Source organism: Necator americanus, chromosome X (assembly GCF_031761385.1).
Source record: "Necator americanus strain Aroian chromosome X, whole genome shotgun sequence".
In the NCBI taxonomy this organism is placed as follows: Eukaryota; Metazoa; Nematoda; class Chromadorea; order Rhabditida; family Ancylostomatidae; genus Necator; species Necator americanus.
The window spans coordinates 1-286382 of record NC_087376.1 but is presented as its reverse complement, the minus strand read 5'-3'; the positions used below and the strand labels follow the sequence as shown (position 1 = coordinate 286382).

The 286382-nt window shown below is 41.9% G+C and overlaps 34 protein-coding genes across 54 annotated transcripts in view; 21 read left to right on the top strand and 13 right to left on the bottom strand.

Moving 5' to 3' along the window:
* The window catches only part of RB195_021077 (uncharacterized protein), a gene marked incomplete at both ends in the record, with an annotated part of 37666 nt that extends 32289 nt beyond the window's left edge, over positions 1-5377 (top strand). The window contains 5 exons of one of the 2 annotated variants that reach the window (XM_064207615.1): positions 370-479; positions 741-821; positions 1635-1743; positions 4689-4792; positions 5105-5377. In XM_064207615.1, the coding sequence (XP_064063494.1) occupies positions 370-479; positions 741-821; positions 1635-1743; positions 4689-4792; positions 5105-5377 (677 nt within the window). The remainder of the gene's footprint in view (positions 1-369; positions 480-740; positions 822-1634; positions 1744-4688; positions 4793-5104) is intronic. The other variant, XM_064207613.1, reaches the window with a different exon arrangement.
* A 1829-nt stretch (positions 5378-7206) lies between these two features.
* Positions 7207-8873, top strand: RB195_021076 (uncharacterized protein; the record flags this gene model as incomplete). 2 transcript variants are annotated; one of them, XM_064207611.1, is made up of 2 exons in its annotated part: positions 7207-7868; positions 8741-8873. In XM_064207611.1, 2 exons carry the CDS (start codon positions 7207-7209, stop codon positions 8871-8873), a joined length of 795 nt encoding a protein of 264 aa, XP_064063492.1. The 2 variants fall into 2 exon arrangements, with proteins under 2 accessions (XP_064063492.1, XP_064063493.1); XM_064207612.1 differs by lacking the exon at positions 8741-8873 and adding an exon at positions 7911-8103.
* Positions 8742-9464, top strand: RB195_021075 (uncharacterized protein; the record flags this gene model as incomplete). The annotated part of the gene is made up of 2 exons (XM_064207610.1): positions 8742-8869; positions 8915-9464. The coding sequence occupies 2 exons, from the start codon at positions 8742-8744 to the stop codon at positions 9462-9464; spliced, it is 678 nt and encodes a 225-aa protein (XP_064063490.1).
* RB195_021074 (uncharacterized protein) lies at positions 9018-9464 on the top strand (the record flags this gene model as incomplete). Its single annotated transcript, XM_064207609.1, has 1 exon — positions 9018-9464. One exon carries the CDS (start codon positions 9018-9020, stop codon positions 9462-9464), a length of 447 nt encoding a protein of 148 aa, XP_064063491.1.
* Positions 9465-9485: 21 nt separating this feature from the next.
* On the top strand, positions 9486-9905 carry RB195_021073 (uncharacterized protein; the record flags this gene model as incomplete). The annotated part of the gene is made up of 1 exon (XM_064207608.1): positions 9486-9905. One exon carries the CDS (start codon positions 9486-9488, stop codon positions 9903-9905), a length of 420 nt encoding a protein of 139 aa, XP_064063489.1.
* A 1849-nt stretch (positions 9906-11754) lies between these two features.
* On the top strand, positions 11755-12075 carry RB195_021072 (uncharacterized protein; the record flags this gene model as incomplete). The annotated part of the gene is made up of 1 exon (XM_064207607.1): positions 11755-12075. The coding sequence occupies one exon, from the start codon at positions 11755-11757 to the stop codon at positions 12073-12075; it is 321 nt and encodes a 106-aa protein (XP_064063488.1).
* Positions 12076-12153: 78 nt separating this feature from the next.
* RB195_021071 (uncharacterized protein) lies at positions 12154-14784 on the top strand (the record flags this gene model as incomplete). 3 transcript variants are annotated; one of them, XM_064207606.1, is made up of 3 exons in its annotated part: positions 12154-13020; positions 13068-14356; positions 14658-14784. In XM_064207606.1, 3 exons carry the CDS (start codon positions 12154-12156, stop codon positions 14782-14784), a joined length of 2283 nt encoding a protein of 760 aa, XP_064063485.1. The 3 variants fall into 3 exon arrangements, with proteins under 3 accessions (XP_064063485.1, XP_064063487.1, XP_064063486.1); XM_064207605.1 differs by lacking the exon at positions 14658-14784 and having other exon boundaries at positions 12154-13077; XM_064207604.1 differs by lacking the exons at positions 12154-13020; positions 14658-14784 and having other exon boundaries at positions 13185-14411.
* A 4628-nt stretch (positions 14785-19412) lies between these two features.
* Positions 19413-21079, top strand: RB195_021070 (uncharacterized protein; the record flags this gene model as incomplete). Of its 2 annotated transcripts, none has more annotated exons than XM_064207602.1 (2): positions 19413-20074; positions 20947-21079. In XM_064207602.1, the coding sequence occupies 2 exons, from the start codon at positions 19413-19415 to the stop codon at positions 21077-21079; spliced, it is 795 nt and encodes a 264-aa protein (XP_064063483.1). The 2 variants fall into 2 exon arrangements, with proteins under 2 accessions (XP_064063483.1, XP_064063484.1); XM_064207603.1 differs by lacking the exon at positions 20947-21079 and adding an exon at positions 20117-20309.
* On the top strand, positions 20948-21670 carry RB195_021069 (uncharacterized protein; the record flags this gene model as incomplete). Its single annotated transcript, XM_064207601.1, has 2 exons — positions 20948-21075; positions 21121-21670. 2 exons carry the CDS (start codon positions 20948-20950, stop codon positions 21668-21670), a joined length of 678 nt encoding a protein of 225 aa, XP_064063481.1.
* RB195_021068 (uncharacterized protein) lies at positions 21224-21670 on the top strand (the record flags this gene model as incomplete). The annotated part of the gene is made up of 1 exon (XM_064207600.1): positions 21224-21670. One exon carries the CDS (start codon positions 21224-21226, stop codon positions 21668-21670), a length of 447 nt encoding a protein of 148 aa, XP_064063482.1.
* A 21-nt stretch (positions 21671-21691) lies between these two features.
* RB195_021067 (uncharacterized protein) lies at positions 21692-22111 on the top strand (the record flags this gene model as incomplete). Its single annotated transcript, XM_064207599.1, has 1 exon — positions 21692-22111. The coding sequence occupies one exon, from the start codon at positions 21692-21694 to the stop codon at positions 22109-22111; it is 420 nt and encodes a 139-aa protein (XP_064063480.1).
* A 3532-nt stretch (positions 22112-25643) lies between these two features.
* RB195_021066 (uncharacterized protein) lies at positions 25644-30740 on the top strand (the record flags this gene model as incomplete). Its single annotated transcript, XM_064207598.1, has 8 exons — positions 25644-25923; positions 26659-26768; positions 27445-27518; positions 27618-27733; positions 29804-29907; positions 30024-30135; positions 30213-30349; positions 30408-30740. The coding sequence occupies 8 exons, from the start codon at positions 25644-25646 to the stop codon at positions 30738-30740; spliced, it is 1266 nt and encodes a 421-aa protein (XP_064063479.1).
* A 246-nt stretch (positions 30741-30986) lies between these two features.
* RB195_021065 (uncharacterized protein) lies at positions 30987-51610 on the bottom strand (the record flags this gene model as incomplete). Of its 2 annotated transcripts, XM_064207596.1 has the most annotated exons (14): positions 30987-31597; positions 36354-36591; positions 36650-36794; positions 37933-38051; positions 38478-38581; positions 41240-41432; positions 43628-43731; positions 43848-43929; positions 44088-44180; positions 44247-44413; positions 48694-48850; positions 48901-49019; positions 49452-49565; positions 51589-51610. In XM_064207596.1, the coding sequence occupies 14 exons, from the start codon at positions 51608-51610 to the stop codon at positions 30987-30989; spliced, it is 2268 nt and encodes a 755-aa protein (XP_064063477.1). The 2 variants fall into 2 exon arrangements, with proteins under 2 accessions (XP_064063477.1, XP_064063478.1); XM_064207597.1 differs by lacking the exons at positions 38478-38581; positions 41240-41432 and having other exon boundaries at positions 30987-31183; positions 31268-31597.
* Positions 51611-54370: 2760 nt separating this feature from the next.
* On the bottom strand, positions 54371-77475 carry RB195_021064 (uncharacterized protein; the record flags this gene model as incomplete). Of its 2 annotated transcripts, XM_064207595.1 has the most annotated exons (9): positions 54371-54550; positions 60240-60378; positions 60447-60604; positions 66343-66441; positions 68501-68625; positions 72611-72729; positions 72920-73062; positions 76999-77143; positions 77381-77475. In XM_064207595.1, the coding sequence occupies 9 exons, from the start codon at positions 77473-77475 to the stop codon at positions 54371-54373; spliced, it is 1203 nt and encodes a 400-aa protein (XP_064063475.1). The 2 variants fall into 2 exon arrangements, with proteins under 2 accessions (XP_064063475.1, XP_064063476.1); XM_064207594.1 differs by lacking the exons at positions 76999-77143; positions 77381-77475 and adding an exon at positions 73929-73964.
* A 2166-nt stretch (positions 77476-79641) lies between these two features.
* RB195_021063 (uncharacterized protein) lies at positions 79642-80141 on the top strand (the record flags this gene model as incomplete). Its single annotated transcript, XM_064207593.1, has 2 exons — positions 79642-79701; positions 79779-80141. The coding sequence occupies 2 exons, from the start codon at positions 79642-79644 to the stop codon at positions 80139-80141; spliced, it is 423 nt and encodes a 140-aa protein (XP_064063474.1).
* A 4437-nt stretch (positions 80142-84578) lies between these two features.
* RB195_021062 (uncharacterized protein) lies at positions 84579-94205 on the bottom strand (the record flags this gene model as incomplete). Its single annotated transcript, XM_064207592.1, has 3 exons — positions 84579-84636; positions 91232-91417; positions 94150-94205. The coding sequence occupies 3 exons, from the start codon at positions 94203-94205 to the stop codon at positions 84579-84581; spliced, it is 300 nt and encodes a 99-aa protein (XP_064063473.1).
* A 425-nt stretch (positions 94206-94630) lies between these two features.
* On the top strand, positions 94631-96214 carry RB195_021061 (uncharacterized protein; the record flags this gene model as incomplete). Of its 2 annotated transcripts, none has more annotated exons than XM_064207590.1 (8): positions 94631-94765; positions 94825-94927; positions 94983-95067; positions 95122-95259; positions 95331-95483; positions 95536-95689; positions 95772-95885; positions 96119-96214. In XM_064207590.1, 8 exons carry the CDS (start codon positions 94631-94633, stop codon positions 96212-96214), a joined length of 978 nt encoding a protein of 325 aa, XP_064063471.1. The 2 variants fall into 2 exon arrangements, with proteins under 2 accessions (XP_064063471.1, XP_064063472.1); XM_064207591.1 differs by having other exon boundaries at positions 94688-94765.
* Positions 96215-97052: 838 nt separating this feature from the next.
* On the bottom strand, positions 97053-110596 carry RB195_021060 (uncharacterized protein; the record flags this gene model as incomplete). The annotated part of the gene is made up of 19 exons (XM_013446559.2): positions 97053-97169; positions 97251-97431; positions 97496-97578; positions 99543-99666; positions 99723-99867; positions 99918-99997; positions 102287-102414; positions 102518-102628; positions 102696-102833; positions 102903-103032; positions 104131-104222; positions 109047-109169; positions 109239-109352; positions 109420-109524; positions 109789-109932; positions 110005-110232; positions 110287-110342; positions 110412-110485; positions 110544-110596. 19 exons carry the CDS (start codon positions 110594-110596, stop codon positions 97053-97055), a joined length of 2226 nt encoding a protein of 741 aa, XP_013302013.2.
* Positions 110597-115609: 5013 nt separating this feature from the next.
* Positions 115610-124667, bottom strand: RB195_021059 (uncharacterized protein; the record flags this gene model as incomplete). 2 transcript variants are annotated; one of them, XM_064207589.1, is made up of 8 exons in its annotated part: positions 115610-115758; positions 120207-120315; positions 120371-120432; positions 120481-120640; positions 120801-120902; positions 122702-122817; positions 123000-123051; positions 124608-124667. In XM_064207589.1, 8 exons carry the CDS (start codon positions 124665-124667, stop codon positions 115610-115612), a joined length of 810 nt encoding a protein of 269 aa, XP_064063470.1. The 2 variants fall into 2 exon arrangements, with proteins under 2 accessions (XP_064063470.1, XP_013302016.2); XM_013446562.2 differs by lacking the exon at positions 124608-124667 and having other exon boundaries at positions 123000-123024.
* Positions 124668-126714: 2047 nt separating this feature from the next.
* On the top strand, positions 126715-130245 carry RB195_021058 (uncharacterized protein; the record flags this gene model as incomplete). Its single annotated transcript, XM_064207588.1, has 5 exons — positions 126715-126771; positions 127949-128078; positions 128780-128859; positions 128918-129023; positions 130160-130245. 5 exons carry the CDS (start codon positions 126715-126717, stop codon positions 130243-130245), a joined length of 459 nt encoding a protein of 152 aa, XP_064063469.1.
* A 2781-nt stretch (positions 130246-133026) lies between these two features.
* RB195_021057 (uncharacterized protein) lies at positions 133027-157385 on the bottom strand (the record flags this gene model as incomplete). Of its 3 annotated transcripts, none has more annotated exons than XM_064207586.1 (15): positions 133027-133067; positions 133180-133296; positions 134025-134073; positions 134131-134276; positions 135932-136132; positions 138960-139032; positions 142375-142482; positions 142539-142627; positions 143897-144032; positions 144105-144209; positions 148049-148162; positions 150038-150169; positions 150245-150425; positions 150508-150621; positions 157297-157385. In XM_064207586.1, the coding sequence occupies 15 exons, from the start codon at positions 157383-157385 to the stop codon at positions 133027-133029; spliced, it is 1695 nt and encodes a 564-aa protein (XP_064063466.1). The 3 variants fall into 3 exon arrangements, with proteins under 3 accessions (XP_064063466.1, XP_064063467.1, XP_064063468.1); XM_064207587.1 differs by having other exon boundaries at positions 138969-139032; XM_064207585.1 differs by lacking the exons at positions 133027-133067; positions 133180-133296 and having other exon boundaries at positions 133999-134073; positions 138969-139032.
* Positions 157386-163326: 5941 nt separating this feature from the next.
* On the top strand, positions 163327-164673 carry RB195_021056 (uncharacterized protein; the record flags this gene model as incomplete). The annotated part of the gene is made up of 3 exons (XM_064207584.1): positions 163327-163466; positions 163925-164027; positions 164383-164673. 3 exons carry the CDS (start codon positions 163327-163329, stop codon positions 164671-164673), a joined length of 534 nt encoding a protein of 177 aa, XP_064063465.1.
* A 1553-nt stretch (positions 164674-166226) lies between these two features.
* On the top strand, positions 166227-185183 carry RB195_021053 (uncharacterized protein; the record flags this gene model as incomplete). Of its 3 annotated transcripts, none has more annotated exons than XM_064207579.1 (9): positions 166227-166411; positions 167750-167863; positions 168028-168156; positions 176419-176491; positions 176568-176707; positions 179288-179423; positions 179538-179644; positions 180031-180157; positions 185121-185183. In XM_064207579.1, 9 exons carry the CDS (start codon positions 166227-166229, stop codon positions 185181-185183), a joined length of 1074 nt encoding a protein of 357 aa, XP_064063458.1. The 3 variants fall into 3 exon arrangements, with proteins under 3 accessions (XP_064063458.1, XP_064063459.1, XP_064063460.1); XM_064207578.1 differs by lacking the exon at positions 167750-167863 and adding an exon at positions 167909-167978 and having other exon boundaries at positions 166227-166424; positions 168042-168156; XM_064207577.1 differs by lacking the exons at positions 166227-166411; positions 167750-167863; positions 168028-168156 and having other exon boundaries at positions 176420-176491; positions 180025-180157.
* Positions 171447-173468, bottom strand: RB195_021055 (uncharacterized protein; the record flags this gene model as incomplete). Of its 3 annotated transcripts, XM_064207583.1 has the most annotated exons (3): positions 171447-171528; positions 171807-172000; positions 172067-172177. In XM_064207583.1, the coding sequence occupies 3 exons, from the start codon at positions 172175-172177 to the stop codon at positions 171447-171449; spliced, it is 387 nt and encodes a 128-aa protein (XP_064063464.1). The 3 variants fall into 3 exon arrangements, with proteins under 3 accessions (XP_064063464.1, XP_064063462.1, XP_064063463.1); XM_064207582.1 differs by lacking the exons at positions 171447-171528; positions 171807-172000 and adding an exon at positions 172528-173468 and having other exon boundaries at positions 172125-172284; XM_064207581.1 differs by lacking the exons at positions 171447-171528; positions 171807-172000; positions 172067-172177 and adding an exon at positions 172524-173468.
* On the bottom strand, positions 178300-178997 carry RB195_021054 (uncharacterized protein; the record flags this gene model as incomplete). The annotated part of the gene is made up of 3 exons (XM_064207580.1): positions 178300-178576; positions 178683-178750; positions 178854-178997. 3 exons carry the CDS (start codon positions 178995-178997, stop codon positions 178300-178302), a joined length of 489 nt encoding a protein of 162 aa, XP_064063461.1.
* Positions 185184-187255: 2072 nt separating the features above from the next.
* On the top strand, positions 187256-189046 carry RB195_021052 (uncharacterized protein; the record flags this gene model as incomplete). The annotated part of the gene is made up of 3 exons (XM_064207576.1): positions 187256-187332; positions 188673-188761; positions 188904-189046. 3 exons carry the CDS (start codon positions 187256-187258, stop codon positions 189044-189046), a joined length of 309 nt encoding a protein of 102 aa, XP_064063457.1.
* Positions 189047-189313: 267 nt separating this feature from the next.
* Positions 189314-190822, top strand: RB195_021051 (uncharacterized protein; the record flags this gene model as incomplete). Its single annotated transcript, XM_064207575.1, has 3 exons — positions 189314-189328; positions 189447-189591; positions 190554-190822. 3 exons carry the CDS (start codon positions 189314-189316, stop codon positions 190820-190822), a joined length of 429 nt encoding a protein of 142 aa, XP_064063456.1.
* On the bottom strand, positions 190064-250290 carry RB195_021048 (uncharacterized protein; the record flags this gene model as incomplete). Of its 4 annotated transcripts, XM_064207569.1 has the most annotated exons (32): positions 190064-190161; positions 192371-192449; positions 194362-194737; positions 194865-194971; positions 195494-195584; positions 195650-195759; positions 196468-196563; positions 202105-202230; positions 203949-204076; positions 208012-208140; positions 213063-213198; positions 213265-213378; positions 213440-213531; positions 216495-216577; positions 225379-225464; positions 227132-227207; positions 227268-227448; positions 227499-227596; positions 231012-231145; positions 231332-231404; positions 233229-233299; positions 233409-233540; positions 235635-235813; positions 236127-236235; positions 236295-236371; positions 236455-236536; positions 240117-240244; positions 240396-240510; positions 240810-240921; positions 246951-247059; positions 249332-249469; positions 250194-250290. In XM_064207569.1, 32 exons carry the CDS (start codon positions 250288-250290, stop codon positions 190064-190066), a joined length of 3762 nt encoding a protein of 1253 aa, XP_064063450.1. The 4 variants fall into 4 exon arrangements, with proteins under 4 accessions (XP_064063450.1, XP_064063453.1, XP_064063451.1 ...); XM_064207571.1 differs by lacking the exons at positions 190064-190161; positions 192371-192449; positions 194362-194737; ... (18 more) ...; positions 249332-249469; positions 250194-250290 and adding exons at positions 195230-195347; positions 204198-204290; positions 214687-214807 and having other exon boundaries at positions 194817-194971; XM_064207570.1 differs by lacking the exons at positions 190064-190161; positions 192371-192449; positions 194362-194737; ... (21 more) ...; positions 249332-249469; positions 250194-250290 and adding exons at positions 226330-226435; positions 238170-238441; positions 238755-238924 and having other exon boundaries at positions 225375-225464.
* On the bottom strand, positions 191541-191897 carry RB195_021050 (uncharacterized protein; the record flags this gene model as incomplete). Its single annotated transcript, XM_064207574.1, has 1 exon — positions 191541-191897. One exon carries the CDS (start codon positions 191895-191897, stop codon positions 191541-191543), a length of 357 nt encoding a protein of 118 aa, XP_064063455.1.
* RB195_021049 (uncharacterized protein) lies at positions 194254-194718 on the bottom strand (the record flags this gene model as incomplete). The annotated part of the gene is made up of 1 exon (XM_064207573.1): positions 194254-194718. One exon carries the CDS (start codon positions 194716-194718, stop codon positions 194254-194256), a length of 465 nt encoding a protein of 154 aa, XP_064063454.1.
* Positions 250291-259823: 9533 nt separating the features above from the next.
* Positions 259824-278571, top strand: RB195_021047 (uncharacterized protein; the record flags this gene model as incomplete). 2 transcript variants are annotated; one of them, XM_064207568.1, is made up of 30 exons in its annotated part: positions 259824-259866; positions 259927-260030; positions 260114-260213; positions 260269-260389; positions 260446-260542; positions 262599-262778; positions 262833-262957; positions 265219-265312; positions 265363-265556; positions 265620-265739; positions 267127-267214; positions 267305-267443; positions 267555-267587; positions 267678-267767; positions 267847-267948; positions 269711-269822; positions 272630-272858; positions 272919-273012; positions 273067-273112; positions 274306-274375; positions 274482-274587; positions 274645-274761; positions 274982-275473; positions 275741-275818; positions 275945-276048; positions 276113-276190; positions 276246-276400; positions 278107-278241; positions 278308-278404; positions 278458-278571. In XM_064207568.1, the coding sequence occupies 30 exons, from the start codon at positions 259824-259826 to the stop codon at positions 278569-278571; spliced, it is 3657 nt and encodes a 1218-aa protein (XP_064063449.1). The 2 variants fall into 2 exon arrangements, with proteins under 2 accessions (XP_064063449.1, XP_013302027.2); XM_013446573.2 differs by lacking the exons at positions 265219-265312; positions 265363-265556; positions 265620-265739; positions 267555-267587.
* A 1450-nt stretch (positions 278572-280021) lies between these two features.
* RB195_021046 (uncharacterized protein) lies at positions 280022-281605 on the top strand (the record flags this gene model as incomplete). Its single annotated transcript, XM_064207567.1, has 3 exons — positions 280022-280095; positions 280283-280379; positions 281567-281605. 3 exons carry the CDS (start codon positions 280022-280024, stop codon positions 281603-281605), a joined length of 210 nt encoding a protein of 69 aa, XP_064063448.1.
* Positions 281606-282158: 553 nt separating this feature from the next.
* RB195_021045 (uncharacterized protein) lies at positions 282159-283087 on the bottom strand (the record flags this gene model as incomplete). 2 transcript variants are annotated; one of them, XM_064207565.1, is made up of 6 exons in its annotated part: positions 282159-282278; positions 282354-282448; positions 282546-282627; positions 282732-282806; positions 282897-282955; positions 283012-283087. In XM_064207565.1, the coding sequence occupies 6 exons, from the start codon at positions 283085-283087 to the stop codon at positions 282159-282161; spliced, it is 507 nt and encodes a 168-aa protein (XP_064063446.1). The 2 variants fall into 2 exon arrangements, with proteins under 2 accessions (XP_064063446.1, XP_064063447.1); XM_064207566.1 differs by lacking the exons at positions 282159-282278; positions 282354-282448; positions 282546-282627 and having other exon boundaries at positions 282723-282806.
* A 2773-nt stretch (positions 283088-285860) lies between these two features.
* RB195_021044 (uncharacterized protein) lies at positions 285861-286358 on the bottom strand (the record flags this gene model as incomplete). The annotated part of the gene is made up of 1 exon (XM_064207564.1): positions 285861-286358. The coding sequence occupies one exon, from the start codon at positions 286356-286358 to the stop codon at positions 285861-285863; it is 498 nt and encodes a 165-aa protein (XP_064063445.1).
* Positions 286359-286382: the final 24 nt, after the last annotated feature.

Here is a 286382-nt window from a genome sequence, read left to right as displayed (position 1 = left end):
GTTTACTGGACGCGCGTTCGTAAACTTTAAGCAATTCCTAATTGAAGACGAATGCGTAGAAGCTTCCTAAAAGTTGAAAGTTCCGAGAAGCTTGTCACGCTCTGGGGAAAGGGATAAGTGCACGCCTTCAACAGAGACGCGATCTGTCACTCCGACACACTAGGTTTGACGCCGAATATGTGCAGTTTTCAAGGATGATGTTTATACAAACAACAAGGACCAGTTTTCAAGACAAATCTTATGTCTTTTCTCTTTCGTTTTTATTTCTTGCTCTCAAACCGGCACAGTGGCATGATTCATTTATACACCATAGTAGCATAAACACAAGATAGATGGTGACGGGTAAAATATTCAGACATGATTTTTCAGGTGATTACCCACCTTTGCCTGGGCGGTCCTCAAACTCAAATCACTGGCCCCTCTATCCTTTAACGAGCCAGTACATGTCAGCAACGACATTTGATACATCAAAAGGACGGGTAACAAAAATATACTTCTTGCTCTACTTTTTATTCGAAAAAATACGCAGCAGAGGCTAAGTACTGTTAAAGAATCTGCTACGCATTATTGCACTCAAAAGATGAGAAAGTAACAACCTAGAAGGAACCGAACCAGAATGTGGTTCCACGTAATCCAGAAAATACAAGTTTTAAAATGTCTAACAATAAAGCTAACGACCAATAATATACTTGCTCATGCATAACTTCTGTTGTTGAAACTTGAAACGTAAACTATTTTAGCATACTGGCGTTGATCTGAACATACCCGTACCCTGGTGGGGCTTTCTCGACATGAATGGTCATGTTATTGAAAGAGTTCAGGTTTGTTTGAAATTGTTTTGTTTTGATGACAAATTCCGCTTCGACAGCATATATAAATGAAGCATATATCAAAGACAAAAAACTGGACAACAGCTTGCAAATTTTTGTCTTTGATATATGCTTCATTGATGTTCGCAAAGTTTCGGAGGGCTAGCCCCCTGAAACTTAAATAAGCATAACATGATATGAAGAGATCTTTTGTGCCGCTGGTTGCGCCTGATGGAGCTACTTTCTGAGAAGAAAAACAAGGAGACTCCTTTAATAGTACAGGAACGGCTGAGCATGGCCAATGTTCACCACGGGAACAGCACCGGCTTGTCAATTTGATCAGCTTACCATCACGCAGTATGCACGAGTATCTGACTACTTAAAAGTAATTTTCAACTCCACTCAAGCTGTTGTTAATTCAATGCTCTAATCGATTTAATATTCGTAACAATTCGTCAAAGTCTATGCTTCCCTTTGGAAAAACGAAACTTATTCTCATAGTTGAAAAATCATACAATAAATTACCATGCACAGACCAGTTCATGCAAAATAATCATTCATGTCGTATTAATTGAACAATTAACCTTCGAAAAAGTGTCCTTCAAAATAAAATTAAACAAATAAATAAAAGCTCCTCAAAACCATCAGACTAGTTCTTGAATGAGACATGATGATGACTTCTCGGTTACTTTTGTGATCTTCAGAAGCATATGAAAAGTACTAACTGAACAATTGCTGTATTTTCATTGACCTCAGAGCAAGGTTTGGAAACTTTGAGAAGTACCTATGTATGCATACGTGTATGTAGAGAAAAGTTCTTTTCAGGACTATTGGGTGAAAGTCGGGTATACAAATGCTCCGGTAAATATGCTTTCATTAAACAGGGATCAGTTGGCAAGGCTTATATACGATCGATCGTTGCGCTGGAATAGACGTGAGTATCACATAACACATAAATTTATAAGATTACGATGATGGGACATGAGATGGTATGAAAACATGAGATCATAGCGAAACAATCCTTCTAAACGTGAGTAACAAAACTTGTTATAACCGTAGGTGCGATAGTCGGAGCCGGTGTTCCGACCCCTTTCACTTCTGGACGGTTGGTGGAGGGATCTCCTTCACTTTTGGACGGTAGCCGAAAAGATCCTCTTCATTTTTGTACGGTTGGCGAAAGGACCCATTCACTTGAACTGCACCCCATGAGTTGGACCCCCTTCACCTGAGAAGAGCCCGTCTCCTCCCTATTACATCTATTGTTATAACTTGAAGGTTATTCCAACTTTCACCTGATCTGCATGCAATTGTCAGCCTAAAGACATCACCCCACAAATCTGAGGTGGTGCGGGTTTCAGGTGGATTATGCCTATACGTGGTCGTAGATTGTGGGGAAGAGGGTGATTTTTTCCTAATTGCCGTAAAAAAACGGCTCGAAAGATGCGGGCGCGTGTAAAAGGCTTATACGCTCCAATACAACTCTTTGTAGACAGCAGCGCTCCGCAACGCTCGAAGCCGCATCTTCCGGGCAGTTTTTTACGGCAATTAGGAAGAAATCACCCTCTTCCCCACAGTCTACGACCACGTATAGGCATAACAAATCTGAAACCCCTACCATCCCAGATTCGTGGGGTGATGCCTTTAACGACAGCGGAACTTTCTATGTGAGGTTCCTTTCACTAGTAGATATGTATTGAGATGTAGTTTACATGTATCGCAGTCCAAACGCGGAACATCACATAAAGAACCAGGAACCAGAGCCATCAAGTGCACCTTAAACATCACTTTACCCTCCCAAGCAAGCCATCACCCGTATCGGATTCACAAAATCAAACCGCATGAGTTAGATTACTGGTAAAATTGGCGGACAGCACAGCTCTTTATATCCGCACGAATAATAAAACCAGTTTCGTAGGTCTAACAAGTGTGAAGAGTTACCTCGAGTACTCGTGATAGTTCTGATTTCTTTATTTATACCTTCGGCGTAAAACATATTGCATCGGAGTGATACATCCCGTCATTAGTAAAGACATGTCCAGACCCCTCTACAGATCACGACATATTCTTCGGGGCTCTTTTCTTCTTGTTTTTCAAGGTTTATTCTTTTTCATATTTTTCATACAGTAGTTTGTGGATAGGATTACGTAGTTGGCAAAGCCCTTTCCCGATAGTTCTGTCGTTTGTTTGCTGCTAGAGTGTCTCAAAAATCTCTATTTGTTGAGATTTAATCCGTGTTCTATTTTTGATTGGTACACTGCACAAGTAGCTTATGTCATAGTCGCACTACATTTTTTCCGTTTATTTTATTTTATTTTTTTTTTTTTTTGGCAAGAGGGGAATGGCGTGGAACAGTCCAAGGTTATTCTAGTCGCTTACCTATTAGAGCACAAAGGTCATTCTTAACTGTCAAATACGGATTACGGAGAAATCGTCTCTCAGGCCAATATCGGTTCTTTTTTCTTTTCTTTTTTTGGAACTACGATCAACAAGAAGTTTACAGAAATAGAATAGGTGAGTCATTACATGACTCACCTATTCTATTCCAAAAAAAGGCGAAACATAAACGTCCAAGCGAGATGAACGTTGCAAGGAATTGTGTGGAGTTGAAAGTCATTCAAAAGTACTTCCTTCGTGCTTTCTAATATCAGATAACCGACTGGGGAGAATCTACACATTGGAAATCTGCGCAGAAAAAGTGAGTTATAAATGATGTCAGTCATCCGAAAGACGCTAATCACTGACTTTGTAGCATTGGCCAGTATTATAACGTTATTTTTGCTAGTATTCATTAATATGACGACAATAACATTCCAGGAGGGAAAACATAGGACATCAAAAGTAGCGATAATTTGTCTGGAACTAATTTTTAGTCCAATTACTTCCCAAATACTACTAATTGACTAATAATTCCAACAACTAACTTACAAGGAATCTTACATCGAAAACCTAGAAAACGCTGCCTTCATACAGCAATGACGATTTTGCTACCACTTCGTTTGAAATGCTCTGGTCCAATACTTTTACGAATTACAGTGTTTCTTCAGCTCACACTTTAACACAGTTTCCATAAAATAATTCCGCTTTTTTATAGCCATTCTAAGAAATTTTGTCTAAACACATGAAAATTTACCAGTGGTGAATTAAATAATTTGGAGGTGAAACAGCAGTAACGGTGCTATCCCACTGCTCTGATACAAGTTCAGAGTCGATAAATGATTTTCCCTGAGAACGACCTTCCTTGGTAGCACTATCAGGTTCGATATTTCTGAGTGAGATGCTTTTAAATTCCGACCGTGGCGAAGTAGAAATGACTGAGAAAAACGAGAAATGATTCCGGACTAGCGGACGTTTCAAATTGTTCGGTGGTACTTCGACGAACGAAACGGAGCTGTCTATGTATGCTCTTCTCTAAGTTGGTGATTGAAAAAGAAGGCGTGGGGTCAATCTGTCTAGTTGTGGAGAGGTTTGATCGTTTAAATTGTGAATTGAATCGCCCATTTCAAGCTCTGAAGAAGACGATTCTGCCGAAACGTTATCCAATAAAATTATTTAACAACCTCGTGCACAGCTCATCAAAAATCAACAGCACATCTAACTATGCCGAGGCCCACTGAAAGTCAAACGTTCCAAATGTTTTTTTGATTGTTTGAAGCAGCACGCCTAAACGAATGGAGTGCAAAAAACTCTCACATCTGCGAAAGCTTGTCCTCATGAACTTGAGAACTTGGTGAAGATAGAGGAAGCATGTTAGCAGATGATGAATAAGAAGAACAAGTTTGCTCCAGTTTGTTGCACCTGCTTGCAATATCTTCTCGAAGATATATAATCACACTTCTTCTACTTGGTAAAAATCTCGTTACAAGATTTTTGTGTGTTTAGAGCATCAACCAAGCCTTCCCATAGCGGTTCTTCCTAGAAGCTATGCTCCACTTTCGTGCAAACCACCCATGTGCAATCCCCATCAGTCGATCGTTGGATTTGGAGTAAGTGAGATTTTGAAGAAAATTTTTTCACTCTCGCTGTAGAAAACCACCTTTTTTGAAAAGTTTGGGGCTGAAAGTTTGCAAGAGACGTCTTTGAAACTGACTGGTATGAAAAAAGACCACTAAAATTAGAAATAATATTACGAACTGTCAGCAATATTCTTTCTCCCAAAACTGTTATTGTTAAATACCGTCAGTTCAGCAAATACTCGTTGTCGTAAAAAGAAAATCACTTCCACTTCCCCTCAAAGTTTCTTTTCCACGTGGTTTAATATTCTGCGGTAGAGGCGTACAGTAATTCTCTCTTTTTAGAGTGGCTTTCAGTTAATAGCAGTGGAGGAAAGGGCACTTCGCGTCGAGTGCCTACATCATGGCATCGTTGTTGAGGTTGCAAAGTTACGCCATCGCCCGCTGAGACGAGAGAAGAGCCTGCCTCAGCAGCGATGCAGACTAAATTTTCTGCAAGCTTCAAACTGGTCTCGTGCAAACCACCCATGTGCAGCTCGAGAAGTTTTCTCAAGCTTGCAGAACTTTCTCAAAAAGTCTCAACCTCAACAGCAGTTGGTGAATCGAGGTCAACCGTGAGTCGTCTTCGAGGACCATCATCCCTTCGCAAAAACGTTGTCGGCACCGGCAGACCTTATACTTCGAAATCGGTCGCCCAGCCGCTTTTCTGATCCGACGCGCACACAGTACTTCCGGAACAGTACCCGGCAAGAAACCACACGTCCGACAAAACGACCTACACCCATTGCAAAATGAGAAGATGGAAATTTCCACAAATGGTACCGCTAACACTCCCATATAACAATGCGTCCACACCGTAGAAGCCGTCTCATACACTGCTTTCTGCAATAGGGCGCCCCAATTTGACGTCGTTGCAAGACTCCTCAAACTATGTCTTTCCGATTTTTGGTGCTCGCGCACCACTTTGACATCTTGTAATCCACCTCACTGTCTCCTGACGCTAACACGCTCATTTGATATAGTGAAACTCTTCTCACCCCTCTTACTATTTTCCATCGCGAGCACATCTATCTGATACCATGAAACTCGTTCCACCGTTCTTTGGCACAAAAATTCTTATAATAGGGTCAAAACGACATGAAGCATGTACACAATTGCGTAGGAGGGTTCTCTCGAAGCGCTTCGGTGGAATGTAGCGACTGGGAGCGTGGTGAAATCCTTGCTGACGCCACCCATCACTGCAGTTTGCGACGGTCCCAACTCGGTGCCAAATACTGTACGCAGTACGCAAATGCACCGCAACCACACTCGTGATCCATGTTGTTTTGACCCGTCTAAAGCTCGCGCCATCGGATCCCTTCCATTCCTTCCTACTGTTTTCTGGCCCTGGCACCTCTTTCGAGCTGTCTTCTGAAGCCAACGCACGTAGATTTTGCCGTGGGGGTCGTTCCATCCGAGTTCACTACTTTTTGGCAAAACATGTGATGTTCAGAATCTCAACTCAGACACTACAAGAAGTCAAAGAATTTGGATCGAAAGTTTGTTTTACTTCTAATTTACACAATTTTCTTCACATCATAATAAAACTGGAGCAACGAAAGCTCTGTAGTTTTTAACAAATAAGCACATACACACGAGCAACGAAGTAGCAAACATAATCAACACATATAGATAGGCTATGAAACCAACTAGAAAACTACTAACTAGAAAAACATATGGAAAGAACTGTCTACAAATGCCGAGAAAACGAAAATCTTCAAAAAAAGGAATGGATCTAATCTGATGCTAGAATTTTAAAGCAAAATTTTAAAAAGTAGCTGTTGCTTTTAAATATGCTGCTTCAGTAAAAACTAACCGGAAAAAGGCTAGGAAGAAATCTTTATTTGTAAGATTTGAGCTGAACATGCTCATAAAGCTCACCCGACCATATAAATAAACACAACACACACACACGACAGACAGGCAGGTATACATCCATTCATATACACACACCCTCCATAACGGTTTACCGCCTCATAGCGGTGTGGAGGTGACGCTGGGCGTCGAACTGCAATGCACAGCGGAGGTTCGTCCTCCGGCAGGGTCTCGCAAGCTGAGAAGGAGTTCGACACATCCTACATTCCGACTTCTCGGAATCGGAAGCCTAGCTAAGAGTAAACCACTGCTAAGATTCACCACCGTCTTGGCAAAATGTCGCAAGGTGGCTCTCTGATCCATATAGGTTGGGCGACGACCTGTGGTGAAAGCTAAGCTCGCCGTGGCATGGCTGCTTAGTTTGGGGAAAAGTCTCTTTGCCACTCCAGCATATTCACTGCCTCAGTACCCTGCACACTGGGCCCTGCCGTCTCAGACGTCGGACGGTGTGGCGACCGTTGAGAGGCGATCAAATCTCAGGTTGCTCAGGACGTCATTGATTCTGGACCAAGGCGACACACGCACGACTCGCCATGGAGACTGTCTCAGACTGTACCTACAACGCGAAAACAGTGTCCACAGACGCTGACCTACATGCCCTTCTCGAAGCTGCAGAGCGTATCAAATTTCACGTGATTGCTCGGCAGGAGACCAAGTGCAGAAGGAGCGACGTACGACAAATGAATGACGCTACACTCGTCATTCGTGGAGAGAAGGTTCCGTCGCGAAATGTAGGCGGTGTTGGTTTTGTTGTGCACCCATCTGTCGTCCATCTTGTCGATTCTCACGAGATCCTGTCACCTCGTCTGGCCATTCTTGGCCTCCGCCCTCTGCGCCAAAAATCCATCAGTATCATCAACTGCTACTCACCAACATCAGCAGCTGATGAACCCGAATTGCACGCGTTTTACGAAGAGCTGGAGGAAGTAGTCCGCAACGAGAAGTCCTTTTACAAATTCGTTGTCGGAGACTTCAACGCAAAACTAGGAAAGGCCACAGAAGAGGAATACAGGATTGGAAGATTTGGACTAGGGGACCGGAATGAAAATGGCAATCGTCTCGCCTGGCTGTTGTCCGCCGCTCGCCTCTTTCATGGGAACTCTCTTCTCATGAAAAAAGATCATCGTCGGTGGACATGGGAATCGCCCAATGGCGCGACTAGTGCGGAGATCGACCACATACTCACCAACGGGAGGTGAGGTCTACTTGACGTCTCAGTAGTACCATCCTTTTGTAGTGGTTCTGATCACCGTCTCCTTCGTGCGAAAATACGACTTAGCCACACGATGGAAAAGAACATCTGCTATCGGCAACGAAGGAGAAAAGAAGTCGTCTACGACGACTGCGTACTCGAGGACTTCCTGTCCCAAGGTGACTGGCACACCGAGGAGGACCCAAACGTGGACTACGAGATGCTGCTCAGAGGATAACAAGCCTGTGCTGAGCGTGCCTCGAAGCCGCGCACGACAAACTTGGATCGAAATTCGAAGACCACCAAGGAATTGTTGGGAAGAAGGGCTTTGAGGCCTGATCCGAATGCATCGCACATTGAGCGGTTAGTAGCAAACACTAGCTGCAGAAAAGCGTTGCAGGAGGATTTTTTCAAATACAGGCAGAAGAAGATTCTGGAAGCAGCACAAAGAAGAACGAGTCAAAAGAAGTGCCGCAGGGATCTCCGCGAATATAATATTCCGCTAGCAGCCTTGCTGAGCGAAAACGGGACTCGCATGTCTTCTCGCCGTGAGATGGGAATCATTACGGCACCACGGATTCTCCCTTCGGAAGTACGAGTCGCCATCAAGAGCATGAAACCTGACACAGCCGCCGACCTGATTTTATATCAGCAGACTTTCTTCGGGCTGGTGGCCATCAGCTTCATGTAATCTTACCAACGCACATGACATCCTACCTCCAGAAAGAAAGGATCCCAGACCAGTGGAAGGCCTCGCAAACCGTTCTTATTCATAAAAAAGGTGACCGAGAGAACCTTCGGAACTACCGTCCGATATTCTTGCAGAGCGTGTTACACAAAGTATTCACCAAGATCATCCTCACACGCATATCTAGGATGCTGGATGAAGCCCAGCCTCAAGAACAAGCTGGATTCCGCCAAGGGTTCAGCTGCTTGGACCACATCCAGACCGTGGAAACGAATGCAATGCTGTCAGCGCTGGTCGATAAAGGTGTGGACGCATCGTAGGTGAGGACATTAGCCAATTGCTACGATTGATGCACGACTAGGATACAGCTTTTCCACCGCCCTCTCACCATACCCATTGGAAAGGGGGTACGACAAGGCGACACTATATCGCCGAAGCTGTTCACAGCTGCATTGCAATGGATAATGAAATCACTATCCTGGGAAGAAAGGCGCATATGTGTTGATGGAAGATTTCTTTCGAACCTTCGTTTCGCGGACGACATCGGTCTCTTTTCGAGCAGTACCAATGAAGCAGAAACGATGCTCAACGAATTGAACGAAGCAGGGAAGAGAATAGGACTACGAATAAACAGAAAGAACACACAGTTCATGAAGAACGCCCACTGCGAGGACGGAGGAGTACAACTTGAAGGCTTCCAAATCGTGGAAACTCCGTCGTACGTATACCTCGGACGTTCTATGAACATGGAAAACGACTTAAAGGAAGGACTAAATAAAAGAATGAGAGCAGCATGGGCAGCATTCGCAGCCGTCAGGGAAGCTAAGGACCAACTGACGGACCAAGATCTTCGTGCCCATCTGTTCGGCTCAACAGTCCTTCCATCGCTCTGTTACGCAGCGGAGACGTGAGCAGACACCGCGGCCACGTCTATGAAGCTACTTACTACCCACAGAGCTCTTGAGAGATGTCTCCTGAAGTTTAACCGGCGCACACAACACCTTGCCGGTCTTCGTAGCTCCGACTTAAGAGGAATGTCCCGTCTTTGCGACCCAGCGGAATATGTATCGCAAGCAAAACATAGATGGGCCGGTCACATCATGAGAAGAATCGACGATAGATGGACTAAAAGAACGCTAGAGTGGATCCCAAGAGACGCTAAACGCCCCCGAGGGAGACCGCCAACGAGATGGGGTGACGTGTTCGCTGCACGGATGGACCAGCTGAGAGCTCAGCTGGATACGGCTCAAGGAACTCGTCAGCCTCACTCACGAAACTTGAGAACATCTTGGATGACAATGGCGAGGGAACGAAACGAGTGGAAGAGATGCTGGGGCCCGCACTTCCAGTGAAGACGGGCCATCTAAGTATCTAAGTAAGTAAGTAAGTATATACGCACACGACAGACAGGCAGACATACATACCTTCATCCATTTATACATTCATACATACATACACGGGCTAGGCACGTTATTATATAGCATGATCCTTTATGATTTCAGAAAGTCTATGCTTTAAATAAACTAACTTTCAAGGAAGTCTAAGAATCTACTAAGCAGAAGGGGAATTTCTTTTTAGGGGGTATGTATGGGAGTTAAATCTCTGGAAGAGACGTGAAGCTGCTAATAACAGTGGCCACTGCTGAAGCTTTCAATTTTTCATTCAATCACGGAATTGATGTAGTAAGGAAATTACAGAGAAAACGTAGCGCTTGGGCTGCAGATCACGAATCTGAGCGTGATCCCCCTTAATTTTCCCTGATCGATGTAAAAAAAAACGGTATAGGAGCCGGTCTATTTCCTTAGAACGCGCCCTTTTACACACGTTATGAACCCCTCAGCAGCCTCTTCCTTGGTTTTATGTGAATAGGCCGCTGACGAAACCTCATTGATTTTTGACCGCTCGTATGTGGATGCGGCGTCTGCACAAAGCTGCAACTCTTCTCTGAGGGAAAGAACACCGTTTTCTACAAAGTTTATGGGAAAATGAGCAGAACATGTGCGTTTCCGCAATCTACATCCCGAACTCTACATTTTCAACGGGTTTCTGGCGACCGACAAAGTCAGTTTTTCATACTGTTCTCAGGAAGTCATCACAGAACGATATGACAGAAAAATCGTGACTACTAGTAATCCGCAGTAGTTTGTCACTAAATATTTGCATTTCGTCAGCATTCAATAATTTGTAGATTACGTGTTGACAAGCAACAAGATTAACTCGCCAGACCAAGGATGTATCCTTTGCCTTGCTCCTATACTGTCCTTATACTAGTTTAAAAGCCAGCGAAATTGATTAACACTAATGAGTTCCAGTCATTGCGCGTTTTGTTCTAACCTATTCAGATGGAAGCCAACACACACATCGAGGATGGTTTAGAAAGCGAATTGGATTTACCTGTTCCTATCAGCAAAACAATTGGCTACCGTGTACCTGTGAGCGGAAATGTGCACTACGGTGAGTGAATATTTCTCACAGTTTGATTCAGAACAACTACTTTTTTTATCCAGTCAGAATAGGAAAACATCTTGATAGGCTGTGACAGTTACCGCTTTCGTTCCCACCTCTTCGCAAAAGTTCTCTGCGTTTCCTTTGTTTTTCTTCGCAAGAAACAGAAAGCAATGTAGCCGTGTTGGTTTATAGTTGCTGTATTAAGTCCTTATGCATGTTCTGGTTGTTGTGGTTATAATAGGGTCAAAACTACATGAAACACGTACGCAATTGCGCACGCGGCTTCTCTCGAGGCGCTTCGGTGGATGCTGGGACCACCCATCACTGCGATTTGCGGTCCCACCTCGGTTCCAACTACCGCCTCCACCGCGCCGTTACGAGCACAAAACGCAAATGCAGTGTAACTACGCCCATGATTCATGTCGTTTTGACACAACTGTATATGCTGTTATGGTTTCAGACTGTCGTTAAATCCGGTAGAAGAATTGAAGATCAGCGTTCGTGCATGTAAAAGCCACTTGTACATTTATGTATGTATACGGGGGCCGCATATACGAGTCTGATTGCTACCTGCAGGTGGTGAACCTGCTTTAACTAAACGCTATCAGGCGTTCGAGTGTACGCATTGGGAACGTACGAGCTATACAATCTGCACTGTTATATGGCGAAAACTTCCCATACATTGCAAAAAGGTGCTGTCGTCCAGCACACCGCCAACGCCCATAACCTAACTGTCAACCGCCTGAAAGGAGCATGGAATCTTTGGAAACAACTCGTTTCGTCACGCTGAACTGCCGAACACTATCGAGTGAACTCCAACAAGCCGCTCTATCCAGACTTCTGCGATATCTCTGTGTGCCTTTTGCTGCACTGCAGGAAACACGCATGAGAGATCGACCCGTCATCAGCATCGAAAATTACACCACATACTGCGGCGATGCTGACGAGAACAAAGTAGGTGGTCGTGCGATAGCTGTGAAGAATGATTACAAGAAGCTGGTGGAGAAATTTGGCTCAACGTCGTCTAGATGCGCCTTTCTACGACTGCGGGATCGCAGAGGACGTAAACTCTGAATCGTAAGTGCTCACGCACCTACGAAAACCGCTGAGGACAACAGTAAGGACGCCCTCTATGATGAACTCAATGCGTTGATGTCTAAAATACCAAGCCAGCAGGTGGTCATTGTCGGAATCGACGCAAATGCGAAGATCGAACTGCAATCCTATGTGCTAGGAAAATGGCATTATCCAGCGGAGCGCACATCGGACAACGGTGACCGTCTGATCGACTTGCGTGAACAGACGGGCCTCATCATCGCTTCCACATTTAAGAGGAATCATCGACGCCATCAGCTCACGTGGCAGGGGTCAACCCTTTTAATGCCTGAACAGCAGCGCAAACGGAAGATGAGGACTCTTAAGCTTCAGCTCGATTACGTTCTGTGGGAACATTCTTCAGTCGGATATCCGAAAATCCAGAGCTGTTTGGGACGTTGTTTCGACTCTGACCACCGTCCAGTTCTTCTCAGACTTAAGGTTGCAAAAGAGAAGAGAGAAAACCGAGGAGTTGCTCTTCAACCGAAAATCGACATTGTAGGTCTGAAAGACGATGAATGCAGAACGAAACTCCGCCAACGTGTGCCTAGTCATGTTGGAGTACGGAACAGGAAGAAGCTTAGCGATGCGGATTCCTTCACGAAGTGCATCCAGGACGCTGCAGGGGAAACGCTCCCGGTTCTATTGCCGCGGAAGAAGTTTGCCTTTGCATCTGCGGAAACAAAATCCACACACAATTCTGTATGTGTCGCGCGCAGCGCTGGTGACTTCAACCAGGAGAAGCGTCTTAGAAGGAAGCTGCGTCGTCAACTGCAACAAGACCGCGATAACGAGTGGACGTCAAGAGCGATGGAGTTTGAGAAGGCGTGGGAGGACAGGAACCCGCGGAAAGGCTATGCTTTACTAAAACAGTATAGCGGCAAAATGAAAAGATGTTCCCCTGTCCTCAACACTGCCAATGGGGTAGTTTCGGTGAAGCAACCCTTCCAATTTGGAGGGAACACTTCAAGATCTTGCTGAACCGGCTAGCACCGTCAGCCCCTGAACTCGAACACGTTCATAGACCGACGTATGCGGTTAAAGAGGAGCCACCGACCGAGTCGAAGGTTTTAGTCTGTATTCAAAAAATGAAGAATGGAAAATCTGGTGGAGACGACGGGATTAGCGCAGAAATGCTAAAACATTTTCCTCCGTCTAGGATTCGTGAGATGACAGAGATCATCCGTTCAATATGGATAGACGAAAGTATACCTGATTCGTGGAGGCACGCTATCATAATTCCCCTCCACAAGAAGTTATCCGTCACGGACCCCAGGAATTACAGAGGAATCTCTTTGCTGCGTGTTATGTACAAGGTATTGGAGCGCATTATCCTGGACCGACTCATTAAACATCGCGAAGAAACAACGCGCGACGAGCAAGCTGGCTTTCGTCCTAGCCTATCTACGATTCACCAGGTGTTCATCGTTAGGATAGTGATCGAAATTTGGCAGCGGTATTCGAAGCCAATGCAACTAACGTTTCTGGACTTTGAAGCCGCGTTCGACTCCCCTCACCGACACCGTCTTCTCAACGCGCTCCGCGCCGATGGAGTACCAGGAAAGTTAGTTCGTTTGCTTGATGACATGAATCAACGAACAACTGCTGCAGTTCGAACACCAGCCGGATGTACAACACCGTTTGAAGTGGTAACTGGAGTAAGACAAAGGGCAGTGGCAGGACCGGCAGGACCCTTCCTGTTCAATTTCGCCACCGACGACATTATGCGAAGAACAGTCGACCAGTGTCCGACCATTTTCTTAGCACCATCAGGAAGCCCCTTGACTGACCTCGAGTACGCCGACGATGTTATATTCGCGGAAAGCAGTGCGAAACTTCAACATGTCGCCAGCCTTGTATCGAAGCTGGCTGCAGCCTATGGACTAGGTCTACACCCTGATAAGTGCAAGCAGATGTGGATCTCTTCGAGACCTCGAACGGGAATCAGGGTGGACAGACAACCGATAGAACTCGTCGACGAGTTCTGTTGCCTGGGCTGCACGCTGAAGAACAACGGCAGCTACGAGAGAGATGTTCAACAAAGATGCGCCAAGGCCACTTCTGCATTTAACTCCTTAACGAAATGCCTGTGGTCGATCCCCATCACCAACGAAGTCAAGCTACGAGTCTACCCATCCGCAATTCGCCCCATCATGATGTACGGATCGGAGACTTGGGCAGCACCATCAACGATTATGGAGAGGCTTGACTGCACGGAACGAAAGCTGCTTAGACGGCTACTTGGCTACTTTTGGCCAGGGTATGTCACAATGGAAATCTTTACGCAGAAATTGATGTGGTATACCGGCGGATGACACGTGGAAGACATCAACATCTTGCACCGCCATCGAAAGTGGCTAAAGCAAATCGTCTTCGCTTCTCTGGTCATATATTGAGGAGACCGGCAGATCGCCTTGTTCAACGAGTTCTGAGGAGTTCGTCGGGTTCGAGTTAGAAGAAGCCACCTGGCCGAAAACGGAAGTTCTGGACTGAGTGGTGAAAGAGGACCTGAGGATACTCGGCGTGGATAAGCAGTTCAGGCGAGACGTAAGGTTTCGCAGAATATGGTATAGCGACGAATGGATTGACTCTGTGCGAGCTCTCGCAGAAGATCGAAAAGGTTGGGCAGAGCTGTGTTCAAGGACGGCACACCTCAACGAAGATGCGGGCAATCGCGTCAGGCGATGACATCAGCCCGTCGATTAAGTCAAGTAAGTCAACTGCAATGAATCAGCATTCGAATAATTATGTTCGAAAAGTTGTGCATAGGTGATTAGATCTTCGCAATGACTTAAAGGCTGCTTATCACGAAATTGACGATGTTGAGATCTCTAATCGAATAGGTAGGGGTAGGAGTGTAGGTTACGAATGTTATATGTGTACATATATGTATGTGTGTATGTACATGAACATTATATATATATATATATATATTAGGTAAAGGGCGGTGTAGAGCAGTCGGTAATGGTTTTTCCTGCCTGTACAATCGAAGTTCGGGTCCGCCCAAGTGCTCACCAACCCATTTATCTATCGCTCAGAGGTCGATAAATTGGTACCAGACCTGTTTGGGAGGATAAAAGCATTGACTTGCCACATCGGCATTCGACGATGAAATTAACATAGTTATGACTAACCGATTTAGATCAAATATGCACCGTTCGATAACTCTTGTATATTTTCATAACAATTTCATTATTCCGCAGCTGAAGGCCAGTTTTGTACCAAAATTTTGCAAATGCTTGAAAAGGTGACTGTCGCTTGATGGCAGGTCTGGACTATACGGCGGGTGCGATAAAATCAACCATCTAAGCTCACGGAGCTTCTGAAGCGTCGTTAAAAATGTCTGCGGCCTGGCGTTATTTTGATGGAACACAACACCTTTCCTATTGTCCAAATCTGGCCGATCTCCTCCTTCAATCTTGTCAGCTGTTGACAGCAGAGGTACGAATTGAGTGTTTGACCCGACGAGAGGAGTTCATAGCTGATGATTCCCTTCTAGCCCCACCAAAATACAGCAAAACTTTGCTCGTTAACCCGGGCTTGTCGATAGTTTGGGCCCGATGTGATGTTTACATCGTCGGATATGGCCCACTATACGTACATATACATATGTGCATACCTACGTACATGTATATATATATATATATATATATATATATATATACATATACAGGATATACATCCGCATATCTATGTCTTGAAGGGAAATCCAATACCTCAAAGTTGGGAGTTTGATCGTTTTCGAACTCAGGTTTTTTTTTGTCCGTTCAACAAAAACCACACTAAATATCAGCGAATTGACCAGACGAATGTTGCTTGAAGTCTTTTTGCCGACGGGGGACAATGAGAATTATCTACAGAACGTTTCAAACTTCCAACAGGGAACACCACAAACATCAGAAACACGAAACACAAAATGAAAACTATCACAGAAGAGGCGACGCCGACACTTCCCGGCACAGCATCTGATGATTGTGCAATTACACAATAGTGTTTACGCCTAAGATTCTCCGTTGGACATCCGCGGTGCAACGCTAGAAGCAAGTGTTTTTGAAGTAATAGTAACATATTTCTTCCTCGTAAATTAAGTCGGACACGAGGTTGCTACAATCCTTTGCTTATGGCTAACGTTTCGGCGAATTCGCTTTCTTCAGAGCTTGGAAAGGTGAACTAGGGCGTGATTTATCCGACTAATAAAATAGATTTTACTTTAAAAAAAATAGATAGATGGCGTCGTATAAAACAGCATTCTGGAGGCGGCTGTCTGCAGTGATGCAGGGAGAGATGAGCGTGTGTGTGTATGTGTACGTGTGTATGTGTACGTGTGTATGTGTATGTGTATATGTGTATATGTGTATACGTGTATATGTGTGTGTGATGCGCCCCCACGTTCACTTACATTCAGAATCGTTTGAAGTTCACGAACTAGTAACTGGCCCATACAATGACTTATTTTATCCTCCCAGACAAGTCTGGTACCAATTTATCGACCCCGGAGGTATGAAAGGCTTGATGAACACTAGGGCTGATTCGAACATCCGATCGATCGTGCAGGAAGGGGGACCTCTGACCGCTAAACTACACTCGCCCATCTAAGTAAAAAAAAAAAAAAAAACGCTGTCCCCCACCGTTATGTCTCATAGAGGTTAACCCACGGAGACAAGGGAACTTCTTAAGCACCTTCCACGGTGAGAATACAAATGTATCGTAAGCGTTTGTCTATATCCTCTTTAATCTATCTGGGGTATCACCGGCTCCTCATTAAGAAGTAGAAAGAGAAAAGTTAGCAATAACATTCAACTTAAGATAAACTTAAACACCTCCAAGCCATTTCATGGCAGATATCTATGTACACAAATCAAAGGCAGCATTAGCAGTGCATGGATACGCTAGTACACTGCACCTCATACCACATTCATACCCTCCAACCCTTAGGAGCTGCGATCGTGCACTGCGCACGATCACTACCACTATCATCAAAAAAGAACCCACCGAAATAGAAATCCCCTATTCGCTTCTTCAGCTGGTCGGCCATAGTCGATGCGGTTGATTTTTTTTTTTTCGTACCAAACGTACTGCTATGCAGCTATACGCTAGAATGAATGCGCTTTTAGTAAGGGAAATACGGAAGCGAGTAGATTCATGAACGGATAAGCAATACAAATTCCGTAAGAAACCACTGGTGGATTTCCGACTCTTCCACGGAGAGTTCCCCTGGCAGAGGAACGAAGACCCACCATAGCGAATCTTTGTAAGAAAACATCGATAACAACTCACACAGAACCGACAGGCACGACACGAATGTGGCAGAAAAACTGGCCGCCAAAATAGGCGGGCACTATCGAACGCCACTTGACATCGACTGACTGGTTGGTCATGAGACAAAAGTGCTACTACGATATACAGTTACTAATTGCACATTGGTACGTTTTTAGTCAAAACGATGCTTATGAAATAAGGAAGAAAGAAGGAAGGTATAGGTCCATTTCCTGCGATTTTTTAAAGCTATGAACTGTGCGAACATCTGAACAGTGTTCTGTTCTTGGTTTCTCCGCGATCTGCGCACTATCTCCGGTGTTTTGATTGACGGGCACACTGTCGTCGATGTGTGAACATGGTGTGAGCAAGGATAATCACAGTTCGTTCAGAATTACAAATGATGTATCGATGGGAATAAAAATCACAATGAGCCACCAATCAATCGATTTCTGTTCGAGGGTGACGTAGCGATCAGTAAGGGATCGAGAATAATTCACAGCATGGGTTTGAACTAGTTTCTACTGATGTTAATGTATTCTATTTGCACAAAAGAAAAAAAGGACTTCCAGCATTTATTTCATAAACGTTTTACTTTATTCCATTCCACGCCTTATTTTTTTCATCCCACCATTCAAAGAATGATCCGGATACGAAATGTGAAGTGTAGAAAAATATGAGTTCGGAAAGTGAACATGTTAGTAAGATAAGAAGAAGAATAACAAAATTATATAAAAGCAAGCTCCAAAACTAAACCACGCGCTTACTTCAAAAGAAAGAAACCTCTACATATACAAATGATACAGCAATATCCTATCGAAAGGTTTTATCTCAAAACATCTGAGATGGAGGGTGCGCATTAGGAGGTACTCGAGCTAAAGGGTGCAGCCGATAAGACAACACTAGTTGAGACAAGTTATGACACAAAGCTTAACCAAAGATCAGTGGAACTCTCAAATGTAATGAACTAAGTAGCCGTAGAACAGCTTGAAACCAAGCGTTTACTCGCACGTAAAGAAATATATCATATACATATAGCATGAATATATCTTTTATACAGTTTTCTCCGTAACAAAGCAAGTTATTCCACGGCAGTACTCGTTGATAGTTATTGTGGTGACATAACTTATAGATTCGAATTTTTGAAACCCACCATTGGGTCGTTGATCCTTTGCCTTGTCTTATCGGCTGCATCCAATTACCTCGGGTACCTTCTGAGCGCACAAGCCACTAAAACACAGTACGGTGGCAGATTTCGTTTCCGCGGCCGCGTCGCGGCGGGCCACATTAGAGCAGAGCAGCCTCGGTGCAGGCTTCCACCGTTTACTATTCGCATTGTGAGGACATGTAAAGTTTTGTTTTTGATTAATTTTCTGTCGTTTCTTCAATGTCGTTCTTCTCTACAGTCTAACATCATTTCTGGTACGCTATTGCTCCTTTTCATACTTATTGCTACATTGCTTATATTAAAGAGATGTGTTTCTTCTGCAAACTTCCCTTCTTCTCTTCACGTATGCATATCAGTTTCTGTCGTCTCTTCAGAGTCGTTCTTTACGCAAATGTAGCATTATTTTCGATATATTACTGGTTGCCTATATTTAGGATCCTCCACAACGGTTTACCGCCTCATAGCGGTGTGGAGGTGACGCTGGGCGTCGAACTGCAATGCACAGCGGAGGTTCGTCCTCCGGCAGGGTCTCGCAAGCTGAGAAGGAGTTCGACACATCCTACATTCCGACTTCTCGGAATCGGAAGCCTAGCTAAGAGTAAACCACTGCTAAGATTCACCACCGTCTTGGCAAAATGTCGCAAGGTGGCTCTCTGATCCATATAGGTTGGGCGACGACCTGTGGTGAAAGCTAAGCTCGCCGTGGCATGGCTGCTTAGTTTGGGGAAAAGTCTCTTTGCCACTCCAGCATATTCACTGCCTCAGTACCCTGCACACTGGGCCCTGCCGTCTCAGACGTCGGACGGTGTGGCGACCGTTGAGAGGCGATCAAATCTCAGGTTGCTCAGGACGTCATTGATTCTGGACCAAGGCGACACACGCACGACTCGCCATGGAGACTGTCTCAGACTGTACCTACAACGCGAAAACAGTGTCCACAGACGCTGACCTACATGCCCTTCTCGAAGCTGCAGAGCGTATCAAATTTCACGTGATTGCTCGGCAGGAGACCAAGTGCAGAAGGAGCGACGTACGACAAATGAATGACGCTACACTCGTCATTCGTGGAGAGAAGGTTCCGTCGCGAAATGTAGGCGGTGTTGGTTTTGTTGTGCACCCATCTGTCGTCCATCTTGTCGATTCTCACGAGATCCTGTCACCTCGTCTGGCCATTCTTGGCCTCCGCCCTCTGCGCCAAAAATCCATCAGTATCATCAACTGCTACTCACCAACATCAGCAGCTGATGAACCCGAATTGCACGCGTTTTACGAAGAGCTGGAGGAAGTAGTCCGCAACGAGAAGTCCTTTTACAAATTCGTTGTCGGAGACTTCAACGCAAAACTAGGAAAGGCCACAGAAGAGGAATACAGGATTGGAAGATTTGGACTAGGGGACCGGAATGAAAATGGCAATCGTCTCGCCTGGCTGTTGTCCGCCGCTCGCCTCTTTCATGGGAACTCTCTTCTCATGAAAAAAGATCATCGTCGGTGGACATGGGAATCGCCCAATGGCGCGACTAGTGCGGAGATCGACCACATACTCACCAACGGGAGGTGAGGTCTACTTGACGTCTCAGTAGTACCATCCTTTTGTAGTGGTTCTGATCACCGTCTCCTTCGTGCGAAAATACGACTTAGCCACACGATGGAAAAGAACATCTGCTATCGGCAACGAAGGAGAAAAGAAGTCGTCTACGACGACTGCGTACTCGAGGACTTCCTGTCCCAAGGTGACTGGCACACCGAGGAGGACCCAAACGTGGACTACGAGATGCTGCTCAGAGGATAACAAGCCTGTGCTGAGCGTGCCTCGAAGCCGCGCACGACAAACTTGGATCGAAATTCGAAGACCACCAAGGAATTGTTGGGAAGAAGGGCTTTGAGGCCTGATCCGAATGCATCGCACATTGAGCGGTTAGTAGCAAACACTAGCTGCAGAAAAGCGTTGCAGGAGGATTTTTTCAAATACAGGCAGAAGAAGATTCTGGAAGCAGCACAAAGAAGAACGAGTCAAAAGAAGTGCCGCAGGGATCTCCGCGAATATAATATTCCGCTAGCAGCCTTGCTGAGCGAAAACGGGACTCGCATGTCTTCTCGCCGTGAGATGGGAATCATTACGGCACCACGGATTCTCCCTTCGGAAGTACGAGTCGCCATCAAGAGCATGAAACCTGACACAGCCGCCGACCTGATTTTATATCAGCAGACTTTCTTCGGGCTGGTGGCCATCAGCTTCATGTAATCTTACCAACGCACATGACATCCTACCTCCAGAAAGAAAGGATCCCAGACCAGTGGAAGGCCTCGCAAACCGTTCTTATTCATAAAAAAGGTGACCGAGAGAACCTTCGGAACTACCGTCCGATATTCTTGCAGAGCGTGTTACACAAAGTATTCACCAAGATCATCCTCACACGCATATCTAGGATGCTGGATGAAGCCCAGCCTCAAGAACAAGCTGGATTCCGCCAAGGGTTCAGCTGCTTGGACCACATCCAGACCGTGGAAACGAATGCAATGCTGTCAGCGCTGGTCGATAAAGGTGTGGACGCATCGTAGGTGAGGACATTAGCCAATTGCTACGATTGATGCACGACTAGGATACAGCTTTTCCACCGCCCTCTCACCATACCCATTGGAAAGGGGGTACGACAAGGCGACACTATATCGCCGAAGCTGTTCACAGCTGCATTGCAATGGATAATGAAATCACTATCCTGGGAAGAAAGGCGCATATGTGTTGATGGAAGATTTCTTTCGAACCTTCGTTTCGCGGACGACATCGGTCTCTTTTCGAGCAGTACCAATGAAGCAGAAACGATGCTCAACGAATTGAACGAAGCAGGGAAGAGAATAGGACTACGAATAAACAGAAAGAACACACAGTTCATGAAGAACGCCCACTGCGAGGACGGAGGAGTACAACTTGAAGGCTTCCAAATCGTGGAAACTCCGTCATACGTATACCTCGGACGTTCTATGAACATGGAAAACGACTTAAAGGAAGGACTAAATAAAAGAATGAGAGCAGCATGGGCAGCATTCGCAGCCGTCAGGGAAGCTAAGGACCAACTGACGGACCAAGATCTTCGTGCCCATCTGTTCGGCTCAACAGTCCTTCCATCGCTCTGTTACGCAGCGGAGACGTGAGCAGACACCGCGGCCACGTCTATGAAGCTACTTACTACCCACAGAGCTCTTGAGAGATGTCTCCTGAAGTTTAACCGGCGCACACAACACCTTGCCGGTCTTCGTAGCTCCGACTTAAGAGGAATGTCCCGTCTTTGCGACCCAGCGGAATATGTATCGCAAGCAAAACATAGATGGGCCGGTCACATCATGAGAAGAATCGACGATAGATGGACTAAAAGAACGCTAGAGTGGATCCCAAGAGACGCTAAACGCCCCCGAGGGAGACCGCCAACGAGATGGGGTGACGTGTTCGCTGCACGGATGGACCAGCTGAGAGCTCAGCTGGATACGGCTCAAGGAACTCGTCAGCCTCACTCACGAAACTTGAGAACATCTTGGATGACAATGGCGAGGGAACGAAACGAGTGGAAGAGATGCTGGGGCCCGCACTTCCAGTGAAGACGGGCCATCTAAGTATCTAAGTAAGTATATTTAGGATGTACGTTTTTTGTGTAAGCTCCTCATGACTTCATAGAAGAAACATACCTTCTCCATAAGAGCAACTTAGCAATAAACTTGAATAAAGAGCAGTAATGAATCAGAGGTAAAGATAGACTAAGGAACGACGCTGAAGAAACGAGAGAAGATAAAAATCTAATACCATGAAAAGAAAACAGCAGGAGCTTACACAAAAAACATACCTCTTAAATATAGGTAACGTAGAAATAAACTTGAATAAAAAGCAGTAATGTATCGAAAATAAAGCTACATTTACGTAAAGGACGACTCTGAAGAGACGATAGAAGATGAAATGCATACGTGAAGAGAAAAGAACGGGAGTTTGTAGAGTTTGTAAAAGAAACACATCTCTTTAATATAAACAACGTAGCAATAAGTTTGGAAAGGAGAAACAACGTACCGAAAGTGATGCAAGACTGTTGAGAAGAACGACATGGAAGAAACGACAGAAAATAAAGCAAGGGCAAAGCTTTACGTGTCCTCACAATTGCGAATAGTAAAGCCTACGCCGAGGCTGCTCTGCTCCAATGTTGCCTGCCGCGACGCGGCCGCAGAAACAAAATCTGCCGTCGCAGTGTGTTTTGGTGGCTTATTCTGGACCTCCTCTTAATTACCAACCAGTACCAAGAACAGTAGGTGAAACACAACATTATTACCCTCGACTTTCATCAAAACCAACAATTTATTTAAAAGAAAACAACAGGAAAGAATGCTGAACCCTTCTTTCACTTTCTGAAGCATCAATCATAGCAAGCTGCCTTCGAAATCGTAAGTGAATCCAGTGAGGGATGGATTTAGTTGGGTCAAAACTATTTGGAGCAAGAGCCTGTATCCGCTATAACTGTCCTTGGGATGATGATTGCTTATTTCCATTCGTTCGAATCACTAAACCGCTACGCTAATCAAGCCTTTCGTTCAAACTACCAACAGGGAACACCACAAACATCAGAAACACGAAATACAAAATGAAAACTATCACAGAAAAGGCGACGCCGACTCTTCTTGACTCTTCACAACATTCGATGATTGTGCAATTACACAATAGTGTTTACGCCTAAGTTTCTCTGTAGGAAATCCGGGGTGCAACGCTAGAAGCAAGTGTTTTTGAAGTAATAGTAACATATTTCTTCCTCGTAAATTAAGTCGGACACGAGGTTGCTACAGTCCTTTGTTTATGGCTAACATTTCGGCGATTTAGCTTTCTTCAGAGCTTGAAAAGATGAACCAGATGAGAACTGGACGAGATGAACTTGAAAAGATACACTTTAATGCTAAGGCTCAGAATATATGCTCTGTAGTTGTTCGTGCGTTGTGTAAAAACATTACGAAATGACAACTGTAGCAGAAAATTTCGCATAAAAAAGGTTTGCTTCAGATGACGAAGACATTTCTGTCACATATGGGCAAAACATTCGTCCCATAGATCCTTTCATTTTCACTCGTGGCCATTGACAAGAGTTAGCACAGACACTGACCACTTTTTGGTAAGCGATTTTTTCTGCTTTCTGCTGTTTAAAATGTAACTGAGCTATCAATTCATCAAAGCGAAGGCGTTCAAGACACAAAAAGCTATAATTGTTTCTATGAATACATTTAAAACGGATAAGAAGTGGTGTATCAAGAAGCGTTGAAATATCTTAGCTTCGAAAACAAGAGCCTTTTTTGTATCTTGATTCCGATCTTTAGGTTTAATCTCTTCATTTTCTGCTCTTTTTTCACTGTTCAAGTCCTCAATTTGAGAAGTTTTTTTTTTCCAGAATTGTTTCAGAATCTTCGAAGTGTTTCCATGATACATTATGCGAATAGTGCAAGTGGACAAAATGTCCCAGGGCGGAGTATCTTTATCTGTTGGAAAATATCCCGTCGATGTGCCACTACTTATAGAGAAGTTTTGTCTGTTATTCGGCTGCACCTTAATAATATACGGATATAATATCTGAATAAATCCGTTTCCTTTGGAGAATATCAGAGTTAGCAATCATCTCGAAAACCAGTGATAGTGATATCATCCTGACCCATATTTACAGACTAGTTTCGACAAAGAGGCGGAGAACGTTGGATCTCTGCTATTCTCTTTATCTATATAGTTCCCAAAACATTCGCCTTTTGAGGAATCTTCTGAATTTGCGATATTTCTTGTTTTCATCATTTCTCACACTATTTCCTAACAAATAAGCACCAGCTCATATTTCATACATCAACGCTGTTTTCCGCCGGTATCTCGTACTAGTAACACTATTTTTCAAACCCAAAAACTAATGTGAGAAAGCCCATGATTTATGTGCGATGTGTGGTGCAGGGTTAGGGCTGTGAGCGGCACCATTATTGTTAATGGGATTGTTAGTACGAAAGTTTGAAGTCCTCCTGATCTTCGAACGTCGGGGGGAATCCGCGTCGGAGCTTTCGTCACTCGACATCATTGTGCCAACACGTGCAATTTTCGAATAGTGACCGGGTTACATGCTTGTTAGAATACACCTGGCCTCTGGGGTGTTTGAAAAAAAACATGCAGGAGAGGATATTTTTCAATGACTCACTTCTAGTTCGATGTAGTTACGTAAGTAGCTGCGCTCGAAACTGAGCGGTGAAACTAGCAGTTGAGATCGAGTTGGGACCATCGCGAACTGCAACGATGAGTGGTGCTAATAGAGGTCTCTGTTCGATCCTAACCGCTGCGCTCCACCGCATCGTTTCGAGCGCAGTCGCTCACGCAACTGCTCTCATCTTCATATCTTTTTTATCCGACTGTATCCTAATTGTAATCGTTTTGTTTGTGCTTTCATTTCGTTAGTAACTGAAACTAGGAGCAAAGGCAGTAAGGAATTTCAAGCAGTCATAGTAGCCGGTGTAAGCAGAACTCTAGACCAAGCTAGAAATTCACGTTGCTACCGTGTTCAGAAAGCAACATATTCAAACGGTGTGTAACATAGATGCAAATCATGAATAACATCACTCATATCATGTCTCATATCTCATATCTTCATTCATCCCCCTAGAAACCACCTCAAAAGAATATATGAAATATACCGGATTTGTGGATCAGTACTGCAAACTGTTGCGTAAGAAGGAATGCTGATTTTGGACTGCCCGCTGCTGTCTGTTATGGGATCATTGAAGCGCAGCCTATGGCTTGCAGATCGGGTTCGTAGTTGAATAGGAATAACACGGCGTCGACATCCAGTGTAAATCCATCGGATGCGTGATGGAGCGCAACACAGAGGTCTCAAATTTACAATTCGCACTGACGATAGTTGTATTTGATCTCCAAACCCTTTTCACTTTAGAGCTCTGAGTTTTGAATGTCTACAAGTTTTGAAATGACCACCTATAAACACATGCTGCCTCGAAAACCGAGTATGCCCCACAGCCTTTTCAAGGACCTCATGAATGGTCAGCAGTTTGCAGTCTACATCAACCACTGACTTCTTTTTATTTTCTCATTTCTGTGTAATAAAGATTTAGAGGAATTCAGATGATGCGAATGATGATTACAATGTTCTTTTGTATTCCTGCGCGAGCCATGGCCGAAGAACACACCATCTCGAACAAGGAACTATTCCCGAGGCAGTTGCAAACCTTATCCGAAAAACTTACTGTACACGAAGAAGGCGATAATGAAGACAATGGACATAAAGCGAATACGGAGATAGGAAGAAATACCCTGTATGACTTTCTCTACAAGCGACTTTACGAAAATGCTAGTGGGAAACCGAAGAAGAAAACGCTCGCTCCAAATGTCTATATGATCCCAGGTAAAACATTTGTGCCAACGTTGAGTGTACTATAGTCGGGTCAAAACGACATGAATCGCGAGTGTAGTTGCGGTGCATTTGCGTATGCGCTCGAAACGGTGCGATGGAGGCAGCAGTTGGAACCGAGGTGGTGCCAGCAAGAGTTTCACCGCGGTCCTAGCCGATACGCTCCACCGAAGTCTCTAGAGAGAAGCCGCGTACGCAATCGCGTACGTGCTTCACGTCGTTTTGACCTTACTATACAGAGTTACTAATATGAACCGTTAGTTAGTACCTCCTAGACATCCTGAAAAACGGCTTAGAAACGGCGCTCGATTTTACAAGGCATGTGAAATAATGCAATCTTTGTGCACGCGCCCGTTTCCTCAGCAGCCTATTCTTTGCTTTCACTTCAATAGGCTCGTGAGGGCCGCTCGCTTGGACGCGGAGTGCAGAAGGGTGCCCCACGCCGTTCCTCAGGAGTAGAGAGAAACGAGCGGGACCATACTCATACTCGTAATCTACACACCGAACTCTATATTCGCCCACAGAGACCTCAACATCGTCAGTTTCGTGATACGCTGCCGTTAAAAAAAATCGGTTATAAAAGTGCTTGCAATAGGCTTTCCTCACCTGGTTTTTTTTAAACGAAATGACTAAAATATCCAGTCGTAGCCAAACCTGCAATGCTCTTGCACGTGTTTTTCCAAGTGTGGATTGCACAACTATATACGGTTATGAATACATTCCTTGCAGGACCTCAAGAGCCTCTTCCGGGCAGATCACACTTGGGCGATTACTGGCCAGTATTTCCTTTCCACAATCAGTTTTCTGGTGGCCTCGACTTGGATCCGTCGGTGTCGAGGGTAAACCGAATTTAACAATATGTAACAATATGATAACGACTGAAAACTTTACTATGTACATACCCCCACCTAATGGAGTGGACAGCACTTCTCTGCCTGCGTTGATGATCACACAGAGATCTTTCGAAATTTGGGAGTTGTTTCTGCCGCACCCTGTACGTGGTTGATAGGTGTTCCCACACTTTTATTATTCAGCTGGAGATATTGAACAATCAATACACCTCGTGGTTGTTAAAGGCATCACCCCACGAATTAGGAGTGGTACGGATTTCTGGTGGAGTATTCGTATACGGGGTCGTAGATTATGGGGAAGGAGGGTGATTCCGTTTATTTCTTCCTAATTGCCATAGAAAACGGGCCGGAAGACACGGCTTCGAGCGTCCCGGCGCACTATTTTCTACAAGGAGTTCGATTGGAGCGCGCTAGCCCTGTGCGGCGCCGCATCTTCCGGGCCGTTTTCTGTGGCAATTAGGAAGAAATGGACGGAACCACACTCCTCTCTATAATCTACTATCCCGTATACGAATACTCCACCTGAAATCCGCACCACCTCAGATTCGTGGTATGCCGCCTTTTAAAAAAGAATACCATTCCTGCTTTTCTTTCTCATGGTTGTAACACTTTAATGAGAGTTCTGGTTGTATTATCGTCCTCGTGCAATTTTTACAAGTTTCAGCATATTGGAGGGGATATGAATATTGCTGTGCCGTCCTGGGGCATGCTTGACATTTATGGACGGTTTTTTAACAGGTGCTCATAAACATCTCTATTGTTATTGGATGTTATTACTAACTGTGAATTATTACAAGTCTTCCGCGTTGTGTATACTTATTTAACATACTTTTACAGAATTCACGACACTACGACTAAGTTCGGATACCTGAACCAGCCAGTAAACATGTTAGATCTGGACAAAGAAGATTTCATTCGACTTATGAGCGATCCATCGCTCCAGTATAACAGGAGTGAGCCGACCTCTTTGTTGAACGTAGTTGAATATTTTTGTGAATAGGAGTAGGGGGACAACTCTTTTTCTTGCAAATTACTTTGATTACAAAGTTCCGTTATTATGACAGAAAACGCTACAGCTAGCCCTCAAAAGGACTCAATCGGGTGGGCGCGATGCATCTGCCGCAATCCATGCTCCCAGAGTCAAGCGGGTAGTTGGAAAAAAACCCTCCTGATAACGACCCCTCCATAGAAGACCCGCCAGAATATGATCCCTTCTTTCTCGTTCTTTCTAGTATAGCTGCTAATATAGGAATGAAAAATTAGTTATAATAAACAAAATTAAAGAAACGAATTGGACATTTACTAAGTAAATCAAATAATATAATATAGCAAATATCAATAAATAGTGCTATAATTGATATTAATATAAAGTGGCGCAAATAAAATAATGTAGACGCCACTGATAGCTCACTGTAAGATTTAGAAGTAAGTCAGTACAATGTGTACATATAAATTGAAAAAATGAGGAAGCTTTCAACGTGTATTCGACGACACTTTTTTTCTATTGACAGTGATTACAAATGGTTGAGTTCGATCCCCGCCGGAATTTTTCCCATTTTTGCAAAATGTTAAAAACAACCAGCACCAGCGCAGATCACAATCTAAAAGCATTTTCTCACAATTTTCTTCTTCCTACACACTATTCCATTCATAGGCAGTGATTACAGACGATAAATAGTTCGAATTCCCGCTGGAATCTTTGCGCTATAAAAGAGTTAAAATATCTTCTTCAGGGACCCTCTGATTTTTTTGAAAGTCAGTAGAGAATAAGTTGAGAAATTTAGCATTTTCTCAACATTTTCTCAACTATCACGTTGCGAGTTTACGATAGTGCGGTTGAAAAATCCGATACCATATTTTGATATAGCATCAAGGAAGACCCCTGCCTGCAAATTTTGGTCTATGTAGGTGTTATAGTTCTCTCAGAAGTTAGTTGAGAAAAACTCGAAAATTTGAAGCAGAATTTGGAATTCTTCTCAAGTATGTTTAAAAAAAACTAGGAGAGCAAGAAGCACCAAACTTTGTAGAAATATAGAAGAAATCTCCATCTACAGACATCGCTTTTAGCTTTCTTGAATGGAATTTACTTTGAGCGCCAATATTCAGAAACTCGTGGAACTTACTTTGTACTAATTTTATCCCTAATTGCACCTGTAAATATCTTTTTTCGCTCTGTAGCAACATCGAAATTGCTTTTTACGAGTGATAATAATAATAAATTCGTTGCCGATGAGAAATGTGCTCTTTTAACTCTCGTACACTAAATGCAAAAACCCCACTTCTGTCAGGTGTTGATCCCTGACAATCGCAGTAAAAACGCCGGCAACACACCACGTTCCGCCATAAAGTGCAAAAGTATGGTAGCCCCAATCAGCTTCAGCCGACTATGGGTACCGAATACTCACTCCTTGATTCCTTCTCTCATACTCAATATTTTCCGTTTTCTTGGTGAAATTTTTTAAATAACAGCTCACTTAAAGGCAAAGCAGCAAGGCTTCGTTCAGAACGTGTTGTACAAATTACACTCATTTTCTTGCCTTCATACTCATGACCCCTCGCATTTATCCTAATCTCGATGTGCTTAATTTATTTAGTATTATCCCAAACTAGTCGCGGACCAAAAGGTGTGAAATTATACCAGGACAATCACTGATAAATACTCCACGCCTTCTATTTTTCTTACATTTTGCATCCCTTAACATGAGTTTATTTAAAATAGATAATCCCCTCGCCTTTTTCTCCTTGCTCTCTTCATTTTCTTCTCCTCTGCTGACAAATTTACAATTACGAACCCTCGTCCTGCTTCAACACCTCCATCACGACCCCTGTTGAGAAATTCTCAATGCATGCTTGACCATGCATGTTCCACATCTGCATTACTCACATTCCCTCTTTTATTTTTCCGGCTTCAATCGAATGCGCATTGCGTCCACTCATTTGAACATACTCTGCGTTCACTACATTTCTTCCTCACTGGAAAACTAGGAAGTTTTGTGTTCCTGCTCCTACACTTATTATCTTAGATGCACAACCTCGGCTCCCTCTCGGAAAACTGGCAAAGACCTACGTACCTGTTACCTGCAAACCTCCCATGTGTAACCCGTACCACATGAACTTTGGCTTTGGCGTAAGTTTAGTAGGAAAAATGAAGACAGTGATCGTCAAAATTGTGCTTTCCGTTAAAATATCGTTGGCACACGCAATCGCAAAAATTTGCGAAAAAAAAATTAATATGCACTCCAGATGGAGCACGACTATGGAGGCAATGATGGTGTTGAGGGCGATATTGACGTACCCATTCCGATCTCTAAGGGAGTGGCGTATCGATTTCCATTTTCCGGAAAGATATACGCATGTAGGACGATTACATCTATGTTTAGGAGAGTCCTCCTGGGATATGTGGAGGGTGTAAATCTTTCTTAAATTTTTCAGTCAGAGACAACGTTACTGTTACTTACGGTCACAACATTGCACCAATCGATCCGTTTATGAGTATGTTTGAATACCAAAAGCATCGTGATCCAGGATTGGCAATACCACGAACTAGAAGAAGTGTGCCCTCCGAGAAGGTCTATGAATCCTGCTAATTGTTTTCTAACAATTGTTGACTGTTGTTGCTATTTTCAGGTTTGGCTCCACGAAGCGGCTGCAGCAACATACAAGAAGCACTTGGAAACTAATACAAAGATTGACATCGAAAGAAGTGCTATAAAGGAGAATTTAAGCAAAATCCTCCTATCACTTGGCTCCTTAGCATATACCCCCTTCAATAGAGCAGACGAGGAGAACAGTGTTTTTTTCAATGACCTCGATCAAACGTATCTACCACCTGTCAATTCATATCTGTATGGCTCACACATCAGGCCATGGCCTCGAAAAGATTTCCTTCGGAGACAGTCTATGCCTATTTGGGGAGATAACTTCAACAACCTTTTGAATAGTCCTCTTCTTTTTTTGTAGAATTGACGATTGCTCTGTCTTGTGGGCTCTAGTAGAGGCCATTTTCATCTCTCTACTCACGTTGTGTTTTTATTTTGTTGGCTGCAAAGAAAAATCATTGAAAATAGTTCCACGCTTTCATTGAGGATAGATATGCTTCTCACTTCCAACTATTTTCTTGAACGAAGACACATTTCGCTATGTATACCTGCTGTTTGCGTAAATCACACTGATATAACTATGAGAGAACTTAGATATATTAAAAATCTACCAGAGTAGTCTCAGACAAACTATAAGCAATGTCGCAGCATAAGTTGGTAAATGCTTATACGAAGTAATTGTCGTGAAGGTTGTCATTGTGGTTTGTATAGACGTATAAGTTGTTTTTCTTGTCCCCATTGTCGTCCATTGCGGCTTTGTATTAGTAGCCGTAGACGGCTGTGGCGTCGAAGCTGCAGGCGTCACTGATGATGGCACTTTTACGGGCTGTGAAGTTGATTGTGTCGTAGAATGGGAGGTTTTCACCCCTTTTGAAGGTGTGACCCTACTTGTCAACGTTGGTATGCTGGAAGTTTGTATACGTAGAGTGCTCCGTACACCGTCAGACGTTGCTGTGCTCTTTGTGGATACAGTAGCAGTTGACGATGACGTTATCGAGCGCTGCCGTGTTGTACTTTTCGTAACTCGCGTTGTGCTGGAGGATGCTGCCGGAGGAGGTCTCGTGTTATACCTTGTTGTGGTTGGTACGATGGTGGACGTCGGGCTTGATTTCGACAACGTGACAGGCTGAGTGGGTAAGCTTCGCTGTATTGTAGTCGTTGTTCCACCTGTCGTTGTTGAACTCGACGTTGTCGTTGGAAGCAAGTCAATTTTCGGCACTGAAACAGACAGTTTGCAAAGACAAGGTTTCAGAAGTGAACTCCTGAAACATGGTGAGGTAAAAAAACCTCCCATTGTTTGTTCTCAGGTGACTGAACAGAATTCAGCGACACGTCGCAAAATATTTCGCATTATATTCCAAAGAAGCACTTCCCTTTCATTTTAAATTAGCCTTGAATAGATGTGTACGTTTTCGTTTTTGGATCTTTTCTGACAACAAAAACTAGCAAAAATCACGGAATTCTCTGAAATCATGTTGATGCCATCCGTGAAAACAAGGGGTATCATCACTATCAACCAACAGTTAAACTACACCAGAGCGAGAGAAGAACACGAGTATTTCAAAAACACGCGGAATTTTGATGGACAAGTAAATGTGCTGCGTGGTCGACACTTCACATTTGAGACAACGATTTTTCCAGTGCTGAGATGTAGAACTTTGCCTTTTTCGAATAGTCGTTTAAATCCTAACGTTTTATTTTAGATGCCCTCTCAAACGCAGTTTTTGAGTAGTAATAGATGAGACCTCAATTTATGGTCACGAGAAACTTGTACGAGCAGCAACTTTGTTATTGTGCCTTACACTAGCTTGTTGGCAATCTGAGTTTCCAGAAAGTTGTTCTTTTCTCATCCAAAAATCATTCAGGACTCGCACATAAAGATCGGTGCGGAAGATCTACATGGAATGCATCTTCAAGTTTTTTTTTACTACGGTTCTGCATGAGGAGCTGGCTTACTGGCCGTTGTTGAGATACGCTCGTCAAGAAATGATTGAGTTAACATGAGATTATGTAAAACCAACGGTCAGCAAGACTAATCTGAATTTGCGTAGAAGGAAGTAGTGTTGAGTTTGCTTCTTTAAACTCACAAAAAAATGCAAGTTTTGCCCTAACTGTTCTTTTCTATTCCCCTATATTACACTCCCTCTGGGTCGCGTTTACATCGAGTCTGCTTCCTGCTCGTAGTGGCCCTCCTATTAAATGCAACCAGTCATTAGAATATACGTTTTGGGCACGCACGAACTGTACAACTTGCACAGTTATATGGCAGAAGTTAGTGGGTTATAAACCGCGTAAGAATCGACAAATCTACATGAAGGGGTAGCGTGATTGCTATGCCTGTGATTATCGTGTAGTAAAAATCCACATATAGATATTTAGATATTAGTCAGTGAGTCTCTGCCTTATCTATGGGAGAAGAAGGCGAAAATCAGTGAATTGTAGTGAACAATCAATACGTGGTTGTTAAAGGCATCACCCCACGAATTTGGAGTGGAACGGATTTCAGATGGAGTATTCGTATACGGGGTCGTAGAGTGTGGGGAACGGGGTGATTCTGTTCGCTCTTCCTAATCGCCGTAAAAAAAAGGCCTAAAGATGCGACTTCGACCGCTCTCGGTTGCTATTTTCTACAACGAGCTCGATTGGAGCGCCACAGCCTTGTGCACGCGCCGCACCTTTCGGGCCGTTTCTTAGGCGATTAGAAAGAGATGAACGGAATCACCCTTTTCCCCACAATCTACGACCCCTACAGGCATAGGCGACCTGAAATCCGTTACGAAGCCAGACCTAAATTGGTGCAACACCGACAGTTTTCTGGAATTTCGAAACACATACACCACTCGAAAACACACCACAACACACGGACACACGTACGCAGATGTAAACATACGCACAACCTACGGACACATGTAAATATACTCACAGTTAAAAACTCCATAAGCACATCATACCGTGTAAAATATACTTGGGAACACTCTGACGCGCCCATATGGAACGGCTTCCCTACTTTATTTGGTGCGATTATTTGATGTGATTGGTGGCGAGAACTTCCACTGTGCCGGTACTGTACCTGCACTCAGAGCGCGAAAAAGGTCATGGAGCACAACAGGCGCAAAGACATCCATAGAACACGTTAACCGTTCTCGTCGTTGAACCATTCCATTGGCGTAATGGGTGCCTCTAACTTCCTGACTCTACGTGAATTCACTCAGATTACTGATGACCACTTGGCCGGAGCTTGCATCGAAGTCGAAGGAGGAATTCGACGAATGGCTCGCCGATCGTGGATTGCTGCGGAAGGAGCGACTTTGCCCTAACTGTGGAAGTCCAGTTACAGTCGCGAAGCAGACGAATGTGGACAGCTTTCATAAAGGTTAACCTGACGGATTAACCGAACGAAATTGCGAATACAAATCGAGAATGCGTGGATAAAGTTGTTGCGTGCATGCTTAGTGATCGTGGATTGCTATGGAGTTCATTTTCGTGTCACTCAGTGGCGCCCTTATTTCTGGAAGTAAATGACTAAATCAGTCGGGCCCTAAGACCTAAGCATTAGTTCTGGAGAATCTATGACATGTAAGCAAAAGTCACTAAGAGAAAAAAAAGTAAGACACATCGTCCAGAAGTAAGGGTGCCACTGAGTGGTCCTACAACTATATTTCCCCCTTGTTTGGAAGATTTGATGAAGTTAAAACAGTAGTAGTTCCAGCTCCGTCTTCCTTTTTCTTAGTAGCTTCAACCTATATGTCGTGGATCCTCTAAGATTGACGCTTGGGTTTTGGGGCCCAGACTGACTCAGCTACTCAATTGTGCTCCATGATCTTTTTTGCGCTGTGACTGCAGGTACAGTACTGGCACAGCGGGAGTTCCCGCCAAGAATCACCTCAAATAATCTCACCAAAGCACTTCGATTTCGGTTCGTCAGAGTGTCCCACAACTATATTTTACCCCATCATACCTATATGTTAAGAAGCGCACACTCCACGCAACCTTATGCACACATGCATAACCCCAAGAGCACCTTACGCACATTTTATGCATACGCACGCTGATATTACGCACGCTTTGCAAGCACTAGATGCACACGTACGCACATACGCGCGACCTTACGCGCAACTCTCGCGTAGCTCACGCACAATTCCGCCCACACGCATAAACCTATGCACACCCGCACACGCCTTGCGCAGGCCGTACGAAGTCCCTGTGGATATACACACCACTGCACGCACTCTTCTCGCAAAACTTACGTACTCCTTACGCGCTCAGTACGTAATTAACCAGTGTTCAGAAGCCCATTGTACTTGTGATTGTGTGAACAACGAAAATACACTCTACTTGACGAATACGAAATGATCAGAGGTCATATGTGCGCAATCCAGCCGTATTTAGACACGCACATCTTGTGTTCATACAAACCTGCACACACCTAGGCACCCCTGCGCACCACTTACGGACGTCTTACGAATACTGGAGCACGTTCGTAACCTTACGCGCAACTTTCGCACAATTGCGGATACATGTGCAGCCTTGCTCGCACTTTATGCACGCTTTGCACACACCTTACGCACACTTTGGTCTCGCTCTATGCGTGCATGCGTTATAGTCGGGTCGAAACGACATGAATCACGAGTGTAGTTGCAGTGCATTTGCGTACGTGCTCGAATTGGCGCGGTGGAGGCAGCAATTGGAACCGAGGTGGGACCGTCGTTAACTGCAGTGATGGGTGGTGCGAGCAAAGGTTCATTACGCTCCTAGCCGCTACGCTCCTTCAAAGCGCAGTGTCTATACCTTTCACACTCCTTGCGTTCACCTTACGCACAAACACATATCCATACGCACAATTGCCTGCACCATGCGCAAGCGCTGTGCACGCCTCACAAACTCTTTGCGAACTTTCTTTGTTCCTTCACTCAACCTTACGCACTCCTTAGGCACTTCTTACGCACACGTTACGCACATTTTATGCGCACTTCACCCAAACCGTACGCAAACTCTGGGCACCTACACGCACTGTACGCATACGTTACCCACAAGCATATAGCGAAGACCTTGCACTTTACGCGTGCCTTGCATACAGTAGAGTCAAAACGACATGAAGCACGATGCAGTTGCGTAAGCGGCTACGCTCAAAACAGTGCGGTGAAACGTAACGGTTAGGATCGAGTGAGTACTCATGCTGCAACCGTTCATTACTGCAGTTCGCGATGGTCCCACCCCGATTCCAGCCGCTATCACCGCCGGGCCTCTTTGAGGGCAACTGCTTACGCAACTGCACCGTGCTTACTGTGGTTTTGACCAGACTATACGTTGTGCACACACTTCACGTATACGCACATAACCATACGCACACATTCGTTACCATAAGCACACCGCGCAACTCACGCACGCCATGCAGCTCGTGTACGCTCACGTATGCACGCACGTCATCCACAATCTATTCGCTCACGTACGCTTGAAGATAATTCAGTGTTCTCAGAAGGCTTTTCTATTATTTCTTTCCACAAATAAATGAATAATGACTATGATCAGATGCCTGCAAAGGTTTTGGTGAAATACAAATGGGAGGTAAGCAAAAGAACTTCCTGGAGACGGTATCCTATGAGGATTCCTAGGGATTCTTATTGATTTTTTGCTTCTGTTTTTTTTTCTCGAACCCACTTCTAAGATGTTCATTATTTGTAAGATAACCTCCTTAGGTCCTTGAAAATTAAATACTTTATAAAGCACCTTGTAAGCTTCCGTTCTACAATCAAAATCTTCCTTTTTTATCTTAGTTGGGCGATTCCTACAAAGTCCTTGGTCATATCTATTGACCATTTCTCTTAACTACAATTGGGGAAAACGTAACCATCCTCAATTTTTACCGTCATGGTCTTCCAAAACGGCTTCTTTATCCTGGTGAGAACATTTTGAAAATACCCGTACTCTTTCCACCCGTTTTAAGATATTTCTCGAAAAGGAGCAAGAAACTCACTATTGACTCCTCCTATGTACCCATACATTCCGCTCTGGTTTTGTCCAACGACATAATAGGAATAAGTTCCATTTGCGCCCGAATGGATGATATGGAAGCCTTTGTCGGGCACAATAATGCTTAGCGCATAATAGTTTACACCATCAATCATCCCAATGGTGGTATAGTTTTTATCAAGCGAAAACATAGGCACTCCATCTATTGTTGAAGAAGTGCACACAGCAACAACGCAAATCACCTGTGATTTGTTATCGTCATATTGTTTCCTGCGAATAGTTGGATTTTCTTTGTCTCACCTCTATGAGATCGTTGTCGTTCCTTGTATAAAATGTAGAGTTACCAGTAATAAATTGACTAATGGATGGTACAGCGTCAATGAAAGCTCCTTGTTTCCCAGTTGCAGAAAAATCGTGATATCGCGTTACGTGAACTGTAGAAGTTCTAAAGAAATCACATCTAAAATATTGTCTTCATGCTACTGTGAAGAACGTGATTTGTATTTGTTCTGCGCGCCGTAACTCAGTTTCTCTGACAGCAATTTGCCTACAGAGACATTAGTTTAGGGCAGAGCTAAGCCCACTAATCAAATGGACGTGTTGATCCGCTGTACAATTAAGACGATCTTATTGATTTTCGTCTGCATTCGCTCCAAACGCTGTAGAAACCTCTCAGCTGAGATTTTAGCATATTCTAATGACGAGTATCAAAATCATTTCTCCTGGGAAAGTATCGATATTGTCCGTTCTTTTTTTGCGCACTTGATTGTTAGACTCAGTGGAAGGTGGCTAACTGGAAATTTACGCCGGGTGCGACAATCACTTGTAGGTCAGCGGAAAGCTTGCCCAACGCAAGGCAATTAGCACTCAGCAGACTCCCTGTTCCTGTGTCGAGTCCACCTTATATTCCTACTCGGATAAACTATCTCAGGAGCGCACACAATTCTTCTTAAACGGTCCGTAAGATCAGTAGAGTTAAAGAAATGAAAATTGAATTTGAGAAACGTTTCAATGTCAAATCACACTAGACTGTAAGAAAATTGCAGTGTCTAAGCTGGATACTTTTCGTATGTATTACTTAAGGCACACCTTATGTAAGCTAAGCAAAACGGATAAAGAGAGAAACCTCAGATATGTCGAGAAACTGTTGCTTGGAAGACAGTATATCACGAAACTGACTATCTTAGAGTCTCTGTGTGACAATATAGAGTTCGGAGTGTAGATTACGAGTATGAGCTCGGCTACGCTCAATTTCCCCAATCGTTCTTTAAAATGGCGTGGGAAACTTCTTTAGCTCAAACGAGGTACGATAACGACCGAAAATTAAGGACATCTCTCCAGCAGTCTATTCAAGTAAAACCGTAGCTTGAATGAACAATCTGCTGATAAGACAGGATGGGGTGCAAGAATGGCGCGTTGTAACATCTCTCGTAGGAAGTAAGGTGTATGCCACGCCATTTTCAAAGTGATTAAAGGGGATTTAGAACAACCACGCTCACGCTCAGAGACCCCCAACATGGTCGACCTCGTGAAATGCTGCCTTTAAAAGAGTTCGCTGCTGAGAAGAGATTGACCACACTTACTCGCTGTGCATGTTGACACCTCCTCCAAAACTTGCGTCAAAAGATAATAAAGATGTCTGCTTCGTGGGCGATAGCAGGAACTCTTTTGATATTGTACCTCTACTGCCGGTCACTTTCAGCTGAAAATATGCCTCAGTAAGGAGCAAACGGGTACGAGTTCAAACAACAAATAAGAAAAGCTCATCAATACATTGAAAAAAGAGGAATTTTGCATGGCATTTTCTCTTTTAAAGGCAGCATATCATGAAACTGACGATGTTGAGGTCTCTGATCCACGAGCGGTCGGTCGATAATCAATGTGGTCTCCTCGTCAGGCTATTCAAGTAAAACCATTGAAAAGGTTGCTGAGAAAACTGGTGCATGCGCAGGGGTGGTGCGTTTTGACGTACCTCGTAGAAACAAACGCTGTTTCCATCCCTTTTCAGGACGTTAAGGGGAAACTGAGTGGGGCCATGCTACTTTTTGGTTTTTTTTTTCACAGAGATCCCAACATCGTCAGTTTCGTGATGCGCCGTAATTAATCGAGACTCGCATGTATTTCTCACCCGATGATCATAATCAATACAGCTGCTGTATGACAGATACGAAATACGTAGTCGTTTGACATTGTTAGCAAATACCAGCGAGAAAGCATGGCCACCCAAAAAGACTAGATATAAGAGAAATGTAATTCTTTAAAATCTGCGCCTTGAGCATTCCTTATGGGTTCACTTCTTAGATTGAAGGCAGCGTACCACGAATCTGGCGTGGTGGTGAAGGATTCCGCGGGAATAGTTAAGGTGAGGGTTGTAGATTGCGGATCCGAGGTGCTTCCGCTCATTTCCTCTTGTTCGTAGTAAGAAACGGCGTTGAGGACGACGTTTTTAAAACGATTTCAGTTGCAGCGCGCCGCATACAGGTGCGATCGGTCGAAGATCACTAATATCTTCTCATCAGCCTATTCAAATAAACCAATGAATGGCTGCTAAGGGGACCAGAACGAGTGCATAGAGGAGCTTTCTAATATACTTCGTAATAACCAAAGTGGTTCCCACCCCGTTTCTCACGACGATCAGAGGTGAGTGCAACCACCCGTGATCCTGCAATACACAAACCCATCTCTAGCTTTTCCCGCGGATTCCGTCACCACGTCAGATTGGTTGTATGTTGCCTCCAAGTAGAAAAAAATACTTCATTGCAAAGTGCAAATTTTCGTTGCACATACACAGGGTCAAGCGAACGTTGAGAATTTCTCAACAGGGGACGTAAGAGAGGTGTGGGAGCAGGAGGAGCTCGCAGGAAGAGTCGGAAGAGGAGGAAAAAAGTAAAGAGAACAAAGAGAAAAAGACGAAGAGGTAGTTGACGTTAAATAAACACATTAAAGAAGTGCAAAACTCAGAATTAAATTTAAAATTAAAATGCGCAATGCTACGTTTCTGTAGCACTGCGGATCTTTAGCAAATCGAATTGGAAATTCGTCTAGGAATGGATGACAAACGAGATCATCTGTAGCTAACAAGGATGTAAAATCAGTAAGTGAAAATAGAAGCATAGTTGCAGAAAGAAGTTCGCTTGCTCAAGTTGGTAAAGGTAACACAGATAAACTGGCTCTCCCTATTGATCGCATATTTGTACGGCTTCGATTTTGATCTCTGTAGGTGTTCTGGTTCTCTCAGAAACTAGTTGAGAAAAATTCAAATTCAGAATTCAGTGACACCCATTAATTAGCCAATATGACACAAGTGTTGCCTCCGTAAGTTGTAAGCGACGCCATGTAGCTCTGTTTCTATTGAAACGGTCAGGGATCAATCCCTGACAGAATTTTTTGCAATAATTGTTAAAAAGTTTAAAGAGCACATTCTTTGTCCAACAATGATGAATTTTCAAATTATCGCTCAAAGAAACAACTGCAATTCAGCTACTAAGCGAAAATAGACATCTGCAGCCGGAAATAGCGATTAAATTAAAGCAAAATAGGCCACACGAGTTGCTGATTAATGACACTCACACCCATCTCATGCAATGTGATTTTCCACCGTTGTGGAGAGAGGTTTTGTGTATACTTGTGCAAAGTTTGGTGCTACCTTTCATAGTTTTTCAGAACATAATTAAGGAAAATTCCAAATTTTTTCTAAAATCTTCGATTTTTTCTCAACCAGCTTCTGAGAGAACCAAACACCTACAGAAATCAGAATTAGCAGTTGAGGGTTTTTTTCAATGCTCTATCAAAAACCTTTTTTATAGAGCATCGAAAAAACAACACCGACTTTTTCAAGGGCGCACCCGTAATCATTAAAACTTACCCAATTTGTTGCACATTATGGGCGAGGATTTTTCATACTAGATTTTTGTTTTAATTTTCCAATTTTTTTCCCTCCCAGAAGCTAGTCGAGAAAATATTGAAAAATTTTCTAAAATTCCCAACTTCTTCTCGACTAGCTTCAAAAAAACCAGAGAGTCTCTTAAAAAAAAAGGTAATTTAACTATTTTAAAGATAAATCTTCCTCTACAAAACGCACACTTATCTACCTTACCAGATAACTTTTTCGCTATTTTATAAATGTTTATTTCAACAAAATGCGACCAATTCAACAATCCAGCAATCATGGTCAGTCTTAATCGCTAAAATCAACTCTAATTTGCCCCTAAATTCTGTAAATAATACTGCAAATACCACTCCAGAAAAAATACATCCAAACTGTTTTTCTCAGTAATTTTTTCCGCTTTTCAGAGGGGATCTAACTATTTATGACTGTCAAAGGTAAAAACTTGTGTACAAGTAGTAGAAGATGGTGTAAAAATGCTTTTAAAACCTCCCCTCCGTCTTTCTTAGTTGCTTTCTTGCAAAAATGGAAGAATTCCAGCGAGGATCGACCTCTCGACCGTTCGTTATTACTGTCAAAACAAAAATTGTGTAGTCGGATACACTCTGAAAACTTCTCCATGTCTTCAACTTGTATGTAGACATACGTGTTGACACAGTTTCAATCCTTGTAGTGAGGTATCTGTGGCGTCTATATTATATTATTTTTTTACTTTAATCGCAGCACTACATATCAATATCCATTATGGTACTAACTATTAATGACTTATTCGACATATTCGGCAGTCGGGTGTTACGGGCTGATGCGGCTATCTGCATCTTCGACGGAGTGTGTCGTTCTCAAACCTATTCGAGCCTATCCTATTGGATCTTCAGCTACAGCTTGCACAAGATTTATCCATCCGTCACTATTCCATAAACGGCATAACTTTACGTCTCAACTGAACTGCCTGTCAATCCCGAGCGTCCTCAGATCTTCCCTCACCACCTCCACCCAGAACTTACGTTTTCGGCCACGTGGCCTTTTCCAGTTAGGATCTGGAAGTATCCCTAGGACAACTTGGACAAGACGATCAGAAGGTGCTCCTGTAACGTGACTGAAGAAGAGGAGACGGTTTTCATTAACCAGTTCAGAAAGCCGGACAAGATGTTGATGTATTCCCATGACCATCCACCAGTACACCATATCCACTTCCGACTAAAGTTATTTGCTATGGCAGACTATCTGCTTTCTCTCTCCATGCAGTTAATCTTCTCCATCACCATCGACAGCGCTGCCCAAGCCTCCGATCGGTACATAATAATGGAGTGAATTGAGGATAGGTAGACTCTTAGCTTTACTTCGTTTTCAATAGAGGTCGACCATAGGCTCTTGGTCAATGAATGAAAGGTCAATAAGTAAGTTGAAAGAAATGGCTTTAGCGCATCTTTGCTGAATACCTCTGTCGTGGCTACCATAGTTTCTCAACATACAGCCCAATTGCAGAACTCATCGGCAAGTTCAATAGGTTGTCTGTCCACCCAGATTCCCGCTGAGGGACGCAAGGAGACCCACACTTGCTCGCATTTATCAGGGCGGAGTCGCAGTCCGTAGGCTACAACTAATTTCGAAGCAAGGTTAACAACATGTTGTAGCTTCTGTTTGAAGCGAATATTACTACATCGTCCGCGTACTGTAGATCCACTGAGGGACGTAGAGACTTTGCTAAAACAACGGGACAATGCTCAATTGTTCTTCGCATTATTTCATCGACAGCAGCTTTGAACAGAAAGGATCCCGCCACGGTCTCTTGTCTCACTCCATATTCAACTTCGAACGATGAAGTAAATCAAGTTGGTGCTCAAAGAAGTTGTTCTTCTATTCAAGTCGTTTGCTAAAAGTAATTTTCCTGTAACTCCATCAGCGCAAGGCGCGTTGAAAAGATGGCCGTGGTGAGGAGAATCGAAAGCGGCTTCGAAGTACAGAAGAGCTAATTGGGCTAGAGGCCTCTTCTGAAAGCTGCTACACTTCAGTCACTTTCCTCACACTGAACACCTTATCAATTGTCTACAGACAAGGGCGAAAGTTGGCTTGTTCTCCGCGGATAATTTCATCGTGATATTTGATTAGCCGGTCTAGGATGATCCGCACCAAAATCTTGTACATGCAGCAGTGATACTCCTCGGTAATTCCTAGGTTCCGCGAAGAGTAGCCACTTGTGGAGACGAATTGTGATAGCGTGTCTCCAAGAGTCAGGTATCCTTTCGTCAATCCATATTGAACGGACAATCTTCGTCATCTCATGGATTTCATCTATTGATATTAGTTATATAACACTATTGCATTTCAATTTATTTAGTAAACGCCAATTTGCTCTTTATTTCTATTTATTATAACTAAATGTTGATTGCTATAAAATTTGAGTGCATTTTGACTGCTACACATATGCTGCTATTCTACAAAGAATTAGATGAGAGTGTCGTTTTCAGCGGGGTTTGTGCCCAACTACACGCTTGACTCTGCGCATGCCATCACCGCTATGCATAAAAGATATTAAAGGATGGCGGATGAAGCGTTCGGCGCTGGTGTTAGTCCTTTTCAGCTACAACAACTCATTGAAGTAGAACGACGATGTCGATCTTTTTATACACCTACGATCTGTGGGATGTGTGTGCCTTTTGTTGCTCGTTGGCTTCTTCATTTATCGAGTGAACACTATCGATCCGTGATCTTACAAAGCAATATTCATCAACGAAACAAAAGCTACCGCAGGTATCTGATGCCTGACAAATGCCGCATGAGCAGTTAAACTGCACAGCTAACTAGGAAGAAAACGTTAGAACTCCATAGACGCTGCCGAACTTGTTCAACCAGGTGAATACTGTGTTTATATTGCAGCGTACATCCTTTCTCTGCTTGACACAGTCCTCCCTTAATCGCATTGACACGCTACTTTCCCTATTTTAAAAGGCATACTACTTACTCATATTCCGTCCTATTTCAGAAGAATGATTCGATCAAAAGTTTGCAATCAGCATGCTGCATTAAATTTTGCTTCTGACGGATATATTGATGAACGTCGGCGCTGCGGGGCTCTTGCATAACTGAAACCTCTAGCTGGAAGCAATCAACTTGTAGCGCCACATTGAAATGCTAGTGACCTGCAAACGTTTGAATTCAGGCCACCTGTACGTGACTGCTTGCACGATGTTCCACTATTGAAGAGAGCATTTCGACTGAGTAAATACTTCGTGTTTCACTAAGAATTAATACAACCAATGAAAGAACTCGGGTGACCATAGCGAGAGACGAAGGTGGAAGACTGATGATGACGGAATAAAACTCTTGTTATTATATTAACTTCTGTGCTTACATTTCTTTCGAGTGGATTTTCTACAATGTTACGATCTTACTTTCTGTATTGTTGAGCACCATGCCGAGACATCAACGTAGAAACCATTAGTTATGGTGATGCAAGCTGGATGGTTCTCATTTAGAGTGGGATTCTGATAACAAGCTGGAAGTACTAGATTGAAATGTATAGCTCGGAGTCACACATCGCGGAGGTGATCGCGATATAATAAGTTCTCATTAGAATCAAGGATTAACGAAGAGAAAATGGCCGGCACGTACCAGAAGATGGTAGAGGTTGTGGCATGAATGCTGCATGATCACATGCTCGATAACTTCCGGCGCAGGTCACTCCAGCGAGAATCTAAAAGACAATAGAAATGGATGCTCTCTCCTATTTGAAAAAGGAAAATAAATAATACCGACTATCATTATACTTTACACCTATTCTTTTACTACTGGAGAATCTTTACTTCTAGTACTATTCACAAACAAAAATTTTTCTTTCATAATTTTCTTTACCAAAATAGGTCCATCGGCCTGGATGTGGTATGTGTATGGTTGTTGTCTTGGGGTCTTGGTCACAAAGTATGTTGTTGCGCCATCTGGTTTTGCCTACCAAAAACAAGTGAATCGTTGAAATCCAAATAAAACATTTTAGTTAAAATTCTTTCAACTGACCGTGAACGTCAGTGGGTCACTTCCAAATATTGTCAAGGTCCCATTAACATCCTTTTGGGTTGGAATAATAGAAATATGCTGATTTCCCGGATTCGTCACATCATTAGAGGCAGGTGGCAGAGTAAAAGCATAGACATATCCGGATCGGGCCCACGTGCTTGGTAGAACTGAACGATCTCGTAGTTATGTGCTCAAAAGAAACTCAGAGTTCACGGTCGACATTGTACACAACGTCGATTAAATGCTTTTTTTTTTCTAAATTGATTCTCATGGATTCCAAAGTGCTCTGCTTCAAGCATTTGCTCGAAATGATCCTAAAGATGAAATAACTTCAATGATTCATTTCAGAAAACAAGCCTATATGGTACTGACGAATTTGGGAAGAAAATCATGAAATCTCTCATCTATGCCTAAATTTTTGGTGAGAAAAAATGAAGAAAACGTTGATAGAAGAAAAAAACAATTATAATTCTACAGAAAAGTGACTCCTGTTATTTCCTATTGATCGATGAAGGTGAGCGAAGCGAACACTACAAAAACTCTGCAGTCCGGCTTTAGCGGGACGTTCAGGCTGGTCTTCTAATAAGGTGCGAAGTATGTCTCTCAGGGGATGTTATCTTTGCTATTGGCTCTGTACGGAGTATCAATCGTTTTCTTATAAAGATATATCAAACGATTGCTCATGAAATGCCAGAAATGGAAAATAAGCGCATATTTTATTTGTGTGGAACAAGCAAACCGGAGCTTTTAAGACTCAAAATTCAAAAAGATGAAGTGAAAAATCTATCGATTAACACTAACATATTTTGTAAGACTTCGTTTGGTTCTATTTCAAAAAAAAAAAACCCGCATAAATGCGTCAATGCAGGACGTTTGAATAGTTGTTGCTTTACGAACTCAACGCACACACAGAACCAGTTCAAAATTCAATCAAATGAATGCTTTCAAAAAAAGAAAATGAGATGAAAAAATGCGAGACATTGATGAATCTTGGGTGCACTGTTGCACGCAGGTGGAAGCAACAGGTTTTTTATCTGATGAAAAATACACATGTTTGAAACCGTGATGAAAGAATTCAGCTTCAATGGCGAATACATGGCGGTTCGAAAAAAACTTAAGCCAAGTTGACACTAGAAAATGACAGATTTTATTCTGTTCCGGAGCTGAAAGCCACTACTCTGATGTCTTCACCAAACGTGTCACAAAATTTCCGATTACTACAATTGTCACGCAAAAGCCATCACAAAGGTAAAAATTTTGTAATTGTCAACCTTGATGTTGTTTTGTTCTTCTAGAAACTTTCTACGTTTTCCCTTCATTTTCAATATTTTCGTTCTATTCGTTTTTTCACTTTATACGTTGCCACATTGTTATCTTTTTGTTTCTTGAACCTTTCCTGGAAACCAACTCTATAATGAAATTGCAATACAAACATGGCGCACGACCTCAGTGACGTAGTGATATGGATGGACGTGGACAAACACTTACTCGAGTCGGCCGTGGGTACCTACCTAACGACCTCCCCCCTAACCCCTCGCGGGTGCGTGTAAAGAGGGTCCCGGCGGAATTTCGACCATGCCCCTGTCATGCCTCGTCAGAACAATTAGCGATGGTGCGTGTCCTAAAGAGATTCACTTCGTTGGGACCTAAATAACTGACTCTGCTTACCTACCGCTAATCATACGCTGCATCACCGGCTAGGATGTAATTCACTATCTGTTAAATTGTTCTGGAGAATCAGACACATTCACTGCAATTTTGTAACGTGAGGTGATCTCAATTTAGTAATCGTAACAGAAGCAAGAGAAATCCTCACGTGAAGGATGAGATAAGGATGTGTCTAATAGCTTCAAATTACGTGCATAAAAATTTTCGTTGAAAAGGAACATTCCAGTTCTCAAAAATAACTCAAAAGTAAATGAGAATTATCGTTATCCTGTAAATCCCGAGCTTTTTTGTAGCCTAATTTATTTCTGGACAGAGGGACCTTCTGTATCTCTGACTTCTTGGAACTTACAGGAAGATAAAGAGTTCAAATTTGGTAAGATTTCTAGACTTTCTGAAGGTGATGTAAAGACAAACTCACTCCTCTTCTTTATTAGAACACCATACAAATCCCATGTACTTCTATCTAACACTACTATTCTTTGACTTATTCGGTAATTTCGACGGCTCACACCACTTTTCTTTGCATATTTCCTTGTAACTGCGCAGTTTTCTTCGTCTCTGTGGCTAGAAGAACATCTAAGACGGTTGTCTGCGTCTTCTTGAACGACTGGAGCGTGACTTCGTCGAGATATGTCCGCGTATCCTCCGCCATATCCACTGGGCACGTTATGTCTCGGAGGCATTGGCGGAGAATTCGCCGGGACCCTCTTTACCGTTCCGCACCCCCCGCCAGGAAACTGATCAGCACAATTTCTGCAGAGTTGTATAGAAAACAAATTTTGTTCATACTTCTGCAAAATAAAGTGTTTCCAACTTTCTAGTTTTCTTCGAAACCTAGCTGAGAAAAATTGCGAATTTTTACATCTATTTTCCGACTTTTTTCGACCACCTTTGAAACGATTCAGGACACATACGGAAATAAAAGAATTTCTGGCTAAATAATTCCCTTGATGCTCTACAAAAGGAAGGCTACGGATTTTTCAGTCCCACTATCGCAGTCCCGCAATGAGGAAAACTGCGACAATCACATCTACAGCTGCACGTCAAAATGTGTGTGACATCCAACAAAGTCCAAGAACTCAGCTCACTCCTTACGAAAACCTACTCAATTTGATAAACATGATAGGAGAGGATTTCTCATACTAAACTTTTGTCTTAAGTTCTCATGTTCTTTTTTTCGTTCTCTCAAAAGTTACTTCAGGAAAAGTTGCGAAATTCGCTAAAATTCTCAACATTTTCTTGAATAACATTCAGAAATGTCAGGATGCAATTAGAATGGTAGTTTAAATCTTTTGCAGTGCAATCCTTCCTCTATAAAACGCACACCAACTTACTCTTCTAGGTTTCCTTTGCGCAACTTTGAAAATATTTATTTCAGTCAGCCAAAATACCCACAGATCCATGCAATAATTCCCAATCAAGGACATTTTATCGCTTAAATCACCTTCAAATCGCGTGTAATTGTCGTAAATTTACTTTTATCCATCTCTGTTTATTCTACTCACCAGTCTGAACGCACGGCTAAAGTCGGACTTCACACTTTTTGTAGTGTTCATCTAGCTCGCCCTCACCGATCAATAAGAAATAAAAGTAGTGACTTTTTTTGTAAAATTGTAATTGTTTTTTTTTTTATCAATCCTTTCTTCAATTTTTTCCTCAAAAATTTAGGCATAGATGAGAGATTTCATGATTTTCTTCCTAAACGCGTCAGTAATATATTTTCGAAAATAATCAAACTTGATTTTACATCTATGCGTCTCTCAATCCCCCACAGTTTGGAAACATTATTCCAAGTATGAGCTTCCTCCGCTTTCAAAAATTAGCACAGAATGATGTGCTGACATGAAATGAGGTGAATATCATCATTGTAGTGATGAAGATAAAACTCTAACTCAGACCACCTGAAAGTGTATTGGCTTGTATTGCATCTAAGCAGCCGTTTGTATGTGTGTACTCTGGGGAGAAAGGATGTTAGCAGCATCAGGGAAATATGCTTGGAAACAGATACGTGAATGAGTCCTAGAAATCCATTCTTATGTTGGAGCTCCCGCGCACCAATCCGAGGCAGCGAGACCAGTCTCACCCCACTCCGTGGTTTTCTGGCTCCGGGGCACGAATTCGACGCCGTAGGGCCCGTCTCACCCAATTTTACCACATTGGGAGTTCCAACGCGCCAAACCGACGCCATGATATTCGTCTCCCTCTCTTTTTGGAATTTCATGACTTAGACAAACACACAGATGCACGCACGTGACAGAATAAGCCCGTTATTATATTGCATAATAGTCTGTAAATTTGTAAGCACATAAAAGTTCATTTGCCCTCACTAACATATGACAGAAACTAACTTGGCCTATCAAAACTAACATACATCTTTGGACAATGGTGGAAAGGTAGAATGTCCCCCTATCAGGAGCATGGCGATGGTTCGGCACCCCACCGGTGCAAGTTTTGCATCATTATGGAATATTTTCGTGACACACAGACAAACACACACATACATACACACACGGACTAAGCGCGTTATTATATAGCATGAAGCATGATTGTTAATTTTACTGGTTTACACTTATTTATTTATCTATTGATCCGTCGAATTATTTTTCCAAATTTTTCATTATATTCACTTTTTAATTGCGACATGACCGACAATGCTATAGGAAATGAGAGGAAAGAGGGAACGTTTTGGGAGAATCTGTGCTCAACCGCCTTCCTAACTGAATGATTGACCACAGATCACTGTTTTATAGGTGATTTCTGTCGCAATATTGAGGCTTACCTAGGTATGAATCTCCTTGAAATGTAGTGTTGTCATAGTTGTTTGCAATCAAAGTAACTGGGCATGTACTAAGGGCAGAAATGAGCTGTTTCGGACCTGTATCTACTTGCATGCCACCACTATCATACTGCCAGCCGTACCAAGATGGTACTAGTACCTGAAAATTATCACTGTTGTGTACGAATATTCGAAAACAATGTTTTTCACCTCAATCATATTCGCAGTCGGCACATTGAAGGTTCTTGTTTGCAGAGGACTTTTTTCCTCATCGTAACTATCTCTGTATTTGATTGTAAAATTACAATCCACAGAGTTTCCGTTTAGAACTAAATGAAATAGTTTTAAAAAGTGTCAAATTCTATCTAGCAGTACAGCTCAACATTACGTTTCAGGTTTTTAGCCCGAGGTCTAGCAATGATATGTGCCACCTAAGAAACCAATATGAACAAAGAGGGTTCCTTTTCTACTGTACATCGCAGAAATAATTCTTGTTTGAAGGCATATTTTCTGTTAGTTTTTAATCAAAGCGAGATCTACGACAGATTTTTCTCCTTACCGAGGCTGTATATCCATCATCTAGTATAGAGTCTTTGCTTCTGCTCACATCATAAGAAACATGTACATATTTCAAGCTCAAGAGTAAATTCAGCATTGGTCACAAAAACGCAACTGTTGGAAAGAAACTGACTGCAAAACACCTTTTCGCGAGGGTATTCTACGCTATCCACACGAAAATAGTTGAGATAATTGAATAGTACCTGTGACTGAAAGTACTTGATTGGTGATATTCCAGTTTGCATCTCGTACATAACCAAAAATGAATGAAGTTCCAGCTGAATCTGGAATAGCAGCACACGCCACAAACCAACCAGCTGGAAAGAAGCAATGTTTTCTATTATCATTCATTGTGAATGCAGGAAATTATATTGTTATTTGAAGTTTTGTCTTTTCCACTATTCCTTATTACAAAATTTGCCACAAATTGGAGTATAACTTTGAAGGTATGCATAGATAGCTCGCACAAGTATGACTGTATTGTGCAGAACAAATGCTGCAATTCAAGGGCAGCGACTGCGTACACAATGGGTAACAAAGGGATTAAATTTTACCCAGTTGTCATTTCCTTTCCCTCTATATTAGCAGCTATTCGTAGCAAAATCCTCCGATGCCTATTCGCCTTTCACTGAATTTGGAACTTCTCTTAAAAGATGAATAGTTCAATGATACGTAGTTTTCAGCAGTTTAAACGTGGATCATGCAGAATTTGATAGCCAAAAAAGCTCAGATTTTGTCCACATTGTTGGTCTTGAGGAGGCTTTCAGAATTTACATGGAAAAAAATTACTTTTTCAACTTTTTGTGGATTTTTCCAATATAAATTTTGAAAGAACCAGATGGTTCGGAAAGGAGAAAGTTTGCATATAGAGGTTTCCTTAGTCCCCCTGCCCGAGTACATGAGTGATTTTTTTCCCGTAAACTAAAAATTGCCAGAATTCCTACTTTTGCTGACTCCGGTCTCCCTGATGACCAAATAAAAACCAAGACAAATTTCGACAGTGGACGCGGGAAGGAGCAACACATACAGGCAAGTAGAATTCCAGCGCACATAACCAACGTAAACGCTCCCAGAAAGCCTATTCAGTGCTCTAGTTCCATTTGAGTTGCAAGATGATAGAACATTGATCCCAGACAAACCGTTAAGAACAAAGTAAACCCTGATGCTACTCGTTTTCCTCTACATCAAAATGTGCCCCGTAGTTGTTCGAAAATTACCACAATGAGACTCACCCTCACTATGACATGCTTAACGGCGTCCGCCATCAATTCCGTCGTTCTTCTCAACATCAATCGAAAACTACAGCAGTTCGCTTACACTACCAAGTCAGTGGCCATCAAGACACGTATTGAACCAGTATGCGTCAAAACATGATACCCAACTCTCCATGTCAAAACGTTATCATAGCAATTAAAGGCAGCCTATCACGAAATTGACGTAGTACGGAAACCTCTGGGAAACTGTAAGGCCTGTATTGTAGATTACAGAACCCATCATAGCTACGCTCAACTTCCCCTAAGTATCGTTAAAAAAATAACGTGGAAGACAGCGATCTTCCCTAAGAAATCAGTTGCAGCGTGTCACCCTTATTTGTGCGCCGCAGACAGGAGCGAACTGTCAAAGATCAGTGATGCCTCCTCACCAGCTTACTCAAATAAAACCAACGAATAGGCTAATGAGGGGACCGGATCGTTCACAATGGGACGTGCTCTAATGTACCTCGTAGGAACAAACGCCGTTCCAAGGCCGTTTTTTTACGACGATTAGGCAAAGTTGAGCGGAGCCATGCTGGTTTCTGCAATCTACAACCCAAACTCTACGCTTTTCCTCGTGTTTCCATACTAAGTGAGTTTCGTGGTACACTCCCTATAGTGCCAGGAGATGCGGAGACAAATTTCTCTAGGTCAGCAATACATAAGATCTAGGAAAAGGATTTAAAAATGGGCGCCAAAGACGAGTATCTTCACTAAAACTGGAACCCAGAAATAGGGAACTACTCCTTACATCCTTTTCTCTTTCTTCACCTTCCTTTCACTCTCTGCCGTACTTTTATGCTCATTATTACTTTATCGTTGTTGTAAATACGGTCCAATTAATCAAGCTTAAGATCTGGACGACCAGCCTAAACGCGTGCTCAAGTTAATGAAATCGCGTTACATTATAATAGTTGACAACAATAGGTCGTCATAGCCAGAAACTCCAGCATTGGCTTCATATAAAGTAACACCTCCACATACGCCGCAAATAATTAAAGTGAATGAAGGTGTGTCTGATACTAATAACAATTAGAAAGATAACTAAAAAAATGTGTGATGATAGAGATTCAGTAGGAATACTTACCTAGTGCAACTAGAAACTGCATCACAGTGAAGAGAGTGATAAGCGAATCGTAGGCATTTACATGATTTTATTACAAACTACGAGACACACCTTCTGATAAGACGCCAGGTGACATTCTGTAGGTTTTCGTACAAACTGCTGCACAGTCGCAGTTTTTACTGATGTGGCGCCTAACTAACTCTGCAACAACTGAAGCTCTCCTAATCTTTGTTCTTCAGTAGTCGCAACGTGGAAATATGGCGTAAATTTAGGAATTTGTCGGTTATTCTTATCATTTTCTAAAAGAAATTTATTTCTCTCGGATTTCTTGAAAGGACCTAGTCATGTGTTTATCAGTGCAACAAATCTATTCATTTTATTCAGCAACTCCAAATATCCGATATACTGAATCCCATGTGTTTGGAACGAGATGACAACTACGCCAAAGTAAAGATTCACTGGGTACATGCGATGATGACTTTATGTCTGCATACCACTGCAGTCAGGTGCTGAGATAAGATTATGTGAACTGTTACTAAGCAAAGAAGAACAGCAAGTGAGAGCAGTAGTATCTCCGGAGCATGATCATTTCGCACGAAAATATCAATATAACTAGTTTTCAAAATTACAAAAAAACTTTCCAGAGATCAACTGTCGAAATCCGCGTGTATCAAATCTTCAGTAAAATAAGCAAGAAGGAAGTGTGGATTACGAGATGTAAACACCAATTTGGTATAATCTCTTATACTGTCTTCTCCAATCAAACTCTACAAACCCACTCAGCGTCTGCGATTTGTACTAATCACGTAAGATCAACACCTGGATTATAGGGTGTGTGACCTGTTTAGCACAAAATTTATGCATTTATGTACCACGATCACAATTAAGGCGACCTTTGACCGAGAGGAAGTCACACAAGGTTGGATGGTGTCTCGAGCTCAGCCCTGTGTTTGATTGTGTTTGATGGATTCGATAATTTCTGCGAAGTCCGGAAAATGAGAAACGAACTGAATTAATGAGTACTAAGAATGGGAATTATTTTACGCTCGCTCGTTGACACAACACATTTGCACTCCAGTGAAATATTCGTGCAGGATTACATGATGCAGGCCAACTAAAATGCTGCGAAGTTGTTCGGTTGGCTTGTATTTAGTGCTAATCTAGCATAAAACGCCAGTAAATATTACGTATGAGAACAAATAATGGAGATAAATGAAACTATCTACTTTTACTCCACTGTTTTGAATAATAAGGAAAGAACGTTTAGCATTAAATAGATACACACATCAAAAAACAAGAAACGACGTCGAGTAAGGACTACAGAGCAAATATTGAGATAAAGCGTTTCACGAAATTTTAAAGGTTGAAACAAATGATTGCTTCCCTATGATACAATTATGCAAACAGTGATGTGAAAACAAATACAACAAGTCGTTATTATTCATTAGTCATTGCCGAATCAATGCTGGTCGCTAGCACGTTATATGAAGAATGCTTCCATACATCTAACATCCGAATGTACCAGTAAATACAAGGAAATTGGCATAGCATATAAATGAGCGGAACAGCTGGGTACAGCAGAGAAAAACTATGCAGGTCTCCTACTTCGACTACAATATTTTCTTTAATGAAACGTTGTTGTAGGGTATGTTCACCAATAAGATAGACAAAAGCTCTACAAAAAACAGAGGTAGAAGATTACAAGAGAACCGGAGTCTCGAATAAGCCGCAATCAGCGAATATAGCAAGAAAATGTTGTGCTTTCATAGAAAACCTGTAGTTCACAATTTAAAAAGGCGGCACTTTCTATAACGAGAAAAACACTTCGAGATTCACTGCCTCAGAACGGAACTCCTTTCTTATTTGTTCGTCATATCTTGTGTAATAGTGCACGAGTAAGATTTCGCAGTCTCAGCAATGTCTTTCCTATGAGTTCTATCGTTTGATTTGCTTTTAGGACGCCTCTAGAATCCCAACTAATAGGGATTGAATTTCTCCTGCACTTCCCGGTGTAACTGAGTTCGTTGAGCATTTTTTGTAATCGCACCTCTCGTAGAATCCCAAAATCCACTTTAGGAGAACTAAACAGGCATGACTGCCCGACAAGTGGGGCGGAAATCCAATTTCTACACAGCGAAGTATTTGAGTAGACGAAGTGTTTGCGTTGGCATCAGAAGAAACGAACTAGCGTAAGGGCGGTTCTCTCGGTATCACGACCATAAACAGTGCTATTCGTGCACAATTACAGAGAAAAAATTGGACGGAAATTAAATCGCTGCAAGATAAGGGCTTTGAGATGTCTAACGAGCAAAATAAATAAACCCCAACAAGACAGATGTTGTACTTCCGCAACTGGAACTACATGAACTCAGAAGTTCAAGGAGAGCTCTAATTATACGAAATATTTTAGAATAGGAAGCAGTCATATGGCAGTGTATATCTGCCAAATTGTAACTCTGAAAAATACTATAACTGCCTGTTCGTGATCTGCACTCCAAGCAGGTACTCTGCTTCAACGAGTTCTTTTTTTCGATGCTCTCAGTGCAGTAAGGTATGTACATAGTGCAAAAGCAAAACGTGGATTTCAGCAGTGGTAGGAATCCAAATGTAGGAAATTTGAAGCTGTATGGAAACACCAATACCTTGAAAAATATTTGATAGAAAAATAAGTTTTCATACCTCTATACCCGCACCGAGATCTGTAATCATATCCCATAAAAAGCAATAGGTCTGCCTAATCTATGTTGCGCATTTATAAACACAAATCGTAATGTGAATAGAAAATATCAGCGAGGAACAAATTTCAGGCGAGATTGAAAATGAGGCCAATAACGGAGGCAGTAACCAACGAACACTGAGGTGAGCTCATTGCAAACAGATTCACAGAACAGTCCAATTTGTGCAATGGAACTTCAACAAGACGAGCACCAACATAATTTCGTGGGCTTGCACGATCGCACACCAGCGTGTGCTTATCTCGGATCTGAAGAAAGCAGTTTTCTTTTCAAGGATTTAATTTTATACATTGTGGACAAGGATAAGGTATTTGGCGGGGATCAACTCCTTTGAGATGTGCCTACACGCTCAACATAAATTATGGATCGCAGAGGTTTTCATGAACATGTATGTGGCTAATAATTACCGAGTTCAACCAATGTATCAAACCTATTTCTTGTCCTCCCACATAAATTTGGTAACAATTTACTGAATTCCGATAAATAAAAAGCTTGGCTGGTCTAAGGCGTTACCAAACCATCGGCTATAGTTTGTGATGACCGGATATTAAGCTCAAATGTACATAGAGATTTCCCCCACAGTCGTAAGAGGGGATGGAAACATGAGGCGAAGGGCCGTGTGAGGAGGAGAAGAGACAAGAGGAATGAGGACAGATAAGAGGAAAAGAGAAGACTTGATCTGTTAATGGACTCGTATTAAAGCATACGAAACATGGTGTGTGGTAAACAAAGCGATAACAAGCAAAAGTGAAAGAATTATGAACTGTTCATCTGGCACAACGTAGTGCAGGGCCACTATTATTAAAACAATCAGGGATATTCCTTGACAGAAGGGATATTTTCGCATTCAGCGTAAAAGAGCAAACTAAGCATGTTTCTCATCGAATAATAATGATTTTTTAATTATCACTCCAAAAAGCCACGGATCTCCCTCATTAGAAGGATCACGGCCGATTAGTCGCGAGGCTACGTGGCGCGTCCCCGGGTGGCGAATAGAGGGCTAGTCGCGGACCAAAAGCGGCGTTGTGCTTGCCCAGAGACGAGAGTGGATTCAGAGGATGGACTCCTTGTTTCTGCCGAGTGAGGACTGACTCATAAAATCCTTGTGAACCGCACGTCGATACGGCCAAAAGGCTGCATTCACGTGACTGAGAGGTGCAAGGGAGGCGGTTTGGAGCCGCCTCCAACAAATAACCTCCATCTGTCCACTCCGGGAGAACGGAATTTCTCCCAAAAACTCATGGGACTAGAGGTTTGCAACCAACCCATGGGTTTTAAATTTTTATGCAAAACACAATAATAGAAGAGTCTCCTGATTCCGGAGGAAAGCAGTACGGTAGCGTCAGGAAAGACAGAGTTGCAGGATAGGCATGTTGGCTATCGAAAGGGAATAGGACTAGGATGACGATCTAACTTATAACAACTGAACGGTTGCACCGGCTGCGACATTGAAGATCTGATGATGCAAGCCAGGAAGTCTAAGTACGACGTCATCGGACTGACCGAGACGAGACGACGCCACCCACTGAACGACATGTATGACACTGAAGAACCGTTGTTAGCAACATGCGACAGTAGAGAAGTTAGTGGAGTTGGTGTCCTTGGTGTCCTCGTCAACAGAATATGGCAGTAAACGTCGGCTCTTTCGAACAATTCACAACCCGAATAGGACGTTTACGGATGAGAATATGTGGTTCAATACTAGCTCTGACAATCTTCGTCGTTTACGCTCCAACATCAAGCTACGAAGAAGGAGAAGTCGAAGCTTTCTATAAGGACCAAGAGAAGTTCTACACAGGACCACACTTTCTACAAGGTCATTGTTGGTGATTTTAACGCCAAGATTGGCCCCAGAAGAACGCCTGAAGAACTTCACTTTGGGACTCACGGCCTACAATGGAACTAACAGGGAAGGGGCTTTCTGATTTTATCATGACGAATAAGACCATCCAGGGGAACCCGCGATTCCAGAAGCTCTCCTCCCTACGTTGGACGTGGGAGTCACCCGGTGAAGGGCACCATACTGAAATTGACCACATCCTCGTCATCAAAAGGTTTTGCCTGACGGATGTCGCTGTTGTGCCAAAGTTTTATACAAGATCGGAAAATCGCCTCCTCCGAGAAAGATTTCCCTCCACAAAGAGAGAAGAGAAAGCCGCCAAGTTCAGAGAGCGAAATCCCTGAACTATCATTAACTGGGATTTAAAGGCATCACCCCACGAATCTGAGGTGATGCAGATTTCAGGTGGAGTATTCGTATACGGGATGGGAGACTATGGAGAGGGGGGTGATTCCGTCCATTTTTTCCTAATTGACGTAAAAAAAACGGTCCGGAAGATGCGGCGCCGCACAAGGCTGGCGCGCTCCAGTCGAATTCCCTGTAGAAAATAGTGCGCCAGAACGACTGAAGCCGTATTTTCCGGGCCGTTTTTTACGGCAATTAGGAAGAAATGGACAGAATCACCCCCCTCTCCATAGTCTCCCATCCCGTATACGAATACTCTACCTGAAATCCGTACCACCTTAGATTCGTGGAGTGATGCCTTTAACTGGGATCTCTTCGCTACGTTAGCTGGCTTTTGGGAAGATTTCGCAATGGACAACATCGACGAGGAATATGACCGGCTCGTTGTACACCTTCATGACTGCACGAAGAAGGCTGAGAGTTTTAAAACCACCAAGAGACGCCTGTCTCCTGGTGTCTCTTAAAACTCTTGAACTGATACGCCAGCGTGGAGCAGCACGAGCCGCTGGGAACCCAGAAATCACGTCCGAGCTCGCAAGGCTTTGCAGAGATAAAGGAAGACCATAAAGAGAAAAGAGCAGAAATGCTGGCTGAAGCTGCAGAGGCGGGAAAAAAGCATCCGCTATGCCCGTCAAGACTTCGACAGTCGCAAGACGAGGATGACTGCTCTCCGGAATAAGGAAACAACCATTGCATCGAGAAGGGGAATGGAGAAAATCATCTACTGACTTCTACTCTGATCTCTTCGTCAGCCATGTCCACTTGCCTCCTCCCCATCTGAGGGAAGACCGACATGTTATTCCAGAGGTTCTCCCTTCTGAAATACGAAATGCTATAATATCATGTCGGTAAGAAATAAGCAGTCCAGCAGGTAAGCACCCAGTCTCGACAGAATAAGACCAGAACACCTGAAGAACCTTCCACCAGCACTATCAACACCCTAGCGAGGCTCTTTACAAGTTATCTGTCGGACTGCAAGGTTCCTAAATAGTGGAAGACCAGCAAGACCGTGTTGTTGTATAGTAAGGGAGATCCACATGACATTGGCAATTATCGCCCAATCTGCTTACTGTCCGTCATCTACAAGCTCTTTACAAGAGCGGTCCTTAATAGGATTGAAAAAGGCTTGGATGAAGGACAAACGTGAGAGCAAGTAGGGTTTCGAAAAGGGTTCAGCATGATTGACCACATTCACACTGTTTCAAAACTCATCGAGGTATCACAAGAGTAAAAGATGCCGCTCTGTCTCACCTTCATTAACTTGAAGAAGGCCTTCGTTGAGACGGAAGCGGTCATGGAAGCTTTGGACAACCAAGGCTTCCATGACCGCTACTCAGTACATAAAGGTACTTCGAGAGTTGTACAGCAACTTCACGACCGGAACTTCGCCATTCTACAAGAATGTCATCATCGGCGTGAAGAGATGGGCCCGACAGGGTGATACAATCTCACGTAAAATATTCACAACTACTCTTGAGAACGCAATGCGAAAGCTAGAATGTGACGACATGGAAGTGGAGGTGGATGGTCGCCAGCTACACCATTTGCACATTTGCTAATGACATCGTTCTGGTAACACCTAGCATCAGTCAAGCGGAACGAATGCTGACCGAATTCGAAGGAACATGTGGATGCATCAGCGTTCAGCTGAATTTGCAAAAGACGTTCATGCGTAACGAACGAGTCTAGGATGCCCATGCACGCTCAACGGAACGAAGACATCCGAAATTATCAGCTACGTTTATCAGGGTCGGGAATAAAACATGATAAATGACCTGACCCCCAAGCTGGGCAGGAGGAGACGAGCGGCTTGAGGAGCGTATAAGAGCATCGAGGATGTAGTGAAGGAGACCAAGAACACCCGGCTCTGGACTTATCTAGTCAACACCACCGCTCCCCCTGCTTCGACCTACGCTTCAAAAACATGGGCGTTTCGCAAGCAAAAGGAAAGTGCGATCAGCGTCATAGAACCCCAAATTGAAAGGGTGATACTAGGAGTAACCAGCTTTACGCAATTGAAAGAAGGGATTCGAAGTTCACTTCTGCACCACCGATCGAAGATCAGAGATGCTGTAGCATATGTCAAGGAAGGCAAAATTAGGTGGGCCGGACACGTGATGCGCTTTAACGACAGTCGTTGGACCAGCGACGTGAGCGACTGGGTTCCCCGCGACATTAAGCGCACTACAAGAAGACCGCCGACCCGATAGTCAGATTTCTTCACGAAGTCAATCAAAGAAAATTATGATGCTCTTCGTGTCCCTCGCAAAAGGAGGAACCATTAGGGGACTCTGGCACGCGATCGGGACAAATGGAAGGATTACTGGCGCCCGCTCGACCAGTTCGAAGATCAACGGAAGTCAAGGTAGTCAAGGTAGATAGTCACTCTAAAAAAGATGACCGGCGTCTTTACAATGCGGAAAAAGACATCTACACCAGGAGGAGACATCTGCAAAATCGTTTTCTATGTATATCTGTGTCAAAATCTGATTTTTCTATCTTTCTCAGTCTTTTTTTTTGGGACCTAGTTGAGAAAAATAGCAAATATAACTTTCCTTTCTATTTTTGGATTTTTCCTAACTAGTTTTAGAGACCAGGAAGCCTGCAGAGATTAAGAAATTGCAGTTCAAGGATTTCCTCGATGCAGAGTTCCAATTAACTTAAAGACTTTCTTCGAAGTCACACACATTTTGAACAAACACTGAGTATCTAATGCATGATTTTAGAGCTACTAAAAAGGAACATATCCTTCTTTTTTGTGTCCTAAGAAAATCTAATTATTGAACATAACACTGTCCAACCGACAGCCTCTGGATGAAACTTTACTTCTCTCGATCACAAACCGATCATCCCCATTGCACCTATATCGCCCAAATCTAGCTCCTTCTGCTCTGTTGTTTACCCATCGATGCTTCTGTCTGAACTACTTGTCTTCGCATTTTCAGAGTAAGAGACCCATATAACGTCTGCACGATCAATAGTTCAGCACCTTCTAACGCCAACCAAACATTTCATTCTCGCTTCTTCCGGCTCGTTAAACTGGTGTCAGATCTGTGTGGCAGGTTGAGAACAGTGACTTGATACATCGGTTGGTCCCCTTAAATCATTACACGAAGCGCTGGTTCGTTCATAATCCTCAACAATTCCTAATCGCAATCGAAAGCATTGAAGCATCGCAAACGAATTTTTCGTTAATCTCTTTACCTTTTTTTATCCAGGAAAGTGCTAAGAGCTTTTGTCAAAATGAATGTGTACAAAGAAATAAAAGCAAGCTTTCAAAATGAAATCCAAAATTATAACCTTAGTGACATTGAATTTCTGCTCTACATATCATCGAATCGGAACACAAATATTTGTAAATTATAAACAAAACTTGAATCCACGCCTTCACGACAATCATTTGAACTCAATTTCGCAATAACGTTTGATGAGGGGATAGTCTATCTTTCGTCTTGAATAGTTTCAGGGAGATTTGCTTGAGATAATGTCAAAACCAGAAAGAAAACGACGGCCTGTGACCCTTTGGTGCACGAGACACCTTTCCGTCTCTGAAGGCGACGTTATAGTTGAACCGTCAGCCAGTAACAAAGAATATAACCCAAGTATTTGGATGGTTATAGAAATGGTTATAGACATACCTAACTACATATCTTTCTGCGCCATTTTATCCAAAAAAGTATGATACAACTCACCACATCCGTAGATCTGACCCACGTAATGTAATCATTGGATTTACAATCACAGTGGAATGGGTTACGTAGAACGTAGGTGTTTGGTTGTGCTGATAACGCAAGGTGGCGGAACGAAGGAGTCAACGAATAGAACTGATTTCTGAAAAGTGCTGCGCTGATTTCCACCAAACCTAGTGTTACAGAATATGCCAACATTTGTACACGGACCTGCTCAAGTCTAATGATTGGACATTTGATAAGCAAGAAGCATTCACCGCCAAGGTTTTGAGAAAATTTTGACGAAGATCAAGTGAGATCAATGAAGGGAACGGACAAGGTAGTTCAAAAGGAACCGACTGGAGGAAATTGTAGGACAGATCCAGCACCTGGAAGGAAACCGTTGGTAAATAAAGTCCATTTTTCGTAAAGGAAACAATATGCAAAAAGTAAATGACGTTATCACACTTTCTAAGGAAACATTAGTTAGCGGGACCTACAAATACGAATGTTTTTCCAAAAAGGATGTGATTAAAAGTAGTGAAATACAGTATAATACGATATAATATAATATAATATAATGTAATGTAACATAATATAATATAATATAATATAATATAATATAATATAATATAATATAATATAATATAATATAATATAATATAATATAATATAACATAGTATAATATAATATAATATAATATAATATAATATAATATAATGTAATATAATATAATATAATATAATATAATATAATATAATATAATATAATATAATATAATATAATATAATGTAATATAATATAATATAATATAATATAATATAATATAATATAATATAATATAATATAATATAATATAATATAACATAGTATAATATAATATAATATAATATAATATAATATAATATAATACAATATAATATAATATAATATAATATAATATAGTATAATATAGTATATATATTATATTATATTGTATAATATAATATAATATATAATATAATATAATATAGTATTACATTATATTATATTATACTATATTATATTATAATATATTATATTATATTATATTATATTATATTATATTATATTATATTATATTATATCATATCATATCATATCGTATCATATTATCATTATATTATATTATAATTATATTACGTTATAACCAGTCTAAACGTCCGTCTAAAACCGGACTTCAGATTTTCTGTACTGTTCGCTTCGCTCTCCTTCACTGATCAACGAAAATCAATATTAGTGCCCTTTTCTGTGAAATTAGACTTGTGTATCTCTAACAATCTTTCTTCATCTTTTTCTAATTATAAATAAAGGCAAAAGATTTCATCGTTTTCTTTCTTACCGCGTCAGTTCTACATTTGGAGAATATTCAAACTTCAGCTTTAAACACTCCGTCGATACCGACATAATGTAGACGCAATTTGAAAGTATTACTCGAAATTTGGGTTTTCCCCCTGTTCCCCCTCCAAGAATTATCAAAGAGTGATGTCTTAGCACAAAATGACGTGGAAGACTTTATCCCACTGATAAAGATAACGTTCTAAGTCAGATCATGTAAGCTGTTCGCTACTATTTAAGCAACCGTTTGCATGCATGTTTCCACTTTCTTAGGAAGGGATGCTACCAACTTGAGGCGAACGGCGAAGGAAATAGACACGCGGAGGAGTCATAAAGGTGAAAAACAATGCGCCCAGCGGCCACGGCTACGAAACATCTCATTTACCTTTTGCGACATGCACACGAAACTATTGCGCACCAATCCGACGCCGTGGGACCCGTCCTACTCCATATTGTAGCTATCTGGTGCAGGTGCACCAATCCGACGCCGATGGATCCGTCGCACCCCCCCTCTATAGGTATCTGGCGCCGGCACACCAACTCCACGCCGTGGGACTCGTCGCACCTAATTTTATAGCTTTCTGGTGTCGAGGCAACAATTAGACGCCGGTGGACCCGTCGCACCCCCCTTTTCGAATTTCGTCACACACACACACACATATACAAACACACACACATACACACACACACATACACACATACACACACACATACAAACACAAACATACACACATACGACAGAATAAGCCCGTTATTATATATCATGATCATGATTATATTGTATTATAATTATGTTACACTATATTATATTCAATTGTATTACATTATACCAGTCTGAGCGTCCGGCTAAAGCCGGACTTCAGACTTTCTGTGTGTTGTTTGCTTCGCTCGCCTTCACTAATCAACGAAAATTAATATTAGTGTTATTAGTTCTATGAAATTGAACTCCAACAATCTTTCTTCCTTTTTTATATTATAACTATAAGCGAAACATTTCATAGTCTTCTTTCTAAACGCGTCAGTTCTACATTTGGAGTACATTCGAACTTCAAACACTCCTTATCAATATATTATACTCCTTATCAATATATTATAGACAAAATTTAAAAGTAACACGCTAAATATGGGTTTTTCTCCTGTTTTCTATAAACAGTTATCAAAGAATGATGTTTCGGCATAAAATGACGTGAAGGACATCATCTTACTGATAAAGATAACGTTCCACGTCAGACCACATAAACATCTTGCTACTATTTAAGCACCCGTTTGCATGCGTTTTTCCACTTTCTGAGAGCGGCATGCTACCAACTTGAGGCGAACGAAGAAAGAAATGAACACACGGAGGAGTCATATTGGGTGTAAAGCAAAGCGCCCGTGGCCACGGCTTTGAAACGGCTGCAACCATCTATCTTTTGCGTCATGCACGCGAAGTTCTTGCGCACTATTTCGACGCCGGTGGACCTGTCGCACCTCCTTCCATAGGTATCTGGCGCCGGCGCGCCAGTGTAACCCTTGTGGAGTGGACCCGTCGCACCCCTTCTACAGGTATCTGGCGCCGGTGGACCCGTCGCACCCCATATTATGGCTATCTGGCGCCGGTGGACCCGTCGCACCCCTTCCATAGGTATCTGGCGCCGGTGGACCCGTCGCACCCCTTCTACAGGTATCTGGCGCCGGTGGACCTGTCGCACCCCTTCTACAGGTATCTGGCGCCGGTGGACCCGTCGCGCCCTTTCTATGGGTATCTGGCGCCGGCGCACCAATCCGACACCGCAGGACCCGTCGCAACCCATTTTATAGCTATATGACCATAGCGCACCAATCCGACGCCGGGTGGACCCGTCGCACCCCCTTTTTCGAATTTCGTGACACACAGACAAACACACACATACACACACACGGACTAAGCTCGTTATTATATATCATGACTATAATTATATTGTATTACAATTATGTTATACTATATTACATTTAATTGTATTATATTATATTGTATTGTATTATACTATATTATATTCAGTTGTATTATATTATATTTCATTATATTATATTATATTATATAGTACTAATGTTATATTATATTATATTATGTTATATTATATTATACTATATTATATTACATTATATTATATTATATTATATTATATTATATTATATTATATTATATTATATTACATTATATTACAATATAACATAATATAATATACCATGATTATAATATAATATAATACAACTGTAATATTATATGATATTATAATATATATGAGATATTATGTCATATAATATATAATATAATATAATATATTGTACATGATACAATATACAATCTAATATATAATAGCAATATAATATAACCATGATATATAATAACGGGCTTATTCTGTCACGTATATGAGTCAGTCACGAAATCCCAAAAGGGGGAGGGGGTGCGACGGGTCCCACGGCGTCAAATTGGAGCGCGGGCGTCGTAGAGCGGTAAAGTGGAAGGAACGAAGCAACCATTTCAAAGAAGTGGCCACTGCACGCTTTGGTTTTCACCTCTATTGCTCCTCCGTCTCTCTATTTCCTTGCACGTTTGCCTCAAGCTGGTAACATCCCTTCCTCAGAAACTGGAAACACGAATGAAACCGGTTACTTAAATAGTAGCCCACAGTATGGTCTGACGTGGAACGTCATCTTTATCAGTACGGTGATGTCGCTTACAGAAGCTCCAACACACTTAACGAGGAAACCGCAGACTCAGCTCAGTTACCACTTTTATGTCCACCAAAAGTTTTCAGTCCTCCACTGATTTGTTTGAGCTGTACCCGAGATTGGTAGTGACCTTTATCAACAGCTAACATTTCGACGTTACCATCTTCGTGAGAGTCCGAAAAAGTCAAAGAAGCCACAAGTGATTTATCCTCTCGAACCCCTCATCATTCTAAGGAAGGAATTTTGGCCATGAGAAACAAAAATGGACACTTGCTTCAATTTCGGCAACCCGGCAGAAAAAAATATATTGGTTCACCATCTTTTAGCACACCCCAGCAAAGTGAAAACACTATTATGGATAACACAGCACAGCGGCAAAAGTTGCATGAAGCAGCTAGAAAAAAAACATGGTCAATAAAACTGGCACATATACAGTGAGTACGTGGCTAGAGACTGTGCTCTTCGATAAGGCTCCCATCCGTCAAAGATCGAGCTTGGTGTACCGCCTGGAAACGATTCCGTTTTGTCAACCTCACACATCTGACAATGTGAGTAGAGCGATATGGAGCCGTCTACATAAAGTGAATCTACAAAACGACCTGAGGGTTGTAGAGGTAACACCAGCAAAATTCATGCGATAGTTGGTGCGTAGTCGTGCATATTACTGGCTGTGAAGAACTCTTAATTGCGTGGTTTGACCATATGTCAAAGATGATGATTGCATGGTATCGAGAGTGGTTTATCGTATCAAGTGCAGGGCATGTAGTGATGATTATTTATGAGAAAGCGGGTAGCCACAGTGTATTCAAGTAAAAGAGTTTCTAGATGGGCTCGCAAAATCAAAATTTCCCATCCCTTTCGGGTTTTTTTTTAATAGACGCCACTAAAACTCCAAAACGGTTGTTGAAATGCGAATAAAGAATAAAATGTCTAGCGTTAATCAATCCGCTAAGGATGCGCCACCACGTTCACTTCAGTTCAGAATCGTTTGAGGTTTACGAACGTGTAACTGGGCTATACAATTACTTGAGGGGGCTAGCCGATGTGTCAAGACAGTGTTTTTTATCCTCCAGGCAAGTTTGGTACCAATTTATCCACCCCGGATATATGAAAGGCTTGGTGAGCACCAGGGCAGATTCAAACCTCCGATCGATCGTGCAAGACAGATCTCCTACCAATTGCGCTACACCCCCATATCATCACTTCTGATCTATGAGCGGCCGTTGTTGTCATTTATAAAATCCCCTGTGATTAGTGGTTGTTCTACGGGGAAATGTACATTACGCTTTCATCACATGAGGTAAGCACTAGCCAATATACTTTTCATTGAGTATGCAAGCTGTCCGACAGTTTTCTATAAGATGATTTTGCGTTTGAGAGGACAGATCACTTATGGGTTTGAATTTTCCCGTCTCTGACGAACGACGATAACGCCGAAATGTTAGTTGTTTACAAAGATCAACACCAATCTTGGCTACTCCTAAAGCGAAACAATGAAAGCTACGCATTCAATATGCCAATATTCAAGAACAGTTGAATATGGGCACCACTAAACTTTCATTCTCCCCACAAGTTCTCACAGGAAACGTTGCTCAGTGTTATCAAGTCGCATTCTTGAGGTTCATTTCATTTCAGCTTTCGTTGTAAAAGTCTTGAAAATTGAACACTCATGCTGCGCAAGAACAAACCTTCTTGTATCGAATAAGCAGACAATAGACAATAGGTCTTCTAGTGTACTTAAAGAAGACAGAAAAAATGTCCGAATATAACTGATCCTGATAGTAACCTTATCTTTCAAAGATCCCTTCGTGAAGTCCACGAAACACCTTGCTACTATTACCTATTGTTCTCGGTGTTTAGCACTTCCTGAAGTTGTTATCTATATGCAATTTACGTATTCTCGTGATCATAAAACCGACTTCATGTCCAGCTTTCTGCTAGATAACTTAAGGAACTATAAAACTTATTTTGGCATAAGCAGAACACCCAATGTAGAGCATCTTAACTATAATGCTGACATCCACGCAGACATTTCACTCGAAAGCCAACAAATAATTAGATGAACAAACAACACACCTCAAGATATTTTAGATTCGCCTTTTTAAACATCCTCATCATTAAGTCGAACTGAACTGTCCTATTAATCGTAGCAGTAAATGCTCGTCGCAGGTACAACTGAAATGACATGTACGTATATATTTACATATAATATAAACGCCCCTTGCTTGGCAGAATCTTCACAAACGTGAACTTAGCTTTATTACAAACTTAACTTATTTACAAAATCTTGTTCTCTGCAACAAAAAGAAAGCTGATTTCGATAGATTATTTTATCATTTGCATTACATTACATTAATATATAGGAAGTTAATCAGCTGTGGCTTCCACCCCAACTTTTTCTTTTCCTTTTTTTTGAAATCTTACGGTTGTTGAAACCACTTTCCTCGTAAGATGGCTCGCTTACACCTTTCTGTTGCAGATTATAGACGAAAAGTAGCTTTCTTCTGTCCATGTACATTCAAGTAGTGCGCAAAATTGTTGACCGGATTTAAACTCATTTTTCCGGCAATCTCGAAACTGTTCGGTCCAATGTTTTCCCGTGAACTCCTTGAGTTGGCATTTTGTAACCATTAAACCTCAACTCATGGAAAAAAGGAAACCTACATTTGACCGAAATGAGAAGTGAAGATATGTCTTAATTTTGGATAACAGACATTTTTCTTTATTTAAAAAAAACTTTCTCACGGTTTAAAACCAAGATCGTTAGTTGACAAAAAGTTGAAAACAGACGTTTTCAGGGACGGGGAATCTACAGCTGCCGGAATCGCTAGCGATTTCCAGTCCATTTCTTTCCTACACATTACTTACAATGGAGCACAACGAGAAAAATAACATTACGCGCGCTTATGTGCTTGTAGGTTTGAAAATGAATAAGGAACAATGTAAACATCAGAGTAAATAGCTCTGTGTTTTGCTTAGGATGTGTGGAAAAATAAAAGGAACTGGACAAGACTAGAGAAAAAACACAATGTAGGCTGAATCTCAGAAAAGATAGCAGAACTGGCATTATTGTAGCAAATCAACAGACGGATCGCCAGCAATCTAAAAAGAGTCAAATTTAAATCTCGGTGATCGTTCGTTCGCCATTGATCACCAATCCGCTATCGATAAATCATTCGTCATTGATCTTCCACTGTAAGGGATTCAATTTCTCCTTGTCTCTAGTTCCTATCATTCTTCCGAAAACAAATTTTCGTCGCACCATCTTTAATGGTGGAAGAAGTGTTGAAGCGTTGTGACAGTTATTTTGTAAGCAAGGACTGCATATTCAAATTATTGATTGAAATTTGGAATTATTCAAGTTTCAACTCGTTGGTATGTTCAAAATCTTCGGAGAAATCTGCAACACATACGGCCTAATAAGAGTACGGATGTACTCCATAGCACCTTGGTCAAATTTTACTTTTTTCACTTTGTGATGGTTAACGAAAAACCTGTAAAATGAGTTGGATACTCATCTGCGAGAAAATCGAACTTATTGAACATAGAACTGTTTGAATTGGCATTCCACCCGATCATAGGGAGCTCAAATGATCAACAGCTTCTTTATGAGTGGCAAGATTTCAAATCAATATTCGACAATATCGTGATTAACATCGACTTGATTTGCAATGATTCGTACATGGTTAAAATAAATATGATTATGTTGCTATAACAAATGACCTGCAAGAAGTGTGGTACTTTGCTAATTACTTTACCTATCTATCTAGAAGATATCTGAATATAAGCGTCCCTTCCGTAACTCACGGAAAATTGATTGATTCGTATTCATACTGATAAAGTGTATCGTTTCGTTATCCCTATTCCCCTATTCCCGAACAGAAACTGCACATCACCGAATGGAATTCTTAACACCTTTCACAAAAAGGCTGTTCATGGGACAGCCGCCCCTTCCACGATCATATTTCAGTAAATTTATCTTCCAGAGAGGAGTGGATCTGAGTATCCGGAAACTAGAGCCTGTGCGCCCCATTCATAAAAAAGGCTAAAGAATTTTCGAGGACAACAATAAACGTTATCTCAGTTGTACAATGAGCAATGTTTTAAAAAGAATGGTAGTCAAAAAGATGGACAGTTTTTCTGTAGAAAACGAAATCTTGTCTAGATCTGAACACGAGTTTCTAAAAACTATGTAAATCCAGTTATGTTTGTATTCCTTTGAACAAGAACTCACCTCAGTTAATCGAGGGGTGTGCGTCAAAAAATCCACATCTCCTTCTTTCAGAACTATTTCGTTGTTCGACAAATCCAGAACCCGCAGATTCGGCAAACCTTTCAGCGCATTTGAATTGAGATTAACTGGAAGACCAACGATTGCGAAAACAAACAAGAGTCGGAGTAGCTTCATTATAATTCAGACATAATTTGAAACTTTAATAACCAATTGGCTGAAACTTCTGCCAGTATTAAAATTCGCATTTCGAAAACACTTCAACATGATATGTATATAAAAGTATAGTCTGAACATCCTACTTTTTGTTTTTAGTGTTTCAACCTTATTAAAGTAAACAAGCAACAGGAATTTCAATTAGCAATTAACGAATTCCCAATTCTCCCAGATTCACATCGAATTCTCACACAATTTTGTACATACGTAAGTGCCGTCAATAGAATTACGCCTGCTGGTTCCTGGTTCTTCCCTCTAGTAGCCTTGCATACCACCAAGTGCCGATATCAATTTCTTGTCAATAAATAAGATATTCGTAGAACTCAACCAATATTTGCAGATATTTTTTTAGAAAACAGATAGTCGCAATATCTTTAATGTTCATATAAGACAGGTTTGGCACGCTCTTCAAGTTCTGCCTAAGGATGTTTCGATAACGGGCAATGAAGATCTGCACTGTTCACTTCAACAAAAGTAAAGACGAAGACTTTCGCACGTCATTAAAGTCAGCATACCACGCATCTGACGTGGTGAGGGAATTCGCGAGAAAAGCTAGAGGTTGGGTTGTAGATTGCGAGATCGGTGTGGTTCCGTTCACCTCTCCTTAATCGTTGCAAAAAAAAAAACTGCGTGGTGATCGCTTTAGTTCCAAAGAGGTACGTTAGAACGCTCCTCTGTGTACATGTCCAGATTCTCTCACCAGCCTATTCATTGATTTCTTTTGAGTAGGTGCGTGAAAAGAAATCACTGATCTTCCACCGCTCGCACATAGCTGCTCTGCGAGCAAAAGAGGGGAGGGGAGGGGGGGCGTTGTAACTGAAATCGTCGCAAAAAAAAACGGCGTCTTCCATGCCATTTTTAAGGATGAGTAGGAAGGGATGAGCGGAACCACAATGAATCCCGTGAACTACAGTCACACCTCCGTCAGGCACGTGGTATGCTGCCTTTAAGCACCACCACCAATACTACATTTTTCGAAGCAGTCAACGTGCCAGACTTGACTGACGATGTCACATCTGTGAATAAAGGACTTTACAACGATATGTACTGAAAAAATAAGCTGACTTTGAATTGTACAGTACAGGGGCCGCAGTTCGTTCTCGATCGTACAATAGTTGTGGTTGGTTCTCAGTGAAGAGTTCACCGACTTCGTGTAGACAGTTTTGGCACAGCAATTTGACCAGTTATGGACAAATTTCTCCGCTTCAAGAAAAGATGCAACTGATTCATCTACTTTTTTTTTGAAACACCCTCTAACAGTTCGATGCAAAGGAAGAAAGGGTGCGACAGGACTAAAAGCATCCCCTACAGATACATACATGACGAAATGCAGCTTCACTGCAAATTTTATTCAAAGAAGTGTATTTCCGACTAGAATATTCCTTTGGGAAAAACTATATGCTCCAGTTTTGATAAGTGGATTACATTCCTCTTTTTCTTTCTTTTCTTCTTCGGCGTTTCTTAGAAGTGTGTAGGTATCACGATGCAAACCGCAACGATCAGGGAATATACTCTGCATAAACGCCACGAAACTTCTTTAGAAAATTATTAATAGGCTAGGAAAAATTCTCAAGCATGATCATCGTGATTTGCGCAGCGTCGTCGGTGAAACCAGAAATGGCACTAATTCGATGACTCTCCTATGCGGCCATCATGTGGTTCTTGTTTGTCCATCATGTGAATTTAGAAAACATAGAGACCGATATTGCAAGATACTCTGCAAATTCTGAAGAAACTAGATTTTGTGGAGTTGTGTGTTCGGTTAGGAAAGTAATCTCGCATTCTTCTTATTCGTCTCTATCCCCTTCCTCTTCTCCTCAATCTTCTTACCTTCTTCTGTTTCTTGCACGTTTTACCCCCACATTCTTTTCCTTTTTCTTTCTTTTTTCTCGTTCCGCTTCTTCTTCCTCATCATTCCGTTCGTTTGGTACTGGGATCCCCTGAACTAGTTAGGTGACAGCACTTATCCCACTCATGCGGTTAGTCAAGAGTGGATACAAAAAGATTTCTTGTCAATGAGGATAGGATTGAGCGGTGTAGTTTCGGCAATCCAATTCGGCTGTTTGCCAAATAATGCATGAACAAGCCCGATCTGGCGATGTGTTGCTGAAACCGCAAAGGGCGTAACCGCGCCATTGAGAGCGATTTTCGCGCATTCTATCTGCTATGAAAGCCTTAGCCCTCAATAAGCTCAAACCTTACTACAGTGAGTTTGTCGCTCTGGTCGTTCCCGATGTTGAAACACTAGCGTGGCATCATCTGTGTCAAGAAGCGCGTCATGTGCAAGCTCCTGAAGGGCTTGACATCATTAGGGAAAAAACTGGGAGAGCTTAGCACTGGTGCGGACGGATATTGGATTGCATAAATGGAGAAATCAACTTGAAAAATCAAATCAAATCTGCTCCAAAGCAGTTGCTAGTCGTAGTTGCGTCTCGGCAACGTGGCGAGTATCGATGTTCGCTATTGAGAATTGGGAACGTTGAGAGATTGCAAAATACGCTTAGCATTTACCATAACTTCATTTACCACCATTAACCATAAAGATGTGATAGGCTTCCTACTCGTCATGCCTGTCTCACGGTCTTGTCGCTGGAATTTGGTCCAAACATACCATTACAATCAGAAATCGATTTTGGAACCCTTCATGCACATGTACACACTGGTACGGTACAAGAATTCTGCGTGAACATCGGCTGACCGTTGATGATCTGCCTACAGCGCTGCGCGCCTCTGCGTAATTACGGCCGTTGCTCCATCACCTAAGCAGCCTCTGCGACCGCCTGGGACCACCTAGACCCGCCTTCCTCTTGCCCTACGCAGCTCTGGAAGCTGCGAATTTGGAAGGGAAAGGAGTGAAAAGCGAATCGCCTCAGCAAGTTCTGATATACGAGTATGACCAAAATAAACGCTACACTTTCTAACTGCCTACAGTACTCTGTTGTAATACAAAACAATCTCCAGCTTTAAAATGACTTCCTAAACACGTGATCGACATTATATTCGATGAAAATAATCCATTTTTAAAAAGCATTGAAAAGAACCGTTCGCTGCATACAACCGAAAATTAACCAATCAACGTACTCCGACAGCTTCCCAAAAAAGGAGAATGAAACTTTTTCAATGCTATCAGCAAAGAGTTGAACTTCATGAGAATCCAGCTATGACAAATGTTAGTATTTACTAGAAATTTCTCAATCAAAAGGAACGCAGTTCTAACAGTATTATTATCACCATGTTATAAGTTGCACTTGCTTGTCGAACTAAACTAATTGATTCTACTGAGAAAAGACATTGCATTCAATATTGGTGTCGAAGCAAAATGCTCAAATCCACACCCTATTTTTGAGACTGCGGACTTCTGGTGAACTTTGACAAGAGACGTTATTTAATGGGTACTCTTGAATTGTCAATTCAACTCGTCTTCACGACAAAGATGGGGGTAAGAAGCTGCCTTTCTTTAAAGGAAAAGTGCAATATCCAACGTAACTGTCCTGTGGCAGCATCCAGAACAAGTGTTCACAAAATTTTGTTCAAAAAACGGGAACGGCAAAAAGGAAAAGGAATTGTAGGACAACAATGGAGTTGCGGTGCTCTCATACTGCTTTCTACCCAATTCGAAGATATTCAACCGAGTGAGAGTAATGCGTGTTAGACTGAGTCAGAGCGCAGAAAAGAAGAAGTTTGGCCCAAACAGTGAAAGAATGTGAATGTGTTCAATCGTTGCAACGCAACAAACGCGCTTCGCTCATCCGATTGAACACATTCATCAAAGAATACACTGGTAGAATTTCGCGGCAGAAGGTGGTAGAAACCTCCCCTAACCACAAGATAACGGATGGAAAAAATAAGCTGAACAAACATTTTGCTACAAACACGAGGATACTGAAAGTAACGCACCTATGTAGTTGGCAGAAATATTCAATGTGTGCAGTCTACTGTGGCTTACAGAGCCAAATAGTGATGTGGCTGGCAGATCTTGGAAGTTATTTCCATGAAAAGTCAATTTTTGCAGTGACCTGAAGTAAAAATACGTAACGTTACAATTGGCATTTGAGATGTACTAACTTTCAAATTGAAGAGGTAACATGATATCAACATAAAAGTTTCTCCAAAGGCTCTCCGCATCCGCATGAAATGGGAGACAACTGTGATTATGATAAACATATTGCACTTTTTGTTAATGGGAATGTAGTATAACTTGATTACTTGTAATGAGCGTTGACATTGAAGAACACATCTGTGTCAACGAACTGTGCATTTATACAAGCAACTTCGCCCTCATCCTCCTTACACTGACATGCCGCGTAGTCGGACAAAGATCCGCGACAAAGATGTTGCAAATTTGGATCCTGAAAGAGAATAGTATCCCTTCACTCTAATTCGAACTTCCTAATCCCTCCAAAGATCGTGAAAGGATCTCTTTGAAGGGGCGAGCGGTAAAAATGTAGTGGGGGTGGGCACTCAGTCACTTAACAACTTTAGTTTACATGTCATACATTGATTTGATTATTTACTTCGAGAAATAAGGGCACCACTGAGTGTCCCCTCCCCCCTCCTCCCTCCCCCAACTACATTTTTCCCGGGACGGGCTTCTCTAGCATGTGAAATGCTGCAGAACCGCAAACGAGTTAAAGGCATCACCCTACGAATCTGACGTGGTATTTCCGATGGCAAAACTGCATACGGGGTCGGAGATAGCGGGATTACGAGTGTTTTTGTACACGGTCGCATCCAGCTGCGCAGTGGTCCAAAGCCAGTGGGTTCCCCTCGAGTGCCTATTCAAGTGAAACCTATGAATAGATTGCTGAGGGGACCAGAACGTATACACGTTCTAACGTTCTAACATTCCTAGTAGGAACTAAAGCGGTCCCCACGCCGTTTCTCTAGAGCGATTAAGGAGAGATGAGCGAAACCACACCGATCCCGCTATCTACTAGCGAACCGCTAGCTTTCCTTGGGGACTCCCTCACCACGTCAGTATCGTGGTATGTATGCTGCCTTTAAAAGAAGTCCGAGAATAAAACCCATCGAAACCGAAATCAAAGTGTATTGTGGCACACATAAATACTGCTCTCTGCGGCAATGATAACTCATAAGTCACACACAGATCTTCCAAAACTGCCTTTTTTCTAGGAATACATGAACGCCAGACCACACTAATACGTGAAACGGCAATTTGCCGTCTTGACGTGGATGAAATTGCATGAACACTCACGTGGTCAGTCAGTCCCAAAGATAGGTCAACAAGCATTCTGAATTTAAGACTGTAAGTTATAAGATTGTTCCACATGCAGTAACACTATCTAGGCACCAGTATATAAAGGCAGCGTATCACGAAACTGGACGGACACGGAAACCGCATGGAAACCATAGAATTCCGGTCGTTAATTATGGAATCCAGTATGGCTCCGCTCAACTTCCCCTAATTCTCGTACATACATTGATACAGCATACATTGATCACATTTTTCACATACGGCAGGAAACTCCCGTACTTCTGAGAGTAATCTATAGACTTCTAAGATAATCTATAGGGAGCCTTTTTGACTTGATACCTAAGTATTAGTAAGCACACTTGTTTTCTCATATTAGATCCATAAGGTCGTGCTGGTTACCAAGGCATCATAAAATGCTACTATTGGGGTTCGCTACTTAGCAGCAGGAATTCGTATTCACTTTTACAGCCTACACATTATAATAAGGTCTGCAATTCACTTCCCTCCGTTCGGATTTATGTCTTGCTTTTCTGCAACAATAGAACTCTTGACTTTTGGTTACGAGTAGCACAACTATGTACATTATACTGTAATTACTTTTGCGGTAACGGAAAGCATTGCAGGAACTGGTTTTCATGCAATCAATCTATCTCAGCATCTCACGAGAAGATTACTACAAAATGTGTACATCCTCTGACAGTTTTCAAGAGGATAGTCAATTCCTTACCAAAATTCGAATCTCAATCTGAAACAGTAGTTGAAAGAAAATGGATGGGCAGATTTTTAGGAATACTAAAAATGCCAGAAATATTAGGCACAATAACACCATAAAGCTTTACGATACAGTACATAGTAATAACAGCATTCATGCAAACTTTTCTTTCGTGATGTTGAGTTTCTTTCAAACTTTCGTGACCATACTGAAGTTTCAGCGTGGTTTGCGCAAAGGCAGCAAGAAAGAATGCGGAAGATTTTCCACAGCGTATGGAGTTAATGACTGCAAACTTCAAAATCAATGGCAATCAACTGACGTGTGCCCTCAGTTAACTTCATTCACTTAGACTCTACTTGTACTGTTTACGAACTATAAACACATACATCAATAGATTCGATCATAATGGAACGTTTTCAAGAAACGAAGTGGTGTGGCATTCTGAGCAAAAGGCAATATCTTCCTCAAAAACAAGAGTTTGATGACAAAAAAGTGAAGAATAAAAAAAGAATATTCCTTGTGGTAACAAAACAGTAATTAAGAACCTGAAACCCTCCTTTAGATCGAACAAGCTTTAGGTTTAGAGGTACTACAAAATGCTCGAGAGAATTGAGTGCTCCTTCAATTATTTGGAAAGGAATTATTTTTTTGAAGGAGACGACATACTTTAGATTACACAATACTCGCATTATCAGCAGAATACGAGTCGAACAAATGAAGAGAAGAAATCAATGAAGTCGATATCTTAATAGATGCTTATTGCATTCGTGATCAGCACAATTACAAAGCACTATGTACATATTTCTTCATTGGAATTCATATATGAAATAAGTTTAGAAAAGAAATCTTGAGTGGAAAAGGAGCACAAAGTCTTAATCATCTCAACGGTTAAAAATTGCTTGTGAAGAGGCACTACTGCAAACACTTTTGAGTCACTCAACCGATTCCACAGCCATCTTGGACAATACAGCAACATTTTTTTACACTCTGCTTACTCTCCAAGGCAATATTTATTAAAGGCGTCACCCCTCGAGTCTGAGGTGGTACGGATTTAAGGTGGAGTATTCGTATACTGGATACTAGATTATGGAGAGGGGATTATTACGTTCATTTCTTCCTAACTGCCGTAAACAACGACCCGGAAGATGCGGCGCATACATAAGGCTGGCGCGCTCCAATCGAACTGCTTGTAGAAAATAGCCCACCGGAACATCCGAAGCCGTATCTTCCGGGCCGTTTTTTACGGCAATTAGGAAGAAATGGGCGGGATCACCTCTCTCTCCATAATCCACGATCCCGTATACGAATACTCCATCTGAAATCAGTACCACCTCAGATTCGTGGGGTGATGCCTTTAACGTATAACCTTTAGTTTATACATAAATAAATGTTGCCTTTCAGCATGAACAAATGCTTAGAGAACACCGCTCCATATTTCTCAGCGAAAGAACACAAATGTTTCCTTCCTCTCAATCACGCTAATGCAGTGATGAGCTACGTCCACTGAGCTATCTGTTTGTGCCACATAATGGGCTTTCATGAAGAACCTAAGATGATCAATAATAAATTGGGATAAATAATAAAGGCAAGTTTGTAGAAGAACTTGTTCGTAAATGAAGAAATTAATAGAAGGAAAATGAGAGAAACAATGCAGTTGTCATATTTCTATAGATGGTAGAATATCAGGAGGCAAAAGTAAATAGGATTAATTAATTGATTAGGAACGCGACGAAGTCCGATGCCAGTTGTTACGGCCGCTGCTGGCCTGGTAAAGAGTCACACACTTAATTCAGTAACTGATTGTTCAACCACCAGCTGAAACAAAAGGAAGAAACAAAAGAAACAATTTTTTGAAAGCAAAAAACCTCTCATGCACCTTGCCTACTTTTTCACTTTTAAAAATTAGCCGCAGTATAAATAGGATCACAGACAAATAAAGTTGTTTAATCTTCTCAAGTTTCGAATCCCAATAAAGAGATCACTGTCCCTCGAAGTTAACAATTCCTTGTTGTTGTTCACCAACTGCGCAAATTGAAAATGTGGTAATCATATTTGGAAGTAGACACCTCATTGATCCTTCCTAAGCAAGCAACTTGCGATGGTTAGTTGGGCGGGGCATCGGGTCAGCGCAGATTTACTGCGCGTTTGACAGCAGGGCAGCGCAATTATCGATGCCGGCAACCCCGAAGGATTAAATGTGACAGACGCTATCGGCTTCTCTTGATATACACCCACCTAATATACAGAGTTCCGTAGCTTATTAAATGAAATCTTCGTAATGCCGGAATGCCCCAACCTTTCCCGCTGTAAGGTGAACACTTAAAAACTTCTATTCTGCATTAGTCTTTGCAAACATACCTCTTGAACAAATGGAGTTCTTTCATGTTCGTGGACGGCTGCCGAGAATGTGACCGCCGTCCAAAAAAGCACAATTGTCAGGGCCGGAATATTGAAAGAAACAACTGAAACTGATAATAACTTCCCAATAAAAAATCCGGTACACCTTAAAAAATGAAGACGAGCATATGTTGTTATTTGCGAAGAGAATGGAGAACATAACTGAGATTTGCCAATGCGTCCTCCGCAATAAATATTAGAAAAAGTTACAGAATTGGTGTTGTCTTTTTTCCAATAGACGTGTCATGGGATACCATGGGATGCAACTTACTGCGGGTAATAGAAAGATGGCAATTGTGCAGGTGATGGAGCTGCTTCTGCTGCTTACTTGAGTTACACCCACTGGATTGCAGACGCTGGATGACCACAGATTTCCCCCGTTTCTTCATGTAACAAGTTCATTGTAGGGGCAACGATGACACCAAGGCTGTTCATCATCTTTTATGCCTTTTTTTTCTGGGTTGTTAGCGAGAAATGAACGTGATCACAGTCAATTTCCTTTCGCCATGAACTAACATCTACCTGTATATATTCGTGGAGACATCCCAGTGTAAACTTCGTGAAACACTAGCTATAAAGTTCTAAAACACGCTACTAGTCTCAGCTGGTCTAACTCTTGCTGTGGCATTTGCAGAACTTCGTTGAGTTAGTGTTGAAGTAAAGTCGCCGTAAAACGCGGTACAACGGGTTGACGCGACTCCTAGGTGGGAGTATGCACTGGATTTCTATGTCGTGCGGAAAACTATACACGGCTCTTCTCCTTTTGTTTAATATAATTTTCCTATAATTATAATGTCTTCGTATAATAGTGCATGAATAGGAGTAGGTACCTTTGTTGAAATCTTTTTCCGTGAGTTTGTTAGTCTGCTTTGCTCCTAAGCCGCTTTTAAGATCAAAGTTTGTGGGGATTTAACCTCCCTCCAAAACACTTCTTCATTAATTGTGCAAGATGGACATCTTTCGTCTCATTACACTAAGGGAATTCTTTTCCGCTAATTTCTTCTGATTTCAAGGCATCTCCTCGAAGACTTCAATTTGTGGGTACTAGACTTCTGGTACACCTCTGTGAAACTATACACACTTAGCCTTCTTCTAGCACCGATTTTGGGATTTTACCGTGACCCCCCTTACAACAAACGTCAGTCAGGCACAATTAGAGCAAAAAATGAGACAGAAATTGTATACCTACTGATCATGATCTCAAGGGCATCCTGAGATGCAAAAGAAATGACAAAACTAATGGAAGAACTTTGATAAGTGTATGTAATCCCATCCATGCACTGTTATACGAAAAATGATGAACAATTGTGAGAAGCAAAAAAAGAGCTTCGGATAGTTCTCCGCATACTGGAGAGAGCTCGGGTAAAATGTAGTTGAGAAGCCACTCTGACGCGATAAAATCGAACTGCTTTCCTACTGTAGTTACCGTCATCGTAGCGGGTACGTCGAGGCTGCCCGCGCGGCTGTGAACTCTGCGGGCAGCTCGACTGCGCCAATACTGAAATACCTGGACTCAGAGCGCAAAAACGTCGATGTAGCGCAAAGGCGCAAAAACGTGCATAGAGCACAGAAACCGTCGCTAAACCGTTTCATTTGCATGATGGCTCTGCCAACTTGCTTACTCTTAGCGACTTCCCTCTGATTACTACGTGGCCAGAGCTAGCATCGAGCTCCAAAAAGGAGTTGGACGAATAGTTCGCTGGTCGAGGACTGCTGTGAAAGAAGCGACTTGCCCCCAACTGTGGAAGTCACGTTGAAGTCGCGAAGCAGGCGAATGTGAACAGCCTTCATAAAGGCTAACCCAACGCCTTTTCTTCTAGGGCCATCAACTTTTTTTGGAGGTAATACATCATATGATTTAGTTATTCATTCCTCGTAAAAAAAAAATTTTGGGGTAAAATGTAGTTGGAGGTGGCCACTCAGTAGTGCCCTTATTTCTGCAAGTAAATAACAAAATCAGTGGGGATCCTAAGACCTAAGCATTAGTCTCTATGACATGTAAGCTAATGTTACTAAGAGAAAAAAGACAGATCGTTCAGAAATTCGGGCGCCACTGAGTGGCCCCACAACGTCATTTTCCCCCTTGATTTGATGATTTGATAAAGTAAAAACAGCAGTAGTTTCAGTTCTGTTTAAATTCGGGCGCCACTGAGTGGCCCCACAACGTCATTTTCCCCCTTGATTTGATGATTTGGTAAAGTAAAAACAACAGTAGTTTCAGCTCTGTTTTCCTTTTTTCTTGGCACCTTCAACATACATGTTGTGGATCCTCTGAGACTGATGCGTAAGTTTTAGATCCCGGACTGACCAGCTATTCATTTGCGCTCCATGGCCCTTTTCGCGCCTTGAATGTAAGTGTTACAGTACTGACACAGTCGAAGTATCCGCCACGATGAAACGAAATACAGTAGAAAAGCAGTTCGAATCTGTCGCGTAGGAGTGCCCCCTCCCCCCACCCTCCCAACTAGATTTTCAATTCAGAAGCCAATACAATTAGTGTTTCTGGACTTTGAAGTCGCTTTCGACTCTCCTCATCGAGGCCGTCTTCTAAACGCGTTCCGCGCCGAAAAAGTACGAGGAAAGTTCGTTCACTTGCATGATGATATGAATCAACGGACAACTGCTGCAGTTCGAACACCAGCCGGATGTACAACACCGCTTGAGGTGATAACTGGAGTAAAACAAGGGGCAGTGGCAGGACCCTTCCTGTTCAATTCCGCCACTGACAACATTATGCGAAGAACAGTAGATCAGTGTCCTGCATCATTCTAGCACCATCACGACGTCCCTTGGCCGATCTCGAGTATGCTGACGACGTTGTTATATTCGCGGAAAGCAGTACGAAACTTCATCATGTTGTCAACCTTGTATCGAAGCTGGCTGCAGCCTATGGACTACGTCTACACCCTGATAAATGCAAACAGATGTGGATATCTTCGAGACCTCCAACGGGAATCAGGGTGAACAAACAACCGATAGAACTCGTCGATGAGTTCCGTGACCTGGGCTTCAGCTGTATACTGAAAAACAACTACGAGAAGGCAGCTACGAGAAAGATATTCAGCAAAGATGCGCTAAGACCAATTCTGCATTTAACTCCTTAACGAAATGTCTGTGGTCGACCCGCATCACCTACGAAGTCAAGCTACGAGTCTACCTATCTGCAATTCGCCCCACAATGATGTACGGATAGGGGACTTGGGCAGCACCATCTACAGTGATGGAGGGACTTGATGAGCGGAAAGGATGCTGCTCAGAAGGCTGCTTGCCTGTTTTTGGCCTAGAGCATGCCCTAATAAAGATCTGTACGCGAAAATTGATGTGGTGTGCTGGTGGATGACACGTGGAAGATATCAACATCTTGCACCGCCATCGAAAGTAACTAAAGTAAATGGTCTTCGCTTCTTTGGTAATATATTAAGGGAACCGGCAGATCGCCTTCAACGATTTCTGAGGAGTTTGTCGGGTTCGAGCTGGAAGAAGCCACCTAGCCGAAAACGAAGGTTTTAGACTGAGGTGGTGAAAGAGGACCTGAGGACACTCGGCGTGTATAGGCAGTTCAAGCGAGACAAAGTTTTCGCAGAATACGGAATAAAATGGCACGGACGAAAACGAATGGATTGATTATGTACAAGCTCTCGCAGAAGATCGAGAAAGGCAGAGCTATGTTCAAGGACGGCACACCTCGGGGAAGATGCGGGAAATCGCGTCAGACGATGAAATCAGCCCACCGATTGTGTGACAACTGCCTGCCTTCACTTCACCAAAGCGTGCCTCATCCCTACTAACATTGTCTTCATCAAAATTATCCTTTTTTGAATCCCAGCAACTTATACCAAATTTTACTGAGAAAATATTTCTTGTCGGCATCACGAACTCCACTGACTTCTAGAATTTCTACCACCGATTAGTATTCCGAGATGCAAGTGATTTCCAAAGCTGACGAATATAACACGGAATATATGGGGATAATTTGTTGCCCACAATTTCTCCATTGTTTATCGAGATATAAATACTCCTCTCTTCACGGCACCTGACTACGAGTATTGTAAGCAACTACGATAGATGGTGCAAAAGCTTTGGTGTAAACTGAGTTTTCCAAACATTTCCATATTGAAAAATATCAATACATATTCATTATGTTGTTGTTTGTGTTTTCTTCTCTTCATCGGAAAATAAGACCTGATTGTAAGAAATAACATAGTCGTTCTTAAGTGGAACAGATATTGAAAGAGTGTAATAACAGCTGTTAAACAAAAAAATAACATGAAGCTTTTAGAATTGAATTGGCAGAACTTTCCGATTCTTCTCACATGGAATGTATGCAATCATTCAGCGGTTCGTTTGTAACTTCAAAATTCACTGAAATTGGCAGATAACTACTCAAGCCTAGAGTGAAATACGAAAAAGCTCGACAAAAATGGTGAGCCAACAAACTTGTCGTTCTTGTTCCAACTGAAGTTTCTGTTATAAAAATACTGAAGAAGACTCACATGAACAATTATTCACATTGTATGGGTGGAAAACGACCTGAATGCCCGCCCAGTAGCATTTTTAGCTTCACTCGAAGAGGTGCAGTAGAGATAGCGACTGTGGTCAAGGCGGGACCCTTATTCATCTGCGTTTCCCAATTCCAGCAAACGATAGTCCCCAACTGGTCCATTTTTATTCTCTTACAAGTTACCATCTCGAGGTTATCATGCGTAAGAGGAAGTTACAGGTGTCAATATTTATTTCTACCAGCACAGACAGGAAGTGCATTCAACTGCGTACTACTGGTGAATGCACGACTGATTGACGAATACCTCCAACAAGAATAAACAAAAGATAAAACTGAGAAAAGGTCGCAAAACCAACTCAACATAGAAGCCACATTTGCTGCCCACCACAATTAAATTTTTGATCAAATAGCCACAGACACTCAATGGAGAGTTAACTGGTCTGAAATGGGACGGCGCCACTGTCCACAACCTCTAGCACATAAGATGTATTAAAAGCATCACCCCACGAAACTGGAGTGGTACGGGTTTCAGGTGGGTTATGTATATACGAGGTCGTAGATTATGGGGAAGAGGGTGATTCCGTTCACTTCTCCCTCTATCAGTGCCCGAAATGCTGTTTCTTACGATGTCTTCCATTCCCCCCCCCCCCCCCCCCCTTCCCTGCGAATGGATTTTGGACGAATCGCAGACGGGGCAGAGAGAAATGGACGGAATCACCCTCTTCTCCACAATCTACGACCCCACATAGGTATAACCCACCTGAAACTCGTACCACCCCAGTTTCGTAGGGTGATGCCTTTAATTCGTTTTAAATCATAGCGCGACATGGCGCAAACATCTAAGTGCAGGACGGCGCGGCCCCCAACCACTCGCATATCCCTACAAGCGCATCATTGTACCGCAGTTAGTGGCTAGCTCCAAGCTTGAGAACGGAGTTAAGCGAAGGCCCACCTCACAATGTTCTACACTAGATCCGTCAGCACTACAATGGAACGCAGCACGAATATTGGATTTTTGGAGTGCGTGTAGTCAGGGGAGCACTCAACCACGACTAGATTGAACTGCACTCGTACTGTAATAGGGCGCGTGTTCGACGCGCACTTAGAGCGCGAAAACGTCCATGTAGCGCAAAGGCGTAAAAACGTGCATAGAGCACAGAAACCGTCCTCGTCGCTACGCCGTTTCATTTACATAGTGGCTCTGCCAACTTGCTGACTCTTCGTGACTTCACTCTGATTACTACGTGGCCAGAGCTTGCATCGAAGTCCAAGGAGGAATTTGACGAATGCCTCGCAGATCGCACTGTGGAAATCCACGAACAACCTTCATAAAAAGGAACTAAAGAAGGGTAACCCAGGGCCCTATCTAGGTCCACCAACTCGCGAATACAAATCGAAAATATGTCAATGAAAGTTGTTGCATACATGTTTGGTGGTCGTGGAATGCTATGGAAGCCATCTTCAGTTCTTTTTTTTTTCTTTGGAAGTAATACATGACAAGAATCAACTACCCACTTCTGGACAACCTCTTTTCAGAGCTAAATAAAGTTGGAGCAGTAGTAGTTCCAGCTGTCTTCCTTCTTTCTCTTAGTGATTTTAGCCTACACGTCGTGGATCCTCTAAAATTAATGCCTTCCGAAACGCTTCTCAAATAGTCAAATAGGGAAGGTATTTGATTGTTAATAACGGTTCTTCTGCTCCATGGACTGTTTTTGCGTTCTAAGTGCAGGTCGAGAACGCGAGCAGTTCGATCAGGTAGCAGTTGAATGCCATACACCCCCCCCCCCCCCCAAATATACTTTACCTGATTTTTGTCCGTTTTGTATGGTCGGTGTTACAACAATCTTAGTTCAATCCTGAACAGAACAGATTTCCTCACTGCTTAACCTTCCGTACACAAATTTCTCTGGAGATTTGGGAACGGAAAGTCATGCAATAAGTCACGTGACGACATAAGAAATCCGATGTTCGCGACAACAACAAGTCATAGCACGCTCTGTAGCCAATGTTCCTTTGTTCGTATGCTTCCAAACACTAACTTGTTAGTGTTGAAGTCAAGGAATTATCTACAGAAGCTTCATCGTGACCCTCCGGAGATAGTGTCACCTCAACGCTGAAACATTCTTCTAGGTAACGCAAAACAACTTCCTAACGTGAAGTCAGCCGCGTCAATACGCCCTCGGCTTTTTCGCTTTCCAATGTTTTCCTGCTTCATAAGATGCTAGGAGGTTTTTTGTGCTTCGATCGATGTCAAATTAAGGAACGTCGCAACTTACAGCCAACTGGAAGACTTTCGTGACCCAACAACAAACCAATGCTGAGTAGAAGGCTCGGTCGGTTGTGTTAACACTTACTTCGGCGCATCTTTCAGGAAAATACTGCTAAAGCGATCTTTCTAGTGCCGAACACAATCCCGTAAAACGTATTTCTGTTATTTTTTCAAAACATTCTATGATACAACTTCATGAAAAGGTACATGTTCGAGGAAAGTGAAAGAATCGGTTCTCAGATACAAGTGATGAAAAAACGTACGCATGGTACAACCAATATGGGGAAACATGTAGTTGGAAAGGGGTAGGGGAAGGGCACTAAACGGCACCCTTATTTCTCGACGCTCCAAATTATTTTTTCTCTTAGTAACTTTAGCTTACATGTCATAGATTCTCTAAGACTAACGCCTAGATCTCAGGGCCTCGACTGATTTAATTATTTACTTCGAGAAATAAGGGCGCCACTGAGTGCCCTCGGACTGAGGGAAGGAAAGATACATGTATACACATACAAGTAGAGAAAGATATGCATGCAAATATGGATGTGGACATACGAAACAACAATGAGTTGAGCAATAAATCGAACTCAGACCATGAGACGCCTGCGGGGCCGGCTGTCGCGGCTGCCCCAGTAGCACCAATAGCGCACACATGCTTACGAATAGCGGTTATCCTAGTCGGTGCAATATCGATTGCCCCGAGGTGTCAAACGTAAGGATGGTCACTATCGCGCAGCCACACTCTCACTCCTATCCAGACGATCTTCTCATTTAGCTGCTCGGCAGCACACAACTCGTCTGGCGTCCTGTGTTGGATGCGAATACGCCACTACAAAGCACAACAAGCTAATCAACATCGTTCAGTAATCAGTGTTTATGAATATCATTATTCCCAGCCCTGAAAATCGGTAAGGCAAACAAATTAACTTTTTGATTGCTATTGAGTAGTCGAGAGATTGTCCCTGTAGGGGACAAAAAGAACGGCTAACATGGTCGATTTAAAAGGTTTTGATATTATGAAAAATACTATAGTAGGACACCGCCATTTGTAAAGTATACAGTGTGCATCTTACGCATCAGTGACGGCAGCTTTAATTGTGACGAAATTTATACTATTATGTTGTCATAGACGAGTGATCAAAATGAAATTGATCGGAATCAAGTATCTGAAAAGAAAACAAGTGCAGTAATAGACCTTGATGGAGAGATACCTCAAAACTTTCGGAAAATCTTCCGGGATAAGTTCATTGCATGTTCATTATCAGTTAATTCAACGGCGTTTTCTTCCCACCCACAAAAAGCATAACTGGCTTGTATTATTTCAAAGTGAAAGAGAACCAGTTTCTCGTAAGAGATATACTAGCTCCGGCCAACAGGTGAACCTTGAAGCTTGGTATTCTATAAAAACATCAATTCAAAGCCTACCTCTAGATCGAAAAAAAAAACTATTTTGCTCATATTACTAACGAGGTCTACAAACACCAACCAAACACAAACGACTTCTGCCGAATGCATTCTTTAAAGAGGAAGGAGAATTAATTCTTTGAGGACAAAGCACATATAAACGGGCTTCAGTACAACTACTAAAAAAATCGAAACGTCGCCTGTTAAATAGTGAATGAACATTACACAGATTTAGAATGCAAGTTTGCATCAATTATTCTAGTAGTAGCAGTAATGTTCTAGTCTTAGAGTAGTATGGAATAGAATGCTTGAAAATAAGTATAACTGAAACCTACGCCCTCAGAAGTACATATTGCTCGCTTAACTTCATTGAAGAACGAGAATATATATATATATATATATATATATATATATATATATACCAGTCTGACCGTACGGCTAAAGCCGGACTTCACACTTTCTGTGGTGTTTGCTTCGCTCGCCTTCTCTGATCAACGAAAATTAATATCAGTGTTAATAGTCCTATGAAATTGGACTTGTGTATCTCCAACAATCTTTCTTCCTTTTTTATATTATAACTAAAGGCGGAAAATTTCATAGTCTTCTTTCTAAACGCGTCATTTCTACATTTGGAGAACATTCGAACTTCAGCTTCAAACACTCCTTATCAATATATTACAGACAAAATTTAAAAGTATCACGCAAAATATGGGTTTTCCTCCTGTTTTCTATAAAACAGTTATCAAAAAAAAATAATGTTTTAACATAAAATGACGTGAACGACATGTTCCTACTGATAAAGATAACGTTCCACGTCATATCGCATAAACATCTTGCTACTATTTAAGCAACCGTTTGCATGCGTTTTTCCACTTTCTGAGAACGGCATGCTGCAAACTTGAGGCGAGCGAAGAAGGAAATAGGCACGCAGAAAGGTGAAGAGCAAAGCGCCTAGGACGCCGGTGGACCCGTGGCACCCGCTTCTATAGGTGTCTGGCGCCGGCGGACCCGTCGCACCCGCTTCTATAGGTATCTGAAGCCGGTGGACCCGTCGCTACCCATTTTATAGCTATCTGATCCCAGCGTACCAATCCGATGCCGGGTGGACCCGTCGCACCCCTTTTTCGAATTTCATGACACACAGACAAACACACACACACACACACGGACTAAGCTCGTTATTATATATCATGATATATATATACATATACATATATATATCATGATATATAATAACGAGCTTAGTTCGTGTGTGTGTGTGTGTGTGTGTGTGGCGCGTGTGTGTGTGTGTGTGTGTGTGTGTGTGTGTGTGTGTGTGTGTGTGTGTGTGTGTGTGTGTGTGTGTGTGTGTGTGTGTGTGTGTGTGTGTGTGTGTGTGCGTGTGTGTGTGTGTGTGTGTGTGTGTGTGTGTGTGTGTGTGTGTGTGTGTGTGTGTGTGTGTGTGTGTGTGTGTGTGTGTGTGTGTGTGTGTGTTCGTCTGTGTGTGTGTGTGTGTGTGTGTGTGTGTGTGTGTGTGTGTGTGTGTGTGTGTGTGTGTGTGTGTGTGTGTGTGTGTGTGTGTGTGTGTGTGTGTGTGTGTGTGTGTGTGTGTGTGTTCGTCTGTGTGTGTCACGAAATTCGAAAAAGGGGGTGCGACGGGTCCCGCGGCGTCGGATTGGTGCGCCGGCGCCAGAAAGCTATAAAATGGGGTGCTATAGGTCCCACGGTGTCGGATTGGTGCACCGGCGCCAGATACCTATAGAAGTTACGACGGGTCCACCGGGCGTCGGGTTGGTGCGCCGGCACCTATGGAAGGGGTGCGACGGGACAACCGGCGTCGAATTGGTGCGCGATAACTTCATGTGCATGTCGCAAAAGATAAATAGTTGCAGCCGTTTCATAGCCGTGGCCATTGGGCGCTTCGCTTTTCACCTTTATGACTCCTCCGTGTGCATATTTCCTTCTTCGTTCGCCTCAAATTTGTAGCATGCCGTTCTCAGGAAGTGGAAACCCGCATGCAAACGGCTGCTTAAATAGTAGCAGGATGTTTATGTGATCTGACGTGAGACGTTATTTTTATCGCTAGAACGATGTCTTTTACGTCATTTCATGCCAAAACATCATTCTTTGATAACTGTTGGGGGGAAACAGGAGGAATATTTACCCATGCTTCAAGTGATAGTCTTAAATTTTCTGTGCAACGTATTGATAAGGAGTGTTTGAAGCTGAAGTTCGAATGTTTTCCAAATGTAGAAGTGACGCTTTTAAATAGAAGACTATGAAATCCTTCCCCTTTAGTTATGGTATAAAGAAAGAAGAAAGATTGTTGGATATACACGAGCCCAATTTCATAGAAAACGGCACTAATATTAATTTTCGTTGATCAGTGAAGCGAGTGAAGCAAACACCACAGAAAGTCTGAAGTCCGGCTTTAGCCTGGTAGTTCAGACTGGTATATATATATATATATATATACATATATATATATATATATATATATATATATATATATATATCATATTAGCAGTTGATAAAACGGGTCTATAAATTGTTTTCTGATCAACGTATACTTTTGCACACCCAGATTCTCAAGGGGGTCAGGAAGTTCACAGGCATATATGTGAACAAGAATCGGCCGAATATCAACTCGTGGTACTCCACTCCAAGAGAACTTATTAGAACTTAGAACTGACTCGTATTCAGAAGGCCTTGTCTAGCAAAGAATCTGAGGTGGTACGGATTTTAGGTGGAGTATTCGTGCACAGGATCGGAGATTATGGAGAGGTGGGAGATTATGTCCATTTCTTGCTAATTGGCGTAAAAAACGGCCCGACAGATGCGGCGTGTGCACACGGCTGGCGCGCTCCAATCGGACTCGTTGTAGAAAGTAGCGCGCCGGAACGCTCGAAGCCGCATCTTCCAAGTCGTTTTTTACGGCAATTAAGAAGAAATGGACGGAATCACCCACGTCTCCTTAATCTACGATCCCGTACACGAATACTCCACCTAAAATCCATACCAACTCAGATTCGTACGGTGATGCTTTTTATGGCGCAAGAACAATTTTGCGTATGTTTACTCACGATTTCCATCTTTCTAACTTCACTTTACGAATTTTATCGGAAGATTTAGTGAAATCAAAGTAAACCGCGCTTGACTTGGACGATCTATTGCTACAGACCAATCAAGTAAGGGCAGCATACCACGAATCTGACGTGGTGAGGGAACTCTCGGGAAAAGCTAGATATGCAGTTGTACTGGATCAGGGTTGGTTCCGCTCATTTCTCCGTAATCATCGTAAAAAAACGGCGTCTTCAATGTCGTTTTTTACGACAATTACGAAGTCCTCCGAGATGCACTTAAAAAGACTTTTAGATTGTATCGAAGAAATTCAGACCTTGAAAATGGTATCAGCTACATTCGAAATATTACATAAGCCCATCGCAACTCAACAACGGCATATAAAATGTTTTTCGACTTCTTTCGGTGCCACTCCACTTGGTTTTCACAATCCTCGACTCGATCAGTTTGGAAGTGTGCAGTGTGAATGAGAATCCCAAAAATATTTTTCTTTGTTTTATTTTTCTCGAAGGAAAAAGAGAAACCTAAGCATGTCCATCCGATTTCGAACGTGTTGTGCCGGCATGACACCTTGGGTTGCGCTACTTGCCCGCTCCTTCTTTACAATGCAATGACTGATCGGTAGTTCTATGAAGCCAATAACCTCCTTGGGTCTCTCTTTTCCTTGCCTTTTTTTGAAAGTTTTCCTCCTTTCTCCGCGAATTCCCACCTAGTTAGGAAAATGTGGCCTTATTAAAATCTTAGTTCGATTAGTAGTTCAATTACTTTTATCGTATGTTTTGCTGTTAAAAGGCCTGTGAGGCTTCATTTGTGAAAACTGGACTTCTGCCCTTTTTTGTTTGCTTAATTGTGCATGATTAGTGCTCGGCATAGTCGTTGTCCTACTAATGACTAATGACTGAGAAGATCCATAATTGCGCAAAATTACACGAAAGTAGGCGAAATTCCAATTCCTACAAACTAGAATTTTAGACATTTCCTAGCAGCAAAACAAACAACAAATCTGAGGGAAATTTCTGCTAAGTTTACGTGACCTTAACTGTAAAGAAATGCACGAAAAAGATGAAACTATCGAAAAAAGCAAGGAAGAAAGAGCTCTTAGGAGCTCAACGACGACATCGTGCTATTGATTGAGAGAGTGGGCCACTGGTCCCTTGTACCGAGGATGTAACGCGCCACGCCGAGAAAACATTTTCGAAGCGGACGGTTCTTATGTCTGAAGTGGGCTGCAGGCTATACTTTCTTACTGAATGGGAGTTTTAAATCTTTTCTGGTAGAGCATAGATTGAAAAGACCAAAATTTTGAATGACCCTGGCAATTTAGAATGGCCCCACCTCTTGCTTATACAACACACTAACTATAGGGAGCGAGAAGTAGGCCACAGGTCCCTGGTTGTTGTCGTTGGTAATTCGCGGTAGTTTTTCCGTAATTTCCAGCGTGGAGTGGTGCAAGTGTCACAATCTAGAGTTGTGAGACTATCTGTCTTCTGGCGCAGGCACGCTTCCTCAACATCGTGGAACTCGCTTCACTGCCTTCTCACGCTGACACACTGGCTCGCTATTTCGGGTGATTATGTTGGGGATCTCGCCTTAAACACGACTAAAAAAAGAAATAGAAGCGAAAGTTTGTTGTACCATTAGTTTCCGTAGTTCTTTTTCACAATAACACGAAATAACCGGAGCATCGAAAGTTTTGTAATTCTTTTCTTTTCTTTTTCTTTTGTTTTTGAAAAAAAGAACAGAGACACTCACGGAACGAAGTAGCAAGCATAATCCACATAGAAGAAATTACCAACGAAAGAAAAGAACTATTTGCGCAAATGCTGAAAAAGAGGAAAACATTTTAAAGAAGAAAGAAGGCAAGGATCTAATCTAACGTGAGGATTGAACGTACAACAAACTTTCACACTTAATTCTTTATTGTCATGTTTAAGTTAAGCTTTCGAACATCATGTTTACTCTACAACGAAATATTGGGGCGTAATTGTTATTCTTAAACATGTTACATCAGTAAAACTTGGAGAAAAAGTCGTCATAAAAGAAATTGACTAGGGAAGAATAATGAGCGCAGTTTTTTTTCTGAGTTCCTTTACACCATCACACCACACCACCACACCACACACGCACACCACCACACACACCACCACACGCCACCACACACACACCACACCCACACGCCACACACGCCACACACACACCACCACCACCACCACCATCTCGCTAGATATGCATATCTTATTTGCTGCATCTGCTAGATATGCTGCAGATGCAGCAAATAAGATATGCATATATATAGCAAGATATATATATATATATATATATATATAACATTTCGCCGATGGTTTTGCTTATGTGCATTTTTAAGCTTGAAAAAAAAATCACTTCCAGCCCGATGTGTTCCTACTGTCATTAATGGCATTTGCTAGCATTACTGCTAGTATTGATTCATTAGTGAGTAAGCACAACGGAAACGGTCTCTTATACTTTTTTTATACGATTTGACTGCCAATAAACATCCTTATGGTAGGAGGCGGCAGATAATCATATTTAGGTGCAATGGTAGTTCATGAGGACGTTACCAAATCGGTCAAATCGGAAACGTGCGAATATTGTTCCTCATTACCGACCTTTCTTCAATCTTCGTCGTCACTTTCACACTGCTTCATTAGACTCATGGAGTGGCAACATTAGCAAGTCGGTATTACAAATACAATACAATCGAATATTTTTCGATAGTCGGTATACAATCGAATATTTTTATGCAAGTATAGTTCAGTTCCATTTTATAGTTCAAGAGAGTAGCAAACCCATGTGGAAGGTCGATCACGGTATGTGCAGTTTCTAGACCACCTCACAAATCTCACAAATTACAGTTACACAAATTCCACACCCACAAATTATGCCACTTCAGAAATGATATTTCTTGCCTCACAATGAACACTTGTATTAAATATTCGTACTTGATGAAGGACATCCCAGAACTACATGGTCTCTTTTCGTCGGATGGAATTTCTGAGGTGGACGATATGCGATCCGATCTCGGGATGCGTTGTTCGATCGAGTCACCCACCGGACCATCGCTGATAGCCCATTGGCGATCATCGTTGAGATCATTGGAGGCGACATACGTCATACGCGTAGGGTACCTGAAAAGCACGGAAAATGCCCCCGTAGATCCAGCGACACCTTTAAAGTACTCTCTAAGCTACATTCTTACGTGTCAATTTATTTTGTTGATGAAGCAATACTTATTGGAACACGCTAGCTATTTATTAGTAAATGCAATGTTTTCTGCTACAACGTAGATTTTGGAGATAGTAATGGTTCGGAGAAATGTCTGAATTAATTGTCATTTAGGCCTATAACCGCTAGCATATAATAGCGTGGCCAGACGTAGACATCGCGGCATATCAAGATTAATCCTACAATTGAACACGCACAACATCAATAAAATGAAATAAACAACTAGGATGATGACAAAGGAGTGATATGCTTTAAAAGAAGAAACTTCTATTCGACAAATTCGTAATGGAAATCTAGAAGAGAAAATGAATTTGTAGACCTACTAAGAACTATTGCAAGCGCAATTGTCTAATCACTTCAGATTGTAACCTCCTAAAGATGCACTGATCTCCTCGACATTTACAGTACGTTTGGCATACTACCCTCATATACTTGTGAAGTAAGTCTCTTTGACGGCAGCTATGGGATATCCACAATGCTTGAAAGTAGCAACTGTTAGCCCCATTGAAATCGAATCATCCATCCCTTTGTGATCCAGTGGACCTGGCCGGCTATGCGCTGATTTGCAGCCACATCTGCCCCGCTTGCCGTCCCATTTACAATTTTGAAAACCCACCCACACTCGCTGTGTCTTCAGAGTAGAGATTCCGGAGTTTGCAAGGTGAAAAGGAGGCAGCTTTCATGACAGATATAGATATATGTCATAGTAGAGTTTAATTCGGCAATACATTCAATGATTTTTATCAACTGCATTTTTTATTTTTACCGACTAAAAAGTTCATCAGATCAGGGTCACATGCTGATACGCAACAATAGTTGTGTTAATTCGATTGAATTTTGTTAACTGAAGAAAAACGAAGAAATTTGAATATGGAACTACTGAAGAGCAGTAAACACACGATATAACAACACCATATAGATGAAACGGCTAAAAAATCCGTCTTTGATGAAGTGAACATTTGTAGATAGTCAGGAGTCTTCAGCTTTGATTACGCTCGCTTTCCAATTTTTCAGTGCCGTGTAAAATGGGTTATCTACTATTCCTCGTATTTTAATGTAATTACGAATACTTCACTTTGAGGCGACATACTCGGACCAGTTGTCTTCGACAATAGGGGGTGAACCTTCCGTAGGAGCAGGGCAGAGGAAGAGGCTTGCGGTGTGTGCATTGGGTGCGTATCGTTTGATACCCACAGCTCTCGCGACAGGATGTCCTTAGGGGAAATGACTGGCAACGGCGATCGTTGATTGCGCTGCGTGGAAGTTAATGCCAACACAGCATTGCGCTGCGTTCGCCTAATACCCCGTCCATCACGTAGTCCAGTAGCGTCTCTCATCCCCAGTAAGGTGCGAAACATGCCTCGCAGGTGTACGCAATCTCTGCTACTGTTTCTGTACGGAGTATCGATCGTTTGCGCATAGAGATACATCGAACGATTGCACACGAAATTCCAGAAATAGGAAATAATGCCGTTTTATTTGTGTAAAACAAACATATCGAAAATTTTAAGTCTCAAGAAGATATAAAGAAAAGGTCTATCAATTAAAACCAACATATCCTTCCTTATAAGACTCTATTTCGTTGGATTTGAGAGGATTTGTTTAAAGGATGTCAAGGCATGAAATTCAAACAGTTAATGGATTCAAGTTTGCCCAAGAAGCACAAACAGATCCAATTCGGATTGCAATCGAAGCGTGAGATGGCGAAAATGCTTTCAAATGTGTCGTAGTGCACCGTTGATTCAAAGAGTTCCGCGCTTGACTGAGGGATTCGCATTTTGACAAACGCACCACTTTGGACTCCATCAAAGAAGTTCTTTAAAAAACGGAGAAAGTCTTGAAAGGGAGAAGAAGAACAAGAAAAGATGGCATGGTGGTTGTTTGAAAAAGAATTCTAATCCAACGTAGTACTAGGAAATATCAGGTTTTGTTCTGCTTCGGAGCCACAAGCCAGTTCGTTGACGGTGATCACAAAATTTCCGACTTCTGCAGCACTTACGCAACAACCATTACAAACCTCGAAATTTTGGAACGTCGTTAGCTTTATGTTTTTTTATGTTCTTTTGTTCTCGAAGAAATTTTCTACGTTTTCGCTTCATCATCTTCATTTTCGGTCTTTTACGTTTTTTTCACTTTCTACGTTGCTACGTTGTTATCTCTTTGTTCTTTGAACTCTCTTTGAAGTCAACTCTACAACGTAATTGCGACACAAACACAGCACACGACCTCATGGAAGTGGTGATGAGTGGGTGTGGCTTAATGATAACAGCTAGTCCAAGATACGCCGTCTCTAAGGCACCGTCAGCCTCTTCTGTAGGCACTTATTCGGCTGCACATAACCAGCTGTGGCTACCTAACAACCGCTACCAAAACAATGAATAGGCGGTTGAGGAAACCTGCGGGTGCAAAAGTGGTGCGTTTCTACGTACGCTGTATGGACAAACGCCATTTTTCAGGACGTTTAGGAAAAACTGGTATGGCAACACTCATACCCGCAGCCTATACTTCGAACTCTGTATTTACTCTCAGATACACCAACATCGTTAGTTTCTGGTACCTGATTTCTAAAGGTTGATTTGAAAGATTCCCAGACGTTTAACGCAGTTGCAAATAAAAGAAAGGAGAAAAAACTCACACATGTGTCTTAAGCACTTTGCAACACCACCAGCACAGTGGACATTTTGGACACATGGGCAATACACAGTGGACATTAGTTAGTGAAATACTGCTGCAACTGCGCCCAAGATGTACTCACAACGTCCCTATTGTAGTGTAATATTCCGTAAGTCTATCTTGGTTTTCCGCAACATTGCACAATTGATTCGGCTGTGCAGGGCGCGCTCTTTGGGATCCATAGCATACTGGTCGCATGCCTTATGACCACGCCTCTAGGACAGAGAGCGCCGCTCGTCCGATCTACATCCTCGTTGGGCGCTTTGCTCCTAATAGTGCTTAAGATGGCGTTCTTCCAATGCTGTTTTTGTGTTTGTCCGTTCTAGTTTCCAAGTGGATACTTCCGACCTATCTGTAGTGAATGTGTACTGGTTACTTCACTTTTGATCTTGATGGCTAGCTTTTTTTCTTCGTCCGGTCACTCGTTACACTTACAGCTAATAATGCGCGATTTTTGGGACGAGTACTTCTGGTTACCAGAAAATATATCATGGACGGACATGAAAGATTCGGACTCGATACGTTACCCACGAGTCACTGATCTGCAATATACTCTTTTGTTTGGTTTTGCTTTATTGGTAAGAACACCGTTTAGAACTAATCCAAATTTCTATTTCTACAATTTCTCCCTTGCCAGGGTTTGCGTATATTTCTGGAATCGTTTGTTTTTCTACCTATAGGATGGATAGGTGGTTGGATTTCTTCTCCTCTATTACCTCGAATTTGGTCGCATCTTACTGGTGCATATTCTTATTATTACGCTTTATTGCACTACTGTACTATAAGTATTTTTAGGTGGATTCGCTGGCAAAAGTAAGTTCAAACGAGTTGCTGAATGCGCATGGCGACTTTGTTTCTATGTTTGCGCATGGACAGCAGGGTGAACGCTAATTCAAAATATTTCTTTCTTATCACCATCATTCTAATATTTTAGCTTAATAATATTATTGGAAGAGCCTCAGTTGATGGATGTTACGGAATGCTGGAGAGGATGGCCTCACCACAATATCTCACCTACTGTTTGGTGGTACTATATAATAGAAGCCTCTTTCTACTGGGCACTTTTTATAGGGTATTTCATGCTCCATCTTTCCTATTTTCGGAATTCATCTTGTTACGGAGACCAGCGAAATGTTCTTTCAGCACGCTCTGCGTAGACGTGCGACGTGCAGATTTCATACAAATGATGTTGCACCATGCTATAACTATTGTGCTGCTTTACTTAAGTTGGTCTATGAATATGGTTCGAGTCGGTATCCTGGTGCTCTTCGTCCATGACGCTGCGGATATAATTATGTTAGCGGTCTTTTCACTTCATTTAATACACTTAATTAACAGTTATTTCCAGAGAAACTGCGAAAATCGTTCGCTATGCTAACTGGCAAATCACTTTGAACGTCCTTTTCGTGATTTTTATCGTTGTTTGGACAGCTACTCGCCTCGTATACTATCCGTTCTGGATTATGAGATCGATCTGGTTCGACGCTCCGGAATTAATTCAGGTGGTGTGAGATTTTTAGGCGAGGTATTGGCAAATCCCTGGACCGGCCTTGTATGTTGTTATAGTGATTTTATTCCTTGTAGTCCTCTTACCGATGGGTTAACTTGTTGCAACGTCCATTAGTTCCACGGTTACTGATGGTGATGTTATCTTCACTGCTGGTCCTTCACATATTTTGGACATACGTTATACTCAAAGTAAGTTATGGAGAGATATCCTTATTGGATAGTCGTTCTAAACATGTCAATGTGCGTGAAAACTGCTATTCATTGTCAACATAAATGTTGTTGCGACACTTATCAAGTAGCTTTGAGTGGAGTTGCTGAAAACTTTTCTTATTACGCTCCTGACAATAGTGTCTTCATGCAAGTATAACTCATCTTATTATCGTGAGCGATCCCCTATAGGGGAATAATTTTTCAATTCTTAGGTAGCATACAAGTCTATGCAAGGTGGTGAACTTGACGACGTTCGAGAAGGAAGAGATTCCGAGGAAGATTATGTGGACAAAGCCAAAGATGAATGACATAACACTAATTGCGTTATACTTCGCTAACTTCATGCAGTTCCATTCTTAAAATGAAAGCAACCATACCTGCAATTTCGTCGTTCATGTTAAGCTAGTTTTATCAGAACCTTTGTAAAACCATCAACATAATCGTTTACTACGTTTTCATCGAACCTGAACAAGAGCTAGTTAGTATGTTGTTGATCAACTCAGAATTAGCTTATTCTTTATCACCTATGTATAGGTGACTTTGGTCTAATACAGTGCCGCGAGTCTGAAATTATGATTGACCAGTTTTTTTAAGATGTGCTAATCAGCGTAATAACTATTTCCTCGAATTATTTGAGATATTATTTGCAATTATTTGTTGTTTTCATTTCTGTTAGGGAATAACTTTGGATTTGAAGCTTACTCCATCTAATATGTTGAAATATGAGAATTCCCTACCTCTTCTCAAATCCTATTTTCTACCAATACTTCGGCTCTTATCGTTCCTCATTCTTGATCGTGATAGTGTTAATACAAATATCTCAACATAGCACAATTTCCTTCTGTAACGGGTTCTTCAGAATCCTCGCATGCTGTTCACCTAGTGTACCTATTTTTTCCCACTTTCAATCTGCTCATTTCCACCGCATATGTGTTCGAAGAAGTTATTGTCTTCAACATCAAAACAAGTATTGCCTCTGTCTGTTCTTCTTCAACTTCGAAATAACTATCTTCTCTGTTTGTATATTGCTGCCAAGAATTGCGATTTACGCTTGCCAAAGTATTTCATGGAATGAATTTTTATGATGAACTTTATGAACAAATAGTACGAAACAACATCGAGTCAGCAATTCAACAGACAACCGGCCTATTTTCGAGGAGTTCTGGTCGGCAAATCTACCGATGCTATTGTTTTACGGGAAAGACGAATTTGGCCCGTGTCTACATCACGTCCCAACCACTGCACCGTTGTTTTTTGACCGATCTTAAGAGTTCAAGTCAGTTGAGATTGCCAACTAAGGGAAACTGAAGAGAAAATGCGGAGAGAAAATTTTTATGAGAATACCTGAAGTCCACTAGCTGAGGAATGTCGAATAGGAACGGAGTGTAGTTGTGAATTTGGCACAAAAATGGGGCGCCCTGCACCGCCGAGTCTCAACATCGCTCCTTTTTCCAACAGGTCAACAACTTCAGCTGGTACCATTTGACCGAAGGTGAACTCGGGCTCATCCGTCTCGGCTAGCAACCTAAACAACGACAAGGATTTGAACCATTTACCGCATAAGGGGGTATACCGAGTAGAAAAAAAACTTCATCATGAGAGCTTTTGCATCTCCAAGTCGTTGTTTGTTGGGTGCAAACAAATTGATATGAACATCATCTTCATGAGAAATCTGAAGGTAAACTATTGTTAGTCAGTTAATCCGTCATTTTGGTAAAGTCAACTCAGAATGTAATTGTAACTAATACATGAAGCAAAACGAACAGAACAAACTCCACGCAGTCTGTCTTCTAACTGCCCATGATGTTCTAAGAAGGATACGTAGGAGGTATACTCAAAGTGGCCCCGCTAATCAGAAACAAAGTGACCCTTCATGAACACTAGATTGTTCCATCTTTAATTCATTCTTAGCGATGGAGTAAGGGATAAGGCGACTAGTAGTGTTTACTGCCTCGTGCCGTAGTTACAAATCTAACGGCTAACGTAGGAGTGCGACCCATTCTAACCATTCGATGTCAAAGAATAAAGTGAAAGCGTATCAAAGATGAATATTCTGGAGCAAACGACTGGAAGGGACGAGTTTCTGGAGACTTCACAGTAGCAAGCCAGGGACACTGAATAAAATAGAAGGATCATGAGTACACCTTGTTTACGTGAACTGTTTCGTATCTGATCATTACAGCACCGTTAAGATACTTTCTCGCTTAATTTGCTCCGAAGATTTGTAACGTGATAGACTCCAAGGAGGGCGCAACTTGTGATTTGACAACCCTAATGAGACCTTTGATGTAATGTTTGAAGAAACTCTTTGGGCCTGAAAATAGGGTGGAAACAGTTATCTCGCCACTGTTCACCATAGCACTCATCAAATAATTGACCAGGGAAACTTTCTTGGGATCAGTATTGGATGGAGAGATGAGGTAACAAGCAGGTGAAAGCACATGGTTTGAGTAGCTGTCAAGCAAGGGTACCGTTGGCCACATTTGTTTCAAATAAGAGAAATAAATAACGAAATGAGCATGAGGACCTAGTGAAAGTTATGAGACGTGGTTTTTCAGACCTCTCTGCCAGTAGATGGGATTCATAACGTAAATTACAAATAAACAAAGAAAATTTCAGCTGCTTCCAAAAATCGATTTATTTCAAACATCAGAGGCATCTATCTGGACCACGCTTGACTACACGTAAAACAAAATGGTTCCGCGCCCTCATATAATGAGTAAACTTTCCGTGGATGTTTTAAGCAAGTTATCAACACATATGTCCTCATACTGTGAGGAGGCACAAACCACTTTGCCAGACTTGTTTCCGCAGTGGTCCTGATGTCTAAAACTCCTGGCTTTGTGGGAGTGGGGATTTCGCGTTCTCACCGCTCTACTTGTGAACAAAACGACGGCCGCTACGTATTAGTGGAGACAACTTTACTAAAACTAGACTGCCAGTATTCCTTATGGAAATTGTAGTGATTCACAGTTATGAGAGTTGATTGAGGTGATCTGCTACGTAACCAGTTTCTGTGCATAAGGTAAGCGTTAGCGAAACGAGCGTTAGGAAAGCGAGAACACAAAGCTTTACCTGGTAATAAAAACTTATATGAATCTTGGCTTACAACTAAGGGAATTTAACTAAAGCTGGATATGTGACTAGCACTGCTATATGGTACAAATGTTTTCCCAACTGTTTCAAAAGTGCTGTCGCCCGTAGCCAAGTAAGGCAAGTGTCCAAATGGAGTATGCAATATTTGGCAACAACTAGGGAGCCGTTCTATCCACACTGATACGATGTCTGTGTGTGCCGCTTGTTGTACTACAGGGAACACAGCCCAGTGGTCTTTCTCCATCAAAGTCGGAGACTGCAACATCTACTGCGGAATTAGGTTCAACTTCTTATAGATGCGCCTTTGCACGACTCCGGGATAGAACAGTATAACAGCATTCCAGCATAAGTATTCACACGCCTACGAAAGCCGCTGAAGATCACAACAAACTTTCCATGACCTCAGTGCAATGAAATCAAGATAGCAAGCAATGGTCATTGTAGGAGTAGATGCAAATGCAAAATGGGAACAAACAGCAATCCGAAGATCCAAGATCTGTGAGATCGAGATTCAGTACGACGGTCCCACTTGTCGATTACCTTTACTCCTGTTTCAGCTTCAATCGTTTTTGCGTGCATTCCACCAGCCCGAAACAACGCTTGCCTTTTGTAAGCATCCAAACGCATAGACTCAAAAACTGGTACAGTAGGCTTGAACTCCGCCCTTAATCATATCTCAAATTGCAATTCTCAATAGTAAGGGAAATTAATCTCACCAACCGTGGTTTATCCAATATCACAGCCATTTTACTTAGCACATAGCTGATTCCGTCTCTACCTCTAGCAAATACTTCAGTAAGTTGCTGCCGAGATAGGCCATGAACTTTGACGTCAAGCTGCATTGCCGTAAATCCCAGAGATGAACCTAGAAGCAGTTTCTTCAAACTGAGTTGGGATAAAAAGTGTGCAATGTACCTGCAATCTTGCAATCCATATCACCTGCATAGTCTTCTATTCCCGAAATGTCCATGAGGATTTTGTGAGGTCTCTTTGAACTAAAAATATTACAATTAATGAAAAACCCAAAACTGCGCCTCTGAGTATATACGGCTGGCTCCGATTACGTTGGCGAAGTGAGAAACGACGGCAGGAAGCGAATGCGATATCCAATATTTTATGAATTTGTGTGCGTAAGCACACCTAAACACTCTCGTAAGCGCAGGATGTTCGAGAACAATTCTTTGCTTCTTCTTTGGTTCTTTGACACTGAAAACAGAGGAAAAACGCTACTCTAAGTTAGGTCAAGATGTACATCAGCACTATCGCATGATGTTTTATCAGTGGTTAACGATTACTTTGGCTATATCCTAACGGCAGATTAGCGGAACTTCAGGGAATCATGGAGAAAGGAAAAAACCAAAAGATTGAAGTATTTCTGCAACGTTATACCGCCCGCGATTTCATGGTTCGATATCGGAGCAACTGCAAGCCAGAGGGTAGCGTTTTGGCACCATTTTTAAACAAAGAAGAGCACTATATCAACAAAAAATAGTCACCGATTCTAGGTAGTGAAATGCGCCGAAAAACCCCAAGGACCCTCACATAAATAAATAGTTAAGACTTACAAACATACAACAATGGTGATCTAAAATGATACCAAGAAAAAACTCCAGCGAAAAAAAAAAACAACGATCAGAAAAATGGTATGCACAACGACCGACAGTTTACACAGTTTTTCTTCGCTGCAGTCTTAGAATCCATTTTCGAGCCGTTGCATTTGCTCTGACTAACTGGAGCACATGCTTGGCCCAACCGATGCAAGTTGGTCAGTACATCGAATAATACCAATGGTGTGCGACATAACCCGCTTTCAAAAACAACACAATAGAAGGGAAAATTAGGCCCTAGAAAACTGGAAATAATACCTAAAACAAGTGATGGGAAAGGACATTCTAAGGGCAAATACCGCGACATGGGATATGAGACAGGACGGCAAGACACCGCTCGTTTTCGCGCAAAAGGTGCTAATGCAGTGATCCATGGCGCAAAATGTACATGGGGGAGCACACCCAAATAGAACGGCTTCCCTACTTTATTTGGTGCGATTATTTGAGGTGATTCGTGGCGGGAACTTCCACTGTGCCAGTACAGTACCTGCACTCAGAGCGCGAAAAAGGTCATGGAGCACAACAGGCACAAAGACGTCCATAGAACACGTTAGCCGTTCTCGTCGTTGAACCATTCCATTGGCGTAATGGGTGCCTCTAACTTCCTGACTCTTCGTGAATTCACTCAGATTACTAATGACCACTTGGCCGGAGCTTGCATCGAAGTTGACGGAGGAATTCGACGAATGGCTCGCCGATCGTGGATTGCTGCGGAAGGAGCGACTTTGCCCTAACTGTGGAAGTCCAGCTACAGTCGCGAAGCAGACGAATGTGGACAGCTTTCATAAAGGCTAACCTAACGGACTAACCGGAGGAATTTGCGAATACAAATCGAAAATGTGTGGATAAAGTTGTTGTGTGCATGCTTAGTGATTGTGGATTGCCATGGAGTTCATTTCCCGTTCTTTTTTCTTTGTAAGTAACACATGATATGACTTATTTATTTCTCGTAAACTAGCTCGGAGTAAAACGTAGTGGGGGGTGGTCACTCAGTGGCGCCCTTATTTCTGGAAGTAAATAACTAAAACAGTCGGGGCCCTAAGACCTATGCATCAGTTTTAGAGGTTCTATGACATGTAAGCTAAAGTTACTAGGAGAAAAAAGTAAGACAGATCTTCCAGAAGTAAGGATGCCACTGAGTGGGCCTATAACTACATCTTCCCTCTTGTTTGGAAGATTTGGTAAAGTTGAAACAGTAGTAGTTCAAGCTTCCAGAAGTAAGGACAGATCTTCCAGAAGTAAGGTCTTAGGTTTCAGGGCCCCGACTGACTCAGCTACTCAATTGTGCTGCATGACCTTTTCCGCGCTCTGAGTACAGGTACAGTACTGGCACAGTGGAAGTCCCGCCACGAATCGCCTCAAATAATCGCACGAAATACAGCAGGAAAGCAGTTCGGCTTGGGTGCGTCGGAACGCCCCCCTCCCCTCCCCCCAACTACATTTTACCCGATCCATGAACTGATAGATTTTCCTGATGATAGAAGAAATCTTGCAATTTGGCATTGGAACAGACTAGCAAATCATTGCTTATATGCATCTGCGTGTGACACGGCTCACAACCCATTTTCTGAAGGTATTTACACTTAGACCCTCATGTCCAGCAAACATGTTTCAAGAGATATGCGCAGAGATACTGATAATGCTAAGGAGCAATCGATATTCAAGTCAGAAACATACTTTTCGTCGGTTACTAGCCCTATGGCCACACCCGCTACTGGTGCCAATAATGGAACACCTGCATCCAAAAGGGCTAACGTTCCTCCGCATGCAGACGCCATTGACGAAGAGCCATTCGACTCCAATACCTATGATAGGAAAACTGAGGTAATATTAGAGTCCAGAAAGAAAAACGGTTAAATTCAAAACATTCCAATACGGAAATAAGATATAAGAAACGTGAATACTAACTTGGCAAGCAAGACGGATGGTATACGGAAACTCGCTAGGGATCACATGTTTGAGGGCCTTTTCTGCCAGCGCACCATGTCCTAGTTCTCTACGGTTGACACCTCGAGAAGACTGAAAGTCGTTAGAGCTTTCATTTTCAATTCAAAAGTGAGATGTCGTAGAAGTGTACAAAACATACTGAGATCTCATTTGTAGCATAACTAGGGAACTCATAATGTAACATAAACATCTTCTTTCTTTGGCTACCCAATATCTGCGAAATCGAATCCGAATGGAAAGCTGCTGCAGGGCTATCGAATGTGACCGTAGACATCACCTGAACCAATCAAGGAATCAATTAACAGCTATGAAACTTGCAACCAATCCCAAAAGTGCAAGCTATTACCTGCGTTTGACCTCTCTGAAATAAAGATGAGCCATGTAGACGCTTGAAAACATCTACACTGATGGTTATAGGTCGGAATTCCTTTATTCCTCGCCCATCGCAACGTACATTATTATCGAGAATCAAATCACTTAAAACTAGTTTTGAACAAGTATTTATAACAGGAATAAGCCACTCAAGCACTTCTAGGGTTATTGGAAACTTTACAGAGGTTGACTCGTACATTCCCCATTCACTTTAACTGGACAATTTTCAGATCAAACCGGGCACTTCCTAACATTTTCTGAAATGTTCTTCCAACTAGCATCGTGTTCTTTTCGACAACTGGAAACTTTGGATTCTTTCTCTTCTTTTGATTCCCATCAACATCAAAACGACTTCAAAAATCTTGGGTGTGACCTTCTCCTTCCTCTTCATCGTTAAGTCAATCTCAATATACATTCGGCTGAAAGCGCGCCCCTTCAGCGACAGTGAGGTACGCAAACGACGGCAGCGAAGAAGGAAACTGTCGTAAAGCCGAAGAATACACTAACATTACATTTACACTGATTCTGGCAGTAAAGATATTCCCCACACTACTATAATCAATGATGGGACCCACAATGGTTCTAAGTTTTGCACGTTTGTCAAAATCTCGTAGCACGTATGAGCAGCAGGGCAGGTGTGGTGTAGCGGTTAGAGGTTCCGCTTCCTGCACGATCGATCAGAGGTTCGAATCCGCCATAGCGCTCACCAAGCCTTTCATCCCTCCGGGGTCGATAAATTGGTACCAGACTTGTCTGGGAGGATAAAAGCACTGACTTGACACATCGCCTAGCCACCGCAAGTCATTGTATAGGCCAGATACACGTTCGTAAACCTCAAGCGATTCTGAATTGAAGTGAACATGGGGGCGCATCCCAAGCGGATTGATTAACGCCAAGAACTTTATCCTTTTTTATCCTTATGAGCACGCAGCTTCATCGTGCTTCATGTCCTTTTGACCCGACTATATCTCGAATAGTGACTATCTGTGAGTCCATAATGAGGAAATGAAGATTAGCAGTTTATTTGCATTTCGTAGAAGGCAAAATTAGAATACAATATTTAACTCGTTCATTTCTATTTGAAGATGAGACGGAAGATGAATTAATTTTCAGTACTATGGACAATGAAACTGAGCACCCTTTTGCGCATTGAGTATTCTGCGAAGAGAGAAAAAAACATCAACAGCCTAAAAAGAACAAACCGCAACACCTTCTTCACGAGTTTCCGGAATATGGCTTGTAGCATGGATTGATCAGCACCCTTGATAGATGTCAGTACATCACCTCCAACATCCTAACGATTTTTCTCATGACAGAAAAACTAATAAAAGTCAAGTCTAGCCTAGTATTAGAAGTTTACCTATGAAGTCGTTATTCTAATCACAAAAGACAAAATAGCAAAATATATCATATACCTAGTCTATGAATAAGACAAGGCTAATGAGTGCGATTGTCTTCTCACATGTTTTGACAAAACCGACAATACAAGGATAAGCATTGCACTCCTTGATACAAGGATAACGTGTATGGCGTTGATCAATCCCTTCGAAATGCGTCCACGCATTCTGTTTTAGTTGAAGTCGACCTCTTACTACAACATATATATTCCTCTTTAGTATACCTACTAAGCCATTCATACCAAAATGGATTGGAGCCCAAAAATCAACTTACAGGTGCTATTTCATCAAAAGTTCCTTTAAAAACATTAAGCATCTCATCTGTAGTGCGGTTGCACCGACAACATAATGAGCTGAACTTAATGCAGAATTCTAGACTTTTACAAGAACAATCTGAAAAGACTAAATGTTCATAAAAATCAATAGGCTTTAGGAACCCATACCAAAATGAGTCAGCTTTTGAAAGGTCCTACAAACTAACAACTTTGCTCGAATTATTTGTGATAAAAACAATCCTATTTGTTTGTTGAAGTTGAAATATGTTGGAGTGTTCTTGATCATCTTTTCTCCCGCTGATCTTCGAACTGGTCGAGCGGGCGCCAGTAATTATTCCATTTGTCCCGATCGCGTGCCAGAGTAGCCCAGTGGTTCCTCCTTTCGCGTGGGACACGAAGAGCATCATAATCTTCTTTGAAGGACTTCGTGAAGAAATCTGACTATCGGCGGTCTTCTTGTAGTGCGCTTAATGTCGCGGGGAACCCAGTCGCTCACGTCTCTGGTCCAACGACTGTCGTTAAAGCGCATCACGTGTCCGGCCCACCTAATTTTGCCTTCCTTGACATATGCTACAGCATCTCTGATCTTCGATCGCTGACGTAGGAGAGAACTCATCCCTTCTTTCAATTGCGTAAAACTGGATACTCCTAGTATCACCCTTTCGGGTTCTATGACGCTGACCGCATTTTCCTTTTGCTTGCGAAACGTCCATGTTTTTGAAGCGTAGGTCGAAGCAGGGGGAACGGTGGTGTTGACTAGATAAGTCCAGAGCCGGGTGTTCTTGGTCTCCTTCACTACATCCTCGATGCTCTTATACGCTCCTCAAGCCGCTCGTCTCCTCCTTACCAGCTTGGGGGTCAGGTAATTTTGTATGTCATGTTTTATTCCCGACCCTGATAAACGTAGCTGGTAATTTCGGATATCTTCGCTCCGTTGAGCGTGCATGGGCATCCGAGACCCGTCCGTTACGCATGAACGTCTTTTGCAAATTCAGCTGAACGCTGATGCATCCACATGTTTCTTCGAATTCGGTCAGCATTCATTCCACTTGGCTGATGCTAGGTGTTATCAGTACGATGTTATCAGCAAAGCACAAATGGTGTAGCTGCCGACCATCAACCTTCACTCCCATGTCGTCCCATTACAACTTTCGCATTGCGTTCTCGAGAGTGGCTGTGAATATTTTACGTGAGATTGTATCACCCTGTCGGACCCTCTCTTCACGTCAATGATGACATTCTTGTAGAATGGCTAAATTCCGGTCGTGAAGTTGCTGTACAACTCTCAAAGTACCTTTATGTACTGAGTAGCGGTCATGGAAGCCTCGGTTGTCCAAAGCTTCCATGACCGCTTCCGTCTCAACGAAGGCCTTCTTCAAGTTAATGAAGGTGAGACAGAGCGGCATCTTTTACTCTTGTGATACTTCGATGAGTTTTGAAACAGTGTGAATGTGGTCAATCATGCTGAACCCTTTTCGGAACCCTACTTGCTCTCACGTTTGTCCTTCATCCAAGCCTTTTTCAATCCTATTAAGGACCGCTCTTGTAAAGAGCTTGTAGATGACGGACAGTAAGCAGATTGGGCGATAATTGCCAATGTCATGTGGATCTCCCTTATTATACAACAACACGGTCTCGCTGGTCTTCCACTGTTTGGGGACCTTGCATTCCGACAGGTAACGTGTAAAGAGCCTCGCCAGGATGTTGATGAGAACTGGAGGAAGTTTCTTCAAATGTTCAGATCTTATCCTCTCCATTTTCTCCATTAACCTTCTCGATGCAATGGCGGTTCCCTTTGGGTTCCGGAGAGCAGTCATCCTGGTCTTGCGACTGGCAAAGTCTCGACGGGCACAGCGGATGCTTTTCCCCGTCTCTGCAGCTTCAGCCAGCACTTCTGCTCTTCTCTCTTTAAGGTCTTCCTTTATCGCCTCTCTGCAAAGCCTTGCGAGCTCGGACGTGAGTTCTTGGTTCCCTGCGGCTCGTGCTGCTCCACGCTGGCGTATCAGCTCAGGAGTTTTAAGAGACACTTGGTGGTTTTAAAACTCTCAGCCTTCTTCGCGCAGTCGTGAAGGTGTTCAATGAGCCGGTCATATTCCTCGTCGATGTTGTTCATTGCGGAATTTTCCCAAAAGCCGGCTAGCGTAGTGAAGAGATCCCAGTTGATGATAGTTCTGGGATTTCGCTCTCTGAACTTGGCGCCTTTCTCTGCTCTCCTTGTGAAAAGAAATCTTCCACGGAGGAGACGATGGTCCGATCCCGTATAAAACTTTGGCACAACAGCGACATCCGTCAGGCAAAACCCTTTAATGGCGATGATGTGGTCAATTTCAGTAAGGTACCCTTCACCGGTTGACTCCCACGTCCAGCGTAGAGAGGAGGGCTTCTGGAATTGCGAGTTTCCATGGATGGTCTTATTCGTCATGATAAAATCAGAAAGCCCCTTCCCTGTTAGTTCCATTGTAGGCCGTGGGTCCCAAAGTGAAGTTCTTCAGGCGTTCTTCTGGGGCCAATCTTGGCGTTAAAATCACCAACAATGACCTTGTAGAAAGTGTGGTCCTGTGTAGAACGTCTCTTTATCCATATAGAAAGCTTCGACTTCTCCTTCTTCGTAGCTTGAAGTTGGAGCGCAAGCGACGAAGATAGTCAAAGTTAGTGTTGGACCACATCTTCTCATCCACAGACGTCCGATTCGGGTCGTAAGTTGTTCGAAAGAGTCGATGTTCTTTGCCATACTCGTGTTGACGAGGACGCTAACTCCACCAACACCTCTATCGCACCTCTGTCGCATGTTCCTAAGAACAGTTCTTCTCCAGTTTCATATACGGCGTTGAGAGGGTGACGTCGTCCGATGACGTCGTACTTGATCTTCTTGGCTTACATCATCAGATCTTCGATGGCCGCTTCCGATGCAAGCGTACGTGCGTTATAAGCACAGATCGTCATACTAGTTCTTGTTATATACTGCAAATTACATAATCTCACCCAACAGCCTTTCAACAATACAACGAAATTTTTGCTTCAACTGTTCTCTGTTCCATTTTTTCCACGAAAGAGAGCAGAAACTGCTTCTTAGCAGACGCGCGCAGAATTGCCTCAGAAAACTTGTGCCCGCACTAACCTCATCTTTAAGACCACATCATGCGACCGGATCTATATTCGCAACAAAAATCACCCAAATTACAGAAGATACTTCTTACAAACAGTATGGAACTAAAAACGATCTAGCTTTCTCTTGCGATAGGAGCGGTTATCTTGGACTATCACCTAAGTACACGGAACGTGAAAGGTGTTCTTTGTTAAAGGCAGCATATCAGAAAAAAGACTATGTTGAAATTTCTCACGGACAATAGAGGATTCGGGTGTAGGTGACAAGCACGCGCGTTATCAGTCTCGATTCTAATCAAGCTGAAAAACGGCGCGGAAAAATGGTTGTGAACGCGAAGCGCATACGACGATGGCGCGTTATTAGGTGTCGTAGAAGGTTCCCATGCCAACTCTAACGACGATTAGAGGGAATTTAGCGTGAAAAAGCCCATACCCATAATCTACACCCCCGAACTCTATATTGTCCAGGAGAGATCATAACATTCCGTTATATGCTACCTTCAAGTCCAGACAGGTGTGGTATCACAGGTGGTCACCATTGGAGGTATAGTCGGGTCAAAAAGACATGCAGTGTGATACAACTGCGTAAGCGACTGCGATCGAAGCATTTCGGTGGTGAAATCGGTTGGAATCGAGGTGGGACCATCGCCAACTGCAGTGATGGGCGGTGTTAGCAAAATTGCCACCGCGATTCCAACCGCTTTCACTACCGAACTGTTTCGATCGCAGTCGCTTACGCAGTTGTATCACACTGCATGTCTTGATCATCGTTTTGACCCTACTGTACGTCTTGGTTGACTGCTACAAGTTTTATCAAACATATAATGCAATTTACATCTCCTATTTTTATTCTTTCCACATCCTTACATCTCATCAGAAGATTAGAAACCAGAGTCCAAGTCACAAGTTTCCTTTCCAGGACATCAAAATAAGTGGATATGCATGAAGATAGGAAGTTTTCAAAAAATAAAATAATTACAGATGTCGCTTAGATTACTAGCGGACTAATCAAACGGGCACTTCACACTTGAACATTTGAATCAAAATATCAAGACAAACAACCGGAAAAGTCTATACCTTACTATATAAGCAATTAGCAAGAAAACTGTGATGGAATGCATCAAGAAGGATCTGCCAAAAATTTAAGAGGTTGAAATCTAAACTTCCATACCACCTAATATATTCTCTTAAATTTGAAAAGACAGTATATCAATCAGTAGTTCTGACTTCCTGTGTGAGCAAAAGTTTGGACCGAACTATATTTTTCGAAGGTGTTGATCGTTTTCGAAACTGATAAGATCACGACTTCACAGGCAAACATACGTTTGTAAATCTACTCACTTTAATCGCTTCATCGCGCGAAATTTTGTCATGAGTCGGATCAGACAAAATATAGTACAAACGTTCTTCACAAAGTGCTCTCACTTCATTTTCCAACTCCTGGGGAAATCTGAGTTTTGAGAGCTGAAAAAGAAGTTCTACTGATCCATTCCAGATACTCGTAATCATATATTATGAGATTTCTCATGTTACCGCTGTTTTTTCCTTCCCAGATTGACGTCGCAGCTCATCCATAGCAGCTATTACTTTATCTACAGCATTTAATCCCTCATCAACAGCTGCCTCTAGTCGTTCCGTTGGTACTTGCTGGAACACATAGTAGAATTTAAATGATACCAAGAAGAAACGCAAAATTGTGAAGGAAATTAATAACATCTCCGTCCATTTCTATCATTACGGTTCGCCGATCTCCGCAGCCAGTAAGGAGCATGTCAAGTCTAGACTGCCTCATCAGTGATCGTGTAGGATTTAAGAGCAGCTGCAAAAACAACATTATACAAAAATAAAACAGAATTATTCGAGAAGAAATCAGACGGACAGATCAGCGTATACAACATCGGGAAAGGGAGATTAGAATAAGACTGTCAACGGAACGATGAGAAGAGGGAACAAACTTTGAGGAGAGAATAGAATTCAGCAGTAGAAAATGATACTACAACTGTAGCACTCAAGATACAAGGGCAACTAAGGATTCGTACTTATGAAACATCTTTGAAGATTACAAAAATTAACGAGATTTTACCTTGTCTTCTACAAGAGCAACACGTACAGCTGCAACAGGACCAAGCCAAGGAACCGCCGACAGATGAAGCGCTGAAGCTGCAGCATTCAAACCCAGCAAAACAACGTCTCCTTCGTCTTCTACTGCCAAAGGTTTCACTACTATCTATGCGAAGAAGATTTTATATATTATTTAGAAAATAAAAAAAAAACAAGACGAAACTGATCAGTAAATAACCTGCGTCTCGTTTCTCCAGGATTCTGGAAAAAGTGGGCGAAGAGATCTGTCGATGACTCGGGAAGCAAGGATATCAGCATCGGTCTGTCCAAGTTCACGGCGCAAGTAGTTAGTTGGGATTTTACCAACTGCGGCAGCACTTTGCTTGAAGTCGACAAGAAGCGGAAGAAAATCTTGACCAGGCTGAAATTCACCCACTGTTCCTCGAAAGACACATGTGCTCAGAACCTGAAGATTTCATCTATTATCATTTGAAGTCAAAAAGAGAATGGAATCAAGTACCGAACTGTCACCAGCTGAAGCGACCACAGCACCGGATGCAAACCTTGCCATATGACCTAACAACCAAGAAACTGTTACTTTTAATTCAAAAAACACTTCCACTAACAACTAAGAAATATCCATACCAGTGGTAAACACCAATGGGTTTCCATCTCCTATTTGAACAGCAACAGAATGTTTGAAACAACGTGCAAGAAAGCTGAAGAGTCTAAATATAGTTAAGCTCACGTGCATAAACAAGTATGTGATGCACTAACGGCCAACGATGACGATGTGAGGCTATGTTAAGAACTTTTTGCTGCAGCGACATTTTTGGAGCGGAAGTGGTTACAGAAAGTAGACAACTTCTGAAGTGATTGCTTAACCTCCAAGCCAAAACCAGTCCTAGAAATCCGCCACAGACACTAACGTCTTACATGCAACTAATCCAGAAACTAAATGGACCTACTGTATAATTTCCCATGAAGGTTTGATGCAGATAAATAAAATGCCTGAAAATCGCTCTACCTCCAATCAGTTGTATGTCCTGAAAAGTATGAAGAAGGCAAAAAATGTGGTCAAGTAACAGCACAGCACGGGAAATAAATGTAGAAGTACTTTGTAAGGCCTCAGTAATGGACAAAGATCAACAAAAATGAGCTGCGATGACGCAAGGAAGAAAAACTGCTTAGGAGTGACTTGCAGGGCGCCCATCAACGGTGAATTACGAATCAACGATGAATGAACATAGAAGTCGACCTGGGCGGAAGTGGATGGCGTCGAAAATAATGCTACATGTGTAAATACATACACCACACAGTCACGACATGATAAAATAATAATTCTGATTTTGATTTCTATCTCCTTCATATCTTGCTCTGCTTGTCAGGTGAGTATTGTTTCTCGCCATTTCTCTCTAATTGGAGCTAATTTGTCAGCTTGTTTGTCTCTTGCGTGTATTTTGTGTACGTTTGCATAAGATCCTCGTCTGTGGATTTTTCTCAAATATACGTTACGTCCTCTAATACATGCTATGACATGCAAAATGGTAATTCCATCGTTCTTCTTCTTTTTCACGTTCCTTTTCACATATCTTGCTGCACCTTCTGCCATCCTTTGTTGTCGCATGTGTATGGTCATGCGAACAATTGGATGCTCTGGAGGAGAAGCTTGAGGTATACTGACATTGAATCCAACAAAACTTGATGGTTTGCGCTGCTTGTCCCATCAGCGCAAAGATATGGATGTCAACCGTTGAGAAACAGGTACCGTAATCAATCGGAGCTAGACGTATGATGTATTGCTATGTGTTTATTACACACACTAACATACCCACACACAATCACTCACGATATAACAAGATACTATTTTCTGGTTTTCCTCCTCACGTCTTTCTTATCTCCCATACTCGTCGAGTAAATCCTCAAATTCCATAGGTTTCCTCCTTTATATGTTTATCAGTATGTGACTCACATGTTTGTGGTATGAGTTTTCGTAAACACCCTTTGGCTGCCCGCAGAGTTCACAGCCGCGTCGGCGGCACCACCCGCGCGGTCTGCTGTTTGACTGTTATTGGGCGCACTGTTTTGAACTCTCAATAACCATCATGTATAGAGCCGCGCGGTTGTGAACTGTGCGGCCAGCCTTATTGTTTTGTTTTTCCAAAATGTGTGCTTTCTGGTGCATGCACGCGAGATTACAGCTCCAATATTTCTCTTCTTTCTCTTACTACTCCTTGCTCGAGGTTTCCTTCTGTCATCTTATGTATTCGCATGTATATGATCATGCGAATCATTCGATAGGCTGGAGGAGAAACTTGATGTCTTTTGTGCCGTTCCCACCTGACAGCTCTCCTTAAGGCATCACACCATGAATTGACAATTTTTCGTATCTTTCCGCGAATTGATAGTATTAGGGTTCTAGATAGCTAGTATGACTGCGACCATGACACCTACGCGAGCGCACGCATGCGCCCCGCATCTCCCAGGGAAAAAACGGCGTGGGGATCGCTTTAGTTCCTAAGAGTTACGTTAGGACGCTCCTCTATGTACACGTTCCCGTCCCTTCGCAGCCTATTCACAGATTTCACTTGGGTATGTTGGTGGAAAGAAATCAGTGATCTTCTACCGCTCGCACTTACAGTCGGGTTAAAACGACATGAAGAACGGTGCAGTTGCGTAAGCGGCTACGCTTGAAGCGGTACGGTGAAGCACGGTGGGTAGGATCGAGTGAGGACCTTCGCCAGCACCATCAATCACTTTAATTCGCGATGGTCTCATGTCGAGCCTTGCCGCTAGCTCCACTTGGCCACTTCGAGGGAACTCGTTAACGCAACTGCACCGTGCTTCATGTCGTTTTAACTGTACTATAGGTGCAGCGTGTTTGCAAGGGTGGCACGTTGCAACTGAAATCGCCGTAAAGGACGGTGTCTTCTACACCGCTTTTTAACTACGACTGGGAAGAGATGAGCGGAATAACCCCGAATCCCGAAATATACAACCCCATCTCTATCTTTTACAACGGACGTCTTTACCAGGTCAGATTCGTGGCATGCTGCCTTCGACGCGATAGACAAAACCGACAATTACTTTTGAAGTCCTCAACATTATTCAGCACTTCTGGATTCATTATCTCTCTGAGGTAGATTTAAACTCAGAATCGGATTCAAAATGACCTCAAAAATGCGATAACAGTACTGTTGATAGCTCGCATGTATAAAGGATAAAGGGTAAAGTGTCTGGATTTAATCAATCCCTTTGGGATGCGCCACCACGTTCACTTCGATTCAGAATCGTTTGAGGTTTACGAATGTGTAACTGGCCTATACAACGACTTGCGGGGACTAGCCGATCTGTAAAGTCAGTTTCTTTATCCTCCCAGACAGGTCTGGTATCAATTTATCGATCCCGGAGGGATAAAAGGTTTGTTGAGTGCTAGGGCGGATTAGAACCTCTGATCTATCGTGTAGACAGCGGCACCTCTTGCCGGCTGCGCTACACTCGGCCTGGCATGCATAGTGGGGTCAAAACGACATGAAGCACGGTGCGGTTGTGTGGGCGGCTGCGCTCGATGCGGTGCGGTGGACCGTAGCGCTTAAAATCTAAGGGGGACTGATGGTAGCGCCACTCATCGCTACAGTTCGCGATGGTTCCACGTCGATTTCAACTGCCTTCTGCACTGCGCCGCTTCGAGTGCAGCCGCTTACGCAACTTCACCGTGTTTCATGTCGCTTTGACCCCACTTTTCACAGGTGTTGCGAACATCAAGCCAATATTTACTGTGACGCCCGAAATCTGATAATTATGGATCAATTCTGATATCATCAGCAGTGATTTACACGCTACATGCATTCGGCCTCGAACATACTGTTGTGTCGAAATGACGAGTTACGTTCTCGCTGAAGGTGGGCACCAGAAAATGACAAGAGGAGATTTTCGATGTTTTTTTTTTTCTCAGTTTTGACAATTTTTCGTTTTCCTTTTTCCGTATAATATCCAGATATGAGAATACGCGGGAGTAGCAGAATCTTTTTTCATTAGTTTTATCGTTTGTTTTGGGCTTCTCTAGAATTCCAGTTTGTAGGAAGCGGATTTCAGTTTTAACTTTGTTGCTGGACGAGTGTAGTAGAGTCGGTAAGAGTAAGAGATTCTGCACGATCGCTCGGAGGTTCGAATCCGCCCTAGTGCTCACCAAGCCTTTCATCCCTCAGGGGTCGATAAACTGGTAGCAGCCTTCGATAAACTGGTAGCAGCCTTGTCTGGGAGGATAAAGACACTTACTTTCCAGATCGGCTAATCGCAAGTCATTCTATGGGCCAGTTACAAGTTCGTGAACCTCAAACGATTCTGAATTAAAGTGATCGTGGTGGCGGATACCAAGCAGATTGATTAATGTCAAAATCTACCACTTTATGGGGCAGAAATCCAATTCCTACAAACTAGAATTGGCTTTGCAGAGACAGATTGGACAGCAAGAGAGAGTATTAAGCTAACGAAAAAGGGTTCTTCTAGGATCACGAGCAAGTGGCGGTTACCCGAAGAAGTAGGGCACAAATCCAAACCTCACAAAAAACCTTAGAAGTGCTCTAGGAGCAGATCAAGCGAGAAAGTTCATGGAAAAGAAGCTTGTGGGCGAGAACATAAAACGTCACTCGGACACAGTGAGTTCGATGCCGACTATACATAGCAAAACGTTGTTTATTTGAAGCAGTGTACTACTACATACCTTTGTGTTCCGATTTAAAATGTTTCAGTTGCGAGCGCACGCAATATTTTTGTCAGATTCGTCTTTGAAGACCTCGCGCCTGCAACTTGTATCTCAAGTCCTAGATTTGTGAGAGGAGTTATGTTTTTGACCATAGATGCGATAGTCGGAACCGGTGCTCCGACCTCCTTCGCTTCTGGACGGTTTTCGAAGGGATCCTCACCACTTGAGCTGCACCCCATTAACTAGACTCCCTTCACCTGAAGAGGGTCCGGCTCCTCCCTATCGCACCTATGCTTTTGACCGCAGTACTTGTAAACTATGATCGCGATCCTACCTATAGGTGGAGAGATCTCAACACCAACAATTCCTCTGAACCTTCAAACTGAACCTGAATAAACGGCTCCATACCATTGCAAAAAAAAAAAAATTGGATCGAAACCTGTTACTGTTTTAGCTTTCTGTGGAATTTCTTCAAACAGTACTTAAGAGTTCGAAACGTTCACGTTCACAAACCAGAAGAAAAAACGGCTTGAAAGTCAAAGAATTCAGTCGAACAGAAATGTTGCTATCGAAGTTCTTTCCTCACTCTTTGTTCACGAAGTATCATCAACAATATGGTCTCATTTTCCAGTCATACCGGTCTCACGCTCTCAACAAAGCAATCAGATCAGCTACTTGTACCACCACAACCAACAGAACTTGTTTCCATTTAGCCACCTGCACTCTAATTGGATCAACTTCGTAATCTTTCCAAAAGCTGGAGACCAACGATGGAGTAAAACATGGTACAAATCCTTTACCAACAAGGAAACTAATTTATTTAGATCGTAGAACAATGGAGCACAAGGTAATTTCAAAGTACACGTAAAAAAAAAACTACGCTGAAACACGGGTCATCTGCAGCCAATCAACGCTGTACGTGACAGAAAAACTAAATAAGGCTCTCCAAAAAATATCGCAGCTTCAACAAGTGTAATAATAATAATGAACATAAAACATGGTTGTGTGAAGAACAATCTAAGTTTCGAGATTTTCAAGCAAAATAAATCAAAAGCGATAAAGTTTTACGGTATACAGAGGGAAAAGTGAAACATAGAACAAACATTTAGGAATGAGCGATTATCCTGAAAACGACCTTTTAGACGCTAGCATATCCCTCACGCTTGGCCCGGGCTCTCCCAATGAGATAGGCGACTAGTACGACCACCACTAGACCAGCCAAACACGCACCAACGACGATCGGCACAATATCAGACGTGCGAGAGTCAAGTAAACATTGCTCGTAGACTAAACATGTTTCATGAAAATAGTTCTAACCTTGCACGTGCATTCGAATGAAATCTCCTTCAAAATATATCAATCTGCACCTAAGATCAGAAGCCTGTTTATTAAAATCCTTACAAAAATTTCGTAATGAAAACGGCATCATTCTCCCCATACATTAATTTCAGTGCTTGAAAAGGCATGGGGGTTAGTGCATATGTTTCACGAAAGATACTCCGCTTAACAAAAGACGAGCAGAGGTACGTCTCCTCAATTACAATACTGAAAAGAGATGTTGTTAACGACGTAGCCTACTCTCTGTTATTATATGTGGAGAAATTTGATCCTTACTGCATTACGTAATCTTTTAACGTAGAAATGAAAAAAAATGCGTAGATTAGCGATAAAACTGCTGTAACAAGGATCATAACGAGATGAGGAGTACAGGAGGTAGATTAATAAGCTACATATCGCTTACATATCCGTTCTATGTCCAATGTACTTGTTATTAGTTGAATCAAGATCTTATTTCCTGTCTTTTCACTTCTTTTCGACTACGGGTCCGTATTTTTTAGTTTTTGTCCTAAGAACTTATAACCCAATTGTCACTTGACGCTTTTCTTCTATTCGTGAATAACCACCGCCTAGTTTAGTGTAGCATGTGGATAAAGCTCACACATTAATCAAGGACTGTTTATGAAGCAACTATAGAATGTAAAAGAATTATAACTGTTATAACAGCTTAACTAAACAGAAGGTGATATATAATAACGGGCTTATTCTGTCACGTGTGTGTGAGCCACGAAATTCGAAAAAAAAGGGGGAGGGGGTGTGACTGGTTCACCGGCGTCGGGTTGGTGCTCCGGCGCCAGCTAATAAGCTAAAGCTAGCGCCCGCAGTAAATTCGTGTGCATTTCGCAAAAGGTAAATGGGACGTTGCGAACGGTCGTATCCACTTTCCGCGTTCTTTTTCTCGTCTACGACTCCTCCGTTCTTCAGAAAGTGGAAACATGAATGCTAACTGCTGAACTGAATGCTTATATAGTAGTCAAGTGTTTACATGATCTGATGTGGAACGCTATCTTTATCAGTACTATGATGTCGTTCATTTCATTTTATGTGAAACATCATTCTGTGATAAGATATATATATATATATATATATATATATATATATATATATGATGTGTTGGGGGGAACAAAATTGAAACCTGAATACTTTGAGCAATGATCGTGTCTATATTACATTGGTATAGAAGGAGTGGTTGAAGGTGAAGTTTGAATGTTCTCCAAATGTAGAACTGACGCGTTTACAAAGAAAACTATGAAATCTTCAGCCTAAATTTCCTCTAAGAAAAAGAAGAAAACGTTGTTAGAAAAGTGCAGTTCTAATTATACAGAAAATGCCACTATTATTAATTTATTTTCATTAATCTGTGATGGCGAGCGGAGCGAACACCACAGAAAGTCTGATGTCCGACTTTAGCCGAACGTTCAGACTGGTAACTGTTATAACAGCTTAACTAAACAGAAGGCTGAGAGCAGCGTGGCCAGTATTCGCATCCGTTAGGAAAGCTACGGACCAACTAATGGACCAAGAGCTACGGGCCCATCTGTTTGACAGTTATTCTAGCGCTATGTTATGCAACGGAGACGTGGGCAGACACCGTTGTCACGTCTAGGAAGTTACTTACTACCCACAGAGCCCTCAAGAGATGTCTTCTGAAGTTCAACCGATGCACACAACACCTAACCGGTTTTCGCCGCTCCGACCTAAGAGCAACGTCTCGTCCTCCCGACCCAGCGGAATACATTGAAAGCAGAGCATGGATGGGGCGGTCATAACATGAGAAGAATCGACGATAAATGAACTGAAAGAACGCTAGCTAGAGTGGATCCCAAAAGATGTTAAAGGCCCTCGAGGTAGGCCACCAACACGATGGGATGTGTTCGCTGCACGGGTGGATCAGTTTAGAGTTCAGCTGGATACTGCTCACGGACCTCGTAAACGTCACTCACAAAATTCGAGAACATCTTGCATGACAATGGCGAGGGCACGAAACGATTGAAAAGAGAGGCCCACAGGTCCAGTAATGACGGACCATTTAAAGCATCACCCCACGAATCTGAGGTGGTACGGATTTCAGGTGGAGTATTCGTATACGTTATCGCAGATTATGGAGAGAAGGGTGATTCTGTTCATTTCTTCCTAATTGCCGTAAAAAACGACCCGCAAGATACGGCTTCGAGCGTTCCGACGCGCTACTTTCTACAACAAGTTCGATTGGAGCGCGCCAGCCTTGTGCACGCGCCGTATTTTCCGGGCCGTTTTTTTACGGCAATTAGGAAGAAATGGATACGAATACTCCACCTGAAATCCGTACCACCTCAGATTCGTGGGGCGATACCTTTAGCTTTCTAAGCAAGTAAGTAAAAGAGCTTAACTACTCTCAGGTCGTTAGTGAGTTTCGTTACCCTGTGCTAAGTTGGAGTTGTATGACTTCCCTAACGTGTTCAGCAGTTATCTATACATAGTGACGTTGTTGATCTGCAATCGAACACTTTTCATCATTCAACAGAGCGGTCTTTTCTCGGTATCAAACAGAAGTTCTTTTTACTCATTTCATTCTAAAATAAAAGGAATGTTCAATGCTTCACCTCACATTTGTTCTTAGTATTCTATGCTAAACATTTACTGATGTCTTATCATCCTGAAACAAATGAAACTGAGGTACCGAGTGAAATCAATCTTATTCTGTATTGGTTTCGATCTGTCTGACGACATGTGAAGCAATGAGACTTTCAGAAATTTCCAGCTCGAGGCATCTATTCAAAATTTATTGTCTTCTTAGATGTACTTTCAAGTGTGACTGAACAAATAAATTTACGATCATGTACCACTATTCATTGATTTGAAATTATTATGAAGTAGGAGACTCTGAATAATTCTTAATTTAAAATGAAGAAATTGAGGTAGGCTGGTTAGCCAATAATTAGTAACTGTTTTTAGTTAAATAAATTTTAATAATCTTGACAATCAAAAACCATCAAAATTTCGAATCACTAGTTGTATTTACAAAATGATTTTAGCATTCAAAATCAGATGCATAGACACAAGCATCGAGGCAGAATTTAGTGTTGTTTTTTGTTGTCAATGCTGTTAAATTTCGTAGCCAACAAACCATACATTTGGAGCTGTATCCAGTTAATAGGAGCTTACAGCTCTTTGAAGGTGTTCCATATCGGATGACTGACTTTAAGAATTCTCCAGAAATTTGATTGAATGAAGTACTCCACAATTCTATAGCACCCTCTCACTTTATGTACGATGCCTTTTGGATTTTCCAAAAGTCTCGAAGAATGAGGTATGCAAATGGTTGGATCATCTATTATCATTTCTTACCTGGAATCGATAAAATCTCTGCGAATCACCTTCGACTGTCACGCCTCACACCGTAATTTTACTGGCGACACGCCGCGGGCAACCAACTAACAGAAAGGATTACTATAGGCCCGATCAGACGGGCGGGTATAACCTAGTGGGTAAAGGGCCAACTGCGACTGCACAATCGATGGTTCGGAACCGCGCACTCAAACGATTCTGAATTGAAGTCGAACGCAGGGGCACAATTCCATAGATTGATCAATACCGTGCACCTTATCCCTCTATTGTCCGGATTAGATAAAGTTCTTTAGTTGGAATCCAGTCTCAATCTTCTAGAAACTTCTGTAGAGCTAACTCGTCACCTAACGCGAAAGAAGGTTCCGTGATAGCTGCACAGAAAATTATCAAATTCTTAATTATCATACAACTGACTTCATTATTACTGTCATTAAGCGTTCTTTCAATAGTCATAAGAGAAGGGTTTGATTCCAACTGTGACTAACTTACTCCCGTGCGCATCAAACATTATGAAAGAATAGATAAGAAATTATTCTAAGAAAAAAAAAAACTTGAAATAATAACTTTTGGCTAACCCATTGTTGAATTTACGCGCTGGCGCAAATAATAGCCAAAATTCTGGTGTCTCAGAAAATCTTATATAGAATGATATATCCTGAAGGAACACTGCTGCAGAAAATATTTCTTAAGCTACCCGCAGAGTTCCACGAGCCCCGGCTAAACGCCCGCATTTGTTCATTTAAATTATGGATATCCAGCAGTGGGCACAGGCTTGGTAGCATATGCAAATGGACGAGTATCCAGCCGTTCATAAACAGCGCAACGGAGGACGATTTTGCAGGAAATTACGAATAGAGTGACCGCTTCACCTTTAGATGCTGCTGAAGGCTGCCACCACCCGTCAACTCTCGTCCGACATGCAAGACGCGCACGCGCGTCTTACCTAAGCTTTTCGAACTCTACGTGTAGCCTCAAGCACAAGGGTATATAACGATTCTCCGCAAGTTCAAACATCCATCATGCAACTATTCATAAAAAAAGCAGAACAAAAACAAAGAGGAAAAACTAACTCTGCTGTTCCGGGAAGCTTGGCTGATCCAACTGCGCGAATGCAATAACACGAACATCTTTCATCTCAATAATGGAATCATTCGAGAGAGCAAGACCACTGACAGAACACTGGAACTTGGCATGATTGATTCTTGAAGGAACTAGAAAGCACTTATGCAGCAACCTTAAAGGCGTTTGTGCCCTGAGCCTGGAGATCTATGTGGTCGTTTGCCTTCGTAAATTTATCTGAAAAAGACATTCAATCCCAGAACAATAGAAGAAATCAAACCATACAGATTGACGAAGCGTTCATTCCTAGTGCAGGAGCCGTAGTGAGAGAGTAGTCCAACAGTCCGAATGCGTAGGTCTTCTCCTCAGATCCAAAAAAGAGCTCTAGTTCCCATGGCTGAGCAGCGATGGCTGGTGTTTCCTCTCCAGCAGGGAAGAAACTTACCTATGAAGCAACATTGCTCACGATTACCACTGTATGAATGCTCCACTTCAGATAAACTGCGTACATAAATGAAAACCGCACACTTTCACATTCATTAATTCTTGCACATTGCGGCTCATATAAGAACCATACCAACTTAGTAACTTTGACAAAATCTAACCTTAACTGATTGAGCGGTTTGGTTTCCATAAGTATCTTGACAGTTTCCAGACACATCATGTGTTCCGTTGATTGCCGCATTGTACGTTTCTACGACACCATCCTAAAACATAGGTCTACCATGTTCATAAGTTAATGTGACACCCAGCCGTGGACCGGTTGCGCCAAGCTTAGATTTGTGAGGATATAGGGAGATGCCTCATCGTTAATCGCAGACTGCACAGTCCGCGGATATATACATCAACCATGTTCACGGCACTTCTGAAATGCCTATGCTCCACTAAAACAGTAAAGCGGCAAGATGAAAAGGTGTCCCCCAATCCTCAACACTGCTAATGGAATGGCTGTCGGTGAAGCAAACCTACCACTTTGAAGGGATCACTATAAGACCTTGTTGAACTGGCATGGGGCACCACTTCCTGAACTCGAGCACGTTCATAGGCCGACATGTGCGGTTAACGATTGACCACCGACAGAGTCGGAAGTTCTGGTCTGTGTCCAGACAATGAAAAATGGGAATTCTGGTGCAGATAATAAGGATAAAGGTTAAAGTTTCTGGTGTTAATCAATCTGCTTGGGATGCGCTACCACGTTCGCTTCAATTCAGAATTGTTTGAGGTTTACGGACGTGTAACTGGCCTATACAATGACTTGCGGTGGCTACCCGATGTGTCAAGTCAGTGTTTTTATTCTCCCAGACAAGTCTGGTATCAATTTATCGACCCCGGAGGGATGAAAGGCTTGATGAGCACTAGGGCAGATCCGAACTTCTGATTGACTGTGCAGGCAGCCAAACATCTAACCGCCTGCGCTACACACGCTCAACCGTTTATGTGCTCTCCTTAAAACATTACCGAAAGTAAAAACCTGTCCTATCATCAGGTGTTTCATATATCGTATCATGCATAATTCCTCACAGTGGGTAGTGACAGAATGATCGCTCATCAGGTATGTAGCGCTGATTCGCAACACACAGTCAAATAGACACATACACACACGGTATAAGGCCGTTATTATATAGCATGATATATAAATATAAAGGATACAATGTCTGGCGGTAATCAACCCGCTCGTAATGCGTGTTCACTTCAATTCAGAATCGTTCGAGGTTTACGAACGTGTAACTGGCTCGTACAATGACTTGCGATGGCTAAGCCTACCAATTTGTCGACCCCGGAGGTATAAAGGCTTGGTGAACACTAGGGCGGATTCGAACACCCTATCATGAAGCTACAACGGAACCTCTTACCGACTGCGCTATATGTTTGTACATTTTTCTTTTAAACATAAGTACCAATAAACGTCCTGCTAACGCCAGACATCAGACATCAGGCTTGTGGCCCACGTTTCGTCCGCTTTCACCGATCATCAAAAATTAAATATAGTGGTATTTTCCGTAAAATTTAATTAGGATATTTTCTAACGACTCTTCCCTCGTTCCTTTTTTTTTAAAGAAATTTAAGCTTTCATGGAATGATGATGAATTGAAGTGATGATTTCATGATTCTCTTCTTAAAGGTGTCAGTATTACAATGGAGACTATTCAAAACAAACTTGATTTTACACGTACATATATTCCCCCGATACCCTAACAATGTGGAAACATAATTGGAAGCATTAGTTTTTCTTCTCTCTCTACACAACAATTAACGCAGAATAATGTAAAAAGGATGGGGCGAGTGTAGTGTAGCGATTAGAGGTTTCGCTTCCTGCACGATGTGACGACATGAAGCGACATAAACGTCATCATCGTAGTGATAAAGATAAGGAATGTCCCACGTCAGATCATTGCGCGATTTCGCTTTTTCCAAGAGGAACGGAAGAGCTTCAAACATTCAGAATATCACCCAAATCTCAAGAAAGATTAGACTCGGCCCTTGTGCTTCTATCTATCCTTCTCACCTTCCCTGTGAATTTGACTGTCATTGTCACTGAGGCGGAATCCAGGATGATGCAGTATCTTTTTGTGTTGTTGTTAAGCACTGTCCAGTGCTCAGCAAATGCCACGACAAAAACACCTAAATACTATATTGTTGTGTTGTATGTTATATATATATATATATATATATATATATATATATATATATATATATATATATATATATATATATATATATATATATATATATATATATATATATATATATATATATATATATATATATATAAGCAACTGCGGAAAGCACATCTATCAACTCACCCAGGAATATGGTACTGCGTATCATAGTTTCGTCAATATTTTTCTCTGTAGTCTGAAAGATACGCAAAATCAATAGCTGCAAACCTCACAACTACTAGTACCAAAGGTAGATTAGGTCATGAGCATGGATCATACCAACTAACATTAAAATGAAGGTGCGCGAAGGGCTAATCAAAGAACAACATAAATGAACAAACAATTTGGAAGAAATGCAAGAATCTAATAACAGAATGTAACAAAACTATCCAAATGTTGGAGAAAAGAAAAACTGACACAGCCTGCGTGCCGAAGAGGAGGGCAACAGCGACGATGCGCCATGATAAGTACTCAAAGAAGTGATAACGTATTGAAGAGATTGGAGTGAGAATGCAGAAGAAAACTCTTTAACAGGAGACAATGCAGGCTTCCACCGAGAAGAAACATATAGATGTATTATTAATACGGTGCAACAATACTACTGAAAAGAAGCAAAGAGGCCAGAGAGACACAAGAAAAAACAGAATCAGAATTGCGACAACGTTTTGGCTTTTGAGTGAAAGTCCCATGCCCCAGACATATCGAACACCTGCTTGTAAACAACAATGTAATCCATTGCACTGATTATCGACCCATTCTAGTACAGCAACAAGCTCTAAAAGTATTCGTTAGAACGTCATTAGAACTGAAATAGGATGTTTTAAGAAGACCAACTACATCATATCGGAGCCTACAGGTACAAATCGATTAGACGGAATAGCATCGGCGCAATGACTGCTGATTACAAAGATCTATCAGAGAGATAACATCAATTTCTGAGAATGTATAACGGAAAAACCAGAACCTCAATTTAAATAATGGAGATCAGGAAGACTTACTAATATTCAAGCCTAGTAACTTGCAAACGTATTGGTTGAGGCAGATAACCGAGATTATTAGCTGTGCTTTCCTAAGGCTAACCTTTTGCTGTTTCTGTCTTCATCAGAGCCTACTGGGGAAATAAAGTCTAATTTCCAAGCACTTTACCACAAAGTAAGTCTTCTTTTGAAAGTAATATCTCACTCAACAAGCAATCACTACATTCTGATTCAGCTGATTCCAGCTTTTTTATTTCGCTCCCACGTCAGCCACATTTTCGCGATGATTCTGAACTTTGGCCTAGATGCTGAAATGGCCACATCCATCCATTTCTTCTTCTGCTGCTTTGTCTCCTATGTTTTGCGGTACCAACAGCTTATATGAATACCAAATCCGTGAAACAGCTTTTCATTACATATGGGCAGTGCTACAAGTGTAATTCTGCCGTAACTAAATAACCTCTGATATTTTAATTAGTAATTATATCTCTACCGAAAGTCAGATTTCCTTGGTGCTTCTGATGTTCCCAGCATTTAGCAGTTAGCTAATTCAACTATCTAAGAGAACATATCGTTAGGAACACCAGAACGTGATTTTATCTTCACCAATTTTTCTTCTCATTATTTAGGGCGGATATAGCGTAGCACAGTTGATAAAGTATTAGTCTGTGATTGCAGAGTGGCCACATCGCCGCCCCAGGCCAACCAAGACCTTTCATCCTCTTCGGTACGAAAAATTGGTACTAAATTACTCTCAGAGAGTAAAACCACTAACCTTATAAATCGGTCCACTCCTACAAGTCATAGTGGTATAGTATAATTTAAACATACACATTCATAACCCTCAAACGATTCTGAACTGAAGTCCAGTAGCACATCCCAAGCTAATTGATTAATAATTGATGAGTCAGCACTCCCGCTGACATATCAATAGTAACTATTTTGATGTATGATAATTTGGCCCAAATTCATAGCGTCGATTTATAGATCTATTCATTTCGTCACGGAGATTCAGCAAGTGGAGCAACGCAAGAGACAGAACCTCCCAGGACAAATGCAGATCTAAATGTTTGCACCGAGATAATCAGCCGATTCATAATAAAAGGATAAAGGACAAAGTGCCTGGCGTTAATCAATCCGCTTAGGATGCGCCACCACGTTCACATCAATTCAGAATCGATTGAGGTTCACGAACGTGTACGTGGCCTATACATTGACTTGCGAGGCCTATCCGATGTGTTAAGTCAGTGTTTTATCCTCCCAGACAAGTCTGGTGCAATTTAAAGGCATCACCCCACGAATTTGAGATGGTACAGATTTCAGGTGGAGTATTCGTATGCGGGATGGGAGACTATGGAGATGGGGGTGATTCCGTCCAATTCTTCCTAATTGCCGTAAAAAACGGTCCGGAAGATGCGGCGCCACACAAGGCTGGTGCGCTCCAGTCGAAATAGTGCGCCAGTACGCCTAAAGCCGTATTTTCCGGGCCGTTTTTTTACGGCAATTAGGAAGAAATGGATGGAATCACCACCCTCTCCATAGTCTCCCATCCCGTATACAAATACTCCACCTGAAATCCGTAGCACCTCAGATTCGTGGAGTGATGCCTTTAACGACCACGGAGGGATGAAACGCTTGGTGAGCACTAGGGCAGATTCGAACTTCCAGTCGGAAGGAAGGAAGCGGAACCTCTAACCGCTACACTACACACGTCCAACGGTTTATATGATCTCCTTATAACATAACTAAAAGTAACCTGTGCTCGAAGCGGCGTGGTAGAACTAGATTTTGAGAACGAGGTGCGACCACTGCTTCACTCGGACTGTCGCGACGAGTGGTGTTAGCGAGGTTCCCCTCAACTCCAACCGCTACGCTTCACGGCGCTGCGTCGGGCACAACCACCTGCGCAATTGCACCGAGCTTCACGTCGTTCTAACCTGACTCTGATTTCTTTTATTTGCTACATTTTTTGAGAATAGGAGAGTTACTTGAGCGTGACACATAAACTCGAAATCAATATTTGGACAATTTAATCACTGCATAACGAGCAGGAAGAAAAAACGCTCGGAAACTGCATCACATACTTTCTGAACTGGTCGACCCACCACATCACCTTTTTAACTACCAGATCTGACCGCAGACTAGCACGCATCGCAATAACACTGTGCAGAGAGAGAAACCACCACCTACTCCAAATCTTGACTATATGATACGAATCAGTGTGAGCACATCACCTGAGTGCTAATTCCATCTTCGCAAGACGTCCAGACTGCAAAGATCTGAGAAATATGCAGAGAGGGAACAAACGTAGCAGCAATGGCAAGTCCTTCCACATAGAAGGAGCAGCTAGATTAACCTAAGAATAAGAAAAAAAAACCGCTCGCAGCAAGGAATGTGCAGCGGGCTTTCGCAGAGGGCAGACTCGTGCACTAGCTTTGCGCCCGCGCGGTGCTTACAGGTTGGCGCCGAAAGCGTTCCTGACTCCACTGCGGATACTCTTCATTTTCGCCGTCAAGTTTCCGTGAAGATGGGTTTGTTGTTATGAGATGTATCATGCTGTGTGTCCTCTTCTCAGTTGTGTGTGATTTTCTTTATAACGTCGGTGAGGTTGTACTTGTGACGCAACTATTCCAGGGTAGAATCTACTCCAACGTATTGGTAATACTTATAGGTAATGAGCCACATTATTGCTTCAGGAAGTGTACTGAGGCAAGCAAAAGCTTGCAGACCCACTCCCTGGAACAGATGCTCCACGGCTCTTTTCGGGCCTTGGAATAGTTACTCCCTCTCTCTAAAGATTACCACCGTAGATCACGTGTAACTTCTTGGTGTCCTTTACGACGAGGAAAAAGCGAACTTTTTTTTTACAGGAACAGGAAGAGATGTTAATGGATGTCGAAAGTGTTCTTGATGAACGAGTCGATCAATACGACCTTGAGGTGTATTAATATTCTTTACTAGACTTTTCGAGTTTAGCCTGTATCTGAGCCGATGTATGTATCTGTCGTTAAAAACTACCTTCCTATCAAAAACTCCTGCTGCATTCTATTGTGCTTCCAAAGAAGTACTGATCATGTCTGCAGCAAGTTTGCTAAAGTTGTTCGCCCACAAGCTAGGAATTAGGCACTAGCTGCGCTGCAATGCTACGATCGCATTAATTTTCGAGCGGTACCGTCTTGTACGCAACCGCTTGCACGATGATGCACCTTAAATCAAAAGTTCTAGCCAGGCTGTACGATAAGCTAGCGGAGGAGCAGGTGGAGGTAGAGCAAACGGTTAGGAAATGAGGTGGGACCATCGCGAACTGCAGCGATGAGTGATGCTAGCAAGGGTCTCTCCTCGATCCTAACCGCTACCTCACGCTCACGCAAATGTACCGAGCTTTATTTCGTTTTGACTTAACTGTAAGTTTGAAATCATCTGTGTTCATGTAGATGTGCAGTTATTCAAAAGTAAGTAAATAAATTAAGGAAACGCACATCTTCGTTTCCCAGCTTCTCACTCCTCAGTCGTAGGGCGACAAATTAGCCGTAGTGTTGAATAAAGCGCAATGTAAAGGGCGCGCTGCACAACCCGTTTCTGCAATATGCCCAATTCGTTGGGCCCGCTGCGACGCTGCAGACAGTGAAACGATATGGGAATTGGTTGTAAATCATCAGAGCATCTCTTACTCATTCTCTTCCCTGTTACTTTTCCCCAGTCTTGTTCATTTTATCTCTCCCGAATCGTTGTTGCTCTGAGTGCCAAGAGGCAGGAGACTCAGATTTCTGCCATTCCACCTTGCTCTCCATGCCCAAAAATGAAGCTTTTTAATTTGATTTCAAGAATTGTGTTTTGAGCACAGATTTGGAACCTCTTAATTCATCTTATTTCTTTTATCACTGTTTGCATCAATACATTTTGGCTTCCTTTTATTGCGCTCAGCTGTGGAAGAAGTAAACCTTTCGATGATTGCTTGGAGAAAGTACTACTTCAACACTGTTCCTGTGGAACTACGTTTTCGTCCTAGATTCCTCCAGTGTCTGTAAATTATCCACTTGAAAACTTTCTAAAGCAATGAGTATATTTCACAATTGTTGTTTCATGTTTTCCGCGCTGTATATGCTTTTATTCTAGAGATTCCGCGAGACTTATGAAACCCAGTGCCGACGAGGTTCGCCCAGTGCTATAGCCACTTTCAATTATGGAACCGCCTTGATTCGTTCGACTAAGCAAGATGTCACGGAAGGCACCAATCTTCTCGAAAGTATGCGTTCGTTTAGTCACACTCTCACTGTTGGTGAAATTGAGTATAGAGGTGCCCAGTCCAACTGTAAATCAGACAGTCGTAAACTCAAGTGATTTTGCATAGTTTGAGATACTTGTGGATTTACATTCACAAAAGAATATGAAAAGAGGGCAGGAGAACGCTGTATATTTTTTTATACCCGAGGCAACACATGCGCATGCAACATGCGCTCCTGCCACTCTAAAAATGTGTTCACTTGCAGGTGCCGCAGCCTTGTTCATCCATGCATTACCGTTTCCAGGGTGGTTGACTTCCTAGACCCAGCAACAATCCTGTCTTAGTTGCGCTGTGAGAGCGCACATTGTTGCTGAGTGGTAACACAGCTAAAGTTGGGCTTATTCTTTGTTTTGCCCATGCTAAGCGCAACATGCTACTTTGCTATTTTATTGCATCGCTGAGGAATGCATGTTCAACGGCATGGTAGTATCGAATCTCGGGTCTGTATTCGATAACAAGCGTTTCTGATGTTATATATGTGGTTGCTGAATCTAAAACACCCCTAGCACTTTTTAAAACATTTATGATTGCTTTTCCTTACACTTCGTTAAACTATAATTTTTGGAGTGTAGAATCACTGGTCTGATCAAAGTGGAAAAGAAGTCGCCACACGAAATAGCTGAAGTTGTAAGGATGATGAATGAAGACTACTTTTTTTCCAGAGCTTTTGAGAGAGGAGCCTGATGATGTAAACAAGAGGGACTACGTCTACTTTCTGGCCATTGCCAATGCCCGGTTAAAAGTGAGCTTTCTTTATGTTTTTTTTTTCATCCCTACGACTCTTTTCTTTTCAAATTCAGAATTATGATCGGGCTTTGGCGTACATTGACATTCTGTTGGCTGCAGAAACCCACAACAGACAGGCATCGCAACTTCGTGAAATTATTGAGAAGAGGATGAAGAAAGGTCAAAATTTTCAAGTTCGCTTTTAACTAACTGAGTATCCACTCCTTATGATCTTCGAGTGGGACGGCCACCTTGTAGATCCATGCTCTACTTTCTCAAGATAAAACACCTCTGGATAAATACATTGCTTATTTACCCCCGTGTCTTACATTTCGCAGCTGACCCCTTACCGCGGTGGGGCAGCAAAAAGAAATTAACTTTCCGGTGAAGGCCACGCCCCTTTGAATCCCATCCGTTTGTTTGTACTAATAGAATGATAGGATGCATCCCCCCAAAGTCGGATACCGTAACCCCTGAGCATTAAGGGTGGGGGAAATTTGTCGTTACATCTATGCATCTGCACTCACCACACATACACGGCATCAAAATAATACTTCTCATTTTAGTTTTCATATGTTCTTAATATAAGAGAATGGTTGAGGTTAGTTGTTTCAAGTTGCCTTGTGTGTGCTTTGCTGTTTTGTACATGCGATTACACGCGAGATTGTAACTTCTTTTCTTCTTTTTCGCTATATTTTGCGTTGGCATCGTTTGCTGTTATTTCTATCATCTTTTCAGCTAGTTAGCTACCTCCTAGCTGCCCGCCTTGTTAAGAGCCGCGCGGCTCTGAACTCTGCGGACTGCCTAACGTGTTAATAATATGCACGAACATAAGTGTGTACACCCGAACGCTTCTAGAACGCAAAATTCGAGAGTATACATATATATCACATGTCTAGTGGTGTCGCAAGAAGTCCCCTATGTACCTCCGCATCTATAAGAACATGTACGATGCTGTACTACATCCACTTTCGAAGAAATGATATCTTAAAGTAAATTAAACTTGTTCATATTTAGTTTGTTGTGACAACATAACGTTCTTGCAGCTGGTTTAAATGAAGAATTCATCATATTTCTATATGAAAGGTGTCCTGTAAGTTGTAAAATGCTTTGGCGGCCGCTTATGGATTACTACAGTTTGACTATCAGGGCATGCCTTCCATCGGTAATTGACGTCTTGTGCGCCTCGCGTAAGTAAGGACTGAACGGCTAAGTGTAGAGCACAGGAGTAGCTAGGTAGAGGAGTGGCCCAAAATTACCCTACTTCTGAGCAAAGTAACTAATGCCTGTTTAAGATGCCACGCACCTGATTTCAGATGGTCTGCTGGGACTGGCAGTGATCGGCGGTGGTGCCCTCGTTCTAACAGGCATCGTAGCTGCATTGTTTTCGGCAAGAAAGTGAGAAGTAGATAGTTCTTTCCATGAACGGGATGCTGTTATTTCTTCCCTGGATTTTTGATTTGTGTATATATGCCCCCTCGATGTGTGCAAGTGAATCTTTGTCTTTTGCATCGGATTAATGTTCCATGTTCTTCGCGTTATCCAATTCAATAAACTATAGGTTACTTGGATATTTTCCTTTTTTCTCTTTCGGTATTTGAAAAACTTCGCCATTTTCTGTGTTACTAATGAACAAAATATAGATTGTGGGAATTTGTATGCTTACTGAATAATCGTACTGAGTAACCCAGCGAGTTCCATCTGTGATGTGATTGTACACAAGTTGTTGATTTGATAATGATTACTTTGTAGTTTTTTTTCGGTCAACTGTTGATTTATGACCATAGTTAGCCGAAGAGAACGCATTATATACACTACAAAGGAAGTAAGGGCATTGCTTCAGCTCAGCACTTATTTTTCTTCATTAGATTGGCGCTTGTCTTACTTCTCGTATCGCGCGGTTTTACTTGATTGTAAAAGAATTTTACTTGTTTATGTGTTTTATAAGGAAGAGTGTTGACTAGTCCATACTTAGGATTTATGTTGTTGAGATAGCACCTTTTTCCGACATACCTTAGGCAGCTTGCTGTGCACGTTGAAATTACAATTACAATTAATTACATCACAAGCATTATTGGTACACGAAGAACATGGGCAAGATGGATCTCGTGTAATTTATCAGTTGTGGGAATGACACCTGGCCTTTGAACACTTTGGCCATATTCGCAATGTCATTACTGGAAATGTGATTGGAATGTCCTTTCACTTCTTGTGGGACCACTTGGTGTGTCTACATGCGCATGTGTACAGCAGAATACATTAGGACCAAGCTAATTGGGATTTGTAATCAGTGTGTGAACAGTATCTTTTACGTGTCCTATTGATTTTGGGTCCCTCGCGCAGGCGCTAGTAAAGCTTCAGATATTTGCTGTAGCGTGCAAAGAATTCTGACGAGAATCAGTGGACAGGGGAGCGTAGTGAAACCCTCGCTGGCCATCGTTGCAGTTTGCGACAGTTCCTCCTCGCTTCCAACTACTGCCTCCACATCGCCGCTTCGAGCGCGAACGCAGATGTACCGCAACTACACTCGTGATTCATGTCGTTTTGACACGACTATAGTGTTGACTATAGTCCCCAATGTATTGCGACTTCCGTTCCGCATTCATACACAGCAAAAGGTCGTTGGTCCTAACCACTGGTAATGAATTTTGATGTTCGACATACAACGTTTGAAGAGCCTTGTCAGCGTCTTGCAGGGGACTGGCTGTGTGTTCTTCAAATGCTCAGATTTGATCTTATCGAAACTGGAACTCGAAAATCGAATTCTTCACTGAAATGATGTTATTTAGGATTTTAGGAGGGACCTTTTTGAAGGCGTTCCCATATTACCTCAGATGATGAGAAAAGCGGACATGGCTCTCGAAGAGGTCGAATTAGAAATCGTGAAGGGAAAATCTATAGTCGCAATTGCACCGTGCTTCATGTCACCTTCACCCTGCCTCGACGCTCTGACTTACTTTTTTCTCTTAGTAACATTAGCTTACATGTCATAGATCCTCTAAGCCCAATGTTTAGGCCTTAGGGCCCTGATTGATTTAATCATTTACTTCGACAAATAAGGGCATCACTGAGTGACAAGGGTGCTATTGAGCATTAATTCCTTAGAATTGATCCAATCTCTGATCGATGTAATTAGTCGAGTTGTTGATCGGGAACACCATATCTGCTTCCTACTGTAGTATAGCCCAAAAGAATTACGGTTGGACTACTTTTAAGTAGGGTACCTCGTTTATAACTCTGTTGAAGTAGGTTTCTTGACTTGCTATTCGTCAACACACTTTTTGTGACGTTATTTTTGATCAGTGCGATAGGATTCTCCTAGGACTCTACCTATTTCACACGCGCGTCGATTTTCACCTGGATGGTGCCTTCTAACAGTGTTTATTTCTTCAAAAGTGGACATAATGTTTGTGTTTTGCGAATCCTTCAGGAATCCAGGGCAAAATTGGTATTGATTTCGTACCTGAACACGTTCTGCAGTACCTACTGTGTCCTTCTTAAACGGAGTTACGATACGATACAGAATTTTTGTAATGTTTGTGAACTAAAATGCAAATAAGACCCTTCGGTAGTTCAGTAGCACTTACTTGAGAATTTGGGTTCACTAAAGTGGAATAAAGTCCAGGGAGCTGCAAAGGAGGTGAAGGAGCATTCTCAAGAAGCAATGGAAAACACTAAATTAGAGCTCTTTTTTTTCAGTATCACTTCAAGGATGCTGTCTCGCAAGGGTGGTGAGGGGCAAAGTGCTGCTTTTATCGCTGCCAATTTATCCCCATTCGCCATCCGGGGACGCGCCACGTAGCCTCTCGACTAACCGGCTGTGATCCCTCTAGTGAGGGAGATCCGTGGACAGCTCCGAATAGGTATCGAAATCAAAGCATAGATGAGCCGGTCACATTATGAGAAGAATAGACGATAGATGGATTAAAAGAACGCTAGAGTGGATCTCAAGAGATGCTAAACGCTCTCGAGAGGCTGCCAACGTCCCGTCACCACTGTTGATTCAGGGAGAACGGTGATGTGGTAACCTACTCTGACAACAGTAAAGGTAGAGCATGAAAGTAAAGAGAAACTCTACTATTCATCTCAGCATGAAAAGAACAGAAACTAACTCGTCGTAGAAAACAGTGTCCCGGAAGAGCGCGCCGCCCTCGTGCACCCGCCGCGTCCTCTGGGCCGTTCCTTACGGCAATTTGGAAGAAATGAGCGTTATCCTATCCGTTTCTGCAATCTACGACCTCGTATACTCTTTGGCCATCGGAAATCCATACCATCTCAGATTCGTGGGGTGATGGTTCAAACAAAGTGCGTAAATTGAAGAAATTCGAAAACCCACCACTCAATTCCAATAATCTTGTTCTTAAAACGCTCGTAGACGAGCTATCAGAGGGGTCCTGCAGCTGCAAGCAGCCTGCTCTTGCACATGCTATCCAGGTACACAGTGATAACGACGCTAAACTTAATTCTCAAGTAAGTGTACTTCGAACAATAACAGTAAAATATAGGAGCTGAATATTTATGAGACTTGCGATAACATGACGTGTTTCATAACCATTATGCACATATTTATGCGTTAGTTAATTCTTAGCAACTATTCTACAAAAATTTTATAGAACAGTGACTCGCCATAATGCTGACTAGAATTCACAACTACTGTGCAGTCTGCAACGCAGTATGAGACATAAGACATCAGCAAATAACATGAACACAACCTTACGAGGATAAGTGAGCGCCGAAATTCCACATATGGGTGAGTCAAGCGCCGCACCAACAAACAAACAAACAAACAAAACACTGCCTCTGCTTCACAAACCCTCTCCCCTGCCACCCTAATTGTACATCCTTTCAAACGGAGAATTTCGTCGCCAACTCTGATGAAGCAGATCTGTTGCAATTTGAGCGGCTTTTGTACGCGGAAGATTTATAGCGACCCATAATATTGTTATGTCAGTGAGAAAAAATGGAGGAAGTCAGGAAATCAAAAACTAGACAATGATGCACGACTAACCAGCTTTTTTTTTCTTTGCAACACTGATTGTAAGTTAGCTGATAGTGTCTAGAAGAAATACAACAAAGATCTTTTGCTCAGTAAAACACAAATATACAAAATTACATGCAGTAGATATGACTACCTAGTTCTGTACAACACAAATTTTTAAATGAATGGATTCCAGTTCTGACATTGGGGTTGACACGTTGTTTCTCCAACATTCCCAGTAACGCAGTGTGCCTACAATCTGTTACATTAAAACACAAGGCGTATAAACATTAACGAAAATAAACTCACTTGTACAATGTTTGACGCGAACGGATTATTCCACATCACATTTCCAATTTGTTTCTGTTCTGGTCCGTTATCAACTATGAAATTAGCATGTGATGCGTTAGTTGCTTCGATAGACTGTGCAAGGAACGGATTTGGAGCGAGATTTGCTGAACAGAAAAAAAAGTGTCTAAGATGCTAACTAACGCTGCGGGAACACGCAGTTAGCACAACAGATGGTACCCGCTGCAAACTAAACTGCACCCAGTTATCCTACTGGATTTCTCAACTCTTTTAACATTTATAAAAAGTTTAACATAACAAGGACTTCAAAAATTTCTAGAACGTCCCATGAGTGAAATAAAAAAGCAGCCGAGTTGGGCACTATGACTCAATCGTTACTGCACTTACAAATCGCCAATATACAATGAAATCAAAATTTTTGCGGAAAATATAACAACTTTATTTGAATTTTGAATCCCTGCACATTTCAGCATAGAACATCTCAGCTAATATTCTATGCTAACAATAGATTCTTGGCACAAGTAGTGACCGGAGATGAGAACTGGTTACACCACGTCAAGGAGTCATGCAGGTGCCTAATGTACAACGCAGGAGAAACAGGAACAGCAGGAGAAACTCGAAATTAATCGCTCTGACAAATTTTATCAGCTGCTGTCGGAATTGGGAATTCATTTTCCAACCTCAGATCTTTTGAAAGAAGTCAGTCCCAGCTTTCATGTGAAGTTAGATATTACTGTTCGATACTTCAAAACGAACAACGCAGAATTCATTTACTCCAACGGGACTCACGACTACACATTTCTGACTTCAAATGCGAAAGAAATTTCTCGATTTAGTTTTAGCAGCCATAAACACTCCAAAAAGTACCTTCAAGACTTGCAAACCTTTGGGTAACTACCTTTCAAAGTATTATATATAAATATCTTCTTTATGACTAGGAAACGTTTTGATCACCCCACTAGATTTTGAGTCTTGCGTTATTTTCAATCTTGCTTGTTTAGTATCAAAACAAAGTTATTTCTGTGCGTATGAAACAGATATCTTACCTTTCAGTGGAACATGATATACTACTACTAACCAGATTATTAAGGACCTTGAGTTTGATGGCGCTCACGCTCGTGAACTAAACGCTACGTATTTGTAGAGAGATTTCAACAACTCAACTTGGTGATATGATGCCTTTGAAGACAGTAAGATCTGCAATGTTGTTACACTAAACTAAACCACGCTACATATTGTAACCAATTGTATACTTTGCCCAGAACGTTTACTATATCTCTCCATAATTGGAAAATGCGAGTACCTCTCAAAGTTTCATTAAGCCCTGTTAAACACGAAAGACGAATAACTGAACCGATCATTCCGAGCAAAATTACCATCATACCATATACTATTGTTCGATCAGCAAACCCCAAAACCTCAGCTGGCAAACATTTAACGCCCTTAGAACAAAAACGTTCTCAAATTGACGTAATCAACTAATCTATAAGTACATTCATGTAAAAAATAATCTGAACTCTGCGCCCTGTCCCAAAGTATCTGTGAGAATTACAATCGATTAGATTTTCCAAAAATAGCAACCTATGAGTTCGGGATGTATGTAAATGGCTTACGAGCACACAACTCTGAACTGCTCCTCGCTTTTTTCATTCAAATGTAGGCAAATTTGGAAAAAGCTCAAACATTCTTTCCCACGGATGCAACGCATATCGTGCAATGTTCATATCATCCAGCCAAAATCAGAAGGAAAGAACATTTCTTAACGTAGAAGCTGTGAAACAGCAAATGAAATAAGAGTCACCATATGAAATAGATGAGGTCTGCTGGTGAATATTATCAGACGACGCAGCATTGTGTGATATTGCAGTCGCTCCAACTTCGGCAATTGCTCCAAGTGTGTTACTCTTAGGAATATGACCATACACATTTTTGGCTACTTTCACCTTTGAGGCATCGTTGAAGACAGGAGTGTAATGTGCCGGAGGAAGTCCAGTCGAGAATCCTGCAGAAGAAACACATTAACAGAGAAAAAACACGTATGAAAAGGTAGACGTGTTAAAAAGGTTAGACTAAGACTAGAAATCGGTATGACGCAAGTATTGCTTCATTAAATTATTTACCTATAGAATGCACAGTTAGGATGCGAACAAAGTTGTATTCGAAGATTCTACACTGTATTCGAATTCAGATGTCCAGGCGTCTTTGGCGGTTGCCGTCGCTCAATGCATGTGGGAACCACTGACCGAGCTTTTTCACCATTCCGAGAGATCGCAGTCTATTGCTCACGGTAGGCAGCCAAGACTGGCAGCAAAATACCGCACACCTTCATATGGATGCTGTTCCGCCAGATTCTTCAGTTCGTCGAACGATATTGAGTCGGTCGACCAGAGCGAGGCTCATCTTCGAATTTCTTGTTTCCGGCTTTGAAGCGCTGGAATCAGGCGCACACAGACCGCTCAGGGCTTCAGTGCCAGAAACTTGATTTTTCGATGGGCTTCAGCAGCGGGTGGTCAGATTCGAACTCGTAAAGGAGTACGTCTCGAATATGGGTAGAATGTTCGGCCATTATAGGATGAAATAGGCAACGAAGAGGGAGCCAGATATCTTATGTGTGTACAAGCTGTAGTGTCCTTATATAATATATTTGAAACGGGAACTTCCAGAACATCTCAAAAAATCTGCGCTACTGCGAAATTTTCGGCATATACTTTCCGAACACCTTAATAGAAGACTCCTCCAGTAGTTGTACAGAATCGGTCATACGCACGATTATGTACTAGCTGATGTTTGAAGTTTGCTGGTGGTATTTCTTACAACATCACCTCATCCTGTTGAACCACAACGCACAACGCTCATGTCGTCGGAGATTTAGAGTGGACAGAACCGAATTTTTTCTGGGCTGCTTGGAATTGAGATCTTCGAGAGGGAATTTTTTGACCATGTTAGCGGTGTTTTTCATCTAGCTAGGATTTGCTGAAGGATAGTGGATCGAGATCTTTTTGCTGATAGGTAAGCGATAACACTTACTCCTTATCATCCCAGAAATAGATGTGTAAAGATAAAGGTGGGTGCCATCCTCTGTTGTATAGCAACATCTTAGAGTTGTCGATAATGCTATCTCAGGCATCGAAAAATAGAGCAGTAAACCAATTCGTTCGTCTTCGGCCTAGTACTCAAGCGATACAGGTTTATGGAACTCTGATGTTGCACGAAAAATTCGTAAACAGCTTACATAGCAATGTATCAGTTTTTTTTTTTTTTTTTGCAATTATTCAAGGTCACCGGGCTTCCGAAGCTTCTTGTGAGATGTGTTGTGTATAGCGGATGCCGAATGAGGCATGGAAAATTGAAAAAGTAAACGAAGAAGACTTAGAAAAATACGGAAGGAAACACAAAAATTGAAAAACATGAGAAAAAAACCAGCATCGAAGAACTATTGGACGATGGAAGAAAGTTGTTGGAAATGATGAAAAAAAAAAACAACAATGAAGAACATACTGTTGGACAATTTGCAGGGTTTTTTTGTAATCGGAAAAAATATAAGATGAATTTCTTCCAACCCGCGACTATGGAGTTGACCTGCGTCTAGTTCGCTTTCGTGGTCAAAATTCCCTATTTTTGTCAAAGAGAGACACCAAGGGGTATTTTCAAGAATTGCACTTTCTTAATACAAACACAGCACCAATATAAGTTACGGCGGTCTAACAACCTTAACCAAATCCTTGAAATAAATAGCTTCGAAATGCTCCACTTTGTCATCTTGACACAACTCTTCACATATACGAAAAAAAGAGTTAATAAAATCTTTTAAAAAATCGAAATGGAGCTAGAGTTCTCTAGAGTGAGAAATTCTCTTTGAAACGATATTAAATATTTTTTAAACACTTTAGATTTCTGTGTGATTTTCATACTAAAAAAAAGCCCACGACTTCCTGAACACAATGGCTTTTCTTGCTTAAAAATTGGGAAAACATCCCCTAGCCTACGACGAAAGGTCGACTGGCGTGCGATTAGTCTTTGAGCTCAAAACTGCCACTTCTGAAACGTGACGGTGGGCAATATTTCAATGCATATCTCCTTTTCCATACGCAGCACAAATCTCAGTTCCAGCAGTATATTATTTCGATAAAACGCAGAAAAAAGAAACAAATAGCTTCGAAAATACTCCGTTTTGTCCACCTCACATCTAAAAAACAAGAACGAATCAAATCGAATGATCAGAGCGCAACTATCTTGCAGAGAGAAATTCTCTATCAGATGCTATAGCGCTATATAGGGCTTAGCCAATAATTTTTGTTTTCATGTGCTCCAAGTTTGGTAAAGAATTGCTATGAATCACTCGTATGCAAAATCATTAAAGTTCTAATTTATTGACATGCTAACAAACAATTTTACACTCTGTTCCTATGTTCCTAATATTGCAATCACGAGTACGAACCTTAACTCCTTTGCAAGTGGGAATTTCAAGAATGACGACAGAACAGTTTAGGTTTGCAAAGGCTTAAGCCAACTGTATGAAATTGAGGACGAAATTGAAAAAAAAAGATAAAATCAATGTTAGTCAGGGGTGTCCGTATATTGTAATGAGTCAAACAAATTGGCCTTGGATTCTTCAAGAATTGTTAGGGAGCATCAGTGAAGACGTTCTACTGACTTGGTGTTCGAAATGCTAGGCATTCATAACAACACAAAGGACTATGTTTCAATTCCTAGAAAGCAACAGTTTGGTACCATCCATCTACTATCCAATGCGAATTGAAAATTGGACAGAAAGTTTCTAGTTCAGTCCATGAAGTCATTTCCAAGATAAGGTTGATAACAAAGCTTACGAGGCTCACCACTGGGAAGCCATGTGGGCTTCTCTCCAGCTGAAGAGTTAGGCTGACCACCGTGATGAAACATCTGAAATACAACATTCAAATACCCAACCTTCGATTCAGTCTCCTGCAAACATGAAAATAAATTGTGCTCGGTGTTTGGCTGAATACAGCAGACTGAAGTCGAGTTAAAACGACCTGATGAACGACTGGTGCAATTGCATGGACGGCTGCGCTCGAAGTGGCACAGTGGAGCTAGCGGTAGCGATCGAGAAGAGGCTTGCAATCGAACTGCAGAGATGAGTAGGGATCCCATCTCAACCGCAGCCGCTTACGCGACTGCGCCAGGCTTCTGGTTGTTCTGTTCGGCTGTTCTGAGGCACACACACCAAAATGTTGATACAGCGGCATAAATTCAAGACATCATAATGTTTGTATGTAGTAGTTAGCTAGAACCGCCTGTTGCTGTTCGAGTCGAAGATATGAATGACACTGGTGCACGATCTTTGTTTTATAGCTTTTCTCTATATCTAGAAGCATCAGCACACTGGATTACATGTCTTTAACACATATGTGCTCCTGATGTGAGTCTAAGAGGCTACAAACCTCCCAGATACCGGCAGGAGCTACTAGCACAACTCTTGTCATCAAAATGAGAGTTTTTCTTTCAAACATTAGCACCTAAAAGTGCTACTTAATACTTACAGTCAAAAATATTTCTTTGGTTTTTTGTTCGATTCCTTTTCTAGAGTACAGTCAGAGCTTGTCATGAACTAGTCGTGCTCATCACAAGAATACCACTAAGAAGAGACATTAACGTAAGGAATGAACACGTTGATACGTCGCGTTGAACTTCAAACTACTGCTTAATAGTTAGATGTCAGTTTTCTAAATCAGTAATTTTACAAATGGATTACGACAATATATTACTATGAAAACAAATCACTTTACTATTTAAAAATGCTGTCACCGTAAACGAATATCATCGTAAGGGGAGAAAGATCCTTGAGTCACCCAATGTAGGTTACAGTAAGACAAACCAGTTTCAATTGATGGGCTAGAAGTTATGGAAGAATCTCGAAATTGATTCAGGATACCCCACCAACGCAAGGACTGCTGCAGTTGACCGTGAGCTGATCACACGCTACGCCTTGCTGCGATAGTCGCGCATGGTCGAAATAGCTCATAAAACATGTTCGTCGACAAATCCCTGTGTTAACTGTGTTCGCAAGTTAAAGGTATCACCCCACAAGTCTGAGGTGGTCCAGATTTCAGGTGGACTAAAAGGATCGTAGATTATGGAGAGGAGAGTGATTCCGTCCATTACTTCTTAATCGCCGTAAAAAACGACCCGGAAGATGCGACGCCGCACAAGGCTGGCGCGCTCCAGTCGAACACGAACTCGAAAAAAGTGCGTCAGTCAAAAAAAAACTCCGAAGCCGTATCTTCAGGGCCGTTTTTTACGGCAATTAGGAAGAAATGAACGAAATCACCCTCCTCCCCACAATCTACGATCCCGTATACGAATACTCCACCTGAAATCCGTACCACCCCAGATTCGTGTTATGCTGCCTTTAAGAAGAGCATTTCAAAAGCTTAGTAGTGATTCAAATTCTAGTGCGAAGGAGTTCCTTCTACGGTGATTATACTCACCTTTACCTTATACTCACTTCTGTCAAGACAACGAGTGGACCCATCTCATAACAGAAGTTTCCAGTGGACAATAATTGCAGTTGACTATGCTGGAATCCTCAACGCTAGATCCTCCACCCATTCCAACCCGACCTAGGATTTTTTTGCACCAAAAAGTTACCACGTGATGTAATCAGCATCTGTGAAAACCCATTTTTGGCAAGCATTCATCGCAATCATATCACAAAAGAGAAGTGATGAAAACGATAATACGAGATAGTCAAATTGATGCATGCATACAAAAAATGTTTCTGTTTTTCCGCTTGCTCCAAAACATCTACTTCAGATCCAGCGCAATGTTACGATGATTTTCCTCAATTATCCATTAAGGTCTGACATAGACGCTGGTTTTTCAACAAATGGCTTGTCCCCCTCTTGTGATCAATTCTCTCGTAAGTGCATTAATTTGATCACCACATTTTGGGGAATCTGGTAGGTTGGTATTATTCTGTATAGTACGCAGTTAATTAGGTCATTCCATATTTTTCCCCAGTTTTGATTTTTGTATTCTAGGGTTCGCAGGATGCTCTGTTATAGGAGTTGCTGAAGGGTAATCAGACAATCAGTGCCAATCCGTATATGACGCAAATCAAAAAACTGGCCATTTAGCGCGCGAAAAACGCCCAGAACGCTTGCATAGAAATGGGAGATCTCACACACCAATGGTGACGCGGCAATTTAGGGGCTTGGCTGGGCTGGTTGACAGTGCTGATCTTTCCTGTAGGCGGGACCTTGTCCTGTCCGACTATCATCTGTTCTAGGCCCTGAAGCAACACGTTCGCGAAGAAACTTTGAAAAACCACAATAACCTCAAAACGTACTTAACGTTGCAGTCCCTCTCCTTCTGAAAGGAAAGGACATTGAGATCTTGCCTATTGAGTGGCTGGATGTCGCTGATAATTATAGTAAATACGTTGTTGATGCTTGATTTGTACTAATAAAATCAAAATAATAATAAAATAATAAAAAGAGTTCAGAACTTTTGTCAAATGAGGGAAAAAGATGTAGAGTACTGATGTAGAGTAAGATGTACTCAATACTTTCATCTAAAAACCTCGTCCTGAGATAAGGAACAAAATTTTTTTCCCACTGAGTTCAAATATATCAAGTTTGAGGCACCTCTCCACATGTTCTCTACTTGCGCCTCGGGATTTGCATCGACCGGACGGGCAAGATAGATAATTTACTGTTTTACAAAAAAGAACCTGTATATTGACGTTATAGAGGTGCTCTTTACATACTCTTGATCCTTTGTTATAGTCTCCTATTAAAATTAGAAGAGATCTGAACAGATTTTGTTGAAGAAAAATCCCAACACATCAACATAAAATACTTGGTAAGCCGCTGTCCAGTACTAATTTGTAAGGTTAAACTAGGAAGATAAAATAGAAGGATCAGACGAAATTGATTATGTGACTCCATTCATTTGAAATTCCAGTCACTCCCAATCTAAAACGAGCATTTGGTAATACCGGGACTCCTATTCCACAAAAGAATATTTGATATTCAAAAGGCAACTTGTTCCAAATACAACAGATTCTGCAAACTGCGCAAATCTATACTCTTACTTGACCCCCAAACATGGACAGTAACGTTCCACAAAATGTGGAGTAGATGTCCTCTGGATTATAATTAGAAGGACTGAAAGATGGTACATAGGCCAGCGACAGAAAATTTCTCCAACGCAAGTTCGTCTCAATAATAATGGAAAACAATAATATAACCTAGGGAGTACCTGATCCAGTTCAGCGAGAGCGCTATATTTATCTGCATCACTAGTACTGGTGTTGATGGGAACAGGTTCCGAAATGGATGAAGAGTTGAACGATGCCACGGAAAACACCTGAGCTACTGATCATAAGATGTCAGAGGGCACTAACTTAAAACAACATAACTCACTTCAGGACTGAATGGATTAGTAGATTGTGTAGGTATTTGATTTAAATGGAATGAAGTGTTTACAGTTGCCGATTTAGGAAGCGATTGCGCTAAATTCATGAGTAAGAACACAAATAGTACAATATGCAAGCATACATTTATTTATTTCTATATTTCCTAACTTATTTAGTTCTTTATTTACATCTCTATCTTTTTTTACATAGAAAATTCATCGGCATTTACTCATAAGAAACTAACTTCACAAAATACACCGAAGAATAAGAGAATTGGGAGGCCTGGTGAAATTAAATAAATTCAAGCAGAGGCTGACCCTTCTAAAGGCTCGAAATCATACACCTGATTTCAAAAGTTACATATGTTGTTTAAGAAATGATATGTGCATTCAATGAAGGGTTTTGAAAACGTCAGTGTTTTTCATTCCTTACACCTAAATTTTGTAATTTTTTTTTGTGCTCTGATGATAAGACTAACGAATATACCTGCATTGCTGAAGCTAATCCATCCTAGTACATCCATAAACTGATATAAAAATTTTTATCTTCCTTTACACTTCTTTAAGAAATCGCTCGAAAGTTCTCAAAGTAACACCCAAAAAAGCACCAATGAGTGATGCACTTTGATCTATTCCCAAATACAAAGACCCCAGAATTCAGAAAATTGCACTACTCGAAATTTGAAAAATTAGTGAAATCGTTCTACTGACCTGGTGTTCAAAATGCTAAGTTTTACTTTTAAGGCATTCATAACGACACAAAGGGCTACGTTCGAATTTCTAGATAGCAATAGTTTGAATCCGAAAAATCATATATCAAATGTAAATGAACTAATAATCTGAACTGGCCTTTTCAGTTCACTATTTTCCGCTAGGATTTGGGAAGGCAAAAGGAAAAAAAAAACTAAACTTCAAATTTCACAGCAATTTTTTTTTTAAATCAACGAAAATTTGCAACCGTGGCCAGCAATTTATGAACATAGGTGCTATAGGGTCGAGCCGGACCCTCCTCAGGTGAAGGGAGTTTAGTTCATGGGGTGCAGCTCAGGTGAAGGGGGTTCTTTCGCCAGCCGTCCAGAAGTGAAGGGGGTAATTTCGCCAACCGTTTAAAAGTGAAGGAGGTTCTTTCCGCAACCGTTTAAAAGTGAAAGAGGTCCTTTCCCCAACCGTTCAAAAGTGAAGGGGGTAATTTCGCCAACCGTTTAAAAGTGAAGGGTGTCAGAGCACCGGCTCTAACTATCGCATCTATGTTTATGAACTCCCAAACCAAGATCCTCTCTTCAAGCTCTAAAGAAACGTCATTGTTGCAACATCCCCATTATTTCAACTCTAGTCTTCCCAGAAGTTTCTGAATGAAGCTAATAACCTGGCAAAGGTGATCCAAATGCACTAACGGTCGATGAGTTCTTAAGTGCGAGTTCACTGAATCTAGCATCGAAATCGGCGAACGGGTCGGTATCGGACGTTGTTTTTGCATCGACAGGGCGAAATGAGTCCGCGATCTTTCAAAAAGTCATGTAGATCCAAATTAAGGACATAAAAATCTTTACAGTCAAAAAAAACCTAACAGATACCTTCGATGTAAAACTGTTACTTTGTACGGGGGGCTTGGATGGCAAAGGAGGTGGCGGTGCAACAAATGCCGGAGGCGAAAAAGGTTGTGGAGGTATCGGGTTCGTCTAAAGGAATACAAAGAAAGATACAAATACAAATACAAAGATACAAATTGTGCTATGACTATATATGCAACAAAAAGACTATTTATCATCTCTATTAGTTGCATGATCAAAATACCTTAAAAGTAATACAATTTTTGCTCCTTGGAGATTTTCAAAGGTTCTCCACACGGATCTTTGCTATTACATGGAATTAAATCATCCTCTACGTATACTATAACAATACAACCTATGCTCTAGGCGCTCACACGGTTACCACTACCTATAACGGAATGCTTCCGTTCGATAGGCAATCGGAACATTTCCAACATATTCGAGAGTATATTTTATGCTGCTGATAGCTGAATGGTTGTTAGAAATGCATTTATTGAAGGAAATGTTCGACGTTTTTTTTCTAATGATCGACACTTTCTGATTTTATCATGGCGAATAAGACCATTCATGGCAATTCATTAAAAGGTTCTCCTGAAGGATGACGCTGTTGTGCCAAAGTTTTATACGGGATCGGACCATCGCCTCCTCCGGGGAACATTTTCGTTTTCCCGAAGAGAAGAGAAAGCCGCGAAGTTCAAAGAGCGGGGTCCCATAACTACCACTAACTGGGATCTTTTCGCCACGCTAGCGGGCTTTTGGGAAGATTCCGCAATGGACAGCATCGACGAGGAATATGATCGGCTCGTTGAACATCTCCATGACTGCACGAGGAAGGCTGAGAGTTCTAAAACCACCAAAAGATACCTGTCTCCGGAAACTCTAGAGCAGATACGTCAGCGTGGAGCTGCACGAGCCGTAGGGAACAAAGAACTCACGTCTGAGCTCGCAAGCCTTTACAGAGAGGCGATAAAGGAAGACCATAAAGAGGGAAGAGCAGAAGTTCTGGCAGAGGCTGCATAGGCGGGAAAAAGCATCCGCTATGCCTGTGAAGACTTCGCCAGTGGCAAGAGGAGGACGATTGCTGTCCGGAACCCAAATGGAACAGTCATAGCATCAAGAAGGGGAATGGAGAAAATCATCCACGACTTCTACTCTGATCCCTTCGACAGCCATGTCCACTTGTCTCCTCACTATCTGATGGAAGACGGACATGCCATTCCAGAGGTTCTTCCGTCCGAAGCCCGACATGCAATCATGTCGCTAAGAAATCGTACGGCACCTGGCCCCGACAGGATAAGATCTAAACATCTGAAGAATCTTCCGCCAGTTCTCACCAACACCCTGGCGAGGCTTTTTACACGTTACCTGTCGGAATGCAAGGTCCCCAAACAGTGGAAGACCAGCGAGACCGTGTTGCTGTATAAGAAGGGAGATCCACACGCAACTATCGCCCAATCTGTTTACAGTCCGTCATCTACAAGCCCTTTACAAGAGTGATCCTTAATAGGATTGCAAAAGTCTTGGATGAAGGGCAGCCATGTGAGCAAGCAGGGTTTCGTAAGGGATTCAGCACTATTGACCACATTCACACTGATTGTGTACTACTTTTTAAGCAGAACCAAGATTGTTATTGATCTTTATTCTGGCTAACGTTTCGGCGTCATCGCCTTCTTCAGAGCCTGGGAAAATCAAAGACACGTTCACACTGTTTCGAAACTCATCGAGGTATCGCGAGAGTAAAAAATGTCGTTATGTCTCACTTCTGTCGACTTAAAAAAGGCTTTTGTCTCAGTTGAGACAGAAGCGGTCATGGAGGCCTTGGAAAACCAGGGTGTCCCTACTCAGTACATAAAGGTACTTCGAGAGTTATAGACTAACTTCTTGACAAAAATTTCGCCATTTTAGAAAAATATCATCATTGACGTGGAGAGGGATACGACAGGGTGATGCAATATCACCTAAAATATTCACGGCCACAATCGAGAACGCAATACGAAGCTGGAACGAGACGACATGGGATTGAAGATTGACGGTCGGCAGCTGCACCATTTACGCTTTGCTGTATTACAACGTCAGAAAACATAAATGGAGCTGAAAATTGTAAACGTTCCAAAATAAAAGTTAAAAGGTGTAGAAACGAGAGCCTGGTTTTTGAAAGATGTAGATTTGTGATTGAAAAAAACTATACAGAAGATATAGATGTATATTAGTATTTATACAGACTATTTAATTCATGTAACATGCTGCAGTGGTTTGTAAAAGTTTAGATTTGTTTGTTCTACACAAATAAAGCAGCATTTTCTATTTCTGGGATGTCGTGTGCAATCGCTCGATGTACCTCTATACGTAAGCAATCCGTACAGAAACAATATAACGATAACGTGATCCTGCGAGGCATGTTTCGCACCTCATTAGACGATGAGGGCCGAAGATAGATGATATGATGGGGGGGCGTAGGCCGAATGCAGCGCAATGCTCTGGTGACGCTACTAACTGCTGCACAGAGCAATTAACGATAGCCGTTGCCAGTAGTTTCCCCTAAGGATAAATTGTCGCGGAGGCTGCGGGTACCTAACGACACGCATCCCTACACTCGAGTCTCATCGCAAGACTGCAGGTGATGACCTGCGGATCCTCTTTCACAGCGTCGAAAGTCTTCGGAGTCTTCCACAGTGTGGGGGCGTCCCGACTGAGGCTTGTCTTCAAAGATCGTGTCTCCTCTTGCGAAGCGAGGAAACCAGCGATGGACAGCTGTAATGGTGGTGGTGCTCTCCCCAGTATGCTAGTAATGTTGCGTACTGTTGTCGCCGCTTCTTTGTCCGGCACCATTCGTAAAAGATAAAAGCTTAAAGCTGCTCTTGTGAAGATGACATCGCGCTTAAGGCTAAGAAAGTATACCTGGGTATGCATATCTTTTACGGGGAAGCTTCAGAAATGTTGCACAACTACCACATGATACATCATGGGTATCGATAAAGAATTGAAAGTACTGGACTTTTCAGAAAAAAAAATTGACAAGTTTTTCCAATCAACGTTATAGATTGGACTACCTTATTGTTGTTATTTAGCGTCTGTGTTCTCAACTTCTGTTATATCCAAAGCTATCGAAGAAGTCAGGTTTTTGAGAATATTCTTAGTTTTACGTATTTCCGCAAAACTTACAATTGTCTGTTAACATGACGGGTATTAAGACATTTAAACAATTTTTATGTTCACACTTTTAAGTTGTAACATCCTTTTCAAGGTTCTTGTTCCACTGGATTAATTTCTTTTCCTGTGCTAGCGAGATTTTGTTCCACTCTGAGCATGAAGCATACATATAGTCGGGTCAAAACGACATGAATCACGAGTGCAGTTGCGGTGCATTTGCGTACGCGCTCGAAACGGCGCGGTGGAGGCAGCAGTTGGAACCGACGCAAAGTGCAGCGATGGATGGTGCCAGCAATGGTTTCACCACGGTGCTAGCCGCTACGCTCCACCGAAGCGCCTCGAGAGAAGCCACATACACAACTGCATACGCGCTTCATTTCGTTTTGACCCTACTATACTTATGCTCCTTCACCTGCTGCGGACTTTTTCTCTTCTTAATCTCGCTGATACTCGCTTGCAGCAAGAAGTAAATTTGACTCCAACCGTAGTTCGCAAACCTTCTTTGCTCGTATGGATGTGAAGAGAACTTCTTTTGAATAGACTGATCAGTCTAATGCTCCTGATCCATCTGGGTTTTGAACTTGAAAAGGGTATTTCGTGTGGTTTTTTTTGCGAGACATTTGAGAATGCAACAACGAATATCTCCCTAAATGCTATCTTCGTGTAAAGTTTAGGGATAATGACATAAGTAATGCTCGAAATATGGCTTTGCCAGCTTAGCGAATGAAATATGTTGCCATTTTTGAAACTGAACTGCAAGGAAAATGTAGCGATTGATACAATATCCAAGGAATTTTTTAAACTACAAAACTACTTACAGCTTGTTCAGGTGGTACTACAGCGTCGGTGAATGTTTGAGTTGCGGGTGTACGAGTCATTGGAACACCAAACGTTGCAAACGGATCAGTAGCAAATAAATCCAAATCAGCAGGCTAAAAAGCGTGGTTAATAGGATTTCCCGACATTACAAGGACTCAGAAAATCAGACTCATTTTTTGCTGTATAGTCGGGTCAAAACGACATGTTTCACGAGTGTAGTTGCAGCGCATTTGCATACGCGCTTGAAACGGCGCGGTAGAGACAGCAGTTGGAACAGAGTTGGGACCGACGCAAATGCAGCGATGGGTGGTGCCAGCAAGGGTTTCACCACGCTTCACCAAAGCGGCTCGAGAGAAGCCGCATACGCCAATTGCGTGCGTGCTTCATGTCGTTTTGACCTTATTATACCTCTTTTTCCACTAGAGTCTGATTCTTTTCATCGTTCTCATTGATGAGAAAAAACATGGAGTTGTAGTTTTAAAGCAGATAGCGGAAATTGCAATTATTTATTATAAAATAGATAATTATCAAAAATTTGGTAGTAGTCAAGGTGAAAATGTTCTGAAGTGAGACAGAAAAAACTAGAGTTTCAAAAACATCAAGAGAAGTGGTTCCGGAGAACTTTCGACTAATAAGTTAAACTACAAAGAAGTGACAAAGAGAAAAATCCAGTGTTAAAATATAGTATTTAAATTACGAGTTGAGGCAATGAGAATGGGACAGATCAGGAGGATGACCGTTTCATACTAGAGGTGCAGCAAGCAAAATCAAATGCTAAAATCTGGAGAAGCTCGTACCAATCTCCTCACACCTTAGCAAGATTTCTCATGTAATACTTGTTGTAATGGAAAATTCGTAACCAATGAAAATGAGAAACACCAACAAGGAGTCGTCCTACAAAAGAGGAGATTCACGTAACACTGATAATTATGGCCCAATTTGCTCAGTCTGTCATATATTAATGTTAATAAAAGCTCTTCATACGAATGACACTAAATAGATAGAGAAAACACCAGATGAAGGGCAAGGATGCAAAAAAGCGGTTTAGTAAGGCAGACTGCAGAGCGTACGACGTCAGTCAGCAGAACGCGCAGCTACAAACTTTGCTCAGGTAAAGAACTTAAGATCAGCTCAGACGAAGGACTTAAGATGTTTGACAACATGCTTATTTCAGATCTAACAGAAAAATCGCGATGGTAAAAGATGCTATGCTTCACTTTCACTGACCTAAAAGGAACCTTCCACCCGGTTGAGTTAATGCTTCTCTTATAATTTCGTAAATTCGCAGGGAAAGGGATTGTCGTCTGAAGAAGGTGAAACTAGATCTCCACAGGATATGTTTTAACAAGGAACAAGAGCAGTCAGCACCTAGAATCCACAAGATACTTAAAAGTATCTTGTTTTTGCTCATGAAATCCTCCAATGAAAAATGTGATGTACGACCTTCGAGCGGGGAGAAGACATCAGAGAACCAAGAACCACTAGAAGTGCTACAGCTTTGATTCGAAGGATGAGCGAAAGCACACCACGTTTTTTTTTTTTTAAATTATAACTGTTGAAATATCATTCATTCAAATCAACCATTCCGAATGTGGTTAAACAAGGGGAAGGGGAAGCAATGTTCAATCTAAACAAGGGGAAGCAATGTTCAATGCTCGGGGCAACAAATTCTACTAACTACTTTAAACAAACCAAATGAAGAAATTGGAGAACTTGAGAATCGTGCGAACCTAAAAACTTTGAGTGATACAAGGGATGGCTATTAGCAAATCAGATAAAGACTTGCTCTTGAGTCTCGAATACACAAAGAAAAAAAAATCAAAATTCAAACCACATCAACTCTATAAAAAAACGGAATAGAAAAGTCGACTTTGAGGAACAGGAAACATTCGCAGAACTTCTAATTAAAAAAAAATGTTATATCCCGAATAATGTCTAATACTGGTGACTATGTTCCAGTAGTAACGGATTCGAGTAATGAAAATCACCTTCGATGATGAACTTCCGGCACTCTTTACACTAGTACCGCATTGGCTCGCCACCTCTTTCGCCTGATTCAGAAGCCGCTCCTGTTCCTCAAGTTCACTTCGAGATACATACCATTCTTTCTTTTCATATTTCTGAAACAGCCAGGAATTTTTTACGTTGAAAACTCTCGTAATTATAGCAGTTCTCCCTTTTGGAAAATGCAGCACCTTGATTAAAAATGTCGCAATTTCTTCTTTATTTGTCATCTTAGGTGGACTTCCAGAATACAAGCCTAACCATGTATGTGAATTCTCCTCATTACCAAGATTTCGGATTCGTTCGATTTCCTCACATGTGAAAGTAGCCATGCAAATGGATTTTACTCGGTGTGGTGGATTCAGACCACGCCTAAGAACAAAAAAAAATGAAAGCAAATAACAACGGAATGGACAATGAAAAAAAAAAACCAAAAACTGACAAAGAAACTCACAGGATACCAGAACAACTAGAACAACAGAAGGATCCATGCGTAATGTTGACATATGTAGGTCCACACTGCCCACATTCAAAACAAAAACGATTGGCTGGTAATGCTGCAAGTTCACTGAAAGTTGAGGCGATTAATTACTAGCACATTTGAAATGTGTTCAATGTCAAGAATATGATGAGGTTTTATCAAAAGAAAAGGAAGAGCGTTCCACCTAAAGTTGAATAACGACGTTGAGAGTGAGTCCAAAGCGACACGTTTACTAACAGAAAAATGGACCTCATCTCTTTAGAATGAAATCTACCAAGTCTGAACCCTCTTTTTTTAAATTTAAAAGTTAGAACATTTTTAAGATTTCTCCACCTCAAGCTGGAGAGACAGAGACCGCATGGAAAGATAAAGGGTGCATTTCGGGGGTTCCTTAGCTTAAAGGTTTTCTATTCAAAATGTCCTAACGGATTGCTTTAAAACAATATCGTAATTTTGCATATATATATATATATATATATGTACATATATATATGTATATATGTACATATATATGTATATATATGTACATACATACATATACACATGTATACATGCATATATACACAACATATATACACGCATATATATACATATATGCATACGTATATATGTACATATATATATATATATATATATATATATATATATCGACAAACGAACAACATCCTATAACTTAAAGGCATCACCCCACGAATCTGAGGTGGTGCAGATTTCAGGTGGAGTATTCGTATACGGGATGAGAGACTACGGAGAGGGAGGTGATTCCGTCCATTTCTTGCTAATTGCCGTAAAAAACGGCCCGGAAGATACGGCTTCATTCGTTTTGGCGCACCATTTTGTACAAGAGGTTCGATTGGAGCGCGCCAGTCTTGTGCGGCGCCGTATCTTCCGGGCCGTTTTTTACGGCAATTAGGAAGAAATGGACGGAATCACCCCCCTCTCCGTAGTCTCCCATCCTGTATACGAATACTCCACCTGAAATCTGCACCACCTCAGATTCGTGGGGTGATGCCTTTAACTCATACTTGACATTAAGCGATTGGGTTCCAATTTTGATATAGAAAATGATTTTTTCCATGAGAATTCCGGCAAAATCCCCATTTTTCCTACGCAGGTCTCAGAAATAAACGACAGCAAGAAAGAGACCTTCAAAAATAGAAACTTAATTCTTGGAGAGCAAAACTTTTTTCTTTCACCAAAACACGTTTAAAACTGTTCGCGATGAACGATAGCTCATTTTAATTTGATGAAATTCGCGTCATTCGAGTATTCTTAGCCTTTCATTCCAATGAGGACCAATTAAGTCACGTGCACCCAAAGCAAATAATCCTTCGCAGTTGGTGTGTTCGGGTGCATTTCAGTGTTTTTCCATTATGCACAATTTCCAGCTCACTTTAGGATCGAATCTTTCTGTTTTAATATACGTGTATGTATACATGTTTTAATATATAAACTCATATTAAGGGATGCAAAATATTAGGAAAATAGATGGCGTGAAATATTTTCTAAGATTTTGCTGATATAATTTCACACCTTTATGTTCGGGACTAGTTTGGAAAAATACTAAATAAATGAAAGGCATTTATACAATGCATTAACGAAGCCTTGCGGCCTTGCTCTTATGTGAGTTGTTTTGAAAAAAAAAATCACCAAGAAAATGGAAAATAATTAGTATGAGAGAAGGAATCAAAGAGTGAACATCCGGTACCCACAGTCGGCCGAAGTTGATTGGGGCCATTATCCTATAACACTTTATGGCGCAACGTGATGTGTCGTCATTTTTACTGCGACTGTCAGGGATCAATCCCTGACAAGTGGAATTTTTGCATTTAGTGTACGAGAGCTGAAAGACCATATTTCTCATCCGATATTGACGGAATTATTATTATTATCATTCGAAAAAACAATTTCCATATTGTGACAGAGCAAAAAAAGACATCTACAGGCCTAATTAGGATCAGATTAGTAAAAAGTAAGCACCACAAGTTTCTGAATATCGAAGTTCAAAGTGAATTTCATGAAAGTGAATGAAAGTGAACAAAGCTAACTGAGATTTCTAGATAGAGATTTCTTCAATATTTCTACAAAGTTTGGTACTACTTGATTCCCCAGCTTTCTGAAACCTAGTTGAACAAAATTCTAAATTTTGCTTCAAATTTTCGACTTTTTCTCAACTAGCTTTAGAGAGAACCATAACACCTACAGAGACCACAATTTGCCGTCAATGGTTTTCCGTGATGCCCTTTCAAAATATGACATCGAATTTTCCAACGAGCTACCATAATCTCGCAAAGGGGAAAGGGCGATATCTCATATTTTCGGCAACGCGTCAAAATCTGCATGACTACAAACAAAGTTCAATAACTCAACTCGTTGTTTATAAAGGCGAATTCGGCTTAAAGTTTGTTGTAGAGGAGTACTTGAAATCAGGGTAGAATGTAAATAAATAAATAAGAAAATAAGATCATTAAGTTTGCAAAAGACTGAAACACAAAACGTTATCACAAATCCCCTAACAGATTCGTTTCAATGTAACCAGTGGCAGGAAAAACTTCCTCCACAGGGATACGTAAGATGCATGTCATCTCCGCCGCAGAACCTTACCCCAAATACCTAAATAAACGTACAAGGACTATAAATAGTAAATATTTGATATGTTCCGCTGCAAACTTCACGGAATGACATCAAAAAGTCGAATCACATAAGGGAGTTGAAAACGAGCGCGCCCTCGTTAGAAGTATAGTCTACAAGTGACACTCGAAGTCCGCGTCGGGCAACTATCCCATCGAAGATGAAGACCATTCAGAACTCCCAATGGAGATGGATTTGAACTTATGGAGACAGGTGGAAGCCGATCCGTATCAACCCACTCGCGAACCGACTATCTCTCTTGGGGTGAGTCGAATCACAGTTGTTCGCGGATTGAAGTCAATCGGCAAGGTGCGAAAACTAGGTCGATGGGTACCATGCTCTGGCTCAGTATGACATGGATCGCCGCGCTGATGTTGCACTTTCTCTCTTCACCCTCAAGCGCACCTACACGTGGCTTGAGCACCTAGTCAGCGCGGGTGATAAGTAGTTCCCTATTCTAACATTCACTGACGTGCCCAATGGGTTGACAAAGGTGCGGATGCAGAAGACGTCCCTAAACTCAACATACACGCCAAAAAGGTTATGCTCTGAGTCTGGTGTAGCGTACACGGCGTCGAATACTGGGAGCTGCTCGGCGAGATGTACAGTGACCGCAGGCGGCAGTTGAGGAATTTGAAGGGAAATCTCGAAAACGCACGCCCGCAGCAGCACGAAGTCTACTTCCAGCACGACAAAGCTTGGCTGGACCATTCAACCACAACCACCGTATTCTCCAGGCTTTTCTCCATCGGATTAGCTTTTCTTTCCTATCTCCTACCCATCTGGATGGTCGAGACTTTCCAAACCCGCGACGACATCAAAAAAAGCACCCCGAGTGGCTCTTCAAGAAACATTCCCCAGCGTTCTGGAGTAAGTGCATCTACAATCTGCCTAAACGTTGGCAGAAGACCATCCCAATGGGATGTACTTCAAATGATTCACAGTTATCGTCGAAAATTGTAGGATAAATAAAAACACTGCCAATTTATCCGAGAGCTTTCGACTCAACCTAATAGCAATACGTACAGCAAATCGTCATTTTATGAATGCTCCCTTGAGAATCGTTGACAAAAGACGGTATAACAATGTTATGCAACTAGATTTTGACTGCTAAGCCCGAGACACACTCCCCAACCACGTCATACTTTTCTCGAGTTTCTGGGAAATTCAAACTTTGGAGGTGATTTTTTTTTCAAAACAGCTTTGTCACATCACAACCCTACCTCAAAGTAATTTCCTTGAATATTAAAGGAAAGAAAATGCAATCCAGTATTGTTCGTAATAGGCCTCCCAATCACGGATGAAATTCCGATCTCACTCGCGTCTTACTTTCAAAGTTGAAACAGGTTTTTATGAAGCATTTAAGATTGCCTCAAAGAGAGAGTCGAGACGAACTACGGGAAGAACTACAGTATTCAAAGCAGTGAAACGTAGCATTTTTCCTTGTTTTCTCCACGATTTGGACATGCTGTCCAAATTCTTCCGAAATCCAAAGGTTGTTTTCCACTTCCGACAGTTGCTAAGAACTACATTATAAGGCTACCGAAGGACTCAAACTGCACAATTATATAGAACTCGGTGCTACATGTGTGAGAGAAACTGAACTGCGTCAAATAATCAAATAGCTATCATTCCAACTTTCTCCTCTGAGCAATGATGGATTTCTCCGAGGTTTTTGCGAATAGGAGTCATCGAAGATCTGATGGTGTACCTTAGTAAGATTAAGTACGATGTCATCGGACTGACTGAGACGAGGGGACGACCGACGTGGAGGAGTTGGTGGGGTTGGCGGCCTCATCAACAGGAGTATGGCAAACAACATCGACTCTTTCGAACAACTTACGAACCGAATCGGAAGTCCGCGTATAAGAACATATGGTTCAATGCCAGCTTTGACTGTCTTCGTCGTTTACGCTCCAACATCAAGGTACGAAGAAGTCGAAGCTTTCTATATGGACCGAGGGAAATTATAGAGAGAAGACCGTATCTTCTGCAAGGTCATTGGTGATTTCAACGCCAAAATTTGCTTCAGAAGAACGCCTGAAAAACTTCACATCGGAAACCACGGTTCTGCCTGACGGATGTGGCCGTTGTGCCAAAGTTCTATACAGGATCAGACCATCGCCCCCTTTGAGGAAGAATTTCCTTCACAAGGAGAGAAGAGAAGGCCGCCAGGTTCAGAGAGCGAAGTCCTAGAACAATCATTAACTGGGATATCTTCGCTACGCTAGCCGACTTTAGAGAAGATTCCGCAATGGACAACAAGCTTTCTGAAGTTGTCATGGAAAACCATTTTCGCTTCTTTGGCCACGTTATGTGGAGACCGTCTGGAATAGCGACGGGTGGGCAGATTCTTTGCGAGCTCTAGCTGAAGATCGAAGAGGATGGTTATTTTCAAGGACGACACAGCCCGGCGAAGATGTGGATAGCCGCGTTAGGCCGTAACACCCGCCCGCCGATTAAGTCAAATAATTCATCATCTCCACCAAATCCTCTACTGTCGCATGTTCCTAAAAACAGTTCTCCACCAGTCTTGTATACGGCGCTTAGTGGGTGACGCCGTCTCGTCTCGGTCAAACTGACAACGCGGTACTTAATCTTAATAACTTGCATCATCAGATGTTTCCGCAATCGACAGCATTCACGAATGCACGAGGAAGGCTGAGAGTTTTGAAGCCACCAAGAGACCCTTGTCTCTTGAAACTCTTGTGCTAATACGCCAACGTGGAACAACACGAGCCACAGGGAACCAAGAACTCACGTCTGAGCTCACGCGCGTTTGAAGAGAGGCAATAAAGGAAGACCATAAAGAGAAAAGAGCAGAAGTGCTGTCTGAAGCTGCAGAGGCGGGAAAAAGCATCCGCTATGTCCGTCAAGACTTCGCAAGACGAGGATAACTGCTCTCCGGAATAAAAAGGAAACAACCATTGTATCTAGAAAGGAAATGGAAAAAATCGTTTATCACTTCTACTCTGATCTCTTTGACAGCCATGTCCACTTGCCTCCTCACCATTTGAGGGAAGACGAACATGTCATCCTTCCAATTCTCCCGTCCAACGTTCGACATGCTATCATTTCGGTAAGAAATCGTACGGCATCCGATCCAAAATACAAAATAAGACCACAACAACTAAAGAACTTTACGACAGTACTCACCAACACTCTAGCGAGGCTCATTACCCGTTACCTGTCGGAATGCAAGGTTCCTAAACAGCTGAAAACCAGCAAGACCGTGTCGTTGCATAAAAAGGGAGATCCACATGACAACCGCAATTATCTCCCAATCTGCTTACTATAGGGCGGGTATAGTGTAGCGGTTAGAGGATCCGCTTTCTGCTCGCACGATCGGAGGTTCGAATCCGCCGTAATGCTCACCAAACTTTTCATTCCTCCGAGGTCGATATATTGGTACCAGATTTGTCTGCAAGGATAAGAGCCGTGAGCGACTGAATGTTAAGTGCACTAGGAAGACCGCCGACCTAATGGTCAGATTTTTTGGCGAAGTCTTCAAAGAAAATTATGAAGCTCTTCGTGTCCCACGCGAAGGAGGAACCACTAGGCGACTCTGGCACGCGATCGGGACAAATGGAGGAATTACTGCCGCCCGTTCGACCAGTTCGAAGAACGACGGGAGTCGAGGTAATCAAGGAGTCACTTTGAAATGCAACGGTAACTTCACTAACTTCATTGTTAGTAGTATTTTTTGACTTAATTATAAGTATCCTTCCTATTCATACACTAATGTGAGAATGTCGCTTTTTATAGAGAAAATTTCTCAGCGGAATGCTCGATTCAATAACGCACGTCTATCGTATACGAGTAAAAATGGCAAGCAACTGCTCCATATACTTACGAAAAACATTATGATGATTTCACCACTAACTGAATTTGAGACGTTTAAATCCACTGTCACGAAATAACCCACCTCTGTCTACTAGGAAGCCAAGTACTATTTTTCTGCACACTACAATAACTTCGTTAACTACAACGGCATACCACCTAAACTTTCAATTTTCCTCTCAATTTTGGAGGTGGATATTCGATAAACTAAAATTGCGAACGGTAAGACATTTGAGCACTTTAATTAAAGAAGATTCCCTACTACTTCTGACACAAAGAGAAATTACATACCGCAGAGTTCTTAGGTTTTTTTCGTCTTGTCTTTTCTTTTGAGCACTCAACGTCGAACCCGATGTTAGGACGGGAGGGCAGTTCACCATCTACAAAGTTGTAGTTACACAGAAATCTGCAAAAATCGAACGACGTAGATGGAATGAAAGTAGAAAATAGAGTTTAAAAACAAAAAAAAAGCCCATGGAAAGACTTAAGCTGAATGATTTGAAGTAGCAACTATGCTGAAATCGTATATTGCTACGATTCTTCTACGCAGCTCTTCTTTCAGGATAATATCGCAGTAGTTTTTCTAATTCTTGCATATACAGCATACAACTGTCTTTCTTTCCTGTGACATGAAAACGCACTCAACAGCAAAAACTTGCGCTATTTCCAAGAACAAACTAGTCCGACTACTACAACTCAAACGAGGCCAGAGAAACAATGCTACCGGTCAAAACCAGTGACTGTTGATTATTCCTTCTCCTGTGGAGGTAATTTACAACAACATCGTAATTTCTTCGTAACTACTACAACATAATAATTGCATAATTGTTTCGCAGATACTATCATAGATGGGATTGTTTCACAGACAGTGCAATTCTAATAGCGGAATCGAAGCAGACAATTCTCTCGAAACCAGTCACTCTCGAAACTGTAGGCTAGAAAGAAACAAAAACGCAGGAGGGCTACAAATTTTTCTAGTTCGCTTTCTGTGGTGAGGGATGGTTTTTAAGAAAGGAGATAAAATATATACAGCTCAGTGGCGCCCTTTTTTCTCGAAGTACTTAACTGGACCAACCGGATCCCTAAAGCCGGAGCATAAGTCATAGAGGATCTATGACATGTAAGCTAAAGTCATTAAGAGAAAAAAAGTAGGTTAGAGTGTTCAGAAGCAAGGGCTCCACTGAATGATTCCCACAACTACATCTTCCCCCAGATCTTTCGATAACAAATACAGCGCAGCGCGAGCCTCACGGACGACGCATCAATTTTGTGACATAGAAAGAAGCAGCAACCAAATAGTCACAAGCAAACATGTGGACATAGCACTGCCAGCAACATCAGACACAAAGCACCTTACCACCGAGGATATTCAGAAGACGAAGAGTTGGTTAACTACCGTTTTTAAAGGACGTCTTCCGCGGAGCGCTGTTATCATCCGCCGCACTTAGAGAGCGTACTGTATCCCCTGTAGCCACTACTGCTTTGCTCCAGTTCCTTCTTGGCGCACAGTTACAATCATTGACATCTACTTGTCACTCACCTATGTCTTGGCAAAAAGCTGGCAAGTATTCGACATAACTCGCACCACTGATGCGTGCAGAGACATACAGTGTAAGTTCGAATTAATGCTGTGCTTGGGAGCTACATATCTCAACAAATTTCGCAACGTTGAGATTACGAGTGAACTCAAGGCTGAGTTGAGCAGTTTTATTTCCCGCGGTGAGATCACTGATCCGACACATATCTGCTCAAATCTTGTGAAGGAGAAGTTTCTAACTGTATGATTTTGACAAGAAGCCGTTCTCAGCGCCTTAGCTAGTCGACTTGGACAGCAATACGTTGAAAAAACCATTATGAATGCACACAGCACTGATCGCACATCTTCAATCAAAAGGAACTACAGGATTCGCTCGACCAAAGTTCGTTTATGGAAAGAACTTCTTTTCTATTTTACAACCAAGAGGTCTTTGTCTCTTGTTCTTAGTCTAAAATGCGCATTGGACGGAATGGATGCGATAGTTGGAATGCTCCGACCCTCCTAACTTTTGGACGGTTAACAACGCAACCCCTTCACTTTTGGGCTGTTGGCGACAGGACCCCTTTCGCTTTTGGACGGTTAACAAAGGGACTCCTTCCCTTTCGGACGGTTGATGAAGGGATCCTCATCACTTGCACTGCACCTCATGAGCTAGACTCTCTTCACCTGAGGAGGGTCCGGCTCCTTTCTACCATCCTATCCTAGCACGTATACTGGACGGTGGGGAACGGTAAAGATGGTCTCAGCGGATTCTCTGCGAATGCCTCCGAGATATTACGTGTTCAAAGGATGTGCCCGGGGGGATACACGAACATATCCTGACGAGGTCACGCTCCAGTCGTTCATGGAGAAACAATCAACGATCTTAGATGCTCTTCTAACCAAAGATACGCAAAGAACTACACAGTTATAAGAAATATGTAAAAAAAGTAAGAGAACGGGACCGAGTTTTGTCCAGATCTCACCTTCAGGAAGTCCAGAAATGTTATCAAGTGAACTCTTTTTCTTCCAAAAGTTCAGAGATACAGAAGCTCCCTCGGTCCGAAAACAAATTGGGCTACAAAAAAAGCTTGAGAGTTGCGGGATAACAAAAATCCCCATTTCCGTTACTTTTGAAAGCTGGCTGTTTCGTTTTTAACGGAACTTTTCATATTTGAAGCTATGAGATGCATCTTTCTCTCATAATTCACGTGATTATTTCTCTTGCTTCTGTTGCGATTACAAATTTGAGATCACCTCACACCACAAATTTCTAGGATGTTTGTGATCCTCCAAAACTATTTGGTAGCTCGTGAATCATATCCTAGCCGGTGATCCAGCGTATGGATACCGATAGCTGAGCTGAGTCAGCTATTCAGGTAGCAACGAAGGTAAATCTCTTTCTCGCAGCATCTCTAATTGCTCTGCTGAGGCATGAAAGGGGCATACTTGAAAATCTTCCACGACCCTCTTTACACGCACGCCTTGACGATAAAGCCGAAATAGCTGTCTCTACTACAATAGTTCTGGCTTTAAACCGCGTGTAGCTGTTGGCGTTCGATTTTTGAATGTGTTTGTGACATACACACTGCAGCAATGCTTCTGGATAGTAAGATTTGGGGTACAGAACAACGAAATCATATCATCATGAATCATTTGCGTAGTGTGTATTTTGAAAAAAGGTGAAACGTTCTGCTGGTTTTGCGCAGTCGATGGTCAGTCATCACTTTATTCTTCACCTTTTTTTATCACATGTTCGAAAAGGCATCGAGAATCCACCTTGTGGATACGCTAAAATTCTGCTCGCCTTGAATCGTTGCCACGCGGTATATTCGTTCTAAACCGACGCTCCATAGGAGACCTCAAATTTGAGTAATTAAACCTTTTATCTTTAATAACAACACGAAATAAACATAAACGATAACAAACCTCACAACGACGGAATCATGAAAAACGAAACACCATAACATTCATAACATCTCCATACTTATCATCATCCATAACATACGTATTAAATTGCTGTACTAACAACAACTAGAATTACACTTATAGAACTTTCTTAGTACATAAAGATTCACTCCTCAAATCTAAACACCTTACACAAAATAAATCTAACCTACGCAAGTATCGTTACCCCTCCCCCACTCACATGTCCCCAGCCGGTCCCCGCGATCCTTCCAGTGCAAATGACACTAGTTCCCGCCGTCCCATAATGTCTCGTCCCAACGAATCGATACTCGACAGTAATAGCGTGTTATTTCGGGAAAGGCAGATACCGAGACTAGGACAGTGTGGGCCCTTCGATTATCGATTTCCCAAGGACGGCTTGCGGTCACACTTCTTGGACACTTAGAGTATGTAAATGAACTTGACTACCCACATCACATGAATTAAAATTCTCTAACTCAGTACTTGAGCTGCTTATAAGATGTGGCCACGAATACTCTTCAGATATATCCCAGAGACTTCGTGAGGAGGTCTTAGCATTTTCCGCTGATTCCATCGTCTCCGCCTCATTTCATCTCACAGACTGAGGTGTATGTTGGTTATTGGATCTGGTCGAGTTCAGGCCTAGAAATGTTATATCCAGATTTGCAGGGTTGTAGCGACTCCATTGGCAACGTTGAGAACAGGTGAGCTTTCCTAAGATTCTTATCTTCCCATGTATTTTCAAACTCCGCTCCTATCTTCATTCGTTCTCACGCTTCTGTTGGCTATGCAACTTCCGTCTTGGTTGAAATCATTAGGGGTGCTTGTAACACATGGACTTTGGGAGGAAATTGTCTCCACAGATACACAACTTCTTCCTTGGTGTGAAAACCAGGAGTGTTTTCCTTGCGGTGTCTTGCATATACCTCATGAAAAGTCATCGAGCATTTTTTCGAACTGTACACCAATTTTAATTGGTATCTATTAGCACGAGTTTTTCCTTATTCCTTATCTTTCAGATCTGCGACGTTGAGCTTCGGTTGATATGTAAATTCTTGACTTCTTTTCTGATACCACACCGTTAAACTGAGAAGAACTTGGCGATAGTTGGAGTCGCGATATCCCAGAGAGCTTCAGAGTTTCGGATTTCCGATAGGAAAATGTCCCTTGTAACGAAAACTTCCTTGGAACGCATTCAAGCTGAGGTTTAGGAGTTGTCATTTTCCGCTTGCACTGGCCTTTAGGCGTTAAAACTGTTGAGTCTTGCTACGTAAAATGATGAGGTCTCTTGAACATTCTAGCAGTGATGAGATCGTATACTCCCAAGTATTCCCCAGACGAATTGTTTCAACAGTAGTTCAGTGGATTTTCCAGCCACGGAGTATATCTGAAACTTAAACTATTGAAACCGAACAGATACATTACAAACGAACATAAACACATAATAAAAAATAATAATAAAAATAACACATAATAAAAATAATAATAAATAAAAGGATAAAGTTTCTGGCGTTAATCAATCCGCTTGGGATGCGTCCCCACGTTCACTTCAATTCAGAATCGTTTGAGGTTTACGAACGCGTATCTGGCCTATACAATGACTTGCAGTGGCTCGCCGATGTGTCAAGTCAGTGCTTTTATCCTCCCAGACAAGTCTGGTACCAATTTATCGACCCTGGAGGGATGAAAGGCTTGGTGAGCACTACTGCGGATTCGAACCTCCAATCGATCGTGCAGGAAGCGCAACCTCTAACCGCTACACCACACCCACCCCACATAAGTAAATATACGTAAGTAAATAAAGAGTAGCAATAAAGATAAGACCACACATGAAAGTTGAGAAGTGGGCTAATAGAATGCTGGGAGACTCGATGTACAATAATGCTCTGAATGAGGAATAACTGTTGAGCTGCTTAAATACCGTCCAAACTTCTTTGTCTGAACTCGGCACAACGTTACTCCCCCAATCTAATTGTGCTCGAATATTGTTTGCCCAGCAGATGTGTCAGAAGCAAGAGGGTGCAACCGTCACAGATTGTTTGTTACTCGAATGCTCTTTGTCTAGTCTAAGCATTCTCAGGCAGCCGATCCCTAGATTTTGTTATTTTATTTTGATGCTCTGTGGTCACGTTTGTGACCTGCTATTCTTGGTGGAATTCTTTTCTGTTCATGGAAAAGTATAATAGTATACTTAATCCTGGTATTGCTTCGAGGAGTCAAAATTCAAAAGGATTAAAAATATTGGCTGCGCACAAGGTGCAATCGATTGTAGAGCAGAAGGATAGTGTTGAACAAGCCGTTACAACTGTACTGTAATGATCTCTTGTACCTATTTTTCGGGGCCGCGTATACAAATCTGATTGCTACTTGCTCGTGGTGGCCCTGCTCAAATAAACGCGATCAGGCGTTCGAGTGTACGCGTTAGGAACGTACGAGCTATATAACCTGCACTATTATATGGTGAAATATTCCCATACATTGCAAAAAAGTGCTGTCGTCCAGCACATGGCCAACGCCCAAAACCTGAAAGGTCAACTGCATGAAGGAAGAATGGAATCTTTGTCAATAACCATTCGTTTTGTCGCGCTGAACTGTGCCGAATACTGTCGAGTGAACTACAACAAACCGCCCTGTCTATGCTCCTGCGACATCTCTGCGTCCCTTTTACTGCTCTGCAGGATACGCGCATCAGGGATCGCCCTCTCATCGGTATCGACAATTACACCATCTACTGCGGCGATGTTGATGAAAGGAAAGAAGGAGGATGCGCAATAGCTGTTAAAAACCATTATAACAACCTGGTGCAAGAACTTGGCTCAACATAGTCTAGATGCGCCTTTGTACGATTGCGGGATCGCAGATGGCGTAAACTTTAGATGGTAGGTGTCCACGCACAAACGGAAACCGCTGATAACAACAGTAAGGATGCTTTCTATGATGAACTCAATGCATCGATGTCTAAAATACCACGAGAAAAACCGTCGAGTCCCATTTCAACCGAAAACCGACATGGCAGGTCTGAAAGATATAGGATGCAGAACGAAATTTCGCCAACGTGTGTCTGTTCATGTTGGAGTACGGACCAGGAAGAAGCTCCACGATGCAGATTCTTTCACAAAGTGCATCCAGGACGCTGCAAGGGAAACATTTCCGGTTCAAATATCATGGAATAGGTTTTAGTTCTGCATCTACGGAGACAAGATCCACGTACAATTCTCTATCTGTCGCCCGTAGCACTAGTGATTTCAACCAGCAAAAGCGTCCTAGAAAGAAGTTGCGTCGTCAGATGCAACAAAACCGCGATAACGAGTAGACATCAAAAGCGAATGCGTTTGAAAAGGCGTAGGAGGACAAGAACCCGCGAAAAGCCTATGTTTTACTAAAACAGTGTAGTGGGAAAATGAAAAGAAGTTCACCAGTCCTCAAAACTGCCAGCGGAATGGCTGTCGGTGAAGCAACCCCACCAATTTGAAGGGATCACTTCAAGACCTTGCTGAACCGGCAAGTGCCGTCAGCTCCTGAACTCGACAACGTTCATAGATCGAAATATGCGGTTAACGAGCAACCACCGACCGAGGTTCTGGTCTGTATCCAAAAAATGAAGAATTGAAAATCTGGAGACGATGGAATTAGCACAGAAATCCTGAAATCTCTTCCTCTCTTTGGTATCCCTGAGATGACTACCATCATCGTTTCAATATGGATTAAGGAAAAGATTCGTGGAGCCACTCTGTCATAATTCCCCTCCACGAGAAGTCCACGTCGCGGGCCTCAGAAACTATCGAGGAATCTCTTTGTTGCGTGTAATGTACAGAGTTTTTGGAGCGGATTATTCTGGACCGACTTATTAAGCATCGCGAAGAAACAAAGCGCGACGAGCAAATTGGCTTTCGTCTTGGCCGATTTACAATTGACCAATTGTTCATCGTTAGGAGAGTGATCGAAATCTGGCAGCGGTATACGAAGCCACTTTCCACTCTCCTCATCGAGGCCGTCTTCTAAACGCGTTCCGCGCCGATGGAGCACCAGTAAAGTTCGTTCGCTCGCATGATGATATGAATCAACGAACAACAGCAGCAGTTCGAACAGCAGCCGGATATACAACACCGTTTGAGGTGATAACTGGAGTAAAACAAGGGGCAGTGGCAGGACCCTTCCTGTCCAATTTCGCCATCGACAACATTATGCGAAGAACAGCAGATCAGTGTCCTGCATCATTCTAGCACCATCAGGACGCCCCTTGAGCGATCTCGAGTACGCGATGTTGCGGAAAGCAGTACGAAACTTCAACATGTTGTCAACCTTGTATCGAAGCTGGCTGCAGCGTATGGACCACCTCTACGCTCTGATAAATGCAAACGGATGTGGGTCTCTTCGAGACCTCGAACGGGAACCAGGGTGGACGGAGTCCCGACCGAACACGTCCATGAGTTCCGTTATCTGGGCTTCAGCTGTATACTGAAGAACAACGGGAACTACAAGGAAGGCACCAGCAAAAAGGCGCTAATGCCATTTCTGCATCTGACTCCTTAACGAAATACCTGTGGTCGACCCCCATCATTAACGAAATGAAACTGCAACTCTATCTATCTGCAGTTCGCCCCATCATTATGTGTACGTGTCGGAGAATTGGACAGCGCCGTCAACGGTGATGCGAAAGCTTTACTGCATGGAGAGAAAGCTGTTTAGACGACTGTGTGGCCACTTTTGGCTCAAGGTATACCACAATCAAGAACCTTGCGCGGAAATTGATGTTGTATACCGGCGGATGATATGTGGAAGATATTAACATCCTGTACCGCCATCGAAAGTGACTGTAGAAAATCGTCTTCACTTTTTTGGTCATATATTAAGGGGACCAACAGATCGCCTTTTCAACGATTTCTGCGAGGAGTTTGTTGTGTTCAATCTCAAAGAGGCCACATGGCTAAAAACGGAAGTTCCTGACTGAGGCGGTGAAAGAGGAGCTGAGGACACTAGGCATGGATAGGCTGTTCAAGCGAGACGTAATTTCGTAGAAACTGAAATAGTGACGAATTTATTGATACTGTGCAAGCTCTCGCAGAAGATCGAGATGGTTGAGCAGAGCTATGTTTAAGGACGGCATTCCTCAGCAAAGATGCGGGTAATCGCAATGCAAGTGTAGAGGACAGCTGTAAACCACTGCGTACAACGACTAATGGAACTAACATTAAGGCCATTCCCAAGCTGAAAGAAGTGGAGCTAACTAGTTTTCGACGTTCAACACATCATTAAGGAGATGCCATAGAACATGCACGTAGGGATATGAAAGATCCTAATACATAGCTGTTGACTACATCTGAGAATGAAGAAAGGGAGAAAGACGAACGGCATGATCAGCTTCACTTCTGTTATTCCTGCAACTGTCGAAAGAGGTCCTCATTCGGGCATCAACTGTTCTGTCCTGATGTTCGAATGAGAGTTGAAATGGATGAGGGGTGAGAGTTGGATCCTCTATGACTCTAACGCGCACCGTGCCGTGCGACTTCCTCGAGGAGAAGGCCCACTGACGTAAGCCAAATTGGACCTCCATCCCAAGAAGTGTCTCCTCTGTTGCTTCTAGGATTCGAGGGGAATGCCGTTTTATGAGCTGCTCCCACAAGGCCACATCGTCACCGATTCCATATACGCTAGTCAGCTCGCATTGACCGTTCGAGAAAGACGGCCGAGACGAGCTTCGCTGCACCTTCTCCACATAACGCTAGGTCCCACGTAGCTGAGGAGACCCATCAAAACTGGAGTTAGCTGGGACACGATGCCCAATCCCCACTATTATCCCGACCTTGCCGCCTTACACTACCAATTATTCGAACCCTTCAAGGTTTTCCTGGATAAGAAAATCCCCATCAAGTTTGAAGAAGTCGAACGGGCGATCAGCGACTTCTTCGACTCCCAGTCTCCCCAGTTCTGCAAGAAAGGGATTGTTAACTTGCCCGTTAGGTGGGACACTGATGTAATTAATAATGGTGATTATATTATTGATTAATTTCTATTGTAAGCTGAGTAAAGAAAGTAAAGCAGAAAAAATTACAAATGGTGACAAGACTTTCTATCCACCCTAATATTATAATAATTGCATATAGTTTATCCTTTCTGCATACATTTGTTCGGCATTGGTAACGATCCTTGTATCTTGGCAGCATCAATCTGTTATCGTTTGCCTATTAATAAACATCAGTACCACTGAATCACTACCACAATAGGGCGCAAACCCAATCGCATCACTTTTGCCGCAAAAGAAGGAAGCTAAGATTTCCTTCGCTCAGTTACATGTTCCGTGTTCCTGTAGCTGTGCCTCTGTCACGATTACGAAATTAAAGGCGGCATCTCACGAAATTATCGGTGAAAGAGTCTCCATCCTAAAAAAAAACTACCTCTAATATGAATCCTAAAAAACAAGGTGGGGAACAGCTCGCGAACGCGTTGCGGGTACGAGGGTGGCGCGCTGTAAGGCATCGTAGAAGTCATCGTAGAAGCCTTTTTCAAGAAGATCACGGGGAATTGAGCGCGACCATGCTTACACTCGTAATTTTCAACCAGAACTGTATACTGTTCCAGAGAGACACCAACATCTTCAATTTCGTGATGCTATGCTGTTGTTTTTAAGTGCTCCCTTCATGTGGTCGCCTTGCGGATTCGGAACTAATCAAACTTATACTGAGCTTCTCCGCTCGGTAGTAAATGCGATAAGTTATGTGTTTAAAGACGGGAGTTGAAAAAGAGTATTATATATCCCTGAGTCCCCAGGAAACCAGACGCTCAACATCTCTACATCGTGCATCTGTTTTGCTTTTAGAAGCTCGGAGTTCCGAATCCTCGAAATCAAGTTCCGCTCGCGCCCGAACTCGCGGCTCCCTCAGCACAGAGTTCCGCACATCTCTCCATCGAAGTCACATTCAGTGAGATTTCATTTAGGCACATGAGAGCACACAAGTAACAGCACACAATTAGAGCCCGAGGTGTGGATCGCAAACACTGGAGTAATCTTAGCGAGAGAGTGCATCTAGGGTCCAAGAAAACGTCTAGGGGTTGATAAGTACATTTATAGGAATGCATGGCTACAGTTACTTGTTATCAGTCTTCTCTGTGATTTCCCTTTGCAGAACGATCACGTTGCTTCTGCAACAAATTTGGCTTCACTGTTGGTTTAACGCTGCAGAACACATAAGAGAACCGTGGGTATCTATAATCATATCCGCATAAAGCAAACGTCGTTAGTTGCACACTAACAAACACGACTCTGTCGCGCGCAGATCAGTAAGATTCAGTTAGGTTCAGATCACGCCGATCAATTGGCTTAAATCGTGAGATGTTGACAGTGGGCACAAAGCTGCATTCCGTCACCTTTTTGTTCCCACCAAATCGTGAGCGTGAGGGAATCAAATCGCGGAGGTATTCGACCTGCACTGCATTCCGCACTTTGCATTCTCCCTCCAGGTGTTGGTGCACTTTGCGATTTCATATCTGTTCATTAGTGAAGTGCTGGTACAAACAAAGGAAGATGCAGGTGCATCAATAGTTGAATCTGACCGACCTCATACTGCGATCAATACTAGGTCCTGCTTCTCAGCGCGCTCCATTCAACACATATTGGCACTGCGTGTCTCACGCATCGATGTAATTTTGACGAACTCTTCAGCAGCTACGTCCTGTTTGATTCTGCTGCTGGTGTTAATGCCGCTAAGGTTTGTCAATGTCAATTTTTCAATCAAAGTTAACTTTCGTTTCTGAGTTGTTTGTCGGCTGATAAGTCTATTTTTCTCGTAAGCTTTACAAACCAGCAGAGAGTCGTCTGGCAGTTTCTTTGTGGTGCATTGATTGACTTCCTTAAGATTTCTTATTGGTAGTGTACAATCTCTTTATGTGTGTCCGAGGATTTCTTTTGAAGTTGTGGTCAGAGAAATTTCTGTTTCTTCATTACTGAGAAATTACCAAGCCCAACATCCCACTTGTTTCCTTTTTTTGTATCTTTGTCTTTGTTTTTACTTTGTTAATAGTAGCTTTTTTTCTTTTAGCTACTACTCAGCTGTTTCTAGTTTAGTATCTCGTCAACGGCGGTTGAAAGTAACGTGATATAACGCACCCTATTCTCTTGATTGGCGACCATAGGAAGCAAAGAAATGTACAGTTACTGCTTCCAGCATCCTACGAGTAAGCCCCATAATAGAGCCAACGAACATATCAGTGGGATTTATCTGGTTATAGTCCTAGAAAGCGAAATCAAACAATAGCGTTCGAGCAAGGACAATGGGAGAGGTTATAGATCACATGTTAGAAGGGAATATAGAAGAAAAACAACATCAAAAGTGATGGATACAAAAGAGGGGATTTTGGTGGAGAACATTAGTATAAAGTCACTAGCTAGTCTACATTACGTTCCTTGAGAAAAAGTTCACCTAACTCTCTAAGATGAATAGGATAAGGGATTTTAACTATACTACTCCTGAAAGAACATATGTTTGTAAAAGATCTTTGCACGCTTTTAATTTCACCTATCTCAGAGATTCTGTTAGGAGACCATGTAGGAGAAAGAACGTTTTAACCGAGGTCTAAAATAAGCTGTAAACAATAGGACTCAGTTCGCCGTCTTTGACTATTGTCTGTTGTTTGTTAATAAATCACGATTAAAACCAGTTTATTATGGAGGAGCGCAAACAAGCGCCATCCAGAAATTGTCCTCACAATCTGTTAAGGTGTTCGAGAAAATTAGAAAATATCAATGATAAACCTATCATATTGGCGCAAAATTGTCCATTCGTGCAAAACGAATCCCTATCGACACTCAAAAAATCAAGGGGATCTCAAACTCGAATAATTGAAACGACTCATTGCATAGTTTGCTAAGCTGCTGCTTACGCCCACTGGTTTGCACCGCACGTCCCACAAAGGGAATTTCGGATTTGAGTGTACGATAAAATTTGCGAAACAACATTTGAATGGAGCAACGGATCAACGGTGTTGTAATGAGCAGTGATGAGTTAGCTAGACAAGGCGAGGAAGGCATGGAACATTGTTTAAAGGCATCACCCCACGAATCTGAGCTGGTACGGATTTCAGGTGGAGTATTCGTATACGGGATCGTAGATTGTGGACAGGTGGGTTATTCCGTACATTTCTTGCTAATTGGCGTAAAAAAACGACCCGGAAGATGCGGCGTGTGCACACGGCTGGCGCGCTCCAATCGAATTTGTTGTATCTTCCGGGCCGTTTTTTACGGCAATTAGGAAGAAATGGACGGAATCACCCCCTCTCCTTAATCTACGAGCCCGTATGGACATAATTCACCTGTAATCTGTACCACCTCAGATTCGCGGGGTGATGTCTTTAAGCAGTGATCGGTATTCTTTTGTATCTTATAGATTGGGGTGAACTTGGCTCTCATCAGTAATGGACGATGCTGATCACGGTTATGTGTAACCTGCTAGAATTAAGCGTAAGATAAATTGTTATGTTTGTCCGTTCACACACAACACGCAGTCACTTTCGAAACCAAAAAGAATAAATAAACAACACCAGAATCGGAGCAATATATGCATAAAAAAGAGAAGTTGTTTAACAACTAGTTTGTTTGCGAAATCCATTTGATAAGTTGGGAAGATGTGTTGATAGTAAAGATAGTCCGCGAACAACTCTAGATAACGACTTTGTTACATGTCTGTTCTTAGATGTTCTTAATTATTCTTGCAGAAGTCGTGGTACTTTGGGGCCTTCCGATGCCGCTAAGCATGTGATGCATCCTTTTGAACTCTGGACTCAGAAAATGTTTGCGTGGACACCCCTATTGTTCGTACACATTATTGACTTTTCTAGTCACTTTACACTGAATGACTCAATGCGCTAAAACTTAAAAAAATATCTAAACTAAAGCTACCTTAAAGGCAGCATACCACGTATCTGAAGTGATAAGGGTATCCGCGGGAAAAGTAGAGATGCGGTTGTCTAATTGTCATAGAAAACGGCGTGGAAGACACCGCTTTTCACGACGATTTCAGTTGCAACGCGCAACCCTTGTGCACGCGTCGTGTCCAAGTGCTAGCGGTCGAATATCAGTGATGAGTTCTCCCCAGCCTATTCGAATGAGACAAATGAATAGATTGCTGAGGGCACGGTAGCGTGTACACAGAGAAGCGTTACAAAGAGAATAGATGAACGGAACCACTCTTGATCTCGCAATCTACACACGCAACTCTACCTTTTTACGCGGATTCCTACATCGCCTCAGATTCGTAGTATGCTACCTCTAGAAGATAGGGAGGTGCCAGGTTCGAACGGCAGAGTAGACGTCAAGTTTCCCCTCTAGAACATCCAGTGATTCTTATGATCATGTGCGGACATCAAAGAATATTAGAAAACATAGCAAACGAAGTCTAGGTTAACCTCGGAAAAAAGGAGAAAACAAAGTCCACAAAACAACTAATCTGAGTTATTCTTCGAAGCAGGGAGGGGATAAAAACTAAGATCAGAAGTATTATTCTGATGTCACATCTGCGGGTGAGTCTGGATGTTTTTTTCTCCGACAATATACTCGCATGTAATGCTCATGGGTAATGGTGTTTCGACCTGAGAGATTTTGCATTTCGTAATAGTCCTTAACTACAGCTGAAAGTTTTAATTCTCAACGAAACTGCTGCTGATAAATCTCTATTATCTCTCTAAGAATTTGCTCGTGCTCATCAAATTCCCAATGCACGTATATATATATATATATATATATATATATATATATATATATATATATATACATATATATATATACATATATATATATATATCTTGGTGTCTATGCTCTTATTCTTTTTTCGCTCTTTTCTGATCTGACCGTCTCTTCCGCACTAGGTTTTCTGCGTCGTTGTTCTTCGAACTGGCCGAGCGGGCGTCAGTAATCCTAACTACTTACTACCCACAGAGCCCTTGTGAGACATCTTCTGAGGTTTAGCCGGGGCACACAACACTACCCAGCCTTCGCAGCTCCGAATCACATTGAACACCTTGACTCCCGTTGTTCTTCGAACTGGTCGAGCAGGCGCCAGTAATCCTTCCATTTGTCCAGATCGCGTCTAGAGTCGCTCAATGGTTTCTCCTTTCGCGTTGAACACGAAGAGCATCAAATCTTTATTTTAAGGACTTTTTGAAGAAGTCTGAACATCGGGTCGGCGGTCTTCCTAAAGTGCCCTTAAATGTCCAGTCGCTCACGGCTCCAACGATTGTCGTTAAATCACTTGGCCCACCACTATTTTACTCTCTTTAGCAAAAGCGGCTCCGTCTCTATTCTTCGATCGCTGACGTAGGAGAAAAATTCGAACCCCGTCTCTCACATGTGTGAAGACCGACGCACCCACATTTTTCTTCGAATTCGGTCAGCATTCGTTCCGCTTGACTGATGCTAGATGTGATCAGAACGATGCCATCAGCAAAGCGTAAATGGTGTAGTTGTCGACCATCAACCTTCACTTCCATATCGTCCCATCCCAGCTTTCGCATTGCGTTCTCGAGGGTGGCAGTGAATATTTTAGGTGAAATTGTATCACCCTGTCGAACCCTCCCTTCACGTCAATGATGATATCCTTGTAGAATAGCGAAGTCTGGTCGTGTTACCTTTATGAACTGAGTGCGGACGCCTTGATTGTCCAAGGCTTTCATGACCTTTTTCGTCTCAACTGAGTCGAAGGCCTTCTTCAAGTGGATCAAGGTGAGCCAGAGCGGCATCTTGTGATACCTCGATAAGTTTTAAATGAATGTGGTCAATCGTGCTGGATCCTTTTCGAAACTCTGCTTGCTCGCATGGCTGTTCTTCATCTAACACTTTTTCAATCCTGTTAAGGATCACTCTTGTGAAAACCTTTTAGACGACATATAGTGAGCAGATTGGGCGATAGCTGAAGAAGTCATTTCCCCTCTTATACAACAATAACAATTAATGATATTCCAGTGTTTAACCTTGCATTCCGACAGGTAATGTCTAAGGGCCTCGTCAGAGTTTTTATGAGTACTGGAGGAAAGTTCTTAAGATGTTCTGATCTTATTCTGTCGGGGACGGGTGCTGTACGATTTTTTACCGACATGATGGCATGTCGTACATCGGAACCTCTGGAAGGACATATCCATCTTCCATCAGATGGTGAGGAGTCAAGTGGGCATGACTGTCGAAGAGATCAGAGTAAATTATTTTCTCCATTCCCCTTCTCGATGCAGTCGTTGTTCCATTCGGGTTCCGGAGAGCGGTCATCTTTGTCTTGGGATTGGCGAATTCTCGACGGGCATGGCGGATGATTTTTCCCGCCTGTGTAGCTTTAGCCAACACTTCTCCTCTTCTTTCTTTGAAATCTCTCTTATCGCCTATTTTATAACTCTGTCCCTCCCACATGCAGTCTTGAAGATGTTCAGCGAGCCGATCGTATTGCTCGTCGATGCTGTCCATTGCGGAATCTTCCCAAGAACAGGCTAGAGCGAAAAGATCCCAGTTAATGATAGCTCTTGAAATTCCCTCTGTAACTTTCGCAGCTTTTTCTTTGCTCCGGGTAAACGAAAAATCTTCTCCAGAGGAAAGAGTGGTCCGAACCCGTATAAAACCTTGGGATAACAGCGACATCCGTAGGGCAAAACCTTTTATTGACGATGACGTGGTCAATTTCGGTATGGTACCCTCCACCGGGTGACTCCCATGTCCAGCGTAGAGGAGAGGGTTTCTGAAATTGCGAGTTCCCATGAGTGCCTTAGTCGTCATGATGAACTCGGAAAGCCTCTCCCCCTGTTCGTCCCATTGGACCCCGTGGGTTCCGATGTGAAGTTCGTCAGGCGTTCTTCTGGGGCAAATCTTGCCGCTAAAATCACCAACAATGGTTTCTTCTTCAATTTCATATACGGCGTTGAGAGGGTGGCGTCGTCTCGTCTCGGTCACTCCGATGACGTCGTACTTTAACCTCCTGGGTTGCGTCATCAGATCTTCATTGTCCGCGTGCCATGCAAGCGTACGGGCTTTACAAGTACTGATCGTCATCCTAGTCCTTTCCCGTTTCCGCAACCTAGATGACTGCTGCAACCCCGTCCTTCATGGCGCTACTGTACCAGGCGTTCCTCCGGAATCAGGAGACTCTTTCTTATTACTGTGAGATGCATATGATATTAAAACCCATGGGCAGTCTGCGAGCCTCTAGTCCAATGAGTTTTTGGGAGAACGTTGCGTTCTCACGGAGTGGACAGTTGGAGCTTATTTGCTGGGGGGGGGGGGGGTTGGGAACAGTAAAAAGGGTCCCGAATGGATTCTCCGCGAATACCTCCGAGACATAAAGTGCCCAGTGAATACGCCGGCGGATATGCGAGCACACCTCGACGAGGTCACGCTCCAGTCGTTAATTAAGACGTAGACAACCGTCTTAGATGTTCTTCTAGGCACAGAATTGCGCAGTTACAAGAAAATGTGCGATGAAGAGTGGAGTGAGTTGTCTCGCAATTACCGAATAAGTCAAAGAGTAATAGAGTTAGATAGAAGTACATGGGATTTGACATGATGCTCTAATAAAGAAAGGCAGTGAGTTTTGTCCTTATATTACCTTCAGAAAGCCTAGGGATCTTATCAAATTTGAACTCTTTTTCTTGCTGTAAGTTCCAGGAAGTCAGATGTACGGGTGATCCCTCTGTCCGGAAATAAATTAGGCTACAAAAAAGCTTGGGAGTTACAGGATAACGACAATTCTATTACCGTCACTTCTGAAAGCTGAAATGTTCCGTTTTGACGAGAATTTTTATTTACGTGATTCGAAGCTATTAGATACATCCTTTTCTCATATTTCACGTGAGAATTCCTCTTGCGTCTGGTACGACTACAAGTTCACCTCATATCACAAAATTGCAGTAGATGTGTCTGATTCTCCATAACAATTTAGATAATGAATTACATCCTAGCCGGGTGCGTGTAGAGAGGGTCCCGGAGGATTTTCGAGCATGCCCCGACCATGCCTCGGCAGAGCAATTAGCGATGGTGCGAGATTTACCTTCGTTGCTACCTGAATAGCTGACTCTGCTCACCTGCCGCTAGACATCATATGCATGCACGCTAGGTTATAATTCACGAGCTACTAAATTGTTCTTAAGAATCAGGTAGATCCACTGGAATTTTTTGATGTGAAATGATCTCAAGTTTGTAACTGTACCAGAACCAAAAGAATTCTTTGCGTAAAATGAGAGAGAAAATGCATCTAATAGCTCCAAATTACGTACAAGAAAATTTTCGGCAAAAACAGAACACTCCTGCTTTGAAAAGTGATGAGTATGAGGTTTATCGTTATCTGTAAGCTGTGTTATCTGTGTTATCTTTTGGTCATAATATCCTCGCAACGTGCGGGTTAGGTACGACCATAGGTACGATAAAGAGGAGCCGGACCCTACTGAGGTGAAGGGGGTCCAGCTCATGGGGTGCAGCTTAAATGGTGAGGATTCTCTTCGCTAATCGACCAAAAGTGAAGGGGTCTCTTCGGCAACCGTACAAAAGTGAAAGGGGTCGGAGCACCGAGTCCGACTATCGCTTGTATGATTAAGACTCAGTCCTGGCACAGCAGAGTCAGGGAGTCCGTCCCCTGAATCCAGCCGCGCCTCATGGCAGTCACAAGGTCGCCTTTGTTCCACGATTAGCCCCCTAACCGCGACCTGTGGACGCAAAACGTAACCTCGCGACTAACCGGCGTGATCCCTCTAGTGATATATGCATATATGTATATATATGCATATATATATGCATGTATATGCATATATATATATATATATATATATATATATATATGTACCAGCGTATACCAGCGTACCAGAATATATATGTGCATACCAGCGCGAGCTCCCGGCTTTCCCAGCTTCTCGCGCTGGCAACATTTTTCGAACACAGATACTATTCTGCGAAAACAAGTGTTCCCTAAAAGTACCTAAATACCAAGTCACAAAAGAGTTCTGTAGATTGGTTCAAAAATCTATAGATTACTTTAGAAAGTGCAAAATTTCCTTAGCATATGTAAAAAGTGTGACCTATCTCTATATACGACTTGTCTTAATCGCTGTGCTGATATTATCGCCAGACATGATCGCCCCCATCTTCGCCTATGTGTGTCTTACTTGAGCGTAGCGCTGCCCCTTCTCGATCTTTTGCGAGTGTTTGTACAAAGCCTTAACTCTTCGCTATTCCATATCCTGCGAAATTTTCAGCCTAAACTAAGTATCCGTGCCTAGAGTCCTCAGCAGCAAGGCGATTTGCAGGTCTCCTTAATTTATGACCAGAAGGCGTAGGCGTAGTCCATAGGCTGTAGCCAGCTTCGATACAAGGTTGACTACATGTTGAAGTTTCGTACTGTTTTCCGCGAATACAACAGCATCGTCAGCTACTCGAGATCGCTCAAGGGGCGTCCTGATGGTGCTAGAATGATGCAGGACACTGATCTACTGTTCTTCGCATAATGTTGTCAATGGCGGAATTGAACAGGAAGGGTCCTGCCACTGCCCCTTGTTTTACTCCAGTTATCACCTCAAGCGGTGTTGTACATCCGGCTGGTGTTCGAACTGCAGCAGTTGTCCGTTGATTCATATCATCGTGCAATTGAACGAACTTTCCTCGTACTTTTTCGGCGCGGAACGCGTTTAGAAGACGATCTCAATGAGAACAGTGGAAAGCGGCTTTGTATACCGCTGCCAGATTTTGATCACTCTCTTGACGATGTACATCCGGTCAATCGTAGATCGACCAGGACGGAAGCAGGCTTGCTCGTCGCGCGTTGTTTCTTAGCGATGTTTAATAAGTCGGTCCTGGATAGTTTGCCTCAAGACCTTGTACATAACACGCAGCAAAGAGATTCCTTGGTATTTCCTAGAGTTCATGACGGACAATTTTTTAGTGGAAGGAAAACAGTCTTGCATTCAGTTCATCCTGTTTGTTTTTTTTTTTAAATAATCAAATAAGTTTTTTTCAGAATGCAATTGAACTACTTGAAAGGAACTCGGTTGTCTGAGGCCAGCACAGTTAAGATGCTGTCGGTGTTGAAAGTAAGCCGGTCGAGTTTTATTGATTTGTGCTGGAATGTAATCATTTTGCGTTGCTTACTGTTCTGGAAGTTTATAGGCGCTGGCGCAGTGTCATGTCGTTCTGGGACTGATAATGTTGATTCTGTCGACCTTAGCTGATTATGTTAGCAGTCGCATCAATACAATTCGGATGTATGGATTAGAAGAGTGCTGTTCATTCTACTTCATTGTAACCGGGTGGGTACACTGCATTACGTGTATGAGCAATGAAAATATTGCCTTCTTTTGGATACTTCTACAGGATCGTTGTGTACTGCATTTTCGATTTTGATGTGGAGGGAATTGTCCCATAATTGCACTCTTAATTGAATTTACACTCTAGATTCTTTTTTTTTGAAGGGCATATTTTGACCTGTTTTTCTTTATGTCTAAAGATGAGCTTTAGTCCTTGCGACTACTTCCGCAAAAAAATAACTAATATACATCAGTTCAAGTAGTGATTTTAGCGCTGATTCCCGTTAAGATGCTTCTTATATCAACAAGTGTGCAACAAGGTACATGACCCTAATTTCTTTTTTTAATGACAGCTGTTTTTCTAGTGTTTGGTACTTCTATTAGTTTGGCAAATTTTTTTTTACACCGCACATCTTTGCCAATTCCATTGTTTTTTTTAATCACACATTGGTGTTCATCCGTTGATGAATTCACCATAAGTCACTACCCGGCGACCATCATTCTGAGAGGGTTACAATTCCTTATGACCAAGAGCTGGAGGGCTGAAAGAAAACTCAAAAAACAACTCAACAGCGAACTAGAGGTTAGCAAAAGAGTTGGACAGTTTTTTTTTGCCACGGGGAATGCTTAAGCGCCCAAAACAAGTGAAGCCTGGTGGGTTAAGTTTAATGAAATAGGGCGGGGAACTATTTCCGACCAAAGACCTTGAGTTGGCGGCGAGTGGTCGCAGCGATGTGCGGACTGGGCGTTGTCGCGGAGAAGCTGAACGACGGCACGTCTAGGTTCCAATTCTCAGATTGCGGTGGGAATTTGCGGAACTGCTGCGTCTAAACTTTGGAGTTGGTCCATCTGGTTGTTGCCCAGTAGTTCCCAGCACAACAATCCCCGCGAGTCCCAGACGCAGCAGTGGAGAACTTTTTTTTTAAATTGAGTTGTGGCTGTTGCTGCGGCTGAACGCCTAGGGAGAACCAATAAGCGCGCCCACTATCGTAATCGCAGGGAACGTTGCTCCCGTCGCCCGCGACGAGTCGCAATCGTCGTAGACGACTACTTTTCTCCTTCGTTCCCGATAGCAGATGTTCTTTTCCATCGTGTGGCTAAGTCGTATTTTCGCACGAAGGAGACGGTGGTCAGAACCACTACAGAAGGATTGTACTACTGAGACGTCAAGTAGACTCCACCCCCGGTTGATGAGTATGTGGTCGATCTATCTATCTACTACTGAGACGTCAAGTAGACTCCACCCCCGGTTGATGAGTATGTGGTCGATCTATCTATCGCGCCATTGGGCGATTCCATGTCCACCGACGATGATCTTTCTTCATGAAAAGAGAGTTCCCATGAAAGAAGCGAGCAGCGGACAACAGCCCGGCGAGACGATTGCCATTTTCATTCCGGTCCCCTAGTCCAAATCTTCCAATCCTGTATTCCTCTTCTGCGGCCTTTCCTAGTTTTGCGTTGAAGTCTCCGAAAACGAATTTGTAGAAGGACTTCTCGTTGCGGATTACTTACTCCAGCTCCTCGTAAAACGCGTCCAATTCGGATTCATCAGCTGCTGATGTTGGTGAGTAGCAACTGATGATACTGATGGGTTTTTAGCGCAGCGGGCGGACGCGAAGAATGGCCAGACGAGGTGACAGGATCTCGTGAGAATCAACAAGATGGACGACAGATGGGTGCACAACAGAACAAACACCGCCTACATTTCGCGACGGAACCTTCTCTCCACGAATGACGAGTGTACCGTCATTCATCTGTCGTACGTTGCTCCTTCTGCACTTGGTCTCCTCCAGAGCAATCATGCGAAATTTGATACGCTCTGCAGTTCCGAGAAGGGCATGTAGGTCAGCGTCTGTGGACACTGTTCTCGCACTGTAAATACACAGTCTGAGACAGTCTCCATGGCGAGTCGTGCGTGGGTGGCCTTGATGCATAATCAATCACGTCCTGAGGAACCCCCGATTTGATCGCCCCTCACCGGTTCCATGCCGTCCGACGTGTGAGACGGCAGGGCCCAGTGTACAGGGTACTGAGGCAGTGAGTATCCTGGAGTGGCAAAAAGACTTTTCCCTAAACTAAGCAGCCCTGCCACGGCGAGCTTAGCTTTTACCACAGGTCGTCGCCCAACCTGTATGGATCACGGAGCCACCTTCCGACATTTTGCCAAGACGGTGGTGAATCTTAGCAGTGGTTTACTCTTAGCTAAGCTTCCGATTCCGAGAAGTCGGAATGTCGGATGTGTCGAACTCCTCAGCTTGGAGAGCCTGCCGAAGGACGAACCTCCGCTGTGCATCGCACTTCGAAGCCCAGAGTCACCTCCACGCCTCTATGAGGCGGTAAACCGTTGTGGAGGATGTGCTGTGTTTATTCTAAGATATTTTTATTTGTTTTTGTTTTGATGTTTCCAAAATTTATTTTCTCTTTTATTGAATTGTATCGGGCCGAAAGTGGAAAATTGTGGTGTTATGTGATTTGACGATAGGAATCAGCCTCTTCAAACAAAGGATCTTGCTAAGGAATTTGTCAAAACGAGAGAACCAGGCCCGCTTCTCCTGTTCATCTCAAGCATGTGAAGATTTTTAGGTTAGTTGGTCTGTGTGGTGCAGCTTCGTATAGGAGAGGATTAGTGATTACGTTTTTGGTTATGTCAATCCACGCCATAATTATTTTCGTACCTGCGATTATTATTGTCTCCAGTTTTGATATCCATTTTTATCAGGTACGATCTCTTATTTTGTTCATTTGATGCTTCGTTTTCTGGAGTGATTCCTATTTGTAAGTAAAGTTTAAAGTCTGTTTAATCGGATTATTTCCATCCGAATGACATATTCAGCATGAATGCTGGGGGGAATGCGACTGGCATTTGTTAGCGACCTCACTTCCGCGAAACAGTCGATGTCAGATCATGTGCGGAGATCACGTTGATGACAATATGAGAGTGTTAGTTGTTCTTCAGACTCTACTATGTTTCTGTTCTATATTAGGGTCGAAATGACAGCTGCGCCGTGGAGATGGCGGTTGGAATCGACGCGGGACCGTCGCGAAGTACAGCGAGGAGTGGTCTCAGTAAGGATCCTGGTAGATTCTAGCCGCTACGCTCCGCTGCCCCGCTTCCAACGCAGGCGCTCACGCAACTGCATCGTACTTGATATTCGACGCCGTGGAATCCTTCCTTTTTGGAATTTCGTGGCACACAGACAAACAAAAACACACTTACAGGACGCACGTGACAGAATAAGCCCGTAACTTGAGTGGCCTGAGGGCAGCAGTGGTTTTTAATGAATTCTGCGACAGTATTTGATTAGGATAAGGGTTTTTAGTTCCAGATCTATGACTAGATTGGGAACCGATTACCGTCTCGACGCGGGGCTTATTGCAGCTGCAATCCTGGAATTGTTACTCGCACTGGCAACCACCATTATTTCGTCGAGGACTATTTGCAGTGCGGTGCGGGTACGTGTTGTCCTATTTTATTGGTTTTTTTTTTTCAAATACCCTTAATGTGTTGTAAAGAGTAAGGTGCAGAGTATTCTGGAATTATTGCGAATATGTTTTGCAATTTTAACAAGATAGTTGAGCGTTGTTGTATGTGGTCTCTAATAGACATGTTATAGTGTGCAAGCTCAAGACTATGACTCGATTTTTTTCCAATAAGATGGGGATCCGTAGAAGTGGGAGAGCCCTCAATTATAGACGTGGAAGGTGTGAAGACGTAGGCGTCTTTATAATATGTTGCATTTAAATTATGCAGAAATTTGCTAGCAATTTTACACCTCTACAGCGACAACAGAATGTCAAGGGTTCAATACCCATTGGAGCTGATAAAAAAAAACCGAGGTAGCATACTTCGAACCTCTTCTCCTGTAAGTGAATCAGAGCAATGGTGCGTGGTTCAGCACAAAACAGTGTTCTCACAGAAAAAGCATGATATATAATCCCCGCTGAGGTCTACATTATTGCAGTAACCTGGAAAGCGCTAAACTAGAGCAGCGCTCACAGAAGAGTCTGAACGAAAAGAAGAAGTATCTCACTTTTAGATAAGGGTAATTCTGGATTAGGGTTATATATATATATATATATATATATATATATATACATATATATATATATATATATATATATATATATATATATATATAATATTATATATATATATACTAGCGCAGATTTTTTGAGATGTTCTGGAAGTTGCTGTTTTAAATATATTATATAAGGACACTACCGCTTGTATACACATAACATATCTGGCTCCCTCTTCCGTGCCTATTTCATCCTATAATGGCCGAACATTCCACCCATATTCGACACGTACTCCTTTACGAGTTCGAATCTGACCACCCGCTGCTGAAGCCCATCGAAACTTAAGTCAAGTATCCGGCACTGAAGCCCTTTCTGGGCGGTCTGTGTGCGCTTGGTTCCAGCGCTTCAAACCCGGAAACAAGGAACTCGAAGATGAGCCTCGCTCTGGTCTACCTACTGCAATATCGTTCGACGAACTGAAGAATCTGGCGGAGCAGCATCCATATGAAGGTGTGCGGTATTTTTCTTAGCCAGTCTTGGCTGTTCGCTGTCCACTGTGAGCAATTGACTGCGATCTCTCGGAATGGTGAAAAAGCTCGGTCAGTGGCTCCCACGTGCACCTGGACGCCTGCACTCAGCTGCTCTCCAGAAGCCGCAGATTTGACTGGCTGGACACCATTGTCTCTAGAGATGAAAAATGGGTCGTCTACGACAACCGCACCCACAAACGTGCGTGGTTCGGTGGCGATGAAATGCAGGATCCTTTCGTGAAAGGTGAAATCCATGAGAAGAAGGTCATGCTGAGCGTCTGTTGGGGAGTTCATGGAATTTACCGTTTCGTACTGCTGCCGGACAACACGACAGTTACTGCCGAGGTCTACTGCGCTCAACTGCAAAGAATCGCCCATAAGATCCACAAGCTCGACAACGTTCGCCTGCTGCACGATAGCGAACGCTTTCACATTGCGAAGAAGACTTCCCAGAAAATTCTGGAGATCGGATAGGAAGTTCTACCGCACCCACCGTACAGCCCGGACCACGAACGACTACCAAACTCTTCCGATCGCTTCAGCATCACCTGGAAGAGAAGCTCTACGATCACCTCGAAAATGACCTTTGGGCTTTCTTCGCCTCGGCTTTGTTTCGGCAGATACTTTCCGAACACCCTAATATATATATATATATATATATATATATATATATATATATATATATATATAAAGTAGCGTAGCGGCCAAAATTCTAGAATAGTTTTTTGGACGTCTTCTCCTCTGAAAATCACCGAATCGTCCCCAAACTTGCACCAGATCTGTCATTTGGGATAACAAACCTATTCTGAAAAAATAGATTTACTTTGTTTTTTCAAGATTAGTATAATATTAACATTAAAGGATAAAGTTTCTGGCGTTAATCAGTCCGCCTGGGATGCGCCCCCACGTTCACTTCCATTCAGAATCGTTTGAGGTTTATGAACATGTAACTGGCCTATACAATGACTTGCGGTGGCTTTTTTCACTCTTTTAATTTTTAGTTTATTTCGTGTATTTTTTGTGTTTTTCTCTGTTTTTTTTAAGTACCGTTTTATATTGTATTAAGATTATGACTAGAACATTCGGAACACGGCACATGTCAGCTGAAGGTCAAAAATCCATTCTGCAAGGAATCGATCAAGGAATGAGACAAATTGATTTACCGGAACTGTTTGACGTCTCCAGAGCGACTACTTCTGTTTTTTTTTTTTGATGAAAGTATTAGCATATCGAGTAATTGGAGCAACGTCAAATCCAGGACGAAGCCGAATGACCACAAGAGTTACCGATGGGAACATTCTTCGAATGAGTCATGCAGCATGACTCGTGCTAATCCTAGATCCACTGGCTCCGATATTCAAACTGAGTCGGCCGTCTACAGTGAAGAGATTCAATCAATTGAAACTGTTCGGAGGTGCATACAAGCTGCTAGTCTCAATCGAAGCGAAGAAACTGCTTATTTCAAAGAAGAATTGTGCTAGTCGTGTCAAGTGGGCTAAGGAGCATATCGTTGGACTTGCTAGCGGTGGCATAAAGTTTTGTTTTCTGATGAACCCAAGTTTAACTTGACGGGAAGTGATGGCATTAAGTGTGTCAGGCGTACAGTTGGAAAATGATTTGACCTCGTTCATCAACTGCCCACTGTAAAGCTTGGTGGAACAAACATCAGGCTTTGGGTTACTTCGATAGCCATATGATCGGACTTCTCCGCCAAATTCATGGACATTTGGGTAGATACAGCTATGAGAATATCTTAGATACAATAGTGCAGTCATTTACTCTCCAATTCATTGGCAGAGGATTCATTTTCCAGCAAGATAATGACTCAAAGCACATATCTGGCGATCTTCGTGACTAGTTCAACCGGCGTATATCGGTAACTCGTAGGTCATTCAGCTTCGTCCTGGATTTGGCGTTGCTTCAAATACTCCATATGTTTGTACTTTCTTCAGAAAAACGGAAATAGTCGCTCTGGAGACGTTAAACAGTTTTGCTAATTCGACCTGTCACATTCCTTGATCGATTCCACATAAAATTGACTTTCGAGTTTCATCTGACATGCACCGTGCTCCAAATGTTGTAGAAATAACCTATATTGAATTAGAACACAGTAAAATGAGAAAAATTAGAGAAAAACAAAAAAAAATACATAAAATAAACCAAAAATTGGAAATGTGGAAAAAAGAAAATTTTCGGTTTTATGGAAATAATACTAATCCTGAAAAAGCAAAGTGAACCTACTTTTCAGAATAGGTTTTTTAAAACCTCAAAAAACCGTTTGTCAAATGATTTTCGGGCGCTACTGTATATAATATAAGGGATAAGGTCTCTGGCGTATCAACCCACTTGGGATGCGCTAACGCATTTCTCTGCAATTTGTGATCGTTTTAGGCTCTCGAACGCGTGTTTGCCTATACAATGACTGGCGTAGACCTGCCAATGTTAGTGTCTTTACTTACCCAAACAAGTCTGAACTAATTTATTAGGCCAGGGCGGTTTCGAACCATCGACTGTGCGGCCACAACGGTGAAACTGTCATAGGCAATGATTGGGTTTTCCTTTTGTATCGCATAGAATTGGACTCTGCTATTAAAGGCAGCATACCACGAATCTGAGGTGGTGCGGATTTCAGGTGGAGTATTTGAACACGGGATAGTAGATCACGGAGAGGATGGTGATTCCGTCCATTTCTTTCTAATTGCCATAAAAAACGACCGGGAAGATGCGGCGCTTGCACATGGCTGGCGCGCTCCAATCGAACTCGTTGTAGAAAATAGTGCTCCGGAACGCTCGAAGCCGTATCTTCCGGGCCGTTTTCTGCTGCAATTAGGAAGAAATGAACCGAATCATCCTTTTCTCAATAACCTACTATCCCGTGTACGAATACTCCACCGGAAATCCGTACCACTCCAGATTCGTGGGGTGATGCCTTTAAAGGAAATCGACTAGGCAGAACACGGATATGCGTAGATCTTTGACGATATCAACCTGATACTTTTATTTTTTCGGTTAAAATAATCAGACCGGGACGATGCTGCTCGAAAATATTCAAAGAGCAACTAATAGAGGAGTCTTTCTGTAGATTATTCAAGAAGTCTACAGATCACTAAAAAAGTTATGGAAGTTTCTTAGCATATGTGGATAATACGTTTATCCATTATGCATAATCATTTCATGTGGAAAAAAATGCTCTAGTCATTACTTGTTGTTTCCACTGCCTATATAGCAAAAATGAGTAGGTGATGTTGACTATTGCCTGAAGACACTTTCCACGACATACTGATATCTACAGTCAGACATACTTTCTGTTCCCCTCTCGTTTCTCAAACTCTAAGTGGTAGATAAGCGCAAAAATTAATGGAATCGATCATTGCTGGAAGCATATTCATGATCATCATAGTCAATTACCCTTAAGTGTCATGTACTGTCTAGTTCTGTGCGATACATAAGGAGAAAGCCGACCATTGAGTGTTCCACCTCTTCCTCGCCTTGTCTCCCCACTATCATCACTGTCTTATCACTGCTGACTGCAAAACTGTCGAACATGTCGCTATTTCCTTTCGTCAGTTATCTCATAGATATTATCATACACTCTTTCTCGAAACTATTCACCGTTCCAATAGCTAGCGCACGCGCGAAATCTGACATACAGTTGCGATAGAGGACACGCATGACCTCTTTGAAGAGACGAACTAATTGAGATCCTCGAAGGACCAAGACTTTCAAAATAATTAGAGGTAAGTAATAGTACACAATGTTAAAAGGATCGTAGAATAGAGAACATTAAGTCAATAGAAGTAGGAGAATTTGATTTTTTCTTAATGGTCAGCGAAAATTGCTCGTCAACGAAGTTCATTTAATTTCAGGGTCCGTCTGTAGAGATGGTTCCGTTGAACGGGGACACGACATCAATATCACGCGGTCCTTAATGGTTCCCATTGGTGATGTTCATCTCAGGAGTCTGTCAAATCTTCGTTAATGTTTATATTATCTAAATTAATACGCGAATTGAATGATGCCGTGCGAATATTTTGGTGTACTTTCTGTGTACATACTGCATAGGGTTTTTCATTGCGCGCAGAAGATTTTTATGCTTGCCCCTTTCGTTTGTTCCTAGCTTTTTCATGACTGTGAGTTTCTTGCAGTCACAAGCATTTTTGAAGGGGTGGTTTTGTAAACAGCTTAGTAGTTAAAATTTGCAGTTTTATGTAAATTCTTAGGGTTTTTGGCATTTATTTCCTTTTTTGTACTAAATCCTATTATTTCTTCTCTTTCAAATCTAAGGTGCTTGCCTTTGGGGAGATCCAGTCAATGTAGAAAAAGACTCCCCCCTCCCACCACCAAACCGGTTACGGTATCAAAATGATCCTCATGACCCTTTCTTTCTTATATGTATAATATATACATGTATATGTATATGTACATACGTTCCATTCTTGATATATATATATATATATATATCGAGAGGGGAGCAGACCAAAGTATACACGTGGTCTTCAGAAGACGACTAAACTAGTGTAATTGGACTTTTAACGTCAGTAGAAAGCGTAGCGTAGAAATGAACGAGTATATGCATATATATATATATATATATATATATATATATATATATATATATATATATATATATAATATATGCATAAATATGCATATGCTCGTTGTATATACACATACGTATGTATGTATATATTCTGTATTTCGCGAAACTCAAGAAACCATTGGCGAATTAATTGAAAAGCTATATGTTTGATTTTGATTCACTGTTTCTATACATCTGTTTTTGATTGTATAAATCTATTTTGGATATCCTTAATTGTTGTCATGTGGCCTAACATGCTTCAAAAAGCTCTGTTGGTGAACAAGGTATACGAATCGATATGGATATGGAAAATAAATGCCAAAATTGGATATACTTTTCTATTTGTAAACGTGGCTGCCACCATTTCTAGTCATTTACTCCGTTGAGCAAGATTAACTCGTAGCGCTAATCATTTATTGCAGGAAAAGCACAGTTCGAAAGAAAAACGTTAATCGACTGGATAGGAGGTCGATAAGCATACACCGACGTCGCAGGCCTGTGTGTAAGAAGTGACTGCAAGGGGATGTCCGTCGATGCTGTAGTGACATGCTTCGTTCCCAGGATACATGAGGGAGCAGACAGTGAACAAAGAGAAATCGAACGCTGAAAAGTTGTGTTTCTAAGCGATACTTGGATCTGTTTTTGCAAAATGTTGAGCTCATGATGTGTGATTTTGAATCGTATGAGAATGGTTATATAGTACCCAAGGTACTGGCAGTAAAATTGTTCAATATTAAGATGTGAAAAGTTGGCACAATTTTTTTCCGGCGCACAGCAGGACGAAGAAAGAAGGCAGAGATGCAAAATTTCGGTTGTTCAAAGGACATTGAATTATCATTCATACGTAACAAATTATGAGTCTTCATCTTCGACCATCTCCCGGTATTCTTTCCGAACGGACATGCTTCTTTAAGTAACGAGTCTTATGTAGGAGAGCATAGTTGGAACACTACCACTACTAATAAAATTCTTCCCGTCCTAGTTCAGATGAAAAATCCCAATAATAAGTGTGTGGGTACTTCGTATCTTGAACAGGCATCTCTACTCTTCTCGAGATGTAGAGCAAATCTGGATCATTGCGCTCTTACCTCCTCCATGTCCTACATTTTATCGTTGGGTCCTCATTGCGGCAAGTTAGGTGATTTAAATAAGAGGTCAACTGCCCTGTGAAAGTTAGATCTATGCAATTAATCCTAATCTAATCCTTAATCCAAGCAATTTAGGTCAACGGTTGCTGATCAACTAATTCCCAGTTGTAACTGCTTGATAGCTGTCATCTCATTTATATGAACTCCCATTGGTTTTCTACTTCGAAAATAAGTGTCGATGATGTTCTATTGATATGTGCACTTTCACATTCCTGCAATTGAGTATAAGTTGATCGGAAGGCCGCCATTAGATTAGGAACAGTTGGAACAGGTTATGATTGCGAATTTGTGTGACATCCGTTGGGCAGTTGACATCTTCGCTGCCTTGCAGCAAGGAGTGAAGGTCAAGATGTAGGTAGGAGACAAAGGGAGAAAGCCGTAGTGTTGCTCTACATCCTGAGAAAGGTAGGCCAAATCTGTTCCAAATGTCCGTTCCTGTAGGTGTGTATCATTGTTTTGCGGCAGTCCCATCGAAAAAATGCTTAGGGAGTCTGAACTTCAGCGAATTGCGAACAGTAGCGATCAGTTGTGTTACGAAAGGCTATCCCCCAACCCTAACCGCTATGCTCCACCGCACCGCTTGGAGCGCAGCCGTTTGCGCAACTGCATCGTGCTTCATGTCGCGTTGGCCCGACTATACCACCTGGTATTGGGGCGCGAGCTACAACACAGCATTCGAAAAAGACAACTAGTCTAAAGAAAGCAGTAAGAAGTGGTGCGGTTGTATGGTGAAATGGTGGGGAGGAGTGCACATTCGAACTGCTTTTGATCTCCATACAAGGTTGATACTTCCAAGATCAACCAGTCCGCTTTGCTTCAGAGGAAATATCTTCGTTCCCTCTCTTTAACCTCCTCACTATGTCTTTCGAGTTCTACGATTCACGACGATTTCCAAAAATTTCCATCCTGTGAGAAGCATATTACCGTACGCATGAAGAACAAGAAAATTATTTCTGGTTGCTCACCTGTATAGTTTGCAGTAGGAGGGCCTAGAAGTGCATCGTGTCTTTCTTTGAAGGACTTCGTGAAGAGGTATGACAATCGGCGGTTTTTCCGCAGTGTTTGATGTCTAGTCGCTCACACACCTCTGGTCCAGCAATTGTCAATGAATACGCAAGTGCTCGGCCCACCTAACTGTACTTTCCTTGTCATATACGGCAGTATCTTTGACCGTCATCTCTAATCGGTGACGTAGGAGTGGATATCGAAATCCTTTTATCACTTGCATAAAGCGGGTCACTCCTAGCATCATTCTTTCACTCCCGGGTTCTGACGCAGATCCGGTGGGTGTAATGCAGTCGGTAAGAGTTTCCGCTGTTTGCACGATCGATCGGAGGTTCGAAGGACAAAAATGGCAACTGTTTCCCAATGACCGAGAGACATCTTGCCAACGTAATATGCAGTGCAATCCCTTGTATTGCTTTTTTTTCTCGGTATTTTCTCAGTAGAGTGGGGGGGGGGGGGGGGTGTAGTGTAGTGGTCAGAGGTTCCGTTTCCTGTACGATCGATCGGACGTTCGAATCCGCCTTAGTGCTCATCAAGCCCTTTATCGCTCCGGGATCGACAAATTGGTACCAGATTTGTTTGGGATAAAAATACTGACTTGACACATCGGCTAGGCCCGACAAGTCATTCCGTATGCCAGTTACACTAACTTATGTTCGTGAACCTCAAACGATTCTGAATTGAAGTGAACATGGTGGCGTATTCCAAGCGCCAACGCCAGACACTATCCTTTATGATGCTGATCGCATTTATCTCCTACTTGCCAAACATCCAGGTTTTTGAGGCGTAGCAAGGCCAAAACAAGAAAAACGATTGTGTTGAATAGGTGAGCACGGAGCCGGTTATAATGAACATCGTCTTGTTCGGATTCAGCTGGAAGACGACCTTTTTACATGTTCCATTAAATTCGAGTTCAGCGTTCATCCCACTTAACTTATGTTTGATGTTATCGGAAAGGTATCGTCAGTGCAACGAAGATGGTGTAACTGCCGGTCATCAACGTTCATTCTCATGTTATCCAATTCCAATCTTCGCATTACCATTACATTCACGAGAGTGACACTGAATATTTTAGGTAAGGTCGTGCAACCCTGTTGAACCTCTATCAACACGTCGATTGCCAAATTTTTGCAAGAAGGAAAATTTCAGTTGTGACGTTGCTATATAACTTGGGAAATATCTACGCATCGAGTAGAACGTCGGTTGTAGTTCCAAGACCGCTTCTGTCTCCAGTGGTTCCAAGACCGCTTCTGTCCCAAGTCAATCTAAAGCTCTCTTCAACTCGATGGAAGGACGAACCGGCATCTTCTACTCTCGCGACATTTAAATGAGTTTTGAAAAGGTGCGTATGTAGTCGGTCACTGTGAATCCTTTTTAAAAACAATGTCTGCTTGCATTGCTGTTCTCCATCTAATGTTCTTTCAGTTCTGTTCAGGATTATTCTATTTAAGAATTTCTAGATGACAGACGACAAACAGATTAAGGGATGGTCACCGGTATCGTGTGGATATCCTTTGTTGAACAACAGCACGATCTTGCTGGTATTCCGTCGCTTGGGAACCAGCAGTCCGGGAGTGAAGAGACGGGAACGAAGTGAAGACCATCGTTAGTGTGTTGATATGAACTGGCGGTAGGTTCTTTAGATGTTCAGATTTGTTCACGTCGTGCTTAGGACTGGAAAATCTCTGGAATTACACAACCATATTCCATCCGATGGTGGGAAGGCAAGTGGACATGGCTGTCGAAGAAATCAGAGAAGAAATCGTGGACGATTTTCTCCATTTTCTTCCTCGATATTGTAGTTGTTCTACCTGGGTTCAGGAGAGCAGGCATTTTTGTTTTACAATTGGTGAAGTTCCGACCAGCGTAGCAAATGCTCTATCCGCCTCTGCTGCTTCAGCCAATACTGCTGTTCTTCTCTCTTCAATGTCTTCTTTTATCGCTTCTCTGCGAAGCCTCGCGAGCTCGGAGGTGAGTTCATGGTTGCTGCAGTTTGTGCAGCTCTGTGCTGACGTATTAGCTCTAGAGTTTCCAAGGACAGGGATCTCTTCCGTTGTTTTGAAACTTCGCTTTTCTTCTACAGTCGTAAAGATCTACAAGCCGACCGGCGAAGCGTCGAGAATCCAATCGATGATGGTTTCGGATATTTGCTTTCCTTGCGGCTTTCTCTCATGTCTGTATGAAAGGAAATCTTTCTAAAAAGAGAATTTTTCTAAAAAAAAAAAGTCGATTGTCAGATCCTGTATAGAACCTTGGTCCAACACCGGCATCCGTCAGCCATAACCTTTTACTGATGATGGTGTGATGCCATTTGTTTTTTTTTTTTTTTTTTTTTTTTTTTTTTTTTTTGTTGGGTTGGGTGGCCCCCCTCCCTCCCTGTTTTTTTTTGGGGGGGGGGGGTTGGAAAAAATTTTTTTAAAGCGCGGGAAAAGGGGGGGTGGGGGGGGAATATTTTTTTCCGAAAAAAAAAAGGAAAAGGAGGAGGATCTTTATTTATAACACGTCTTGATAGGAAGGGCCATCGAAGATCTATTCTCAAGCCAAAAGATAAAGTACAACTTCATCAGGCTGCCCGCAGAGTTCACAACCTCGCTGGGAGCCTTACGTTGGCGTCCTCGTCAAAACGAGTATGGCAAAGAACATCAACTCTTTCGAACAAATTATTACCCGAATCAGACGTCTGCGGATGAGAAGATGTGGTCCAACACCAGCTTTGACTATCTTCGTCGCTTACGCACCAACATCAAGCTACGAAGAAGAAGAAGTCGAAGCTTTTTATATGGAGGCAGAGAAGTTCTACAGAGGACCACACTTTCTACAAGGTCATTGTTGGTGATTTTAACGCCAAAATTGGCCTCAGAAGAACGCATGAGGAACTTCGCATCGGGACCCACGGCCTACAGCGGAATGGGCAGGGGGAGAGGCTCTCCGAGTTCATCATGACGACTGAGATCATCCATGGGAACTCGCAATTCCAGAAGTCCCCCTCTCTACGTTGGACGTGGGAGTCACCCAATGGAGGGTACAGTAATGAAATAGACCACATCATCGTCAATAAAAGGTTCTGCCTGACGGACGTCGCTGTTGTACCAAAGTTCTATGCGGGGTCGAACCATCGCCTCCTCTGAGGAAGAGTTTCCATCACAAGGAGAGAAGAAAAAGCCGCCAAGTTCAGAGATCGAAATTTCAGAACTATCATTAACTGGGATCTCTTCGCTACGCTATCCGGCTTTTGGGAAGATTCCGCAATGGATGACAAGCCTTCTGAAGTTGTCACGGAAAACCATCTTCGCTTCTTTGGCCACGTTATGTGGAGACCGTCTGATCATCTTGTTCAAGTTGTTTTGAGAATGCCTCTAGATCTTAATTGGAAAACACCACCTAGTCGTAGAAGAAAGTTTTAGACGTAGGTGGTAAAGGAAGATCTGAGGACGTTGACAGGCAGTTCAGTCGAGACGTAAAATTTTGCCGCTTATGGAATAGCGACGGGGGGGTGGGGGGGGGAGGTTCTTTGCGAACTCTAGCTGAGGATCGGAGAGGATGGGCGTTCATGTTCAAGGACGACACAGTCCGGCGAAGATGTGGATAGCCGCGTTAGGCCGTAACACCCGCCCGCCGATTAAGTCAAATAATTCATCATCTACACCAAATCCTCTACTGTCGCATGTTCTTAAAAACAGTTCTCCACCAGTCTTGTATACGGCGCTTAGTGGGTGACGCCGTCTCGTCTCGGTCAAACTGACAAAGCGGTACTTAATCTTAATAAGTTGCATTATCAGATGTTTAGCGGGCGCTACCGATGCAAGCATACGTGTGTTATGAGTACAGATAGTCATCTCAGCGCTTTTCCGTTTCGGTAGCCTAGATGACTCCTGTAACCCCGTCCTTGCTGGTGCTACCGTACAAAGCATTCCTCCGGCGTGAGTTAACCCTTTCTTAATGCTTTTTCGTCCGGTTAATTACATTAATTTACATATTACAATTTAAAACACATGAGCAGGTTATAAGCTTCCAGTCCCATGAGCTTTGTAGGAGGATGTGACGTTTTCCCGGACGGACAAATGAAGCTTATTTGTTGGAGGCGATTCCAATCCGCCTCCCTTGCACCTCCCACTCACTCAGAACAAGCATAAAGTCGTTTTTGGTACATGGTTAGCCTCTATCCACCTAGAGACGTCCGACGTAGCCTCGCGAGTAACCGATTGTGATCCCTCTAGTGAAGGAGATCCATATATATATATATATATATATATATATATATATATATATATATATATATATATATATATATATATATATATATATATATATATATATATATATATATATATAATATATTAGCGCGAGCTTCCGGCTTAATAATAAAAATAGAAACAACTCTTACCTGGTGAAGTTCCGATTAGGAATCCACCCTTCTTCTTCAGCTCGTCACCCCAAGTGTATTGGAATGTGCCGGTAAGATTCTGGAATTTCACCGATTTTACATATCAACTGGCAGCTGACAGGAATTAATGAAACTTTCAACAAAACACTGGGAAGTCTCTAGACATCCCACGCCATCTTACCTATCGGTTGCAAAACCAAAAAAAGCTGCTCACTTGGAAAGAAGCGCGTGCTTAGCTGAAGGCTCAAATATATTGTATCTCACTGCATTTGAGACTAACACAGAATCATGGATTTACTGCTAGCGATCATGTCGCACCAAATAGTGACAAATCTGGGCCTAACACGAACGGACAACTGATTACGTAAATATTGTATAATCTGGACAGATAAATATTGGTGAGGTGGTGTAGCGCAGTAAGAGGATCCGCAGTGCCTGCAGAATAATCGATCGAAAGTACGATTCCGCCCTAGTGCCAGCCAAGCCTTTCATTCCTCTGGGGTCGATAAATTGGTACCGCTTGTCTGGGCGGATAGAAACACTGACTTGCTGCATCGGCTAGCCCGAGCAAGTTATTGTAGTTGTCCGTTCGTAAGTCTCAACCGACCCTGAATTGAAGCGAACGCGGTGGCGCATCCCAAGCGGATTGATTAGCGCTACACAATTTACCCTTTCTTTGAATGATAGTGAATGGATCTAGATTTAATTAACCACTTATTTTGTGATTTCAACTGTGATTGGCAAATGCATGAACGTTACACAGGTGTAGGTCGTTTAGAACTTTATCTCTTAACAAACGCCTTGCTGTTTTGTATGAAGCTGGCTGCAACATTTTTGCAAAGAAGCAACATATGAAATGCAGGGAACTATTCCAGAGGACCTACAAATAAACAACTTTACAGTTTGCAGATGTCTCAAAGTGCAAGAAGCTTCGGCTGATTTTTCTAAGTCCTCAAATACCTACTAAACCGCTCTGATCACCATCCGAAAAACTTCAACATAAATTGGTTGGACCAATTCCAGAAACAAATTCAGAACTGCACAGTTATTTGATATGTATTACTTCTCTTTTATTATTTTGAATTTACGTCGCCTTGTATGAGGCTGAAGGAGCTGGTGTAGCATAATCGGCAAGAGGCCCTACTATGACTGGAATGGTTCGGATCCGCCTTTGAGCTAATCATCCTTTCAGAGGTCGACAACATGGTCCCAAACTTGTGTGAGAGAATAAAAACACTGACCTCACATCGTCCGAACTCCGCAAGTCTTTGTGTAGGCCAACACGCGTTCATGGACCTCAATCATTCCGAATTGCAGTCAAACTCGTTGGCGCATCCTAAGACTTCTTTTTATAAAGCTGAAAGTTAACCACACAATCTAGTCCGCGATAGCTTTTGAAACACGGCCCATGAAATTTGACGATTGCGTCAAATCTTTTCAAAGTGGAGGTGGAGAAAGGTAAGCTATCCAGGATGTAAAATACTTTGTTCAAAGGGCTCGAAAAGTGGAAAGATATCTGTCATAGGTGTTTCTACCAAATCTTAGAATAAAAAGTGTGAGAAATTGGTTACTAACGACTCTTTTCTGCAGGAACTTCTTCAACTTTTTTTTCTGCTTAACATCCACCAAGAAATGGTCCTTAGCACACGTTACCGTTGATAAGGATGAAAGGATAAAGTCACTGGCGTATCAATCCACATGGGATGCGCCAACGCGTTTTACTGGAATTCGTAATTGTTGGAGTTTTGGAACGCGTGCTGGCCTATACAATGACTTGCGGGGTCCAGCCGATGATCAATTCAGTGTTTTTATGATTTAAAAAACACTGAATCGTTGATAACACAGTACCAAAAAGGAAGAGTCCACTTAAGAAGCAACAAGGATTACTCTTTTTCGGTTCGATGGAGAGAACTTCGAATCCCGTCCCTCACTTGCGTGAAACGGGATACTCCTAGTATCACTCTCTCAATTGCGCGTTCAATGATGCTCACCGCGTTCTCTTCCTGCTTGCGAAATGCCCAGGTTTCCGAAGCATAGGTCAAAGCAGGAAGTACGGTGGTGTTGAAGAGGTGAGCACCGAGCCGGGTGTTCCTGGTCTTCTTTACTACATCCTCGATGCTCTTGTATGCTCCCCAAGCCGCTCGTCTCCTCCTGCCCAGCTCGGGGGTCAGGTCGTTCATCATCTTGAGTTCTCGACCCAGATAAACGTAGCTGGTGCATTCGGATATGTTCGTTCCATTGGGGGTGAATGGGACATCCGAGACCCATCCGTTCCGCATGAACATCGTCTTTTGTAGTTTCAGCTGAAGACCGATGCATCCACATGTTTCGTCGAATTCGGTCAGCATTCGTTCCGCTTGGATGATGCTAGGTGTTATCAGTACGATGTGATCAGCAAAGCGCTAATGGCGCCACGTAGCCTCGCGACTAACCGGCTGTGATCCCTCTAGTGAGGGAGATCCGAGGTGTCAAGGATTATGTTGCAGAAACTCACTGTGACGTATGTGTAGTATCCGTGATAGTTGATCTTGCTGGCCTTCTGGAGGTTATAGTAAGTAACCCAACTATGCTGTCCATCAACTGTCCCGCCGTTCCATTCCCCTATGAAAACGTGTTCGAATCCTAAATAATTACAGAGGCCGAATTTCATAATAAAGTAGGTTTTATGTGCTCAGAAACTGCAACAACTTATCAGAACTTCCGTCGGGTCCATGACAACGAGAATAGGTTCCAAACCACAAATTGAACAAGAAAGTTTTGAATGTGCTAAGGTCTGTAGCATGCTTGTTTCCTGAACGATATTAGCAGCAGTCTTTTTTTCTCGTATTCGATTACATTATTATAGGAACCGCTGAGTACCATTCTCTTGTAGAAACTGGAAGGCTAGGTTAAACACTTCTGTACTGGTCCATGTGTCAAACATCAGCTGAATTTGGGACTTACGAAAACCAGACATGGGGTCTTCAGCCTTGCACACCTAGATAGTTTCTTAAAAATCAAATTATCTACAGAGCAACAATATAGTTTATTCCTATTCACAGTCTCTGATGTCTTCTTCATGGTTACTAGCTTTCCAAAAAGCTTTGCGTGAAAGAATGGAAAGAAAAAGAGGCCAAAACTAACGTCGGGTACGAAAAGGTTGCCCTCAACAACAGCGATCAGATGCGCGTAGACTGGTCGCTGATAGATCGTTTCGTTCACATAAGCGAAGAGGCTAGGAATAAGCGAATCAAATTTCATGGCTCGAGATAGAACAGTAGGGATAAGAGATGTACAAACTCATTCTTGCTGTCATCGGAAGTTCCTGTCTCCTTATTACCCCAGTCAAGCCTGTAATCTGTTGAGGCAGCCTTGTCAATATCGGCAGCTCGCATTTTATTAACAAGGTTCTAAATTGGAAGATACTAATAATGTTATATGTTGGAGCGAATTTATCTTCTTCAGAGATGTACTGACGCAAAAAAGGTTTTTTCAGTAAGGTTATAAGAGATTGATGCAAATTTCGTATTATCGGAATGAGATAAATGTGTGGATCTTGAAAATGAAGTTATAGTAGAGAACGTGCTTAAATGATTAAGCTAACCAATATGTTTTCTACCGGTTGCAACGTAGTCTACTAAGCGCATATATTTGCAGACAAATATGATTATGGATTTCTTTAGAAAGCAAATGCATAAAGAATATGTAGTTACCACTATTCGCACCGTTGGTATAATATATTACTTGCGCGTATCTAGAATTACTTACTGAATTTTTATGAAATGTAGTAGGGTTAAAGAGGCATGAAGAACGGTGAAGTTGCGAAAGCGGCTGCACTCGAAGCAGAAGTCAAAGTCAACGGTTAGAATTAAGGTGGGGCCATCGCGAACTGCAGCGAAGAGTGGTATTCCAATCCTATCCGCTACGCTCCACCGCACCGCCACAAGAGCAGCCGTCTACGCAACTGCGCTGTGCTTCATGTCGTTTTGACCCTACTATAGATAGTATTATTTTTTTGTTAAAAAGAACAACGATCCGAACATACTGATGCATCGATTCATTATTTGATGGTTTTCAGTTCAGAACAACCTGATAGGTTGCGCTATTCTAAGTTTCACCTGGAAGTTTGCATCACTAGCTTTTTCCCGCGTCGTTGCGAGTGTTGGCATACGCGTTGCGCTGCCTGAGGCCACAACCGGGTAACATTCGTCAATCTGCAAGTTATACTTATGCACGTTATAGATTTAATGGGGTTGTTTCAAGTGATAAGGAAAGGCTGACAGTGGAGACGTTGTTGACCGTTAGCGTTCTTGAGTATATCGTTACCTGCTGGCCATTGACAGTGAATGAGCACTGAAACTGAATAATTGCTTTCTTCATTCGATTTATTCTAATTTTAAAGTTGTTTAACATTGAAGAGCTAGTTAAAATTCTGCATCGAAATAAACAGACACGTAATATTTTATTTCGTATCAAAGAACAAAAATCTTGTTAGGGTCTTTAAGATGGTATCCATGCGATTTTTGGCCTCGAGATTTTGAAATGTTTGCTATTCTCTTTGTAATAATTACGTTTTTGTTCAGGGTAAGTTTTTGAAGTCGCTAAGCACCCGTTTTGCAGCAAAATGTTTATTGTCAATATATATATATATATATATATACTAGGGCAGGATACTGATATATATTGTTTGTGGCATGCTGTTACTTGGATAGTCGCTTCACTACATTTGCCTCATTGGTTTCGTAAGTTTGAATCTGAATTGTACAAGAAGTCACGTGCGCCAGTGACGTGATACCATGCGGGAAACCTCTCTATATAAAGAGCTCGCTCGCAGTCATAAACAACCTTTCACTCCGTCTAGCCCACTGCTATACTTCGTTGCGATGAACCGAGATTCGACTGCGAAGAACTGGACATCTCCTTCGACCTGAGGGCAAGTCCCGAGGTATTGTTGAATTGCGATTAAGGCAGTAGCGTCTCTAAGAGGTTTTCTCGGATGTGGGGACGATTGTAGTCAAACCCATATTGGGCGAGAGATCCTCAACAGGATTCAGTACCTAGCTCTCGTCAGAGTGATTAGAGCAGGAGGAGCTGCCCACAACGCAGAGCGGCGGGATAGTTCTGAAGCGGTGGCGCCCGGAGCAACAACTAAATGGGCAAAGTTGCGCGTGATTGTACCCTCATACTTTTAGGTCCAAAAATGAAAAGAAAGAAAGAGTGCATAGCTGTGACCACCGAGTTGGCTGTACATCAAGATCTTTGAGCGTTTTGATCTGCGAGATCATTTGAGGGTCGTATTCTAATTAGTATTAGTGAAGCGTTTCCACCATACGGAGGTCCGCTAACATCACCTCAACGTGGCCATGGGCTCTCTTGGTTCTTGATTCCCAGTGTAATATCTTACGGGATGATGACTTCTTCTGCATGAGGCATTTGAGAGGAGATGTTGCAAATGTTCTGACTTTCCAGGTTCTGACGAAGGCGAGAACGCCGAAATGTTGGCCGTAACAAACCCTTAACAATCTTGGCTCTTGCTTCACAGTGACAATCGACAATATACTTTTACTCTTGCCCATATTGTATTTGCGTGTCAAGGATAAAAGTTAGCTGGCTATCTTGTGTTTATTGAAGAGAATTAAGGAACAAAGCATTCCACCATCGTTCCCTTCAGGTAAGGGTGAAACTCCCCAACCTCTGCACTTTTCCATTTTCCGATCTTGCTCCATTTCTCACAAGAAAAAGAGTAGTTTTATCTTTCGTGCTACAACATTTACCTGATCGTCGATGTTTTACAAAACTGACTGTTAGTTAAAGAAAATATGTGTCACTTGATTCCTTTCAATCTTGGAGTAACTTAAAGTGTCAGTGACCACTGCGGGGGTGGAGGGCAGACATCTTGAACAAGCATGCCATACTCTACCTAAGATGTAGGCCAATTCCAGGTCGCTGCTCTGCTTACCTGCACCCGCGATTAACAATTGATCCCTTAATGCGGCAAGACAGACAACAGGTCAATTCCTAGTGGAGTTCGCTGCCTTCTACGACTATAGTCTGGTCCAATTCTATAATCGATTAGCGGTGCTAACCCGTACTATCTTCTCCCAAATGTAGTTGCAGAACTGATGCCATTGTACATATCAATATAAGATTTTAATCCGCCATTTTCTAAAGTGAAGTAGCAATGAAGAGTGATTTAAGCGGAAATATTGTTAGGAGTAGGCAGTTCGCTTTATAAACCATATATATTTGTTATGTCGTCATTAACACACATGAAATGTTTCTATAGAGAATACAATTATCTTTTGCTTGAGGAGAATTAACACTCCAAGTTCAAATTATCTCAATGAAATGACACCTCGAAGTAGAACAAAGTAAATTGTCAACCTGAGCAACGGATTTTGACGTCTCCGTCATTTTGGCTTCTTCTCACTGCCCAGTTACCAGTATAGTTCAAAAGATGCTCAGTGCTTCGAGAAATGTTATCACTGACGGAGCGTGCAGGTGAAGTAGCAGCATAACAGCCGTTCTGCAGTTAAAATTGAGAGCAACTTGAACAACGTCCGTTCATCTAAACCCGTACCACCCCAGATTCGTGGTTAGATGCCTTTAATCAGCAGCATGGTGATCTCCCGGTTATAAGCCTAGTGTCTTGTGGAGATCAATTGCAGACATGTTCTATGATGGGTGGCGCAATCAATTATCAGTTATCCGCCCAGCACTGAGGAACTCTACAGACCTCTTTTCTCTAGTTTTTCTTTCTTTTTTAAATCGTATAGTAATGCATGGAGTATTAAGTAGTATTACCGTAAAGTCCTTTTCCGTTAATAAGATCGCTTATTTTGCTCCTAGAACACCTGTAAGATTTGTGTGAAATGTTATCATTGACCAAGCGTGCAGGTGAAGGTTTCAATTTGTCTCCATTTTTGTGAAGTTGTGCATCAGTAGCATTGTTCGTGCCGGAGTCGTATCATCCCAAAATCCGTCCAAGAGGAAGACTAATCATGCATAATTACGCAAAATCTGAGGCGAAACCCCAAATCACGTAAATTCATGTGTTTGACTGTTCGGTTACCAGTATAGTTCAAAAGATGCTCAGTGCTTCGAGAAATGTTATCATTGACGGAGCGTACAGGTGAAGTAGCAGCATAACAGCCGTTCTGCAGTTAAAATTGAGAGCAACTTGAACAACGTCCGTTCATCTAAACCCGTACCACCCCAGATTCGTGGTTAGATGCCTTTAATCAGCAGCATGGTGATCTCCCGGTTATAAGCCTAGTGTCTTGTGGAGATCAATTGCAGACATGTTCTATGATGGGTGGCGCAATCAATTATCAGTTATCCGCCCAGCACTGAGGAACTCTACAGACCTCTTTTCTCCTGTTTTTCTTTTTTTTTAAATCGTATAATAATGCATGGAGTATTAAGTAGTATTACCATAAAGTCCATTTCCGTTAATAAGATCGCTTATTTTGCTCCTAGAACACCTGTAAGTTTTGTGTGGATTCAATTTGTCTCCATTTTTTGTGTAGTTGTGGATCAGTAGCATTGTTTGTGCCGGAGTCGTATCATCCCAAAATTCGTCCAAGAGGAAGACTAATCATGCACAATTACGCAAAATTTGAGGCGAAACCCCAAATCACGTAAATTCATGTGTTTGACGAGATTCCTTGGAATCAGAAGAGACTGTTGAATTAGGTAGAAAGGTTTTTTTTAATATCATAACTTCAAAAGCTGCACAATTGCACATAATAAAATGACAGAAATTAAATCCCCACAAGCTAGGATATTTGAAGCGCCTTAATGACAAAACAAGCGATGAAATCGATGGAGAAGAACTTTTCTGGACTGTCCAATTCTACCAATGCGATTTATACGAGAATAAAGAAATAAAAAAGAGAAAAATGGGGCTTCGGTGGAGTTTCTCGTACACTGAGAGTTTAGTGCACGGCTTCAGTGAGGACACGTCGCATCAACCCGTCGCGGCACGTTTTACGTCGGCTGTAACTTTCTCACATGATACCGTTTCTAATCGTCTTGTCGTTACATGAGTCTGGATTCTCCTCTCTTGCATGCAATCCGCAAAACTAGCAGTCTTCTCAGCGGAGAGCTCAATGACGCAGAATGTACTTTTGTCAGCGTGTGTAATGTAAGCCATTGAGGGTGATGACATTAAGATACAGATGACAGATGTTTAGGTAGCTTAGACGACTTCTCTACATTCATTAACTAACAGTAAACAACTTATCTTATCGAAACACTGTCCCTCTCCCTCGAAATCCCTTTAACTTTGATGAAGACTAAAACATGTTTGTCCATGGACTTCATCATGGCCCGCAGGTTTTCGTCGATTTTGCTCCACTGGAAGCCTTTTTGAGTAGCTCCAACTTTTGATGAACAAAGGAAGGCCTGCTGCTCCAGGTAATTCTTCACAGTGTAAGCCAACGGATATTCACTGAGCAAGTTGGATAACAACAACTCTTCGCCAGAGAAATCCAGAAAATGCTCTTCGGAAAAACATTTTTTTGCTTTCTTCTTTAACTTTGGCCTGGAAACACAGTGCTGATGCACATCGAGGTTGCTTCCTTCAGAGTGAATGCAAGCCTATGACATATCTCTCAGAATAACGTCTTGGTTGACTTATGAGTTTGCCCTCACCGTTTCAATGATCACCAGGAAAGTTCATTTAGTAGCACTTCTTAGATTCGTTATCGCTCGGAGACAACAGCTATCACTTATCTTGAAAATTCTGGTTGACTCCAACTACGAAAATCTAGTCGTCAGCTCGCGTCATGTCGGAGAGGCTGCCGGCTTCGTAGATGGCAGGCAACAAATCCTTCGTTTGCGCAGTCTATTTCTCCTCGTTGCTTTGAAAAGGATTTGTTTAAAAATGGTAGCTAGGCCTTTCCATGTCACTTTTCATGAAGCTCAGCATGTTCTACTTGGAAATTCCGTGGTCAAATGCCACTTTGATCAAGCCTGACTTTATCTCTCTATGTAGATCATATCCGCAATCGTCGGACAATTTTTCGTTTCACGATCACTATTCCTCGGACAACTTGAAGTTTCCCTTGATCAATCGTCAGACACCTTTGATCAGTTGTAATGATGACACCCCGACGCGAAGAGCGCATATTGAGCGATCATTGGCATCTATACTCTTTTGAGAGATCCTCCAACTTTCGAAACACCACAATCAGATTCCGACGCTCTACCGTAACTACTAATACAACCATAAAAAAGGAGGGTACCTTTCAGTAGTTCCACGAGTTACAGGGATTGGTTTATGAGTATATGGCAGTTTCAGGGAATTGTGGCCCTTTCGGAGCAAACACTCTGTTCATTAAATTGGTCAGTGAACGAAGGGGAGTACCAGCTAAATCTAAGTACACATCAGAGCTCTGTCTGCTACCTTACGCTGGATTACGCGGCTTTGCGACCAGTTGTTAACCGTAGCCCCGTCACATTAGAGGAGGTGATGATTTGAAGATAGTGTTTGAAGCGAATTTCACCGTTGGAAAACAATCGAGGATACGGTTTCAAGCTGGTTAGCATTGATTAAAACCTACTGAAAAACCGAATTTTGGACTCTTTTCTCGCACAGGACAGTGAAGATACTGAAAATAACTGATTTTCGGTGCAAAGCGCTGCGTTTTTATGGGGAAGAGCGAATGCATAAGTGATGCACTTTCGAATCCAGTTATTATCCCTACTCTGGTATGCTTCATTTAAAAACGAGAGAATAGAAGCTTGCTTACTTGACCATCAGTCAGTGCGCAGATGGTGTATGCAGCAAGTTCGAACTCTGGTGATGTGTTGAGCAGCATTGAGAATTCCATGGCTTTCCAGCTGTTCCAGGCAAACTGGACCGATAGCTCTACTTCCTGAATGTTAGCATTCTATTTCCGTCGTTTATTTTTGATTTCAACCCCTACTCTCATTGAACTTACATTAATTACTAGTTATATTTAAATTTGTATTAATTATTTATTAATTCATACGACTTTTCAATTTATTTGATTGATGTTTGATACTACCTTAGACACTTTTCCTGGAGCCAGGCTTTCATAAGTTTTTTTTTTGACGTCGATACATGCGAACACTCAAAACAAACGTTTTTTTCCGTTATAACTAACAGCGAGAGTACCACAGCATTATCCGCTTTCCTATTATCTTTTAGAGTGTTTGAATCGACGCTTTTTTGGGAGAATTCTTTCTACTACTATTCAATGAGAAGTAATGACAACATACTGACTTGTTGAACCACGATTGATCAAAACTACAAACAAATATGGTCTTTCCAAACAACTGAATGTATTGTTTAGACTCTTTTGCCTAACCAATATGGTGCCTTAGGACCCGTCTTGGGAATCTGAATTTCACATTCTGGATTGGGCGTTGTTGTACACGTTTGAACTGATGTTAGAGCTCGCTAGCGCTGGCGCATTAGACCTTTGAGCAACTGGATGCCGCGCGATATCAAAGGCAAAGCAGGAAGAACCAGGAGAAGGTGCTCCTCAAGTCTCTTGCGAGAAGAGAAGCCACTGCCAAAGTCAGCATAGATGAAACAGGTGATATATGTGGTTTATATAATGATATCATGATATATGATAACCGGCTTAGTCTGTGTGGGTCATGAAAATCCGAAAAGTGGAGGAGACAAGTCCAACGGCGTCGAATTAGTGCTGCAGTGCCATACAGTTATAAAATGGGGTGAGACGGGTCCCACAGCGTTGGATTGGTGCGCCGGTGCCAGACAGCTATAAAATGCGGTGAAACGAGTCCCACGGCGTTGGATTGGTGCGCCAGTGTCGTGGAGCCGTAGAAGGGGTGACTTAGTTCCAGCGGAGTGGAAGTGATGTGCCTTGGTACAGTACTATCGCGCGATAACCACGTGTGCATGTCGCAAAAGGTAAACGAGATGCTGCAATCGTTTCATAGTCGCTTCGTGTTGTACCCTTATGACTCTCCCGCGTGTCTATTTCCTACCACGTTTGCCTCGGTTTGGTAACATGTCTTACCCAGAAAGTGGAAACACACAAGCAAACGTCTGCTTAAATAGCAGCCAACAGTTTACATTATCTAGCATGGAACATTTTATTTATCGGCACAATGATGTTGTTCACGTCATTTCACGTTAAAACATCATTTTGTAATAACAGTGATAATGTTGGGGAAAACTGGTGGAAAACCCACACTTCGAATAATGCTTTCAAACTGTGTATATATTATATTGGTATCGAAGGAGTGTTTGAAGCTGAAGTTTGAGTGTTCTCCAAATGTAGAACTGACCCGTTCAGGAAGAAAACTATGAAATCTAACGCCTAAATTTATAAAAAGAAGAAGGCGTTGTTAGAAAAATACAGTTCTAATTTTACCGAAAATGCCACTACTATTATTTCTCATTCTCTTTTTCTCTTTCTCAGTGAAGGCGAGCGAAGCGAACACCAAAGAAATTCTGAAGTCACGCTTCAGTCGGACGTCCAGATTGGCACATGTAATAAGTATGCATACTATTATGGTATATTCAGTCTTGTTCTCCATGGGAAGTCTTTCAGTGGAGTGGATAACGTACACAGAAGAAGGGACAGTAGTCACTCACAATCGCCCGCTGGAACCATCCGTGATAGTTGAGATTGCCATCGCTTTCCTGATGATAGAAACGGATCCAGTTAGCAAAACGGATTACGCTACCTTGTTGAACTTCACCAGCAAATAATGCTTCGAATCCTGTGTCAAACAAGATTGGATTAATCTGCGCTTCAAATCATGCGAATATCAAAAAAGAGTCCACAAACACGGTAACACGGTAACAAAAGATTTCCGCGCTTTTGAAAGGTAACGAGCGCACCTGAGCTGCCGGCGGTGACGTTTCTTGCATATAAAGTAAACCACAATGAATAAAGACAATCCTTGAATGCTGATGTATCAGTCGAAGCCAATCCTTAATGATGCAACGATGAAAAGACACTTCATTCTTTAGTGTGCATGAGGTTGCATGAATAAACTGAGCTCTGTAGCTCCTTGAATTTTTCCTTTTAGAGATCTCAGGGAAAGAATATATGTTCTAACTGTGCTTACTTAACATGCAGCCTTATCATTTTAAAAAATTATGGTTCTTGTATGATTTAACCCCAATGAGGTTTTCTTATACGTGTCCAGACGTCGTTTCTTTCGGTTCACTGATAAGGAAACAATACCAATATCTACGCCACTGGTAAATCTACGATTGAGATGACTCACATACTTATTTTTTAGTATTTCATAGACCATTGGTAAAACATTCATAAAGGTATATACAAAATACAAAAGCCTTTCAAAAAAAACCAGTTGTATCACTTTACAGCTGCAGTAACAAAGACAAGGAAAGCAACTACTCTGTTTCTCTAGTAAGTAGAATATTTCTGTTCGAGAATCACAACCAATTTGGGCCTGTCTAAAATGCGCATTCACGTTAAGCGTAGTTGAATTGGAAAACTAAACGGAATAAACGAACGACTTAAGGATGCGTTTCGGTTGCGTAATGCTATTTATTAGAAGCACCAACAACATCGAATTTTTTTTGTAACTGCTACAGGTGGGTGTGGAACTGTCAAACATTTCCACTTGCTTCCACTAGTACCTAATCTCTGTGCTGCTTCTTATTACATTCTGACCCGTCTGTAGTGGAGTCACCCCATCGCACGTAGAATCATCGCTGCAAGACCCTCGCCTAACTTCGTCCCAGCAATGATCGATTCCATCAATTTTTGCGCTTATCTAGCACTTAGAGTTTGAGGAACGAGAGGGGAACAGAAAGTATGTCTGACTGTAGATATCAGTATGTCGTGGAACGTGTCTTCAGGCAATAGTCAACATCACCTACTCATTTTTGCTATATAGGCAGTGGAAACAACAAGTAATGACTAGAGCATTTTTTTCCACATGAAATGATTATGCATAATGGATAAACGTATTATCCACATATGCTAAGAAACTTCCATAACTTTTTTAGTGATCTGTAGACTTCTAGAATAATCTACAGAAAGACTCCTCTATTAGTTGCTCTTTGAATATTTTCGAGCAGCATCGTCCCGGTCTGATTATTTTAACTGAAAAAATAAAAGTATCAGGTTGATATCGTCGAAGATCTACGCATATCCGTGTTCTGCCTAGTCGATTTCCTTTAAAAGCATCATCCCACGAATCTGGAGTGGTACGGATTTCCGGTGGAGTATTCGTACACGGGATAGTAGATTATTGAGAAAAGGATGATTCCGTTCATTTCTTCCTAATTGCAGTAGAAAACGGCCCGAAAGATACGGCTTCGAGCGTTCCGGCGCACTATTTTTTACGAGTTCGATTAGAGCGCGCCAGCCACGTGCAAGCGCCGCATCTTCCCGGTCGTTTTTTATGGCAATTAGAAAGAAATGGACGGAATCACCATCCTCTCGGAATCAATCTACAAGACCCTCACCGTATAGGCATTACCCACCTGAAACCCGCCCCACCCTAGATTCGTGGGGTGATGCCTTTAAGGTAACATTTTAGATGACTGCCAAAAGGTCAAAAATGATCCGAAAGGATGAGTGCATTTGTTCAAAAACGAACTAGTCCAATATCAAGATCTTTAATCTACGGGGTACGGGTTTTAATCTCTAAATATAATTGGAATACTTTGCCCAGGACGATGATATCTTTGAGAAAACCGACCGGGATAATATGCTTTTGTGCAAACGTGTGCGAACATAGTTGATAACATGTATATATAATGGATAATGAACAAATATTAACTTTGTACATTTTTTCGTACTGAAACACGAGATCAAACCCGTACCGTGTCCGCACTATGAAATACAAATTTCGCACCGATATTATTGGCAGCATACTTAATCTTTTTGATCTCTGTCATCTTTACTTCGCGCTCTAGGCAGCTTTGGTACTCTCTTCGGCTGGTAGCCCACAAGCGGGCAACTCGAGAGGACCCGAGCCGGGACAACAACAATGGTGGCCGCTTGAAAGGTAAGCCAACTGATGTTCGCTTGCTTGTGCCTGCATGGTATCACCTGACCGTTGAATCGATTGCTGATTAAAGCGCTCATTGGGCTGGGTCCGCGGCATTTTCAAGCAGCGCCATGCTGCCACTAGCAATGTTTTGAGAAAGTGTGGTATGCACTTCGCTACGTAAATTGGAGCAATGGGTCCTGCTATGTAGGTTAGGGCAGCAAGCACTAGTTTAGAGATAGCTGCGGCCACAGCTAGCTGCCAGTGGTTTCTGAAAGTGTTGAGTAGGGAGCTCACGTCCGGCATTCTTATGTCTGTGAACCACTAACTCTGTGAGACTGGTGGTCGAAGATTGAGGAGTTTTGCAGACGTATGTGGTAGTTACCTGTTAGCACGAATTTCTTGCGCTTGAAACCACACTGGACTGCACATTCTTCCCTCACGACAGACTTCTGATAACTTAGCCGCATCTGACTACCTTTGTTGGCTCCACATCTGAGTGTGAACTGCTGCGTTTCACATAAGGCTGTGACCAACATTTACTTTCGGGACTCGCATAGCGTTAGTTCCGCACCGTTTGGGAAATTGTAGCATCCAGGAACGTTCGTTGTTTTAACAATTCAGTCCTGATTCTCGAGTAGTTCAGCTGAATCTTGAAGAATTTTTTACTCTAGTCGTATGACTACTTCTTCTTCGTTTGAAACAGCTATCATTTCGTCCGACACTACCTTTAGTGTTCCAAAAAGTGTTTCTAGAGAGCTTTGCATCGCTGTTATTTCGAAGTGCACTAATTGAGCCTTCTGGACGCAGGCAGTTGTTTGCTGAGTTGCTGCACTCGCACCTGATCTTGCTTATGCAGTTATGGAACTGAGCTTGATCTTCTGTGTAGGAGGCACCCTCCGCTGCTACACGAAAGTGTTCCGGAAGTGCAAATGAAGCGCCTTTCGATATCGCAAGTCGTCTATTTGCGATGACACTTGCGGATTTCTGTATTGAAATCACCGTGATGCTAAATACGTCCGTTTTGACCGGTGCATATAGATAAAGCGATTGGGTGAATAATCGTGTCTCGTTGAAAAAGTTCACTTCTATTTCCAAGTTAATTTCGGGACTCCAGTGAGGACATCTGATCACTTCGTACACCCGTTTGGTTATAGGTATTTGTGTAACTCAATAAAAGGTGTAAGCTGGTTGTGGCATGAAACACCCTCAAAGCAGTCCCCCACAGCTGCTGAAGCATCCAGAGTACCTTGGATATTTTGCTGTTGATTTCAGTCCTGGGATTGTCTCATTTGCACTAATCGTCTCGCACATTTGTGTTGTACAAGAGCCAGCTTGAGCACATCGCTTCACATGATAGATGTGCGTTCTTGTCACTCTTGTGAAGCTGTCAGTGACTTTTGGACATTTGAATTTCACTGGGTTTTTTTTTTGATAAATTTGGTTGTGCTCACTGTCTTATTTTCGTGAAAAATGTCAATACGTAGCACAATGGCACCGAGTTTTTTTTTTCCATTGCGGACTAAATCTGCATTGTTTCGCATGTAACCATGCTGGCATCCCTGTGCGCGTGTACTTATTGCGCAAATTAGAACTGCTGATGGACCAGGAAGAAGGGCTAGTTCGAAAGTGTTCGCTGGAGTGGCTGAACAACTTGGTTGAGTACACTTTCGCCCACTAACCATTGAACGTTTGGCTTTTCTGGCTAGCTTGGGTGTAGCAGAAATAAAGGTGATCGGACGTCATCGTTTTCAAGTAAACCATCACTGCCATTGTAGCAATTTCGCCAGCTGGCCAACAGTGTGGATGCCCTAAGAGACTCTTTGTGAGGAGATAATGATGGTCACAAAAGTCAGGTGTTTCGCACGTTATTGATTTCTCTTGTTATATTGCAAACTACGCAAATGCACCTCAACCTTGTCACTAGTTGGGGAAATTGAAATAGGAAAACTCAGATTCTTGTTGTGATGTGAGAATATCTTGCATTCATTATTGAAACAAAGTTTGAAAGGCTGACCTTATGGTATTATTCTGACCACTTACACAAGATATTTGGTGTAAGTGCTTTTGTAGCTAGGTCTGGAGATATCAGGCAAGGAAATGATAACACCATTACAACATTTGAGCTTACGGAAATAGAGCTCTGTGTGTTACCAAATTCTTCTTCGAACTCCTTTATGAAATCATATGCTCGCGTTTTTGATGCGCGGGTCAAGATCTGCCTTTTGTTGTTTGTTGAGGGAGGTTCCTCACAGATAGTAATATCGCTATTCCGAACTTTTGCGGATCTTCGTATTTCTAGAGGAAAAATTTTATTGAGCAGACGTAAGATGATTCGATGATCTGGCACAAGGATTTTTGCTGACCTTATTAGGTCATTAGCAGAGGCCACGACTTTAACTACTTTGCCGTACGGCCAATTTTCTCTAGACATTTCCTCTTCAAACCTTTTTTTCTCCGTTTCAACGAGCGTTTGATCATATTCGTAATCTGTTGGTTCATGCAATGCATTTCCATTTGGAATAGAATACTTTATGTTTCCTTTCAAAAAATCAATGGGAATTGGAAGAAGTTTTGTGATGACATCAGTATCACATTTTTTAAGCGGTCTGGTGTTAAAAATTGTCTCTTATTCGCTGCTTTCGTGTACAGTAGTGAGTCCATAACACAACCGAGTATCTGTTTTGTTCTCTGTATGAACAGCTCCTTTTGCGTATATCGCAGCTCCGAATACGGTTTTATGGAGACCACTCGGGGTCTTTATTAGGTGAAAAAGACCAGTTACTAACTCGTGATAGTAGTCTAATCCTACCAAAATATATGGGGTTTGGTGTTCTCCTCTGAGTTTCCTGTTTGTCAGACAAGTATTGTTCTCTTTGAGAACTTCGATGTCAACTGGACTTAGATTGACGTCTGGAAAACCACTTGTTATCACGGGTTTACTCTGGATTTTCATGTTGATCGCTTCACCGAAGGCTGTGCCAATTCTCGTATATACTACGCGACTTATGAAGCATTCAGTATGTTCACCGATGTCGTACATAGTGCATACTCCTGTTTTCTCGAGGAAGGCCAAAACGTTCGGCTAGCGATTTTTCAATCACCGTTTTCTGTGCTCCAGTATAAAAGAAAAAGAGCTTTTTCTTAAATTCCTTCTTATTGCAATTCCAAATGTTCCCTTCACTTGTCATGGGAACTAACTGGAATGCGTAATTTATTGATTCTGTATCTGAAGATAATTTCTCAGCACCCCCGTGAGTATTATCCGACGTTACTTTTCTTCCGTCGTTATGATTTGCCGGGTTTTTCCGGTCGCGTTTCGGTGCGTATATCGGTCTTGGGTTAATCTAACCATTTATATTTCTTTGACTTGAATTCCACGCTGGCACTTGACTTTCTGTTGCTTTGTTTCTTTCTTAAAGCATAGACTAGGATGGTGCTTTCGTCCGCATCGGAAGCAGTTTGGTTTCTGACGATCAGACCTGGTATGGTTAGATGAACAGCATTTCCAGCATCTGTTATCATCTTGTATTATATTGCTCTGACTGTTCTGCTCTGTCACTGTTCTGCACAACATTGGTGGATGATGACCTTTGTGGCACAATAAGCACCACTCATCGGATAGAGGTCGCTGGCTGCTTTACTTCTCTTTTGAAGTACTCACTTTATTGTTTATTGAGTGACCCGATCTGTTTTCGATATAACCTTTCGCGGCAACTTCCTTCTTTATCTGCGCCAGAAGGTCTTCGATTGTTTGTTGCTTGAATGCTTGGCCAGATATCAGAAGAGGTTGTATGATATCCTGTGGGAACTTTGTTATGATGGTTTCAGGGATTTCGCACATCATATCCTGCCGATATCATTTGATTGACCAAAACTTGAATTTGATCAAGAACAGCTGAACAACTATCTGCAGAGTTCTTTACTGGTCTCATATTAACCAGTTTTTGGACTATTTGAGACCTACTTGTGGTTTTTATTGCAGTACGTTTCCTGCAACGTTTTTATGATCCATTTACAGTTCTCTGAAAACTGTTTTATGCCTTTTATGGCGGTCTGAGCTCTGCCTCTCAAGTTTTCTTTGACTAGCAGGATTTTCTCTATAACATCTAGCTCTTTGCTTTTGTGAACTAGTGTTTCAAAAATCGCCCAGTATTCGGCGAACTTTTCAGCTTCTCCGTGAAATTTCGGTAGAGATGCTTGAGGAGGTTTAGTCGATCGAAAACGGAAATGTTCTGTTTGACTCTGTTCCGAATCGACTGAATTTCGCAACCTTGATTGTGAAGTGCTCGGTACACTCTCATTATGGTTGCTATTTTGTTCGCTGTCATCATTTTGTGTGATTTGGGTTTCTACCTCATCTGAATTTTGGTTTTCACCCCTTGGACAACGGGTAGTGTGCCCACGTTTTACACTCGTTCTGTCCAAAATGCATCCGATTTCGTCTAGTCAAGCAGTTAGCATGAACGTGAGGTCATTTGCCTCTGCTATAGCTATTTGCGATTGAGATTCATCTTCAATTTGCTCTATTTCGAGCATCAAATCTTTCTTCTGAGATTTATTTTTACAGTTTCTGTACTCGTTCCTTATTTCATAGTACAATTGTTGCACATTTTCTCTGCCTTCTCTAGTCTACCTGATACCGCTCTTTAAGAAGGTAATTGCTGATCTACATTTTTCGTAGCTCTCTTCGTCTACAGTAGGATAATCAGCGTTTATTATGTACTCCCTAATGTGTACTCCTAATATTTCGAGACTGAATTTTTGAGCGTTGATGCGCTCAACACAGTTGGTGTTTTATGGAAATAAAGAGGCATTTTCTGGCAAGTTTTTTTTTCCCCAAAATTTACTCTGCTGTGATTAGTCAGAGACTTAGCTTCTGGTACTGTGTACGGGAGAGCGATTACTCACAGTTGAGGTGAGTTACTCTGATTTATTTCAGAAATTTAGCTCCAGGTACTTTGTACGGGAGCGTTCCCAAAAGTGGGATGAATCAAATGATTCTAGGTCTTTGACTGGATCTATGTGCTCTTTATTAATGAGTTAGTCTCTTCTCCTGGCCTCAAAGATGTTACTCTTTGAAGCTGGAGTATTGGCTCGTTTTAGTCGATGCATCAGACTATAGAAGTGGGTGACTAGGGACTTAGGGATTTTGTCACAACAATTGAACAGACCGAAACGGTTGTTCGGTGGAATATATTTATTGTACGGTAGGCAGAGAATGGTGCAGTTAATGTGAGAGAAGTAATGAGTGGGTAGAACGTAGTCTGTCGCCCTCTTGGACGGTACAAGTTGTTATGCCACGAAAATAACCATAACAGCGAACGGTACTTTATACCACGCCCCTTATCTATCATCGAGGTCGATGACACGTGTGTTTAATAGGGTCAAAACAATATGAAGCACGATGCAGTTTCGTAGGCGGCTGCGCTCGAAGCTGCGCACCAAAGATAGCTGTTGGAATCGAGGAATGACCGTCGCGAACTACAGCGAGGAATGGTGTCAGCAGCTGCGTTGTGGGAAGAAAAATGGTACTTGGTGATAGGAAGTGATGTTATGCAGCTTAACCGTGAAACAAAGTAAGGGACAAAGGATAAACTGATTGACGTAGATCAATCCCTTTAAGATGCGCCAACACGTTCGACTCTAGTACAGAATTGTAGGAGTTGCTGAACGCGTATTTAACTTATGGAATGACTTACAGTGGTGGATTGCTGGATCAAGTCCGTGCTTTTGCCCTCTCAGACAAGTCGTACCAGTTTAGAAGAAAAGTTTGGTTGACCCTGGGCGATGTCGAACCACCATCCGCGCAGTCGCCGTGGACAGTTTTTCCCACTGTACTAATCCAGGAAACAATTATCGTGCACAAACCCAAACAAATTTGGAATTCCTATTCGCTTAACTCACTCTTCCATAAGTACCTTAAAGTATTAGCGGATATTTTAGATATTGGGTTCACTCTACTGAGTAAGTAGGGTTAGCAGACACTTTCTAGGAGTGGGAACTAGAACGCAAGTCATTCGGTTCAAATCCATGAGTAAGAGGACTCTGTTCATCCGATGACACAACTTATTACGTCCGTAGCAATGATGGAAATCCAATTCGAACGTTTTCAAGTCGTCACTCGTGCAGATGTGAAAAGTTGCTTTGTCAGTAAACTGAAGTTTCTGAATTCTGGATTTACGGAGGTCTTTTGCATTTCACCTCCCAGTCTTGAAATCTTTGTATCTGACCTTTCCTACTAATAAAAAGGATAAAGCAGCGGAAAACTCCACGTACGCTGCCTCTAAATCTGATAAAGAGAACAGATAAACAATGGTGATATCAAGAATAGATACCTTCAATAGAGCGTAATGTGTGCATGAAAAAGTAAGTGGTGCGCGATGATATCACAGAGGCTTTACAGCGTTTCCTACCAACCAGACAGTGCAGACTGGTATGCAAATGGACGATATTCGTAAAACGCTTGCAAATCTGTCGAATGAGATCACCCAACAAAGTCCAACGAACAGGTGACCTTTCCACATATCTCCACTTTATGCGTGCCTTGTTAATACGAATTAAAATCTACCAGAGCTAAAAGTTCGGGAAGTTCACTTATTTTTGAATGCATGCAGTGAATGCAATGTCCAAATATCCCAGTTTCGGTTGCTTTATGACTCCTGCTTCTCATAAATAAAAACTTCTAAAAAAGTAAAAATTGTAAACTACTCCTCTCACAAAAACTTCTTACCCATTTCTTCCAGAAAACTCTGCGCACTTTGCATAACTGGTGTTTTCACGACGCTGTCAAGGAATGCATTGATCGATGTGTTCCATGCAGGCGTCATTATTTCCGCAGTGTCCGAATCAGGGTTGTTGTAGAATGTCTAGATAGAAGTTACAGACCCTATCCTAAATGAAGAAAGAGAGTGATCGCTCTCATATGGGCTTACTAGGAGGGTGTCCAACGCTTCATATGTCGGGCCACTTAGCGCACTTTGAGCTACAAATGTGTAAAGCGGTTTGGGTGCATTGTCGTGGCTGAAGTCTTTGTGGGAAGCCATGTTCTGGAAATAAAAACAGTTAAGATTACTTGTAAAAACTCTGGCCTTTAAAGTTGTGAAGAACCTGGTAGTTTATAGAAGTGTCCTCATCAAGTCGGCTATCTATTTGCACCAAGTGATTAAGGATGTCGGTGATCTTGCTCTGGGAATCACCGGCTTAAAATAAACTCCTTTCCACATTTCTTTTCTTATTCTGGTCTAGTGCGTGATTTTGAAGGGATGTATGCGCCTACAATCTTTTTTCTTGTTTTTGCGACTTGACCATTTAGCATAACACGTCCTACAGCGGGATCAAAACGTTGCAAAGCCCCGTACAAATGTGTAAGTGGCTGTACTAGAAGTGGCTCGGTAGAGTTAGTGGTTGTAGTCGGTCCTCATCTGTGGCATTAAATCGGACTGTGCACATGGGTAAGATCCCTCCTCGATCGCAGCCATTAGTTCCACTGCGCCACTTATAGTGCACCTGCTTATGAAACTGCAACAGGCTTGATGTCCTACTGATCAGACCTTTAAGACTAGTCTTTCTCAGTGTTGGAAGGATTTCTGCTTTATTTCTTCTCTGATTTTCTGAAGCTGATTCAGGAGTTGCTGTGTTTAGCAAATACTTGATGCACAACTACTTCTTCATTGCTAGAAGTACACTTCTTACACCTTTGGTAGCTGAAATCTGTTCTGATCGTGTATTCACTTCACAACATAGTCATTTTCTTTGATTTTTCATCAGCGTATAGAAGACTTTCTGAATTTTTTGGCGCAACTGCTGCTGCTGAATGAGAAAATTGACCACTGAGTTCCATTCTCCTGCGGTCTTCCTTTTCTACAATTTGCAAGAGACTTGTCTGCTTGCTACAGAATCTGTACTTCGCTGTTTCCAGTTTAACACCAGAATTTCCCTTTAAGCGATTGTCTCAGTGTGAACTAGAAACCAACATAGACAATCGACATCAAAAATGTCCACCTTACTTAGCTAATTTATTAGATTCGTTGCATGTTGCAGTCTCGTCCTACTAATCATTTTTTAAAAGAAAAGCGTGAGTAAAAGCCTTATTGACAACTTTTGTCGGGATCCGTAATTTCTTCATGTCAAACCTTTGATTTAATAACTTTGAAGGTCAAGTACGTGCTCTTCGGAATTATAGACTTATAGCAGTAATATTCGTATTGTGATTCAGAGCTGTAGCTTTGAAGACATCACCCCACGAATCTGGGGCGGTACGGGTTTCAGGCGGGTAATGCCTATAAGAGTTCGTAGATTGTGGGAAGAAGGTGATTCCGTCCATCTCTTCCTGTATCATTGTAAACGGGACGAACCCAGAACGCTGTTACTTACGACGGCTTCTGTTGTCTTCTTTTTCACTTCGTCGAAAACCCATTCGGACGAATCGCAGGCGGGGGGCAATGGTTGCGTATTGCTACAGATTGCTCTACTCATACACCCATACTTCGATCTGCTGCTCTTTTATATCAGTAGGAAATGGGTACTCTTCGTTACTTTCTAGGGAATTCTTAGACTCCTAAAGCTCTCGTCTAACTATTATGGTAAATTGGAATCTAGTTCCACACTCCCCAGACTTTTGTTTCATTAATGTGTAGTAAGTCTTCTGGAACCTCCCAGTATTTCGACCTGCGTTCACCATGAATTCAGCTAGATACTTTTTCACTGGACGGTGATGAGAGTTGTTCGTAAGATTTTGTCCCAGACATGGAGTTGCACGCAGACCAACACTCAAAAATTTACGGGACGCTGATGTCGCTTGTATGAGAAACAGTTCAGCTATATTCCAGGATTTAGTAATCCTAGTAGCTTACAACTCTTACGCTGAATTGAATACGATGTGTTTCATGCCGTTATTCGGATGCTTTCATGTACAGGGTGGGCGAAAAGTATAACCATGCACAAAAATGCTATTTCCTTAAGAATATAGAGTGTTTGATGTCATTATTGGTAGTAACAAAACAAAATTATAGTGACAACAACATTTGAAGAGATTGTTCGGGATGTCCAACATTTGCTTCTGCACATGCCTCGAAGCGAGTGGTCACGGAATCAACCATGCGTTGGATGCGGGTCTGTTCCCAAGCCTTTCCAAGTTCGTGGCATTTCTTCTGATTAGTTTCAAATAGCAATTCGAGTGTATCCAAGTCCTGGTTCCACTCCAGTGGTTCTTCATTAAATATCTGGGCACATGAGCGTGAAGGAAGGTGACTGTCCCCTTTGCCTCAAGTGTCCAATCCCATTGCAATATTTCTTCATTTTATTTTACTCTCTTGGTGTCACCACCTCTTTCGGTACTTCTTCATGGTATGGCTTTGCATTGACTTCTATACTCTAATGTCATTGGGATTCAGAGGGGTTTTCTCAGCAGCAGTAATTCTTGTCCACACCATAAATTGTTCTGCAAAACGGTGGAATGACGATTATTCGTTCTTCTTCTGCATTCGATCTATAATGCGGCGATAACTCCGACTGTTGTGCGCGCTGTCGAGGTTGAAAGTTTTTCACTGGATCACTTTCGCGCGGCAAAAATTTGGATATTTTCATGCATCCCATCTGAGCACAGTTTGACAAATGTTTCGCACATTACAGAGAGAGGGTGCATTAGTTTTTTCGAGTGGCAGAATTCCTCACATCGACGTCTTCCGTCGATTTGCATTGCGTGATAAGCTTCTGGACGGTTTTGAGTGATGCGAATCCCGCAACCTTCTTGCTACTCATCTTCAGTTGGCCATTAGGTAAACAGTGTTCGCATGGTTTCATGAACACGTAAAAAGCAATGAGCAATACATCAAGAGTAAGCTCATAAATTTGATACAAAAAAGGGAAAAATAAAAGTATTTTCTGCTATTTAAAAATTGGTGCTAGGCAATCTTCCTATACTTTTCAACCAGCGTGTACTGGCAACCTCTTAATTTAAAATCTCTAACTTTTTGAAATTTACAGCTTCGTTCGACAGATATGCAGAACATTAGATACTGTTTTTCCCCTAACGGAATTACTATAATTGTGGACATGCTTATAAAGGTTTATAGTGACTGGTCCTGAAATGTTTTTACGTTTTGAATGAGCTTAGAGATGATGATCTGCCAAATTTTGCAAATGTACTAGATAATCAGCATACCTTGAACAAAGGCACCGTTATAATAGATGATCATAAGTACTACTAAGTACTTATAGCGAAACATGACACCGATCTCGGAAATTCTGAAAATTTGGATGTATACAATCGCAAGGTCAGTGGGAGCGGCGTGACAAAAAATAGAAAAGGAGAAGAGCTGTATAATGCAGCCGATGCATGTAAATGAACCTTGGTGATCGTTACGGTGTGAGATTCTCTGATAAGATGACGAGAAACTCTTATCTCCTTAAAACTTTGCTGGAAAAGGCGGGTATGCTCCAATGCTACGAGTGGTGCTAAAATATTTTGCTAGTAAAGACGCATGAGAAACTTGATTTAAGACCGAGTTACGGCAGAGAGAATTCAGTTTTAGATCTTTGTGTTCTTAGAGGCTCAGCTTAAACAATGCTTCACTTGTCAATGCTCTCTTTCCAACAAGATACTAAGCCAGAGAAGTATAGAAAAGCATTTCGATAGTATCCGTTTTGTAATGTTTGTTTCGGAATAATTTGTGCCGCATGTGCCCTTGAACTATGTGTTCTCGAGACAACAATGAAATCGTTAGTTTTTGCTTCAAGAAAAATTTATTACTAGAACAACATATGTGAGAACATAACATTTCATAATAATCATGAACGGAAAATCATGAATCTTCGGAAGATGAGTGCTATGGTGGTACATACTTTCGTAGTTATTTCGCAATCTGCGCTGTTATACGGCATGTGATCGAGCTGTTCTTGGGTCAGCTCTTTAGCAAGTTGGGCTAAGACGTTGCATCGCGTGGTTAATTTCGTGAATTTCTTCACTTAATGACTCTTGTTGCTGTTATCGTGTCTGTGATTAGAAAACCTGTACTGGTGGTGGGGTCAACTTGTAGTACCTACTTTTTAAAGTTTTTTTTAGTTCTCGTTTAATTCGAGCACCACCCTCTCACCTCTTTATGTTTCTAATTCTTTCCAGGTGGAGAAAATCTCGAAATGATCTCTGGAAACTTCTCATAATTTTATGTCCCTGAGCAAGATCACAGTCCTTTATTACGACGTGTCGAACAACTTCAGTGGAACGTAATTCAATCTCTATGGGGAAATCTAACCATTATTCACTGCTTCTCTAGTTCAGGACAACTCAACTGGGCTGTACTGCACTACTAGTTTTGCTGCTTGACCCCTCTTACGACTGATATTTGATACAGGTTTCATCGTCGGTGATGTTCTTACTAGTACTTCCTTGTAGTTTTAATAAGGGCAGGTAGCAACTTTTGAACTAGCTTGTTTTAGGAAACAAAGGTGATTGAGCTACGTTTCTTGTCAATATAATTGATGAAATAACTTGAAAATGTTGGATTTTACCGCATTCCTCATTATAATGCGGATAGTTTAACTGGAGCTAAAATTGAATATGCTAAATCTTCCAGCATCAAAAGAGTGAAAATCCTCAGAAACACACACTAGCGAAAGAGCAGAAAAGAGCAATGTTTTTCACCACGTTTAATAATACTGGCTTGCCCGATTGTATATTTGATAGAAATGGTTGCTAAATAGTTAAATAGTTTCATGTGAATGTAAATAGTGTCGCGCTAATGTTGTGGACTGTTAGCGCAACCGTGGAGGGAGCGATCGCGATTGAGAGACGAGTTTGAGCTATATAAGCCGCGTTTAGCATGTGCCAAAGCGTTGCCGAACTCTAACGAAAACAACACACTAGTTGTGTGCGGTAATATCTTCGATTTCGTGACTTCGAAACGAGATTTAACTTCTTCATCACAGAACCCCCCCCCCCCCCCCGATTGTCGAGCTCCTTCTCACCATGTAGCGTTTACTTAAAGGCATCACTCCACGAATCTGAGGTGGTACGGATTTCAGGTGGAGTATTCGTATACGGGATGGGAGACTACGGAGATGGGGGTGATTCCGTCCATTTCTTCCTAATTGCCGTAAAAAACGGCCCGGAAGATATGGCTTCAGGCGTTTTGGCGCACTATTTTGTACAGGGAGTTCGCCTGGAGCGCACCAGCCTTGTGCGGTGCCGCATCTTCCGGGCCGTTTTTTACGGCAATTAGGAAGAAATGGACGGAATCACCCCCTCTTCGTAGTCTCCCATCCCGTATACGAATACTCCACCTGAAATCTGCACCACCTCAGATTCGTGGGGTGATGCCTTTAAGCAACAACCTTGCATACGAGAGTACGGACAAATGTGATCATCGAGTCCAGATATTTGAATACGCAAATCCTCGGAATGTCCATCCCATTAATACTGGTTGTGTTAATCTCATATAGTCAGCACGTTGAGACGCATATAACGTTGAGACGAAACCCAAGCTGCCAACACATAACGCCCAGTTTGTGTTTACTGCTCCATTTTTCCTTGTTTTTAGATACCCGCGTCACGTTAGCAGCGTTGGTATAATAGAATGGTGTATATTACACTTTTAGAGGTTACGGGATTTATAACCACAACGAAGCGGAATAAATGAGTCTTGAAAGAGGCCGATGGAAATGGGTGTTTCGTCAATGTTCGCGGCGGCGTGCACATGACTTCATGAATCAGTGAAAAGGGTTTGGTTTGGATCCAACTTATTAGCTCTTTTCAGATGGCTCATCGTCTTGAAGCGCACCAAATGATTCTATGAGGGACACGGTTGAAGAGGAGGAGTTAAGGATAAGGGATAAAGTTCCTGGCATTAATCAGTCCGCTTGGGATGCGCCACCGCGTTCACTTCAATTCAGATTCGTTTGAGATTTAAGTACACGCAATTATCCAGTACTGTGACTTGCGGAGGATAGCCTACGTATCACGTCGGTGCTCTTATCACACCAAGTCTGGTACGATAAGAGCACCGACTTGATCTTCAGTTGGCTTCCGCAAGTCATTGTATAGCCCAACTCGCATTTCAAAACATCAACGATTACTAACTGCAGTTAAATGCGTTGGCGCATCCCAAGCGGATTGATACGGATTGATACGTAGTGGAACTCGTCCCATCATATCTGCATGCCTACTGTCGTCGGTACACCACTTCAGCATAGTGAAAGTCGCCTCTTTCCCTTTTGAAACCAACCTACTCATTTGAGATCGTGGGAGTCGTCCTAACCCGACCTCTCTTTTTTGGGGCAAAATTTTCTCATTTTGAACACCAGAAAAGAAGTAGTAGAAACGAAAATTTGTTGTACCCTTAGACTAAGGATTTTCTTTACACAACAACATGAAAAAACAGCAACACTGAAAACTTTTCGATTCCTAACAAAAAAAGAACACAAACACACACGAACCGACGTAGCAAACATAATCCACATAGAAGAAATCACCAACGAAAGAAGAGAACTCTTTGTGCAAATACTGAAAAGATGAAGACATTCAAAAAAGAAAGAAAGCAGGAATTTGATCTAATGCGGGGATTAGACTATATTTAACTCTCATGTTCACTTTTTTCTGTGTCTAAGTTAAGTTTTTGAACATCATAACATATCTTCTTTGCTACAATGTTTGGAGACTTGAATGTTATTCTTAAAAATGTTACATAGGCGAGCGTTGGCCATTAGAAAGATATCAGAGATAGAAAGACACTAGAGAAGAATCATAAATCACAATTTCTTTGTTTTTATTTTTACTTCTGTTAGAAGAAGTCACTTCACCTCCGGAAAAGAAAAGAGGTAATATTTCGAAAGAGAATGCAATAAGTTAATGATTTGTTATTGCGCTAAACTAAAACAAAAACTAAATATTATTTGCATAATAAAAGGACTAATCACTTTTACTGATCTGTAAAATTGGAAGTCAACGTGGTCATAAAACTCTATTTACCCTTGGACGAGAATCTCGTTTCAGAAAAATTAGCCATGAGAGACAGGAGCCCTTTTCCTCCGTCCGCGATTGCAGCCCAGATGTCATTATTATTATTAAAATTAAGAAATGAAAGATTTTCCGAGACCACACAGCTTCGCTTTGGTCTGATTTAGTTATTCGAGAAGAAAAAGGTAGAAATATAGCTAAACGAAATGAAAAAAGAACAACTGTAATCTACATATGGACGGTCTCAAAAACGTGCTGAGCACATGTGGACTACGTTGTCGCCAACGTGCTAATATATAGCTAAAGTAACTTGTCCTATCAGGTATATCATACATTTCTTCATACTTGACAGTAGTTCAGTGGTAGAAGTCTCGCGTACTAGGCGCTGGCGCTGGGTCGCTCTCCAATGATGAAACATTTTTCATCTTTGTTTTCATGACACACAGACAAAGACACACATACACACACCGACTAAGCGCGTTACTATATAGCATGATTAATTTTTTGGTCAGTTTTTTCTTATATTATTTATTATTATTTATTGATATTTTTATTATATTTGACTGCATATCTATTTATTTTGTATATGTACTAATGTACATGAGCCTATAAAGGTTTTTGTGCCTTCCTTCCTTACTCCCGAGTTGCGAAGTAGGCACTTGCAAAAGTGATTTTTTGTGATTCAGTCTAAGGGCAGGAGAAAAAAAAACGGAACTTTTAATTGTTGGATTTTTTACGGTATTTTTTTCATAATACACGTCCTTGCTCTAATGCAGCTGGCGTGTTCGAGGTCTGCGATGTGATGGGACGAAGAAAACACGTTCTATTCTAAAATTATACAGTTTATCATTTCCGATAATGAAAGTTGCGATGCTATTTGTTGGAAGCTACCCCCAGAAATGGCCGCCAAATGCGAACAAAATGATTCAGATGGGATGAAGATTGAAAAAGAAAACGCAGAACAAAATGAGTTTTCCCATCCTCATAGTGGACTGTCGATTCATCGTAAACAAAATCAAAACTTTTTGCGATCGTTTCAGCATGTTAGCGATGATAAAATTTATACGTGCACTTTTTGTAGTACATTTCACTCATTCAGTCTCACATATTCGCAACCCAGATAAAGACGCTTTTGCTGCACACATCCCAGAGATTTAAAAGAATTTGGGATGGCGCGTATTTTATCGCATTCTTTTTTATTGGAGATGCCAAACATAATCGAAAACCTCCGTGTTCGGATCGTCGATGTTTTTCGCAAAGAAAAAAGTTGGTTGTCTGTAGCACCTGGATGATTTTCGATAGCTCAGAATGGTCGTTTCACAGCTTCTGGTTATCAACAAAAGGACACCTGAAAAGAAGTGAACGAACTAAATCTAATTAATTAAATCAAGTAAGGAAATAAAAGTCAAAAAAGAAAAAGTCACTGGCGTATCAATCCACTTAGGGATGCGCCAACACGTTTTTACTGGAATTCGTAACCGTAGAGGTTTTGGAACGCGTATTGGCCTATACAATGACTTACGGGGGGCAGCCAATGATCAAGTCAGTGTTTTTATCCTCCCAGACAAGTCTGGTACCATTTTATTGACCTCGGAGGGATGAAAGGCTTGGTGAGCACTAGGACGGACTCGAACCCTCGACCGTGTGACTACAACGGACCTCTAACCGACTGCGCCACACCCGCCCAATAAGGAAATAAACTAAATTAAATCAAGTGGCTGATCTAAAGCATCCTTAGTCAGAGAAAAATTTGCAATCTACGATATAATTGAAGAGGAATTAGTCTTGATAGTGAAGCTGTCAGAATATAAAACTAACTTTTTCGGCAGAGGTGCATTCGATAAAGAAGAATAGCACTCGTTTTCTTCTGAATCGTGTCAAGTGAGCAAGTATGAGAACGAATGAGCATTTTTGAGGACGAACGAGCGATTATAAAGAAAAATGAGCATTCACACAAATATTATCATGCTATACAATAACGCGCTTAGTCCGTGGGTGTGTTTGTGTGTGTGTCACGAAAATAATCCAAAATGATGCTAAAGTTTCTAAAGTGCTTTTAAGAGAGCACACAGACCTTCATGAGCATGTTCACCTCCGATTTTACAAAACAGTAAAACTGATTACTCTTTGATTACACAGATTTTTTGTTTAGAGCATTAACAAATCACAAATTTGTCATACATACATAATATACATATGTAATATATATAATGTACATACGTGTACAAATATGTACATATACATACATATGTTATATTAATTCCCAGTGGAGTTCTCAAAGAAGTGCGGTGTCATTACGAGGAGCACTTGGACATATGTACATAATTATTTCAGATACAAGAAAATCGTTATTACATTAATTATTATAAAAAGACTTTCCACTAACATGTTAACCTATTTTCTGATAGAGCGTGAACTGAGGATCTCTGTGGTGTACAACACTCAATCTGCTCTAAGAAGCTGCATACACAACTACAAGTCTAGACAAGCTGAATTATCACAGACAAGTCGATAAACCACAATATCACATTATTCGTTCCCGAAACCTTCGTTCATTCGATTGCCATACTAAGTTTTTCGGATAACTGCTCATAACTCCTGTATGGTGGTAAATCCTGCATGATGTAGACGACTGGCAGAGAAACACCGTGTATCGACATTACGCGCCGCAAATCAAACAAGTTGTGTGGTTCTGGCAATGGGTTCGAAACCTAGATGTGGAGAAGCGTGCCAGATTATTACAATTTGTCACCGGCACATGTCGCGTCCCTGTGGGTGGATTCTCGGGATTGATGGGTAGTACTGTACCACAATTGTTCTGTATAGAACGGGTCGGCAAAGAAAACTGGCTTCCACGGTCACATACTTGTTTCAACCGACTCGATTTACCACCGTACAGAAGTTATGAGCAGTTATCCTAAAAGCTTAATATGGCAATCGAAATGACCGAGGGTTTCGGGAACGAATAATGTAATATTGTGATTTATCGACTTGTCTGTGATCATTCAGCTTGTTTAGACTTGTAGTTGTGCATATAGCTTCTTATAGTATTTTCTGTCATAAATTGCGTTATATCTAAAAAAATAAACTAAATCTGTCCGTTCCAAATAGACAGAAAGAGAAGTAAAAACAAGTAGCTTTCAGCGTTTTCGGTCTCCTCTTTCAGGTCCATTTATTTCGCCTTAGTCAACAAGGTAAAAAAAGTGGTTTTGGTAATTTACTAGTTTGCCGAATTTACTAGATTTAATCGTAAAGAATGCATCAATGTAACCCGTTAAGGGCATCGTTATTAGTCACTATTAGCGTCGCAACTTTAGCAACAGGTGATCCGCTAACATCACAATTCATTGGCTATCAAGCAACGCGTTTGAGAGCGTAGATTATACGTGTCTTTGATTTTCCACGCTGCGAAGAAGACGAGGACGCCAAAACGTTAGCCAGAATAAAGATAAAGAACAATCTTGGTTCTGCTCGAAAAAATAGTACATAGTTTTGGCAAAATATTGCAGCAAATTTGAGCTTGCATTTCCATATGCTGTCCATTTTTTATCAGCCTCTCTCAAAAAAGATATAGGCTCAAAACGTAAAACACTCGATTTTTCATTTTTTCGTTCCAATTTTGGATCCCTATTTCTGGCGAAAACAAAACCACATTGATTGAGCTGTGGGTTGTTTAAGTCGCTATATTCTGTTGTATTTCTAGATATCCTTCATTGTCTGGCGATCCGTTCCTCTGCAAGCTGTTTCATTCTGCGAAATTTGCAAGCGGTGACAAACACGCTCTAACTGCGCATCCTTATTCTGTTGATAGATATGGTTTCTTCAAAATGTTGCTTTCCTTTTTCGTACAATTGTATTACATCTTTCATCATCGCCACTTTTTTTTCTCTTTTGTTCTATTTCGTTCTTCTTGTAGTGACTGAAGATGCAACCCAAGTGAAGGGAGTTAATTCGCCAATCGTTCCAAAGTGTGGGGCCGGAGCATCGGCTCAGACTATTGCATGTGTGACTGCGTGTGGGACAATCGTATACCTCACAAAGTGTCACGAACAGTATAAAGTCATTAGTAATAAAAAAACCCCTCATTTCTGTTATTCATTGATAGATTCCTAACGGAAGTCCAGACTGCCTCTAATGCCTTCCTAGCAGATATTTATTCTTTATATGATGTAACCGAATTCTCACGCCTTTTACCAACCGAATATTTTTTGATACGCATCTTGTAGATCCCCTCCATCTCCGACTCGTTAACTGTGCGATACAACGGACTCTTTTACAAGCACAATTCTAAAGTGTTGTTAATAGACTTTACAATGTAAAGTATGTGATGTAAAGTCAAAGTCAGAAGTCACTGGCGTATCAATCCACTCGGGATGCTCCAATGTGTTTTGCTGGAATTCGTAATCGTTTGAGGTTTTGGAACGCGTGTTGGCCTCTACAATGACTTGCGGGGGCCAGCCGATGATCAAGTCAGTGTTTTTATCCTCCCAGACAAGTCTGGTACCAATTTATCGACCCCGGAGGGATGAAATTCTTTGTGAGCACTAGGATTCGAGCCCTCGACCGTGTGGCTACAACGGACCTCTAACCGATTGCGCCACACCCACCCCCATATGTGATGTACTGTCACGAAATGTTGCGTTGTACGGCAAGACCGGAGATTGAGCAAAGATTGGAGAAAAAAGGGTAGAGTGGGGTGTGGGTAGAGTGCTTAGTGTGAGGTACCATTTATAATGGAAAAATTAGATGGATAATGAGCTTGTGTATCGAAGAACATTTGGCTGATAAAAGGCGTGGAGATTAATGACACCATAAGGACCACACAAGAATTAAAAACATGGTGAAAGTAAACGAAATGAAGTATACTTATTAGACCACGAGAAAGGAATATCTGTTAGGAAGGGATTGGAATCATTCTGTATTTCCGCTAGGAATCCAGCCGTAAATAATAAGAATAGACCATTGCAAAAAAAAGGACTAAAAAAGTGATGGCACTAAACCCTAGAAAAATTCAAGGATGCTGTAAAACCTCTATTAGCACTCATTAAAATATCATGTAATGGTACGAGGGCACAACAACTATTGACTTTCCTACTTTGGCTTCTGGATGGGTGGTAGCATCGGGAAATTTTCTTTATTGTTATTGCGATCAGCCTTCCTCTCAGCAGATGAAGCGGCAATCTAAAACTACGATATTGCACGAAAGAAAGTAGCAATGTGTTTTGTTTAAAGCATATAATAACTTAAAATATAGTAAATCAAATGATCATGAGTAAATAGTTGCACGTGCGCTGTAAAGTTTGCAAATTTTGAAAGAAAGATGTATTTGTGAAAGAGTCTATGTTGTGAAGAAAGTTGCTCAATTATTTCCAGTGGACGTAGTCTTGAACACTATGCTCATAATAATACCTGTATTGACCGAACTGTTCCTCAGTTGAGGCACTGCTGAGATGTAAACCATTGAGTTCGGGGAATTTGTTCGGAAATTCTACTTTTTAGCACTATCTCAGTCAAAGGGCTCGTGTGCGGTGTGATCAACTCACATTGTTGAATGCCATTAAGAAGAAATTGCCAGGGCGGACATTCCTTTCTTGGAGAGATTCCCATTAGTCCATTCTTGTTTACCGTTAGATGAATGTTATTGCAGTTCCAAAGGGGATACTCAAAGACTTGTTTCCAACATACATATTTTCTTTCGACATATAAAATAAAAAACGAAGAAATGGCCAATGGAGAGGTTAGGAGGTAGGAGAGGTCTCGATACGAATAAATTGTTGAACGAATCCAAGAGCAGATGGACTCCTTTAGGTAAAGAAAGACATTTTCAAAAGAAAGGAATATAACAGAAACAGCAAGACGAGAGGTTGTCCTAACACAGCTGCCTTCCTTGTGTGCCATTTCCAGCAATTAGACGGCCGTTTTATATTACGTTGACAAGATAAAATGCTAACTCACGAACCTTTCGTTATGAGTTATGAGGCGATTGTCATATCCGTCGACGATGGTCTTTCTTCCTGAGAAGAATCCTAGTATGAAAGGGACTCACGGCAGATGTTCGATCATCAACATTGCCGAGTGTTTGCCGTTTTTTTTCGGTATTCCCAGTCGGTTTCGTCGGTTGTTGAAGATGGCGAGTAGCAGCTGATGATGCCCTTGGATAGTTTGATGTAAAGCAGAAGCCGAAGATGGTAGGAAGAATTGATAGGATTGTATGAAAATTGAGATGAGCAACAAATGTATCCACAAGGAAGGCCTAAGCAACGTCCCCCACTTCTTGTGACGTAACCTCCTTTTCTCCACAGGTTGTTGGCGTGACGACAGTTACCTGTCGTACGTTACCCTTACTCTTGGTCTCCTGCAGAATAACCACTTAGGACTTGATAAGCTCTGGAGCTTCAGAACCGCACATAGGTCTGAGGATCTTGGAATGATAATGCAAAGTCTAGAATAACTTGATCGTCTCCCCTAGATCCACGTACCATCCTCGTTGGTTTATGGCTCTGGGTGATCTTCTAACCACAAGAGTTCTGCACGCCCAATTTCATCCGAAATCGTAAATGTTGTTAAGCATAGACTATTGCCTAGTTTTCACACCGCCATGGCGAAACTAGTCGCAAAGTGATTTTCTAATTCATTTTGCTCAGCACGGATTCCTTCACACTATACCTACTCTCTGTGTCGTGTCAAACGTCGCATGGTGCAACCATCAAAATTCTTGTTATTTCGATCAAAGGACTGGGAAGAACAAGAGTCAGTTTTGAGATGGTGCAACTCTATTATTGGTGTAGACAAAGGATAATCTTAGCAAGCAAAGAAAAAACTATCAACTTATACTTGGTGGCACTAACTTTGAGCGGTTCACACGACTTCGATCGATGTTTGTCAATACGGACACGAGAGGGGAGAAGATAAATTTTCCTTTCTCTAAAACAAACTATGGTGATGAAGAATATGTAAATGTTTTGAAGTTACTGATTTTTTTACCTTCCAGAATTAGATTCGAGTTCCTCGCGGCGTAAACGTCTTGAGCGTACACCCTTATTACGAAGAGCATTTGTGACTGCATCAAAGAGCTTCTGAAGCTGTTTTTGCAAAGAAGATTCCTTAGGAAATTGACGCTCAGCCACATAAATCACAAACGAGAGAAAACCATGAAAAAAAAGCCCTGGAACAAATATTGGTAAAAATATAGAAAACTAATTATGATTATCTAACCTTTCTCAATGTTGCAGTCTCCAACGTAATACTGACGAATATCATAGATCTTTTTCTCTAGCTCACCAGTCATGAACAAACCTTCGTAACCGCAATCTCTAGAAAGCGAACTTTTGCAAGAGTTCTTCAAACTAGTTATGCATTTAAGCCTTTTTTGTCACATTTTGTGTTCACGGTGATTGTCAAGGGTCTCATTTTCCTAATTGGAACTTTTCAATTTATATATACGCGTCGTATATGCTCGTTAGTTGCTTTCAGTCACCCATTGGAGAATCTAAAACCGTGCTGTGTTGAAGGCAGCATGGCACCAATATGACGTAGGGAAACCGCTGGACAAGCTAGAGATGGAGTTGTAGATGGCGGGAACAAGGGTGGTTCCGCTCACCTCTTTCCAATCGTAGTGAAAAACGACATAAAAGACTCCGTTTTTCACGACGAATTCAGCCTCAAGGCTCCACTTTTGTACTCGCGCCGCATCCGGTTGCGCAACGGTCGAAAGCCAACGAGTTCACCTCGACTGCCTATTCAAGTGAAACCAATGAATAGGTTGCTGAGGGAGCCGGAAGGCGAACATAGAGTGGCGTTCTAACGTTCCTCCTAGGACCTAAAGTGGTTTCCACGCCGTTTTCTAGGACGATTAGGGAGAGATGAACAGAACCACTTCTGATCTCGCAATCCACAATCCCTCCCATCTCTAGCTTTCCCCTGTTTCCTCCACTATATCAAATTCGTGGTATGCTGCCTTTAGGTGTGCTAATTCAAAATTTTTAGGAAATGTCACAAACTTCTGCGTGCATCATGGTGGGATTGTGTAGATGCATTCGAGTTTAAAGGAATTTTGGACTTTCATGAAATACCTTTTAGGTTCAAGATGAGGAAAATGGTGGGCATGAGTGTGTACATGCGTAGGAGAGGAAGGATCTGTGTGAGGATGCTTTTTTCGGATCCTTTTTTTTCAGAATAATTGCGTTAGTTTTATTGTTGATGAGTTTCCTGCGCTCTCCCAAAGTTTCCCACAGTGAATTTTGGAGAGAGTATTCATTAATTTTAGATATTTTTGGTGGTCCTTAAAATCAGCATTTTCTACTTTTTTGTTTCGTATTCATAATGTTTCGGAGCCATTCCAGCACTAGACAATCTGCTGTAGATTGGTAGGAGAAGGAAATCTGGGCGATTAGAGGATAAATTACTCAATTAGTTTTCCTTGCAGTAGTAGTTCCCTCAACGCATGTGTAGCGCAGCCTACAAGAGATTAGGCACGATCGATGGTTCGAAACCGCCCAGTGTCATTAAAACCTTCTCCTCACGGGTCGATAAAATGGTGCCAGTGTCTTCTGGGAGAAAATAAAACTGTCTTGACACATCGGATAGTTCCCGCAAGTCATCGTATAGGTTGCACATGGATTCATAAACTTCAAGAGATCCTGAATTGAAGTCGAACGTCTAAGCGCATCGCCATTGGGATTGATCAATGCCGTGCACTTCATCCTTTGTCCTTGAGAGCACCCAATCCATTGCTTCCATCTGAAACAGTCCTACGCCCGTCGTTGACGATATAGAACGTCCTCTATTGTCTCTCCCTTCGTTGTTCTATGTTATATATATATATATATATATATATATATACGTATATATATATAGATATATAGATGTATATATATATGCATATATATAAGAATAAAGTCACTTAACCATCTACCAGGTATGCGCCAACGCGTTTTAGTGCAATTCGTAGTCGTTGAGGTTTTGGAACTCTATGCAATGACTTGCGAGGGCCAGCCGATAATCAAGACAGTCTCCAAATTCTCTCTTCTTGAAACCATGGCATTTGGAAGTGTACTTATATTCTTGTTATGCCGACGAGATTTAGGTGAAACTTTATTATTGACCGGACGTTTCGACAAACTCGTCTTTATCAAAGACCAGTCTCACCGACTAACGGGGCTAGTGAACTACCGCGTTCTCAAAGATTGTCACCAAGGTGAATTTCGCCCCGCTAGTCGGTGAGTCTGGCCTTTGATAGAGACGAGTTTGTCGAAACGTTAGGCCAATAATAAAGTTTCACCTAAACCCTGTTGGTATAACAAGAAAATATAAATCAGGACAGTGTTTTTATCCTTCTAAACAGGTCTGGTACCAATTTAACGTCTCTGGAGGGGTGAAAGGCGCCGATTAATATTCAGCAAGCGAGCCAACGTTTATGAACTGACTAGAAAACCAATAATCCCTGTAATCTACTCCCTCAAACGCCTCGTCCACAAAATATGATTTAGCAAACAGATTATTTAAAAGCAACGTCAGAAAAGCAGACCAGCGCTCACCTTGGTAGCCACGAAATCGTGATGTTAGCGGACCACCAGTTGTGAGAGCTGCGCCGCTAGTATTAACTAGTAACGATGCCCCCGCCTCTGACCCCGTAGGTCAAAACCCGCAAAGGTCCTGATATGGCGCCAGGGATGACGAGGCGTTTGAGGGAGTAGATTACACGTGTCTTTGATTTTTCCAGGCTCTGAAGAAGGCGACGACGCCGAAACTTTAGCCAGAATAAAGATCAATAACAATCTTAGTTCTGCTTAAGAAAGTAGTACACAATCAAACTCTACGATGCCAAGATTCAAATAAGGTCGAACTTGGAACTTACTGCTAAAATTAATAAAAAAATGAAATAAAATGAATAATTTGGGAGGAATTGCAAAGCAGCCGACTAGAGATTGACTATGACAATTCATCATATAGGCTGCACACGTATTCATGAACCTCAAATGATTCAGGAACAAAGTCGAACGGATGGGCCCGAAAGCACTGAGACAGGTCCCATGGCGCCAAATTGCTGCGCCGACGTCAGAAAGCGGTAAAATGAGGCGATAGGGTCCCATCACGTCGAATTGGTGCAACGTGCTAGAAGGTGGAATCAGTATTGTAGTTGGTGCATGGGCAGCGCCCAATGAACTCCATGCAGTTTAGTCAAAAAGCAAGTGAGACATTATGAACCGTTTCTTGGCCGTGACAATTGCATTCGTCGCCCTCTACCCTAATGTACACCTCCGCATATCTACTCCTCTATTCGCTACCGTAAAGCGCTTGCCAGATCTCTTCTTCCAAAATTGAATTCATGTATGCAGACAGCTGCTCAATTTGTAGCTTACGACATCTGGCGTAGGAATCTTATCTTTATCAATATATTGGTGATGTTTTTGTCATTTCACATCAGCATATCACTTCATGTTAATTGCTGGAAAGAAAGGCGAGAAGAACTCCGTCCAACACTTCGAGAAATCTCCAAATTGTGCTCACATCGAAGGACTATAGCTGCAAAATCGGGTGTGGATATTCTTTAAATTTACTGCTAACACCTTTGGCAAGTAGACCATAAGAAGACATTGATGGAATTTCCATAAGTAGAAGTCCTTGTTAGAAGAGAAAAGTTTTAATTCTTTGGCAGAAATTCACGGGAAGTGGCCCTGCTTTGAATTTAAAATTTAAAATTATATTTAAATCCAATCATGAACTCACTTCACAAATCTCTTTATACCAGATAGCGAGACATGTATTGCTGTTTTTGCCGAAGAATACTGCATAAAAATGTATACCACTCTATCCAAGAAAAGTAACGATGCTGCTTGCCGACCATATCGGTTAGGAAAGATCTGAAGCCGGTTAGATATAACAAATAAGTGGAAGATGATTAAGATTAGGTGGCCTTAAAAATAAGTGGTTGCTGACTACTTGAATACATCATGAGGAATTATGAACAAAGTGTGTATCACGTTTCGTTCCCTTTCCATGAAGATTCTCGACATTCGCGACCTTCGAACCAAACAATTCTTTTTTACCTCACTGAGATGTGCCTTTGTCTTCTTAGAGGATAAGTCATCTGTCGATCTCCAGACACCGGTTGTGGGAGGACTAAATAATCACAAACTTTTATATAAATAATTTTTAGAACTAGTTAGGCAATAATATAACAGACGTATAACAGACGACTGACGTAGCAGCATACAGTAGTGGAAATCAGAAATATCTTTACCAGGTCTTTTCAAAATAGCTGCAGTTAATTAGTTTTTAGAGAATATATTTGGTATCTGTCTTTAAGCACTTACGCTTTCTTCATGTTATTTACTGAAGGTCACGCTCTTTCTCCGCAGCGTGCTCTGGACGTAAACAAATTTGGAAGCGGGGTGCTTTCCGCGCCCAGTGAGATTTTGGACAACCCACAGAGTTGCGGCGGCACCTCAGCGGCGCTCAGGGAATCTGCGAGTAACGCAACTTTCAATAGCATCAACAGGTACACCTAGTTGCGAGAGCCTTTTCGTAACTTCCTGTCCGATCGTCCTGCGTCCTGCGCTACGGTATCCATTGACAACTGCAAACTCGTCCTTTTGTGTATGCTGCCATGTCATTGCCCACGTGTCGATAATCATGGACTAGATACACGCATGCACATGTTTTACTCGGTTCTGATGAAGCTCTAAGGGAAGTCTCTCCGAAATTGTCATGCACAGTGTGCTCCATCTGATTGCTTGCACACTCCCGATGAGGGCTCACAGCGTGCCGAAACATCGCCATTGGTTACGTCGGGAAGAAAACTATTTTTCCTATTCTGTGGATATCGAGACAAATCGCTTTTTGAAGTATATCACGTGGTGCGTAGCAAGCAGCAAACACTTTGTATCTCAAAATAATGCTACCGAAGGAATTAAGACGAGGACCATTGCAGGCTTCAAATCGAAGGTCATTTAATATCTCGCAGATGCCACAACTACAGAACACGGGTAACGACACTGAAGTAATACTGATTTGTTTGGAACTACCGTATAACCTAGAGATCCAGTCGGCAGTCATACTGCACATGACCGCAACGTGGAGCTTGGAAGGTTATAGTGCACCATTTTCGTCTTTCAACTCAGATTTGGAAATTAGGCTAGCAAAATCAATGTTTATGTGTATCACCGGTCCTGATTCACGCCCGCAAACCTAATACTTTGAAATATCATGGTTATGACGGCTCGGTACTAAAGTTAGCGTGCTGAAAGGAAAAAGTACAGAAGAAGGAAAAAAAGATAAGAAAAAAGAAGAATATCAGGAAAAAAGGTTACAATAGGTAGAAGAGACAGAATAATAAGTGGAAACTGAAAATTAGCCGACAAAAAATGACTAATCTTTCTATGTGTATAGGTTATTTATTGTAAGGCTCTTCAATTATCTTTTGAAAGTAAGCTATTGTAAATAAACGTAAACAGGAGAAGTCCGCCTACATAGTAGTATCAAAAGCACCTTTCTCAAAATTTGTCACGTAACGTCATTAGATCCTTAGTTTGAATCACAATAAATGTGCCAAAAAAGACGACGACTTTGATTTCTTGGTGAGATGCCCTGCTAAGCAATGTCGTGTGTGTGTGAAAAGACAATGATATTTCGCCAGCAGTAATTAGCAGAAAAAAATGTGGCACAAAGATTCAACTGCATCGCGATGCCTGCTACGTGCTAGTCACGGAGTGGTAGTTGGAACTTCACGTGAAATAGAATTTTGCAAAAATATCGAGGATGATTCAAAATATCATATCATATCATATCATATCATATCTAGCTTGTTGGTTTGATCAGCGCTGGAAAGCAAAACTATCACAGTAATTGCTAGTTTATATTTGTTTCCTTGGACTTAGTGTACCAGTTGAGGTGCTGAACATGGCTAGTTGAACAATGTATGTAAAAAGCGTAAGATGTTCTCACCTTATTCTGGTATCCTGCAGTTGACCCGTAACCAGAAGCAGAGTGTCCCTTACAAGAGGTATCTTGATTACCTTCAAATATTTGTTTTACTAACTTTTACTGAGAAGTGAGCATAGGTAACGGAAAAAAGCTTGCCAATTCCCAGTGATGTAATTTTGGAAATAAAATCAGGTAACAAACTTCGTCAACTACACTCTTTTGTCGATTTTGTCCTGATGCTCCACCATGATCAATAGTCAGCGAAGGGCATGCGTTCACTTCTAACAATATAGGAGAGCCATCTGCTTGCACGATTATATCGAATCCAACAATCTTGAACAGAACAAAGCGCTGATTGTCCCACAAAATTTTCAAATATTGGACTTTAGCAGCGTAATGAATCTTGTTTCTACAGTACAGCTCAATCATTGGTTATAACTATGCAGCAAACACTGCGTAAATCTACGAATTAACAGCTGTCGCATTTCGCCACATGGTTATTTAACCTCATCACATTCAACGCGTTCATTCCCTACGACAATTTACAGGATATCCGGAGAGTAGTGTGCCATAGTTGTCGAGTTTGTCACAGAGTTGTCAAACTCAGATTCAAATTTTGTATATTTCGATATTACATATCTCAACTGCCAGTAAGTACTTCATTAAAAAAAACGAACCGTACCATTCTACAGGAGATATTGAGAAATGTTCTTTTAGACGGCGATACAAAAACTTTGATACATGTGACTTTTGGATGCCATTTCGGTAGATTAACTTTTGGATGCCATTTCGCTGCTTGTTTCTATCTTCGTAATTTCATTTGCCAACCCATGAAAAACTTCATGAAGTTATGAGTGGTTAACAAAAAATTAGAAGAGAATAAGCTTTTATAAAATGCGGAAGCTCCCTGAAAAAGCATTTTACAGGTTTAAATAGAATCCGTCATTGTGATTAAAAAGAACACTTCATGTGCCTTCCGGAATTATGCGTAGTTAAAGGCATCACCTCACGAATCTGGGGTGGAGCGGATTTCAGGTGGAAAGATCCTATGCGGGGTCATAGATTATGAAGAGGAGGGTGATTTTGTCCATTTCTTCCTAATTGCCGTAAAAAAAGGCCCGGAAGATGCGGCGCATGCACAAGGCTGGTGCGCTCCAATCGAACTCTTTGTAGAAAATAGCGCGCCGGAACGCTCAAAGTCGTATCTTTTGGCCCGTTTTTTACGGCGATTAAGAAGAAATGGACGGAATTACCCTTCCCTCCATAATCTACTACTCCGTATAGGCATAACCCACCTGAAACTTGCACCACCCCAGATTTGTGGGGTGATGCCTTTAAACTAAAACATTTTTGCAAAAAAAAGAGTTCCAAGTTGCAATCTGTACATACATACACTTCTGTTTCATGCTGATACGAAGTCAGATATAGTAGTAGGATCGGCTTGAGTTTGTTCCCTTCTTATTTTTCTTGCTAAGAATGTGATAAATGCATTAGTTTTTAAGTGGTAGGACATTCTTACACCAGATTATCGCTCTACTCTGTTAAAAAATGCCTCGCACGTCCAAGATTATAGGACTTCCCTAACCTAAGCGAAGATGCATTTTCGCACTTTCTATAGTCCAGCAACACTGGATGGGAGCGCAAAAAGGTTAGATCTTAAACACAGGTTTAGACTTGAAGGCGAATCATAGCGCACTTTTATGCCCTAACCACAAGTTAACCGATGGATTCAGCCGACAGTTATATCAGTTGCAGACGGTGTGCAGTTGGATATTTAAAGTGCCATAGGCCTACTGGGACAACGTCAGCGGCGAATGACTGTCCGCAGCCCGTACGTCTTCTCTCGCATACGAGGCAAGTTGTTAGGTGCTTTGTAGAGGGAACGGTGGGGCGAGGCCGCCTTCCATGTCATTTTTCTGGATAATTGCCGGAGTTGTGAATTCAGTTGTCATCTACACCCATGAAGGTAGCATAACATAATCACATGACGCGGTGAAGAAATCCGCGGGAAAAGTTGGAGATAAGGTTGTAAAATGCTGGATTCTGGGTGGTTCCGCTCATCTCCCCTTAGTAGTCGTAAAAAATTCGTAGGAACGGCTCTAATTCTTTCCGAGGTACGAGGTTAAAATGCCCCTCATTTTACGCGTTCCGTCTTCCACGCTGGTTTTTTTTTTTTACGAGGACTAGGAAAAGATGAGAGGAACCAAGCTGTTTCCACAATCTACTTCTCCCACTCTACGTTTTCGCTGTGGGTTTCGCACCAAGTCAGATTTGTGGTATGCTGCCTCTAACTCAATCTATTCGTGGAAATCTCCTAACTCCTCCAGTTTCGTTGTATGTTGTCTTTTAAGCGTTATCACAGTTACGTGCGGATTTTTCAACTCAGATTTGAGTGCTAGGATGAGTATAGTAAGATAAGCAACTTACTTGGAAGCATTGTGGCCCTTCTTTTCCACTAAATGTTTTCTCGTACTGTATCATAAGCTCAGGTAGCATTGCAAGCACTGTCTTTACAATAATGAGTTTGACATCGTGCCACAGCTTCTTTGGTCGTATTCCACAAGCAGCCATTTGCGAGAACACTGTGGATAGGAGGCGTTTGGATCCTGTAAAGAATTGTTTGGCGGAAGAAGTAGAACTTACATAGAACTTCCCAACAACGATAACCTGTCACTTGATCTTGTAAAGTATTTGAGTGGACATAGGCATCATTGACTTTATTCAGGGAGTAGTTTGTTAGATGTGAATATAGGTTGTCAGAATTGGAGGTTGATGGTTTTTTGTATTTTTCTGTACAAAACCGTGCCATGCCTAAGCGGAAAGTTAAAATGGAAAAGAGAAAATAATTTAAAATTAAATTATTAACAAAATATTCGTGCCTACTCTTTTAAAGGACGGTTTCAGTACAAAGAAGCTCACCTTCTCTTGAGACGTAGATTGACAACGGGTTTATACTTCTTATAACTCCGTACACTCGAAAGTCGAATTTTAATTGGTCATTCATGAGGAAAGGGGAAGAGACATACTCCTTTGATAGAGAGACTTACATACATTTAAACAAGGGAGTCTAAAGTGGAGATGGCTCACCTGTACCAGCTGCTTACCAAAGGGGTCCTTAATTTGGTTTGGGTTGTTAACCAGGTATATTCCACTTCCTTGCGAACCTAGGCGTTACGAGGCTTTAAGAGATAGTAAACTACTATGTATCAATGAATAGCAACAAAAAGAAAACACTGCAAATTTGCACCACTGTCAGGTTTCACAATAAAGAATAACTCCTCATTGATCCCTTGCTCCTTCCGACGAATCAATGTTTTCTGCCAGTATTTCTGAAAAAAAGCGTAACATTACTGTAACATAGCATTAACACCGATGGAAATTAGCAGACGAAATCCAGAGTGTGTGGAGGTTTTTATATTTTTGATAGAACTGATAGCAACTAAATTTGGATTTCGCGACAGTCTTTTATTACGTCTTTCCCAGCAAACGTTCATTTGCCTATTGAATAATAAAGTCATTATTATAATCGCTATCTCTGCATGTATGTTCAAAGGAATGCTGAGTTCTGCTCATGTAAAGTAACTAGGGATGGCATAAGTGGATCCCTAATACTGATCATACCGGATCGGTATATCTGACAGCTTTTCGTTGCTAAAAAGCGCTGAGTGGTGCACGCATGTGGCGGAGGATGGACATTTCTACCCTAACAACCGCCGTAAACATAGTGCGAACCAAGTGCGAGGTGCCGAGTTGTCACCAATGTTTCTGTTCCCTAATTACCCTCCAGCTCTGTCCCAACATCGTTACAGCCGCCGCCCGCGAAGCTCGCGTTGCGACTACGGAACGTAGGAAAAAGTTGGAAATTTCGAACACTGAAAAATTATGAAGGTCCTTAACGATCTTTTACCTTTTGTCGTTACCAAAGAAAATGTGCCACATAAAAGTGTATGGTCAGGTTTACCTACTTCTAGGAAGTGTGTGGTTTCAGGCATGTTGTAAAATGAGTTTACAAAACTTACGTCGAATGCTACCAATTCTCTCATGAAGCATTTTAAACTGCAACAGTAACGGCGAGTGTTAATACTAACAGTGACCAACGGCAGGCACATCATCCCTTTTCATTTAAAATGTGCGTAACACCTCGAAACTTACCTAGCAATTTCAGTTCGATCAAATTTTTACTTGAAAAATTCAACCCGTGCCCGCTCCAGCCTTTTCACACGTCCTTTTCTTGACTGCTGCGATTCTTATTCTATCGACCTATAACGAGTCACAAACCGCGTCGCACCATGCCGCGACATGGACAAGTTAACGCTGGAAGGTAATTAGCTACTACAAGAGGAGTCTGTGACAATTTGGTACATCGCACAGGGCTCGTAACCTGATTAAGGGGCTGTCTGGAAGAGAAATATCACGCGACCCTCATCCCAGCAGTGGCATTTTTTAAAATGTTGGTTTGCATTGTAGGTTTACAGGGCGAAAAGTTGAGGAAGACAAATGCTCATGCATTTTTCTGCTATATCCATTTTCTCATTATTCTCAACAGTTTTAAATGCATTTCGCGGGTAATATGTTCATTTGGATCCATGTTTGACATTCTGCCAACAAGGTTCTCCAAAATGTTCCTTTATATAATTTAATCGTAACAAAAGAAAGTATGCGGTACGAATTCCTGATAAGAAATAGAACACATTCCGTAATTTAATTGCTGGCCAGGAGACGTTCTAGGCCAAATTTGGTTCGCTGTTTCCTCAAGTAAAACATTTCGCTCTTTCACATTTCAAGCTAATTATCAGGCAAATGTTCAAGGCAATCCAAATAGAAGCTTTGTCAAATAAGTTGTCACCATGCGCAATCATTGGTAGCAGAATTAGATTTTGAAAAACGGTCCACTCTCCAGTTAATAGAACGAATGTCTTGACTTAATCGGTGATGGCTGATACCATCGTCTGACGGGATTACCCGCATCTTTGCCTAGGTGTGCTGCCCTTGAACATAGCTTTGCCCAACCTTCTCGATCTTCTGCGATAGCTTGTAAAGAATCAAGCCATTCGTCGCCATTCCATATCCTGCGAAACCTTACGTCTCGCCTGAACTCCTTCTCCACGCCGAGTGTCCTCGGGTCCCCTTTCACCTCTTCGGTCCAAAATTTCCGTTTTCGGCCAGGTAGCCTCTTCCAGCTTGAACACAACAAACTCCTCAGAACTCGTTCAACAAGGCGACTTGCTGATCTCCTTAATATAGGACCAAGAAGATAAGATGATCTTCTGTAACCAGTTTCGATGGCCGTTCAGGATATTGATATCTTCCACGTGTCATCCTCTGGCACACCATATATACTTCCGAGTAAAGTTCTTCGTTATGGCACACAATCGGCCAAAAGTGGCCTAACAGATGTCTAAACAGATTTCTCTCCATGCACTCAAGCTTTTCCATCACCGTCAACGGCGCTGCCCAAATTTCCGATCTGTACATCATGATTGCGCGAATTGCGAATACGTAAACTAGCAGCGTGATCTCATTGGCGATGGGGTCAGCCACAGGCACTTGATCAATGGGTTTAATGCCAAATTAGCTTTAGCACATCTTTGCTGAATATCACTGTCGTAGATGCCATCCTTTTTCAGCATAGAACCCAAATAAAGGAATTCAGCGACGAGTTCAATTGGTTTCCTGGCCACTACGATTCCCGTTCGAGGTCTCGAAGAGACCCACATCTGCTTGCACTTATCAGCGCGTAGGCTTAGTCTATTGGTTGTAGCCAGCATCAATGCTAGACTGACAGCGGCTCATTGAATGCAACGTATCACGAAAGTGACTTTGTCTGCTTCTCTGGGGGCAAATATAGTTTGGGGTGTAGATCAGGAGTATGAGCGTAGCCCCAGTCAATTACCCCCAATCGTTCTGAAAAACTGGGTGGGAAACGGCGTTTTTTCCTACGAGGCACGTTAAAACGCGCCTCCACTGTGCACACCGTATCCATAAGTGAGTGGTCAAAGATCAATGTGGTTTCCGTAGCAGCTTACTCAAGTAACACCAATGAATATGCAGCTGATGGAACCGAAACCGGCTAAAAGCTAAGGTCGTTTCCCACGCTGTTTTTCCAGGAGAATCAGGAGGAATGGAGTGTTACGTTCATAATCATAATCTACACCTCGAGCTCTATATTTGCCTCTAGAGACCCCGGCATCGCAAGCTTTGTGTGTTTGTGCAATGCAAAAATCTTTTGCATTGACAATATGGCGTGAGTCAAAGCAACTTTCTTAGCAAGATCTGTCATGCGTGAATGCTTAGGTTGCGAAAAAAATCGTCGGAAAGAAGACGGTGCTTTTAACCGCAGCGAGCAGTAGCACAGATAAAGTTGCCTCATCACCACTTTTGTAAACCACCAGAATTCCCAATAAGATCTGAAACAAATTATAGCAGTCGCACTAGTTCGTAATTAATTTGAGAGTTTATCTCAGCCATAACACTACATGTAAGTCCACTCACTCACGCACACACTCGTCTACTCCATGAACCCTATCTTTTCTTGGAGGATCCCAGCGTCAATTTTGTGGTATGCTGCTTTTTGAAGAAATGGTTATGAATTCACGAAATTTCTTCCAAATTAAGTGGAATAATGGAAGATAGAACTTATCGGTAGAGAATACTCTAAGGTGCATTGCAAAGCTGGATAGCAAAGCAAATGAACAGCAAGGATAGATAACAGATTGAAGCCCTCTGAGACCGATTATCCTCTCAACAACCTTTTCCAAGCCAAATTTAGGTTTGGGCTGTTTTGAACAACAAAAATAAAGTTAAAACAAAGAGCTTAAAGCAAATAGAGGCTACAACAAAGAACTCTTCAATACCAGAACCATAGTGAGGGAAAAACAGAAAATGAAACAGACAGCTCATTATGTTTACCTTTAATTCGGCGTAGTGTGCCGGTAAAAAAAAGGACTGAGGGTAGAAATCGTAGTCGGTGGGAAAAATCTTTTGCATTGACGATATGGCGTGAGTCAAAGCAACTTTCTTAGCAAGATCTGTCATGCCTGAATGCTTAGGTTGTGAAAAAAATCGTCGGGAAGAAGCTATTCACTTTATCTAGGAATACTTTCAAACAGCATTTGCATAAATCGTTATTTTAATAAGTTGCAATAAAAATGTGTTTTGTTACTTATGGACACGAGCTACTTAACGTACCGGGGAACCTGTTGACTCTAGAACGCGATGATTTAACAACTGCACCCAAGTCTGGGAATGCAGCGCTGTGCCAGTATACGTCACAAGGGATCTGGTCAGCACGACCATCTGGGAACTAAAAGAGGTTTTTCAGGAGGAACAGTAAAAATTCAATAGGATTTGAAGAATTGGGAAACACCGAACTTGAACGGTCTGTATTCTTTGTATGTGTTTATCTGTTAAATAATCCGTCCAGATGTAATAATGTCAGAAAAATAACGGGTATGTCATGTAAAGGCAAAAAAAGGCTAGTGCACGGCGTTAGTCAATCCCCCTGCGACTCGATAACACCGTGTCACCGCCTATGCAGTCGATTCAGAATCGTTTGAGGAATGCGCGATCTTTAACGTCTTTAACATATTCTCAAGAACTTACCTCCTGAAATCCTAGCATTTTAGCACATAAAGAGACGACAGGTAAATTACTGTTACTACGAGACGTGTCAATTGTGAACGCACGAGATTTTCGAAGAGACATACCAGCTACTCTGAATGCAGAAATCGTACACAAAAAAGCCGCAACTATTTCTAGTTTTGAAGAACACAAAAATATATGCTAATACTGCTCACTCATAACCTGGACTTGAAAAGGCTTCTACAAAGGAAGCCAGTGAGGAGGACGCCGTAGTAGATGGTCGTCTAGGCAACTGAAATTTTCCCCAAATTACATACAAGTTCTTTTGCATTAGATAGTGTAGAATAGAAATCTTGTATAGACAATAGGAGCTAAAACTAGTATAACAAAACTAAGACCCCGAGAAAGAATATTGACAAAAGTTGTAACATTCTCCGATGTCTCGAAATTGTTACAAAATATCCGTTGAACGAAGGCGAACGCATACATGATGCAGATACCTTAATGATAGCGAAATTGAGCTTAGAACGAGAATCCTACGTGTAGAAAAAATTAGATATATGTAGTGACGTCTTCTCGCCCTATGTTATTTTTGTTGTATCCATAATCGAATATTAAAATCGCAGGATTCCGGGGCAGCTCCAACGTCAAAATTGTGGAAGGGAGATTTTGAGAAATGTGGACCAATTTTGGGTCAAAGCGACATCAAGCCTGGTACCATAACACTAGCGGATGCCATCAGGAGGGATACTCATAAAATTCAGTTCGATTGCAATGACAAGTAAAAGATCTCATCACACCACTTCGAATGTAGCCGCTTTCGTCGCTTGCACTAGCACCAAGCTTCAGATGGAGACCTGTCTTAGATTGCTCGGAGACAAAAACGAAACTATTCGATTAATTAAGCTGTGAATTAAAAATTGAAGTCGTCAGATTGTAAGCCTGCTTTCTTTGACACGCTTGGAGGTGGTGACAGTGCGATTTCGCAAAATATTTAGCGATCATGTAGTAGAATAAAGCCAAAATTAATTAATTAACTAATAGGTTAATTTAGGGACACTCTTCTAACTATGCTTCCTCTTATACTACGTTTCTAATATTACCATCTATAGTCTTGTCTTAAGTTCACCGCGACAGAGAATCGAGAAGCTGTACATGCTGAAGGAATATTAGATTGCTCTAGGTTATATCTTTCAGTGGACGACTTTCGGGTTTTTTCTAACCGAATCTCTTAGAATTGCCCATGCTGGACTCTCCTTTAATCTTGACATGGTAAATACGTAGCTTTTATTGATTTGCTTGAACTGTGGGCAAGATTGGTATTGATATTTATCAACAGCTAACGCTATCTGTTGATAACGTTATCCGAGTTGTTCATATGTATTAACAGCTCGGAGCACACCGTAGAATAAGTCATCAAAACTTCAAAGTAGAGGTAGGACTTACTATACTATAGTTCGAGTCCGAGATCATAGCACGCAAAACACTAGAGCCATTCTAGAACACCGCCAAAAGTCCAAAGAACAGGAAGAGTGGGTGCATTGCGATCACAAACGGAGTAGCCCCATATCAAGATCTGTGCGGGTTTCGGTTTGCGGGACGGACCGTGGGGTCCCCTTAACAAATCCTTGTGACTCGCAGTTGTGGTATGTGATGCTCTGTTCCGTTACCAAATCCAGTAAATGAGCAAAGCACTAGCCGATTTGTTGCTGCTTGAGTTAACCCACCGTTTGTATGCTTTCTGTAGGTGATAAGGCGCTTGAGAGAATAAATCACTGATAGATAAATCGATAATGATAAATCACATTTGATTTTTCAAGGCTCTAACAAAGGCGAAAGAGCCGAAACCTTAGCTGTTGATAAACATCAATACCAATCTTGGCCACAGCTCAAGCAAATCAATAAAAGAATCTCTTCCCCCGAGAGCGACAACTTTATCAATCCTTGCCATGTAGTGTTGGAAAGGAACTGAAAGGTTGGGTCGTTTGCGTACTACGGACAAATTTGCAACTATGCTCACTACAATTGAAGGTGACTGCTATATTGGTAGCCGATAATTTCGGGAAACTCTTTAGATGTGATTTCATTAGGCCAGAAAGGCAACTATATAAAAAACTACAAAATTGACAAACTTGATATTTGCAAGCAAACTTATTGTCATTTCCATAGTCAATGTATGCAAATCACCAGGTAGGATTTTTAGAACAGCCCAGAAAGAAAGCACATCGGAAATTTGAAAAATCATATGATGGATTCTTTTGGATAAAACAATTGTTCTCCAAGTACGACTTTCGATAAACCTTGCCATGATGATGATTAAGTATATGTTTCTAATTTGAACCGAACGCGAGGTTGTAACAACCCTTTATTGTCGGCTAACCTGTGGGCTTGCTAAGTTGGTCGCTTAGTGATAGTGCACAGAAATGTCTAAAAGAAGTCTGCATTGACCTTAGCGATCGCGAAACCATTGCTGAGAGTCTGCCAACCCTCGAGTTACCGTAATTGGGAGCCTCCCCATATCAAAGAGCATGCAATCAGCGCTAGAGCTAGGACCTAGTTTTTCACGGTCTCAACCTATTTCTACTGTGGTTCTGCGTAAGATCGCATGAAATTTACAAGAACCTCAGGATTGTCTCGGTCAAGCGAAATCAAAATCGCTGAGACTGCCCAGCAGCAGTCTAAAACACTTCTGCTCATATCCTTCCCACGTACTTTCTATAGACAACAGGAACCCAGCGCCGTTTTAGATATTAGTCTCTATCTTCTTGCAGATGAACTATTCGAACTTCTAGATCGCTACAGACAGAGAAAGTGTTATCCGGACAACACACTAGAACAGCATTTAGGTATTAGGGACATTCGTGAGCTTGTCAAGCCAAAAACTATCAGATTATCTACTAGTGACGGAGGTGAAGGACGTATAGTCACTCGTTGTCATCTACACGAAGCCCTCACATTATGACACCTCCAAGATAGCTCCCTCTATCGCTTTTCCTCTGCCGAAGAATTTCTAGTGCTACGCCGTAGACTCAATCGGATATGAATGAGTACCACAAACCAGCGCATTTTTCACCCTCGACTGCAAGTCGGCTTAAAACAGAGTTACCTGTGTGTCCAGTGTTGTACCTTCTAGTAAAAACACACAAGTTGACCTCTAACAGCGAACTTGCCTCAAAATGCCTCAGTTTGAGCTTGCCTCAAACAAGATCGCTTGATTCTTAAAAATAGTGCTGGTTCAGCTGCTGAAATTCATATCAGCTCATCTGACTAACACGCGCATGTTTGCGACCACTTAAACAACTCATGTGTATTGAAGTCTTTCAATGTTTCTCCGTTGTAAATAAACGTTTCCAACGACTTCGCCATGCAGCTTTTAACTTTTCTTTTGAGCTTTTGAGCTTTTAACTGAACACCAGAGCTCAATCAACCTGTACGGCTTTTCCGTCGAATGGTTGTTCTGAGGGAAGGTCTAAAATGCGCTGCTTTTTGATGGTCACGCAACTGTTTCTCAAAAGTCATGACATGGGATAACGGCTGGCACCAACACTTGTTATTGCTTTCATGACTATAATTGAGGATTGAAATTTAAAAAAAATTAATTTTCAAAAATTAATTTTGAAAACACGTCCTTTGGTTAATCCGATACATTGGCGACTGTTCCGTCGTTTGCTCCACTCAAACAGAGATGCACATCTTTTTAAGGTGCTAAGTGAACAGTCAATGGACGGGTGTAGCGCACTCGGTTAAAGGTCCGCTACAGCCATACGGTCTATCATTCGAAACCGCCTGCCAACCTAGCTCTTCATAATCTCCGTGTCGATAAATTGGTACCATACCACACTTGTCTGGAAAAATAAAAACGCTGACTTGATCATCGACTGGCCCCCGCAATTCATTGTACAGGCTAACATGCATTCCAAAACCTCAACGATTACGAACTGCAGTAAAACGTTGGTACATCCCAAGTGGATAGACACGGCAGTGACTACATCCTTTATCCCTATCTTTAATGAACAGTCGGAACATATTAAGTTCACTCGAGATAAGTCCGAGGAGAATAGTTACTCTTCCTCAATGTCCAAGTGCATATCTCAAACAGAACGCATAGGACAAAATAGTCCTACAAACCTTGTAACAAGAATGTGTTAATTTGCTATCTTTCTCCCCATCTAACTCAAGTTAAGAGGGCATTTCTACGAGATATGCTTCACACAACCACCTTCTTTTGCACTGCAAAGAAAAGTAGGGCAAGACTCAATCGAGCTTGTTAGGGAAATTGCGGTCAATAATGGCTACAGACCAATGCGGTCTTTGAGTAGAAGAGAACACAGCCGAAATAAATCTGATATAAAGAAAAAACCCTTTTGCCTACCGCTTATTTCCGATGAGGTTAGCGCTGCCATTCGGTAGTGTCTGACGAAAGCAAATCTTGAGGAATCTGTAGCGATTGGAAATCTCCCTCCCAGCAACCCTAAGCGAGGGTTCATACGTATTCGCCTAGAGTACCGCATTTGCATTATACCGGATTGCAAAATATGTTCGGATAACAAAAGAACTGATCGCATGAGTTCATGTACTGTTTATCTGATTTCCTGTATTCGGTGAAGAATTCATAGGAGAGAATTCCAGACTGTTACGTGTTCGAGTTAAAGAGCACTGCAAAAGAAAATCACGTGACTCTACGGCATTAGGTGGTCATAGGGTAAAGCTTCAAAGCGAAGAAGATTTTGAAGTTAAGATCATGACATTGGCGTGCGAACCTAGTATTGGCTCAGAGGCTCTGAAAGCGTCTTGTATTTTATTCCAAGAGCCCAAAGATAATTCGCAAAGGAGAAGCCCTTTATATTTGAGAAATCACTCCTTATTTAATGTCGTCATTTGAGTGCACTAGTACCTCACCACAGGTTTCTAGCTGGGGCAAGAAATCATCCGACAATAAGCTAAGACTTACACTTTCAGTTGTACTTTGAGACCCAAAAGTAAGTTTAGGATTTTCTTTGTTGGGTAGATAGAACGTTTGATCGGATAGTCGCTTTCGATTCTATCATTTCAGGTGCTAAAGAAGGCGATTTCGCCAAAACGTTATCCAATAATAAATGATTGTAATAACCTCGCGAGAACTCAACTGACGTCTCACTGAGACTGAGATGGAGCTTCACAAAAATTATAGATAGCGTATCATGAAACAAACAAATTATGTTTGACGGTGTAGTTTAGGAGTATGAACATGACCGCACTCATTTCACCTAGTAATTCGGAAAAAGACGTGTGACACAGTTTTATGTTGTCCCGTCCCCCTTAGGATGCAACTTATTGGCGGTAGAGTGAAGGAAATCCGCAACGCGTTCACAATTGCGTGGTTTGGACAGCCTCTGCTTTTTATTAGATCACCTTAGATGGTAAAAAGTTTCCTATCAAGTGTGAAAAAATGTGTAGTGCATGTAAAAAAAAAAAACTCCTGTCACGTTCCCATCGATGCCTGAGGGCATTTTATATGACATGCCAATATTCGGCAATCAAATAATCCTGCAGCTTTTCAAAATCAATTTTTAAAAATTTGTTTTTCCAATTTCAGTCCTCAATTTTAGTCATGAAAGCAATAACAAGCGTTGGTGCCAACCGTTATCGTGCAAACTCTAAGCGGTAGATTTACACCGAAAGCGCAGAAGAAAGGAATAGACCACTGCAATTATCTACTGGTCTATTGTAGTATCTATTGTCTACAAATGCGTAGATCAGCATTTTCGATTCGATTTCGATTTCCCAATCATTGCCTCAATCAATGTTCCACACCTCGCTCTTCATCACCACTCATCACATCACTAGGAGCAGTTGCAAAACTTGGAAATGCTGCTCTGCTACCTCTTTCAAATGTTGTCCCCCAAATCTTTTCATGCGCTTAATTTCGAAATTTCCGTTGAAGTCATGTATGGTGCGAACCTATGGCCATAAGAGGCAGCTTGGAAGACCTTGCAAACGGCTGGTTCAGTTATCCCTAAGAAAATGCTAGGGATTCAAGTTACCATCGACAACTTCGCTCGATATTGTGCGGAACAAAGGATTACAACTCCTGGGGTGCCCAGTTTTGAACTACTACTCATATCGTTAATGCATCCGAAGACTAGTATCAGCATCAAAACAATCGAGTTACTCCTAATCAACCTCCGTACTCTATTGTTCGTTGATCCATCCAAAGAACTCTTGTCTTCAAAATTCTCCCTGGAGCATACTTCTTCTTTCCTCGTTCCAATCGCAGGATCAATCGAAGCAGCTGAAATAATAGTGAACGAAGTAAATAGGTTTAAAAACATGACTGAAAATGAGTTGGTTATTTGTGCAGCCTCGATATGTTGTACATATAGAGGCAGCTTTTCTATATCGTGTACGAGAAGATATAAAAAACGTTCTTCTGTTTCAAACCAAATGTTTGTTCTGTGTTTAAGGGCATCACCTCACGAATCTGGTGTGGCAGGGGTTTCAGCCGGGTAATGCCTATACGAGGTCGTAGACTGTGGAGAAGAGGGTGATTAAGTTCATTTTTTTCCTAATTGACGTAGAAGACGGCACAGAAGATGCGGCTTAGACTGTTCCGGGGCGCTGATTCCTACAACGAGTTCGATTGGAGCGCGCCAGCCTTATGCACGCGCCGCATCTTCCGGGCCGTTTTTTACGGCAATTAAGAAGAAATAGACGGAATCACCCTTCTCCACATAATCTACGACCTCGTAGAGGCATAACCCATCTGAAACCCGCACCACCCCAGATTCGTGGGGTGATACCTCTAAAGTAACGTACCCTGCAACTTTTGCAGTAATACCCCAACTCCTGAAGACCCTGAATTAACCTCACCGTCTAGCTTTGCGACAGATTAACGTTTTGTCAGTGAATGTATCGACAGTAATCGTGTTGATGTTTTAACTGATTGAAATTTTCTGCCGGTAACTATACGGCGTAAATGTTGTTGGAACGAGCTACAGCGCGTATGAAAAAACAAGAACAAGTGCATGATTTTGTCCACGTGCAGAGGGCAATATTTGTTTTTACCAGAGAGACTTAGGATGATTACATAACTGGGAGTATTTAAAAGGTAATTCGTGGAAAACATTTGAATTTCTGCAGATAAGTTTCTCTTTCACGGAAGCGAGTACATAGCCAAACCAGCCTTAGCCAAAACAGAAACAAGTAATCGGCAAGGAATGAGTCTTGATACAAATGGAATAAACTCATCCTCGTATTCAAAACCTTTCAGCACCTGTTAGGGATACACCTAAAAATGTCGTGCAGTCGCCAGTTGACAATACCAAGAACCGATTTTCTTATCTTCATATCTGTTTCCCAAATTAAAGGCAACGTTCCAGAAAATCTTCGATGTTGTATTGTTTTTACTAGTAGTCACAGTTGAGACATCAAGAAGTTGCTCGCATCAGCCTAGCCAGCGAGCTACTTCTTTACACCTACAAAATTGACGAAATGTAAAGTTGGTTCCTGATAAAGTTAGCTCACAAAACAACTCTTTGTGCCCTGTACAAGATGTGGAATCTATTTTACGTGGAATCATTACATTGTTTTGCATTACGGCTGCAATAGTTGCCGCGCAGATTGAACTGATGGCTTCGGTGCTCCTGTCGCCCACAAATCCTGGGCAATTACCTGCATTTCGGCTACTATATTTGCAAACTACGCTCCAGGCTCTAACTGCAGCCAAAAAAACCAAACCTCGGAAATTTTCCGGAACGCTGCCTTTAACTGGACGTCCCGAAACAACATCCGACTACAGTTGCAGAATAAATGCTGTAGGAGCTGAACGAATGAATATTGGAAGGGAACTCTGTCTCATTAGCCTGAGCGAACTTCCAACCAACCACCACTTCTTCGTGGACAATAGAAAGTTTCTAGGGAGGAAAACTTTTTTGAGCGCATGTTGACTCCGTATGCCGAGAATTCTGATAAATGCGTTGATAATGAGTGGTTTTTCTCAAGTCCAGTTCACTTTGAGCCTAGAAATTAAAAATCCTTCAATATTTAAAAGTGAAGTAATATAGAACCGGGTTGTAGACATCTGAGTAAGAATTATGTATGTACAGAACTTAGCGAATCCTTCACTGCTTTTTGATGTTGCCTAGGAGAACAACAATGACTTGATGCAACGGCCCCAATTTCTTCATAATCAACTAAATGACCTTTGCTTTTACCCGACAAATAGATGTAATTGATTCTGTATCTTCTTGCATTTGTGCACGCCATCGGTCGCGAAAAAAGTTTTTTGGTCGGACTGTGGTTACAATGATCTACTTTTGAGAGTATTCGTAGATCGAGGCCAGCAGATCTACCGTTCATCTGGTTTCTCTGTAACATTTCCAGTTCTGAGAAAAATTTTAGGCCCATGACTCCCATTGATCATTTGATTAAACTCAACAGTCACATATAGCACTTAAATCATTACCCCTAAATCTTTATAATTTCCTTCTAGGAATGCTCAAAGGGTTACATATCGAAACTGGAAAGAAGAATATAGTCTTTTTTCAATATTCGCATAAACTCACCAGTTGGAGTATCGAACCTGTTGAATGACGCGCCTGTTTCCGTAACCTTATCGGAATCAGCGGTGTCGCGGTTCGATAATATATTTGCAGAATCTCCTTCCTCACTTGATAACCCACACCCCATCCATTTCTTCCTTTCTGAAAATTCAGGGATTTAGAATTAGTTTTAATCTGTTTGAAATGAGTACTTTTTATCTGTGCCCATCAATCCTGTTTCGCCTATGAAATTTCAAGTCAATGGCTTTTGTTTGGACTTCTCAAGCACTCATACTGTTCGTATGCAATGATAATACGTTTAGTTAGTCAAATTTTCTTGTTTTCTTCGATATTTCAGTGAGAGAAAACCTGTGAGTCATTCCCATTAAATATCCGTATCAATAGACAAAGATACTTCCAACTCTAACATCATACTGTTTTACGAATATTGTGAAGTACAACATCGCTGTTGTACTTCAGAATATTCGTAAAACACATCTGCAAAATTGCAATACTTACGAGTCGTACTACTAAAGTATAGCTAAAAACTAGTACTCTTAACGGAATGTCACTATATTTTCTAACGATTTAATAAGAAATGAAACGAATAATCAGCAGTTGGAAATGGCTGTGGTTAAACAGCAGTGGAAAGCGCGCAACCTCATTGAACCAAAACGCCCCATTGAGGCATAATCTCGGTAGAGTTGCCAAGAGCAACGGCTTGAATAACCACCATTTATTTTACGCTGATTGTTTCGACAGCTCTGGACAATTTCTAATGTAGCAATTACAAAGTCAAATTGGGTTCCACCCATATAATACGTTTCTTTCAAAATAGCGAATCAAGTTACTTCTAACATAGTCACTATAGTCGGGTCAAAACGACCTAGAGCTCGGTACTCTGGCATCAGCGGCTGCGCTCGAAGTAGCGCGGTGAAGTTGGTGGCTACCTTCGGGTTGGCATCGTCACCAGCTCCACTCATTGTTGCTGTCCGAGTGAAGCTAGCGGTGGTCTGATATAGGTCCCAACTTGACTCTAGCTCCACCGGACTTCGAGCGCAGGCGCTTGCGCATCTAAACCTAGCTTCAGATCATTTTGACCTGACTGGTGTCATATAGAAAAAGAACTGCGATGGAATGGAATTGGAATCATTTGAGAAGAAAACATTCTTATTTGTTAAAATTCCTACATTATCATGCATATCGTTACAAACGTTTGTGAATGCAGTTTTTTTGTTCTGCTCCACTAGAATAGCTCTTTCTGTTTGCTGCTGCTGTTAATGCTTAGAGTATGGAGTTGATATACAACTGGTTGTACGTCTTCCTCTTCACGATCTAAATGACAAAACTGCGGTATTCCAACAGACGCGGTGCCGATTCCTTAATTGGTCATTCTACATCAATTCCCTCTTAATTTCGTAATCGCAGCAAATATACGTAAATGTGTTTATGTTCAAACTTAAATTTCACCTAGTTTTGCGGATGTCACTAGCTCAACACAACGCACTCTGTTGGGTGGCCTCGAGAAATGCTTTAAAGACTTCGAAGCGCCAACTAGACCTCTTTGTGCGGAAAAAGAAACTAAATTAGAAGACGGACTAAGAATGAACAAAACTTATTCCTAAGATTGGAAAGCTGTGTGTCAGCTACTCTATATTGGCACGCGATTGCTAGTTTAGCAAATATATGATGCAATTGCAAGCAAATCAGGACATACCAACAATTAAGAGCTACGATTCATCGTGGTGTTTTTGTATAGGGAATTCAGAGCAGTACATATATAGGGCTGGCTGTGATGGTTATCATCAACAACGGCTAGCAACAAACTAAAAGTGACTTTACTCGAACCAGACATCATCCTCGTAAATCGTAGACAGGACACGGCTTAGTGTTCTTGTTTCGCAAAGACGTACACCCCATTATCAATAGATTGAGATCGTTTCATTTCATGTAGGATCGAGTTCCTTTTCATGTATGCCTCATTTTTTGAACTTAGTTCTTTTTCTGGATTAAGTTCTCCTTCGCTTCATTTTATAGTAGAAAACGTGAGCACAAATGATTTATTTTCCATCAAATGGCGAACAGTATTTTGCAGCGGTTAACCATATCTACCACTCGTCATTCACTCGTCCCCAAAGGGGTTCTTCGTAGTACTTTTTGCCACGCTCGCTCTCTCGTGGGATTAGGGAGCGGAAGACTTCCTGCAAGTAAATGCTATTTGAAAACCAATCATTTGAAGGAAGATAAAAACTGTGTACGATCCCATGTTAGTTTGATGGAGAAGATGAGCAATCTCAGAATACACTTCGTTTCGAATAAGAACTTCTACTAACCGATTGTCACATACTACAGACCATTCGATCATAGACGATGGTCAAAATGTCGGTATCAGAGTTCACAGCCTTGCAAAATTGTGCGCGTTCAATGGTTTTTATTATAAAACGTACGATAAAAAGAAGATTGTGACGTTCACCCATCGCCCTCGACTATAGTCAGATCAAAACTACTTGAAGCTGGGTGCAATTGCGTGAGCGACTGCGCACGAAGCGGTGCGGTGCTAGCAGCACTCATCGCTGCTATTCGTGAAGGTTCCGCCTCGGTCCCGACCGCTACCTCCACCGCTCCGCTTCGGCCGCAGCTGCTTACGCAACCGCACCGAGCGCCATCTCGTTTTGACTCGACTATATCACATATAAAGTGCAGTGTAGGCAGAACATGCTAGTTTATTCTTCGAGTGTAACTTTGCTCGGTACTCCACTACTTAATTGCTTCCAAACGGAACGTTCAGTCTTTAAAATAATTGAGTGCTATGGAACGTACGAGTAATCTTTGCTTTGTCCTTTAGTAATATTTATAGCAGGTATACGTAGAGCGTATCCAAGCAACACGTTTTTTTTAAGAAATCGCAATAAGAGTGCGGTGCTCTTTCTTGAGTCGAAAAGTACACTTCTAATGAATGACGCGCCGATACGGAAACTGACGTTTGCAATCAACGACGGCCTCTATAACACTGAAACACGGGAAGAGCAGAGAAATTCTTGTGCAATGGAGTGCGCCAAAAGTGCACTTCTTCGGCGCTGTTAAAGAAATGCAAATATAATAGACATTTCTCTCCGAAAAATCTCAAGGGGTCGTATTTTCTACATATTTCCGTTCAGTTATTTTTGCATAGCTGAAAAGGTAATTTGAGGAATCTCTCACTTGTATCCTGGTCATGGAATGCGAGGGCGCAGCGAATACCAGATAAGAGAGCTGAAAAAGAGCGATGACGAACAACACTAAGAGTGCTCGAGACATACCTGGAATGCTGAAACTAAAATTACTGGAATAATATGTAAAGGCAGTTGCAGCCATTCTTAATGTAGTGAGCAAATTTTGAATGCTAGTGGGAAATTTCAACTGCTAGTGGGAAGCATGATCCCTATACTTCGACAAATTATTTAGTGGATAACTTCCACGCATATCCTTGTAACTTCCGTTTAACAACTAAGAAAGCTGTTGTCTGAAACAGGGCAGCTTAAGCTGCACATTGCTGCCAAAAAATCTGAAAGATTCTGCGACATTAGCATCAGTGTACATATACCAGCTACGGATAAAAAACTACGGACTAGGCATAGACCAGTCCGTCTTTTGCTGTACACCACAAGTTACCTTTAAGTGACGAACGCATCCAAAAAGCACTGTTTCATTCGCGCAAATTTGCTTACTCTCGTGAGAAAAACGAAAGTTTCAATAAAAATCGCTAGGATAGTAAGTGTGAAATATCTTCAAATCAGTGAGGCTACTAGTCGAACATAAAGCAACAGATTTCAAAAATTGCCGCTGTATTTGAGATCATTATATTTCCACAAACCATAGTGAGTGATTTTATACATAAGACAGAATTTCAAAATCATTTCTGCAGTTTAACAACTACTGAGCATGTAAGTGCTCTGAAACAAGGCCATCAAAAAAATTTGCAAATTTCCTTCACAGTTAAGGCAATGGAATTGGTGCTTTAAAATGAAGACTGACTACGAGCAGTGACTGATGACAACAAATGAGTTTGTGTGATAGACTGATTACCTTAACGAATGGAGATAAAACTCTTCAAATTATTGAGATTTCTATGTCATTATTCCTTGAAAAGCGCTAGCTAGTAGCGTTTCATAATCACTACTAGTACATCTGAGCATGCTTTTAGAATGGAAGCGCTGAGCAAATAAGTGATGCGCTATTCATATGAAGGTACTACTTACTTTTGCATATTGCTGGAGCACCGAGTAGGCGTGCTCGAATCGCGGAGGCGGAAAACTTGAAACGCATTTGGTTCGAGTGATGAGAACTCGTGGCCTATGAAATTGCGCGCATGTTTGTTGACCTTTATGAACGACGGAAGTAATTGTAGCCTGAAGTGGTCCCCATGAGTAACCCCAGATTCAAAATTACGTGGTTGCTGTAATTGGAAAGTCCACACATCTCCTAGAAACATGGTGGGATTATGTGCTCCGTTGTCATCACAAGTGCAGCATCGGACTTAATACTAGTTTTACTTCTTGTTTCTGAAGAGGACAAATTAAATTAGCGGAACATATCTTAACAAGTGCAAAGCGAAATGAAATTTTTCAAAAAATGGAGCTATGTTTATTTACGAAATCATGGTAGGTGCTAGAATACTAATTCAAGTTAGTTTTTCGTTTCGACAAACTGATTAGTAGTGGTAGGGAGGCGCTACGACCGCGGTGGCAAATGTATGCTCAGATAGCCATGCAATTCAGTACCTTCAGTTTTTAGTTCGCTGATTTATTGCTTGGTGGTTTATTGCCGCGAATGTAGATGTAGACTGCAGCCAGTAGTTCTGTCATTTGAATGCGAGTTTGATTTTTGATCGACAGACAATTTTCTTCACGTTTAACCCGATATTCTTTCAAACGTTGTAGTAGAATAGAGTGAAAAAAAGTCACGAAAATCACACAATACACATATGGAATTACAAACTACATCAAGCGCAATAATGTGTTCGACCGACACAAATTCATATCCAAAACTCTGAAAGTAATGGAGGAAATGCAACACGTATTCTGACACATGTTTTAACTTGGGTGCAAACAAGGCTAACATCTTGGACCTTCAAGTAGAATCAATTAATGATATTGCTCTCTTGAAGGAAGTACTGCAGATAAATCCTCGCTATCCAAACCACAAAAGACTTGTTTCGAGAAACTAAGGCGCTGTGATTGTACGCCAGTTCTGAATTTGCCAAATGCTGCCGTAAATGGGGGAGAAAAACGCTACAAATTTTCTTTCATGCACTCATTGGTTTAAACGAGTTGCTAAAAAGGTATTGAAGTTGAAGAAAACTGAATTTTGGAACAACGCTCACATATATACATACATGTATAAGTATGTCTATATACATATACGTATATATGCATACACATAGATCACATGCACATACATATATATGCACGTATGTATGCATACACATATATATATACATGTATGGACATATATGTATATATATGTATATATATATATATATATATATACACATGCATACATACATGCATACATAGCTAGAACTCGCTTTGTGAAATGCAATCCCCCTAGGAGACGTTCCGGAAGAGGAATCAAACAACAAATGGGTGTAACGCGAGCCTAAAATACTTGATGGCCATGATGTCCAGAATAGGGTTAAGGAAGAAGTGGTACTGGCAAACACAGACACGATGAGCGATGGAAATAGGAGACATCATAACTGTCAATATTCAAGCAGCGTTGTTTTGGCTCTTATTTCGTACACGGAGTCGCAACCATGTCACATAACGCTTAAAGAGTCAAGTCAAAACTCCCGAGGGGAAAAGGCAATGGAGGCGCTCTATAGTGGACATAGAGTTCTGAAGATGATACGCGAAGATGACGTGATGAGCCTGAAGGGACTGAATGGCGTAAGGACTGCGCCATTTGCTCCGATGATGTTGGCCATAAAAAACAGGCTATTCTTGTTATAGGTATCCCTCCACTTATATAAATGTCGTCTGGAGAGCTGAAACTCCGCCCACGTCGAGTGAATTCATAATCTCACTCACTGTCGTTTTTTGTAGTTCTTGGAAGAATATGAGTAGTTTAATCGAGAGTACAGACCAGTGTGTTCGGCAGTTCTTAATTATTGCACGATTGGAATTTTTTAGTTTTACGGTAGAAAAGTTCACTCGTTCGTTAGAAGCGCGCACTTGTTTAGTGAAGAAAAAAAAAACACCGAAGTGAAGAGAAATCAGTTGAATAATTGAAATTTTGTCGATGATGAGGACTAGTCGTCGGTCGCTGTTCTCACTCACGCACAATTCTAGCTAGAAGTATTTCACTCTTCTGGCTTTCATTCATATTCTCATTTAATCTGTAGATAAGGATTTCATTTTTGATAAATCGTGGCATGGGCAAATAAGCAACCATACTTTACCCCGTATTCTATACTTTTATGGTTTTCCCGCATTGTGAGACTAGGTAATAATGAGATCAAGAGCAAGTATGTCTTATCGCATATTTAATATGTACGAGGTGTCCATCTTTAAGCATTTACAACATAATTTTCTGGAATAATTATGAACTGCTAATCCATGTTGTGTCAATAATCCAACAAAACCTTTTTAAAGTTAGAGAAGGAATTAACTCCGCCTGTTTTGTCGTAGTTTTCAAACGACGTTAAGGATGCAGCATCTAATTGCGCACAGAATTCATATTGCAAATTTCAGTTCACTGTTAGCGAACGACACCCAAAAGGAAAATATATGATTGGAATAGTGCGAGATGATATGTTAAAGCTTTCATCTATTGCTAGTGAGCACAGAAAATCAAGGCAATGTTATTTGATTGTAGAAAGCCATAGTATATAGTAAATGACAGCATTCTTCTAACAATTGTTGCAGTGAGAAGTAATCAGGCAAACCCACTAAAAACTCATTCTTTCTTTTGATTCTTCGAATAAGCAGCGGACGCAACGAGAAGCGCTAACTGGATACACGGAGCTGGAGTTTATAAGCCTATTTAGTTCCTAAAATCCGATGTTATGTAGTACACGCATAGACGTAGGTTTAGAAGAGTTTCTCCGAATAGAGAGAAAGCGCAGAAAATCGCTGTTGTGTCTAAGATGGTACATATAACATGGTTTTTCAAATCCCCGTCCATTTCTAAGCGAACATCACAACAGCATGGTTGACAGCAGGATTTCGCACTCCGTACATACTTCAGAACTGCTACCTCCTTATTATTACAATATTATTGTCATTGTACATCACTATATTTTGCTTTAAACAACAACAACAACAGAAGTTTGCAACTCAATGTATGTCGTTTCAATCGACAGCAATAGCTTGCTGTTGTCTAAGCTGTGAAAACATCAACGAAATTTTTATATTGGTATTCCATCCCTGAAACTGCTGTATCTTTTGTGGTCTCCTTACCTCACATATTTCTTGGCAAAGTTATTGGTAACAACCTTTTCAGATTGTGTTAGGTTCAGCAAATACCACTCACATTTGCCTATTCACCGCAGCGCCCAATTTCCGGTCGAAACCCAACCAAGCGTTGTATTGTGATACTACAAAATTGCTGTTGAAAGATGAACTATTTGAAAACGTTTCGCTTAAAACATTTATAAAATTCAAAAAAAAGACCGACAAGTTCAACTAAACCTAAGATGGAAGGATTATCTTTTCAGATCTATTAATGATGTCAAAAAGGGAGAAACTCATCTAATATTTCAACATTGCTATTGTTTACTTTAACAACTTTACTATTGCTTTACTTTGCTTCATATACTCTTACATGAGACAAACGAAGAATATCACAATAAACCTTAGTCCAAAAAAGGAAGGAAGTATGATCCCCAAATTTCAAACTAAGTAAGGGACGAAACTGGACTATAGGTTTTCTGATCTTTATCATGCAGCTGACAACGATTACCTCAAATAACTGCATAGCTAACATCTTTTCTTCTTCCTCTGTCCAGTTTTCTTCTCGTTTCACGCTCTTGCATTGCTTTCCTTATTTGCTATTATCAGTTATTTAATTCACATTTTCATTCCTTTTCTCGACTTTCACATCACCGTTTTGATTCCTTTTTCCATTTTATTTGTTTTCTACTTGCGGATTTCTTCTAACACAATCAGGTTCACTGTCGTATTCACTTGATTCCCACAGTACCAAGTATTGACAGAGTAGCTGGACACGCACCTCGCTACTACTACTACCACTGCCTCGCTATTGTTTCAGCTTTAGTAACAGGAGAAGAAACGACATTAAGCTCTCCACTTTTCTGTCATTTTATCACTATGTGATAGCATCACCAGAGCCGAAGTGCCTCAATAGCTTAGATTTGATTTAAAGTTTTTTCTGAGCAGAGATTTGACGTTGGAAACTGGTAAAATTCGGAAATAGAAATGAGTAGCCATACTTTCGCACAGATGAAGGACGGAAATTAAATCAAACTTTAGGACTTATTGTTCAGAGGAGTATTAATTGCTGTCGCCAAATTCTTCCTATGAAAAGCGCTAAGCTTAACTTTGAATATGAAGAGAGTTTGATTTCCATTTCTGTCTCCAAAACTGGTTGAATAATAGCAGAGAACTGCTCTTCCGAAGAAAAATCTTGGAAGCGAGTCCAATGACATAAAAACAAAGTCTTATTAAAACATTTACAAGTGGAAGCTTTTCATGTGAAGTCAGAGAAAGCTACCTAGGTTTTATCATAGACCGCACTGGCTACCTCTCGTACTTTTTTTCATGATCTCGAGTAATATTGGAGCAGTATAATCTAGGATGTTTTGTAGAAAAAGTACTTTCTCTAATTAGAAAGAGGTACTGGAGAAAATTCTTTACTTTCATTTGAGAAAGCCTTTTTCCATGCGGATTGTGTTTCTTTAGCTTCAATGTTCTTGTCATATATTAACGTGATTTAAATGCATCACCCCCCGAATCTGGAGTGGTACGGATTTCCGGTGGAGTATTTGTATACGGGATCGTAGATTATTGAGAGGAAGGTGATTCCGTACATTTCTTCCTAATTGCCGTAGAAAATGGCCCGGAAGATACGGTTTCGAGCGTTTCGGTGCGCTATTTTCCACAAGGAGTTCGGTTGGAGCGTGCCAGCTTTGTGCATGCGCGCATCTTCCGAGCCGTTTTTTACGGCAATGAGGAAGAAATGGACGGAATCACACCTCTCCCCATAATCTACTATCCCGTGTACAAATACTCCACCTGAAATCCGCACCACCTCAGATTCGTGGGGTGATGCTTTTAAGTCCCGATTATCATGCAGCACACATTCTCTAACTGGAGGCATGAAAAGCAACACAATTACATGCTGGGAAGTAAAGACACAGTGAAAAAAGAGAGTAAGGTTAAAAAGATAGAGTAAAAAAGCGGAAACAAAAACTAAAATGGATGTAAGAACACTGAGACACACGAAAATGAAACAAACATTAATGAAGTAAACGTATGGTACAAGGGATTAAATATGTTGCATAAACGAAAAAAAAAGTTGGAACCAAAGCCCTTTCTGAGGAGACAAAAAGAATAAAATAGACATAAAAAGTAGAAAAGGTACAAAGATACAACTTCGAAACAATAAGACAGAGATACTATAAAAGTAGAAACGAGAAACAAGACAAGTAGAACAGTGATAATGTACAAGATGAAAGGAAATAAAAATACAAATTAAATAAGGAAAGCATTGCAAGAACAAATGGAAGAACGAAAAAAAAAACTGGACATAGGAAGAGGAAAAGATGTTAGTTATGCAGTTACCAGAGGTAATCGTTGTCAGCTGCAAGATAATGGTCAAAAACCCTAAAGTCCGATTTCATCCCCTACTAAGTTTGAGATTCGGATATTATACTTCCTTTCTCTCTTGGATTACCATTTATTGTGATATTGTCTTCGTTTTTATGATGACAAGAGTTCGTGAAGCACCGCAAACGACTTGTGTTCTAGCTTTTTCTAAAGGTAATCTTTCGATACAACTGAGGGAGCAGTTAGTAACTATATCTGAGGGAGCAGCTATATTATTTTGAATTTCGCGGCGCGTTAGCATTGGTACAAGTGGCGTAAACTCCCGCAGCCGGGTGTACGTTTACGTACGAGTTTGAGTGATTTCGCTGCAGGCATGGGAGACATATTATGCACTTTGAACAATTGTGTTTTTAATATCACTATACCGTACTAAAATACACAATTACTTTGCTACGACCTCATCCTCGTTTTTTAATTTCTTGATCTGGGTTTTTGTTATGCTAAGGAACATTTTTTAGAGAGGTTGGCGCGGACGAGAAGAGACGTTGCCGCGCGGACGAGAAGAGATGTTGGCGCGCAGACGAGATTGTTCGGAGGGCGGGAAGAAGTTCGGACATAATTGATAGTGCTGCTGTTCGACAAGAGATTTTTTGTGGTGGCGCAGGACCAGAATTGCGGATTTGTGGCTTTGTTTTGAAGTGTAGGAATTCTTCTTCCCTTCTTTTGCTCCCAAGTTCTCATGAGATCCGATGCGGCTGTTCTCGTTCTTTGTGCTGCCCGCGCTTTGTCAAGGTGAGTTCGTAGTTCTGGTATTTTTTTACGCACTACTTTTTCAGAATTGTGCAAATTTAGGGATAGGTGCGAAACTCCAGGAACATTATGAAGATGTTCCCGATGATTTTCACAATTCGAATGTTAACCACACCATTAGCAAGAATGACGCCGAGACACATGCGGTGACTTCCTTATACCATTTGAGCTATTTCAGATTCTTCGTGGCATTCCTCTACCTGGCTAAAGTTGATTGTTACCTTTGCAGGATGCATACGAAATTCTTCAGCACTTCCGTCATTGCCGTGGGAAAGAGTGGATGTGCGACAAGGATTGCCGTCTCGAATTTTGGAGAGAAACCAAACAATGTTTGTATCTTCATGCCCTTTTAATCTGACCAATAGTTCCACGTTCTTTATGCAGGTCGTCGCCCTAATCCGGGTGATAATTGTTTTGGAGCACCTGTCGATTACAAGTATACGCGTGATTTTGTCTCCGATGGTGTAATTCCACACGAGTTCGGAGTTCTTCGTCGCTATCCGAGGTTTGAATCTTTCTATTATTAAGCGAAACTTGTACTGAGAACCTCTATGCATTTAGATGTTGGTCATACCTTGCTCCAGTGATCTGTGCAGTTATATTTCGACCCTGTTCGCTGCATTCTTACATCGAAAAGGACAATAATGGAAGTGTTAAAGTAAGACGCGTGTACTTTCTCAGTTTCACTGTAAAAATATGCTAGATTTGTCATGGGTGCTAATTTTTGATTGATACACATTTGCTGTATAGCTCATTCCATATAGCCTGTATAGAACAATATTTGGACGCTCAAAAAAAGTTAGAAGTAGGATTGGTTGGAGACTAGTTGCTTCGAGCACTTATATGAGTTGTTCTAACTCATACGATGAAGATAAAGGCTATATATATATACATACATATATATGTATATGTAATATATATATATATATATATATATATATATATATATATATATATATATATATATATATATATATATATATATATATATATATATATATATATATATATATATATATATATAGTCGGTTCAAAAGGGCTTGAAACACTGTTGCGTAAGCGGCTGCGTTCGAAGCGACGCGGTGAAGAATGAGGGTAGAATCGAGGTATTACCAATGCGAACTGCAGCGATGAGGTTTTAGCATGTGTGCTCAGTCGATCCTATCCGCTACGCTCGGTTATATTAGTAAGACTCTGGTACAACATATTTGTGTGTCTAGTTTAAATTAACATTAACTAAATACGGCTACACACTTAGGTTTGAGAAACGTAGATATCGTATTACTTTAGTAGATTAGACGATATTCAGTAAGAACGATGTGAAAACTGGTGGAATTCTGCTGCTAAATCCTTTTCATATAGAAAGAGATGAGGAATTGCGAAATCAAGCAAAAAGCGCATGCTCACTACACGAAAAGAAGGTAACCAAGTACATACTCCATTTTCTTCTTTTTATATTCATTAAAGGCATCACACCATGAATCTGAGGTTGTACGGATCTCAAGTGGAGTATTCGTATACGGGATAGTAGATCAAGGAGAGGGAGTGATTCCGTCCATTTCTTTCTAATTGCAGTAAAAAACGGCCCGGGAGATACGGCTTCGAGCGTTCCGGCGCGCTATTTTCTACAAGGAGTTCGATTGGAGAGCGCCAGCTTTGTGCATGCGCCGCACCTTCCGGGCCGTTTTTTACGGCAATTAGGAAGAAATGGACGGAATCCCCCCCCCCCCCTCTCCATAATCTACTATCTCGTATAAGAATACTCCACCGGAAATCCGTACCAAATCAGTTTCGAGGGGTGATGCCTTTAATCAGGCACCGTACTACCAAACGAAAATGCTCAATCACGTTCAAAACGACCTGACGTCTGGTGCGTTTACATAAACGGCGCGGTCGGGATCAAAGTGAGACCATCGAGAGCTTGAGCAAGCAGCCGCTTGCAGCAGTTTAACTGTTCCGAGCTTCATTTTGTTTTGACCTGACTATATCAGAAGCTACGAATTATTAGGTAGACAGCTGATGCAAGACATCAAGTCTCGCAGGATATGGAACAATGACGAAAGGAAGGATTCTTTGCTAGCTTTTGCTGCTGATCGAGAATGTTGGGTAGAGCTATGTTTAAGAACGATGTACCACGGCGAAGATGCGAGCAATCGCGTCAGAAGACAATAACACTCTGCCGATCAGCTCATAAAAAGTTCTCTAGCAGTTTTTTCTGTCCATATGTCATTCGCTTCCAGCAACATAATGAAGAACCTTCGGTACTTATCATAGATGCGATAGTCAGACCCGATGCTCCGACCCCCTTCACTTTTGAATGGTTGGAGGAGGGACCCTTCACTTTTGGGCGGTTGGAGGAGGGACCTCCTGACCTTTGGACGGTTGGCAAAAGAACCCCCTTCACTTTTGGACAAATGGCGAAAGGATCCTCACCCCGTGAGCCAGACCCCCTTCACTTGAGGAGGGTCTGTCTCCTCCCAATCGCACCTATGGCACTTATGTTTTTTTTTTTACTTTAGTCGCCTGTCTGGTACGGTTTAACTAGACCCATTAAGAGATTAGGTAGAAGAAGATTATAAAAGATCACCCAGGTCCAACCTGTTCCTTACGATTTTATAGTATTTTTAGTTCTTCTGTTTCTTTGGGAACTTCGAGGATTTATCAAGTACCATATGTAGTTTTGTGTACTCTTACTCTGTTTTTTTTTTTTACAGAACGGAACCGTCGAGCTATGGCAACTTTTAGGCTCGTCTTCATGCAGGATAGCCCATGATATGTGTGATGACGTTATTTCGGTTGGATTATTTCCTTCTTTTGTTTCGGTAGCATGCCGAGAGCTGAAGAACATCAGTACTATCGAGAATAGTCGTTCTGTTTTTTCAAATAATTGTCAGGTTGGCTATGATCTTTTATCATGGGTTGTTCTCTGCTGAAACATCATTATTCAGCATGCATCTGTGCACTTTCCGGTGCAGGTAGAACCTGGTTCTTGCCCTTGGCCCTTAATTTCAGAACCGGAATCCATGGACTTGGATGTGTCACCAGTCCTCGATAACTGTTTTCTGCCTTGCAGGTTTGATCTGTTAGGTTTTGCGATCACTTTATCTAGCATTTGATCGTTCTTATCGACAAACTATTTTCATTCCTTCTTACAGTGTTTTTTGGTGTCTAACTAGTATTGTTAAAGATAGTTTGTTTACACTTCTTTCTGAAATAAAATAACTAATAACTTCTTTCCGAAAGAAAGAAATTGGACAGTTAGCGATACTTCCGCATGACATAACTCACGAAATGCTGGAAATCAGTCTTTCACGAGTCGCTGTTAGGAGAAGGACTGTCTTCGCAGTCGAAGACTTCCAATGGTTGCACCATTTTCGAAAGCACACTGTTTTGTGAAACTGTTGACAAAGGAAAAATAACAGTAGGACGTCTTCTATTCTGCGAATTCGTACATGTGATGTGTCGAAAAACCGTGGGTGGGTTTGTAGAAGTTTCGTTTCACTGCACTAAAATCAGTTTTCCGTGAAGATTCAGGATGCCGCAAATGTTCAAGCGGATAAGGTCAGATTTTGTTCTTTAAGGATAAAATGTTCCTGGGAACTGCAAATTTCAAGGAAAAGAAAGCTATCTTTTTTGTAGCTGATCAATAGCATCATTAATAATAGGTCATTAAGAGGGCGGGTGTAGTGTAGCGGTTAGAGGTTCCGCTTCCTGCTCGATCGGAGGTTCGAATCCGCCCTAGTGCTCACCAAGCCTTTCATCCCTCCGGGGTCGATAAATTGGTACCAGGCTTGTCTAGGAGGATAAAAACACTGACTTGACACATCGGCTAGCCACCGCAAGTCATTGTATAGGCCAGTTGCACGTTTGTGAACCTCAAACGATTCTGGATTGAAGTGAACGTGGGGGCGCATCCCAAGCGGATTGATTAACGCCAGAAACTTTATACTTTGATAGGAACTTTTGTTTATGGGCTAAGGTTTTGCCTCAGTGGGAGTTTTCGAAGGCGTGAAAGTGGTTCATGGCTATTTATCCTTGTTCTAAACTGCCAAATGTATCAAACTCTTCTAAACATTATTTCAAGTACCTTACTTTGGAGAATATCGGAGAGAGTTGACAACTTTTTACCCACTGAAATTTTGTAGAAGTACGGAATTCAATCAGAACTTTCAAATTTCAACATCTTTGTTATTTGATAGAGTTTCTGAATACACAATTAGCGAGTAGCAGTTCTCCAGGGACCAAATTTTTAGAAGATTTGTAATGTACTGCATAGATTCTCAGCAGTCCTCTCCGGTCGGTAATACAGTCGGGTCAAAATTGCATGAGGCACAGCACGGTGCTGTTACGTGAACAGCTGCGGCCGTAGCGAGGGGACGGGGACAGCAGATGGAATCGTAGTGGGTCTATCGCAAACTACAGCCTACGTTCCACCGCGTTTCATTCCGTTTTGACCCTACTATAGACATTCTTTTTCTTGTTGTCCAACATTTGTCTCTCCCGTCTACTGGTGGGGTCCGGTTACGAAGCCAATGTCAGGGAAATAGGCAGGTACAGAACTGATCCTCATTTGAGCCTTTCAAGCTGGCGACAAAAGATCGAAGAGGAATGAGGGCACGCACTGTTGCGTCGGAGGTGGACAACGGCCAATCGCGGTCGTCTTTTTCAACGAACAATATCATCAGAGATCCTCTCCATATATTAGGTGAAGTGAAAAGTTATGAGCATCCTTTCGCTTTATTCCGACGATGAAATTAACATAACATAACACGAATTTTGATGGAATACAACACCCATCCTATTTGCCAATTCTGTCCGCTTCTGATCGCCTGCTTCAATCTAACCAGCTGTTGACAGCAGAGGTCCGAATTGAGTGTTTGGACCGATGGAAGAAGCTCAAAGTGGATGGTTCCCCTCCAATCTCAATAAACACACAGCAAAACCTTTTTGCCCGTTAATCCGGGCTTGTCATTCGTTTGGGAAGCTCACTGCGACAGATCCACGATCTTTTTCAGTTTTTGTTCTCGTATGTGTTCTCGTATGTCAAATGTCGGTCGATTTCGTCAAGTTTCAGCAAAGAATAGGCGGGGTCAATTTGGCACAAAAAGTTCTTTTTGCGTTAGTTTGTGGGACCCATACATCGGGCTTCTTGAGACCACCTTCACACAAATGGTTTCTAACGGTTTTCGGGCTAATCTTCAGTACCTGGTTCAAAGTGCACGTTCATATTACTTACTGAGCGGAAATATAAACGCAGCCTTTCCATTTTGTTTGCTGTTATACTTCACTATCTTTTCAGCGGGAATAACTCAGTGTACACTTTGTAGATTTCAGATCACCCCTTGTTCCGACCATTCTTTCAAGTCGGTTTCGATCTCTACGCTTTGTGCTTTGCATAGCGCTGAGTATTCTCTTCATAACAGAATCAGTAAGTGCAGTACTATTTTGAAATCACTTTCATTTAAACCAAGTTTTAAGGTTTATTTGTCGCATTTCTCCAAAATATTCGAAGAAAGTTTATTGGTATTCCACATATATAATGCAGTGATCTGTATAGCATTATATTGTTTCATATGGAGTCTTTCACTGTTCGACCACTTCTTTGCTTTGTCGGACTGCTCCATAAGCGGCGTTTCTCGACGGGATGCTCGTTCTCACAGCATTTTTGAATGGTTGGCTTTCAGTAGATGTGTTTAGTGGTCAGATTTGTTCCGGCCCCATTTCTGTGCTTTCAGGTGCTCACTTCAGTCAATTTTGCTATACGCTAGCTTTCTAGCAGCGTATTCATGGTTGTTCCTGCTTTACGTCAACACAATTTTCCCCCCTTATTTCATTGCTCTGTATTATTCACCGAGGTATTTGGTGTCAAACTTTTACTTCATAACCTTCACATTCTTCTTGTTCATAACAAATAGCTCCATTTCAAATACTCAGAAAGACAGCAATCCACGAGGACTGCCGAAAGACAAGAGTGGCGCGGTCATTATTTTCTGCTCGTACTGTCATAGGGTCACGCAGGTCGAACTTATCAAATGCTCAGTGTATCTCATGTTAAACGCAAAAGAGGCCAACTGTCAACACATGAGCTTCTTGGGGGAAGACATTAGATGATGACGAATTTAGTATGCGATGCCAAAGCTCGGAGCACAGTTTCTGCGTTTGTCAGCTGTTATTTTCTATCTGTATTGCAGAACCTTGACCTCAGAATCAGCGATACCAGTGCGCAACCCTTGCATCCCGCCCCCGCCTGCATTTCGTCGAAAACCCATTCGGACGAATCGCAGGCGGGGGGCGGCGCAAGGGTGGCGCGCTGCAGCAGAAGCCGTCGTAAGAAACAGAGTTCCGGGAATTATCTCTTCCGGAAAATATACGATCCCGTATAGGCATTACCTGCCTGAAACCTGTACCACCCCAGATTCGTGCGGTGATGCCTTTGAGCAAGTTACGAAAGAGTTAACTGAGCAATCTATTGCCTTCGCATCAGAGTGCGGATATGAGTGAAGCTAGCGAGGCTCTCCTCTCGATCGTAATCGCGCGTTCCACCGCGCCAATTCAAACGCACCGCTCACGCGACTGCACTGAGCCTCAGGTTGTTTTGACCAGACTGTACACGTGTTTATTTGTGAGTGTGCGTAAATTATTTTGTCGGGCGTGTTTTCACAGATGTCGAGTTGCGTTTTTCACCTTGTGGCCACCACCTTTCTTACTTGTGGTCCACGCTGCTATCCCTACTTGTTGGTGTAGTGATCCCAACCTTTGGAACGTTGAAGTTTCACACAACCAGAATGAAGAAAATGTCTTCAAAGTTATTTGAAACCCTGCTTTCAACTACTCAACTTTGGCACTTTATATCACGGAAGATAAAGTATATGGCGTTGATCAATCCCTATGTAATACGCCTATGCGTTCGACTTCATAATCATTTGATGATCACGTAGGCGTCTGCACCCTTACAATGACTAGCGGGACCGAGCTGATGTGTCAAGTCAGTGTTTCCCCCTACAAGTCTAGTCCCAGTTTATCCGCCACGGAGGTGCTCGATAAATTGAAAGGTTTTGTTTAGCACTAAGGGGGTTTCGAACCGAGTAGTTACAGCCGAACCTCGACTGCGCTACACCCGTCCTGCTTTATATCATAGTATTTTATATATGCGATTTTATTTCGTCAGCGTGGTTTTTCGGTGAAATGACGGTCCTTGTGGAGTGCAAAATGTTTTTTCTAATGTTATCTGTTATGTTTGAGGGTTCTTAAAATTCGGATCCGGCCTCTTCTTATGCTCTGTGTTTACGGAGTTTCTGCGACTTTTTCGTCTTTGATAACGAACACTTTGGTTAGTTCAATTGATCGATTTTCCGTACTTTTGAATGGAGCTGTTCATTGATTTTCTTCTCGGTACATGTTTTCATCTCCAAATCTTCAGCGTGAAAATGATGGTGTGTCCGGTGTATGTTATAATGGACTACTTACTTGGTGGAAGTATTTGATCTCAGTTTTTCCTTTGTTGGTTTTGTTCTTCATTATCGTTAGCCTTGGAGTTGTGTTTATTGGGAAGAGAGAAGGTATGATGGAAGTTTTCCCATGAAAATGTTTTGACACTGTCCTTTTTTGCGGATTTATTGAAAATGATGGCTTCAAAACATGCCGTGATGGCGACGAATAGAACACAAAAGGAGCACCAACTTGCACGACTCGACGGAATAATGGTAGTCTTTGTATCCTACTAATTCATTGTGTTCTTGCTCTTTCCTTTTACTTTCTTCTTTTTTGGGACTGCGAAAATAGCAGAGTTGTAGCCGCCGAGGATGATACACCTGTTGGATGTGTGGACCTTGGACAGTCTAGTTTAAAATGTAAGAGAGAGGATAGTGTTCCGTGCTTGCCTGGTAAATGACATTCGATCACTCTGACTTCTGATTGTTTTTTTTTTTCTCTTCTATGTTTGAATACATTGTTTCCTTCTAGGTTCATTGCAACAGAGATACGAATTAAAATATGAAACCAGCTGCTTCGTATCCAAGCGTCTCGATCGCGTACGAGATGTGGGAGTCTCATCGATATGGACGGGTTAGCCTATCGTTGAAGTAGTTATAGATTGGAGTACGACGGCGTGGACCATCATTTTTAGAGGCTCTTTCTTCCTATCTAATTATTTAAATCAATAAGTTTGCAATTCCAAGTGTCAAACTCGCCTAACGTTCAGTTTATTGGCTATCACGAAATTAACAGTCTTGAGATCTCTCAACAGGTAGGTGTAAGGGTTTGCTTCATGAGTGTGAGTGTAGCCACACTCAATTCTCACTATTAATAAAGAAAAAAAGCGTGTCAAACAGTCCTAAGTGGTCCCGTCGATGTATCTTATTGCGGGTAGTAGAACGACCGAAGTCCGCAGCGCGTCTACGATTCTGCGGATGAGGCAACCTGCTGCTCATTTGAATCATACTACATGGATTTTAAACGTTTGACGTCAACGGAGTTGTTGTTTTTGCTTTCTATTGCATTATAAGTGGCATTGTTGGGGAGACGATACACACATGATTACTATGTGTGCCTTTTTCTGGATTACTATGAAGAGTTGAGCGTTATCATGGTCATGGTCGTGAACTACGTTCTCACAAATTGAAGGAAGTTGTTAGGCAACATGTTATTATACGCAACGTTCAAAGTTAAGAAAATATTCTTTTGATTTCGTTATTCATTTTCTTTCCGCTAATTGCTATGTTACGATAGAACAAAAAGTCCAGGTAACCGCCTCAATGCGGTTTTATATTCAAGCATAGAATCTTACGACTAATTGATTCTTCTTCTTCATGCATTACGATTTCTTATGTTCTCTTTTGCACTGAGCTCTCTACGTTCATTAAAATTGTCAAGAATGGATGTATCGCTGAGTAACTCCGTTTGCTTGCCTGGGCTACATGTTCCTAATCGTCTTTGCTAAAGGAGCGCAAAACAGCGTAGACCTTGTGGCAAGTATTAGGCTAGCAACTAATTTCTATCACATTTTGCAACGTTTCATCTGCAAATTCTTAATTCTCATAGATTTAGTTTTAGTTCACTGACGTATCCTCCATGGGTACCTACATGTTGCCAACCTCCAGGCAGTTTATAGATTCCCTCTTTATAGATGTCCTTGCGATAAAAGGATGGCTCAAGGTCCATTTTGAGCTCTCCTCATTAACGAAACGACGTCCTTCCCAGTGATGAGCCAGTAATCGGAAAAAGTGGTAGTCGGACTTGGGAATGTCCGTACTGTATAGCGGATGAGAAAGGAAAAGAAAGTCGAGTTGAGACTGCGGCGGTTTCACGTGAGTTACTTCGCAGCATGCGGGCGCGCGTTTTCATGCAAGAAGAAATTTTCTGTATCCCTCTAAGCTTTGCAAAGCAAGCACCCGATTCAGCTTCCGTTATTTCTCAGCATTGATAGCAGAACCATCTAGCTGAAACACCCAATGAATGACCCCTCTTGACGTTTCACCAACAACACAACATGTTCTTGTGATTCGACCGAGGTGTAGCGACTTTCTTCACGAAATAGGGGAAGAACACCACCAGAAGCAGCCATCAAAGGGGAACGTTAGTGATAGAATACGAAGTGCCTAGGATAGATTAGTAAGCTATAGTATTGAGCTAGTAGGTCTACTACGTAAATCCCAAGAGCTAAGTCTCTAAAGGGTGATAGAAATTAGTTGCCAACCTTATAGATAGACAACTTTTTTGAATGCTTTCCACAACTGAACAGAATGCGCGTCGGTCTTCCGCTGTCGCACCAATTATACTGTGTTATATCATTATTATATATACAATTTCGTTAAACAATTGTGTTCAGGAATGTCTTTCGTGTTTTTTACAATCTTCTTGTTTGGATCTCCTATCGTTCATTTCTGTTATGTCGGTGTATCTGCAGAGCATGAAATAAGGAGCATAATAAACTATGTCAAGTAAGTTTGTTCTGCGACGCTACGTAGATCAGATAAATCTAGGTATTCAATTTGACCCATGTGTTCTTGCCTTGTCTTCTGCTGCTCACATTTTGAGAATTGACAATGGGTTGGTTTAACCGATGCAACGGACTAATTTATGGGTGCTTGGAGATCGAAGGGTTTAAACACGCATTTCCTAACCGAAAAAAAACGGCGGTTTCAAAAAATCTTACTCTCTGAATACAGCAGGTATATATAGTACTGGTGTTCGGAACCACAGACATTTGCCAAACTCTCGCCCCAGACTATAGAAGCTAACGTTGACATTCACAGAGCAATGACCTGAATTTGAAACTGACTTTTCTATCCCATGTCCTTTAGATCGGATCTGAATTTCCTACTCACCCCCCTCGGATAGGATCCGAGCCTCTCCCAAGTGGATGAGGGAAGAATCAGCAGACCTCTACATCAAATAGGTGACTATTTGATGTAGAGGTCTGCTGGAGATAGGACTTGAATGAAAGACTGTGGGTTTCTATGATGAGATTCGTCTGCTAAATTGAGGAATTAGTGTAGGTAACGATGGAATTTGAAAAAAGGTACTTGTGAACAAAAATGCATTTCTCAACATGATGAAAATGAAGTTAAAAGTCAAAGGATAAAGTCACTGGCGTATCAATCCACTTGGGATGCGCCAACGCGTTTTACTGGAATTCGTAATCGTTGAAGTTTTGGAATGCGTGTTGGCCTATACAATGACTTGGGCGAGCAAGCCGATGTTCAAGTCAGTGTTTTTTTAATCCTCCCTGACAAGTCTTGTACCTATTTATCGACCCCGGAGGGATGAAATTCTTTGTGAGCACTAGGATTTGAGCCCTCGACCGTGTGGCTACAACGGATCTCTAACCGACTGCGCCACACCCGCCCCTGAAAATGAAGTAATGATCATGATTATATAATAACGAGCTTAGTCCGTGTGTGTATGTATGTGTGTGTGTGTGTTTGTCTGTGTGTCACGAAATTCGAAAAAGGGGTGCGGCGGGTCCACCCGGCGTCAGATTAATGCGCCGGCGCCAGATATTTACAAAATGGGCTGCGACGGGTCCACCGGCGTCGGCTTAGTGCGCCGGCGCTAGATACCTATAGAATGGGTTGTAACGGGTCCGCCGGCGTCAGACACCTATGGAAGAGGGTGCGACGGGTCCACCGGCGTCGGATTGGTGCGTCTGCGTCAGATAGCTATAATATGGGGTGCGACAACTATAATATGGGTAATACGGGTCCGCCGGCGTCGGATTGGTGCGCAATAACTTCGTGCACATGACGCAAAAGGTAGAATGTTTCAGCTGTTTAATAGCCGTGGCCACTGAACGCTATGCTTTTCACCTTTATGACTCCTCCGCGTGCCCATTTCCTTCTTCGTTCGCCTCAAGTTTGTAGCATGCCGCTCTCAGAAAGTGGAAACACGCATGCAAACGGCTGCTTAAATAGTAGCATGATGTTTATGTGGTCTGACGTGGGACGTTATCTTTATCAGTAGGTTGATGTCTTTCACGTCATTTTATGCCAAAACATTCTCTGATAGCTGTCTGGGGAAAACAGTAGGAAAACCCATATTTCGCGTGATACTTTCAAATTTTGTCTATAATATATTGATAAAGAGTGTTTGAAGTTGAAGTTCCAATGTTCTCCAAATGTAGAACTGACGCGTTTAGAAAGAAGACTATGAAGTCTTTCGCTTTTAGTTATAATATAAAAAAGGAAGAAAGATTGTTGGAGATATACAAGTCCAATTTCATAGAACTAATAAAACTAATATTGATTTTAGTTGATCAATGAAGGCGAGCGAAGCAAACACCGCAGAAAGTCTGAAGTCCGGCTTTAGCCGGACGCTCAGACTGGTAGAAAATAAGCGAACCACAGTTATATGAAGCGGAAGAACGTAAGGGTACCTGAGATCTAAAAAGAAAGAATTAAAATGAGGTTAATGTATCATAGTCTCTCAAATCTATTCGATAGTATTCCTTCTTGGAAAAGAACTCTCAGACGTAATCGAATGGGGTTTTCATGGAGAAAGACGTTGAAAAGGGAATGTCAGTCATGTGAACAAAGGGATGTGTAGACGAACAATGTGTATGAATATCAAGACATAGTTGTTAATGCAAAAAGAGGAAAGGTGGTATTAAAAGCGAATCAGCAAGCAGAGTAGGTGGAGTAATATTAAAACATTAGTTAAATCCAACGTATCATGAAACTAGCGTTTTTGGGGAAAATATAGAGTTCGGGATGTAGATTACGAGTTTGAGCATGAGTCCATCCAGTTTCCCTTAATCCCTCCGCAAACGGCGTTTCTTCCTACGAGATACGTTAAAACGCGTCCTTTTGTACACGCCCTGGTGCCCTGACCTTGGTGCGTTTCAACTTATCTAGTTGGAACAAACAACGTTTCGCACGCCGTCCTTCAGGAAGATTATGAGGAGGAATTGAGCGAAGCCATGCTCATATTCGTAATCTACTCGCCGACACATATTTTCCCAACGATTTCCCAACTACGCCAGTTTCATGGTAAACTACGTATAAAGGAATATCTTTATTCTAGCAGCATATTCGTGCACATTCGAGTTTTTGCTTCTTACATGTCATTTCTTACTCTGATCACAATTGTGAACACTTTTCATAAGTTGACACCTCTTATGTCATATATATGCCATCACTTCCTTTTTCCACACTCTAATGCTTATTTGTGGCCTAAAAATTGGCAGTTTTATTGCATAATATGTTAAACAATTTCACTTTATCGAGCACAGTCTAATTATTGTTTTCAGTTGTGGGACTGCTCACGTAATTCAGAACCGCTCCCTGGACTGGAACACCTTCAGTGACTCCTCTTTACTAGCGCTTCGTGAAGCATCATGGTGCTCTCTACCTTTCGAGCAAGCGCAAGGAAGGTTGGAGGGTGTCATGGTGGTGTTTATCATTTTGCCTCTCTTACCTTTTGTGGTTTTGTTGTTCGCATTTCTGGCTGATGTTAATGGATACAGAGGAATGAGCAAGGTGGTTATATTGGGGTTTTCTCTCATCTATTATTTTGTTCCCTTTCACCTTCGTTTTTAGATTCGGAATCGTGCCGTTGATTCAAATATGTCCACCAAGTGCATTGGTGATCAGAATGAATCCTGTGAATTAGCTCTCGTAAGGAGCTCTTTAGGTAAATTTCGATGCCCACCCAAGGTTACCAATCCACAAACATTTTTTATTCAAGAAATGGAACAGAACGAATTCACAAATAAACCCAAAGTGGAATTGGAGTAGGTTTCTTACGTGTCGCTTGTAGTAGGTCTCAGGTTCTTGATTTTATTTGAATGTTGGTCTTGTAGAGCGGAATTGTTTACTTTTTTTGAGCTGACGACAAAGATCTTTGTCGATGTTTATTCCGACTGACGTTTCGGCGTCTTCGCCCTTTTCAAAGCCTGGAAAATCAGAAGCATTTGTAATCTATCTCCTTAAACGTCTCGTCACTATACAAGATATGAATTAGCAAACAGATCACTTAAAGACAACATCTGAGAAGCTGACCACAGTACCGCTCTCCTTGGTAACCGTAAAGTCGTGATGTTAGCGGACTAGCTCGGTTGTTAGAGTTGCGCTGCTAATGGTAACTAGTAACGATGTACATACTCTTGCATCGGACCCCGTAAATGAAGACTCGAAGAGGTCTTGATGTTGGTCAGAGCGATGCATTCTTCTTTACGATTTATGATTAGACTTCTTGCTGTTACATAAAACACTTCCAGTGTTTTTCGCACTAGAACGTGGGGTTGGGGTGATAAGATTGGGACTGCTATCCTGTATTTTCATGGCTCTGTTCGCGATGACCACCTAGAAGAGTTGGTGGTTTTGATGGTATTACGAGCTATCTAGCTGGTCCTTGACGTGGTCATGTAGTGCTCTTCGTGTTTCGCCAATGTTCTCAGCCCCATGTAATGGACCCGAGACCAGATAGATAACTCCTGATGTCATGCGGAGTGCTGACGTCTTGCCTTCTATTCCAACAAAGCCCGGCAGAGGTACGACTTGTTTAAGATCGAAGGTAGCATGTCCACTACTACCACCGAGTCTTACAGGCGTGCCTTTCGCGAGTTCGCTTGCACTGCATTTCTCATTTCATCCGAAATATGAAGAAGATGAAAAGAAATCTTTGTCGTCTGTTCTACTATGTGGCACCAGCGCTTTGTTATACGGAGCGCCGGTGCCACCTCGAGTGGAAACATTATCGACGTGAGCGCTATTGCGCTATCTGACTGTGGTGATGTTCTCCTACGTTGTTTACAGTCTCTAGACTTCACATGTCTTTGATTTTCTTCACTCCGAAGTAGGCCACGACGCCGAAACGTTAGCCGAGAGTAAAGGTCAAGAACATCATGGTCATGGTCTCCTTGTAGTTCTTTCTTTATTTCTTTTTTTTTCTTCTCATGTTCGAAATGATACCTCTACAACTCAGCGTGGAAAAAACAGCATTTCGGAGGGCTGCTGAGGAAGTCGTAGATACTGACCAGTCTAAAGGGGATGAGGTTAGTTTCTATTTCGGTAGATTTCATCTCCCTCAGATCTGTGCTTCCATTGTCAGTTTCTTATTTTTCTTATTCTTGTGGTCAATATTTGCACATAGGTTCTTAGGGAACGGTTGTGATTGCTAATGAAGATCACGAGTACCAGGAAGAATTTCATAAGGAATTCCTAGACATCATCCATCAATTGCAAGGGGAACTTGCCTTCCAACAATGTTGTTCGGTATATTTGACTCGTTGTTTTTCCCGAATTTGGAGTTTTTGATCTTTAGTAATGCTTGTCAACAATGGTGCCGCGTTTAACATCTGCCTCCATTGCATGGAACGTTCTAACCAGTTGTTATCCAGTCTGAAAAAATCTGTAGATCCGGGCTCAGTTCCCACGCAAGGTTGGTTGGCAGTACGGTAACATGGGTATTGCACAAATAAAACAGTTCTGAGAAAAAAATGCGATTCCACATGTGTCGCTGTTCGTTTCAAAGTGGTATTTCATTTCGTATTCAATTTCTGGAGTTAGGCTAGGATTATTATGTGCATGTCTTTGTACGTTTAGCTGAGGCTGCATTAATAGACCTGGTACTAAAATGTGCAAAATTTCTTACACTTCAGATTTATGTGCACTGGGAGAAGAGGTCTCTCATGTGTTACCATCAGTTACGGATCATGCCATGCAGCTTTCGCGGTGGATGAACTCGATTCAAGAAGCGTGTCTCAAAATTGAATGCATTCGAGGAGTTTCGGGTTCCCAGTGTCATTCATTCTTCGGAGCAAAAGATATCGAACGTCAACGGCAATTATTAGCGCTCAATGACTATCTATCGCAAACCGTTCGGTCTTCAGTCAGAGAGCAGGCAGATTTTCCTGAGAATTTTGAGAATCAACAAAAAAGCTTCATGCAAAAAGTACGCGCTCGTTTACCAAGCCAGGATACTTCAAAGCAGGAACATAAGAAAGTCCAAGAACTGTTTGGAAATACCATGAAACACCAAAATCATGTGAAGAATCTGCAGTGTGACGAGCAGCCTGGATCCAGTCGTAAGGAGGATAACGTGGCTGAAACACCAACAGTATCAAATGTACAACGGGACCATTCACAAAGTGGTATGATTTAAATTCCAATCTGTTCTTATTGACTCCCCCATTTCTACTCCATGATTAAGTATAGGAGGTGTTTGATGTTCTCGCTTTACTACGTGCACACTACATTTCGGACTCGTTACCCGTTGAAGAAGATCCAACATGGAAAATTTTCTCGAAATTTGCCAAAAACAGAAACTGCAGAGATCGTGATCAACTCTGTTCACGTCCTTCCGTTTTGATGGCGGATTTCTCGTATTACTTTTATTTTTCAGTTTTCAAATTATTCAGAAAACAACACAGTCGGCCAACAATCACATGAACCTCGTCGGCTTCTCCGAATCAGTGCATACGCGGAGTCGTATTGTGGTGAGCGAGTGAGGGGCAATTCTTGTGGGAATTCACTCTTGGGCTACAAATATACTCTCTTTCTTTCCCCTTCTTTCCATTCTAAATATTCTGCCTTGAGCATCCTAGTTGCCTTTCATAGTTTAGCAACTCCACGAGGAATCGTAAGTAGGTTAACCGTTCCTGAACTGCGCATTCGAATCCGACAGATCAAGAACATTTGCGCTGGTGATTCACTTTATCCTCAGGAGGTGACGCTTTCAAGAGCAAACTATTGTGCTCAATTCAGTTTTTGTTAAGGTATGTTAGTTTCAGCTTTCTTATATGCTGCTGGTCACTGGAGATATAGCTTTTGGAGGTAACATTCCTCGCGAAGAGTACTTTTTTTATCCAGTAAGGTTCCTGCAGTTTTATGATTTTCTAGGCACTCGCAGAGTTTTCATTTTAGATAGAGCAGCTGCCACATATCTTTGGAACAAATGTCCCAAGTATTGATGCGAGGATTGGTGTCCAAGAATTTTTATCTCATATGCGACGACGGGCTCTTTGTGTTGTTGCTGCAATCGGATATCACTTCTCACTACGCTCCAGGAGAGAATCGGAGTGAGCTTAATAGTAGTAGTCGGTAGAATAGAAGAACGAATAGACATTCATCACAAACAAGTTTACGATGCGTTAGGTAGGACCGTTAGTAGTCCAGCAACACTAGGTTTTAGTCCATGTGGTGCAGTTGTTCGCAAATTGTTCGATGATTACAACAAATGCTCTTTCTCAGTTAGCCGTGACTGTCTTCTTTTTTTTAATCGAATGAAGCAGTTCTTCTTAGGTAGCGACTCGCTGACGAAATCATCCATGACTTTCCATGATATGAAGGATAAAGTGCACGGTGCAGATGATCCGTATGAGGATGTACCTAAAGATTCGAGTTTAGAATCGTTTCAGGTGTATGTAAGTCTGTGCAGCCTTACAGTGAATTACGGAGGCTTGCTACCAACTCAGCGTTCTTTTTTAAAATCTTTTTACCAAGTGTGGCACCAGTTTGTCGACTTCGATGGTTAAAAAGATTGGCTGGCACTAGGGCGGTTTCGAACTAGCAGTAACAACCGAATCTCTAACCGACTGATTTGCACCCACCCCTTCAGTAATATAAAACGAAAAGATGTCCGTCAATCCGCCAGGGTGCGAGTTCCCGCGAACATGCAAAGATCAGCTTACCTCAGAATTGAGTTGTAAAATCGTTTCACAGTGCAGCTGGCTATGCTACTCGCCCTTCACATAGTCACATCGTACACTGCAAATCGAGATAGAGCGCATTTAAGCTCGCTAGATGAAGCGACGGATGTTGAGAGATGAAACAAGACGAAGAAGAGTGAAACATTTCGAGGAGTGATGATCGAGTTCCTCTTCTCTAGATTGCTTGTGAAGAGGATCTCGTAGAAAATTTTCGAACATGCCTCGAATCATGCCTTGCCTGCTTAATAATATCCTGTAGAGATTCACCGTCGTTGCTACCTCAAAGCATGGTGGAATTTTCTGATGAAAATTTTAAGGCAAAATGTTGCGATGTAAGGTGATCTCAAATTCATGACTGTATGACTGTGGCTGCTGACATGAGTCACACAGTCATACATGTATGAGATGCATGACTGTGTGACCGTCAGGTAAAATCATTTGGTTGTTCGTGATCCACCCAATTTCTAGATTTGTGGAGTAATTTTCCGTTTTCGCTGTGGTATTTGTAAACTGTCCCAAACTGTCTTATAGTGGTGAGGACCCAACATCGCAAATTTCGCCGAGCGAAGTTTTCATTTGATTAAAACTAGCGGAGAAAGGAGTGGCAAATTTATTACCTCGTCCACAAATAAACTTTTGCGTTACTTGCAAAACACACTTTTACGCAACACTGATCAGCAGGAAAAAAATTGCAGTAATTGGTTGGGAAAAGTTCAGTGATATCATCTAGATATAGAAACATCTTTACATTAAACTAGTTCTCACTTCAAATATGATTTCTTATTTATCTCCACTCATGACCGTTTACTTTATCATTGTAGCAGTTACTGTAGATGAAAATTTAACAGTGTGAAAGAAAAGAATATGCATAAATCCAGTGAAAGAAGATTATAGAATCATCTTCGCCTCACCTCAGCCCCTTAATTCTGCTTATGATAAGAACGTGTTTGTCTGTCTACATGTCCGTCCTCGTCACAAAGAATGGCCACAACTTGCGCTTCTCCTTAATTTATTTTTTGGTTTCAAAGGGGGAGTTGTCTGAATTGATAGCTGCCTTTTGGACTGGTACTTTTCAGGTACACTCCTCCTGTCTTACCACCATTGGGACTGTATCGATCGGAGAACGAGCTGATACTTCGTCGGGTACTTGGTGACAGAGACGAAGTTTTACCTTGTTTACGTGAATTCCTACAAGAATTTCAGTTCGGGAGGTAAGGTTAGATAGTACCTCAGTAGTCGGTATAGATCTTTGGAGTGCTGTAGTTGTACTGTTTTAGAGGACCAGTCGTACCACGTCCTGATCTCAAATTCGCCTCTGCATTTGGGAACTATCTGAGGCTGGTAGCTGCGAGAGAAGGCTTTAATAATGATCATGTAATCAGTAGACCTTCATTCAGCAATAAGGTTTAGTTTGAGTTTTTGTTTAGGAAGACTATGTACCCGACCCACTACCTCCGCCGGGATCCCCAAACGATTTTGAGGAAACAAATAATTCTGCAAGATCTGACGAAAGTGATATGGATCCTATGGATTTGCCTTAGCTTTTTTTCTTTCTTTTTGAACCGGGATTACAGAATGCTTGTTGTCGTTAAGGTATGGTCATCATAGATGACAATAAATGTTTCCTAATCATTTTAAGCGAGGCAGGAAACTAGTGAATTGAATCCCGACACCGTATCTACTTTTTTCTTTCATGGGATCCTTTTTCTGCTGAAGTGCCTACTTGAATGATTTGATGATGATGATATGTACTTGTAGACTTGTATGGGAGGATAAAAACACTGGTTTGGTCGTCGGCTAACGCCGCCAGACATTGTATAGGCCAAGACGCGTTCCAAAATCTAAACGTTTACCAACTGCTGTAAAAGGCGTTGGCAATTCCAAATTGCTTGTTACTGCAAATGTCGACGTTCTTATGCGCTGTTCAGTAAACATCGACTGCTTCAAGCATGTGCGTTTGTATGAGACGTAATCGAGATTTGGCGGCAGCCTAGCTCGTGTATCGTGTATTTTATTATGCAAACTCGTCAAGAATCTTAAGAAAGGGCAGTTTGGAATGCCATCCAACGCCGCTCTGATCGAACTGTACTCGAACAGCGCTCCGAGCGCAAGAAATCATTCTTAGAGCACAAGAACCGTTCTTAACTACCAAATTGGTCGTCCATTTGAGAAGGTGATAGTTCATTGTTAGACAGTTCATCACTGAAAGTGAATAGTTGAATCGGTCAAGGCAAGCATTGGTCTTTGAGGATCCCCTGTATGTGGGATAAAGGTACTAAAAAGAAGGAAGATAGAGCTGGATACTACTACTACTACTACTAATACTAATACTTTAGCGTTGTGACTCTATAAAAACAAGCATACTGTAAGTGAGCGGCTAAGTCATATCATTTAGTACTTTCATCGCTAAAAAAGGAACCGCAAATACGAGATGGCTTATTTGCTAGTGAAATGTTTCCTTCTTATCTGATTCGCACCCCTAATATTAGGCGAGAACAAAGTATTTTTCCCCATAACATTGGTTCTCCGTCGTACTTTCGTTTCGTGTCTTCCCATAATCGATAACGATTGTAGAGCAAAATGTGCGGCCTTGACCGAATCGTTAATATACACTGTTTTTAAGCGAAGATGAAGGAACGTTGGATGGGTGATCCTTGCAGGTAGTTGACCCAGTAAATTGCTATTCGTATGGCGGGAAGCGGGATCAGACATTCCGGAGTTGTACAAAATCGTTGATCGACGTCGTCAGTCAAAACACCAAAAAAAGAGGAGATAGTGCGCAGATCGCGGAGATCGCACAGAAATCAGGAACAGAACACTGTTCAGATGTTCGCACAGTTCATGGCTTAAAATAAATCGCAAAAAGTGGACCTATACCTTCCTTCTATTTCATAAGCATCATTTTGACATAAAAACTAACCAATGTGCAATCAATAACTGTATACCGTAGTAGCACATTTGTCTCATGACCAACCAGTCAGTCGATGTCAAATGGCGTTCGATAGTACCCACCCCGTTTTGGCGGCAGTTCTTTTGCAACATTCGTGTCGTGCTTGTCGCTCTATGTGAGTTGTTTTCGCTATTTTCTTACTAAAGTTCGATGTGGTGGATCTTCGTTCTTCTGCCAGGGAACTTCTCCGTGGATTTGTCGAAGATCCACCAGTAGTTTCTTGCGGATGAATTTGTGTTGTTGATCCGTTCATGGATCTACTTGTTTCCATACTTGACTTACTAAAATCACATTCATTCTAGCGAACAGCTGTCTAATAGTACGTCTGGTACGAAAAAGTCAAGATCGACCGCATCGACTATGGCCCACCAGCTGAAAAAGCGAATTTGGGAGCTTTCGGTGGGTTCCTTTTTTCTTCATAGTGGTAGTGATCGTGCGCAGTGCACGGCCGCAGCTCTTAAGGTTTGGAGAGAATGAATGTGGTATGAGATGCAGTGTACCAGCATATCCATGCTCTGCTAATCCTATTTTTGATTTGTGTACATGGTTATCTGCGATAGATGGCTTGGAGGTCTTCAAGTTTGTCTTTAGTTGAATGTTATTATTATCCTTTTTCCTCTCTCTTAATGAGGAGCCGGTGATACCGCTGATAGATTAAAGACGGTATCGACAAACGCTTACGATACATTTGTATTCATACCGTGGAAGATGCTTAAGAAGTTCCCTTGTCTCCGTGGATTAATGTCTAGGAGACTTAACAGTGACGGAATAGCGTTTTTTTTTTACAGCGAAGGCTGTTCTGTCTGCACATTTAAAACACCAGACGGTCGATCTTCTTGTTTGCGAGGTTTTGTTAGTATTTGACAGCTGGCTGTTACGATCCTGCTTGATTTTATTTTTGATCGCTGTATCCTACTTGGATATCTTCTTTGCGGTTCTTTATTCCTATGGAAAAAACACGAAAGAAGATGTGTTAGCGAGCCTTAGAAAATTTGAAATAAAGGTCGACATACATACACACATACACGCCGCACATGCCAAACTCTACACTTCCCTCATTCTACACACATACACCGCACGCACCACACCCTCCACATTCCGCGCACCGCACATACACGCCGCACATATCACACACCGCATGCCACACACGCCACTACACACACCACCACACACCACCGCACACCACCGCACAAACACCACCGCACACACACCACTGCACACACACCACCACACACACACCACCACACACACACCACCGCACACACACCACTGTACACACACCACTGCACACACACCACCACACACACCACCACCACACACACACCACCACACACCACCACACACACAGAGGACTAGGCGCGTTATTATAGCATGATGATTCTTTCTTTTTCGTTTCCTTGACAGTACCATGCAAGATTTATCACATTGAGATTAATCGAATGTTCCCAACAACTTTCAAATATCTATAAAAGTGCTGTTTTTCACTATCAGTTGATGAAAACTGTTGTTTACAGAAACCGCTTTTTATGTTTGATGTAAACATGAAGAAAAAATGTTACAAATTTCATGCTTACAATTCATATTAGGTGTGGAAATTTGAACGATTACGATATGCGTGCAGATGACTTAAAGGTGAGTTGCTGATATTCGATTTGTTGCACCGCATTGAGGTTTTTCATGCTTTCGGCAGTGCGCACCGTTAGGCATTACTATAACGAATCGTATTCTCTTAAGTCCTAGCAGAAGTTTCGCATGAACTAACACTGACCTCTTGTTGGAAAATTTGGAAATGGTTTATTCACAAGCAGGATGCTGCTCCACGTAAATTTTAACAGTATCATTTTCAAGCTTTTGCACGCGCATCCGTGGCTGTGGTAAAAAGTCGCCAAAAAAGACGACTGAGGCGAATAAATATCCGTTTAACCCGACGATTTTATTGTATACGCTCACATTCCTCGCGTATACTAAAAAATTGCATAACACGAAACTTTCACTTGCTCTACCAATAGTAATAAAATCAGTACATGTTTGTTAGAAATTGTCCGCCAAAATGGACAGCGGATTCGTCCCTAATTCAAATCAGTAACGGAATAGAAGCTTACCAGATTACTGATGTGTATATAGTGTCCAATTAGTACAAAGTTATGTCAATTTATTGTTATTATCTCTTAGAAATAATTAACGAATCAGAAGCGTCAACAACTGGAGCTTCGACTTCCTCTTCTTTTCCAGAATTGTCCGTAGTTTTTGTAGAAGCATCACATTTCCTCTCACCTTGAGTTTTCCACTCATGAATGCCTAAATTCATATTTCTTCGTTTTTGATCTGATATGCAATAATATTTTCTTCTATTGATGATATTGATTGTATCACCTTCGGTGAGTTCGGCTTTTCATTAGCTACATTGAAGAAGTCATCGCCGGACACCGTCACAGTAACTGTAGGCCTCTTTCCATTTTTAACATAACCTTAATCCGATGGAGGAGCCCTTGAAGTCGAGTGCTAAATTTGTGTTTTGACTGCTTCTGAAACCCTACAACTTATGAACTACACATATGAACTCACTGAACTTCCCAATCTCTTTCGTTCCATCGGTCAAAATATATAGAATAATTGTTTTTATGTTTTTCACAGCTGAACGGTCTTGCTGAAATCGCTGGATTGGAAGAAAAAACTTTGTTGGACGTTGCAGCTATCTGACTGGAATTGTAGCAACTCATCAAGCATCGACTTTTAGCTGATTTACCTCACTCCATTTTCCTCAATATCATAATCCCCATTAGTTCTCTCATCAGAACTTTTCATGTTATCGAAATGCTGGGCGTTCTACATATTGGTGATTTGGCTCCAGTTATCTCGAACTGAAAATAATGGGTTTGTCTGAAAGGAATTCGAATGAATGGTGAACGTTCTTACCATGTTCAGCCTTCGCATTACGAACAACCTTTCCAGCTGATCGATAGTACAAGTAGTCACTAAAAAATGCTAAAATAAATATTCTATGAGATTGGTGAAAACACGTGTTCCATACCGTCCTGACGGCTTCGAAACATTGCCGCTCTTGTTGAAGGACCCATGGCAAAGGTATCCAACCACAGGAGTAACATATTCTGGCTTCAAAACATCGATAATGGACCGAAAATTAGCACTCAACACTGCTGGCTTTCACTGGTGAGAAACGCATCTCTGGAAGTGCTTTTTGAGTTAGGCGAGATTTGGCTGTTGAGATTATTATGTTTACAACTATATTGTATTTTGCTCTATCTTGAGCTAGGGAATTAGGAAATCCAACAAGGGCAGAATTTGCTTGAAAACTGACGTAATCATCTATACAAACTAGTATCTTCGCTAGAATATTACTATTTTTAGTACCAAGCTTTCAATATCGTGTGCTCGTAGTAACCCTTGTTGAGGGGAAGGTGAAGCAAATAACTGGGAAGAATAATTTTCTAGACAGGTAATTTAACTTATTACTTTAGCCTAGGGGTAAAGCTTACTGCCTGGTTGATGCCGCTGTCAGGAGAATTAGTTTGCAGAATTTACCCTGAAGATACATTAAGCATCATCTGAGAGTTGAGTTCTCAATGTTTTGAAGAAATAGCGTCAATGAACAAGATGCAGATAGCAATTAGCTGGCGACGTATCGGTAACCATTGGAGATTAAAGTATCAAGGCAAAATTAAAGAGAAGGGGGCAAAAAAGGAGAGTATTTCGCTTCATTTTTTCTCTGTTCGGTAGCTCAATTCAGTAATTTCCTTTGAAAAAAATCCAAACCCTCATTGCTTCGTTGGATCTTGTAGTTGGAAACATTTTTTTTTTGCTGAATAAGCAGGTAGAAGATTGTAAGAAGGATCCTTAGTTCCTTGAAACGTTTCATTTCGGATCACTACTTTTCAAAAACTGACTCGACGATGACCGTTTGTGTCTTATTTAGCTAAAGGATTGCTACGGACCCTGGACAAATGATCCATGATCACAACCACAGACAACGCGAGATTCTACTTGGTTAAACTCAGCAGCTGCGTAATTCGTTTTACCGAAGTTTCCATAGATGGCCGCAATTGATGACGTCACAATAATTCTTCCGTAGTTCCACTTCCCCATATACGGCCAAGCTGCTTTCGTCTTGGTATAAGCTCCTTTCACGTGAACTTTGAAAATTAAGTCTGGAAGTGGATAAGGTTACAATTCATTGCTCTTCATTGACGAGGAACGTCCCCTCACCCCAGTCGAGATCCGTCATTTTCACAAGCGAAACATCACGAAGAATTCCAACATTACTGATTACAATATCTGTAAACTATTTCGTCCCAATGATCCACAAATTTATTACTTTACCCACCGACTAGCCAAAAGCATGAATGGCAGTTTTTGCAATCTTTTTGCCGAATTCTACACTGTCGGTGTTAGGCACCAGCAGTTTTGATCTCATCGACAACCTCAAAATAACTACTCATAGTGAAAATCTCCTAAGATTTCTAAGCTTATTTTACTTTATCTGCCATTGACGTAAGTGTTGAGGTCCCATGTACATTTCCTCCAAGGTCATTGACAAGAAAATCAACTCTTATGGCTACGTTGGTGATATTAAATTTGATTCAGTAAGAACACTTGCAATTCTTTTTTGTAAAAAATCAAGTGGTATCTTTTGATTCGAAACTGTGTTGATTACAAGGAAACCACGTTAAGCACGCTTCATTTTATTAGACTGGCATGACATTGATCCTTGGTTGATAAGACTACGCTGCCGATTTATTTCATAGCTCCGAATTGTACCGAGGGATGTGCTCACATTCAGTTTAAGAAGTGGAAAAAAATACAAGATAGGCAATAATTGAGCATATTTGGGGACTGCTGAAATGTTCTTTGTGTCAGTGACTCAGAACTCAATGAAATAAAAAAAGGAAAAAATACTGGTGGAAAATAACTTGTCTAAAAGCACTCTTTTGGGTGTTTAATAGCAACAAAATAAGAAGTCGATAAATAGAGAACAAGGAATTTCAAAAATGCATAGGAACCAGCTTTTTGTTCCAGAAAGGCGTAAGCGCAAACGAAAAAGCAATTTCAGAAGAAAACATCTGAGCAGTTTCTGTTTAGATACCTGCACCTATATAGTTATACCAGCCTGAACGTCCGGCTAAAGCTGGATTTCAGGCTTATTTTGGTGTTCGCTTCGCTCGCCTTCACCGATCAATAAAAAATAACAGAAATAACAGTAGCGACATTTTTTTTTGGGGATACTATTATTGTTTTTTCTCTCAACGCTTTTTTCAATTTTTTACCCGAAAATTTAAGCATAGATGAAAGTTTAGATGGTTTTTCCGTAAACGCTCAGTCCTATACTCGGAGAGCAATCCAGCTTAATTTTACATCTATGTTTCTCCCAAACCTCCACAATTTGGAAACATTATTCGAAGTATGAGTTTCCTCCGTTTTCTCAACAAGCAAGGAATGATGTGCTAACATGGAATGTCACTATCGTAGTGATAAAAATAACGTTCTACGTCAGATCGCGTAAACTGTTGGGTACTATGTATTGTATTTAAGCAGCCGTGCGCACGTGTATTTCCTCTTTTTGAAGAAAGGATGTTAGCAGCATCATGGAGACATGCTGGGAAATAGACATGTGAAGGAGCCATAGAAACCCATTCTACCGCGATGGGACTCCCGCGCACCAACCCGATGCAGTGGAACCCGTCTCTCCGCGCTCTATAGCTTTCTGGCACCGACACACCATTTCAACCCCGTGAGACCCGTCCCACCTCATTTTACAGCTGTCTGGCTTCGGGGTACGAATTCGACGTCATAGCGCCCGTCTCACCTACTTTTACCGCGTTGAGGTTCCAGCGCACCAAACCTCTTCTTCTTCTTCTTTTCTTCCTAGCGTTTGTTCCGCATTGTTGCAGGGTCCGCTTTTCTGCTCCTTGTCTTCCATTTGGTTCTATCCATTGCATCAGCCGTACACAAATGTGCATCTATCATATCCAGCTTCACACGGTCTAACCAGCGAATCTTTGGCCTCCCACGCGGCCTCACTCCTGAAACGTCGAGCTTCAGTGCGGTTTGGGCCACAGAATCTTCCTCTCGACGCAAGACGTGACCGAACCATCTCAGTCGGGCCTCCTTCATCTTCTCAGTTATCGGGACGACGCCGAAGATGGAGCGCACAGTGTCGTTGGATACTTTCTCTTTTAGCGTTACACCTATTATCCACCTTAACATCCGCATTTCCATAGCGTGCAGTACTCTTTCCAAGGCTTTCGTCGTCGGCCAGCACTCGCAACAGGACGCACAACCATCCTGTAGATCTTCGACTTCAGTCGAACAGGGACTTTCTTGTCGCACAGTACCTCTGTTGCCATTTTCCACTTCATCCATGCAGCATTAACACGTGCTCGAACC